We start from the raw sequence: 288,358 nt of genomic DNA on the forward strand, positions 1-288,358 counted from the left end.
TCAGAGGAAAATGGCCAGATTGGTTCAAGCTTTTTTGCCAGGAAGGATATAGCAACTCATATAATCACTCTTTTCAACCGTGGTGAGCAGAAAAACATCTCACCATGCAACAGCAGAACAGAAGAACACATTGGGTTCCACTCCTGCAGCCAAGAACAGGAATCTTAGAATCAAGAAAAAGTTCGATTAAAGTGGCCGGTGAGTGTACATACAGTTGTGGTCAGAAGTTTACATACAGTGACATGAATGTCATCTTGGATATGAATGTCATGGCAATATTTGGGCTTTCGGTAATTTCTTTGAACTGTTCTTTTTCTGTGGCAGAATGATTGTACAGCATACAATCAACACAGGGTCAAAATTATACATACAGGGTCAAAAATTTACATATGCTCACTTAGATTATTAATTCAGATGTGCTGAAACTTCCAAAATGTCTCATCTTACCAAGGCCGAGGTCTCTTAACTTCCTGTTAGTGATTATGATTGACTACAGCTGGTAGCTCCTCTGTGCCCTCATAAAAAGGGTTTGGTTAAAACACTCATTGGCTTGACCAACACACAATACAATGGGAAAGTCCAAGGAGCTCAGTGCAGATCTGAGAAAGAGGATTGCAGATATACACAACTCTGGAATGTCTCTTGGAGCCATTTCTAAACAACGGCAAATTCCAAGATCAGTTCAAACAATTGTATCCAAGTTATTGTGAGGTGCAATCACTTTGCCAAGTCACTTTGTTTCAAGAAAACCCAAACTGTCACCCTCAGCTGAAAGGAAATTGGTTTGGATGGTCAGGAACAACCTGGGAACCACCATGGCACAGCCCTGCCATGAACTGGAAGCTGATGGATCACTGTCTACAGTTCAGATCCTCATGGACTAAGAGGCTGCTATCCAAGTAACAACCCCCTGCTCCAAAATTGATACCGTCAAGCTTAACTAAAGTTTGAAGCTGACCACATGGACAAAGAAAAAGCCTTCTGGAGGAAAGCTGTATGGTCAGATGAGACAAAGATTGAGTTGTTTGGCCACAATGACCACCATGTACAGAGGGACACTGTACCAGCTGGTGGTGGTGGTAGGATCATCATGCTCTGAGGCTGTTTTGCTGCCAGTGGAACTGGTTCATTGCACAAAGTGGATGGAATAATGAAGAAGGAGGACTACCTCAGAATTCTTCAGCATAAACCATCAGAAACTTGAACACGACTTGGGAGTTCCAACAGGACAATGAACCCAAACGCACATCAGAGCTGGTTGTGGAGGATAAAGCAGGCTAACATTAAGCTTAAAACAAGTCCTGACTTCAACCCTGTTGAAAGTATATGGACCGTACTTATAAGTCGAGTCCATGCCAAGAAAACAAACAAATTTAATTGAACTCTACTAATTCTACCATGAAGAGTCATGAAATAACCAACCAGAATTCTGCCAGAAGCTTGTTCATGGTAAACAAAAATGTTTGGTCAAGGTGAATCTTGTGAAGAGACATTTTACCCAAATATTAGGTGTGCTGTATGTATATTTTTGACCATGTATGTATAATTTCAGAAAACCCAAAGAAAATTAAAACTTGTGCACCAAATTCTAGTGTTGTTTTTTTTTATTAAAGCTGTATGCTGTACAATCATTCTGCCACAGAAAAAGAACAGTTCAAAGAAATGACTGAAAGCCCAAATATTGCCATGGCATTCATATCCAAGATGACATTCATGTCACTGTATGTAAACTTCTGACCATAACTGCACATACCAAGGGTAGTAAGAGTCTTCTGTTAAGGATACCACCTCTGTGACAAACAAAGGTAGAGGGTTTTTTTTTTCTGAAAGTGTAGCCTCATTTATCCTCACCTCTACAATCTTTTTCACATCACATTCTTGACATCTCAGATACAGGAATGTTCATCGAAGATTATTCTGGTTGCATGTTGTCAAAAAATGTTATGTCTGTGTTTGTGTTGATTCAGTTTAAGAACGTGAGTACTGACCGGAAAAACTGGGACGCCTCTCACCCCATGCTGGTGGCCGAAGGACTTTTCGCCTTCGCTAATGTGCTGAGCTACCTGCGTCTCTTCTTCATGTACACCACCAGCTCCATCCTTGGCCCTCTACAGGTAAACACCAGCAGTGCTGTTTATACACAGATACACACACGGCTCTGTGCACAAATAACCACCGCCAGCTGGGTTTATGTACAGCTCATCACCAACACACTTAGTCCAACCAAATCTCCATCCACTGCATCCGTAGCGTCCATCTGATCACCACAAAGAGTCGTTTGTTGAACTCTGTAAGTAAACATGACACACACACCATTTCAACCTCAAACAATTAATGTCATAATACATTTCCCAATGTCATGAACGCTGCTCTTATTTGTTTTGACGTTCCATTTTGTTTCCTGGTCCTGACTCCGCCCCCGACCCTCATTGGTGTGTTTCTCTTGTTTCCGTTTCTTATTTTCAGTCATGTTCTTTTTATGTATTTACAGTACGTGGTTCAATTTAATTTCTCAGATCTTTTGTAGGTTTTGACATTTTCTTTGAGTCAAAATTCTGAGCTTTAGTTTTTATTCGTGATCATTTCTCAGGGTTTTTTTTAAACCTTTTCTCTTATCCAGTTTTTCTTTATTGCTCTGACCGCTGTGTTTTTGGACCATTTGAAAGATTCGGATCACTTATAAAGAATTTACTCGCCTTTACATCCAGCTGTCTCTGAATTCATAAGAATTTATGAGAAATAAAGATAGTAGGATGAGACAGAGAGGAAAACGAGTTATATTCTATCCACATTCACTGGCTATGAGAAATCACGTGCTTTGATTGGCTACTCTACTACTACGATATCAGCTCATATACTTGGGTTTCATGTGATGTCACATCCACCTCATTAGTTTTTCAAAACTTTAGCTGGTGGTCTATCAAAGCTCAGTTGACAAAGCGTTTGTACGGAGAAGGTGCATTGCTTGCATGAAAAATGCCTTACGCTTGCGTTGTTTTAGGTTGTTCGAATCAATCCAACCATGAAACTGATAAAAGTTTCTTCAGGGTTCCCCATGAACTAATAAAAAAAAGGGTGAACGAACACACGATTTCACAAAAAAACGTGGAGAAAGGTGGCTTTTGAACCTCTCAGTGAAATCGAAGGGAGCCGAGTCGAAGCGTGCTCGAGTTTGCAGTGATCACTTGGTGAAAGGTTTGTATTTCCCTCTCAGCTCTGTCCTTAGTGTTTTCCAAGTATTTTTCATGCTATGTGTCGTTATTTTATGGTATTTTTTTTTTAGTCACAAAGCGCTAAAGTCCCCAGCTGTTTCTTTGTTTACTCCTCACAAAATCCATATGCATGAAGGTCGCGACAAAATTCTTCCCCAGCTGTACAGTTACAATGCGCCGTGATCACTCCTCCGTCTTGTTTAACTAAGATCCAGGTCTTTAAAGGGGTTTCTGATGATCTTTATGAATGATTTACCTGAGAGATAAGAGCCAACACAAGTGAGAATCAAGCCAACCGTTGTTTGTTTACACTTCAACTTGCAGCGCTTCGTTGTAAAGACACGAACAAAAAGCTTTAAAAAAACATACTTACACGGGCAAAAACAATACAGGATTCATTGGGCAGTGACTTGATCCCGAGGTCCTTTACCCAGCCACATACAAAAAAGTTGTAAGCCTCCATACTCTTCCACGCTTTCATCTGTTTTGCGGTGTAGAAGGACGTCTGCAACACCAGATAGTTCGAGATGTCGGGGAACTCGACTGAAGGGTAGTTTTCGAGATCGTATGACAAATCCTTCTTTCCCAGACTGTAGGCGTCGATTCCATTCTTAGCAATTGTAGGGGTCTCTTCCAACTGTAGGGGTCTCTTCCATTCTTCTTCCATTCATAGCAGTCTTCTGAATATACGGTATCTAAAGTGAGCAGTGGCTTCTAGATTGCGAGCATACTCTAAGTTATCGCTCATTGTTTGCACTACGGCAACCATTTTGGTTTGCTTTACCACCAGCTGCTTTACCAGAAGTGAAATCACTCAGAAAAGTCATGTGACTGAAACCCAAGAATACCATGAGTCGAGAAAAACAAAATGGCGGCGCGTGTTGCTGAACCAACCGAGGATGAAATAAAAACTGTACTCGAAAACAAACCCCCAAAAATAAAATAAAGCAACAAAATATGGAATAAAAGTATTTGATGGTAAGAATGTATCTTTTTTTATTTTTCAAGAATTATTATTATTATAGCATTTTTCACAAATTGCTCCTGTCATTTCACCAGTTTGTTTACATTCTAAGCGGAAATGATTTTGTCTGACGTTTTGTATAAAGTTTTTATTTCTCGAATTTGCAAAAAATAAAAATGCTCTGTTTCTCAAAATCCAGTGAATGTGGATAGAATAAAACAGTTATTCCACTCAATCTTGTCGTACATGGATTATAGACAACTCGGTGCTACGCACCTCGTCAGCTATCAGCTCATGTACAACTTGATTTCGTGGAATAACTGTTAAATATTCAACTTTACATTTCAGGAGGAATACAATAAAAAGTTCTTCTGGTTAAATTACACTTTTTTTTTCAAATGTTTTGTTGTATCTACACTTCATCAGACCCATATAACGATGAAAGGAGTCCCATCTCAGACAGGACTCGTTATGCAGATTTCCAGTGTCATTTTACTGAAGCGTTCATAAAAACATTTGAAACAAAAATTCATTCATATGTACCTTTTCTATGGTGCTCACCCATTGCAGGTCGCGGGAGAGCTGGCACTGGCGCTAATCCTCTGTGCCTTTGGGTAAGAGGTGGGATACTCCCTGGACAGGTTGCCAGTGGGGTTATCTCTGGGTGCTCTGGTTTCCTCCCACAGTCCAAGCTAGTGTTGTAGGACTTGAGACTGGTCTTGATCTCAAGACTACTTTTTGAAGGTCTCAGTCTTGTCCAGGAATCAGCCACATTTTTACTCTGTCTTGTCTCGGTCTCAGATATGGTGACTCGAGATTTTATTTCAAGATCAGTCAAGATCACAACTGTGGGGATTTCACTAAACTGCCTGTGTATTGTCTGATTTATTTGTGAACATCGTTATTGTGATTGAATGTAAAATTTCCTGCTTCAAATGCGACCAGTAACGTTACTCATTGCCAATTTGAAATTTTCTTCCTGTTAACGGCTGTCACCCCTTCCCCACCCAGTCACACACCCACTGGTCTGGTCCTGGTCTTGACTTGGTCTCGCCCTGCCTTGGTCTTGACTTGGTCTCAATCCCTCAAAGTTCTTGGTTTTGTCTTGGTCTCGATACACTCTGGTTTTGTTCATGACTTGGTCTCAGTTTAGGTGGTCTTGACCATGACACGAGTCCAAAGATGTGGATTTGGTCAACTGGCTACTCTAAACTGCCTAGAGGTGTGAGTGTGAATGGTTGTCGGTCTCTGTGTGTTAGCCCTGTGATAGATTGGTGGCCTGTCCAGGGCAGTGGCGGCTGGTAGTCTTTCAAACAGGGGAGGCTGGTCGGTTACGATATTTCCAGATTTTAAAAGAAAAAAGAAAAAACACATCAATTTTGCCCATACTCTTACCTCTGATCTGGCTGATTGTTGGCAGGGTCACAAACTGTGAAATAACAGGTTATTTTGGCCCATTAGCCTACTGTCCAATATACATGATGGTGGTGTTGGGGGGGTATATTTTAACATTTTATATTTTAAAATTGTGGCATGTTGTTTAAAAATTGATCATTATTGAAAGGAGCTCTTTGTCAGGAACCTCAGCAGTAACAGCAGAGTGTTCTGGAATAGGCACAAGCACTGACCTTGGGGAGCCAAACATAGAGCTGGGTGCCACACATTTCATTCAATGACACTTTCCCTATATTTTACTTATTTTGACTGAGAAATGTTTTATTGACAATTTTCATAACCCTTCACTTTTAATCCAGGTCTGTAGTGTGAAATGTTCTCGGCTGTGTTTTTGTTTAAAAATGTTTTCCAAATTGTAGCGGTGTTTAATTCATATCCAGAAAAATATATATTCCAATATAATATACTCAGCATAAACATTTTAAATAGATTCTATATTTTTGGTCCATCCATGACATACTACTAAAGTAGCCTATTTACTGTTGTTGATGTGGGTCACTTGCTGTTAGCCAATTCACTTTCTCGTACCAGGAGAGCTGAAAGGAATGAGTATTATTCCCTACCTTTTTCACCAAGTCAATTTGAGGCGTTGGTCTACCCTGCTCTTTAATTTTAATTTTTTCCTTGAAAGGAAGACTGGCAAATGGCTTCGCCAAAATTAAATCAGCAATGCTGATTTAATTTTGGCGCATCCGTGCCAAATTTAATTTTGGCGCATCCGTGCGCAGCTTTCTTGCTAGCTGACTAGCCCCCTCAAGTTCAAGTTCAGTCACTCAAATAAACGAAATTTCTGGAACTAAGATAGCAAACTTGACAACACTATATTTACACTTTATTTACAATGAAAATATATACAAACTAAAAAAGCTGGTAGAAACTGTATGTAATGAATGAAATCAAAATGTAAGCTGATCTCTTACAATACACCACAGCACTTGAGAATCCGCATGGGACTGAACTGAAATTCACCGCTGCCTGTCTATAGTTGAAACGAGCTGTCAATCAAAGAAAATATCCGGCCACTTTCACCAATCACCAGTCTCCTCGCGGAAACTGCCATGTCCCTCCCACTGTGAGGCTAGGAGTCCGTGGGGCGGGCGTTTTCGCAGTATTTGTCCAATAACTGTCTTGCATTTTGAGATTGACAAGCGCATAGCTCCCAAATGCCATTGAAGTCCACTGAGGCTCGGAGTCCGTAGGCGGGCATTTTCGCAGTATTTGTCCAATAATCGTCTTGCATTTTGATATTGAAAAGCACAGAGCTCCCAAATGCCATTGAAGTCCACTGAGGCTGGGCTGCATCGCACTGTCATGAGGGGGAAAACTCACGCACACATTAGGCGAACTAGGGAAAGTTATAAGGGAATGATTTCGCACTGTAGTGGGTTGAGCACATATATTTCTATGATTCTGGATCTGAAATAGCAATGTTATAAGGTCGGCTATAACATAAGCCTAGCGCAATTCATCCTACACGATGTTCGTCATTTTTAGAGGAGGCTGAGCCTCCCTCGTTGTCTTAGAACAATCGCCCGTGGTCCAGGGTGAACCCTGCCTCTCATCCAAAGTCATAGGGATTGGCTGTAGCTCACCTGTGACCTTCAGTAGGAAAAGCAGTATAGAATATGGATGGATGGATGGATGGATGGATGTAGCCTGGGCCCGCCCATCCTAAGCGTGACGCAACACGAGGGCCTGTTGCAAGCTTAGTCTAGCCAGGCAAGCTATCTACAGCTCTTCCAAGCTCCCGAAAAATCGGGAGCCAATCAACTTTGAGCATCTCCAACGTCCGTGGGTAGAGGCGTGTTCAAGGCAGTGACGTAGTAGAACTGCGACCGGAAGCCATAGATTGTTTACAGAATCTATGCCGGAAGCGCTTCATTCACTAGAAACATTACGAACATGGAGCAGCGGCAAGCCTTTGACACAGCAGTAGATGCTGTATTGAAAGCATTCAACGGGAAGTTCTCACTGAAAATGGAGCAAAGAGCAGCCCTGGAGGTATTTATCTTCTTCCTGTTACTCAAGCAGTTTTCATCGCGTCACATACGTCAGAGGAAAGAGTGATGTGATTGGTTTAAGCTTCATCACAGCCTTTTCTGGCTTCGACCAGTAGCAAACTGAGGCATTTCAGGGAGGCGGGTCAACCACGCCTTTGGGAAACGGTTGGGCTTAATATCTTTGCCAGACCAAATGCTCGCAGAGCTTTGAAGTCGCGTTAGCCAGACTAGGATGGATGGATGGATGGATGGATATCCCAGCCAAATGAGCAGATGTGATTGTACACTCTTGAGGACCCCTGTAGTATAACTTGTACATGGGAAACAGTATGTACAGCTTGCATTTCCTCTAAAAAAGACCTGTAAAGTATTTTATAGGGTCAAGTCTAGAGTATGAGGTCATCTCCTCTCAGGACCCCTTGTCAAATGTGATTTCAACAAAATGCTCTCAAGCAGCACTGAAAACTCCTGATCATACCGGTATGTGTGTCAGTGCTGCACAAAGATTTACAAAGATAGTAGGTCTCTGTTAGTTTAGAGTTCATCTGTTTCAGAAAAAATAAAACAAGAAGACAGTCACCTATATCCCCCGCCCTATATACCAACTATATACCAAGTTTCAAGATATTATTTGTCACATTTTTCAAGTTCTGCTGCAGGAAACCAACCCGACCTCTTTACACTGACCTCAGCAGCCCATGGCATAAACCCACCGGACCTTTGGTCCAGGTGAGCTAAAAATTAAAAGTTCTCACATTTCTTAGTATCAAAAGGCACATATACATTACTTAATCAACACATATACCAACTTTCAAGACCAAACCACTCATAGTTTTCAAGTTCTGCTCCGGAAACAAAACCTACCCCTAAGACTAACCTGAGAGACTACGTCTGAAATTGTTTCCATGGAAACATGAAAAATTACAATTTCTCAAATTTCTTAGTATGAAAAGGCACATCTATATCCCTTTGTGAACATGTATACCGGGTTTCAAATTCGTATCATGAATAGTTTTGGATATATGCTCCAGAAACGAACATTGCTCTTAGAAACTAAGTCAAAATCTATTTTTATGTAAAAATTTGAATATTTATTTATTTTTTTAAATCCAAGATAGCAAAAGGCACCAGTTCACATGTTGCTTGATATGTGGTTTTAAAGATATGGCCCGGAAATGAAAACATGACCGGACGGATAGCCAGATGGAACCCGTTTCGATATCCATAAAAACACTTCACTTTAAAAGCTGGAAGTACGTACAGTGTTTAGTGGTCAGATGCTCTGTAGATTAGATCATTAAAAGAGAAATCTGTTTCTGTTTCCTGTTCCTCTTAGTGTTTTAATGGCTGACCAAAAAACCTTTAGCATCGCAATATTATAGAGTACAACAGAACAATGAATTCTCCATTCTGATTGGTCAGAAGGTGTTGATTCATTTTCTGGCTATGGTTTCTATGGTAACAGTGTAAACAGGGGTTTGTACAGCAGATGATACACGTTAGCGTATAAAATGTGTGTAATCATTGATATGGTCATGTTTTTTGTGTAAATATTTGTAAAAGAGTCTCCAGGGTCAGCACTTTGGAACAGTTAGAGGTAAAAAGCTGTAAACAGAGGAGTTTACATGACAACAGGCTGTGTTTCTGTCATATTAACCTCAAGAGAGATAAAAGAGAGAGGGTGGTGAGGGAACTACTGTTTATAACTGCTGGAATGAACCATCTTTAACTATCGGAGACATTCGAAAACATTAAACACAATTAATAAGTGGCTATCAATTCACAATGGGGTCATTCTTAAATAAATAAATGGTATAAGAGAAATAAAACACTGAATATTTTTATTATTATTTGAATTAACCAACTGTACAATAGTAAGTAGTCCCAAAAATCAAAATAAAAATATAATCTAAGGTATACAAAGCAATTATTCATTTGGCCAATGCTCTTTCCCTACAAAAAAAGGGGGGGGGGGTTAACCTGAAAATAATAATAATTATTAGTATTGATTGTTGATATGTCGTTGATTATTTTCCTATAACAGCACACCCCCAAATGATTGATGACATACAGTGGTGCTTGATAGTTTGCGAACCCTTTAGAATTTTCTATATTTCTGCATAAATATGACCTAAAACATCATCCGATTTTCACACAAGTCCTAAAAGTAGATAAAGAGAACCCAGTTAAACAAATGAGACAAAAATATTATACTTGGTCATTTATTTATTGAGGAAAATGATCCGATATTACATATGTGAGTGGCAAAAGTATGTGAACCTCTAGGATTAGCAGTTAATTTGAAGGTGAAATTAGAGTCAGGTGTTTTCAATCAATGGGATGACAATCAGGTGTGAGTGGGCACCCTGTTTTATTTAAAGAACAGGGGTCTATCAAAGTCTGATCTTCACAACACATGTTTGTGGAAGTGTATCATGGCACGAACAAAGGAGATTTCTGAGGACCTCAGAAAAAGCGTTGTTGATGCTCATCAGGCTGGAAAAGGTTACAAAACCATCTCTAAAGAGTTTGGACTCCACCAATCCACAGTCAGACAGATTGCGTACAAATGGAGGAAATTCAAGATCATTATTACCCTCCCCAGGAGTGGTCGACCAACAAAGATCACTCCAAGAGCAAGGTGTGTAATAGTCGGTGAGGTCACAAAGGACCCCAGGGTAAGTTCTAAGCAACTGAAGGCCTCTCTCACATTGGCTAATGTTAATATTCATGAGTCCACCATCAGGAGAACACTGAACAACAATGGTGTGCATGGCAGGGTTGCAAGGAGAAAGCCACTGCTCTCCAAAAAGAACATTGCTGCTGGTCTGCAGTTTGCTAAAGATCACGTGGACAAGCCAGAAGGCTATTGGAAAAATGTTTTGTGGACGGATGAGACCAAAACAGAACTTTTTGGTTTAAATGAGAAGTGTTATGTTTGGAGAAAGGAAAACACTGCATTCCAGTATAAGAACCTTTTTTTTTTTTTTAAAGATAATTTTTTGGGCTTTTTTCACCTTTATTATTGGATAGGACAGTGTAGAGACAGGAAATGAGCGGGAGAGAGAGACAGGGAGGGATCGGGAAATGACCTCGGGCTGGAATCGAACCCAGGTCCCCGGATTTATGGTATGGTGCCTTATCCACCTGAGCCATGACACCCCCCTCCCCAGTGTAAGAACCTTATTCCATCTGTGAAACATGGTGGTGGTAGTATCATGGTTTGGACCTGTTTTGCTGCATCTGGGCCAGGACGGCTTGCCATCATTGATGGAACAATGAATTCTGAATTACACCAGCGAATTCTAAAGGAAAATGTCTAAAGGTTCACATACTTTTGCCACTCACAGATATGTAATTTTGGATCATTTTCCTCAATAAATAAATGACCAAGTATAATATTTTTGTCTCATTTGTTTAACTGGGTTCTCTTTATCTACTTTTAGGACTTGTGTGAAAATCTGATGATGTTTTAGGTCATGTTTATGCAGAAATATCAAATTCTAAAGGGTTCACAAACTTTCAAGCACCACTGGACATGACAGTTAACAGGCTTGTTTTTTGTTTTTTAAATAAATTTATGATTGCTCAATCAACACAATATTTTTTTTAAATATTCTCTACCCAATTTTTGACATTTAAAGTGATTTTAAGAAATAGTTTGGTGAAAAAAAATCCTTCAAATATACACAATTATTCTGTCCACATTCACTAGATATGAGCAATCGCACACTCTGATTGGCTACTCTACTACTAGGATATCAGCTCATGTCCCATGAGTAGAGAAAAACAAAATGGCGGAGCGTGTTGCTGAACCAACCGAGGACGAAATAAAAACTCTACTCGAAAACAAAACCCTGAAAAATACAAAAAAAGCAACAAAATATGGAATGAAAGTATTTTTTGGTAAGAACATATCTTTATTATTTTTCAAGAATTATTATTATTATTATTATAATAATAGCATTTTTCTCGAATTGCTCCTGTCATTTCGCCGGTTTGTTTACATTCCAAGCGAAAATTGTTTTGTCGGACATTTTGTATAAAATTTTTATTTATCGAATTTGAAAATAAATAAATAAATAAAAGCTCTGTTTTTCAAAATCCAGTGAATGTGGATAGAATAAAACAGTTATTCCACTCAATCTCGTCGTACATGGATTATAGACAACTCGGTGCTACGTGCCTCGTCGGCTATCAGCTCATGTACGACTCAATTTCGTGGAATAACTGTTAAATATATTCGATCAGTTAACTCATCAGTTTGTTGCTTTAATTTTCCACTAAAGCTACAAGGCTAATGTAGCTAACAATGGAAAACTGTAACGTCTTTGAACTAACTTGCTTTCAACAACGTAATGCTGCATAAACTCATTGTTAAATAGGTCAAATAGTCAGAGCATAAAGGATTGATTTATTGCGAAATTCACTCAGATAAACATAATCCAAGATGGCCGCCGTCGTATGAGGTGAAGCTGGAGGAGGAGTTTAGTTCAGGGTTTATAGATGACCAACCGTGTGTACTACTGTGTACTAAACCACCAGCTTTTGTGCAAAACTCCAGAAGCAAACTTCCGACACCGAACATAGATTGTATTTGAGGGAACTGTGAAGAGGAAATTGTTATCATGTTTGATCCTGAGGCTAAGCTTTGCTGCGTCCGCCATTTTGTTCCTTATTTGTATTTTAACACCCAGTAGATGTGGAGTGATTTCTGCATGTTTAGCTTCCAGAAATGTACCTCAAATGAGGTAAAAGTAACCAAAAATAAGCAGATGCTTATCCGAGAGAGACATTTAGAGTGATTCTGAGGTACACTGTTAGCATTTCGACCCCTGACAGACGTGTATTGAGCTTGTATTTAAATGCTCGCGATCTTGCTGCATGCAAATCAATGCGAGCTCATACATAATTATTACAATCCATCAGAAATCAGAACTGCAAAACAGAGGAAAAAACGCATCACTTTTCTCTGGTTTTGATGATGTAATTCCCACAGGATCCGCCCGATAACCAGATGGATTCGAGAGAATTCTCTCTTTCTGTCTGTTCTGTCAAAATCAATCCCGACTCTTTCCTTTGGTCTCTTTATCTTTGCCAGTTCTGGGTTGGTTTTTCAAGGTCACACACAAAATAGCACGTAGATCTTCTGCTTCTCGCTGTGGGTTTGTTGTGTAAAATCTCTTTCTCAGCTTCTGCAATCGATAACAGCGTCACGACAGTTATATATATATAAATACAGTCAATGTACATGTATGAATATGTGAGGAATTTTCTGCTTTCTTGCTGCTTTTGGATGCCGTGCTACTTTAAAACAGCAGGTTAACTGTGTACTTAGTGATGATGTTGTTGTTATAGCTGTAATTATTATTTTGAGTGCATGAATACCTTTTCCATGCTGTCTCTGTTTGAGAAGGCGAGCTCACACCGACTGTGACATCAGTGCTTGGCATTACAGCATGGAAATGTTCTCAGAAATATGGAAGGAATTTCTCTTGCTCTCTCTCTCACACACACACACACACACACACACACACACACACACACACACACACACACACAGAGACTCGTCGTTGTTTAATGAGATTAAAGACTTCAGACTTCCAGACATTTCATACACTGACTGTGTTGTTATTGCACTGTATTTGATCGAGCTGAGTGCAAAATTTGCCCCAGTGTAAAACATTATACACTTTTTATAGTATTTATTAAGATGCTCATAAGTTCACGTACCGATTTGACTACATCAGGGTCAGTGACAAATAAAGTGGACTATTTTCACCACCCAGAAAACATCAAGTGGTGTAACGGTACTTAATTAATTAAAAAATATTACATCTTGAAAAGGATGTACCATGTGGCGGCGGGGGCGTGGCCAAGCGGCGGTTTGCAAATGGAGGGCGGGGTCAGGGAAGGTGATCGGCAAAGTCAGTACAATTGTTGTCAGTTAACGTGGTGTCTGTGTGTTTTGCAGTGAGAATGGAAGGTAGAAAAGGAGGGAGAGAGCAACGAGAGAGGATCTGTCCTGAATAGAACATGTGTGTGTGTGTGTGTGTTTTTGTGTGTAAGCTTAGTGAAGCTGAAAAGCAGCAAAATAAAAAAAAAGTTGTGTGTGAACATCATCTCACGCCTGTCACGCTTCAGTATTCCACACACATCAGGGACTTACTACATACCTTTATAGAAAATGTGTAAAAATAATTATTTCTACAGTGGTGTTTGAAAGTTTGTGAACCCTTTCGAATTTTCTATATTTCTGCATAAATATGACCTAAAACATCATCAGATTTTCACACAAGTCCTAAAAGTAGATAAAGAGAACCCAGTTAAACAAATGAGACAAAAATATTATACTTGGCCATTTATTTATTGAGGAAAATGATCCAATATTTCATATCTGTGAGTGGCAAAAGTATGCAAATCTTTGCTTACAGTATCTGGTGTGACCCCCTTGTGCAGCAATAACTGCAACTAAACGTTTCCGGTAACTGTTGATCAGTCCTGCACACCGGCTTGGAGGAATTTTAGCCCATTCCTCTGTACAGAACAGCTTCAACTCTGGGATGTTGGTGGGTTTCCTCACATGAACTGCTCGCTTCAGGTCCTTCCACAACATTTCCATTGGATTAAGGTCAGGACTTTGACTTGGCCATTCCAAAACATTAACTTTATTCTCCTTTAACCATTCTTTGGTAGAACGACTTGTGTGCTTAGGTTCGTTGTCTTGCTGCATGACCCACCTTCTCTTGAGATTCAGTTCATGGACAGATGTCCTGATATTTTCCTTTAGAATTTGCTGGTATAATTCAGAATTCATTGTTCCATCAATTATGGCAAGCCATCCTGGCCCAGATGCAGCAAAACAGGCCCAAACCATGATACTACCACCACCATGTTTCACAGATGGGATAAGGTTCTTATGCTGGAATGCAGTGTTTTCCTTTCTCCAAACATAACGCTTCTCATTTAAACCAAAAAGTTCTATTTTGGTCTCATCTGTCCACAAAACATTTTTCCAATAGCCTTCTGGCTGGTCCACGTGATCTTGAGCAAACTGCAGATGAGCACCAATGTTCTTTTTGGAGAGCAGTGGCTTTCTCCTTGCAACCCTGCCATGCACATCATTGTTGTTCAGTGTTCTCCTGATGGTGGACTCATGAACATTAACATTAGCCGATGTGAGAGAGGCCTTCAGTTGCTTAGAAGTTACCCTGGGGTCCTATGTGACCTCGCCGACTATTAAGGCCTCTGCATGCTCTTGCGACAAGGCTTTCTCAGATAGCTTTTCGCAGACAGTTGTAATTTATTGTTGAGCGGGGAGTAAAGGCGTGCGCGATGTTATTCACCGGCACAACGCAGGGGGGCGCGAAGTCGCTAGGAGTAGTTGGTGGGTGTGGTTAGTGGAGTGTTTATCCTCCAGTTACTTATAATGACTAGAACTTTTTTTTTTTATAATGACTAGAACTGGAGTCGTATAGATGTACGTACTTCCTCGATCAACCGCTCTTCATGCTGCTCCATCTTCGCTCATGTTTTTAAAAATGCCGGTCGTGAAAACAAAACAAACCGGGAAAGTAGGGAAGTGGAAGTGCGTGTACAGCGGATGTAGAGTGGACCAATCCGAGCCCTCTTGTCTGCGGCGCTGTCTGCGAGGCTTCTGCGGTGGTCACAATTTTTGGGAGGTGCGTGCAGAGCGTCTGCGAAGGTGGGGGGGGCTATGCAGACACTGTCTGCGACACTATCTGCGAGGACTGGGTTGTCAGCATAAATTGGCCTTTACACGCCTTGCTCTTGGAGTGATCTTTGTTGGTTGACCACTCCTGGGGAGGGTAACAATGGTCTTGGTTCCTCCATTTGTACACAATCTGTCTGACTGTGGATTGGTGGAGTCCAAACTCTTTAGAGATGGTTTTGTAACCTTTTCCAGCCTGATGAGCATCAACAACGCTTTTTCTGAGGTCCTCAGAAATCTCCTTTGTTCGTGCCATGATACACTTCCACAAACATGTGTTGTGAAGATCAGACTTTGATAGATCCCTGTTCTTTAAATAAAACAGGGTGCCCACTCACACCTGATTGTCATCCCATTGATTGAAAACACCAGACTCTAATTTCACCTTAAAATTAACTGCTAATCCTAGAAGTTCACATACTTTTGCCACTCACAGATATGTAAAACTGGATCATTTTCCTCAATAAATAAATGACCAAATATAATATTTTTGTCTCATTTGTTTAACTGGGTTCTCTTTATCTACTTTTAGGACTTGTGTGAAAATCCGATGATATTTTAGGTCATATTTATGCAGAATTATAGAAAATTCCAAAGGGTTCACAAACTTTCAAGCACCACTGTACATTGCATAAAACATTGTAAATTCTTTTTTTTTAATGTTTCAGACTCATGGTCAAAATTTTTAACATCTGATTTTTAATTAGAAGTCTCAAAAATGATAAATATTTAGACCGTTCTATAATTGCAGGTGCATTTCAAGTGTTGACTCTGTCAGTCATCGTCAACTCTGTTATTGCCAACCCAGGCAATCCGTTAACGGAATGGGCGATAAAAGAGTTGACATTTCCCACCATATTGTGCCTTAACTCCACATGCTAACCTCAAACTAGCTACCACGTGGCATGTATAAAAGCAGAAATTCATAGATTTTAATCAGATTACTGTTTTAAAAAAACCGAGTGAGAGATTCACTCTGATATCACAATAACAGATTTGAAGAATCATTAATCTACTATTGGCGTAAAATCCTTAACATTTTGTTCAAATTAATGAGACACGAAACAGAGCATACCTTACTGCCTCACTTTCTGAAGTTTCCCGCCAGAGGAAGTGACATCACTCGGTGCAGGTGTCGTTCATATTGTTAAAAGTCTTTGTGGATTTTATGCGGTTTTATAACAGAGTTGACAAGAACATTGGGACAGGTAAAAAATATTTTTTTACGACTGAAATTTCACATACAGTGCCTTGCAAAAGTATTCATACCCCTTGAACTTTTTCACATTTTTCCACCTTACAACCACGAACTTAAAAGTTTTTTATTGAGATTTTATGTGATAGACCAACACAGAGTAGCACATACCGTAATTGTGAAGTGAAATGAAAATGATAAATGGTCTTCAAAATTTTAAACAAATAAAAATCTGAAAAATGTGGTGTGCATTAGTATTCAGCCCCCCTGCGTCAATACTTTGTAGAGCCACCTTTTGCTGCAATTACAGCTGCAAATCTTTTGTGGTATGTCTCTACCAGCTTTGCACATCTAGACACTGAAATTTTTGCCCATTCTTCTTTGCAAAATAGCTCAAGCTCAGCCAGATTGGATGGAGAGCGTCTGTGAACAGCAATTTTCAAGTCTTGCCACAGACGCTCAATGGGATTTAGGTCTGGACTCTGACTGGGCTATTCTAACACATGAATATTCTTTGATCTAAACCATTCCATTGTAGCTCTGGCTGTATGTTTAGGGTCATTGTCTTGCTGGAAGGTGAATCTCCTTCCCAGTCTCAAGTCTTTTGCAGCCTCCAACAGGTTTTCTTCCAGGATTGCCCTGTATTTAGCTCCATCCATCTTCCCATCAACTCTGACCAGCTTCCCTGTCCCTGCTGAAGAAAAGCATCCCCATAGCATGATGCTGCCACCACCATGTTTCACAGTGGGGATGGTGTGTGCAGGGTGATGAGCAGTGTTAGTTTTCCGCCACACATAGCGCTTTGCATTTAGGCCAAAAAGTTCAACTTTGGTCTCATCTGACCAAAGCACCTTCTTCCACATGTTTGCTGTGTCCCCTACATGGCTTCTGGCAAACTGCAAACGGGACTTCTTATGCCTGTCTTTCAACAATGGCTTTCTTCTTGCCACTCTTCCAAAAAGGCCAGATTTGTGGAGTGTACGACTTATAGTTGTCCTGTGCACAGATTCTCCCACCTGAGCTGTGGATTTCTGCAGCTCCTCCAGAGTGATCATGGGCCTCTTGGCTGCTTCTCTGACCAGTGCTCTCCTTGCTTGCTCTGTCAGTTTAGGTGGACGGCCATGTCTTGGTAGGTTTGCAGTTGTGCCACACTTTTTCCATTTTTGAATGATGGATTGAACAGTGCTTCTTGGGATATTTTTTTTATAACCTAACCCTGCTTTAAACTTCTCCAGAACTTTATCCCTGACCTGTCTGGTGAGTTCTTTGGTCTTCATGATGCTGTTTGTTCTTCAGTGTTCTCTAACAAACCACTGAGGCCTTCACAGAACAAGTGTATTTATGCTGAGAGTAAATTACACACAGTAGGACTCTATTAACTAATTAGATGACTTCTGAAGGCAATTGATTGCGCTGGATTGTATTTAGAGGTATCAGAGTACAGGGGGCTGAATACTAATGCACACCACATTTTTCAGATTTTTATTTGTTTAAAATTTTGAAGACCATTTATCACTTTTGTTTCACTTCACAATTATGTGCTACTCTGTGTTGGTCTATCACATAAAATCTCAGTAAAAAACTTTAAAGTTTGTGGTTGTAAAGTGGAAAAATGTGAAAAAGTTCAAGGGGTATGAATACTTTTGCAAGGCACTGTAATACAGAAAATAGACTTTTTATACAATTGATTTTATAACAGTTAATAGAATAAGCCCCCCCAAAAAACAGATAGTTAGCCTGAATCACTTCCTGTTTATTCGAGTTGAATGGATGAATCAGGAGTCGAAGACAGGCAGTAGTGTGGGGGGAGGGGTGGGAGTCATTTAGTGAATGTTTTATGGATAAAATGGGTCGAAAATGGACATCAAGCATCGCTATTGGTGAAAGTTTGTCATAATTTGCATTATTGTTCAAAACTGATTCAATGAAGATTTCTTTTGTGGAAAATAACAAAAGGTTTATCTCGGAGACGCGAAATGTCGCCTGAATTCTAGAATGACCCTTAAAATCACAAAAAGCATTCGCACTACATAGGCTGCTACAGTTACATTTTTTTCCCAGAAATTTGACAAAATATATTTGTTTAAATCCATGTTTTCTCTGGTTGCACCATTTGACTTCGTGGTTGTGCTGCCTCACTTTTCAGGTTCTGGCGTCAACTTGAAAACCCATTGAAATCTTCATGCTTATAAATCATGCTTATGTATGCATTCTTAAATAAATAATCATTATTTTTATAATAATGACATGAGAGAGATTTAAGAGATTTCGTCAGGTCTTAACACCTGATGCGTTAAATTAAAACACACTAAGCATCACTCACAAATGACAGGGGGTTTTGATCATGCCAAAATACAAGTTTTACAAAATGTTATGAATGTAAATGTAAATGATTAGCCTTTGTAATATTTTATTTAATTTGCACACACAGTACCAGTCAAAAGTTTGAACATGTCTTCTAATTCAATGTTTAGCTTCACCGGCTGTAGGACGATGAGCTGTTGCCATCACGTGGCATCTGTCCGTCCATCCGTCTGTCCAGGGGTTAAATTGGGATTGGTTATGTGGGGGGGCTCTGCCTCGTACCCGCCCCTGCCCCCGCCGCCCTGCCCCAATATACTTTTTGGAAAATAACCCTCTAATTTGATAACCATATCATATTGCACAGAGATATACACCTTATCTGTGTGTTGTAGGCCTATGTATGTCTTGTAGTGCCCCCCTACACATTATGGCAGTTTGAATGTAGATTGGTTGGCCAATGTAACAGATTGTACAGGTTGTTGTACATTGGTTTGAAGGAAATGATTAGTGGGGGGTCTGGGGGTCCTCCCCCAGAAGTTTTTTTATTATCATACATGTTATTTGCTGAATTCTGGTGCATTTTAATAAGTTGTTCGCTGACTTTACAGAGGTAGGTTGAGCAATATAATTAACATTTTAACAGATATGTTGTTTGCTGCCCACCTTTTGAAGAAATCTGTAAGCTTCCTCCTCTTTGCTTTCCTCATTTTTAACCTTTAGCTGCTGACCTCTAAAAATCCAAGACAACAAAACAATTTATTAACCTTGTATAAAAGTGAAATTGACTGTATCGACAGTTAATTAAGGCTAGAGCACAAGACGAGTGTTTTGTTTATGTTTGCCAAAGGTAGCTAACTTGAGGCAACGTTAGGCTCAACTTTTGGTCAATCTCAGTAGCTAACTTTAACTGACATCTCCCCCTTCCCCCTGGCTAATTTCTGTCGATAACTGGGGACTATGGAAATTGAACTCACCAAATGCACAGACAGTTCGTTCAAGCACCTCTGATGGATTAGGATCGTATGCAGGTAAAAGGGGAGACGGTGTACGGAGAAAATTATAAACAAGTCACAACGCTGAAACACAAGCCCAAAAACCCGCAAACCACGACTTCTGATTTTTTTTTTTTAAAGCGAGCTCACAAAAAAAGAAACCCCAAAGTCGCTTATAAAAAGCGGAATTGGCAACCCACGCAGTGTTCCAGAAACCAGAATCTCTGATCGCAAGTTCTGTTCTAAATAGCTTTGACAGGTCGTCTTATCAGGAAAACTATGATCTATCTCATAAAAGTCATGGGTTTTATTGATTAATAAAACTATATTTAATTATTCAGAACTGAAAATCGTGAAAAGGGTTTGTTGCTTTTGATGTGTGCGTGATCATATGCCATCCGCTCTGAACTTATGTGCCGGGGCTCAGCCCCGGACAGCCCCGGCCCAATTTAACCCCTGCGTCTGTCCACAATTCACAAAAATCGATACTCTTCACTGAGTTTTCACTGGATTTTGATTCTGATTGTTATGTTTTTAAGATCTAATTTTAGTGACTGGTACTGTACGTTCAGACATTCTTTTAATGTCATTTTCACTAAAATTAATTCTATTTTGATACACTAAAAAATATACCTGAAAAAGGAATAATGTAGGTCAGTATGATGTATATCATGAAATTTTACATATTATATTGAAAAATAATGGATTTGGGTGAGAAAAGTGCATCACAGGCCACTGAACACTTTAGGAAACACTTCATGAACAGAAAGACATCCATGTTATTGATTTACTTGTAGAATCAACTGTATATAGAAATAAAGAAATGTGTATGTCAGTCATTTTCACAGTTTAGATGCTTGACAGATAAATTTCATGAATTCCCAGCCTTTTCTACAACCCACTTGCATCTGGATAAGGGAAATGGCACAGTGAGGATCCTCTTTTTGGACTTCTCAAGTGCCTTCAATACCATCCAGCCCCTTATGCTTCAGGACAAACTGAACAGGATGCGAGTGGACCCCTGCCTGGTCACCTGGATCTCCAGCTACCTTACCGACAGGCTGCAGTACGTCAGGCTGAAGGACATCACATCTGACACTGTGATTAGCAGCACCGGAGCACCCCAGGGCATGGTGCTGGCCCCTCTTCTCTTCACCCTGTACACCGTGGATTTCTGCTACAACTCGGAGCTGTGTCACATTCAGAAGTTTGCCAATGACACAGCCATAGTGGGGTGTATCAGGGATGACAGAGAGGAGGAGTATAGGAGCCTGGTGAGGGACTTTGCCATTTGGTGCAATAGGAACCATCTGCAGCTCAACACCTCGAAGACCAAGGAGCTGGTCATTGACTTTGGGAGGTCCAGACCAAGGTCACGACCAGTTCTGATCGAGGGAGTCGAGGTGGAGGCTGTGGATTCCTACAAGTACCTTAGGCTGTGGCTGGACAGCAAGCTGGACTGGACTTGCAACACCAACCACCTGTACAGGAAGGTACAGAGCAGGCTGTACTTCCTGAGGAGGCTGCAGTCCTTTAACATTTGCAGGAAACTCCTGTGGATGTTCTATCAGTCTGTGGTCGCCAGTGTCCTGTTTTACACCATGGTGTGCTGGGGGGGCAGCACATCCAAGAAGGACACATCCAGGCTGGACAAACTGATCAGGCAGGCCAGCTCTGTGGTCGGCATGAAGCTGGACTCTATGGTGACGGTGGCAGAGAAGAGGACTATGGACAAACTACTGAACATCAGGGACAATGCCAGTCACCCTCTGCACACCGTCATCAGCAACCAAAAAAGGTCAAAGGTCAAAGTGAACTTTATTGTCAATCAGACCATGTAACAGAATTACACAGAGGATTGAAATTGCATTTCCCCAAACTCCAAATGTGCAGTATTAAAAAATTGACACACAACTAAACATAAAAGTGCACACAGACATCAACAGATAAACAAATTAACACAACATATAGACAGACAGTGAGCGTACAGTTCCCAGAATATTCACCAAGATCCAGAAATGTTGTCAAGTTTGAGGTAATGTAGTCCAGAATTGTAGTTCCAGAAATGTAGTCCAGAAATGTAGTCAAGTTTGAGGTATGTTATTGGGGTGCAATAGTACAAGGGTACAATAATACAAGGTGCAGTATGGTAAAGTGCAAAATGCAGAATAGCAGCATGGAGATAAATAAGTGTTGTAAACTTGTATGTTCTTGTGTAAAAAAGAATATTGGCATATGTGCATATAAAGAGCATTGTATAGACATTGAGTATACTGTTTGACAGTTTGCTGGTCTTTTGTGTGGGGGGGGGTTATGTTCTTGGAGTTTTCATGAGTGAGTTGAGCAGTCTGATGGCCTGTGGGAAAAAGCTGTTGCTGAGTCTTACTGTCTGTGGTCTGTTGGTGAGAAAGTCCAGTAGCTAGTTGCATAGCGGGGTGCTGATGCCTATAGTACTGAGTTTATTCACCAGGTGTTGTGGGATGACTGTGTTGAAGGCGGAGCTGAAGTCGATGAACAGCATCCGCATGTAACTGTTTTTGTTTTCCAGATGAGCCAGGCTGATGTGAAATGCTGTTGCTATGGTGTCATCAGTGGAGCATTTGGGATGGTATGCAAACTGGAATGGGTCAAGTGTGGTGGGTAGGCTGGATGTTATATGGGCCTTGACCAGCCTTTCAAAGCACTTCATTATGATGGGAGTGAGTGCTATGGACCGGTAGTCGTTCAATGTTGTGGCTGGGAATTTCTTGGGTAGCGGTATGATGGTGGTGGCTTTGAAGCATGCTGGTAAGATGGCTTGGCTCAGAGAGGTGTTGAAGATATCTGTGAGAACATCTGTAAGTGAGTCAGCACAGTCTCTAAGCACACGCCCAGGTATATTGTCAGGACCAGCAGCTTTCCTGGGGTTCACCTTTTGAAGGGTCCTCCGCACGTCAGCAGGGTCCAGGTGAAGTGTTACATTGTCTGAGTAGTGAGGGGTTTTTGTTGGTGTGGTGGTGTTGTTTTCTTCAAACCGGCTGAAGAAGGTGTTAAGTGAGTTTAGGAAGTCTGTGCTGTCCTCACACGGTAGGGGTATTGGCCTGTAATCGGTTACTGACTGGATGCCTTGCCATAGGCATCTGGGGTCTTTTGTGTCAGTGAAGTGTGATTGGATTTTCTGTCCATAAGCACGCTTGGCTGCTCTCACGCCCCGGTTCAAGTTGGCCCTAGCAGTTCTAAGAGCTACTTTGTCCCCAGACTTGAAAGCAGTATTCCGTGCTCTCAGGAGCTCACGTACCTCCCTGGTGCACCAGGGTTTTTCGTTGGCCCTTGCGGTGATGTGTTTGATGACGGTCACATCTTCCATGCATTTGGATATGTATCCTGTCACAGACTCAGTGTATTCCGTTATGTTGACATGCTGGTTGGTAGTGGCAGCCTCCCTAAAAACATTCCAGTCTGTGCAGTCAAAACAGTCTTGAAGAGCTGAGGTAGCCCCCTCTGGCCATGTTCTGATCTGTTTCACAGATGGCTTGTTCCTGGTTAGCAGTGGTCTGTAAGCTGGAATTAGCATAACAGAGAGATGGTCCGAGTTTCCCAGGTGGCAGTGGGGAACAGCTCTGAATGCCTGTTTAATGTTTGTGTAGACCTGGTCAAGAGTGTTCTCTCCCCTAGTTGCAAAGTCCACATATTTGTGATAATGTGGAAGTACTGCCTTCAGATTGGCCTGATTGAAATATAGACAGAGTCCGGGTTAGAGTCCTGCATTGAGCTCACAGACTGATACAATGTAGAGAGTGCATCCTTTGTATTCGCACTGGGAGGAATGTACACAGCTGTAATGTTGATGGCTGAGAATTATCTTGGCAAGTAGACTGGACGACATTTAGCTGTTAGAAATTCTCTGTCCTCAGAACAGTGACTTGAGATAACTTTGACGTTAGTACACCAGTTGTTATTAATGAAAATGCACACACTACCTCCCCGAGATTTACCACTGAGAGTGTGGCTCCTGTCCACCCGGAACATTGTTAGTCCGTCCATCTGAAAGGCATTGTCTGGTACGGTGTGATTAAGCCACATCTCAGTGAGGATGATGGCGCTGCAGTCTCTCACCTTTCTTTGTGTAATTAAATCCAGTCTGAGGTAGTCCATTTTGTTTTCCAGCGAACGAAAGTTGGATAGCAGGATTGAAGGAAGTGCGGATCTGTACGGTTTAGCTTTTAGCCTGGCGCTGATACCCGCTCGACAGCCCCGCTTGCTGGGTCTAGCACACCGCTTGCGATGCATGCTAGGTCTCTCCAACCGCTTGCGTCGCCTCCAGTGTCAGCCGGTGGCGGGAGGAGAGTCCGCTGCCTTGCAGGCCCCTGGGTCTTGCGGGTGTAGAATGCCTAGCTTGCCGAGTGCTTTGGGTTCCAAAGCCATCATAACTCCGGAAATATTGTTTGAAAAGTTGGAGTTTCATAGTTTGAGTAGTAAGCTTCTGTTGTAGACTATTCTCGTACAAGACTGTGACGGTACAGACAACACATTTAACATAAAAATGAGGAGGAGAGGAGCCTGTTCAGTGACAGAATGCTCCTTCCCAAGTGCAGGACTAACAGACTTAAAAACTCCTTTGTCCCTCACGCCATCAGACTGTACAACTCCTCTCTGGGAGGGAGGAGGGGTAACAGGAGGACAGAGGACAAGAAGGAGCAGTAGCCTAGCTTGACAAAAAGCAATACTGGACAATGTGCAATATAAATGTGCAATGTAATGTGCAATACCTCTCCTGCTGGACTTTTTTCATATTTTATTTTTTATATTTGTAGATGTTAATGCTTAATTTATCTAGAAGTTTTTGCTATTTTCTATTCTCTGTTTATCCTGTAATGATGCTGCGGGAATTTTAATTTCCCTGAGGGAACCCTCCCAAAGGGATCAATAAAGTTCTACACTATCTATCTATCTATCTATCTATCTATCTATCTATCTATCTATCTATCTATCTATCTATCTATCTATCTATCCCCAATTCCAAAAATGTTGGGACACTGTGTAAAATAAAAACAGAATGTGAAGATTTGCAAATCATGGAAACCTGATATTTCATTAAAATAGTACAAAGGCAACATATCAAATGTTGAAACTGAGAAATTTTATTGTTTTTTGAAAAATATATGCTTAATTGAATTTGATGTCAACAACACATTTCAGAAAAGTTGGGACAAGGGCAACAAAAGGCTGAAAAATTTGTGTAATGCTTAAAAAAAGCTAATTTGCTTAATTAACAACAGGTCAGTAACATGATTGGGTATAAAGAGTATCCCAGAGAGGCGGAGTCTCTCAGAAGTAACGATGGGGATGGGTTCACTGCTCTGTGAAAGACTGCATGGGCAAACAGTGCAACAATTTAAGAATAACATTCCTCAATGTAAAACTGGAAAGAATTTGGGGATCACATCATCTATGGTCCATAAGATCATTAAAAGATTCAGAGAATCTGGAGAAATCTCTGTATGCAAGAAACAAGGCTGAAAACTGACATTGGATGCCTGTGATCTTCAGGCCCTCAGGAGACACTGTATTAAAAGCAGACACGTGTCTGTAGTGGAAATCACTGTATGGGCTCAGGAACACTTTAGAAAACCATCATCTGTGAAAACACTTCATGACTGCATCCACAAATGCAAGTTAAAACCAGATATGAACAACATCCAGAAACACCGTCACCTTCTCTGGGCCCGAGCTCTTTTACGATGGACTGAGGCGAAGTGGAAAACTATCCCGAGGTCTAGTAGAAATTCTTTTTTAGAAATCATGGACACCACGTCCTCCAGGCTAAAGAGGAGAGGGACCATCTGGCTTATCAGTGCACAGTTCAAAAGCCAGCATCTGTGATGGTATGAGGGTGCATTAGTGCACATGACATGGGTAGCTTGTACATCTGGGAAGGCATCATTAATGCTGAATGATAGATACACGTTTCAGAGCAATATGCTGCCATCCAAAGAAAATCTTTTTCAGGGAAGGCCTTCCTTCTTTCAGCAAGACAAAACCACTTTCTGCACATATTAAAACTGCAGGGCTCTGTAGTAAAAGAGTCCAGGTGCTAAACTGACCTGCCTGCAGTCCAGACCTGTCTCCCATTTAAAACATTTGGTGCATTATGAAGCACAAAATATGACAAAGGAGACCCCGAACTGTTGAGCAACTGAAATTGTATATCAGGCAAGAATGGGACAACATTTCTCTTTCAAAACTACAGCAACTGGTCTCCTCAGTTCCCAAATGTTTACAGAGTATTGTTAAAGTAGGCGTGATGCGACAGTGGTAAACACGCCCCGTCCCAACTTTTCTGAAATGTGTTTCTGACATCAAATTCAAAATGAGCATATATTTTTCAAAAAAACAATAACATTGCTCAGTTTCAACATTTGATATGTTGTCTTTGTACTATTTTCAATGAAATATTGGGTTTCCCTGATTTGCAAATCATCGCATTCTGTTTTTATTTACAGTTTACACAGCGCCCCAACTTTTTGGAATCGGGGTTGTACAGTGGTGCTTGAAAGTTTGTGAACCCTTTAGAATTTTCTATATTTCTGCATAAATATGACCTAAAACATCATCAGATTTTCACACAAGTCCTAAAAGTAGATAAAGAGAACCCAGTTAAATAAATGAGACAAAAAAATTATACTTGCTCATTTATTTATTGAGGAAAATGATCCAATATTATATATCTGTGAGTGGCAAAAGTATGTGAACCTCTAGGATTAGCAGTTAATTTGAAGGTGAAATTAGAGTCAGGTGTTTTCAATCAGTGGGATGACAATCAGGTGTGAGTGGGCACCCTGTTTTATTTAAAGAACAGGGATCTATCAAAGTGTGATCTTCACAACACATGTTTGTGGAAGTGTATCATGGCACGAACAAAGGAGATTTCTGAGGACCTCAGAAAAAGTGTTGCTGATGCTCATCAGGCTGGAAAAGGTTACAAAACCATCTCTAAAGAGTTTGGACTCCACCAATCCACAGTCAGACAGATTGTGTACAAATGGAGGAAATTCAAGACCATTGTTACCCTCCCCAGGAGTGGTCGACCAACAAAGATCACTCCAAGAGCAAGGCGTGTAATAGTCAGTGAGTTCACAAAGGACCCCAGGGTAACTTGTAAGCAACTGAAGGCCTCTCTCACATTGGCTAATGTTAATGTTCATGAGTCCACCATCAGGAGAACACTGAACAACAATGGTGTGCATGGCAGGGTTGCAAAGAGAAAGCCACTGCTCTCCAAAAAGAACATTGCTGCTCGTCTGCAGTTTGCTAAAGATCATGTGGACAAGCCAGAAGGCTATTGGAAAAATGTTTTGTTGACGGATGAGACCAAAATATAACTTTTTGGTTTAAATGAGAAGCGTTATGCTTGGAAAAAGGAAAACACTGCATTCCAGCATAAGAACCTTATCCCATCTGTGAAACATGGTGGTGGTAGTATCATGGTTTGGGCCTGTTTTGCTGCATCTGAGCCAGGACAGCTTGCCATCATTGATGGAACAATGAATTCTGAATTATACCAGCGAATTCTTAAGGAAAATGTCAGGACATCTGCCCATGAACTGAATCTCAAGAGAAGGTGGGTCATGCAGCAAGACAACGACCCTAAGCACACAATTTGTTCTACCAAAGAATGGTTAAAGAAGAATAAAGTTAATGTTTTGGAATGGCCAAGTCAAAGTCCTGACCTTAATCCAATCGAAATGTTGTGGAAGGACCTGAAGCAAGCAGTTCATGTGAGGAAACCCACCAACATCCCAGAGTTGAAGTTGTTCTGTACAGAGGAATGGGCTAAAATTCCTCCAAGCCGGTGTGCAGGACTGATCAACAGTTACCGCAAACGTTTAGTTGCAGTTATTGCTGCACAAGGGGGTCACACCAGATACTGAAAGCAAAGGTTCACATACTTTTGCCACTCACAGATATGTAATACTGGATCATTTTCCTCAATAAATAAATGACCAAGTATAATATTTTTGTCTCATTTGTTTAACTGGGTTCTCTTTATCTACTTTTAGGACTTGTGTGAAAACCTGATGATGTTTTAGGTCATATTTATGCAGAAATATAGAAAATTCTAAAGGGTTCACAAACTTTCAAGCACCACTGTATATACATCCAGTTGTATTTGTGATGTAATTTTATAAAACTCCTTTGGCCATTCTGTATTGCAACATACGTTGTCCTTCTGGGGTCATAGTTTTCATTCTGCATGTGTTTCAGTGAGTGTCAGGAGATTGCACTGTATTAGTGGGAATTAAAGCCTCTTTGAAATATTTTAACTAGTGCCGCTTTAATAAATGCACATTTTAAACCTGGCATACAGAAAGAAATCAGCCCTGCACACATTAAACTCATTTGTTCAGGCTAATAAATTGTACTGGATCACGTGCAGTGGTAACACATGTTTATTAAAGCCTCATGGTCCAGCGTACACAGTGGTAAAGCATGTTTATTAAAATCTGACCCACTTCAGACAGTCTCTGCAGTGTATCTATTTACTCATGGTGAAAATGAAACTCTGCGTTCAAATGAAAAAATGAGTCACGACCCTTGAGTCAAGTCCACTTAATTGAAAGCACGCTTTATTTCAAGTGTGGTACAAAAGAATTAATAACTCTACAAATAATTATATATGGATAAGAATAAATCGAATAAACTAACACGAGAAGATAAAAGGTATTATTCTATCCACATTCACTGGATATGAGCAATCGTGCACTCTGATTGGCTACTCTATTACTAGGATAGTATCAGCTTATAGACTGCGAGTAGAGAAAAACAAAATGGCAGAGCGTGTTGCTGAACCAACCAAGGACGAAATAAAAACTCTACTCAAAAACAAAACCCCCAAAAATTATCAGGTATTTAAAAGAAACAGAAATAGCTTAAAGAATATAGGTTTTTTTTTTCTTCCTAGTATCTCCTGTTCCACACTCCAGCCCAGATGGTGGCAGTAATGCACCTTTAAGTTGGTTTGCCAAAGAAGAGGAAAACCCCCCAAAATACAAAAAATTAAATAAAAAAACAGAATATAGAATGAAATTATTTGATGGTAAGAACGTATCTTTTTATTTTTCAAGAATTATTATTATAACATTTTTCACATGACTGAAACCCAAGAATACCATGAAGAGAAAAAGAAAATGGCGGCGCGTGTTGCTGAACCAACCGAGGACAAAATAAAAATTCTACTTGAATACAAAACCCCAAAAAATACAAAAAAAGCAATAAAATATGTAATAAAAGTATTTGATGGTAAGAACGTATCTTTTTTTATTTTTCAAGAATTATTATTATTATTATTATTATTATTATTATTATTATAGAATTTTTCACAAATTGTGACTGTCATTTTGCCGGTTTGTTTACATTCGAAGCGGAAATTATTTTGTCGAACGTTTTGTATAAAGTTTTTATTTATCGATTTTGAAAAAAAAATAAAAATGCTCTGTTTCTCAAAATCCAGTGAATGTGGATAGAATAAAACAGTTATTTCACTCAATCTTGTTGTACATGGCTTATAGCCGCTATCTGCTCATGTACGACTCGATTTCGTGGAATAGCTGTTGAATAAACGCATAATGGTGTAGTGGTTAGCATGGTTGTCTCACAGCAAGAAGGTTCTGGGTTCGAACCCAGCGGCCAGCAAGGCCTTTCTGTATGGAGTTTGCATGTTCTCCCTATGTCTGTATGGGTTTCCTCTGGGTGCTCTGGTTTCCCCCACAGTCCAAAGACATGCAGTTAGGTTAATGTGGGGCGGCTTTGGCCTGAAGTGCCCTTGAACAAGGTACTTACTGTAACCCCTGACTGCTTCTTCTTCTAATTAGAGAATCAGCTAATAAAATAAGATGAAAAGAGAATAAAATGGAGAACTAAAAATAAGCAAAACAAGCTAAATAGATTCAAATAAAACAGTAACATAAGAGTGATAAAATGTGAACTTGCCAGCACTACACAATAGACTTCTAGCACCTCAAAAGCTGGCGAGAATAGAAATCTTTTCAAGTTTGAACAGAAAATTCTATACAACACCTAAAAGATGTCTTAAAGGATGAATTTTTACATGGCACTGAAATTTCGTTGATGTTAAAGAGACTTCTGGGCCTGAATCTCAGAAAATAATCAGCTTTGCTTCAGCTTCATCTGTTCGTTTTGTTGATACTGGAAAGCTTTGTTGAGGATTATCTACAAATCTTGCATTCATCCTGTATCTGGTGTCTGAACAAACCCCACTGGGTGTTGACTCAACAGCCTTCCAGACATTTTCCATGGAAGGGCTCTTGCGCTGTTGTTTCCGTCCAGCCCCAGTGACAGGGCAGGGTTTTCTGACTCAACTTTGGTTAAGATAATTCAAGAAAGTCTGAATCACCTCTGAGTAAGACATTCTCCTTTTTGCCTTTTCTCTTGAGTAAGAGCGAAGGATGGGGTGTTTGTATAACCGGATTCTTTGTTTTCGAGCCGTTCTGACCCTGTGCACTTGGCCATCTGGATATTATGCTACGTCATATCTAGTACTCACCGATGCTAAATCAGTGTTGCAGAGCAGCCCTGTGAGAGATTAGCCACGGGAATTGTTGTCTGCTCGGCGTCTCTGTGACAGGAGAATGAATCACGTAAATTTAAAAATGGTTCATTTGAGCCTACACTGTCCTCCACTCACTCCACTCCGAAGAGTCTGAGTCCATGGCTCAGTGTAATCTGTAATCATTTCCGATAAAAATGTAAGAAGCCGGGTTGTACTATGCACAGTTGTTGGTGTGTGTGTGTGTTTTATTTATATATATATGAGTTAGGAACTGTTAATGTTACCTTGAAAGTTTATAGTTTAGTTTATATTAACCATATAGCTACAGGTTAGCAACAGTGTTGTAGTCAAGACACTAAACCTCGAGTCTGAGTCCAGTCTCGAGTCCCCAGTGTTCAAATCTGAGTCAAGTTCATGTCCAGTCCGAGTTGAGTCCGAGAACAAGACTCCAACCGCACCATTTGACGGTAGCTGTTCCTGCCTTTATGTGAAAGCGTCTCTGCTACTGTGTTGGACTGATGTTCCTGCTCGACTGCCCCGTTTTAGTTAACAGGCTACAAATAAAAAGCTTGTTCATCGCTCAGCAAGCCCCGCCCACTATCAACAGGGCAAATAACATGAGGGTTAACACTAGCTAGTTCATCGGTCAGCAAGCAAGCTCCGCCCACTATCAACAGAGCAATGAACATAGCGTGTCACTTCTTTCTCTGGGTGGAGTCTTACCAAATGACGATTGAAGTTCGAGGTTGTCCCTGCCGTCTCCTCAATAGTTCTTCTACATATGGAACACACAGCAGGGCATTTTTTCCCACTGCACGAGAAGTCTGTATAAGCAAAGCAGACAATCCTAGCGGCGTCTCTCCAGGCATTTTAGCGCCACTAATGCTAGTTTGTTCCTGAACATGACGTATGAACAGGTGAATGTGCATTCTCTTGCACGAAAATAGTATAAAATTAATGCAGAAATGTATAGATATCTTATGCCAAATTATTATGGCATGTTACAAAAAATAAAGGAAAAAATCGGAATCCTCGTCTCCAATTTACAAGTCTGAATGCAGTTAATGTACAAGTCCGAGTCCGAGTCATGAGTGCTCAAGGTCGAGTCAAGTCACAAGTCCTTAAAATTAGGGCACGGGTTGGACTCAAGTCCGAGTCCTGGACTTGAGTACTACAAGCCTGGTTAGCAATCAAGATTATAAAATTTCCCAGATAGCACACACTCATCAAGCAAAATCTAAGCGACGGCACTTGGAGCTCATTTTCTAACTAGAAGGGTACTCGGTAGAGTATATACCTCTACCAAGCCACATATTAGAATATCCAGATGTTTACTATGTTTACATATATATTTGGATTTGCATCAAAATCTAATCAATTGTTCCTTGGCTCACCTTTCCACCAAATTTCATTCAAATCCGTTCACTACTTTTTGAGTTATGTTGGGAAGAGCAAAAAAAAAAGATCTGGATCCACATACATACAGTAAGGTCCATATATATTTGGACACTGACACAAATTTTGTTTTTTTACCTGTTTACTGAAACATATTCAGGTTATAGTTATATAATGGACATAAAGTCCAAACTTTCAGCTTTCATTTGAGGGTATCCACATTAAAATTGGATGAAGGGTTTAGGAGTTTCAGCTCCTTAACATGTGCCACCCTGTTTTTAAAGGGACCAAAAGTAATTGGACAATTGACTCCAAGGCTATTTCATGGGCAGGTGTGGGCAATTCCTTCATTATGTCATTCTCAATTAAGCAGATAAAAGGCCTGGAGTTGATCTGAGGTGTGGTGCTTGCATTTGGAAGATTTTGCTGTGAAGAAAACATGCGGTCAAAGGAGCTCTCCATGCAGGTGAAACAAGCCATCCTTAAGCTGCGAAAACAGAAAAAACCCATCCGAGAAATTGCTACAATATTAGGAGTGGCAAAATCTACAGTTTGGTACATCCTGAGAAAGAAAGAAAGCACTGGTGAACTCATCAATGCAAAAAGACCTGGACACCCACAGAAGACAACAATGGTGAATGATCGCAGAATAATTTCCATGGTGAAGAGAAACCCCTTCACAACAGCCAACCAAGTGAACAACACTCTCCAGGAGGTAGGCGTATCAATATCCAAATCTACCATAAAGAGAAGAAGTATGTGGTTTGGCATTGTCATGCTGGAAAATGCAAGGTCTTCCCTGAGAGAGACGTCATCTGGATGGGAGCATATGTTGCTCTAGAACCTGGATATACCTTTCAGCATTGATGGTGTCTTTCTAGATGTGTAAGCTGCCCATGCCACACGCACTAATGCAACCCCATACCATCAGAGATGCAGGCTTCTGAACTGAGCGCTGATAACAACTTGGGTCGTCCTTCTCCTCTTTAGTCCGAATGACACGGCGTCCCTGATTTCCATAAAGAACTTCAAATTTTGATTCGTCTGACCACAGAACAGTTTTCCACTTTGCCACAGTCCATTTTAAATGAGCCTTGGCCCAGAGAAGACGTCTGCGCTTCTGGATCATGTTTAGATACGGCTTCTTCTTTGAACTATAGAGTTTTAGCTGGCAACGGCGGATGGCACGGTGAATTGTGTTCACAGATAATGTTCTCTGGAAATATTCCTGAGCCCATTTTATGATTTCCAATACAGAAGCATGCCTGTATGTGATGCAGTGCCGTCTAAGGGCCCGAAGATCACGGGCACCCAGTATGGTTTTCCGGCCTTGACCCTTACGCACAGAGATTCTTTCAGTTTCTCTGAATCTTTTGATGATATTATGCACTGTAGATGATGATATGTTCAAACTCTTTGCAATTTTACACTGTCGAACTCCTTTCTGATATTGCTCCACTATTTGTCGGCGCAGAATTAGGGGGATTGGTGATCCTCTTCCCATCTTTACTTCTGAAAGCCGCTGCCACTCCAAGATGCTCTTTTTATACCCAGTCATGTTAATGACCTATTGCCAATTGACCTAATGAATTGCAATTTGGCCCACCAGCTGTTCCTTTTTTGTACCTTTAACTTTTCCAGCCTCTTATTGCCCCTGTCCCAACTTTTTTGAGATGTGTTGCTGTCATGAAATTTCAAATGAGCCAATATTTGGCATGAAATTTCAAAACGTCTCACTTTCCACATTTGATATGTTGTCTATGTTCTATTGTGAATACAATATCAGTTTTTGAGATTTGTAAATTATTGCATTCCGTTTTTATTTACAATTTGTTCTTTGTCCCAACGTTTTTGGAATCGGGGTTGTAATAATAATGATAATAATAATAATTGATATCACAAAGTTTTCTGTAAAGACATGTTTACTGGACTTAATTTACGTTAAGAGAGAAAAAAGAGAGGCTTATGAGAGAATGTATGTTTATAGCTGCTATAATGTAAGTAGAAACTAAGCTAACTTGTTTCACGGCAATTCATTGGCAAATTATTGTGGTATAAAAGAATTAAAGGAAAGTGGTAGCCGTGGCATCACTTGGGTTGGTGTCACTCAGGGTGGTAACTCATGGTTAATTGTAACTTTATCATTGGAAAGTTTGTGACATGTATTATTTAACAATCCCCAGTGTCTTCACTTACACTATTGTACAGTGGTTCTTGAAAGTTTGTGAACCCTTTAGAATTTTCTATATTTCTGCATAAATATGACCCAAAACAACATCAGATTTTCACACAAGTCCTAAAAGTAGATAAAGAGAACCCAGTTAAACAAATAAGACAAAAATATTTTACTTGGTCATTTATTTATTGAGGAAAATGATCCAATATTACACATCTGTGAGTGGCAAAAGTATGTGAACCTCTAGGATTAGCAGTTAATTTGAAGGTGAAATTAGAGTCAGGTGTTTTCAATCAATGGGATGACAATCAGGTGTGAGTGGGCATCCTGTTTTATTTAAAGAACAGGGATCTATCAAAGTCTGATCTTCACAACACATGTTTGTGGAAGTGTATCATGGCACGAACAGAGGAGATTTCTGAGGACCTCAGAAAAAGCGTTGTTGATGCTCATCAGGCTGGAAAAGGTTACAAAACCATCTCTAAAGAGTTTGGACTCCACCAATCCACAGTCAGACAGATTGTGTACAAATGGAGGAAATTCAAGACCATTGTTACCCTCCCCAGGAGTGGTCGACCAACAAAGATCACTCCAAGAGCAAGGCGTGTAATAGTCAGTGAGTTCACAAAGGACCCCAGGGTAACTTGTAAGCAACTGAAGGCCTCTCTCACATTGGCTAATGTTAATGTTCATGAGTCCACCATCAGGAGAACACTGAACAACAATGGTGTGCATGGCAGGGTTGCAAAGAGAAAGCCACTGCTCTCCAAAAAGAACATTGCTGCTCGTCTGCAGTTTGCTAAAGATCATGTGGACAAGCCAGAAGGCTATTGGAAAAATGTTTTGTTGACGGATGAGACCAAAATATAACTTTTTGGTTTAAATGAGAAGCGTTATGCTTGGAAAAAGGAAAACACTGCATTCCAGCATAAGAACCTTATCCCATCTGTGAAACATGGTGGTGGGAGTATCATGGTTTGGGCCTGTTTTGCTGCATCTGGGCCAGGACGGCTTGCCATCATTGATGGAACAATGAATTCTGAATTATACCAGCAAATTCTAAAGGAAAATGTCAGGACATCTGTCCATGAACTGAATCTCAAGAGAAGGTGGGTCATGCAGCAAGACAACGACCCTAAGCACACAAGTTGTTCTACCAAAGAATGGTTAAAGGAGAATAAAGTTAATGTTTTGGAATGGCCAAGTCAAAGTCCTGACCTTAATCCAATCGAAATGTTGTGGAAGGACCTGAAGCGAGCAGTTCATGTGAGGAAACCCACCAACATCCCAGAGTTGAAGCTGTTCTATACGGAGGAACGGGCTAAAATTCCTCCAAGCCGGTGTGCAGGACTGATCAACAGTTACCGCAAACGTTCAGTTGCAGTTATTGCTGCACAAGGGGGTCACACCAGATACTGAAAGCAAAGGTTCACATACTTTTGCCACTCACAGATATGTAATACTGGATAATTTTCCTCAATAAATAAATGACCAAGTATAATATTTTTGTCTCATTTGTTTAACTGGGTTCTCTTTATCTACTTTTAGGACTTGTGTGAAAATCTGACGATGTTTTAGGTCATATTTATGCAGAAATATAGAAAATTCTAAAGGGTTCACAAACTTTCAAGCGCCACTATATTTAGTTCTGGGCAAATTTCCAGATTCTCAGCAAGCTCAGCTGGTTCTGGTTCTGAGCAACATTTTATCAACTGTATCATCTTTTCTTTTCTTTTTTCCATTCTAGCTTTGCAGAATATGTTTTAACATGATGTCATGTTCTGTATCATCCAAACATTTCTACAGAATGCATCATTACATTTTCTGAGACTCCACTGGAAAAGCGAGAGAGAGAGAGAGAGAGAGAGAGAGCGAGATCTGACCAAACAAGGTTGCTTAATGATAGCATGCATCAAAATATTTGCTTTTTCAACTCTCATTTGCTCAGCCTAGTCATACTTGGGAATACCCAAGTCCCAAGTTTAATAAACAGCAGCCCAAAAACAGTAACTTAAAATGTTTCCTGAGCCAGCAAAGTTTACAATTGCCTCAAAAAAATCTACCAGAAACCTTTTTTTTTTTCAACATTTTTAAAGACAGAACGCCTTCACGAGCCTTAATTAGAGCTGATGTTTGCTTGAGGCTCACTGTAATTGCAGTAGCTGTACAGTTTGGCTGTGATGCTGTATAGATATCTATAAGTTCCTGAAATAAGTTTTTTTTTTCTTTTTAGCTTCGCCATCAATCCTAAATAAGTAATAAAAATATTTACAAGGTAAAGAAAGGAAAAAAATTTGATATATACAGTTGTGTTCACAATTATTCAACCCCCACTGAAATTAAGTGTTTTGGCCAGTTTGACATTGATTTTGATCATTTCAGTCATCTTATTTACAATTAAATCAAAGAGGCACTTGTAAATTAGACAAATATAACATAACATTTATAATAAAATGGCCACAAATGTCTTTTCTGTGCTCACATCATTATCAGTTTTATTCAACCCCCAAGTGACATTCATTCTTAGTACTTAGTACAACATCCTTTTCCAGTTATAACATCTTTCAAGCGTGAAGCATAGCTTGACACAAGTGTCTTGCAGCGACCAACGGGTATCTTAGCCCATTCTTCATGGGCAAAAGCCTCCAGTTCAGTCACATTCTTAGGCTTGCGCGCTGCAACTGCCTTCTTTAGGTCCCACCAGAGGTTCTCAATCGGATTTAAGTCTGGTGACTGCGATGGCCACTCCAGAATGTTCCAGCCCTTCATCTTCAACCATGCTCTAGTGGACTTGGATGTGTGCTTAGGATCATTGTCCTGTTGAAAGGTCCAACGTCTCCCAAGCCGCAGGTTTGTGACAGACTCCATCACATTTTCTTCCAAGATTTCCTGGTACTGAAGAGAATTCATGGTACCCTGCACACGATGAAGCTTCCCTGTACCATTAGAAGCAAAACAACCCCAAAGCATAATTGACCCCCCGCCATGCTTCACAGTAGGCAAGGTGTTCTTTTCTTCATAGGCCTGGTCCAAACATAATGCTGGTCCATGGGCCCAAGCAGTTCTAATTTAGTTTCATCAGTCCACAGAACACTTTCCCAAAACTTTTGTGGCTTGTATGACTTTTGGCATACTGCAGTCGACATTTCTTATTCTTTGGCGTCAGCAAGGGGGTGCGCCTGGGAGTTCTGGCATAGAGGCCGTCATTATGCAGTGTGCGCCTTATTGTCTGTGCTGAAACCTCAATGCCCACATCTAACAGATCTTTTTTCAGTTCCTCACCAGTCACACGGGGATTTTTATCCACCTGGCGCTTCAGGTAGCACACAGCAGTCGCCATCAGGATCTTCTTTCTGCCACGACCAGGTAGCGTTTCCACTGTGCCCTTTGCCTTGAATTTACAGATGATGCTTCCGATAGTATCTCTTGGAATGTTTAACATTTTGGAAATCTTCTTATATCCATTGCCATTCTTGTGAAGAGAAATAACCTCTTCTCTTGTCTTCTGGGACCATTCTCTTGCCTTCACCATGTTTGTCAACACACCAGTAAATGTCTAGAAGGAGCTGAGTATCACAGTCCCTTTAAATCTGCCTAATTGGTGCTTATTATGCTTGATTGATGCTCATTGACATCCACAGGTGTTTTCAATACCTGATTGAAAACACTTGAATGAACCTCTGTTCTTAAGTGGTAGTCTTAAAGGGGTTGAATAATTGTGTCAATGAAGAAATCACAAAAAGGCCATTTAATACTTTATTACAAAAGCAGTTGATGTCATTTTAGTTGCATTTGGTTCTTTAACAAGTCCTTGTAAGATGTCATTATGAACACAATTACAAATGTACACTGAATTCCCTAAAACCCTTTACAGCATTGGGGGTTGAATAATTTTGAACACAACTGTATATGGCAAGGTAACCACAACAGTGTTAGCCAATTACTGTGGGCCCAAGGTATTAAAAAAACCACCTATATTATAAACAAAGTCATCTACCAACAACATAAGACAGGACGTGCAAGACTACAGACTGAATTACATTTCAGACATCTCATCTCATTATCTCTAGCGGCTTTATCCTGTTCTACAGGGTCGCAGGCAAGCTGGAGCCTATCCCAGCTGACTACGGGCGAAAGGCGGGGTACACCCTGGACAAGTCGCCAGGTCATCACAGGGCTGACACATAGACACAGACAACCATTCACACTCACATTCACACCTACGGTCAATTTAGAGTCACCAGTTAACCTAACCTGCATGTCTTTGGACTGTGGGGGAAACCGGAGCACCCGGAGGAAACCCACGCGGACACGGGGAGAACATGCAAACTCCACACAGAAACGCCTTCGCCGGCCACGGGGCTCGAACCTGGACCTTCTTGCTGTGAGGCGACAGCGCTAACCACTATACCACCGTGCCGCCCACATTTCAGACATATAGATTTAAAAGTGCAAGGGTTGTTGCAATCATAATTACCTCGCCCGCGACAGAGTAAGCGGGGCGAGGTGTTGTACACTGCAAAAAAATGATATCTTAGCAAGTGAAAATATCTTGAAAATAGTTGAAATGATCAAGCATTTCCTATTAGAAGAATACAAGATAATTTCACTAATATTAAGTAATTTTCTCCTCAAATTCAGTTTTCAATTTTTTGCACTGTAATCAGTGCGGTTTGTTTGTTTATCTGTCTGTTAACAATCTAGCGTCTAGACGGTTGCACCGATTGACTTCAAATTGTCAGGGTAGGTCGGCAATGGTCCGTAAATTACCTGATTAAATTTTGGGAGTAATCAGGTCAAAGTGAAGATTAAGGTCACTGGAAAGGTCAACCTTTCAGTCAAAATAACATATTTTCCATTATAACTCAAAAACGGTTGCTGATAGACAGATGTTTACTATTATGAGCATATAGAGATCTTGCAGTCACGTGACCGGAAAGTACACAGCCGCCATCTTGTTGGTAAAAAACACAGCTGAATACTGCTGCACTCGTGTACAGAATGGATCAATTTCAACCGACGGACTACACGGCTCTTTTTTCTAATGAACAGATAACTAGATATATGTCTAAAATAAACGACCTACAGATTAGTGACCCTTATGGCTGACCGGACGGAGTTTTCACGACCGTGTCAGTGGATGTTGAACTGCCAGCGGAATACCCAGACGTGTATAATTACCTCATCAACTTTCCCTCGCTGTTCAGTGGTGAAGCGTGCTTATAAATCTCTGCACAGTTATCTTTAAAGAAATTCAGGATTTGTCAGCGACTCAGATGTGGCATCTTGTAAACAAGAAAATAATCCTCACTGGACGGGTAAGTCACTTAAGTATTGAGTATAGCACTGACCAGCCGATTATAGAATAGAATAGAATAGAATAAGGTAATTCCAGCTGTAATTCCAAATCATCCGTCTTGTTTACCATGGATCTGGCGTTGGAGAGGTAGAGGCTTAGCAGTGGAGATTTGAGTAGCTGTTTTCTGAGCTTAGTCAACAGGCCGGCTCTGCAGCCTCGCTTTTGCTTCCGCTCCCGACGCCGCCTCCTTCGCTTTGCTTCCGATAACAATCCACAGAGACCCTGCTGGTCTCGCTATCCGTCCTGAATGTTGTGCATGCGATGGAAATCGCTACAAACCGTCATTTTCTGCTGGAAACCAATGTCCAGTAAGTCCATACGGTTGTAGTGGATATTGAAGTCCGGTACAGACGAACAACACGCAAAAATACACACAAAAAACATAAAAACCGTGCACAGGTAGGGAGAGCTTGTAGCCGCAGCCGTTGTAGTAGAATTGTATATAGTAGGGTTTTCCAGAAGAAAAGGTAGAAGCAGAAGTAGAACCAGAATAATATGGCATTTGACCGACAAGATGGCGTCTGTCACAATCTGGATCGGCTGTGATGTCACATGCAAGTGCTCCATAGGAACTCCAATATGGCCTTTCATTTGGTACCATGATCTTTCACTTTGAATGTCTTTGAAATGGTCATGGATTTTCGTAGGACTATAACTTGACAGCTGATGATTGAGAAATATTACCATTATCAACATATAGGTATAAAATAAGTGCTGCTGGGTGAGGTTTGTTTTGCCTGGCAACACTTGTATCATTCTATTCACAATGACTGGATATGAGCAGTCGTGCGCTCTGATTGGCTGCTCTACTACTAGGATATCAGCTTATAGACTGTGAGTAGAGAAAAACAAAATGGCAGAATGTGTTGCTGAACGTACCGAGGACGAAATAAAAACTCTACTCGAAAACAAAACCCAAAAAAATACAGAAAAAGCAACAAAATACGGAATAAAAGTATTTGATGGGAAGAACATATATATATTTTTTTAAATTCAAGAATTATCATTGCATTTTTCACAAATCGCTCCTGTCATTTTGCCGGTTTGTTTACATTCAAAGCGGAAATGATTTTGTCTGATGTTTTGTATAAAGTTTTTATTTATCGAATTTGCAAAAAAATTAAAATAAAAATGCTCCGTTTCTCAAATCCAGTGAACGTGGATAGAATAAAACCGTTATCCCACTCAATCTTGTCATACGTGGATTATAGACAATTCGGTGCTACGTGCCTCGTCGGCTGTCAGCTCATGTACGACTCGATTTCGTGGAATAACTGTTAATCATCATAGAAAAATAATAATTCAACATGGTAGATTTAAAAGAGCTAAGGTTGTTCATGTTTAAATTCAGTTCATCAAAAAGAATGTTCCAGATTCTTGTAGTTCGAACAATAAAGGATTCCTGGTAGGTTGTGGTTTTACACTGACGAACTTTATACTTAACAACATCGCTGCTCAAGGATCTGGTTGATCTTGAGCAGTGAGGAACAGATTCCGCTGAAGGAGATACAGTTACTAGACCATAAGACATTTTTTAAAAAGAGTTTAAAATGTTCTTTTTAAGTGTGTGTGTGTGTGTGTGTTTATACAGATCTCGATGGGTCAGATGCTGCAGGAGTTTGGAAAGTTCCTCGGCCTATTCCTGCTGGTGCTGTTCTCCTTCACCATCGGCCTGACGCAGCTTTACGGAAAAGACCAGAAGGACCCATTCAGAAACAAAACCAACAGCAAGGACTGTGAAGGAATCTTCTGTGAACAGCAGAGCAACGATGCCTTCCACACGTAGCTATAGTTTTTTTTCCAGTTTTATCCTCATTTATATCACACTTTTCCACCTGAAGGTGCCTTACAGCACAGCAGACTAACCGTAAAGAAACAAAAAATATCCTATTCATTACGTGCTCGTTCTCTGCAACTCATCTTTACATTCACAGTCAGTGCCGAGCCATACTGCCACAACCACAACCACACAAGCACACTTCTTTTAAATGATGATGAAAAACTCACATTGGATGCACCGGATTTGATGTGAAAATTTTATAATGGATCTTCCATCCATCCATCCATTATCTGTAGCCGCTTTATCCTGTTCTACAGGGTCGCAGGCAAGCTGGAGCCTATCCCAGCTGACTACGGGCGAAAGGTGGGGTACACCCTGGACAAGTCGCCAGGTCATCACAGGGCTGACACATAGACACAGACAACCATTCACACTCACATTCACACCTACGCTCAATTTAGAGTCACCAGTTAACCTAACCTGCATGTCTTTGGACTGTGGGGGAAACCGGAGCACCCGGAGGAAACCCACACGGACAACATGCAAACGCCGCACAGAAAGGGCCTCTCCGGCTGTTGGGCTCGAACCCGGACCTTCTTGCTGTAAGGCAACAGTGCTAACCACTACACCCCGTCCATTGTCCACAATTCAGTTAAATTGTATCTCCGTCAGTTCTCCACGAATTTCCATTCCGATTGTTTTGTTTGACAGAACTCGTCACTCCGCACAAAACTTTGTCATTGTTTTGTCAATTTTTTTTTGCTAACGAGTTACTAATTAGGACAAATTAACGAATTTTCCAGGCTTCTCCACTCAAATTGTATCTCCTCTCAGATTTCTTATCCGATTTCAGTTCTGATCGATGTTTTGAGTCGATCTTCTCTTGAAGAACAAAACTTGTTTGTTGATTTTCCTGTTATAAACAATTTGTTTACAACTTTGTTTATTTTCAGTTAAATCGTGTCTCCTCACTCCATCAGTTCTCAATGTATTTCAGTTCTGATTGTTGTATTTTAAAGAACTCGACCTTCTGCACAAAACTTGGTCATTGCATTGTCAATTTTTTATGAACAAATTAGTAATCAGGTCAACTTAACACATTTTCTTCTGACTAGAATTGTATCTCCTCTCGTTTATCATGCGATTTCAGTTCTGATCGATGTTTTGGATCGATCTTCCCTCGGGGAATAAAATTTAGTCCTTTCTTGATTTTCCTGTTGTAAACAGTTTGTCATGGAGGTTGGTCCTCTCTCACATCGTCACATTTCAGTTTGGCTTTAAAAGAAATCGATCAACGTGCGATGCCATTTACATCACAAGGCATATACTCGAGAAAGAAAGAAATCCGCTGTATATTTGTTTCATTGACTTTAAGGCCGCATACGATTGGATTCCACAAGAAGCACTATTTCGAGTGTTGAACATCCATCTAGGATGCCCCAAACTGGTCTCAATATTACAGACACTGTATACTGGCACTAAAGCTTGCATTAAGGGAGCAAATCAGTACTTCAATACATATGTGGGTTGTCGCCAAGGCACCCTTGAGAGTCCACCTATATTCAATATATATATGGACTTCGTAATGCAATGCGCAAAATACCAAATTTTGAAGCAATGCCCTGATGCAGGAATTCTTGTGGAGTTCTGCCTCCCTAATGAAGTGTCACCTCGAGAGTACCAAAGACTGGCACCAACATCTGGACGGAGAAGAGTTACAGAGCTACTATATGCTGATGATGTGGCAATCTTCACAAAGAGTGTAGAGGAATTAAATTTGGTCCTATCTATCTATGATAATACCTTTACTCAATTTGGCCTACAGATGTCCTATAGCAAGACTGAGACAATGGCGTTTAATGTCGATGAGGCCATTAAAGATCAGAAGACCTTAGTATCAGTAAATGGGGTGAATATCAAGAATGTCTGGTCATTTCGGTATCTGGGACATGTAATCACCAACATAAGCAATTCAGCAGCAGCGTTGCATGCCAATATCGCATCTGCATTTAAAAAGTGGGATGAACTGAAGAACTGTTTGATGGACAGAGAAATTCACTTATCTACTCGCATGAAGATCCTAACGTCCTGTGTCAGATCACGTTTATTGTATGGCATTCAGGCATGTCACATGTCCGCCTCAGAGCTACAAAAGGTTGAGAGTGTGTGGAACAATTTTTTAAGGAAGATGGTATCGGGAGGCTATGCAAGGAAAAATGTTCCTCCTCGTAACAAGCAGAAAAAGGGTGTTGACCCAGCTACCTTAGTGGAAGGGCAGCTGGATTGGGGATTCAAAATATCAAATGAGCAAGTATGGGAAATAACAAAATCCAGTTCCATCCAGGATTACTGCCATGTCCAACATCTCAAATACATGGCCCATGTTTGTCGCATGGAGAATGATGCCCTCCAAAAACAGGTTCTTTTTGATAAAAGGACAACCTCAAGAGTTTGGAAACGAGTTGAGGATCTCCTCCAGATAGATCCAATGCAAGCCAGGAAAATGGTGATGGACAAAACCAAGTTCAATCATTTGCTCAAAGGACGTTTACCTGAGCAGATGTGCCCTAAGGCCAAGGATGGGCCAAAAGGGAAACTATGATGATGTTTGATGGTTTGGTTGTTCTGATGGCAGGCCAGAGGAGCGATGACGCCCTTGACGTTCTGATTTTTGTTGACATCCAGTTCTTTTGTAAATGTTTGTTTTGTTGGTATTTTCTTCGCTAACCTATATATCATGATGCAATATATTGCATTGTAGAAATGTTTTCAAGTAAAGTGATATGATGTTTTTGTTACGTACATATACCCCACTCTGATCCTGGCTCTTAAACTCACTGTGGATCGTAAAGTCACTGTGTCTCATTTGCTGTTTCTTTTCATCAGGTTTATGGGGACGTGTTATGCGCTCTTCTGGTACATCTTCTCTCTGGCCCACGTGGCGTTGTTTGTGACCAGGATCAGCTATACAGAGGAACTGCGCTCGTTCGTGGGCGCCCTCATCGTCGGCACGTACAACATCGTCGTTGTGATTGTTCTCACCAAGCTTCTCGTGGCCATGCTGCATAAGAGCTTCAGACAGATCGCTGTAAGTGAAGTTTTGAGATTTAGTAACGTCATGTTTCAGTAACATTCATGAGTTTCTGAATTCTATGCAAATTAGTTGTGACACGCTGAAGCGACAAATCCAAACGATTGACTTGTGTGATTCCTAAGACCAATCCTATCATGTGTGTGGTCTGGCCTTTCTTCAGTTCCCTGTTCATGACTTCAACGCCAACCTGCAATTAGTTCCCATCAAACGTGGAAGAAAATCTTTTTACTGTGGTTTTGTTGTATCCTGTAATCCGCAACCTCTCATTAAATATTTATAGAGACATTGTGGAGAAAAAGGAAGTAGCAGTTGATCATTGGTGCCTCTGATGTGTGTACAGTGTCTTGCAAAAGTATTCATCCCCCTTGGTGTTTGTCTTGTTTTGTCGTATTACAAGCTGGAATTAAAATGGACTTTTGGAGGGTTAGCACCATTTGATTTACACAACATGCCTACCACTTTAAAGGTGCACATTGTTGTTTTATTGTGACACAAACAATAATTAAGATGAAAAAAACAGAAATCTGGAGTGTGCATAGGTATTCACCCCCTTTCGTATGAAACCCCTAAATAAGAGCTGGTCCAACCAATTCACTTCATAAGTCACATAATCAGTTGATTACGATCCACCTGTGTGCAATAAAAGTGTCACATGATCTGTCACATGATGTCTGTATAAATCAACTTGTTCTGGAAGGACCCTGACTCTGCAAGACTACTAAGCAAGCAACATGAAAACCAAGGAGCCTCCAAACAGGTCAGAGACAAAGTTGTGGAGAAGTATAGATCAGGGTTGGGTTATAAAAAATATCCCAAACTCTGAATATCCCTGTGGCAGTGGGGGCGTGGCCAAGCGTCGGTCTGTGACCGGAGGGTGGAGTCAGGGAAGGTAAGTGGCAGAATCACTACACCTGAGGTTGATTAATGTGTTTGTGTGTCTTCCCCAGTGACCGCGCCCTATTTAAGGAAGAGAGCGAGAGCAGAAAGGGTTCACTCCCCAACCAGACGACTGGTGTGTGTGTGTGTGTGTGTATGCCAAAGTATAGTTAAGGCTGAAAAGCTGTAATAAACGTGTTTGTGAACTCAGTTCTGGCCTGCCGTCCTTCTGTGCTCCACCCACCCATCCGAGTTGCTACAGTGGTGCCGAAACCCGGGACGGAGCGCAGGAGAAAACAGCCCCATGGAGTCATCCCCTTTCGCCGAGCTGGTCCACGCCCTCACCACGGCCCAGCAAAGCCAGCACCAGGCACTAGTCGCCCTCCGGAGGGAACAGGAACAGCGGTTTGAGGCCCTGATGCTGGCTCAGCAGGAAGAGCGACAGGCGTTCCGGCACCTCCTCGCGTCGGCGGGCTTCACCGCCGCGGGACCGGTCCCCTTCACCCTGATGAAGATGGGCCCGCAGGACGACCCCGAGGCCTTCCTCACGCTCTTTGAACAGGTTGCAGAGACCTCGGGGTGGCCGATGGAACAGCACACGGCACGCCTCCTGCCCCTGCTAACGGGAGAGGCACAGCTGGCCGTGCTACAGCTCCCCGCTGACCGCCGGCTGGCCTACGCGGATCTTCGCCGGACCGTCCTCCAGCGTGTGGGATGTGCTTCCGCGCTTTGCAGTTGGAGGAAGTTGGCCAGCCATTCGCGTTTGGCCAGCAACTCCGGGACGCCTGCGGGTGGTGGTTGAGGGCCAACAACCGCGACGCTGAGGGGATCATCGACCAGGTGGCGCTGGAGCAGTTCATCGCACGTCTACCAGCCGGAGCTGCAGAGTGGGTCCAGTGCCACCGCCCGGCGTCGCTGGATCAGGCAATCGAGCTGGTGGAGGACCATTTGGCGGCTGTCCCGATGGCAGGACAGCAAACAACCTCTTCTCCCCTCTCCTCTCTCTCTCCCCCTCTCCTCCTGTGTCTCGTCCTCGCCCCGTTCCCCCACCGCGGAGGCGGGGGCCGGCCCCACCCCAGCCGGCCCGCCGCACCTGCGGTGGCCTCCCGTTTCTCCCGTCTGTGTCTGTCTCTCCCCCCCCAGGTGAGTGAGCCCCAGAGCACCAGTGCAGAGAGAAAGCCCGGGCCGGGTTGCTGGCGCTGCGGGGAGCCGGGCCACCTCCAACAGTAGTGCTCAGTAATGGAGGTAGGCACGGTGGTTTGGATCCCCGACATGCCAGAAGCTGCCCTCAATCGGGCCGGAGCGTATCGCATACCGGTGAGTATCCAAGGGGATACATATCAGGCATTGGTGGATTTGGGTTGTAATCAGACCTCAATCCACCAGAACCTGGTGCAAGATGAGGCATTGGGGGGAGCACAATTGGTGAAGGTGTTGTGTGTGCATGGGGATGTTCACAGCTATCATTTAGTGTCGGTCCACATTTTTTTCGAGGGGAAAAACTTATAGTAAAGGCGGCGGTTAATCCTCGCCTTACCCACTCAGTAATTTTGGGGACTGATTGGCCGGGATTTGGGGAATTAATGAATCACCTAGTGAAGAGTGGGTCCTGCTGTAGTTTAAGAAGGGGAGGTCCCAGTGTCGCGTTGGCGGGAGCAGCTGTCACAGAGCCGTCTATGTCAGCTACGCGTCAGAGTGAGGAGCCGCCGGCTCCTCCTCTCTCTCTTGGGGAATCCCTCGCGGATTTTCCATTAGAGCAGTCGCGAGACAAGACTCTGCGGCATGCATTTGACCAAGTGAGAGTAATCGATGGTCAAACCCTCCAGCCAAATGCCACCCCGTCCTTCCCCTACTTCGTGATTATGAAGGATAGATTATACCGAGTGATGCAGGACACTCAAACTAAAGAGCGAGTCACGCAGCTTTTGATTCCGAAGACCCGCCGGGAATTGGTATTCCAGGCGGCTCACTTTAATCCCATGGCTGGACACTTAGGGCAGGATAAAACACTAGCCCGAATAATGGCCCGATTCTATTGGCCAGGGATTCGCGGCGATGTCTGTAGGTGGTGTACGGCGTGCCGCGAATGCCAGTTAGTAAATCCAGCGGCCATTCCAAAAGCGCCTTTGCGCCCTCTATCATTAATCGAGACCCTATTCGAAAGAATTGGGATGGATCTCGTCGGGCCATTAGATCGGTCAACACGAGGGTACCGCCGCTTTATATTAGTTCTGGTGGACTATGCAACGCGATACCCAGAAGCAGTGCCTCTTCGCAATATCTCAGCACGCAGTAATGCGGAGGCGCTGTTCCGCGTCATCTCCCGAGTTGGAATCCCGAAAGAGATTCTGACTGACCAAGGCACTGCATTTATGTCACGTACACTAAAGGAACTGTATAGGTTGTTGGGTATTAAGCCAATCCGCACCAGCGTTTATCACCCACAAACGGATGGTTTAGTTGAACGGTTCAATCGCACCCTCAAGAATATAATTAAAAAATTCGTAAGTGAGGACGCACGTAATTGGGATAAGTGGCTCCCTTGTTGTTTTCAGTGCGAGAGGTCCCCCAAGCCTCCACGGGGTTCTCCCCGTTTGAATTGTTATACGGGCGTAAGCCGCGCGGCATTCTAGATGTGCTGTGGGAAAATTGGGAGGAGGGACCTTCACAAAGTAAAAATGAAATCCAATACGTTATTGACCTGCGCGCAAAACTCCACACACTCACCCACCTAGCCCAGGAGAATTTGTGGCAGGCCCAAGAACGACAAACCCGCCTGTACGACAAGGGTACATGCCTCAGGGAGTTCGCACCAGGAGATAAAGTGCTCGTACTGTTGCCCACATCGAGCTCCAAATTAGTCGCCAAGTGGCAAGGACCCTTTGAGGTCACATGGCGAGTCGGGGACGTTGACTATGAGATGAGGCAAATGGACAGGGGTGGGGCGTTACAAGTTTACCATCTCAATCTGCTCAAACTCTGGAACGAGGAGGTCCCCGTGGCATTGGTGTCGGTGGTTCTGGAGAAGGCGGCGCTGGGGCCGGAGGTTCAAAAGGGAACATTGGCATTGCGTACCTCTCCGGTCCCCTGTGGAGACCACCTCTCCCCAACCCAACTCGCGGAGGTTGCCCAGTTGCAGACCGAGTTTTCGAATGTATTCTCGCCCCTGCCCGGCCGCACCAACCTCATAGAACACCACATTGAGACACCCCAGGGGGTGGTCGTGCGTAGCCGCCCTTACAGGCTACCCGAACACAAGAAAAAAGTGGTTCGGGAAGAACTCGAGGCCATGCTCGAAATGGGCATCGTCGAGGAGTCCCACAGTGACTGGATCAGCCCGGTGGTCTTGGTACCCAAGGCCGACCGGTCGGTCCGGTTCTGTGTGGACTATAGGAAAGTCAACGCGGTGTCTAAATTTGATGCGTACCCAATGCCTCATATTGATGAATTGCTCGATCGGCTAGTCACAGCTTCCTTTACTCAACACTGGATTTAACAAAGGGTTATTGGCAGATCCCCTTGACTCCATTATCCTGAGAAAAAACGGCCTTTTCCACACCGTTCGGCTTACACCAGTTCGTCACACTTCCTTTTGGGCTGTTTGGGGTGCCCGCTACGTTTCAGAGGCTGATGGATAGGGTTCTCCGCCCCCACGCCACCTATGCTGCCACGTACCTTGGTGACATCATTATTTATAGTAATGACTGGCCGCGGCACCTACAACACCTGAGGGCCGTCCTCAGGTCGCTAAGGCGGGCGGGTCTCTTCAGCCAACCCAAAGAAGTGTGCGATTGGGCAGGTGGAAGTACGGTATCTGGGCTTCCACTTGGGCAATGGGCAGGTGCGTCCCCAAATTAACAAGACTGCAGCGATTGCGGCCTGCCCGAGGCCCAAGACCAAAAAGGGGGTGAGACAGTTCCTGGAGCTGGCTGGCTATTATCATAGCTTTATACCTAATTATTCGGACGTCACCAGCCCGCTGACTGATCTCACTAAAAAGGGGGCACCAGATCCGGTCCAGTGGACGGCGCAATGCCAGCGGGCTTTTTCTGAGGTAAAGGCTGCACTGTGTGGGGGGCCACTGTTACACTCCCCTGACTCTTCTCTCCCTTTTATATTGCAGACGGACGCGTCGGACAGAGGGCTGGGGACTGTTTTGTCCCAGGAGGTGGAGGGGGAGGATCGCCCAGTGCTGTATATTAGTCGAAAGCTGTCGGTGCGTGAGGGGCGCTACAGCACCATAGAGAAGGAGTGCCTGGCCATCAAGTGGGTGGTCCTCGCCCTCCGTTACTACCTGCTGGGGCGCCCTTTCACCTTCTGTTCGGACCACGCGCCCCTCCAGTGGCTCCACCGCATGAAGGATGCCAACGCGCGGATCACCCGTTGGTATCTGGCACTCCAACCCTTTAACTTCAAGGTGGTCCACAGGCCGGGGGCGCAGATGGTCGTGGTGGACTTCCTCTCCCGTCAAGGGGGGGGAGTCGGCTGTGGGCCGGATGGCTGCCCGGCCTGAGTGGGGCGGTGGGGGTATGTGGCAGTGGGGGCGTGGCCAAGCATCAGTCTGTGACCAGAGGGTGGAGTCAGGGAAGGTAAGTGGCAGAATCACTACACCCGAGGTTGATTAATGTGTTTGTGTGTCTTCCCCAGTGACCACGCCCTATTTAAGGAAGAGAGCGAGAGCAGAAAGGGTTCGCTCCCCAACCAGATGACTGGTGTGTGTGTGTGTGTGTGTGTGTACCAAAGTATAGTTAAGGCTGAAAAGCTGTAATAAACGTGTTTGTGAACTCAGTTCTGGCCTGCCGTCCTTCTGTGCTCCACCCACCCATCTGAGTTGCTACAATCCCACAGAGCTCCATTAAATCCATTATAGCAAAATGGAAAGAATATGGCACCACTACAAACCTGACAAGAGAAGGCCCCGCCCACCAAAACTCACAGACCGGGCATGGAGGGCATAGATCAGAGATGCAGCAAAGACACCAAAGATAACACTGAAGGAGCTGCAAAGATCCACAGCGGAGATGGGAGTATCTGTCCATAGGACCGCTTTAAGCTGTACGTTCCACAGAGCGGGGCTTTATGGAAGAGTGGTCAGAAAAAAGTCACTGCTTAAGAAAACACATTTGGAGTTTGCCCAACAGCATGTGGCAGACTCCCCAAACACGTGGAAGAAAATTCTCTGGTCAAATGAGATGAAAATTGATCTTTTTGGCCATCATGGGAAATGCCATGTGTGGCGCAAACCCAACACCCTGAGAACACCATTCCTACAGTGAAGCATGGTGGTGGCAGCATCATGCTGTGGGGATGTTTTTCATCTGCAGGGACAGGAAAGCTGGTCAGGACTGAAGGAAAGATGGATGGCACTAAATACAGGGCAATTCTGGAGGAAAACTTGTTTGAGTCAGCCAGAGGTTTGAGACTGGGACGAAGGTTCATGTTCCAGCAGGACAATGACCCTAAACATACTGCTAAAGCTACACTGGAGTGGTTTAAAGGGAAGCATTTAAATGTCTTGGAATGGACTAATCAAAGCCCAGACCTCAATCCAATTGAGAATCTGTGGGATAACTTGAAGATTGCTGGACACCAACGCAACCCATCTAACTTGAAGGAGTTGGAGCAGTTTTTCCTTGAGGAATGGGCAAAAATCCCAGTGGCTAGATGTGCTAAGCTAATAGAGACATACCCCAAGAGACTCACAGCTGTAATTGTAGCAAAAGGTGGCTCTACAAAGTATTGACTTTGTGCGGTGAATACCTATGCACACTCCAGATTTCTGTTTTTTCATCTTAATTATTGTTTGTGTCACAATAAAACAACAATGTACACCTTTAAAGTTGTAGGCATGTTGTATAAATCAAATGGTGCTAACCCTCCAAAAATCTATTTTAATTCCAGCTTGTAATGCTACAAAACAGGACAAGCACCAAGGGGGATGAATACTTTTGCAAGACACTGTACATAGCTAGTACAGTTAGCTTGCTTTGCTAATTTAGCCAGTGAAGCTAGTATGAATCCAAGCACATAGTATATAACAGAAACAACTGTAACACTAATTAGTGCATTATTTCATTTGTGTTTAAATTGCAGAAACTAATTTCATAGAAAGTGCTACCGAGGCTTGAAAATGGAGGCAATTCTGACTGAGCCACATCTGACCTGATGCGTTTTTTGTTGTTGTTTTTTTTACTACAGAACCATGAGGATAAAGAATGGAAATTTGCCCGGGCCAAGCTATGGCTCAGCTACTTTGATGATAAATGCACGTTGCCTCCGCCGTTTAACATCCTTCCATCCCCAAAGACGCTGTGCTACTTACTGACCAGCCTGAGCAAATGGATCTGTTCCCACACGTCCACTGGAAAGATGAAGAGACAGAACAGCCTCAAGGTCAGTCAGTGTTGGACCAAAAAAGAAGTCTGGCAAACTCAAAGCGACTGGATTTGTTATGATCTTGAAGGTAGTTCAATACATGTTTAAGAGGCATCATTAATTCTACTAAATGAAATTTATTTTCAGTATTACCCCACTGGGATACCACTATTCAATAGGGAGGGGGGTGACTACACAGGAGGCAGAGGATGGAGAGAGTATTTTCTTTCTATCAAACAGCGCATTCCTGTGCTACCCATTTTCGGCACTCAAGTGCACATCAAAATAAATAAACGAGACCGTCAATGACGGCATAGCTCACTCCGGCCCCGTCTAATCCAAAAGGAACAATCTAAAGTGGGCCACCTTATGGGCGCAATAAATGTTGCAAGCTATATACACTATATACAAGCTATACTGTATATAGAAGCTATATCCACCCTAGGAATACCGACCTGTTGACCAGAAAGAATCCAAAACGGCGAGGAACTGACCAAGAAGAAGCGATTTTAGTTGAACTGCTCTTTAAGGCTTAATTAGTCCATAACTTCATTAATAATTCTAATGAAGCAAATCTGGGTAGAAGTTATATGCACCCTAGGCACCCCTACCTTCATGTCAGAAAGGATCAAAATCAGTGAAGAATTGAGGGAGAAGAGATTTGTGTGGAAACTGCTCATTAGGGATTGATTAATTACTTCATATCTTCAATATTAATTGCAATTATGCAAATTTGGTTGGAAGCTATATGCACCCCAGGCAGACCAACCTTCCTGCCAAAAAGAATAAAAATCAGTGAAGAAATGAGAGAGAAGCGATTTTCATGAAATGTGGAAAATGCCGGATGGATGATGGACAACACATGATGGCATAAACTCATCACCTGTCGACTGGATGAGCTAACATTCATCACCTGCTCATTCTCTGCAACTCATCTTTACTTTCACAGTCCAGTGTTTCCTCTAAGTTTACTGTTTTGTTTTGTTTTTTTGCGGGGAGATGCTGGATGAGGATGGTCACCTGTAGGACCCTTCCCCGTGGCTCCCTTGGACCTGAACAAACAGTTAAGGAGTCATTATTTAAGTCTTCACATTTATTTTAGAACAATAATTTGAATATTTTTTACCACAGAACTGCACTCCTGGTTTTTGTTTTGGTTTGTTTTGGGTTTTTTTGTTTTTTTTGGACCTTAAAATGTGTGCACTGGGGAGGGGGGTTCCTGTTGCGGGGGGAGAGTACCCCCCAATATAATGGTAGGGGAAACACTGCAGTCAGTGCTTAACCATGCCTCTGCTGCCACAACCACACATCCAGACAACTTCACTTCTTACCAGTGTTTCAGTCCAGTCACAGCTGCAAGTCAAATCTTAACCCTCTGGGGTCGAGAGGTTCGCCGGCGAAGCTCGGCAGGTTTAGACTGAGTAGGCCACATATTTAGATAAATATCTTCGCGAGTTTTTCATCATATAAGCATGATAAACATATTGACAGAAACTTTAGACTTTCCTATGTGCCCACTGACAAATAATATTATAGTTTTTAAATTACCTAAATTAGATGAAACATATAACTTGTCACCTTACTCAGTCACACCGGAGTCGGAGCGCTGAGCGCGCACTTATACATTCATAAAAGACTGTTCACATGGTAACGGCATAATAATCACTTTCACTATTTTGGTTTCGATTGGTTTCTCTTTCGCAGTGGGAACGCCAACTGTAAACAGGATAAAATCTCTCAGACAGAGTTCAGGCTATTTGGAGGTAAAACTTTTTGTGAGATGGCACGCAGATTTGATGCGCTTCGGGTGATTCAGGACAGCGATTCAATTCATGATTCATTTCACGATTCAGGACAGTGATTCGGTTCAATCTTGAGAACTGTGACACTGATGATGAGTGGTGCCCTTTTTTTTTCTTTTTTTTAACTTCGACTCAGTCCAGTCAAAGATCAGCTCGAATAAGTGTAAATATTTCTTCTATTTCTGATGAGCAGATCAGTTGATATGCGTGCACTGTAGTGCACACACAGGAAAAAATTACAGCAATTTTTCCAGAGTTAAAAGTATTTTCCTCAAAAATAGTTCATTTTGCTCTATTTGGAGTTGGAGTGGGAGCAAAATGACAGAGTAATTGAGTAACAGAGATGGTTGTGGCTCTGAAATGAGTAAAATAGTACAAGGGTTAATTTCAAGACCCACTGAATCGAGTCAAATACCAAAAAAAAAAATCAAATACCAGATAAATTAAGCTGTTGTAAAAAGCAGTTTTAGAGCTGTGTTGGAGTGTGTGGAAAAAAAACATGACCTTACCCATTGGGACTTGACCTGATGGGATTAAGAGTTGGCAGTGGGAGGGGTTTTCACTCTTCTCATTGAATGGAATGGAATTTTTTACTCTTCTCATTGAATACCCGTCCCACTGCCAACCTTTTATCCCAAAACATCTCATCTCATCTCATCTCATTATCTCTAGCCGCTTTATCCTGTTCTACAGGGTCGCAGGCAAGCTGGAGCCTATCCCAGCTGACTACGGGCGAAAGGCGGGGTACACCCTGGACAAGTCGCCAGGTCATCACAGGGCTGACACACAGACACAGACAACCATTCACACTCACATTCACACCTACGGTCAATTTAGAGTCACCAGTTAACCTAACCTGCATGTCTTTGGACTGTGGGGGAAACTGGAGCACCCGGAGGAAACCCACGCGGACACGGGGAGAACATGCAAACTCCGCACAGAAAGGGCCTCGCCGGCTGTTGGGCTCGAACCCAGACCTTCTTGCTGTGAGGCGACAGCGCTAACCACCGTGCCGCCCCATCCCAAAACAATAGGAGATAAATTTTTTGATGGCCAGTTAATTGTCCAAATCAATGGAGCAGATTTAAGTTTTTGTGCTTGATCCATTCCTAAGACTGAACAGAATCACCTCAAGTGACCAAAACGGCTCGACACAATGGGTAAGGTCATGTTTTTTCACACATTCCAACACAGGTCTAAAACTGCTTTTTACAACATCTTCATTGATCTGTTATTTTATAAAAAGTACAATCATGACATACAGACTACAGAGATATTATTATAGCTGAAATTGTGCTGAATACAAAAAAGTCATATGACTTTGAAAATACTGCTTAGATTTGTTGAAATTGACAAGAAAATCAGAGCATACCAAAATCATTAGTGCCAGAAAATACCCTCAGACCCCAGAGGGTTAAATAAACAGCTTTCAAGTCAAAGTGAGGTCTTAAATAAACAGCTCTCACATCGATGATCTAATGTTGTGTTTGACTCAAACCAGACCTGGTATTTCCAAAAAATTCCTCAAGAGGAAGTGGAAAAATGGCTGCATCCAAATACTCATCCTGCCTTACTATATAGTTTGCAAAAAGCAGTACATCATAACCCGTAGGTTGACCGAATACTCAGTAGGTATTTAATAGTAGTCAGATTGGCCCCGTATGATCTACTACATTTGTAGTGTGCAAACGTCCTACGCTACGCCTTCCCATAAGTCAGTTGGAGCCTGAATAACCAAAGAAGGATTCCCCAGGAAAACAGTGCACTGACATGAAACCAGTTATCGCAGCTTCCGAGGGATGTCCCTGCTGAAGTACAAATGTACATATCAGGAAAAGTTTAAACATTTCTGCCATTGCAAAATAGGTTATCTCATCAAAAGTATAGGTAACATGGGGATACGGCTTCTTTAAACATCTGGGTCAAAGGATAGGTAAGATCATGGAGGAGTACATCCGAACTGTGTCCTTACTACTCACTCTTATACTCCTAGAACGTAATTACAATAACAGTCGGGTAGTAAATACTTAAGCGACGTGAGTACATACTGAGTATTTGGATTTTGCCAGTGTCTTCAACCCTGAGTTCAGCACGACAACTTTTAAATCTCATCTCATCTCATTATCTCTAGCCGCTTTATCCTGTTCTACAGGGTCGCAGGCAAGCTGGAGCCTATCCCAGCTGACTACGGGCGAAAGGCGGGGTACACCCTGGACAAGTCGCCAGGTCATCACAGGGCTGACACATAGACACAGACAACCATTCACACTCACATTCACACCTACGGTCAATTTAGAGTCACCAGTTAACCTAACCTGCATGTCTTTGGACTGTGGAGGAAACCGGAGCACCCGGAGGAAACCCACGCGGACACGGGGAGAACATGCAAACTCCACACAGAAAGGCCCTCGCCGGCTGTTGGGCTCGAACCCGGACCTTCTTGCTGTGAGGTGAGAGCGCTAACCACTACACCACCGTGCCGCCCACAACTTTTAAATGAGATTATAAAAGTAGTTGCTTGAGATCAATCAACAAACAGACACATTAGATGGTAAAATCAATAATACTCACTATATATTTCACTGGAGGGCGGCACGGTGGTGTAGTGGTTAGCGCTGTCGCCTCACAGCAAGAAGGTCCGGGTTCGAGCCCCGTGGCCGGCGAGGGCCTTTCTGTGCGGAGTTTGCATGTTCTCCCCGTGTCCGCGTGGGTTTCCTCTGGGTGCTCCGGTTTCCCCCACAGTCCAAAGACATGCAGGTTAGGTTAACTGGTGACTCTAAATTGACCGTAGGTGTGAACGTGAGTGTGAATGGTTGTCTGTGTCTATGTGTCAGCCCTGTGATGACCTGGCGACTTGTCCAGGGTGTACCCCGCCTTTCGCCCGTAGTCAGCTGGGATAGGCTCCAGCTTGCCTGCGACCCTGTAGAACAGGATAAAGCGGCTAGAGATAACGAGATGAGATGAGATATTTCACTGGTTTTAAAATGTAAATATCATTAGTGTCACTAATTTTCTCTGGTTAGCTTGTTGGTAAAAAAAAAAAAAGATGGTCTATGTCGAGTCTTATACTCATCGGCCATTTTCAAGGAGAACTGAAGTCATTTTTAAACATGCTTTATTTCTTAATTAACGTGTTACTCAGTTATGTTTTCGGTTTTTGTAACCTTATATCGTGACTCATATTGGCAACTAATTGCAATTAAATATTATACTTTTCGGCCTATTTGGTTTTTAGCCATGTTGAATTTAGTTCGTTTGGTCCACGGCAGGCGTCGCTTATCCGCGCGATCTTCACGAGACTTGTGCAAGACTTTGAAATGTCAAGTGTCAGCCAGGTGTCAGTGCCGCCATTTTGAAAACTGTTTTCCAAACGAAATATCAGAGGTGGACAGTAACGAAGTATATTTACTTGAGTACTGTACTTAAGTACACATTTTGAGTATTTGTACTTTACATGAGTATTATTTTTTTGGAAACTTATGACTTTAACTTCACTACATTTGAAAGTCAAATATCGTACTTTTCACTCCACTACATTTCTGTCAAGGTCCTCGTTACTCATTACTATGAAGCAGCTTTGAAAGTGGATGTTTTTTTCTTTTCTTTTCTTTTCTAAAACGTGATTGGTTTTTTCGCATGTGACACTGAGACAGCCGATCAGTAATCACTAGGGTCACGTCACGTCCATAGACTGTATAAAATCAAGTTCAATGATTTCTCAACAGCATTATTTGAACACGATCAGTTGATGGCAGAATGGAAGGAGGCGGTTCTTCTGGGGAACGCACACACTCATGGCCATACCTAGAACCCATGTTTCAGTTTTCTGAAAGGAATAACGATTCGTTTCATTTTAAATGTTTGCTTTGTTTGGCAAAAATGAACCAAATCACAGCCTACAAAAACTTGCTGTCCAACCTGCGGAAGCATATTGAAGTATGTAAACGTTTTATTCCAAGAGAAAGCTTGCAACAAAGTTATCTGTGCTTTTAGAGCTACCGATAACATTGCAATAGCTATGCAGTCTGGTTAGTCAAATGACTTTCCATGGATTTGCCCACCAAGTTGACGTAGCTTTGTCCACGGCTAACATTTGCACATAGCTAGTTAACTTGGACACTGTTAGTTAGCATGTAAAAATGGAGTTACGCTAACATGAATAACATTAACTTATCTGAAGTCCTTTCAGAAATATGTTTTAGCATAATCTTGCCAAATAAACAGAATGTAGAAATCTTTCTTTTCTACTAGCATTGGCTACCCAATATGATTTTGAGTTTGAAAAGAGTTTGCTAGCATGTCAGGTGGAGTTTCACTGACTAGCTAGCTTAACATTAAACCACCATGACAGCACAGCATGCGTTCATTTTGTGAATTCACATTTCTGTCCTTGGTAATGGCATCAGGTTTTGTAAGCGTTGTGGCAATAATACAATGATACATTGACACAAAATGTACTTTTAATACTTAAGTATTTTTAAAAGCAATACTTCAGTACTTTAACTTAAGTAAAAATTTGACTGTACAACTTTCACTTGTATCAGAGTAACATTTGACCAGTGGGATCTGTACTTTGACTTAAGTAATGAAGTTGGGTACTTTGTCCACCTCTGCGAAATATTGCACAAAAGTGAGTTTAAATGACAATTACTGCCTACTTTTCTCAAACTTTCCTGATTGCTATCAAAACAAAAAAAATTTCTGGCTTGATTACATCAGCATTCAAAAGAGGGTGCGCGCGTCTTTTGACAACGTCGGCAGATGTTGGTGACTTTGATTTCCGCTGTATGTTTTACTTCTGTCCTACGATGTCTCGCACAGGTCTCAACGAATCTCGTTTACGGCCGTTGCTTTGACATATGGACTGATATATTACAGAGCATATTTCAAACACTCATAACTTGCTATAGCAGCGACAAAATAGCGATCAAAAATGCATTCTTATATTTAATATAATGAGAGAAATAGAATTTTGATAATAAAAAATTTGCCTTCAGTTTCCCTCTAATAGGAACTTGTTGATTCTAAGATCCCTGTTCTTGGCTGCAGGAGTGGAACCCAGTGTGTTCTTCTGTTCTGCTGTTGCATGCTGAGATGCTTTTCTGCTCACCACGGTTGAAAAGAGTGATTATATGAGTTGCTATATCCTTCCTGGCAAAAAAACTCAAACCAATTACACATCTGTCCATTTTCCCCTGACCTCACATTTGTTTCCACCTACAGAACTGTCGCTCACTCAGTCACTCACTCACTCATGCAGTGTTTTTTGTTTTTCACACCATTCTGTATAAACTGTGTAGACAGTTGTGTGTGAAAACCCCAGGAGATCAGGAGTTTCTGAAATACTCAAACCAGCAGTCCATCTGGCTCAAACCAACACCCATGCTACAGTGAAAGAAAGTCACACTTCACTGTGAGATCACAATTTTTCCCATTCTGATGTTTGAACAGGGGCGGCACGGTGGTGTCGTGGTTAGCACTGTCGCCTCACAGCAAGAAGGTCCGGGTTCGAGCCCCGTGGCCGGCGAGGGCCTTTCTGTGTGGAGTTTGCATGTTCTCCCCGTGTCCGCGTGGGTTTCCTCTGGGTGCTCCGGTTTCCCCCACAGTCCAAAGACATGCAGGTTAGGTTAACTGGTGACTCTAAATTGACCGTAGGTGTGAATGTGAGTGTGAATGGTTGTCTGTGTCTATGTGTCAGCCCTGTGATGACCTGGTGACTTGTCCAGGGTGTACCCCGCCTTTCGCCCGTAGTCAGCTGGGATAGGCTCCAGCTTGCCTGCGACCCTGTAGAACAGGATAAAGCAGCTACAGATAATGAGATGAGATGTTTGAACATTGTGAACATTGTGAACCGAAGCTTTTGATTTGTATCTGCATGATTTTATGTCAAAGGATTGGTTGATTACAGAACTGCTGAAAACATCAGGTGGATGGGTGAGTGTATATACAGCAGCTCTGAAGTCATGTCTAGGTTTTGTCTTAAAACCTTTTATCTAGATTCAGAAAGAATCTAGGTCATGAATGGTGTAATTCATTCATATTTATGGGAATATTTTACTTTGCTCTGTTTGTTTCCAGCGTTCAAAATTAACGTCTGCAAAAAATAAGGCCACGTTGTCAGAAAGAAAAGAAAAATCATAAAAGCAAGGAACTTGAACTGCATCCCGCTCTTGGACATCATCATCATCAACATGTGGAGCTGAATGTTGTCTCTGATTTGATTATTTGGTTCTGGTTTTCAGGCCAGATGAAAACAGAAGAGGCTCAGGGTCCGTGAGAGATGGCCTTCTGGGTGGAGACAGACTTCTGGCGCTGTTTCTCGCTGATGTTACAGGATTACTTTTCCCAAAAATAGTAATTAGCTTCCATTGAGTGAAAGCAGGTACAGCTTTCCGATTAGAGTTCCAGGGTCTTGGGTTCAATCCTAAACTCGAGTTTCTCTCTGTGTCCCCTTGTGGGCTTCCTCTGGGTTTAGTGGTGTCCTTTCATCTCCAAATAAAACAAGCTGGTAGACGGATTAGTGATGATAAATCACCCCAGGTGTTGAATGAGTGATATGCTGCTTTAGCAGGACAGTTTGTCCTCAGAATATTCATTTAACATGAACATTACATGATTTATTGCCTCATTTATCATGAACAGGCACCTGCTGTCATTTTCAAAAATGTTATTCCTCCAAAATCCTGAAGACCAACTAAGTAAACATCTCACCTCTCCATCCCTGTTTCCTCTTGGCTTTCTCACATCTACAGATGCTTTTCCACCAACTTTTCCATCGAACCTCTTTATGAATCTGATTTGGTTCTGTTTTTCAGGAGTGGAGGAGCCTGAAGCAGAAAAGGGATGAAAACTACCAGAAGATCATGTGCTGCCTGGTGCATCGTTACCTGACGTCCACGCGGCAGAAGATGCAGAGCACGGACCAGGCCACAGTAGAGAACCTCAATGACCTGCGGCAGGACCTGTCCAAGTTCCGCAACGAGATGAGAGACCTGCTCGGCTTTCGCACCTCCAAATATGCCATGTTCTACCCCAGAAGCTAAAGCCATGACCCGAAATTGCCATCTAGCATGCTTGGAAACGTTTCTCTTTCTACTTTTACAGCAGGGACACGGTGAAGTCCTGAGACTGGAATTCGATAATGATGCATTTATTCTATACACAAAGCCTCCACATTCAGAACTTGTCTAAGATTCCTGATCATCTTTCTTTTGGACAAATGTATCTAATAAAGTGAGTGCTGGTTGTTGGGGTTTTTTTTTGGAAAATGATGCATTGTACGTTTATTTTGGAAAACTGACATCTTTAATAAGTGCTGCGCTCCAGGGATTCGACGGAAAATTCCGGATCTTTCCAGACAGCAGGTTGTTCTTCATGCTGTGATACGACACACACTGAGGTTTTGTGAGGCAGGTGAAATATTAGAAGTCCCAATGAGAAAGTGAATTACAGTCCAACTAATGCTATGACAACCAAACAGTTTATTTCCAAACCCTCAGGAATGTCTCAGAGTTCATGTTGTGGTTTATAACGCCAGTACTGTGAAAGCTGGATCTGTAGATGGTATGATGAAGTTATTGAAAAAAAAACTGTTTTATTTCTGAGCTCTTCTGAACTTTTATTACTTTAAAATACTTTCAGATCAAAGTTGATAAAATCAGCAAAGGTACACTGCGCCAAAACTCTACAAATCTGGAGAATTTATTTGACACCACTGTGATCAAAGAGTACCCAACATGGATTCCATCATCTACGGGTCATAATTTGAAATATCCAAGAAAACCATCTCTGGATTCTGCTGTGTTTTTCACAGTGGTAACAAATGACTGTATTCGGAAATGTTACTCATAGTTAAAGTAATCTCTGAGAATAATTATATTTTATCTTTTATTTACAACCCCAATTCCAAAAAAAGTTGGGACGCTGTGTAAAATGTAAATAAAAACAGAATGTGAATATTTTGCAAATCATGGAAACCCTGTATTTAATTGAAAATAGTATGAAGACAACATATCGAATGTTGAAACTGAGAATTCAAAATGCTCATTTTGAATTTGATGTCAGCAACATGTTTCAGGAAAGTTGGGACGGGGCAATAAAAGACTGAAAAAGTTGTGTAATGATGGGGGGAAAACTAATTTGGTTAACTGTTAACAGGTCAATAAGATGATTGGCTATAAAAAGAGCATGCCAGAGAGGCGGAGTCTCTCAGAAGTAAAGATGGCGAGGGGTTCACCGCTCTGTGAAAGACTGCATGGGCAAACAGTGCAACAATTTAAGAGTAACGAAACATTCTTAATGTAAAACTGCAAAGAATTTGTGGATCGCATCATCTATGGTCCATAATATCATGAAAAGATTCAGAGAATCTGGAGAAATCTCTGTATGCAAGAGACAAGGCTGAAAACTGACATTGGATGCCTGTGATCTTCAGGCCCTCAGGAGACACTGCATTAATAACAGACATGTGTCTGTAGTGGAAATCACTGTATGGGCTCAGGAACACTTCAGAAAACCATCGTCTGTGAAAACACTTCATTACTGCATCCACAAATGCAAGTTAAAACCAGATATAAACAATATCCAGAAACACCACCACCTTCTCTGGGCCCGAGCTCTTTTACGATGGACTGAGGCGAAGTGGAAAATTGCCCCAAGGTCTGGCGAATCAAAAGTAGAAATTCTTTTTAGAAATCATGAACACCACGTCCTCCAGGCTAAAGAGGAGAGGGACCATCCGGCGTGCTATGAGTGCATAGTTTAAAAGCCAGCATCTGTGATGGTATGAGGGTGCATTAGTGCACATGACATGGGTAGCTTGTACATCTGGGAAGGCATCATTAATGCTGAATGATATATACACATTTCAGAGCAACATGCTGCCATCCAGACAAAATCTTTTTCAGGGATGGCCTTCCTTCTTTCAGCAAGACAAACTGCTTTCTGCACATTTTAAAACTGCATGGCTCTGTAGTAAAAGAGTCCAGGTGCTAAACTGGCCTGCTGCAATCCAGACCTGTCTCCCATTTAAAACGTGGTGCATTATAAAGCGCAAAATATGACAAAGGAGACCCCGAACTGCAGAACTGAAATTGTACATCAGGCAAGAATGGGACAACACTTCTCTTTCAAAACTACAGCAATTGGCCTCCTCAGTTCCCAAACATTTACAGAGTGTTGGTAAAAGTAGAGGTGATGCAACACAATGGTAAACACGCCCGATCCCAACTTTTTTGAAACATTGCTGACATCAAATTCAAAATGAGCATATATTTAAAAGGAAAAAAAACAATAACGTTGCTCAGTGTCAGTATTTGATATGTTGTTTTTGGACTATTTTCGATGAAATATCGGGTTTCCATGATTTGCAAATCATCACATACTGTTTTTTATTTACGTTTTGCACAACGCCCTAAATTTATGGAATTGGGGTTGTATCAGGTAGAGGATTCCTTAAGGGATTTAAACTCACAACAAAACTTTCAGGTTTTAGTCTACTATGAGTCTGTTTAAATGTCTAGATTGATATAATAATTTATAGCAACTCAAACTGGACCACACCTAAAACAAGCTATAACCTGGATCATGGAGTATCTACTCGTTTATAGATACTTGTTTCGTATTATTTATCGATTTAGAGCAACTTACTGTTAAATTCTACATTCAGATTGGTCACAAGGTGTTGATTAATTTTCTATCCAAGCAGCTCTGACAGTAATTCAGGCTGAAAGGTTCATAATAACCTCTCGTTCAAATATGTTCTAGTTTTAGTAGTAACAGCAAAAGATTTCACAAAGGTCTATGCCGGTATGTACAGTATATACGTACTATAATGGATGTGCCACAGTCCTGTGCAAAAGTCTTAGGCACGTGTAAAGAAATGCTGTCGACCAACAGTAGTTTAAAAATAATGAAATTAAATGTTTTAACATTTAAAAAATACTGTAAACAGTAATCAGTAAGCCATAATAAATGAAACAAAGTCAATATTTGGTGTGAGATGAAATTTCCTTTGCTTTAAAAAAAAAATAGTAGTCTGCAGTTTTATGTGGAAATGAGCTGTAGGTTTTACTGAGCATCTTCCAGAAGCAGCCACAGTTCTTCTGGACACTTTGATTGTCACACTCGCGTCTTCATTTTGCACCAAAACCCAGCAGCCTTCATTATGTTTTCTTTTTTAATCTGAATAAAGAGTGCTCTCTTATGGAATATACTGCTCAGACATATTACAAACATTATTTTTTTCTGTAACATTTAATTTTGTGCTGGAAAAAAAAACAACAACGAACGTTCGGACTCTAAAATGTTTTGTCATGTTTTGAATCGATAATGTAGAAGTCATAAAATAGAAATCTATAACAAAGTTTGTATGAAAAAACAAACAAGCAAACAAACAAACCAGGGGGCCTTAGACTTTTCCACAGGATTGTGTGTATGATCACTGATATGGTGGATATAAGCTTTCTACAACGATGAGATGATGTTGAGTTTACGGAATGTTTATGGAAGGAGTTTCCAGTGTCGGCGCTTTGTTGGAGTTGGAGGTAAAGTTTTCACTTCTTCACCACCATTTTAACATTTTCTCTAAAACAAGCGGAATGTTTTTGTTGTAGTTGTAATTATTGGTGGCTGGTGAGGGAATGACGGCTTATAGCTGATACAACACGAATGAGAAGCGGAACTACGCTTTTCATGGACGTTCCAGAACATTAATCGTAACTGTTTATTTGATGGAACAGGCGTTCCAAAGAGTAAAACAAACTTTCGGACTATACAAAGTTGAAATAATTTTAGAAACGTTTACATTTATCCTTCTTGTCGATGATTTATCTTGATCCAAAGTAACAGAACCAGGAGATGGATACTGGTGTCGTTCTTCTGGATTATGCAACACAATAACACGAGATTGTAAAGGCATTGATGATGTAATGTGTTATCATAATTGTGCTTCATTGATTCTGGGAAGGCGGCACGGTGGTGTAGTGGTTAGCGCTGTCGCCTCACAGCAAGAAGGTCCTGGGTTCGAGCCCTGGGGCCGGCGAGGGCCTTTCTGTGTGGAGTTTGCATGTTCTCCCCGTGTCCGTGTGGGTTTCCTCCGGGTGCTCCGGTTTCCCCCACAGTCCAAAGACATGCAGGTTAGGTTAACTGGTGACTCTAAATTGACCGTAGGTGTGAATGTGAGTGTGAATGGTTGTCTGTGTCTATGTGTCAGCCCTGTGATGACCTGGCGACTTGTCCAGGGTGTACCCCGCCTTTCGCCCGTAGTCAGCTGGGATAGGCTCCAGCTTGCCTGCGACCCTGTAGAAGGATAAAGCGGCTAGAGATAATGAATGAATGAATGATTCTGGGAAAATTTGCATACAAGGCAGCCAGAAACCAATTGAATTGAGGTAAAAATTCGTCGAACATGGATCAGAGCTTCGGTATTTACCATAACCCAGTACTGTTGTGATGGGCCTTTGTTTATTCCGACCAGCTCTACAGCCACGTGGAGATGAGAACTTCAAAATACCAGCGATCTTTAAATTCTTCCAGTTCGCAGAATCCAATCGTGGTACTCGGGGAAGTGCTGCAAAAACGCTTCATAAAACAAAACTCGAGTAAAAAAGCTTCATACAGTGCCTTACAAAAGTATTCATCCCCCTTGGTGTTTGTCCTGTTTTGTCGCATTCCAAGCTGGAATTAAAATGGATTTTTGGAGGGTTAGCACCATTTGATTAACACAACATGCCGACCACTTTAAAAGGTGCACATTCTTGTTTTATTGTGACACAAACAATAATTAAGATGAAAAAACAGAAATCTGGAGTGTGCATAGGTATTCACCGCACAAAGTCAATACTTTGTAGAGCCACCTTTTGCTGCAATTACAGCTGCAAGTCTCTTGGGGTATGTCTCTATTAGCTTAGCACATCTAGCCACTGGGATTGTTGCCCATTCCTCAAGGCAAAATTGCTCCAACTCCTTCAAGTTAGATGGGTTGCGTTGGTGTACAGCAATCTTCAAGTTATGCAACAGATTCTCAATTGGATTGAGATTTGGGCTTTGATTAGGCCATTCCAAGGCACTTAAATGTTTCCCTTTAAACCACTCCAGTGTAGCTTTAGCAGTATGTTTAGAGTCATTGTCCTGCTGGAACGTGAACCTTCGTCCCAGTCTCAAACCTCTGGCTGACTCAAACAAGTTTTCCTCCAGAAGTGCCCTGTATTTAGTCCCATCCATCTTTCCTTCAGTCCTGACCAGCTTTCCTGTCCCTGCTGATGAAAAATATCCCCACAGCATGATGCTGCGGGCGGCACGGTGGTGTAGTGGTTAGCGCTGTCGCCTCACAGCAAGAAGGTCCTGGGTTCGAGCCCCGGGGCCGGCGAGGGCCTTTCTGTGTGGAGTTTGCATGTTCTCCCCGTGTCCGCGTGGGTTTCCTCCGGGTGCTCCGGTTTCCCCCACAGTCCAAAGACATGCAGGTTAGGTTGACTGGTGACTCTAAATTGAGCGTAGGTGTGAATGTGAGTGTGAATGGTTGTCTGTGTCTATGTGTCAGCCCTGTGATGACCTGGCGACTTGTCCAGGGTGTACCCCGCCTTTCGCCCGTAGTCAGCTGGGATAGGCTCCAGCTTGCCTGCGACCCTGTAGAAGGATAAAGCGGCTAGAGATAATGAGATGAGATGAGCATGATGCTGCTACCACCATGCTTCACTGTAGGAATGGTGTTCTCAGGGTGTTGGGTTTGTGCCACACATGGCATTTCCCATGATGGCCAAAAAGCTCCATTTTTGTCTCATCTGACCAGATAATCTTTTTCCATGTGTTTGGGGAGTCTGCCACATGCTGTTGGGCAAACTCCAAACGTGTTTTCCTAAGTAATTACTTTTTTCTGGCCACTCTGTGGACCACTCAAAGCCCCACTCTGTGGAGTGTACAGCTTAAAGTGGTCCTATGGACAGATACTCCCATCTCCGCTGTGGATCTCTGCAGCTCCTTCAGTGTTATCTTTGGTGTCTTTGTTGCATCTCTGATTAATGCCCTCCTTGCCCAGCCTGAGAGTTTTGGTGGGCGGGGCCTTCTCTTGTCAGGTTTGTAGTGGTGCCATATTCTTTCCATTTTGCTATAATGGATTTAATGGTGCTCCCTGGGATATTCAAAGTTTGGGATATTTTTATAACCCGACCCTGATCTATACCTCTCCACAACTTTGTCTCTGACCTGTTTGGAGGCTCCTTGGTTTTCATGTTGCTTGCTTAGTAGTGTTGCAGAGTCAGGGTTCTTCCAGAACAGGTTGATTTATACAGACATCATGTGACAGATCATGTGACACTTTGATTGCACACAGGTGGATCTTTATCAACTAATTATGGGACTTATGAAGTGAATTGGTTGGACCAGCTCTTATTTAGGGGTTTCATACAAAAGGGGCTGAATACTTATGCACACTCCAGATTTATATTTTTTCATCTTAATTATTGTTTGTGTCACAATAAAACAACAATGTGCACCTTTAAAGTTGTAGGTATGTTGTGTAAATCAAATGGTGCTAACCCTCCAAAAATTAATTTTAATTCCAGCTTGTAATGTGACAAAACAGGACAAACACCAACGGGGATGAATACTTTTGCAAGGGACTGTAAATGGCTAAAAGTAAAAAAAAAAAACCAATATATTTTTATTTTTCATATGATATTTTTCTTCGTTGATTTTATCTGTATATATATTTATATATACGTACGGTCATTGAGAATTTTTTGGAATGCATGATAAATATTATTATTATATTTATTTATATCATGGAGAAGAGATGCTTTGTACCAGATTTAGCTACTCGATAAAAGTACAAAACTTATACAGTTAATACTTTTTTTAAAAAAGCAAATCACTGTGGTATAATTGTAATAAAACACCTAGTTTTGTGCACTTATAGGAAAATAATCAACTTTGGGATGAAAACAGTCATTCCACTGTACATTGGGCTGCATCACACAACCCTGTTAATGATTGTTTTCCTCATCTCATCTCATTATCTCTAGCCGCTTTATCCTTCTACAGGGTCGCAGGCAAGCTGGAGCCTATCCCAGCTGACTACGGGGAAAGGCGGGGTACACCCTGGACAAGTCGCCAGGTCATCACAGGGCTGACACATAGACACAGACAACCATTCACACTCACATTCACACCTACGGTCAATTTAGAGTCACCAGTTAACCTAACCTGCATGTCTTTGGACTGTGGGGGAAACCGGAGCACCCGGAGGAAACCCACGCGGACACGGGGAGAACATGCAAACTCCACACAGAAAGGCCCTCACCGGCCACGGGGCTCGAACCCGGACCTTCTTGCTGTTAGGTGACAGCGCTAACCACTACACCACCGTGCCGCCGATTGTTTTCCTATCACAGCAAATTTTTTTAACTGAATTCCCAAGTTATAGATCCATCCAGTAAAAAAAAAAAAAAGATTATACACTAAATTAATAGATCTCTATACTTAAAACTTGACAACTCAGACTGGCTTGCAAAAAAAGCAGTAAGATAAAATTTGGATCCAGTTTAAGTTCAAGTTTATCTCATAACCCAGTTATATCAAACTTTAAAGCCAGACTACCTTTCAGATTTTTCAAGTGTAGGTCATAAAAATAATTTTCCCAACACCCAATAATTTTTGTTTAGTGGATCGAAAGCGACTGAATTCGAATCACAGACTTCCAATTTTAGTCGGTTTTCTTAACAGAACAATTAATGAATTTATCTCCACGTGGCCCTAAATTCTCTGCTATTTTTTTCCTGCGGCGGCACGGTGGTGTAGTGGTTAGCGTTGTCGCCTCACAGCAAGAAGGTCCGGGTTCGAGCCCCATGGCTGGCGAGGGCCTTTCTGTGCGGAGTTTGCATGTTCTCCCCGTGTCCGCGTGGGTTTCCTCCGGGTGCTCCGGTTTCCCCCACAGTCCAAAGACATGCAGGTTAGGTTAACTGGTGACTCTAAATTGACCGTAGGTGTGAGTGTGAGTGTGAATGGTTGTCTGTGTCTATGTGTCAGCCCTGTGATGACCTGGCGACTTGTCCAGGGTGTACCCCGCCTTTCGCCCATAGTCAGCTGGGATAGGCTCCAGCTTGCCTGCGACCCTGTAGAACAGGATGAAGCGGCTAGAGATAATGAGATGAGATGAGATTTTTTCCTGCTTCACCATGACCCAATACAAGATACTACGTCATGCATCACATCCCGTGGTGGGCTTTCCCCGTTCACGCAAGGCATTGTGGGATACAAATTTGAAACAGGAGAGAAAAATGAAGGACGTGAGTGTGCGAATGAAACGTGAAAGACCAACTACAGTAACGGAAAGAAAGCGAAAAGAAAAGATGTTATGTTATATACGAAGGAAAGGAAACGTAGGAAATATCAAACTAACAAATACGAGCATGTCAGTGTGATCAGCTGTTCGTTTAGCGACAGAATGATGGAACTGTCAGTGCACGCTCAAAGGTAAACCTGCGCATGCGCGCACACACACACGGACTTCCTCTGTCTGCTTGACTGCGCAAAGAAGCGAGTGATTTCATGCGCATTATTTGCTTTAATCCCCTCAAATTAAATAACTTCCCAGCCACAGAACAGAACGGCCTGATATTTTGAGATATTACAGAAATAAACATTTATCACAATGACCAAATTTCAGACGGAACTCAATTTCACCGATTTTATGAAATCAAAAGGCCGTCTCGCTTTAAGCTTTGTGTTTTGAAGTAATTAGGAATGCATTAAGACTGTCATTCAGTCATGACTTTAAAATTTTCCTTTAAAATGAAGTTTCATGCCTCAAGATTTTCCTTATTAGTGAATCTAACATGACAGACAATCAAAATGAATCAATATCTAATATTAAAAATGTATTATTATTCTATCCACCTTCACTGGATATGCGCAATCGTGCACTCTGATTGGCTACGCTACTATTAGGATATCAACTCATATACCATGAGTAGAGAAAAACAAAATGGTGAAGCGTGTTACTGAAACAACGAAGGATGAAATAAAAGCTCTAGTCATAAATAAAATCCCAAAAAATACAAAAAAGGAAGAAAATATGGAATGAAAGTATTTGATGGTAAGAACATGTGGTTATTTTATTTTTCAAGAATTATCACATAATTACAGTATTGCATTTTTCACAAATCACTCCTGTCATTTCGCCGGTTTCTAAGCGGAAATGATTTTGTATAAAGTTTTTATTTATCGATTTTGCAAAAAATAAAAATAAAGATGCTCCATTTCTCAAAATCCAGTGAACGTTGATAGAATAAAACAGTTATTCCATTCTATCTCGTCATACATGGATTTTGTGGAATAACTGTTAAATATTATACAGATTAAAAAAAAACCTTTCAACGTCAAGCATTTTGTGAAAAATTTGTACAAATTTTAACGACTGATGAGCCTGTGATTGGTCTCTTCACCTTTGTAAGATTTCAGCAAATTCATTTGAGACCAAATGTACAGGGGCGGCACGGTGGTGTAGTGGTTAGCGCTGTCACCTCACAGCAAGAAGGTCTGGGTTCGAGCCCCGTGGCCGGCGAGGGCCTTTCTGTGCGGAGTTTGCATGTTCTCCCCATGTCCGCGTGGGTTTCCTCCGGGTGCTCCGGTTTCCCCCACAGTCCAAAGACATGCAGGTTAGGTTAACTGGTGACTCTAAATTGACCGTGAGTGTGAATGGTTGTCTGTGTCAGCCCTGTGATGACCTGGCGACTTGTCCAGGGTGTACCCCGCCTTTCGCCCGTAGTCAGCTGGGATAGGCTCCAGCTTGCCTGCGACCCTGTAGAAGGATAAAGCGGCTAGAGGAGATGAGATGAGACCAAACGTACATGAAAAAAAAAACAAATCTAAAGCTCAAAACAAAAACAGATCTTGAATTTTTTTATTTTGATACCATCACAAAACAATTGTTTATAAATTAACAAAATTAACACTCAATATCAGGAATTGGTTTCATATGAAAAATATTTTATCATGAGAATTTCAGTATGCACTTCACAATAAAACGTCTCGGCTCGACTCCTTCACACACGGCAGGTTGGTACTTTCAGAAGTTTCAGAATGAAAATGAATGAATGAAATCGTTTCAAAATGTCACTACTAAATTATTGCACTTTAGTCACCACGTCAGAAAGATGCACCTCGGGTTTTGTACATTCATTCGTGTTGAACAAAGTAAATCAAAAATACAATACATAGTAAACACTTGTGTGGCTGAAAAATGCAACACGAACACACCTTGGATTTTCTCCACACTTGTGATACACTACCGTTCAAAAGTTTGGGGTCACTTTGAAATGTCCTTATTTTTGAAAGAAAAGCACTGTTCTTTTCAATGAAGATCACTTTAAACTAATCAGAAATCCACTCTATACATTGCTAATGTGGTAAATGACTATTCTAGCTGCAAATGTCTGGTTTTTGGTGCAATACAGGAAGGATTTCTAGGATAACATTGAGTCAAGCCTACCGTCACTGTGTAACCTGTCTCTCTGATTAGAGCTGTAGACTAACTCAAGCAGTAACTCAATTCACTTCTCTTACTAGCTCTGCTTTGCAATAAAAAAAAACACCATTAGTACAAAGCAAGCCCATTCACTTTTTTATGCTGATCAGAGAATTACAATGGTTTCTCATGTGATAAAAATGTGCGATTCGCGATTAAATATTTTAATTGCTTGACAGCACTAATTATTATTATTATTATTATTATTATTAGAGACACTACATGCTGAATTCAGAAACAAGGTAAATAATAACAAACGTGAACGTGAGCTGTAGATATTTATGCTCAAATCCACTCAAAGTAGGGGGCGGGGCACCATCACGCTGTGTCAAGACAAGAACTTTCCTGAGAAATAACGCGAACGTCTGCATCATGCGGGATTTGCGGGCGGGAGTGGGACAAAATATGGCAGGCGCGGGCGGGAGCGGGACTGAAAATCATAATTTTTTTGTGGGCGCGGGCGAGAGCGGGACTGAAAATCATAATTCTTTGCGGGCGCGGGCGGGAGCGGGACTGCACAATGCGGGCGCGGACAGGAGCGGGACTGAAAAATCCGACCCACACAGACCTCTACTGCAAATGTCTGGTTTTTGGTGCAATATCTCCATAGGTGTATAGAGGCCCATTTCCAGCAACTCTCACTCCAGTGTTCTAATGGTACAATGTGTTTGCTCATTGCCTCAGAAGGCTAATGGATGATTAGAAAACCCTTGTACAATCATGTTAGCACAGCTGAAAACAGTTGAGCTCTTTAGAGAAGCTATAAAACTGACCTTCCTTTGAGCAGATTGAGTTTCTGGAGCATCACATTTGTGGGGTCGATTAAATGCTCAAAATGGCCAGAAAAATGTCTCGACTATATTTTCTATTCATTTTACAACTTATGGTGGTAAATAAAAGTGTGACTTTTCATGGAAAACACAAAATTGTCTGGGTGACCCCAAACTTTTGAACGGTAGTGTACAGTATCTACAGAAACACATTTATTTCCTGTCCTGTAATCTACACTGTACAGAAGAATGTTGTGAAAAACCTGCGTACTATGGAACTGAGCGTGTTCTAGTGAAGAAGACGGCTCTGAACGACATGCTGCAGCTTCGGGCAAATTAATGCATCTGTAAAAGACTTGGATGTTCATATTTTCGCCTTGACGCTGAACTGAACTGTCCAGGATTCACATTTCACTACGTCTTAAAGACAAAGCAGCTTTTTTTTGTCATTTATCCAGAACGTTCCAGAACAAAAATGTACCCAGAACACTTTATTTGATCTGATGGTATGCCAAACACCCAAGAAATTTCTGGTAAATGTTTTGCATCTGTATCATTATGAAATTTTGTACGCGTGATTTGTAGATACTTTAACGATGACTTTGTGCTTGTTCTAATGCGTTATATAGAATTTCTGTAAGTAGATCTTTATTTAATATTTATAGAAGGAGTCTCCAGTATAGATTTTGTGGCTAGCACTGTCGCCTCACAGCAAGAAGGTCCTGGGTTCGAGCCCCGTGGCCGACGAGGGCCTTTCTGTGCGGAGTTTGCATGTTCTCCCCGTGTCCGCGTGGGTTTCCTCCGGGTGCTCCGGTTTCCTCCACAGTCCAAAGACATGCAGGTTAGGTTAACTGGTGACTCTAAATTGACCGTGTGTGTGAATGGTTGCTTCCCAAGCCTGGAAATAGGAGGGTTGTGGCAGGAAGGGGATGTGGCGTAAAACTATGCTCGAATTAATATGACGTGGATCAATAGGGTCCACATGCCAGCAACCCTACACACATAAGGCCCTGGTCCTACAACACTGATACCTATAACTCCAACTATGACGATCCCTCTGCCTGAATTTAGTTCCAGTCTGGAGCAGAAACACCACAACTATAATCCTGACTATAATATCGCTTGGTCCTGACACTCAGGGAAATAAACGCATGCAACTTAGGAATAGTCATGGAAGTTTTTTCCAAGTCGTAGGACATTATTCCGGGTCGTACTGTGCAGCTTGGACTCCAAAACAACCCATGTACACACTCCGGTGGTTGATATAATATGGATAGATCACGGATTACAGAAATATAATAAAAAAGGATACAAAATACGGAGTATTTTAATATGGACGCATCACGGATGCTAATAATTTACGGATTGGTCATGGACGTTTCAGTATACTACAGACTGGTTACCGATTTCATACAGATGATGCATCATGGATAAGAAATCTAAAACAATTAAATGTTCGGACTGCCGAAGTTCATAATTAAAATATCTTCCCTGCATTTATATGTTTACTTTATTAATATTTCACAGAAAATCACATATCCGTGAATAAAAGATCCGTGCTTTGTATTATAGATTTTTATTTTCCATATTATGAATCCATATTCCGTGACTTTATGATGCAACAAGGATGTACAAAGATGCCCTGGATAAAATAGCATGTTCTCTGATAACGTCACGTAAACAATTACCTGACTGGTCAGATGTTTTATCGGATCAGGTCCAGGCCTGGAGAGGAAAAATGGCTCCAGAAGCAATCTCAGCGATACGGATAAACCCAGGCCTGGGCTATAGGGATCGTTATCGGTCTGGTGTGAGCAACGACCACGTAAACTGCAGGGGACTGATTTATTTATAGTTATAGTTATTGGTATTGTAGGACCGCGCCTTACAGTAAGTGCGACAAGCTTGAAGAAGTGAGTGAGTAAGTCTCTAGGATATATTTTCCACAGAGGGAAAGTCTTCAACACAGAGGACAAACCACTGGCCTAATGGTTAGAGAAGCAGCTTTGGGAGCAAAATGTTGCCAGTTTGATTCCCTGGATCAGCAGGAATGGCTGAAGTGCCCTTGAGTAAGGCACCTAACCCCCAACTGCTCCCCAGGCTGCTCTGGATATGCTGTATGCCGCTCTGGATAAGAGCGTCTGCTAAATGCCTGTAATGTAATATTATTAGTGTGCTTGCTCAAGCACACAGCAGCCGAAGGCAAGCACACTATTGTTCTTCTTAAGTTTACTTATTCTGCCTTATTCCGACACGTATTTTGGATCCACTACTCCTCCTAGGGCAGGGGTCGGCAATTAAGTTTGGACCCGGGCCAAATTTTTTTCTGACAATGGCATCGCGGGCCATGGCCATGCTTTTCTAATGGGAGAAAAAGTTGTTATATATTTTTTCTATTATATTAAAAGTAAATGTTATTTAACTTTTAAAATGCATTTAATTTAATTTCATTTAAAACATTAATTTGCTTCTATGCATTGTTATTATGCCAACTGCTACATCTCCTGGCATCTCTCATGAAACAGGTGACCTGCCTAGCAACCTGCCGTAACTAATGTATACAATTGCCGGTTGTTTATTCTTTTGGATGACATGTAAATGATTAGCTGAAGATTGCTAGCTATCGATGCAAAATGTCGTTGTCAAAAGCCATGAAAAGAAAAGTTGATTCCGAATGCAGGACCTACAAAGAAGAATGGTATGCGTTCATCCTGCCATTAATGTAGCCTAATGAAACACAGGCTATTTTTTCACCTTGTCCGTTGCGAGAGGGAGACAGGACACTTTTGTTTTCCATAAGATTACGCGCACACGCGTGCCAATTACCTTTCCAACCTGTGCATCAAGTAAGGCTAAACAGGCTGCAAGGATGTTCTACCTGTTGCTTTTGTCACGTTACTTATCAGCTACACTTCAATAAATGTTATGAAATCGGTGGAATTGTTGTATTTTTTTAAATAAAACATGAGGTTTAAAAAATATATTAAAAATCATATTTTTTAAACAATAAATTAACGTCATCTCGCGGGCCAAATAGAATTGATGGCGGGCCAGTTTTGGCCCGCGGGCCCCTAATTGCCGACCACTGTCCTAGGGCATTCGAGATAGAGACACCGTTCCAACTCTGAGACGTCTGGCCCGAAGTGGTGCAGTGTGCTTGTATACAGCTTTTGGATCAACGTGCACATTCTCTTGTTCTTGTTGGTTGTTTTTCTTTTGTTTTTTTTCCCATAGAAAATTAATAGGGCTCATGAATCGAATCATCCTACTCGGACACGCTCCATCGCAGATGCACCAAACCTCATGTGATACTTCAGGCCAACTCCCCCGACACATACATGCAATCGGTTCTGACCCGCACTCTTTCTTTTTGCTCATCCCTTTTTCCTCCATAGGCTTGCATTGATTTTTGGCCCCATTGAAAATGAATGGTGTTTCAGGAGAAAAACTTTCACTCTCCATCAATTTTTTTAACCAAGTGACCGAACTTCAAGAAACTTCACTTGATGCCTCAGGCCAAGTCCCCGCACAGATCCATCCCCTCATCTGAGACCCGCACTCGTCTTTTCCTTGGTTTTCACGCATCTCTTTTTACCTCCATAGGCTTCCATTGATTTTTGGCCCCATTCAAATGAATGGAGTTTTGCTCAGTAACACTTCACCACACGTCCACCAAACTTCATACGGCACCTCAGGCCAAATCACCATCACACACATGATATTGGTTCTGACCTTCACTCGTCTTTGTCTTGCCTTTCATCCGTCCATTTTTTCTCCATTTTGCCGCTAATCAATGGAAGCTCGACTGAGTCATTCCTCCCTTCCCCCATAGGTGATGATGCATTTGGCAAGGATCTGCTCATTTGAGACTTTGACAGCAAATCAACTTCAACTCAATGGCCACTTTATTAGGAATACTTACATGCACACACGATAGCAATTAGCACATAAGCATTCACGTGTTACCATGCTAGCTATTAGCATGTTACCCATTACGATATCATGCCTGCTGTTAGCTCGCGAGTTGTTAGCATGTTCACCATTAGCATGTTATCATGAGAGCTGTTAACATGTTAGGATTAGCATGGTAGCATGCAGAGTTCGCATGTTTGCTGTTAGCGAGTTCACCTGAGCATGTTAGCATGCTAACTGTTAGCATGTTAACTGTTAGCATGTCACCCTCAGCGTGTTAGCATGCTAAAAGTTAACATACTAGCCATTAGCATGTTAGCCTGTTAGCTGTTAGCATGATAGCTGTCAGCATATTAGCCTTAAAGTGTTAGAATTTTAACAAATAGCATGTTAATCATTAGCATGTTAGAATGCTAGCTGTTAGCATGTTATCTATTAGCATGTTATCTATTAGCATGTTAGTATGCTGTTAGCATGTTAGTATGCTAACTGTTAGCATGCTAGTTGTTAGCATGTTGGCATGCTAGCTTTTAGCATGCTAGCATAATAACTGTTCTGCTACAGCTCAGCAAGCACACTTTGCATTTTCTCTGCGGAAATGCAGTCTAGTTTCTGTCTTATTACCCTTTATAGCTGCTGAGACATAAGTACCGGCTTGTTTCATGGACGTTCCATTGTTTAATTAACATTAAAAATGTCTGTGCTGACAAATTACCGTGCGATAAGATGAATTAAAGATTTCAGGCCATGCTATTTCTGGAAAATAATGAACAGCATGGAGGTGATGAGATATGGCCCAGCGTTAAGTGGAGTTCAACTTTATCATAACAGCACACCTTGTTTATGTCGTTTATTCCTTGTGTATGACGTACCTATGTTTGAGGATACAAAAATATTTGTTTAAAGCCGTAAAGATCCCTTAAGTGGTGAAGAGTGTAGAAATGTTCACATTACTGTGGACTTGAATATCCAACATGCAATAAATATACCAGAAACAACTTGTAATTGTTACAGATTGACCTCGGTAGGTAGATACTGAGCATTTTACATGAAAAAAAGAAAATAATAATAATAATAATAATAATAATAACAACCGCAATTAAATGTGCTACTGATTTCAGGGCCAATGAGAAACAAAACTCTGACTTTATAAGTCAACTTTTACAGATTGTACAGTTCTTCTTACAGTTCTAGTCCCAGTGGGTGGAGTTTTGACGAATCACACTTTAATAGATGGACATTAAGGGGCGTGGTCTCAATATATAAAAAAAAAAAAGGAGGAAGTTGGGGTTCAGCCTTGTCCCTGGAGGTCATTATGGCTGTCGTTATTTCTGATTTCCTTCCTTCTAACACACACTTCTCTCTCTTACTACTTCTCCATGATCTCCTCCCACAGATTGAACCGAATGGAGGAAATCATTTCCTGGGGTTTGAGCACACGAATTAAGATGGAGGGAAGAGTGAGATCAGCACCGCTTGTTCTTCAGGACGTTAAACGCTCGCTGGTTCTTGGCCTTGAAGGCCATGACGAAGTGTTGCGGGGCGATCAGGCCGCGGCCCTCTTCGTCCGTCTGGCCCATGAAGATGTAGTTCAAGCCTAGTGACAGCACACAGAGAGAGCCTGAATGCAGTGGCGTTACGACAGAGACATTCAGGACGGGTGTTCATCAGTACCTCGTGTTACCGCCGTTCCATACGCTTATACACGAACATACAGTGGATATAAAAAGTCTACACACCCTGTTAAAATGATCGTTTTTTCTGGTGTAAAAAAAAATGAGAGCACGATAAATAATTTCAAAACTTTTCCCGCCTTTAATGTGACCTATAACCTGTACAATTGAAAAACAAGCAAATCTGTTCGGGGGAAAAACATAAAAAATAAAAAACGTACAATAAGCTGGTTGTATAAGTGTGAACACCCTTAAACTCATACTTTATTGAAGCACCTTTTGATTTAATTACAGCATTCAGTCTTTTTGGGTTCACACCTGCCATCAATTAAACTGACTCTGATTAACTCCAAATAAAGTTCAGACATTGACTCAGTTGCTCCTTCAGCAAAAGCCAGGGTTCACAGAGAGCTTACAAAGCGTCAAAGGGATCTCATTGCTGAAAGGTATCAGTCAGGAGAAGGGTACAAAAACATTTCCACGGCATTAGATATACCATGGAGTACAGTGAAGACAGTCATCAAGAAGTGGAGAAAATATGGGACAACAGTGACATTACCAAGAACTGGACGTCCCTCTAAAATTGATGAAAAGGCAAGATGAAAACTGGTCAGGGAAGCTGCCGAGAGGCCTACAGCAACACTGAAGGAGCTGCAGGAATTTCTGCCAAGTACTGGTTGTGTACTACATGTGGCAACAATCTCCCGTATTCTCCATATGTCTGGACTGTGGGGTAGGGTCAAAGAAAAACATCCAGGCCCGGATAAATTTTGCAAAAAAAAAAACATCAACCCTCCCAAAAGCATGTGGGAAAATGTGTTATGGTCTGATGAAACCAAGGTTGAACTTTTTGGCCATGATTCGAAAAGGTATGTTTGGCACAAAAACACCACTGCGCATCACCAAAAGAACACCATACCCACGGTGAAGCATGGTGGTGGCAGCATCATGTTTTGGGGTTGTTTTTCTTCAGCTGGAACAGGGGCTTTAGTCAAGGTGGAGGGAATTATCAACAGTTCTAAATACCAGTCAATGTTGGCCCAAAACCTTCAGGTGTCTGCTAGAAAGCTGAAGATGAAGAGGGATTTCATCTTTCAGCATGACGATGACCCCAAAAAGGTTTTGGAACGGCCCAGCCAGAGCCCAGACCTAAATCCAAGTGAAAATCTGTGGGGTGACCTGAAGAGCGCTGTGCACAAGAGACGCCCTCGCAATCTGACAGATTTGGAGCGCTTTCGCAAGGAAGAGTGGGCAAATATTGCCAAGGCTGATAGACTCCGACCCAAAAAGACTGAATGCTGTAATTAAATCAAAAGGTGCTTCAACAAAGTATGAGTTTAAGGGTGTGCACACTTATGCAACCAGCTTATTGTACTTTATTTTTTTTTTTTTATGTTTTTCCCCCCTAACAGATTTGTTTGTTTTTCAATTAAAGGTCACATTAAAGGTGGGAAAAGTTTTGAAATTATTTATCGTGCTCTCATTTTTTTACATCAGAAAAACCGATCACTTTAACAGGGTGTGTACACTTTTTATATCCACTGTATAAGCATATGAGGTTCACACATTCTTCATCTGGTTTTCTTATTTTCTGACAGTGAGTTTTGCCGCTTACCTGACGCTGTCATCAAGCTGTATTTATTATTCAGCTCGATGCTGCAGTAGTCTGAAGGCAAACTCAGAGCCAGATCATATACAGATGTAAGGAACCTGCTGGTTGTAGCACACTTTATGTTCATCTTTAGCTTCATATTTATCAGCACGCAACTTACTTTACTTTTCTTTGGTTTAAGCCGTTTAAAGGCTGCGGCCCTTCATTCATTCTGAAAATACATTGAATCTAAAGCACTAAATGTGCACAGTAACAAGCCTCTCTACACAGCGTGGTTTTATAACTGTGTCATTGTGTCCCTGTGTGAGAGACGGACTGTTACAGAGTGTAATGGAGTGTAATCGGAGAAACTGTGCACCCGCAGGCGCTCGGCACTGCTGAGACTCACCTCTTTTGACAGAAGGACATTTCTTGCACAGGATAACGATTTTAGTGCTCATGGATTTTCCAGCCTGCTGGATAGCGAGGCTTCCTTCTTTATAGATGTTGATGATGGAGACTGTAGTGTGCATGCTTCCTCCACGCGGTACTGCTGTGATAATCGTCCCTGTGATGGCTGAGATAGGCAAAAAAAAAAATTACTGTATATTCACTGGATATGAGCAATCGTGCACTCTGATTGGCTCCTCTACTACTAGGATATCAGCTCATATACCGTGAGTAGAGAAAAACAAAATGGCAGAGCGTGTTGCTGAAGCAACCGAGGACGAAATAAAAACTCTACTCGAAAACAAAACCCCAAAAAATACAAGAAAAAAAGCAACAAAATATGGAATGAAAGTATTTAATGGTAAGAACGTATCTTTTGTTTCACGAATTATCGCATTTTTCACAAATTGCTCAGTCATTTCGCCGGTTTGTTTACATTCTTCATCTTTAAGCATTAAAATTTCTTGAATTTTTTTTTTACACTTTTTCCCTTCTTTTAGAAAGTTTGAAGCTTAATTTTTTTCTGATAAAATGTGTTTTTTCATGGATCAACTGGTGATGTAAATCTTGTCAAATTTGAATATTTTACTACAATTTGCAATTATGCAAATTATGACAATGTATGCAGTTTGTCAGGTGTCCGCTAAATGGAAATGATTTTGTCGGATGTTTTGTGTAAAGTTTTCATTTATCGAATTTGCTAAAAATAAAAATGGTCTGTTTCTCAGAATCCAGTGAATGTGGATAGAATAAAACAGTTATTCCACTCAATCTCGTCGTACATGGCTTATAGACAACTCGGTGCTATGCGCCTCGTCGGCTATCAGCTCATGTACGACTCGATTTCATGGAATAACTGTTAAATATCTCATCTCATCTCATTATCTCTAGCTGCTTTATCCTTCTACAGGGTCGCAGGCAAGCTGGAGCCTATCCCAGCTGACTACGGGTGAAAGGCGGGGTACACCCTGGACAAGTCGCCAGGTCATCACAGGGCTGACACATAGACACAGACAACCATTCACACTCACATTCACACCTACGCTCAATTTAGAGTCACCAGTTAACCTAACCTGCATGTCTTTGGACTGTGGGGGAAACCGGAGCACCCGGAGGAAACCCACGCGGACACGGGGAGAACATGCAAACTCCACACAGAAAGGCCCTCGCCGGCCACGGGGCTCGAACCCGGACCTTCTTGCTGTGAGGCGACAGCGCTAACCACTACACCACCGTGCCGCCCACTGTTAAATATATGTATGATAATTTGATAAAGTATGTACCTGCAAAATATACATATATATGCAATAATTTGGCTCAAAAGAGAAACTGACACTGAAGTCGAAGTGAATATCTGTGAATAATTAGCGAAACAAAGTCCAGGTTATTATTTCAATAATATTGGCTGATGTTGAGTGGTATATCAGCTAGCATGATACTGAACAAGTCGAAGACGAGTAGCTAAATGGAATATACCTGATATACCATGAAAAAAGACAGCCATTATTATTATTATTATTATTATGCATATACATTCCTTTCGGGTGTTCGACGCGTATTTCTCTTTCAAAATTCTCTCAAAATCGTCTGTATTTAACGAAGCAAACCTGGCAGCCATGTTTGTTTATTTACAAATTGTCCCAGTCGCTCACTCGCTAGCATGGAAGTTTTACATCTCTGATGTGTAAGATCATGTTGTCTTGACAACCATGCAATATCGTAAACCATATTCAATGCTCATTCTCCATTGGGTAGAGTGATGTAATACATGTAGGATAAGTGATATGCTAACAGTATCGCATGCTATCAAACCAAATGAATGAAATCCGTGAGAAGGGAATAGAACACGTTTTTATTCCATCGAAAAAGTGTCCTGTTTCGATAATAATCACTGATATGCACTGAAACTGAGGCGGATAATTGTTTTAGTATAAATACGCGTGATTATTTTTAAAAAATGTAATCAGATTAAAAATAATTTATTTCAAGCTTCAAACGCGGCATGCAAATGTAATAACAGTGCGGCGCAGACTTGTGTCACTTATCTACGCCGAGTCACGTCAAATATTTTGTTTTGAAATCGATAAAATAAATCACAACTCCGCCTTACCTTAGACCAAACTTCGGAGCATCTTTAGTGCTTTTATTTTAGGAACAGCATTTTCTTTCACAAATATTTGTAATTCGTCCTCACTTACGGTGACAAAGCGAGTCGCTCGAGGTGATTATCGAGAAATAAATAGTCTGAATCTCTCGACCAATCAGCGCATGCGATTCTCTATAATCACTTGTGTATTTAAACTAAAGCATATTTTCAAGTTGAAAGCCTCAGTGCTTCAAATAAAATAATTCAACTTTTAAACCAAGTATATATCGATATCAATAATAAATGTTTACATTTTCTGCAAAATTCTATAAAAATCAAGAGAAACTGAACCATGAAAGAGCGCAAAATCTTCCAGTAATGCAGCTCAGCCATTGGTATGCAGATTAGGGTGCCATTACTTTTGCCATTATTGAACAGTTTGTTTTATTTGCCTTTATTTATGGATTACTTTCACATCACTTTCGTAAATGTCATGTCATAAATATGAAATGTGAAAATGGAAGCTGTAAGCGTACCGTTCTCCTTTGCTACGTGCAAAACTAATTCAGCACATGTCTTGGCTGATTGGCTCCATTTGGGGTAAAAAGGAAAACCGTTGGGTATTTTTACAAACTGAAATCCCAAGAGCTAAGCCGTGACGGAGCTGAACTTTCTGTCCTTGTGTAACACTTTGTGAATCGGGGTGATGTAACAGACCTGGCGTGAATCGAGTGAAATTTTCCACCACATTAGTCCAGGCCTCTGAGAGACTGGGCCACTTTTCCGTATGCAAATCCGAGCAAACTGGGCAGGAAATCATAATGAACTTCTCGGCCTGGCTTCGTAAACATCTCCTGGATAGAAACGTTTCAGAAGGAGGCCACACTGAATCAACACCTCCATTTACGCCCAGTTTGCTTTCAGTCCGCTGCAGCCGGCTGGCACTGAGAGAACTGTGTTTTTCACACACACTTTACTGTGCAGAAGGAAAAAAAACCCTGAACGACGCTTTTCAGGCTCTGAAACAAACCGCCAGACCCAAGATAGTACATATGCATCAAAACACACACTTGTTAAATGGATGGGATTCTGGGAAACATTATTTTTCTTTTTCATCTTGTTTTTTTTCCCCTCCTATTAAACCTCAGTGTATACACATGTGCATGAGTGTGAGTGTGAGTGTGTGGATTAAATCTGCTCTTTTACCGAAGTTGCTGGAGCAGTAATGGCTCTCAGGACTTCCTTTTCGCTTGCATTTCTGTCGACAGAGTGCTGCTGAATACTTCAAAGCTGGAGGAGCAGAGCAGAGCAGAGCAGAGCAGAGAGGGTTCACAAAAATAAAAAACTTAACTGAATAACAGCAAGCCAAGTACTGAGTCTTGAGGAACACCATGAGAGATATAAGACACTTTCTTGAAGTTCTAAAAATGCTGTCTGATGGAGAAGGTAGAGTAAGATTTCAGCACACAATCTCAGCCATAGTTTGGCAAAGAAGAACAATCATTGGACAAAGTTGAGTCATTTGAGAGCTGAATGAGTCATATGTTATTAGTGAGTCAAACCAAACGAATCAACTCATGAAAACGAGTTAGAATTCTCATCACTGATATGAAATTCAGTGTCTATCATCACATCACATCACATCAAAGTTGGAATTGGTATCAAAGAAAGTGCAGAATTAAATGCTAGCCATATAAGACACATACGTATGAGTCTGGTGGTGGTGGGCTGAGTGGTTGTGGTTGGAGCGATGGTTGTTATTGGGATCTTTTTGTTCCTGAATCTGTAGTGACCGATAAAGCCATCCGCTGTTAAGCTGAGGTCTGAGAGGAACTGGATGAGAAGCTGATTACCCTCAGAGAACACCGGCCTGGAACACACACACACAGAATTAAAATGACCAACAGTGGTTGAAAAAACAAGATCAACTATGAGCTACTGCTCACTTACATATCCCCCCGCTCTTCCTTATATCAGAACGCAAGCAATCGAAGGAATTCACTTCTTATGAATGTTGGCTTCAACAAATAATGAACCCTGAAACGAATAAGTAAAGAGCAGTGTTTCTTCCCATGGATTTCAAATAGCATCCTGGCAAACTGTCATTTTGAAATAGCATTTTGCTTCTTGAAATAGCGTCAAAATCCACCCTGTATGTTTCATAAATACATTGCCAGTAAACAGGAAGTCGATCTGCGACAGATCTGAAAACAGTACACACTGTGTAGAACCCAAAGCTGAAACTCGGTACCAAATATCAAGAAGTTGTGATTTGTAGTTGCTGAGAAAAGTGTTACGAAAATTTTGCAAATCCACCCTATATGTTTCATAAATAGTCGGTAAACAGGAAATCGATGTGCGACAGACCTGAAAACAGTATACACGGTATAGAACCCCAAGCTGAAGCTTGGTACCAAATATCAAGTAGTTGTGATTTGTAGTTGCTGAGAAAAGTGTTATGAAAATTTTGCAAATCCACTCTATATGTTTCGTAAATACATTCAGTCGGTAAACAGGAAGTTGATCTGCGACAGACCTGAAAATAGTATACACGGTATAGAACCCCAAGCTGAAGTTTAGTACCAAGTACCAAGTGGTTGTGATTTGTGGTTGCTGAGAAAAAGGGTGTTTTGGATGGACGGAAATACGGAGCTATGGATGGACGGACAGAGGTAAACCAGTATACCCCGGTCTCCTTTGGAGCAGGGGTATAAAAACTTCTCTGAAAGCCAATCAAAGCATACACCCCCAAAATCCTGACCAATCACACATTTAAAAATCGTTCCAATGTAGAACCATTCATCCATCCATTATCCGTAACCGTTTATCCTGTGTAGGGTCACGGACAAGCTGGAGCCTATTCCAGCTGACTATGGGTGAGAGGTGGGGTACATCCTGGACAAGTCGCCAGATCATTACAGGGATGACACATAGAGACAAACAACCATTCACATTTACAGTTAATTTAGACACACCAATTAACTTAACCTGCATGTCTTTGGACTGTGGAGGAAACCAGAGCACCCGGCAGAAACCCACACAGGGAGAACATGCAAACTTCACACAGAAAGGCCCTCGTCAGCCACTGGGCTTGAACCCAGAACCTTCTTGCTGTGAGGCAACAGTGCTAACCACTACACCACCATGCCAGCTTTCTGTATTTAGTCTAAGTATATATATATATGAGGTTCTCATCACCATGGTGTTTTTCAGAGAGGTCCTGCACATATATCATCAGATCTATCGAATAAACAAATAATATGAATAAAAATTATACAAATTAAAAACTAAGAATGAAATATTTCTAAAATAATATAAAATATACATAATATATAAATATATATGAAACAATTAGCTCATCTGAGAAATTATTTGAAATCATTCAGGCTACATGCATGTCTTAGAATAAAATGTATGTGACTAAAGGAAGGCTGTCTGTCTCTCTGTCTGTCTCTCTGTCTGTTCATCTATAATAATAATAATAATAATAATAATAATCAGTTCAATTTATATTGCACATTTCTCACACCCAAGGTCGCTTTACAATTAAGGGGGGGGGAGAGTCCACCAAGAGAAGGTCAGGATGTAATTCCAATGGTGTCGCTACCACAGTCCCACCAGGTGCATGAAGATAAATCCCACAGCGCCTGCACAGCTGCTGCGATGACGCCGGGCAGCATCGCTTGGAACATCACGCAAAAGCACCGCTACACAGAGTGCTGGACAACCATGATGTTAAAAAGAGCAACGAGCTCACTGCAGCCCATAGTGAGGAGCACAGGCATAGCCCACAGCGAACCAAGGCCTGAAGGGAACCAACACCAAAACTGGGCCTGGAGCTACACCACAACTGGCGGACAAAACACTCAAGCAAAAAACAAACATCAAACTGCACAAACACAAAAAAGAAAAAATTAAAAGCTCCGGTGAGAAGTGGCATCCAAAAAGCATACTCTCAAAAAGTATGTGAACCTTTGCTTTCAGTATCTGGTGTGACCCCCCTTGTGCAGCAATAACTGCAACTAAACGTTTGCGGTAACTGTTGTCCTGTGTCCTCCAAGCCGGTGTCCTGCACACCGGCTTGGAGGAATTTTAGCCCGTTCCTCCGTACAGAACAGCTTCAACTCTGGGATGTTGGTGGGTTTCCTCACATAAACTGCTCGCTTCAGGTCCTTCCACAACATTTCGATTGGATTAAGGTCAGGACTTTGACTTGGCCATTCCAAAACATTAACTTTATTCTTCTTTAACCATTCTTTGGTAGAACGACTTGTGTGCTTAGGGTCGTTGTCTTGCTGCATGACCCATCTTCTCTTGAGATTCAGTTCATGGACAGATGTCCTGACATTTTCCTTTAGAATTCGCTGGTATAATTCAGAACTCATTGTTCCATCATGATGGTAAGCCGTCCTGGCCCAGATGCAGCAAAACAGGCCCAAACCATGATACAGTACTACCACCACCATGTTTCACAGATGGGATAAGGTTCTTATGCTGGAATGCAGTGTTTTCCTTTCTCCAAACATAACGCTTCTTATTTAAACCAAGAAGTTCTATTTTGGTCTCATCCGTCCACAAAACATTTTTCCAATAGCCTTCTGGCTTGTCCACATGATCTTTAGCAAACTGCAGATGAGCAGCAATGTTCTTTTTGGAGAGCAGTGGCTTTCTCCTTGCAACCCTGCCATGCACACCATTGTTGTTCAGTGTTCTCCTGATGGTGGACTCATGAACATTAACATTAGCCAATGTGAGAGAGGCCTTCAGTTGCTTAGAAGTTACCCTGGGGTCCTTTGTGACCTCGCCGACTATTACACGCCTTGCTCTTGGAGTGATCTTTGTTGGTCGACCACTCCTGGGGAGGGTAACAATGGGCTTGAATTTCCTCCATTTGTACACAATCTGTCTGACTGTGGATTGGTGGAGTAATATTGGAATCTTTTTCATCAATAAATAAATGACCAAGTATAATATTTTTGTCTCATTTGTTTAACTTGGTTCTCTTTATCTACTTTTAAGACTTGTGTGAAAATCTGATGATGTTTTAGGTCATATTTTTGCAGAAATACAGAAAATTCTAAAGGGTTCACAAACTTTCAAGCACCACTGTATATACAATTATACAATGATGGTGGCAGATTTTATTCATATTAGAGACATGTGAGTGTGTCTCTTACGCTGGTGGGCTGTCTCCACAGTACTTCCCAATCCTCTTCGCATCATTGATTTCCCCTCCGTTAAAGATGGCGACATAGTCATAGCGGCAGTAGTTGTCTCTTTCAACATCGAACTTCTCGAATTTCACTTCTATAATCTAAAAATGCGAAACAAACACAGCTGTTATGACAAAACCACTCATACATGTTTTTGCCCTGTCGCCAGTAACACACTGTATATTGTACAATTCTACATTTTAAACTAACTCCAATATGGCCATTTGTTAGTGTTTATAGCACTAGCGAGCTATGCAACATTTACCTTCGCGTTAACATAACACTGAAAATCCTATAGCTGCACGAGCAGTAATTAGCGTCATCGTAAATCCTGAGAAAAAGAATCACAAAACTTTCACTGCTATGAAATTATGACTTAAAGGTAAGAATGGATTTACAGCAAAACTAACAAGACAAAAAAAATACAGTGTGTCACTTTATAGGCTGTAGAAACGTTATATTAAAAATATCTCTTACACTATACATACACTCACTGGACACTTTATTAGGAACACCCCTACATCCACCTGCTGTTTGATGCAGTTCTCTAATCAGCCGGTCCCTTGATGCATAAAATCACGCAGATACAAATCAAGAGCTTCGGTTAATGTTCACACTGCAAAAAATAAAAATCTTAGGAAGTTTATTTGTCTATTTTCAAGTCAAAACATCTCGCCACCCTTATTATAAGACATAATTGCCCAACAAGCAAAACCTCATTTATCTAGAAAGGCTAGTTTTTAGACAGTCCATCTTGAAAATCTTGTATAGACAAAATGTCTTGAAAAAGTCTTATTTGGAGCACCTTTGAAAATAAAACAAGTTTTTTTTAAAACAAGTAAGTACATTTTGGACATTTGTCAAATGCGGTTCATCTTGTCTCATCTCATCTCATTATCTCTCGCCGCTTTATCCTGTTCTACAGGGTCGCAGGCAAGCTGGAGCCTATCCCAGCTGACTACGGGCGAAAGGCGGGGTACACCCTGGACAAGTCGCCAGGTCATCACAGGGCTGACACATAGACACAGACAACCATTCACACTCACATTCACACCTACGGTCAATTTAGAGTCACCAGCTAACCTAACCTGCATGTCTTTGGACTGTGGGGGAAACCGGAGCACCTGGAGGAAACCCACGCGGACACGGGGAGAACATGCAAACTCCGCACAGAAAGGCCCTCGCCGGCCCCGGGGCTCGAACCCGGACCTTCTTGCTGTGAGGCGACAGCGCTAACCACTACACCACCGTGCCGCCGGTTCATCTTGTTTCAAGAAAAAAAAAAAAGTATGCTTGTTTTGGGAATAAATGAACTTTACTGAAATCTTTGAATCTTTCATTACAGTTCAGCTCCACCTTACAGATCCTAAGTTTACTGTGACTGTTTTCTCAGTCATTCAGAGTGAGCTCCTTCTAGATGCTGTACAGACTCTAGACCAGACAAGCGCCTTCAAAAAGGCTATGAGTGAGTGGAGGGTGTTTTAGTGAGGGCTTTTTGGAATGCTGCGAGTTAAGTTCAGTGTTTTTTTTTTTTTGTGCCTGATCTTGTAAACCCCTCGTACACATGAATAGTCAGTGCCCCCAAAATGCACTGTTGCTTTGGCGTTGTGTAAGCACTGTAAGTCAAAATGCGTAGACTTTTTTTATTTTTATTTACAATCCCGATTCCAAAAAAGTTGGGACAAAGTACAAATTGTAAATAAAAACGGAATGCAATGATGTGGAAGTTTCAAAATTCCATATTTTATTCAGAACAGAACATAGATGACATATCAAATGTTTAAACTGAGAAAATGTATCATTTAAAGAGAAAAATTAGGTGATTTTAAATTTCATGACAACAACACATCTCAAAAAAGTTGGGACAAGGCCATGTTTACCACTGTGAGACATCCCCTTTTCTCTTTACAACAGTCTGTAAACGTCTGGGGACTGAGGAGACAAGTTGCTCAAGTTTAGGGATAGGAATGTTAACCCATTCTTGTCTAATGTAGGATTCTAGTTGCTCAACTGTCTTAGGTCTTTTTTGTTGTATCTTCCGTTTTATGATGCGCCAAATGTTTTTTATGGGTGAAAGATCTGGACTGCAGGCTGGCCAGTTCAGTGCCCGGACCCTTCTTCTATGCAGCCATGATGCTGTAATTGATGCAGTATGTGGTTTGGCATTGTCATGTTGGAAAATGCAAGGTCTTCCCTGAAAGAGACGTCGTCTGGATGGGAGCATATGTTGCTCTAGAACCTGGATATACCTTTCAGCATTGATGGTGTCTTTCCAGATGTGTAAGCTGCCCATGCCACACGCACTAATGCAACCCCATACCATCAGAGATGCAGGCTTCTGAACTGAGCGCTGATAACAACTTGGGTCGTCCTTCTCCTCTTTAGTCCGAATGACACGGCGTCCCTGATTTCCATAAAGAACTTCAAATTTTGATTCGTCTGACCACAGAACAGTTTTCCACTTTGCCACAGTCCATTTTAAATGAGCCTTGGCCCAGAGAAGACGTCTGCGCTTCTGGATCATGTTTAGATATGGCTTCTTCTTTGAACTATAGAGTTTTAGCTGGCAACGGTGGATGGCACGGTGAATTGTGTTCACAGATAATGTTCTCTGGAAATATTCCTGAGCCCATTTTGTGATTTCCAATACAGAAGCATGCCTGTATGTGATGCAGTGCCGTCTAAGGGCCCGAAGATCACGGGCACCCAGTATGGTTTTCCGGCCTTGACCCTTACGCACAGAGATTCTTCCAGATTCTCTGAATCTTTTGATGATATTATGCACTGTAAATGATGATTTGTTCAAACTCTTTGCAATTTTACACTGTCGAACTCCTTTCTGATATTGCTCCACTATTTGTCGGCGCAGAATTAGGGGGATTGGTGATCCTCTTCCCATCTTTACTTCTGAGAGCCGCTGCCACTCCAAGATGCTCTTTTTATACCCAGTCATGTTAATGACCTATTGCCAATTGACCTAATGAGTTGCAATTTGGTCCTCCAGCTGTTCCTTTTTTGTACCTTTAACTTTTCCAGTCTCTTATTGCCCCTGTCCCAACTTTTTTGAGATGTGTTGCTGTCATGAAATTTCAAATGAGCCAATATTTGGCATGAAATTTCAAAATGTCTCACTTTCGACATTTGATATGTTGTCTATGTTCTATTGTGAATACAATATCGTTTTTTGAGATTTGTAAATTATTGCATTCCATTTTTATTTACAATTTGTACTTTGTCCCAACTTTTTTGGAATCGGGGTTATATATATATTTTTTTTGGTGCCTGAGGTCCTGGGGAAGTGGAATCTTAAGAGATGTTTTAATGTTTGAATGTTGAAATGGGAAAAAAAATAAACTTGTTGCAATGCTACGTGTCGTCAACTTGATTCAAGATAGTCTCTGGTCTCATATCTAGAGTATTTTACTAATTACAGGTCACAAAAGGAGAATCTTTTAACCTTCATCCTACCAAGTGGGGTCCATCTGGACCCCGCACCTATATGTTTGTTTGCCATTTTAAAAATATGTGACATACTGCCTCACCGTTTTATGAATTTGTCGGAATTTATCTCATCTCATTATCTCTAGCCGCTTTATCCTTCTACAGGGTCGCAGGCAAGCTGGAGCCTATCCCAGCTGACTACGGGCGAAAGGCGGGGTACACCCTGGACAAGTCGCCAGGTCATCACAGGGCTGACACATAGACACAGACAACCATTCACACTCACATTCACACCTACGGTCAATTTAGAGTCACCAGTTAACCTAACCTGCATGTCTTTGGACTGTGGGGGAAACCGGAGCACCCGGAGGAAACCCACGCGGACACGGGGAGAACATGCAAACTCCACACAGAAAGGCCCTCGCCGGCCACGGGGCTCGAACCCAGGACCTTCTTGCTGTGAGGCGACAGCGCTAACCACTACACCACCGTGCCGCCCTGAATTTGTCGGAATTTATGTCTTAATTAAAACACTAAAGCACCGGAAGATCAGCTTTTTGCATTGTGAAGGTATAATTAATTTGTTACTGGGGTCCAACCGGACCCCAGAGTAAAGTTTATCTGTCTTTCATTTTATAATTGAATAGCACACTGAAAGTTAACTTCTTTTATTTCTTTTATGTTCCATAATGAAACTACCAAGGCATTCCTTCTTGGGGTCCGTGTGGACCCCACTGCTGCAATAAGCACAGGCTGCAAAACAAAAGCCCTAAATTATTTTGCAATTACTTTTTTGTTTTAAATTCTGTAAGAAAAGACCTAAGTTGTAATCCAGAATGTTTTACAGCTGCATGAGCTGCAAAAATCATGTATATAATGCCAATTTTTTTTGTGGCACTATAATTTGCTACATGTATGCTAGTTATTGCAATATCATTGCAATGTTATTGCATTTATAATACATCATTGATATTCAGCCGTAGTGGATTTTGTTCTTCAATAAAGTTATGTCTGTTTGCTGCATTGAATTGGTTCTTACTGCATTGATTTCAAGGTATTCCCTCCTGGGGTCCATACGGACCCCGCCTGGTAGTTTGTGTATGTAAAATTGGCTGGTAGGATGAAGGTTAAGTGTGTTCTTTATGCCTTGGGCCCTTTAGTGTATTGCTGTTATTAATACAAGATGTTCTGAACAAAACTTATCTGGTGATTTTGTCTTTATAAGCTTTAATTTTAAAGAAAAATATTGGGGTCCAAACGGACCCCACATGGTAAGATTAAGGTGTAAAATAGCATGGTAGGATGAGGGTTAAGCTAGCAATGCTTAGTTGTAGAATTTAACAATCCTAATATTAGTATATTTATCTTAAATTCAGTTTTTACTGCTAAGACTTTGTCATGAATTTAAGTGAAATACCCTTAAAATGAAATAAATAAAAATGACTCGAATGGCTAAATGTAAGAAGTACGATATTGTTATAAGAACTATTTTGATTATTTTGAGTTAATCAGATCTCGCATAATAAGTTCCCCAATCTTATTTTGGAATTATTTCATCTAAAAACAGGTTAGATTTTTCATCTTACTTTAAGAAATCTTACCAAGTCAAATTTGACTAGTTCCAGTGGCAGATTTTTTTCACCTGATTCAAGCAAATATGCTTTGTTTTAATCTTTTCTTATTTTTGAAAGGCCATTTTTTGCAGTGCACGATGTTCAAACATCAGAAAGGGAAAAATTGTGACCTCAAAGTGAAGTGTGACTTTTTTTCACTGTGGCATGGGTGTTGGTTTGATCTCCTGGGGTTTTCACACACAACAGTCTCTAGAGTTTACACAGAATGGTGCGACGAACAAAAAACATTGAGTTGAGTGAGTGAGCGACAGTTTTGTGGGTGGAAAAAACAAATGCCTTGTTGATCAGAGAGGTCAGAGGAAAATGGACAGATCGGTTCGAGCTTTTTTTGCCAGGAAGGATATAGTAACTCATATAATCACTCTTTACAACCGTGGTGAGCAGAAAAGCATCTCAGCATGCAACAGCAGAACAGAACAACACACTGGGTTCCACTCCTGCAGCCAAGAACAGGGATCTTAGAATCAAGAACAAGTTCCTATAAAGTGGTCGGTGAGTGTAGACTTGTATCATAGCCATGAAAAATATTTGTTTCTTATTAGCTGACTTTAGGGGCATGTGTCTTATACTGCTGAGTCATCTCTCTGGATAGACTTTTCACTATCACTACAGAGTATTTCCATCACTCGCCTGCTGTCATAAAAAACAAAAAAATAAACAATGGCATCCTAAAAAGCCATTATTATTATCTCATCTCATTATCTCTAGCTGCTTTATCCTGTTCTACAGGGTCGCAGGCAAGCTGGAGCCTATCCCAGCTGACTATGGGCGAAAGGCGGGGTACACCCTGGACAAGTCGCCAGGTCATCACAGGGCTGACACATAGACACAGACAACCATTCACACTCACATTCACACCTACGCTCAATTTAGAGTCACCAGTTAACCTAACCTGCATGTCTTTGGACTGTGGGGGAAACCGGAGCACCCGGAGGAAACCCACGCGGACACGGGGAGAACATGCAAACTCCGCACAGAAAGGCCCTCGCCGGCCACGGGGCTCGAACACGGACCTTCTTGCTGTGAGGCGACAGCGCTAACCACTACACCACCGTGCCACCGCCATTATTATTATTATTATTATTATTATTATTATACATAGACATTCCTTTCGTGTTTTCAACGCGTCGTTCTCTTTCAAAATTCTCTCAAAATCTTCCGTATTTAACAAAGCAAACCTGGCGGCCATGTTTGTTTACAAATTGTCCCAGTTGCTCACTCGCCAGCATGGAAGTTTTACATCTCCAATGTGTGACGTCATATTGTCTTGATAATCATGCAATATCGTAAACCATATTCAACGCTCATTCTCCACTGGGTAGAGTGACGTAATACATGTAGGATAAGTGATATGCAAACAGTATTGCATGCTATCGAACCAAATGAATGAAACCCGCTAGAAGGGAATAGAACACACGTTTTTATTCCATGGAGAAAGTGGCCCGTATGTACAGTATAATGATACAATATATTGTTTGAGGTTAGAATATATGTTTTGTTAAAAACGGGCCTGTTTGAAACATTTGCATATATTCAAATAATATATATTTTAAAATATATTGCTTTTCCAAATGGGGCCATCGATCAGAAAATGCCAAATTCTCAGTTAATCATGAATGCAACATCGTCATACTATTAATATCACTGATCCACTCAAGTTATACAGTACACCTTTACCAATTTACATTTCACACTTATTCAACTTTTAGCAGCTCAAACATCGGCGTTAACAAGTATATACAAACATCACCTGGTTTTTCGGTGCGACTATGTGCCATGAGCACGTGACTCCTGCTGGATAGTCTTTTTCTGGCCAGTTCGGAGTCTTAAAGGTTCCTGTCGGCTTCACCAATCGCCCTCCGCAATACTGATCTCCTGAAAACCAAATGACATCAGATTCTGTGACTGTAATCATCACGGCAGGACAAAGCCTGAGATCATGAGCTCCTAATTAAAAGGGCTGGTGTTTATAATTCTCAGCCTGTGATTTGCAGACTATAATAAGCACTCCATGCTATAATGAGTGACCGCAGGACATGAAAGTATACACGTAATGATCCTCCGCACTGAGCTGCCAAGAGGAGGAGATATCATTAAACATGAGAGGGGTATAAACCCTGCAACCACACTCGATGCAAGAGCAGTCTCAGAAAGTCTTTATTTTACAGATCCTCATGTGTCCAGAAATAGGTCATGATGTCAGTTTACAAGACCACAGTCCGTCCCAGAGAGTGAAAGACTGCTCTTTTATTTTAACATCAGCAGCATCCAAAACTGTGACAACTACACCAACAGCATTTTTATTCCATCAGTTATCACAGGATGATATTTTTTTCCATATTATATTGTTAAAAGAGCTTTCATCATTCATCAGTGCAAATATTCAGTACAACATCATAACAAGGAAGAAAAAATGTATTCAGGGTGATTTGTAAAGTTCAAAAGTATTTCAAGACCAACAACTGAGTGATAATGTTTGCAGAACCTGAAGACAAAGGAATTTATTTTGAACAAGACGTCCGTGAGGTCTGGACCTCGGTATGTTTCAGGGTTTTACGGTAACCAACAGGAAACTGTCTGCCATTTTTTTAGTTAAAGCCAGGATAGGTAATTTTGGAGAAAGCAGTAAGAGTAAGCTAGATTTTAAAAGTATCCAACAGAAGAATGCCACACCTCCCTTCAGCCCTCCCTCCAAAGCTACTCCTCTAATACACATGAACACGCACCGCCTGACTACTACTGAAGGATGGGTGCATGAGAGAGAGAGAGAGAGGGTGGATACAGAAAGAAAGAAGAGAGAGAGAGGGAGAGAGAGGGTGGATTCATGGAGAGAGAGAAAGAGAGAGAGGATTCACAGAGTGAGGGAGAGAGAGAGGAAGAGAGGGTGGATACACAGAGTGAGGGAGAGAGAGAGAGAGACAGAGAGGAAGAGACGGTGGATACACAGAACGAGGCGGCGAGAGAGAGAGGAAGAGAGGGTGGATACACAGAGCGAGGCGGAGAGAGAGAGGAAGAGAGGGTGGATACACAGAGCGAGGCGGAGAGAGAGAGAGAGGAAGAGAGGGTGGATACAAAGAGCAAGGGGGAGAGAGAGAGAGGAAGAGAGGGTGGATACACAGAGCGAGGCGGAGAGAGAGAGAGGAAGAGAGGGTGGATACACAGAGCGAGGCGGAGAGAGAGAGAGGAAGAGAGGGTGGATGCACAGAGCGAGGCAGAGAGAGAGAGGAAGAGAGGGTGGATACAAAGAGCAAGGGGGAGAGAGAGAGAGGAAGAGAGGGTGGATACACAGAACGAGGCGGCGAGAGAGAGAGGAAGAGAGGGTGGATACACAGAGCGAGGCGGAGAGAGAGAGGAAGAGAGGGTGGATACACAGAGCGAGGCGGAGAGAGAGAGGAAGAGAGGGTGGATACACAGAGCGAGGCAGAGAGAGAGAGAGGAAGAGAGGGTGGATACAAAGAGCAAGGGGGAGAGAGAGAGAGGAAGAGAGGGTAGATACAAAGCGAGAAAGGAAGAGAGAGGAAGAGAGGGTGGAGAGAGAGAGGAAAGAGAGAGAGAGAGGATATATATAGAAAGAGGAAGAGAGGGTGGAGAGAGAGAAGGAGAGAGAGAGTGGATACAGAGAGAGAGGAAGAGAGGGTAGAGAGAGAGAGGGAGAGAGAGAGGAAGAGAGGGTGGAGAGAGAGCAAGAGAGAGAGAGGAAGAGAGTGGATACAGAGAGAGAGAGGAAGAGAGGGTGGAGAGAGAACGAGAGAGAGAGAGAGAAGAAGAAGGCTTGTCTGTTTTTCCTTCTTCATTTTTTATTATTATTATTTATTTATTTTTATATATTTTTTACAATCAGGATGTTTCTGTCAAGCATGAAGCTCTGAAAATGACAAATACTATAAATTTCTATCAAAAAAGTAGAAAATGTAAGTAAAGTTACAGCACATAGAAAGTAAAACTCCAGAAGACTGTAAACCAATTTAAACTCGGTATGTGCGCTTTTCATCTCATCTCATTATCTGTAGCCGCTTTATCCTGTTCTACAGGGTCGCAGGCAAGCTGGAGCCTATCCCAGCTGACTACGGGCGAAAGGCGGGGTACACCCTGGACAAGTCGCCAGGTCATCACAGGGCTGACACATAGACACAGACAACCATTCACACTCACATTCACACCTACGCTCAATTTAGAGTCACCAGTTAACCTAACCTGCATGTCTTTGGACTGTGGGGGAAACCGGAGCACCCGGAGGAAACCCACACGGACACGGGGAGAACATGCAAACTCCGCACAGAAAGGCCCTCGCCGGCCACGGGGCTCGAACCCGGACCCTCTTGCTGTGAGGCAACAGCGCTAACCACTACACCACCATGCCACCCCTTGCACTTTTTAAATAAATAAATAAAGACCCAGTTAAAATAAAGCAGCTTCCTGACGAAAGTCTTCAATTCAGGTACCAAAAGCGAAGCACTCTTTATCGCTAAAAGATTTTATGAATAAATTTTTTTTTAAATTGCTCAAATTGTTTGTGGACTCTAAACATCTGACCTGGCATTATCAATTACGAGTATAACTATGAAGGTGATTGTAGAAAATCACACGCACTGACTGGTTGAAATATTCAGACTATTTCTCGATAATCACCTCGAGCGACTCGGCAAAATGGCGGCCGATCAATCGCTTCGTCACCGTAAGTGAGGAAGAATTACAAATGATGAAAGATAACGCTGTTCATAAAAGCACTAAAGATGCTACAAAGTTTGCAACAATATAAATGCAACAAAAAGGCAACTAAGCATAATTGTTGCGAGAAGAAAAAGTAAAATTAATTATCGCACATGGAAAAATAACTCAATAAATCTATAAAAGGTCTCTGTATGTTTGAGCTCAAAATATTTTTGCTGATTTTCATGCATATGTTCAGTATCTTATGAGGGTCACATTTAATGATTTGCAAATCCATTTTATTCAAAACAGTGAATTGGACATTTAGTTCTGTCAGCTTTCACACACAATAAACTCTGTAATGTGGTATTTTGGTGAAACTTGTTTTTCCCCCATAAACCCCATCGACAGCAACTGAAAATAACTCCAGCTGTCAGCTGGGAAAACAAACACAGGATTAAAACCTGATCATTAAAATTCCAGCAGTCTTACACAGAGTGAGCAGACGTCCTGTCACTATTAATGAGTCGGAGAAAACCTCTGGGGGTCTGAGCTGCCTCGGAAACACAGGGTGGGGGGTGGGGGATCTCAGTGAGAAATTCCATATCATGCTGCGAAGTCCAACACACACAGATCAGACCCCAGAGAGCTCTCCTGTCACGTTTATCCAGCCGGGAAAATCTAACTTTCACCAACTAGGCCTTTCAAGGAGAGAAAAAAATCCTCAAATTGAACTTTTCGAGGTTTAATGCACTGGGAATGTTATTGGTTTTTCAATGTGGATAAAAATTAATTAACTAATTAACCAATTAACAAATCAACAAACTAATTAACAAATAAATCAATTGATTGATTGATTGATTGATTGATTGATTGATTGATTGATTGATTGATGGGTTGGTTGGTTGGTTGGTTGGTTGGTTGGTTGGTTGGTTGATTGGTTGATGGGTTGATGGTATGATTGGTTGGTTGGTTGATTGATTGATGGGTTGGTTGGTTGGTTGGTTGGTTGGTTGGTTGATTTGATTGATGGGTTGATTGATTGGGTTGATTGATTGATTGATTGATTGATTGATTGATTGATTGATTGATTGATTGATTGATTGGTACTTGGTTGATTTGATTGATGGGTTGATTGGTTGATGGGTTGATTGGTTGGTTTGATTGGTTGGTTTGAGTGACGGATTGATTGATAGGTTGATTGGTTGGTTTGATTGACTAATGGGCTGATTGGTGGGTTGATTTGATTGATGGGTTGGTTGGTTGGTTGGTTGGTTGGTTGGTTGATTTGATTGAGTGATTAATGGGTTGATTGGTTGGTTGATTTGATTGATGAGTTGATTGATGGGTTGGTTGGTTGGTTGGTTGGTTGGTTGGTTGGTTGGTTGGTTGGTTGATTGCTGGGTTGGTTGATTTGACTGAGTGACTAATGGGTTGATTGGTTGGTTGATTTGATTGATGAGTTGATTGATGGGTTGGTTGGTTGATTGCTGGATTGATTGCTGGATTGATTGATTGATTGATTCATTGATTGATTGATAGTTGATGGGTTGATTGATGGGTTGGTTGATTGATGGGTTGGTTGGTTGATTGATGAGTTGGTTGGTTGGTTGGTTGGTTGGTTGGTTGGTTGGTTGGTTTGATTGATGGGTTGGTTGGTTGGTTGGTTGGTTGGTTGTTTGATTGATGGGTTGATTGGTTGGTTGGTTGGTTGGTTGGTTGCTTGATTGATGAGTTGATTGGGTTGGTTGGTTGATTTGATTGATGGGTTGATTGATGGTTGATTGGTTGATTTGATTGATTTATTAAAATTATTTGAATAAAATTATTTTTGAACATGGATTTTTGACATTTATGGATGAACAGGTACACTTGGCTACAAATGTATTGGCACCCTTCAAGAAATTATATTTTGCTAAATGTGCAAATTAAACATTATTTAACATGCTAATTAATTTAAAACTGCTCAACTTTCCTTTAATAATTCATTGTTCTCATGACTATCATTTTCTCTCTAAAGCATGTGAAAAATGTAAGTGCATGTAAAAAATATTGGCACCCAACAAATTCTTAAATATTGTGCAAAGATGATTTTTTTTGTCATCTTGCAGAGGAGAAAAAAAATCTTTTAAAATATTTTACGATTACATGAGAAAACTTTTATCTCACAGAATACAAGACTGCATACTTGCACACGTCAGGTAATGGATATATTTTTAATAATCATAGCAGCTAAAACACCAATTAACACCATAAGGATCTTATCAATCAGGATGCTGGAGACATTTTCAGGCATCTGGAAGACTTGACACTATACAGCAGCCCCTCCCATGTGTTTTATAAAATCAGACTATCTCTCACTGCATGAGTTATTTTCATGGCGTCCCAATACTTTTGCAGTTGATCCAACTGAATATAATACTGAATAATTATGATTAGCACATTGGTGTGAATGTCCCATAGAGACATACTAATAGCCTACATCCTCTTAAATAGATCTTCTTACTCTCTTGTCTGTGTCTCACCTCGTTCGTGAGGGTTAGCAGCGGAGAACACTGCCAGGAAGCCACTGCCAGCGGTATTGGCATCTGACACCATCTGAATGAGCATCTTGTTCCCCGTGGAGACGAGGGCTCCGGGCCTAAAGGTCCCACAGAAGCGGCCCAGGCGCTGCCCGTTCACATGCCCGCTATAAACGTCCACATGGTCGTAGCGGCACAGGTTGTCACTCTCCAGATCGAGGAAGCGGAAATTCAGGACCACCACTTTGCCTTGTGGGACCTGCAAGAGACACATCAAGTCAAACCATGTGATGAAAACCTTTTCCCTCATTCCATCTACTATAGTTACAGTACCAGTCAAAAGTTTGTACACCCCATTCTACTCATTCATAGGGTTTTCTTTTCTGTACTTTGTATTTTCTACATTATAGACATCAAAACTATGAGATAAGATGTGGAATATATATGGAATTATGTGGTGAACAAAAAATTGTTGAAAAAAACCCCCAAAATGTTTGATATTTTAGATTATTCAAAGTAGCCAGTGTTTCCCTTGATGACTCTTTACACACTATTGGACTTATTTTAACCAGCTTCATGAGGTAGTCACCTGGAATGCTTTTCAATTAACAGGTGCCTCATCAAAAGTTAATTAGTGGATGAGTTTCTTGCCTTTTTAATGTGTTTGAGATCAAACAGTAAATAGTAAATAATAAAAATACAGTAAATAGCCCTATTCAACACCACAACTGGAGTAATCCATACAGTATTATGTCAAGAACCACTCAACTAAGTAAAGAGAAACGACATCCATCATTACTTTAAGACCATGAAGTGTCTTTTAATTATTAATAATAATAATAATAATAATAATAATAGGGGCGGCACGGTGGTGTAGTGGTTAGCACTGTCGCCTCACAGCAAGAAGGTCCGGGTTCGAGCCCCGTGGCCGGCGAGGGCCTTTCTGTGTGGAGTTTGCATGTTCTCCCCGTGTCCGCGTGGGTTTCCTCCGGGTGCTCCGGTTTCCCCCACAGTCCAAAGACATGCAGGTTAGGTTAACTGGTGACTCTAAATTGAGCGTAGGTGTGAATGTGAGTGTGAATGGTTGTCTGTGTCTATGTGTCAGCCCTGTGATGACCTGGCGACTTGTCCAGGGTGTACCCCGCCTTTCGCCCGTAGTCAGCTGGGATAGGCTCCAGCTTGCCTGCGACCCTGTAGAACAGGATAAAGCGGCTAGAGATAATGAGATGAGATGAGATGAGATGAGATAATAATAATAATAATAATAATAATAATAATAAAGAGAAACCACTGAATTTGACAGTGTCCAAACTTTTGACAGGTACTGTTATATAATTGTATACTGTATGAGGCTTTATACAGAGAACTACACGAGAACAGTTAACCAGAGAGAGAAATATTCTTTTATATTATAAATATGGAGGTGATTACAGAAAATTGCATGCACTGATTGGTTGAGAAATTCAGACTATTTCTCAATAATCACCTCGAGCGATTCAGCAAAATGGTGGCCAATCAATCACTTCGTCATCATAAGTGAGGAAGAATTACAAATGATGAAAGAAAATGCTGTTCATAAAAATACTAAAGATGCTACAAAGTTTGGTCTAAAACTATTCAAAGGTAAGGTGGGATTGGGATTTATTTTATCAGTTTCAAAACAAAGTACAGTTGTGCTTGAAAGTTTGTGAACCCGTTAGAATTTTCTATATTTCTGCATAAATATGACCTAAAACATCATCAGATTTTCACACAAGTCCTAAAAGTAGATAAAGAGAACCCAGTTAAACAAATGAGACACAAATATTATACTTGGTCATTTATTTATTGAGGAAAATGATCCAATATTACATATCTGTGAGTGGCAAAAGTATGTGAACCTCTAGGATTAGCAGTTAATTTGAAGGTGAAATTAGAGTCAGGTGTTTTCAATCAATGGGATGACAATCAGGTGTGAGTGGGCACCCTGTTTTATTTAAAGAACAGCGATCTATCAAAGTCTGATCTTTACAACACATGTTTGTGGAAGTGTATCATGGCACGAACAAAGGAGATTTCTGAGGACCTCAGAAAAAGCGTTGTTGATGCTCATCAGGCTGGAAAAGGTTACAAAACCATCTCTAAAGAGTTTGGACTCCACCAATCCACAGTCAGACAGATTGTGTACAAATGGAGGAAATTCAAGACCATTGTTACCCTCCCCAGGGGTGGTCGACCAACAAAGATCACTCCAAGAGCAAGGTGTGTAATAGTCGGCAATGTCACAAAGGACCCCAGGGTAACTTCTAAGCAACTGAAGGCCTCTCTCACATTGGCTAATGTTAATGTTCATGAGTCCACCATCAGGAGAACACTGAACAATAATGGTGTGCATGGCAGGGTTGCAAGGAGAAAGCCACTGCTCTCCAAAAAGAACATTGCTGCTCATCTGCAGTTTGCTAAAGATCACGTGGACAAGCCAGAAGGCTATTGGAAAAATGTTTTGTGGACGGATGAGACCAAAATAGAACTTTTTGGTTTAAATGAGAAGCGTTATGTTTGGAGAAAGGAAAACACTGCATTCCAGCATAAGAACCTTATCCCATCTGTGAAACATGGTGGTGGTAGTATCATGGTTTGGGCCTGTTTTGCTGCATCTGGGCCAGGACGGCTTGCCATCATTGATGGAACAATGAATTGTGAATTATACCAGCGAATTCTAAAGGAAAATGTCAGGACATCTGTCCATGAACTGAATCTCAAGAGAAGGTGGGTCATGCAGCAAGACAACGACCCTAAGCACACAAGTTGTTCTACCAAAGAATGGTTAAAGAAGAATAAAGTTAATGTTTTGGAATGGCCAAGTCAAAGTCCTGACCTTAATCCAATCGAAATGTTGTGGAAGGACCTGAAGCAAGCAGTTCATGTGAGGAAACCCACCAACATCCCAGAGTTGAAGCTGTTCTGTACGGAGGAATGGGCTAAAATTCCTCCAAGCCGGTGTGCAGGACTGATCAACAGTTACCGGAAATGTTTAGCTGCAGTTATTGCTGCACAAGGGGGTCACACCAGATACTGAAAGCAAAGGTTCTCATACTTTTGCCACTCACAGATATGTAATATTGGATCATTTTCCTCAATAAATAAATGACCAAGTATAATATTTTTGTCTCATTTGTTTAACTGGGTTCTCTTTATCTACTTTTAGGACTTGTGTGAAAATCTGATGATGTTTTAGGTCATATTTATGCAGAAATATCGAAAATTCTAAAGGGTTCACAAACTTTCAAGCACCACTGTATTTTATGTGACTCAGCGTAGATAAGTGACACAAGTCTGCGCCGCACCGTTATTACATTTGTATGCTACTTTTGCAGTTGAAAATAAATTTTTTTGAATATGATTTTTTTTAAATAATCACCTGTGTATTTATACTAAAACAATTATCCGCCTCAGACTCCATGAATATCTGGGAATAATAACCTCGGCTTCATCTCTGTTATTATTCACCGATATTCACGTCGCCTTCTGTGAATACTTGTTAAATATTATATTGACATGAGTGTTTTATTGGGAAATACGTCGCTTGTATTTTTAATACGAGATCTATCCGGGACATGGAGAACCAAAACCATGACATAAATAGGCATCTATGTCACTTGTTATTAAATAGATGAATTGTTTTAATAAATTCGGGGACTTTTTGTTTGTGAATGTGTCGATATTATAAAAAGAAAATCACACGTTGGTTTGAAGATATGAAGTTTATCTTCACGTGTTGAAAAACTCTCATTTTTTATGCGAAGTACATCACGGATCTGAGTGAGATATTTAAATAATATTGGTTGGCGTTGAGTGGTCTATCAGATATATTCCATTCAGCTAGCATGATACTGAACAAGTCGAAGACGAGTAGCTGAATGGACTATATACCATGAAAAAAATCCATTATTATTATTATTATTATTCATACACGTTCCTTTTGGGTGTTCGACGCGTCGTTCTCTTTCAAAATTCTCTCAAAATCGTCTGTATTTAATGAAGCAAACCTGGAGTCCATGTTTGTATATTTACAAATTGTCAGTCGCTTGCTAGCACGGAAGTTTTACGTCGCCGACGTGTGACGCCATGTTGTCTTGACAACCGTGCAATATAGTAAACCATATTCCACGCTCATTCTCCATTCAGTAGAGTGACGTTGACATAATACACATAGGATAAGCGATATGCTAACAATATTGCATGCTATCAAACCAAATGAATGAAACCCACTAGAAGGGAATAGAACACGTGTTTTTATTCCATCGAAAAAGTGTCCTGTATGGATAATGATCACTGATATTTCACTCCGATTATGTCACTCCCAGTGTTTTCCTGCTGACTAGACGTGCATTGTCAAAATGGTGAACCGTTTCGAAATTAAAATTCTTTCCATTAACTTGTGTTTTTTTTTTTTTTTGTGGATGCATTCATATAATATAAGAACACATCCTATAAGTGTAGTGGTTAGCACTGTAGCCTCACAGCAAGAAGGTCCGGGTTCGAGCCCCGTGGCCGGCGAGGGCCTTTCTGTGTGGAGTTTGCATGTTCTCCCCGTGTCCGCGTGGGTTTCCTCCGGGTGCTCCGGTTTCCCCCACAGTCCAAAGACATGCAGGTTAGGTTAACTAGTGACTCTAAATTGAGCGTAGGTGTGAATGTGAGTGTGAATGGTTGTCTGTGACTATTTGTCGGCCCTGTGATGACCTGGCGACTTGTCCAGGGTGTACCCCGCCTTTCTCCCGTAGACAGCTGGGATAGGCTCCAGCTTGCCTGCGACCCTGTAGAACAGGATAAAGCAGCTACAGATAATGGATGGATGGATGTTTCTATGAGAAGACGCTAATCTAAAGTTTATCGAAGGAATCTCTCGTGCCAGTCAGCAAGAAGCTGGTTAGTGTATGATTGTGAGGGATTTACTGCAATGTAAGTTTCACGGACTTTCCACAGCATAGTTATGGAAATTGCTGTGGTGTAAGAGGAATCAAACATGTTTAAGCATGCTGTAACTGGAAAATAACCAACTTCTGGGTGCTAACAGTGAGCCATCCACACACCACTTCACACCACTTCATCAATAAAAAGAAAAAAAAATTAGTCTTTATAATATTTATGCTCATTATTTTGTATTCATGGACATATTTATTTTATGTCTAATAAAATAAAGCATCTCATTTGATATAAATATTTGTTTTGCAATATGTTAGCAATATCATCTTAGAAAAATAGGTTCTTCTGCAAGGAAAGCCTTCTTTTGTTGCTGTCTCTGTCTTTAAAGGTCGACTGCTTTTCAGATTTTTCAAGTGTAGGTCATAAAAAGAATTTTCCCGACACCCAATTATTTTTCTTTCGTGGACCGAAAGCTACTGAATTCGAATCACAGACTTCCAGTTTTATTCTGCTTTTTTGAACAGAACAATTAATTCATTTAAAGCCACGTGGCCCTAAATTCTCCACTATTTTTTCCTGCTTCAGCATGACCCAATACAAGATACTACGTCATGCATCACATCACGTGGTGGGCTTTCCCCATTCGCGCAAGGCATTGTCTCATCTCATCTCATTATCTCTAGCCGCTTTATCCTGTTCTACAGGGTCGCAGGCAAGCTGGAGCCTATCCCAGCTGACTACGGGCGAAAGGCGGGGTACACCCTGGACAAGTCGCCAGGTCATCACAGGGCTGACACATAGACACAGACAACCATTCACACTCACATTCACACCTACGGTCAATTTAGAGTCACCAGTTAACCTAACCTGCATGTCTTTGGACTGTGGGGGAAACCGGAGCACCCGGAGGAAACCCACGCGGACATGGGGAGAACATGCAAACTCCACACAGAAAGGCCCTCGCCGGCCCCGGGGCTCGAACCCAGGACCTTCTTGCTGTGAGGCGACAGCGCTAACCACTACACCACTGTGCCGCCCGCAAGGCATTGTGGGACACAAATTTCAAACAGGAGAGAAAAATGGAGGACGTGAGTGTGCGAATGAAACATGAAAGACCGACTACAGCAGTGTTGTAGTCAAGTCACTAAACCTCGAGTCCAAGTTCAGTCTCAAGTCCCCAGTGTTCAAGTCTGAGTCATTAAAGAAAATTTTGAGTCGAGTCCACTATTGAGCCTAGATCAAGACTCCAACCGCACCATGTGACGGTGTCTGTTTCAGCGCCATTAACATGAGTTTGTTCCTGAACATGTGAATGTGCTTCTCTTTATCAGGGAGTGTGAAGTATTCTGTCAGAGACGGACGGAAGCTCAGAAGGTGCGTTTATTAATACAAGTGAAGACGGTAAATAATCCAGAACGGCAGGCAAAATCGTAAAACGGTGAAACAGGCAACAGGTCAAGCGAGGCACAAACAGGCTATCGTAGACTAGGCAGAAACAAAGACGAGAAACAGGGATCAGGAAACCAAACAAGGAAATAAGGCTCGGTAATGTACCAGCAATGCAACTCAATACTTCGCAAAGTAAGTGTGTTTTCACAGTTTTTATATCAGTGCACTGATTGCGCCTTAATCCTGTCCAGGTGCGAGTCGTTTACGGCGTGTGCACACGAGAGTCAGCTTGGCGTTCGCACTGTCCGGAGCGCGCCCGAGAGTCTATCTGATGCACGTGCCAAGGTGCACAGGTGTGACATTCTTACACGAAATTAGTACAAAAATTAAAGGAGCTATAAATATCTTATCCCAAATTATTATGGCACGTTACAAAAAAATAAAGAAAAAATCCAAGTCTCCAATTTACGAGTCCGAATGCAATTAATGCACGAGTCCGAGCCATCGGTGTTCAAGTCCAAGTCAAGTCACGAGTCCTTAAAATTAGGGCACGAGTCCTGGACTCGAGTACTACAGTAACGGAAAGAAAGCGAGAAGAAAAGATGTTATGTTCTATGCAAAGGAAAGAAAACACAGGAGATATCAAACTAATAAATATCGGCGGTCAGCGAGCACCTCGGTGTGATCAGCTGTTCGTTTAGTGACAGAATGGCACAGTCAAAGGTAAACCTGCGCATGCGCTCACACACACACACACGTACTTCCTCTGTCTGCTTGACTGCGCAAAGAAGCGAGCGATTTCATGCACATTATTTGCTTTAATCCCCTCAAATTAAATAACTTCCCAGCCACAGAACAGAATGGCCTGATATTTTGAGATATTACAGAAATAAACAGATATCACAATGACCACATTTCAGACGGAACTCAATTTCACCGATTTTATGAAATCGAAAGGCCGTCTAGCTTTAATGGTTCTTGTCAGTTCTAGTATCTGTGTGGGTTGTTTTTTTTTTTTTTACTGTAAACAATAAGTGACCATTTCCATGTTTCCATCTCAAGTTGTTCTTTTAAAAAATGACAAAATGATACAACCCCGATTCCAAAAAAGTTGGGACAAAAAACAAATTGTAAATAAAAACGGAATGCAATGATGTGGAAGTTTCAAAATTCCATATTTTATTCAGAACAGAACATAGATGACATATCAAATGTTTAAACTGAGAAAATGTATCATTTAAAGAGAAAAATTAGGTGATTTTAAATTTCATGACAACAACACATCTCAAAAAAGTTGGGACAAGGCCATGTTTCCCACTGTGAGACATCCCCTTTTCTCTTTACAACAGTCTGTAAACGTCTGGGGACTGAGGAGACAAGTTGCTCAAGTTTAGGGATAGGAATGTTAACCCATTCTTGTCTAATGTAGGATTCTAGTTGCTCAACTGTCTTAGGTCTTTTTTGTCGTATCTTCCATTTTATGACGCGCCAAATGTTTTCTATGGGTGAAAGATCTGGACTGCAGGCTGGCCAGTTCAGTACCCGGACCCTTCTTCTATGCAGCCATGATGCTGTAATTGATGCAGTATGTGGTTTGGCATTGTCATGTTGGAAAATGCAAGGTCTTCCCTGAAAGAGACGTCGTCTGGATGGGAGCATATGTTGCTCTAGAACCTGGATATACCTTTCAGCATTGATGGTATCTTTCCAGATGTGTAAGCTGCCCATGCCACACACACTAATGCAACCCCATACCATCAGAGATGCAGGCTTCTGAACTGAGCGCTGATAACAACTTGGGTCATCCTTCTCCTCTTTAGTCCGAATGACGCGGCGTCCCTGATTTCCATAAAGAACTTCAAATTTTGATTCGTCTGACCACAGAACAGTTTTCCACTTTGCCATAGTCCATTTTAAATGAGCCTTGGCCCAGAGAAGACGTCTGCGCTTCTGGATCATGTTTAGATACGGCTTCTTCTCTGAACTATAGAGTTTTAGCTGGCAACGGCGGATGGCACGGTGAATTGTGTTCACAGATAATGTTCTCTGGAAATATTCCTGAGCCCATTTTGTGATTTCCAATACAGAAGCATGCCTGTATGTGATGCAGTGCCGTCTAAGGGCCCGAAGATCACGGGCACCCAGTATGGTTTTCCGGCCTTGACCCTTACGCACAGAGATTCTTCCAGATTCTCTGAATCTTTTGATGATATTATGCACTGTAGATGATGATATGTTCAAACTCTTTGCAATTTTACACTGTCGAACTCCTTTCTGATATTGCTCCACTATTTGTCGGCGCAGAATTAGGGGGATTGGTGATCCTCTTCCCATCTTTACTTCTGAGAGCCGCTGCCACTCCAAGATGCTCTTTTTATACCCGGTCATGTTAATGACCTATTGCCAATTGACCTAATGAGTTGCAATTTGGTCCTCCAGCTGTTCCTTTTTTGTACCTTTAACTTTTCCAGCCTCTTATTGCCCCGTCCCAACTTTTTTGAGATGTGTTGCTGTCATGAAATTTCAAATGAGCCAATATTTGGCATGAAATTTCAAAATGTCTCACTTTCGACATTTGATATGTTGTCTATGTTCTATTGTGAATACAATATCAGTTTTTGAGATTTGTAAATTATTGCATTCCATTTTTATTTACAATTTGTACTTTGTCCCAACTTTTTTGGAATCGGGGCTGTATTATAAAACAAGTTCAGCAAGTTGCCACAGAAACATAGACGATCAGCGTACTCAAGTGTAAACTGTAATAAACAGGTGAGCATCTAGCTATAAAACTAAAGCTTCCTTCACACTGCTGGATGAAGAAAACGTGTCTATATGTTCAGAAATGCACAGCAGCGTCTGAAGCAGACCCCAGGGCCTTGACACTGGCCAAGAGCCAAATTCTGTACAACGCCAAATCCAGGCCAGAAAACACACACACACACACACACAGAGGTCTTGCAGGGACACACTGCAATGCCATTGCATCATTTAACAGACTGTTCCGCTCATAAATAATGAACATACGCCTCGTGGCAAAATCAGAGTAGACATTATGAAATATAGAGTAGATACTTACTGTGATTCTCCACACACACTTGGTGTTTGGAGGATACACTCCTGGATAACCCTGGCTACCGATAACTCCTGAATCTCCTGTTATGTTTCCTCCACATGGAAACGACTGTCTGTGGAATGATGGAAAATAATAATAATAATAATAATAATAATAATAAAGGCCTGATATTAAAAAAGCGCAGTTTGGCTGTGTATAATGTCTGAATATATAATAAGCCAATAGATCATAAAATACTGGCTAGGACTGCTAACATACTGTAGCTAGCTAAACTAGCTGGCTAATTCTTCTTGATTTAGGATATAACAATATGAAAGAAATATCTAAAGGATACGAAAAAAAACCAAAGCTGGCTAAGTCACATAAACAACAACAAAAAAGGCACAAAAAACCCCTAATATCACTATCACAGAAGATACCAGCTAAGATCGCTAACCCAGACGTAGCTAGCTAAACTTAACTAGAGCGGCGGGTACAATTATCGACAGTTCATAATTATCGACACCTAAAAACAATTTTACAAAGGTGAGTTTCGGTTCCAACACTTATTATTATTGGTTAATTCATGAACCTGAAGACCCGCCTCGCCCTTTGTTCTTGTCACCTGATGATACAGCTCGTTACCTGAGATGGAACTATTTTCAGCACGATCAGCAATTTTTTGGAAAACCCGGACGTTATCATCATCGCAGGTGAGCATGGTGGAAAGATCATGGACATGTTTTTACTGATCAGATTCACCGATATTTCATGATCTCCTCGTCGAAACCTACTTTGTTTCTTACTCTTTCTTTGGACAGTCGCCATTTTGTATCTAAGCGTGCGTTTGAGAAGTCGCGTGCGTGAGGTGCCGATAATAGTGATCACTTTCACCGGTGTCCACCATTATCGACACCCTGTGGAATTAAGGGACATTTACAAAGGTTATGGACCGATCTTTGTGTAACGTTGTTGAAGTAGATGAAGTACTTTAAAAAGATAAAAGTGCTGTGATTTTATTTTTTTCTGATTCATAACAGAATGGAATGTTTATAGAGTATTTGGAATCCGATTGCAGTAAATAGAATTAGAGCAGAATTAAATTCCTAGTGTATAAAAAATTACATGCTTGAAATATTCAGATTTTTCTATTCCATTCAGAGTTTTTTTTTTTTTGCAGTTTGTTGTAAATATCGACCACATATTACAATATCAGTAGACATTTTATATTTTGGTTCGAGGAATGACATGCGACCTTTGACCTGGATTTTCATGAGGTTACAATGTCAACAGCCTGTTGACATTTATTGGTAAACGACAAAACTAGAAATTAATACAAACAACAACGAATGATTAACAAAATGTGATCAACAAAAATACTTAGAAAGTGGGTAGAAAGTGGGACAAAAAGATTTTCTGACGCAGGTTAAACACTATCAGTTCATTTGTTTACAAACATTAGAATTACTTCCTCATTTACGTAAACACCGACATCCAGATATTTATATAAAAGATATTTTGTACTAAATATAAGTCGATGTAAAACAAATGTTAAATAAAAACTATGTTTTGTTAACTTAATACCACATACCGATTATTTTATATAAATAATCATCTGGGTGTGGATAACTGTGGACAAAGGTGTCGATAATTGTGGAATGGTGTCAATAACTGTGGACAAAGGTGTCGATAATTGTGGAACGGTGTCGATAACTGTGGACAAAGGTGTCAATAATCATGGACAAAGATGTTGATAATTGTGGAATGGTGTCGATAACTGTGTCCACAATTATCAACATCTTTGTCCACAGTTATCGACATCTTTGTCCCCAATTATCGACATCATTCCACAGTTATCGACATCTTTGTCCACAGTTATCGACATCGTTCCACAATTATCAACACCTTTGTCCACAGTTATCAACATCTTTGTCCAAAGATGTCGATAATTATGGAACGGTGTCGATAACTGTGGACAAAGATGTCGATAATTGTGGAACGGTGTCGATAACTGTGGACAAAGGTGTCAATAATTGTGGACAAAGATGTTGATAATTGTGGAATGGTGTCGATAACTGTGTCCACAATTATCGACATCTTTGTCCACAGTTATCGACATCTTTGTCCACAATTATCGACATCATTCCACAGTTATCGACATCTTTGTCCACAGTTATCGACATCGTTCCACAATTATCAACACCTTTGTCCACAGTTATCAACATCTTTGTCCAAAGATGTCGATAATTATGGAACGGTGTCGATAACTGTGGACAAAGATGTCGATAATTATGGAATGGTGTCGATAACTGTGGACAAAGATGTCGATAATTGTGGAACGGTGTTGATAACTGTGGACAAAGGTGTCGATAATTGTGGAATGGTGTCGATAACTGTGGACAAAGGTGTCGATAATTGTGGAACGGTGTCGATAACTGTGGACAAAGGTGTCAATAATCATGGACAAAGATGTTGATAATTGTGGAATGGTGTCGATAACTGTGTCCACAATTATCAACATCTTTGTCCACAGTTATCGACATCTTTGTCCACAATTATCGACATCATTCCACAGTTATCGACATCTTTGTCCACAGTTATCAACATCTTTGTCCAAAGATGTCGATAATTATGGAACGGTGTCGATAACTGTGGACAAAGATGTCGATAATTGTGGAACGGTGTCGATAACTGTGGACAAAGGTGTCAATAATTGTGGACAAAGATGTTGATAATTGTGGAATGGTGTCAATAACTGTGTCCACAATTATCGACATCTTTGTCCACAGTTATCGACATCTTTGTCCACAATTATCGACATCATTCCACAGTTATTGACATCTTTGTCCACAGTTATCGACATCGTTCCACAATTATCAACACCTTTGTCCACAGTTATCAACATCTTTGTCCAAAGATGTCGATAATTATGGAACAGTGTCGATAACTGTGGACAAAGATGCCGATAATTGTGGAACGGTGCTGATAACTGTGGACAAAGGTGTCGATAATTGTGGAACAGTGTCAATAATTGTGGACAAAGGTGTCGATAATTGTGGAACTGTGTCGATAACTGTGGACAAAGGTGTCGATAATTGTGGAACCGTGTCGATAACTGTGGACAAAGGTGTCGATAATTGTGGAACCGTGTCGATAACTATGGACAAAGGTGTCAATCGTTAAGGTGTCGATAACTGTAGCCACCGCTCTAGCTAGCTAGTGTTGGAGAAAGGCAATCTTAAACAGCACATTTATTTGTTTTTACATTTTATTTTAATAAAATGTATTAAAATGTCGTCTAATATCTTGTTTTAGTACATAATCAATTCAATCATTCTTGTTTGATTATCTGTTTGAAATTATTTTGTTCCAAGCTAGTCACAAGACAAGCACTGAATAAAGTAACAGCAATAAATCTGTTAAAAACTGCAAAATATTACATTATGAATAAATACCAGAAAATCCACCTAAAGATCAAAAGTGATATGATCTTTAGAGGTTGTTAGGTTTTGATCTGTCTGTAGTGAAGGAGGTCGAATTGATAGAGTATGAGCTAGGAATGTAGAGCTCTGCTGCCTCAGATCGATCCGGGAGCAAACGGTCGCTGACACAGACACAGCTGCTTGGAGATGTTCCTCAGGTTATTGTAGGACAAACATGAGGATATATTCACTTTCAGGAGTGTGTTGTAGCTCTGTGATTGGATGATAATTGAAGCTAAGTTATCTATGTACAGCGTAAATGAATGATGAAGCATTACATCACTGGTTTAGACGGCACTACTGTATGAAAGGAGAGAGACATTATATACCATGACATCATTTGTCAGGATCATAATCTTATGAAAAGAAGAAAGACATTACTGGTCAACATCTCCTTCATTAAGCAGAGAGCAGAATGTGCGAGTGAAGATAAATCTCAAGGATTTAACTAACCAAAACAAGTACAGTGGTGGTTGAAAGTTTGTGAACCCTTTAGAATTTTCTATATTTCTGCATAAATATGACCTAAAACATCATCAGATTTTCACACAAGTCCTAAAACTAGATAAAGAGAACCCAGTTAAACAAATCAGACAAAAAATATTATACTTGATCGTTTATTTATTGAGGAAAATGATCCAATATTACATATCTGTGAGTGGCAAAAGTATGTGAACCTCTAAGATTAGCAGTTAATTTGAAGGTGAAATTAGAGTCAGGTGTTTTCAATCAATGGGATGACAATCAGGTGCGAGTGGGCACCCTGTTTTATTTAAAGAACAGGGATCTATCAAAGTCTGCTCTTCACAACACATGTTTGTGGAAGTGTATCATGGCACGAACAAAGGAGATTTCTGAGGACCTCAGAAAAAGCGTTGTTGATGCTCATCAGGCTGGAAAAGGTTGAAAAAAACATCTCTAAAGAGTTTGGACTCCACCAATCCACAGTCAGACAGATTGTGTACAAATGGAGGAAATTCAAGCCCATTGTTACCCTCCCCAGAAGTGGTCGACCAACAAAGATCACTCCAAGAGCAAGGCGTGTAATAGTCGGCGAGGTCACAAAGGACCCCAGGGTAACTTCTAAGCAACTGAAGGCCTCTTTCACATTGGCTAATGTTAATGTTCATGAGTCCACCATCAGGAGAACACTGAACAACAATGGTGTGCATGGCAGGGTTGCAAGGAGAAAGACACTGCTCTCCAAAAAGAACATTGCTGCTCGTCTGCAGTTTGCTAAAGATCACGTGGACAAGCCAGAAGGCTATTGGAAAAATGTTTTGTGGACGGATGAGACCAAAATAGAACTTTTTGGTTTAAATGAGAAGCGTTATGTTTGGAGAAAGGAAAACACTGCATTCCAGCATAAGAACCTTATCCCATCTGTGAAACATGGTGGTGGTAGTATCATGGTTTGGGCCTGTTTTGCTGCATCTGGGCCAGGATGGCTTGCCATCATTGACGGAACAATGAATTCTGAATTATACCAGCGAATTCTAAAGGAAAATGTCAGGACATCTGTCCATGAACTGAATCTCAAGAGAAGGTGGGTCATGCAGCAAGACAACGACCCTAAGCACACAAGTCGTTCTACCAAAGAATGGTTAAAGAAGAATAAAGTTAATGTTTTGGAATGGCCAAGTCAAAGTCCTGACCTTAATCCAATCGAAATGTTGTGGAAGGACCTGAAGCGAGCAGTTCATGTGAGGAAACCCACCAACATCCCAGAGTTGAAGCTGTTCTGTACGGAGGAATGGGCTAAAATTCCTCCAAGCCGGTGTGCAGGACTGATCAACAGTTACCGCAAACGTTTAGTTGCAGTTATTGCTGCACAAGGGGGTCACACCAGATACTGAAAGCAAAGGTTCACATACTTTTGCCACTCACAGATATGTAATATTGGATCATTTTCCTCAATAAATAAATGACCAAGTGTAACATTTTTGTCTGAATTGTTTAACTGGGTTCTCTTTATCTACTTTTAGGACTTGTGTGAAAATTTGATGATGTTTTAGGTCATATTTATGCAGAAATATAGAAAATTCTAAAGGGTTCACAAACTTTTAAGCACCACTGTAACAACCTGTACCAGTTTCAAGCATGCCAAACATATATTTCTATCAGGGGTTTATTGTTTTACACAACAAACTTAACCTGTAACTTTAACTGTATTTGCTTAGAAATAGCTTAGAAATGACATTAGCTTGGTAGCTAAGCTAAACAAAAAAGAAAATATTCCTTTTGGGCTAAAAACAAACCGAGTGAGTCAAGGAAGAAAAATTAAATGAATTATTCTACATTCTCAGAAATGAAAGTACATTATTATTATTATTATTATTATTATTATTAGGCGGCACAGTGGTGTAGTGGTTAGCGCTGTCGCCTCACAGCAAGAAGGTCCGGGTTCGAGCCCCGTGGCCGGCGAGGGCCTTTCTGTGTGGAGTTTGCATGTTCTCCCCGTGTCCGTGTGGGTTTCCTCCGGGTGCTCCGGTTTCCCCCACAGTCCAAAGACATGCAGGTTAGGTTAACTGGTGACTCTAAATTGACCGTAGGTGTGAATGTGAGTGTGAATGGGTGTCTATGTGTCAGCCCTGTGATGACCTGGCGACTTGTCCAGGGTGTACCCCGCCTTTCGCCCGTAGTCAGCTGGGATAGGCTCCAGCTTGCCTGCGACCCTGTAGAACAGGATAAAGCGGCTACAGATAAAGAGATGAGATGAGATTATTATTATTATCCATACAGGACACTTTTTTCGATGGAATAAAAACATGTGTTCTATTCCCTGCTAGAGAGTTTCATTCATTTGGTTCGATAGCATGCAATATTGTTAGCATATCGCTTATCCTACGTATTTTACATCACTCTACCCAATGGCGAATGAGCATTGAATATGGTTTACGATATTGCATGGTTGTCAAGACAACATGATGTCACACGTCAGAGACGTAAAACTTCTGCGCTAGCGAGTGGGACAATTTGTTAACAAACTTGGCCCCCAGGTTTGCTTCATTAAATACAGAAGCGTTTGAGAGAATTTTGAAAGAGAAAGATGTGTTGAACACCAGAAAGGAATGTGTATGTATAATAATGGCTGGCTTTTTTACGTGGTATATCAGATATATTACATTCAGCTACCATTCCATTATATTAATAGCATTTAGCAGATGCTCTTATCCAGAGCGACGTACAGCATACCCAGAGCACCCTGGGGTGAGCTGCCTTGCTCAAGGGCACTTCAGCTATTCCTGCTGGTCCAGGGAATTGAACCAGGGACCGTTTGGGCCCAAAGCTGCTTCTCTAACCATTAGTCCATGGCTTCCCCACTCGTCTTTGACTTGTTCAATATCATGCTAGCTAAATGGAATATAGTTGATATACCACTCAATGCCAGCCAATATTATTTAATTATTGCACCTTTAGTGGGTGGCACGGTGGTGCAGTGGTTAGCACTGTTGCCTCACAGCAAGAAGGTCCTGGGTTTGATCCCAGCGGCTGGCGAGGGCCTTTCTGTGTGGAGTTTGCATGTTCTCCCCATGTCTGCATGGGTTTCCTCCGGGTGCTCCGGTTTCCCCCACAGTCCAAAGACATGCAGGTTAGGTTAACTGGTGACTCTAAATTGACCGTAGGTGTGAATGGTCGTTTGTCTCTGTGTATCAGCCCTGTGATGACCTGGCAACTTGTCCAGGGTGTACCCTGCCTTTCGCCCGTAGTCAGCTGGGATAGGCTCCAGCTTGCCTGCAACCCTGTAGAACAGGATAAGCGGCTACAGATAATGGATGGATGCACCTTTAGTGGTAGAACAGCTTGTCCCTGGATCAGTACCCTCTAAGGTACATATTTGTACCCTTTATATACTGCTTGGGGACATATATGTACCTTTTTGGCCCTAAAAAGGTACACATAGTTAACTTGAGGTCCAATAATGAGCCCTAGGGGGTATATTAGTGTAGATTGTGCCTTGCTTGGGGGACAGAAATGGACTCCTACGGTACCCCTATTTCTGACAGTGTATATATAACAAAATTAATATGACTTATGCACTGTTGGTAGAAATAAATGCTTTATATTACAAATTTCTTCCTGATGTTTTACATTCCAAATTACTGAACCTGATATCATTGAAAATTGGGATTTCCATCAGTCCATTTCAGTCACAGCTTGTTCACAGGGCCTGGTTGTTCAGAGCCCCACCCTTTATATAACCCTTACTTTTAGCACTTCTACTTACTAGAGTAACCTATCCACTTCTACGCAGGGTCAATGTGGATAGGTTACTCTGACAAGGTTAAGAGCCACACCCACCTTCAAATTAACTCCTAATCCCAGAGGTTCACATACTTTTGCCACTGCACCTATGTCTAATATGAGATCTCATCTCATCTCATCATCTCTAGCCGCTTTATCCTGTCCTACAGGGTCACAGGCAAGCTGGAGCCTATCCCAGCTGACTACGGGCGAAAGGCGGGGTACACCCTGGACAAGTCGCCAGGTCATCACAGGGCTGACACATAGACACAGACAACCATTCACACTCACATTCACACCTATGGTCAATTTAGAGTCACCAGTTAACCTAACCTGCATGTCTTTGGACTTTGGGGGAAACCGGAGCACCCGGAGGAAACCCACGCGGACACGGGGAGAACATGCAAACTCCGCACAGAAAGGCCCTCGCCGGCCACGGGGCTCGAACCCAGACTTTCTTGCTGTGAGGCAACAGCGCTAACCACTACACCACTGTGCCGCCCTAATATGAGATCATTTTCCTTAATAAATAAATAAGTAAGTAAATAACCAAGTATAATATTTTTGTCTGATTTGTTTAATTTGGTTCACTTCATCTGCTTTTAGGACTTGTGTGAAAATCTGATAATGTTTTAGGTCATATTTATGCAGAAATCTAGAAAATTCTAAAGGGTTCCCAACTTTCAAGCACCACTGTAGCTCCATTGAGTTATTATTGCAACTTGTGGCCAAAAATGAAAACTGTAACAACCGCTGGGGCAGGACTCACGCTGCCCCATGCTCAGGGGAGGAGCAGAGGCCAGAGAGGTAATGACAGGGTTGCCAGTTTGTGCTATTTTAAAAACAGTCTGCAACTGTTATGACCTTGTTTATAGCAAGTAACTGGAATTAAAGCTAATACATATTAACCAAAAAAGCAAAGTATAAGTGCAGACAGTGTATCTTTGACATGGTAAACTATTTTTATTGTCGGCTATAGTGCTTGATTACCTCTGCCAAGGAGGTTATGTTTTCGGTAGCGTTGGTTTGTTTGTTGGTTGGTTTGTCTGTTAGCAACATTACGGAAAAAGTTATGAACGGATTGCTCTGAAATTTTTTCCAGAGGTGTGACTGGGCACAAGTAACAATCCATTAAATTTTAGCGGTGATCCGGATCACCATCTGGATCCCGGAATTTTTTAAAGTACTTGGCGGAGGTCTGCGCTCTCCAAGTGCTTTTCTAGTTTTTATTGTAATATTCGGAGAGGGAAATTTTGCTCTCTGGTTAATGACGTTATCTTGAACACAGTTGGATATAAATACATCTAAAGCCACTCAATACAAGCTGCCAGACTGTACGCTGGATGACTGTATGTGGTCAATGCTCAACTGCCTCTTCCAGGGTTAGTCTAAAACTCACTAGCTAGTATCCTTTAGCATAAGTTGCCTCTTGACTTCATTATATGTCGTTATTAATGTCATCCTGCCACAACAAAATCTATCTGGGATGACAGGAAGAGTTTAATAAATATACATGTATAGAAGGTGGCACGGTGGTGTAGTGGTTAGCGCTGTCGCCTCACAGCAAGAAGGTCCGGGTTCGAGCCCTGTGGCCGGCGAGGGCCTTTCTGTGTGGAGTTTGCATGTTCTCCCCGTGTCCACGTGGGTTTCCTCCGGGTGCTCCGGTTTCCCCCACAGTCCAAAGACATGCAGGTTAGGTTAACTGGTGACTCTAAACTGACCGTAGGTGTGAATGTGAGTGTGAATGGTTGTCTGTGTCTATGTGTCAGCCCTGTGATGACCTGGTGACTTGTCCAGGGTGTACCACGCCTTTTGCCCGTAGTCAGCTGGGATAGGCTCCAGCTTGCCTGCGACCCTGTAGAAGGATAAAGCGGCTAGAGATAATGAGATGAGATGAGAGAGAGACATGTATAGAAATGTTCAGTGGATATTTTAGTCATTTCTTGGGCACTTCTAGAAACATGTCAAGATCAATTCTTCCTGAAAAGTTAGCTGGTGGCTTAGGAAGCTGTGATCAGAAGGTTGTGAGTTCAAATCCAGCATCACCAAGCTACCTCTGTTTGGTCTTTGAGCAAGGCTCTTGTCCTTCAACCAAGTGGAAGTCTGGATAAGACTGGATAAATGGCTCACACTAACCAATCCACCTCCTGGCATGCCTTTGGGAGGAAACTGGAGAACCCAGAGAAAACCATGATGGACACTGTAGAACAGAGAAAACTCCACACAGACAACTTTTCAACCAACAGGGAACGGGTTCTTGAACTGGTTCCATTCAGGATTCTTTGAACCTTGGTGCAAAATGAACCGGCCCATGTTTTCACCAGTTTTTAGTAGAACCATTGTATTCAAGGATGCGTCATGAACAGAGGGCTTTACACAATGGACAGTGGACGTGTACAGTCATCGCAAGATGGTGGGGCACATTAATTACCTCCAAGCTTTTGTTCTGTTATTGCAGAATGCAAAGTGCAGCTTTGGGTGGCACGGTGGTGTAGTGGTTAGCGCTGTTGCCTCACAGTAAGAAGGTTCTGGGTTCGAGCCCAGTGGCCGATGGGAGCCTTTCTGTGCGGAGTTTGCATGTTCTCCCCGTGTCTGTGTGGGTTTATTCCAGGTGCTCAGGTTTCCCCCACAGTCCAAAGACATGCAGGTTAGGTTAAGTGGCTACTCTAAACTGCCTGTAGGTGTGAACATCTGAGCTGTGGTCAGGCATGAGTATTATGGTGGCTGCCACCGGCGCCTTTGTCTGCCTTCGACTCGGCCATGTTGAGCTGAGTCCTTTGTAATTCAGCTGCAAGAAAGGATGATTAGCCACCTCGAACTTCAAGAAATTTGTTTTTGGTCCATTTTTTTTCTGAAGATGGATCCTTTTCCATTACGTTCTCCATTGCTACGATCTGCTTCCTCTCTAAACTAATGACACGCCCACTGATATTGCCACGGTTCACACTGGAAAAACCAGGTATATTTTGGTTCCACACGGGAACCAACTTTTCAGGTTCTGAACCAATTTATTTTTGGTTGAAATCATCTGAACGGTTCAAAATTTGGTGCAGGAACCGGAAGAGAACCCATTCCCTGTTGGTGGAAAAGGGACAATTCACAGTTATTCCATGAAATCGACCCATACATGAGCTGATAGCTGACGAGGCACGTAGCACCGAGTCGGCTATAATCTGTGTACAACAAGATTGAGTGGAATAACTGTTTTATTCTATCCACATTCACTGGATTTTGAGAAATGGAGCATTTTTATTTTTATTTTTTGCAAAATCGATAAATAAAAACTTTCTACAAAACGTCCGACAAAATCATCTCCGCTTAGAATGTAAACAAACCGGCGAAATGACAGGAGCAATTTGTGAAAAATGTGATAATTCTTGAAAAATAATTTAAAAAGATGCGTTCTTACCATCAAATACTTTCATTCCATATTTTGTTGCTTTGTTTTTTGTATTTTTTAGGGTTTTGTTTTTTGGCTAGAGTTTTTATTTCGTCCTCGGTTGGTTCAGCAACACGCTCCGCCATTTTGTTTTTGTCTATTCACGGTATATGAGCTGATATCCTAGTAGTAGAGTAGCCAATCAGAGCGCACGATTTTGATCAAGCATTGTATCTCGTGACATCAAAAAAAAAAAGGATATGGTGTGAGTCAGTCATGGTGTATCCTGGCTATATCCTGGATATACCATGAACTGACGTCACAATTTCAAGCTTTACGGCCAACTCAAGTCACTGCTGTGGCTCTGTGAGCATTTCTGTGTGTGTAGATCTACAGATCATGATCATGCCTAGCGAGGCAGAGTTAGACCTCAAATATTTTGTAGTTCACACTTTTAGTTTGGAATTTTTTGATGAATCGAATATACCATGCATTAAGAGGCTCCGGTAATAATGGATTATCTTCGGTGACTGGTGTAGGATGGTGTACGATACCAGTCACCTCAGAGAGTCCATCATTTCAACCGGAGCCTCTCAGTGCATGGTGTATTAGATCACTAAAGCCAGTATCTCACTGGGCTGCGACAGCTTGCGACAAATTGCGAACGTCATTCGCGAGAGAGTTTCAAAAGTGTCTTGAAACATTCACGGTGCTTCTCAATTTCCTCGCATGAGTCGCAAAGTGTCGCTCCTTCGTCGCTGAAATTTTGAACATGTTCCAAAAATTTGTGCGACAAAATTTCTCTCAAAATAGCCGCAAACGCATCGCTGGTGTCGCAAAGCCGTCACGAATCCTTCTCAAGTGAGACAGGAAGTGCGAGTTCTTCAGCCGGTATCTCACTGAGCTGCGACAGCCTGCGACTAGTTGGAGACACAACAATTGCAATAAAATATGCGAATATCAATTCAGTATGATTCCAAGTGAAAACTGTCGCTAATTCGCATATTTTATCGCAATTGTTGTGTCTCCAACTAGTCGCAGGCTGTCGCAGCCCAGTGAGATACTGGCTTAAGCCGAGCTCAGGATGGAACCTGGAGCTGAACAGAGCACCACTGGGCTACTCTTCTTCTTCTTCTTCTTCTTTTGGCTGCTCCTGATGAGGGGTCGCCACAACGTATCTTTCATCTCCATTGCTCCCTGTCTTCCGCATCCTTCTCTACCACATCCATGTATCTCCTCTTTGGCCTTCCTCGTTTCCCTGTGCCTGGCATCTCCATCCTCAACATCTTTTCTCAGGATGTGCCCATACCATCTCAGTCTCATCTCTCTGAGCTTAATTCCCAAGCTCCCCACATGTTCTGTCCCTCTGATGTGCTCGTTCCTTATCTTGTCCAACCTCCCATCGCAAACCTTAACATGCTCAACTCTGCCACCTCCAACTTTGCCTCCTGTCTCTTCGTTAAGGGTCCGGTCTCCAATCTGTACATCACAGCTGCTATCACTACTGTCTTATACATCTTACCTTTCACTTTTGCTGGGACTTTCCGATCACAAATGACTCCTGAAATCTCATCTCATCTCATTATCTCTAGCCGCTTTATCCTGTTCTACAGGGTCGCAGGCAAGCTGGAGCCTATCCCAGCTGACTACGGGCGAAAGGCGGGGTACACCCTGGACAAGTTGCCAGGTCATCACAGGGCTGACACATAGACACAGACAACCATTCACACGCCTTCGCATTCACACCTACGGTCAATTTAGAGTCACCAGTTAACCTAACCTGCATGTCTTTGGACTGTGGGGGAAACCGGAGCACCCGGAGGAAACCCACGCGAACACGGGGAGAACATGCAAACTCCACACAGAAAGGCCCTCGCCGGCCACGGGGCTCAAACCCGGACCTTCTTGCTGTGAGGCGACAGCGCTAACCACTACACCACCGTGCCGCCCCTTATTAATTCTATTAAATAATAATAATAATAATAATAATAATAATAATAATACCAGTCATATCTATAACATGTTGACTATTTTTTTAAATAGATGTAATACATCATAATCAGAAAAGTAATGACGTAACATGGCCCCGCCCACTCAGACTTTCACGTACTGCGCATGCGCGTTCTTACAGTCGCTATAGCAGTGTAGGACGTGGAAAGAAATCCCGATGCGTGGATCCAGTGGTTGTGTAATTGCCTGGATGAATAAAGAATGAAATCCACCTGTGCTGGTATTCATTTGAAATGCATGTAAACAGGACACTGATTATTAAAGCGTGTATTGGACATGGTGTGTGTGAGTGTGTGTGAGTGTGTGTGAGATATACCTGAGTGTCAGAGCCAGATGTGGAGGGAAGAGAAAGGCAGGGACTCACCGGCGGTGTGTCTGAGCGCACGCGCTGGAGGAGAACAGCTGCAGAAGCACGCAGACGCACAAACAGCTGCAGGTCCGAACCATGATCCAGGAGGACTGTGTGTTCATGTCCAGCGCCATGTGAGGTGTGTGTGTGTGGGTCCCCGACTGGAGAAAGTGTCCCGAAGTGTGGACAGAGAGGAGGAGAGGAGAGGAGAGGAGAGAGGGGGCCGAGCTGAGCTGCTGAATATCAGGTCTATGTGCCTGTGAAGGAGGGAGGATCTGCCCCCGCTTTCTCCCAAAAACCTGCCATCAAACAGTGGAGTGAAAAAACAACAGCCCAGAAAAACCCAGGGTGGTGTGTGTGGGTGTGTGTGTGTCCTGACATCATATCCAAACTCTAGTGTGTATATAGATAGATAGATAGATAGATAGATAGATAGATAGATAGATAGATAGATAGATAGATAGATAGATAGATAGATAGACTGCAAAAAATGGCTTTTCAAAAATAAGAAATAAAAGATTAAAACAAAGGGCGGCACGGTGGTGTAGTGGTTAGCGCTGTCGCCTCACAGCAAGAAGGTCCTGGGTTCGAGCCCCGTGGCCGGCGAGGGCCTTTCTGTGTGGAGTTTGCATGTTCTCCCCGTGTCCGCGTGGGTTTCCTCCGGGTGCTCCGGTTTCCCCCACAGTCCAAAGACATGCAGGTTAGGTTAACTGGTGACTCTAAATTGACCGTAGGTGTGAATGTGAGTGTGAATGGTTGTCTGTGTCTATGTGTCAGCCCTGTGATGACCTGGCGACTTGTCCAGGGTGTACCCCGCCTTTCGCCCGTAGTCAGCTGGGATAGGCTCCAGCTTGCCTGCGACCCTGTAGAACAGAATAAAGCGGCTAGAGATAATGAGATGAGATGAGATTAAAACGAAGCATATTTGCTTGAATCAGGTGAAAAAAATCTGCCAATGGAACTAGTCAGATTTGACTTGGTAAGATTTCTTAAAGTAAGATGAAAAATCTAACCTGTTTTTAGATGAAATAATTCCAAAATAAGATTGGGGAACTTATTATGTGAGATCTGATTAACTCAAAATAATCAAAATAGTTCTTATAACAAGATCATACTTCTTACATTTAGCCATTCGAGTCATTTTTATTTACTTATTTCATTTTAAGGGTATTTCACTTAAATTCATGACAAAGTCTTAGCAGTAAAAACTGAATTGAAGATAAATATACTCATATTAGGATTGTTAAATTCTACAACTAAGCATTGCTAGCTTAAAAGATTCTCCTTTTGTGACCTGTAATTAGTAAAATACTCTAGATATGAGACCAGAGACTATCTTGAATCAAGTTGACGACACGTGTAGCATTGCAACAAGTTTATTTATTTTTTTTTCCATTTCAACATTCAAACATTAAAACATCTCTGAAGATTCCACTTCCCCAGGACCTCAGGCACCAAAAAAAAAAAAAGTCTACGCATTTTGACTTACAGTGCTTACACAACGCCAAAGCAACAGTGCATTTTGGGGGCACTGACTATTCATGTGTACGAGGGGTTTACAAGATCAGGCACAAAAAAAAAAACACTGAACTTAACTCACAGCATTCCAAAAAGACCTCACTAAAACACCCTCCACTCACTCATAGCCTTTTTGAAGGCACTTGTCTGGTCTAGAGTCTGTACAGCATCTAGAAGGAGCTCACTCTGAATGACTGAGAAAACAGTCGCAGTAAACTTAGAATATGTAAGGTGGAGTTGAATTGTAATGAAAGATTCAAAGATTTCAGTAAAGTTCATTTATTCCCAAAACAAGCATACTTTGTTTTTTTTTCTTGAAACAAGATGAACCGGCGGCACGGTGGTGCAGTGGTTAGCGCTGTCGCCTCACAGCAAGAAGGTCCTGGGTTCGAGCCCCGTGGCCGGCGAGGGCCTTTCTGTGTGGAGTTTGCATGTTCTCCCCGTGTCCGCGTGGGTTTCCTCCGGGTGCTCCGGTTTCCCCCACAGTCCAAAGACATGCAGGTTAGGTTAACTGGTGACTCTAAATTGACCGTAGGTGTGAATGGTTGTCTGTGTCTATGTGTCAGCCCTGTGATGACCTGGCGACTTGTCCAGGGTGTACCCCGCCTTTCGCCCGTAGTCAGCTGGGATAGGCTCCAGCTTGCCTGCGACCCTGTAGAACAGGATAAAGCGGCTAGAGATAATGAGATGAGATGAGACAAGATGAACCGCATTTGACAAACGTCCAAAATGTGCTTACTTGTTTTTAAAAAAAAACTTGTTTTATTTTCAAACGTGCTCCAAATAAGACTTTTTCAAGACATTTTGTCTATACAAGATTTTCAAGATGGACTGTCTAAAAACTAGCCTTTCTAGCTAAATGAGGTTTTGCTTGTTGGGCAATTATGTCTTATAATAAGGGTGGCTAGATGTTTTGACTTGAAAATAGACATAAACTTCCTAAGATTTTTATTTTTTGCAATGTAGATAGATAGATAGATAGATAGATAGATAGATAGATAGATAGATAGATAGATAGATAGATAGATAGATAGATTCTTTATTGTCATTGCAAATTACTGAACAACGAAACACTGTTTCAGGGCTCAAATATTATATCAGCAAAATAAATAAATAATATACATAACCTGGGCGGCACGGTGGTGTAGTAGTTAGCACTGTCGCTTCACAGCAAGACGGTCCTGGGTTCGAAGCCGGCGAGGGCCTTTCTGTGCGGAGTTTGCATGCTGTTCCTGTGTCCGCGTGGGTTTCCTCCGGGTGCTCCGGCTTCCCCGACAGTCCAAAGACATGCAGGTTAGGTTAACTGGTGACTCTAAATTGACCGTAGGTGTGAATGTGAGTGTGAATGGTTGTCTGTGTCTATGTATCAGCCCTGTGATGACCTGGCGACTTGTCCAGGGTGTACCCCGCCTTTCGCCCGTAGTCAGCTGGGATAGGCTCCAGCTTGCCTGCGACCCTGTAGAACAGGATAAAGCAGCTAGAGATGATGAGATGAGATGAGATGAGATAAATTGCAGTATGTAATTATTCAATATAACCAAACACAGTAAGGTGCAGAATGTGAGTCCAAGTCCAGATCAGGCCTCCAGCAGAGCTTTTACAGCCCTGGGGAAGAAATTATTTTGGTGTCTTGCTCTTCGTGACTTTATGACCCTAAGCCTGCCAGAAGGAAGGGTGTCAAAAAGACACTGTCTGGGCTAAGTGCAGTCAGTCCTAATCTTTGTGGCTCTGTTTCTCTACCTGGCAGTCAAAGCAAAGCTGTTCCAGGGATTGGAGGGGGTACCAATGATTTTAGATGCAGTCCTGATGATCCACTGCAGGTCTTTCCTCTCCTCTGAGGTGTAGCTGGAGAACCATACTATGCATCCATAGCTCAGAACACTTTGTATGGTGCACTGGTAGAAGTTGGTGAGGAGCTTCTGTGAGAGCCCAGTTTTCCTCCGGGATCGCAGGAAGAAGAAGCGTCTCCGTTGGGCCTTCAGCAATGCTGAAGATCAAAACTGTCCTAAACATAATGCACACTAATTATTATAGTGACATCACAAACTCTTTCATAAACTGCCTTTATTAATAATTTAGTACTTATTTTGCACTAATTAACATTTAAATATGCTCAAATGCAGGGCGGTACGGTGGTGTAGTGGTTCGCACTGTCGCCTCACAGCAAGAAGGTCCTGGGTTCGAGCCCAGTGGCCGGCGAAGGCCTTTCTGTGAGGAGTTTGCATGTTGTCTGTGTGGGTTTGCTCCGGTTTCCCCTACAGTCCAAAGACATGCAGGTTAGGCTCATTGGTGGCTCTAAATTGACTGTAGGTGTAAATGGTTGTGTGTGTCAGCCCTGCGATGATCTGGCGACTTGTCCAGGGTGAGTGTACCCCGCCTCTCACCCATAGTCAGCTGGGATAGGCTCCAGCTTGGCCACGACCCTGTAGGACAGGATAAAGTGGCAAGACAGTCATAGTATATAAAATTTATCCGTACGCAGCCCGAAACAAAACTGTTTTAACCAAAGGCATAAAATGATCAAAATTATTCTCGTGTCTGATTTGACGAGGAAGAAAAATATTCTTGAAGAAAGATATCGCTATTTCTATGTAAAGAGTATGCACTGGGATGCACTACCACAACTCGGCTACATATATAAATTGGTGCAAGATCATTCATAGCTTTAAAAGTTAGTCAGTTCATAGGTTAAATTGTACTGTACTGTTTCTTTAACTGGTAGCCAATTCCCAACTCCCTACTGATCAAACCCCTGATCTACATCCACCTACATCCACCTTATATAATCTTACATAGCAAATGTAGAATTTTTTTTTCCATCCAAGATGGCGCCGGAGACGGCTGCCACGGGACTTTGCTCTCTCGTACTTTCTATGTTTTTGAGTAATTGTTGTGTTAATTCTTCTCCATGCTTCACGGAATGCTCTGCGGACTCGTCTTGTCAGAGAGACTCTTCCTGCACTGTTCTCTGAATCGAAATTATGGATTTGATCAACTGGTCACTTCACGCAATTGACACAATCTTCTTGACGAGAAGTCTGGGTTCGGGGGAACCTGCCTGTCCTGCCGGAACGTTTGCAGCCGGATACACCATGGATGCCTGGGAGAAGTGGCGTGTGGTGTGCTTGGCGATTCTTTCCATGGAGGACATTGAAGATATTTACCTATTCGGAACCATGATCACAGGATTTTTGCTGATGTATCGAGGAAATCAGATAACGGTGGCAGCTGTTCAAAGCCCCACAAAGCTGCCCGACATGATTGAGGCGGTGGGCAGAGCTGTCAGCACTGAGACTGTGGCTAGAACTTGAGTCGCAACATTGATAACATCATGGAGAAGTTGATGGCTTTGCAGAGAGAAATGGATCATTTTGGTGGCCAGAATGGACAAGCGGGTTAAGCGAAAAAGGACACGTCTACCCATCTTAAGTCTAAACAAATTCCAATCTTATCTTGGCTCTCCCAGCCAGCACTGCCTTCAAGGCCGTCGCTGTAGAAACGCGATTCTCCCCCTGGAGTTCACTGCAGTGAGACTCTCTCTGTGTGTGTGTGTGTGTGTGTGTGTGTGTGTGTGTGTGTGTGTGTGTGTGTGTGTGTGTTTTTTCTTCTTTACTTTCTTTCTGTCTGTACTATGAAAACTAAGTCGAACCGGAGTCAAATTCCTCATGTGTGTAACATACCTGGCAATAAAGTGCTTCTGATTCTGATTCTGAAATTCCCCAGTGTTGAATTAACACTTTCAGAGTTAATTTGTGTCCAATTGGACATACATAAACATAGTAGGGTGTTCAATCAACACTCTGGGTGTTAATTCAACACTGGGGATTTTGCTGTGTATAACCTCACCTCTGCAGGACCCTCTAAAATACGTATATTACATTATATTAATATGGGGGGCACGGTGGTGTAGTGGTTAGCGCTGTCGCCTCACAGCAAGAAGGTCTGGGTTCGAGCCCTGTGGCCGGCGAGGGCCTTTCTGTGCGGAGTTTGCATGTTCTCCCCGTGTCCGCGTAGGTTTCCTCCGGGTGCTCCGGTTTCCCCCACAGTCCAAAGACATGCAGGTTAGGTTAACTGGTGACTCTAAATTGACCGTAGGTGTGAATGTGAGTGTGAATGGTTGTCTGTGTCTATGTGTCAGCCCTGTGATGACCTGACGACTTGTCCAGGGTGTACCCCGCCTTTCGCCCGTAGTCAGCTGGGATAGGCTCCAGCTTGCCTGCGACCCTGTAGAACAGGATAAAGTGGCTAGAGATAATGAGAGAATGACATTATATTAATGGTATTTAGGAGACACTGTTATCCAGAGCAACATACTGTACAACACACCCAGAGCAGCCTGGGCAGCAGTTGAGGGTTAGGTACCTTGCTCAAGGGCACTTCAGCCATTCCTGCTAGTCTAGGGAATCGAACCAGCAATGTTTTGGTCCCAAAGCTGCTTCTTGAACCGTTAGGCCCTTTATATACTGCTTGGGAATTTGTATATATACATCGTTGTATGTACCCCTGTTTCAGACAGTGTTTAGACACCTGAATAAGTTCTTGAACCTGTTTTGTTCACGTCTTTATTGCCCACTATCATATCTTTTTGCACTACATACACTTGTTCGTGCACTTGATGTCTTTTATTGCTCTTCACTATATTATCTATTATGGGATATTATATTTATTTTATCGTATTTCTGCCTGTACGCCCTTCAGATTTTCCCATCTAGGATTCAATAAAGTGTTTTTCGTCATTATTGGATTATTATTATTATTATTATTTTTTAGTTTTATTTCATTATTTGTAGTCAGTAATATATTTAAAATAATCCATCACTGTGGGTCGGTGCATTTGTTCGATTTTTATATGCAAAGCACAGAATTTGGAGTCAAACTGTATCATTAACAACAACGATGATGATGTTGTGTTGTGGCTGTAATACTGATATAAATATATTACACTCTCTGTATAATATTGTTATACACTATTATCCCTAGGGTTCCTCAAAATCCACTGTTGCCATAGTAACAATGAGCATGGGCAGTCATGTCAATAAAATCATGTCTGTATATTTTTGGTTATGTCCTTTAGCGTGTGTCGTCTCGCCACTAAAATTTCATGTCTTTATATCTGATTCCTTGAACATTTTCACCAACCTTTGGTTTTTGCAAAACATGTTGTTATTATCTAAAATAAACTATATGGCCAAAAGTATGTGCACCCCCTGAGATTCACAGGTCCTTGTTGAACATCTGATTCCAACTTTATTTCCTCTTTGCTCTTATAATCAGGTCCACTGTGAGGTCTGGGAAGGCTTTTGACAAGTTTATGGGGCATCGCTGTGGGGATTTGTGGTCATTCAGTTCAGCTCCAAGAGCATTCATGAGATCAGGCTCTGATGTTAGGTGAAGAGGCTCCAGTTCATCCCAAAGGTGTTCAGTGGGGTTGAGTTCAGTCATGGATCTGTACAGGAGTTCTTCCACTCCAACCTGAACACACACCATGTTTTCATGGAGCTCGATTTGTGTACAGGACCATCGTCATGCTAGAACAGGTTTGGGTCTCTTAATTCCAGTGAAGCAAAATTGTGAAGGGACTCTGCAGCATGTATCCAAGACATTCTATCCAACTGTGTGCTTCGAATTTGGTGGCAACAGTTTGGTGAAAGGTGTGGCGATCAGGTGTCCACATACTTTTGCTTGTGCAGTGTATCTTTAACAGCTCCTGTAGTGATGTTGGTGTAGTAGAGGATAATATTACACCAGGCCTCTTTTAAAGCGTCAATATGGTATAAAATAAACAGTGTGGTCTATATGAGAGAAGTGATTTGATCTGATTTGTGTGTCAGTATCCCAGTCTGACTCCTCACAGCTTTTACTCTTATATAAGAGTAGACAGGCAGATAAAGACAGAAATACATGCATACATACAGCATGTACTGTAACTGGCTTCTTTTAGCGCCATCTAGTGTTTAATTGTTGTTAAACCAATTGGTCAGAAGGTGATTAGTTTTCCATCACAGCAGCCCTGAGAGTAGCTCTGATTGGCCTGATATATAATTATGAATTAATTATTCATGTCAAAGAGTTTCAGTTAAGAAAGTTCAAAGTACCAGCTGTGGAAAATAGATATACAGACACAAACAAAAAGTGGCAGAAATGTGTTTGTGCACACACAATTAAACCAACAAAAAATAAATAAATAAAAATAGGTCGAACCCGTAAGCATTATTCGTTGTAGTTAATCAAAGAGCATTTTTTAAGCGAGGAATTTTGACCTTTCTGAGTAAAATATGATGCCAGGAGAAAACGTTCTTACCACCACTGTCTTGTGCTTCGTAAATATAACATATTGAGCCTTGAAAATCTAATTCGGCATGCAAATCTCTGCCTGCTTTTTAAAATTATACATAATGATGCACCACCACCTTTGAAACAATTTATTTCTTTATGCTCAGAGGTATCAACACGTACCACTAGATCAGTGTCGAGGGGGGAATGTAGTGTCCCACTACGAAAGACTGCATTTGGTAAATCATCTTTTTCTTCTGTAGCCACAAATCAGTGGAATATACGGCAGAGCAAAAGGGCCAGGGTTTTATATTTTATTTGGAAACTTCTGAGAAAAAAAACTCAGAATTTTTGAGATTAAAGTCAGAAATTTCAAGAAAAAAAGTCAAAAATTTCGAGAAACAATCTCAAAACTTTTGAGAAAAAAAGTCAAAAATTTCGAGAAAAAAGTCGAAATTTTTGAGAAAAAAAGTTGAAATTTTTGAGAAAAAAAGTCGAAATTTTTGAGAAAAAAAAGTCGAAATTTTTGAGAAAAAAAGTCGAAATTTTTGAGAAAAAAAAGTCGAAATTTGAGAAAAAAAGTCGAAATTTTTGAGAAAAAGAAGTCGAAATTTTCGAGAAAAAAAGTCAAAATTTTCAAGAAAAAAAAAGTCAGAAATCTGTAGAAGGTGGGCTTCCATACGGAAGTGACACTCACTCGCGGCCGGTAGACATGAATGGCTGAGACCAGAGCCATGGAATTCAGAGTTGTGACAACCGGGGTACAGGAAGTCGGTTGGTGATGTGATTCACGTAGATTCAAATACTTCTAGGCAGCGGCTTTCTGTTTGCTAGAGACTAACACAGAACCACTACATAACAAGCAAAGATTAAGTAGAAACGAATTACATTTACCTTTACTGCACTTTCTGTGTTCTACGGCCACTTCCTGGAACTAGACACATAGATCGCCATTGACATAGTTCCACTAGTTCCAGGAAGTGGCCGTAGAACACAAAAAGTGCGGTAAAGGTAAATGTAATTCGTTTCTACTTAATCTTTGCTTTTTATGTAGTGGTTCTGTGTTAGTCTCTAGCAAACAGAAAGCCGCTGCCTAGAAGTATTTGAATCTACGTGAATCACATCACCAACCGACTTCCTGTACCCCAGTTGTCACAACTCTGAATTCCATGGCTCTGGTCTCAGCCATTCATGTCTACCGGCCGCGAGTGAGTGTCACTTCCGTATGGAAGCCCACCTTCTACAGATTTCTGACTTTTTTTTCTCGAAAATTTAGACTTTTTTCTTAAAAATTGCGACTTTTTTCTCAAAAATTTAGACTTTTTTTCTTGAAAATTTCGACTTTTTTCTTGAAAATTTTGACTTTTTTTTCTCAAAAATTGCGACTTTTTTCTCGAAAATTTTGACTTTCTTGAAAATTTCGACTTTTTCTCAAAAATTTCGACTTTTTTCTCGAAAATTTTGACTTTTTTTCTCAAAAGTTTTGAGATTGTTTCTCGAAATTTTTTACTTTTTTCTCGAAATTTCTGACTTTAATCTCGAAAATTCTGAGTTTTTTTCTCAGAAATTAAAAAAAATATATGTATTTCTTAGTGGAACTATCGCTCTTCCGTAGGAATAACCTCCCAACAGAATTAAAATCCTGTACAAATTTTAAGTCTTTTTCACATGTGACAAGGAAATGGATGTTATCAACTCAATTATGCACACATGGATAGAAAAGGATAGTTAGGGCATTTTATTGAATGGTGTGTGTGTGGTGGAGGTATTGGGGGGTATGCAGATTTTGCACTTTTTAGTGTGTTTGTGGGTGTGTGGGGATTGTGAGGGATGGGAGAGTCCTGTGTGTGTGTGTGTGTGTGGGGGGAGATTTTATTTATTTATTTTATTTTTTAATTCTTATTTTATCTTATTATGCTTGTGTATGACTACTAGACTACGTTCAGACTGCACCCTGAAACGACCCATATCTGATTTTTTTTTGCCCATATGCGACCTGTATCCGATTTGTTATTGACAATCTGAACGACACAGATCGGATTTTTTCACATCCGACCCAGGCCGCTTGGATATGTGGTCCTAAATCCGATGCATATCCGATATTTTCACATGCGACTGCAGTCTGACCGGACAGGTCGCATTCATGCGACCTACACGTCATCAACAAGAGACAAACGTCACTATTCTGCGTTGGCTAATCCCGCCTCTTTGGCGGAAAACAACAACATTTGTACAGTTTTCAGAATTTAAATAGACTTTTATAGAATTGATCAAGCTAATGGTGGATTTGGTAGGGACCTGGATGTTGATCTGTTAGCCTGATTAAATAAAACAGTTTCTATAACTGATTTATAACTTAAACCATCCTGTATTACAAGATTATAAGACTGTTCTGGAAATTTCCAGTAATTTGACACCTTCGGTCTCATTAGTCTGCTGCCCACATTAATCAGATTATTGTGTGAGTTCCGCCGCCGCCACAAAAACCACATCGCCAGGTCTCACCTCATCTCCATGCTTTACTTGCAAACTTGAAGAGTGCGCTTTTTTTTTTTGTTTACGTATTACGTAGATGTGCTTATTACGTGTCAATTTGCGCATGCGGGACACTTTTGGGTCGTTTTCCGTTCATATTGGAGACCGCATACAAGTCTCATATAATTGGTAATGTGAACGGCCTAACAAAAAAATCGGATTTCACAACAAATCGGATATGGGTCGTTTCAGGTTGCGGTCTGAATGTAGTGATAGGTGTGGGAGGGTAAAACCTACTGAAATGTGAAGTTTTGGTGGTTTGGAGAGCATGTCTTGCTCTCTCTCTCTCTCTCTCTCGAGGTTGGAGTGGTAAAACTTATCCTCTATGTAAAGAGGGGGTAGTGGGATGGGATAATGCATATTTGCACTGGCTTGCACATTCCTTTGCACATTTCGTTTAACTTATGGTGTGTGTGTGCGCATGTGTGTGATTGTGAAAAATGGCGCTGCTATGTATGCTTTATGAAGCTATTTTACTGGTCTAAATCACTACAAATTGCTCTAATGACAGATTTGGTGACATTTCCTGTACATGTTATTTATCTTTTTTTATTACATCCACCTGCCAAGGGACTACATGTACTGCTATAACCTGGTACAGACATCTGTCCTTAACACAAGGATAATGTTTAATTTGTACACTGTCCCTTTTAAAAATAAAATAAACTCTAACTCTCTAAGCTGTAGGTGAAATCCACAGACATGGCAACCCGGCATTCATCCACTTCCGCTTTTCAATCCGTTGTTTTCGCGACTGCCAGAGGTCCTGTTGCGTAAACCAAACGGACTTTAGTAGCCCGAATAGGTGCCTGATTGAAAAAAAAGAATATTTACAAAAATTTAACGGATTATTTCAAATATCAAGCATTTCATTTCGAAGTTATGTTAGTTAATTAATATATATTTAATAGAGATAAACTCTAAAACGTCTGTTTTTTGTTTGTGAACGTAAATCAGTGTTAATATTTACGGCCCTCTATAGCAAGGACCCCTCACACCGAGGCGCACATTTCAAATTTCAAAACAATGGTGGTGAGGATCAGGAGGGAGAGAGTCGGTTTATTGATAAAGATGGACAGTTTAGAGGTTTGTGCGTAGTTAAATAGATTAAGGAAAGTAATGTTGAGTGCCTTTGTGAATGCACAACGAGGAAAAGTGATTATTGTGAAAGTGATTTAAAGAGATAATCAGTAACAGAGAGAAAGAAAGAAAGAAAGAAAGAATGAAAATGGAGGCTGAGGAGAAGTCAGTGGTTCCGAGTGTTGAAGTGCCGAAGCCGCCCTCCATCGAGGACTTCATGGTGCTGAAGCCGATCAGCCGCGGCGCCTTCGGGAAAGTCTTTCTGGCCCGGAAAAAGAACAACTCGAAACTCTATGCTGTCAAGGTACTCCCAGAAAACACCATGCACCCTCACTGCCTCATCTCCAGGACTGAAAGCAGGGTTAGGGCATGCATGGATCCCAATATTTCACATTAATGTCTTGGAAATGACATTAAAGGTGCAATAGGCATTTTTAAAACTTCTTACTTTGCACACAAAACCTGGGAAATATCAAAACCCACCATAAAATATAACAGGTTAAGCCCTGGTTTGAGCACAAATGTATCAAGAGGCTGAGAAAATCCGTTTGGAAAACTGATTTCTGGCCCTGAATGCTCGGACGGACCTCCTGTCAGTCATTTTATAGACCAATGACCCATCCATCTAGCTCATTATCTGTAGCCGCTTTATCCTGTTCTACAGGGTCGCAGGCAAGCTGGAGCCTATCCCAGCTGACTACGGGCGAAAGGCGGGGTACACCCTGGACAAGTCGCCAGGTCATCACAGGGCTGACACTATTACCCCTTTTCCACCAAATCAGTTCCAGGGCTGGTTCAGGGCCGGTGCTGGTTCACAACTCGTTCAACTTGCGAGCCAGCTGAGAACCAGTTTGCTTTTCCATAGCTCGCGGTGCTAAGGGAAGCCATGTCATTACGTCGCTGTATACGTCAGTTACGTCGCTGCGTTTACATAAACCTTGGTGCGAATATCGAAGCAAAAACAACACAGAAGAAGCAGCAGCAACAATAATAATAATAATGGATGACTTCGTGTTTGTACAGCTGCTGCTTCTCGTCGCTTAAAAATAGCGATCTTTCACGGTCTTGTTATTGTTGTTGGTCTTAACAACTCCGCCCCCCCCCCCCCCCCCCGCTGACATAAGTGGTTCTTTCCTCTGGCCCAGCAGAGAGCTGGTGCTAGCCTGGAACCGGTTTTTCTGACCCCAGAGCCAGTTCTTTGTCAGTGGAAACAGAAAACCTGGTTCCAAACTAAGCACTGGCCCCGAACCAGCCCTGGAACTGCTTTAGTGGAAAAGGGGCACACAGACAACCATTCACACTCACATTCACACCTACGGTCAATTTAGAGTCACCAGTTAACCTAACCTGCATGTCTTTGGACTGTGGGGGAAACCGGAGCACCCGGAGGAAACCAACGTGGACACGGGGAGAACATGCAAATTCCGCACAGAAAGGCCCTTGCCGGATGCTGGGCTCAAACCCAGACCTTCTTGCTGTGAGGCGACAGCGCTAACCGCCACACCACCATGCTGCCCACCAGTGACTCACTGTTCCTAAAATATTTCCAGTTGACCGTTTTAAAATGTAACTCTGCCGTAATTTATGCCTCTCCCAAGGTTCTTACATGATTACCAGATCCTTTAAAGGTGCTGATTGCAAAAAGTTGAATTCTGGGGGGAAAAAATGTGCTATTTCAGTTCAAGTGCTTTGTGTTTATTATTATTATTATCATCTCATCCGGCCGACAGGCGATGAGCTTATGCCATCGTGTTGTCTGTCGTTGTCCACGTTTCACAAAAATCACTTCTTCTCTCTCAATTCTTCACCGATTTTTATTCTTTTTGCCAGGTCTGCATGGGGTGCATATAGATAGCTTCTACCCAAAATTGCATAATTGCAATTAATAATGAAGATATGGCGTAGTTAAAGCTAGACGGCCTTTGGATTTCATAAAAATCTGTGAAATTGAGTTCCGTCTGAAATGTGGTCATTGTGAGATGTTTATTTTTGCAATATCTCGTAAAATATCAGGCCATTCTGTTCTGTGGCTGGGCAGTTATTTAATTTGAGGGGATTAAAGCAAATAATGTGCATGAAATCGCTCGCTTCTTCGCGCAGTCAAGCAGACACAGGAAGTCCGTGTGTGTGTGCGCATGCGCAGGTTTACCTTTGAGCGTGCACCGACAGTTACATCATTCTGTCGCTAAACGAACAGCTGATCACACCGACGTGCTCGCTGAGCGCCGATATTTATTAGTTTGATATTTCCTGCGTTTCCTTTCCTTCGTATATAACACAACGTCTTTTCTTCTCGCTTTCTTTCCGTTACTGTAGTCAATCTTTCACGTTTCATTCGCGCACACTCGTCCTCCTTTTTTTTTTTCTTTCCTGTTTCAAATTTGTATCCCGCAATGCCTTGCGTGAACGGGCAAAGCCCACCACAGGATGTGATGCATGACGTAGTATCTTGTATTGGGTCATGGTGAAGCAGGAAAAAATAGCAGAGAATTTAGAGCTACGTGGCAATAAAGTCATTAATTATTCTATTAAAAAAACCTAATAAAATTGGAAGTCTGTGATTCGAATTCAGTCGCTTTCGGTCCACTAAACAGAAATAAATGGGTGTCGGGAAAATTCTTTTTATGAGCTACACTTGATAAATCTGAAAGGCAGTCTGTCTTTTAAGCCCTAATGAGCAGTTTCCACAAAAATCGCTTCTTCTCGGTCAATTCCTCATTGTTTTGGATTCTTTCTGGTAAATAGGTCGGTATTCCTGAGTGGATATAACTTATATATATAGCTTGCAAGATTAATTGTGCAAGGTGGCCCACTTTAGATCGTTCCTCCTGGACTAGACGGGGCTGGAGTGAGCTACACCGTCACTGACGGTCTCGTTGTTGTAGCTATTATTTTTAGTTTTACTATATTTTTCTTGTCATCAAGTTTTGTTTTGTTTTTTTCCAAGAATTATCTGGCTGCGCTGGGTGCTGACTGATTTCAGACTAAGATGGGGGCAGAGTAAAGGGGCGTATCTATAAAATAGCCAACAGGAAACCAATCCAAAGACAATCCATCATTCTGGACCAGAACACAGAGCATGTTTTCTCAAGCCATGGTTTACCTTTTTTTTTTTTTTTAAATCACTTTCTACATATTTTTCCATGTTATTTGTGCTCAAAAGAAATAATAAAAATCACTTATTGCACCTTTAAACAGGAAATACTGTATGCATGATCAAGACACAGGGGAGTTGTTAGCATCTGTCTCTGAAAGTGTAACATTTCCGTCATTAATTAGGACGACAGCAGCATTCTTTAAAAACAGGTCTTTCTCAGATGCTAAACAAAGCTGGCCGATCAGAAGACTAAACCCATATCGGATTCTGTGCTGTTGTCATATATAGACTGGTACCAAAATTCAAAAAAGTGCTTATTTAAGGAGTTAAAGGCATTTTTGAGACGGCAAACAGTCTTATTTTGTCGATTTGGGTGTGCCGAATTCAAATCTGCAATATGCCGAGCTCTATCTGACCTCTGTTGACCTCTAGAGGTCATTGAACTTTGGGCCTGTAAACGTCTCAGCTGAACCCAGTTTCTCAGCTTTCTAAGGAATGAAATGTACTAAAATGATTAATTAAGTTAGCAAATGGCCTTGTTTGTTAAATGTTTGGGTGCTGAATTCATTTTTCATTTGTAAAACGACATATGACCTCTGATAACCTCAAGGTCATTAAACTTGGCCTATAGAGATCTTGCAGTCACGTGACCGGAAAGTACACAACCGCCATCTTGTCGGTCAAAAACACCGCTGAATACTGCTGCACTCGTGTGCAGAATGGATCAATTTCAACCGACGGACTACACGGCTCATTTTTCTAATGAACAGATAACTAGATATATGTCTAAAATAAACGATCTACAGATTTGTGACCCTTATGGCTTACCGGACGGAGTTTTCACTTCCGGATTTTGAACTGCCAGCGGAATACCCAGACGTGTATAATTACCTAATCAACTTTCCCTCGCTGTTCAGTGGTGAAACACTGCGTGCCTATAAATCTCTGGACAGTTATCTCTACAGAAATTCAGGATTTGTCAGCGACTCAGATGTGGCATCTTGTAAACAAGAATCCTCATTGGATGGGTAAGTCACTTAAGTATTACTAGTACTGATACTAGATGCACTGACCAGCCGATTATAGAATAGAATAAGGTAATTCTAGCTGTAATTCCAAATCGTCCGTCTTGTTTACATGGATCTGGCGTTGGAGAGGTAGAGGCTTAGCAGTGGAGATTTGAGTAGCTGTTTTCTGAGCTTAGTCAACAGGCCGGCTCTGCCTGTAGCCTCGCTTTTGCTTCCGCTCCTGGCGCCGCCTCCTTCGCTTTGCTTCCGATAACAATCCATGGAGACCCCGCTGGTCTCGCTATCTCGTCCGGAATGTTTTTTGTTTTTTCTCGTCCGGAATGTTGTGCATGCGATGGAAATCGCTACAAACCGTCATTTTCTGCTGGAAACCAATGTCCAGTAAGTCCATACGGTTGTAGTGGATATTGAAGTCCGGTACAGACGAACAACACGCAAAAATACACACAAAAAACATATAAAAACGTGCACAGGTAGGGAGAGCTTGTAGCCGTTGTAGTAGAATTGTATATAGTAGGGTTTTCCAGAAGAAAAGGTAGAAGTAAAAGCAGAAGTAGAAGGCGGAATATAGCGTTTGACCGACAAGATGGCGTCTGTCACAATCTGGATCGGCTGTGACGTCACATGCAAGTGCTCCATAGGCCTATGCATTTAACGGCATTTTTAAACTGACTTTACTCCCCCAAAAAGAATATGAACAGACAAAAAACAAATAGAAAGGAACAAATACAACATTAAATGCCAGTCCATGTACATGTGACTTATGGCCCTTTTCCACTACCCTTTTTCAGCTCACTTCAGCTCGCTTCAGCTCACTTCAGCCCGACACGGCTCGCGTTTCGACTACCAAAAACCAGCACGACTCAGCTCGCTTCAGCCCTGCTTAGCCCCTAAAACTCGCACGGTTTTGGAGTGGGGCTGAAGCGAGCCAAACCGAGCCGACTGAGGTTGGGGGCGTGAGCAGACACTCCCCTGTGCACTGATTGGTGAGGAGGAGTGTCCTCACACGCCCACACACGCCCCGCGAGCGCGCTGGGATCTGTAAACACCGCAAACCCGGAAGGAGAATAATTACGAATTACGAGAATTTCTGAAGCCTTATGCGCCTCGCCTCATCTATACGCTCTTGCCAGTATCTGTCCGCGTTGTCGGTGACAACAAGCCACAGCACCAAGACCAGCAACACTAACGACTCCATGTCCTCCATGTTTATTGTTTACTATTCGGGTCGTGAGACTACCGCTTAAAAGCTCACTGAATCAGTGACATACAGAGCATCGTGGACGAGTTCGCGGAGCGCAAGGCTCGCCGTATGCCCTTCAAATAATGCGCGCAGTAGGCTATTGATGTTTTATTATGAGCCATGTACAGTATGTCGCCTAATGTTTTTTTGTTTCTGAGTTACATGTTCGTTTGAAGGACTTAATGTACAAACTAACATAGTTGCACCCCGTAGTGTTGAAATTGGTAAACACAGTGCATTCAGTGAGGTTTGCACCGCCCTCCTTTTATTTCTGACTCTTCCTGTCACCGCTGCAACCTCTGAGCGCTCATTCGTATGCCCTTCAAATAATGTGCGCAGTATAGGCTATTGATGTTTTATTATGAGCCATGTACAGTATCCTAATGTTTTTTGTTTCTGAGTTACATGTTCGTTTGAAGGACTTGATGTACTAAATAACATAGTTGCACCCGGTAGTGTTGAAATTGGTAAACACCGCAGTTGCGGACATTTTGTAGCCTAAAATGATGTTATGATAAGCTTTAATAAAGGGCCCGGTCATTTGCCCCGCCCCCGGCCCGGCTCTGACTTGTTCCGCCACTGTCACTGATGTCACTGTTTGCGCTGCTTAACGACATCACCTGACGTCCACCCACTTTCGCTAACTCCACCCAATGTGTCCACCCACTTCCAGCCAGCACGGTTCAGCGCGGTTGTAGTCGAAATGCAACTCCAACAGCCCCGCTCAGCTCGACTCAGCTCGACTCGGCACGGCACGGCTCAGCCGCGTTTGTAGTGGAAAAGCGGCATTACTTTTCACAATGAGAATGCCTCGGCGATCACCTTACATAACATTGCATTACATTTAGCGGTTATTGTTTATACAAAGCTACTGAAAAGACAGATTCAGTTGTTTGTTTTTTATTTTGTTTTAAACGGGGTAAAGCCTTTACAAAAAACAAACAACAAAGAAAAAAACTCTCATATATACTAACCCTGATTAACCTGTATACCCTGTATGCCCCCACATTTTGTATGCTGCTGAATCTGTCCTTTTTTCAGTAGCTTTGTATAAACAATAACCGCTAAATGTAATGCAATGTTATGTAAGGTGATCGCCTAGGCATTCTCATTGTGAAAAGTAAGTCACATGTACATGGACTGGCATTTAATGTTGTATTTGTTCCTTTCTATTTGTTTTTTGTCTGTTCATATTCTTTTTGGGGGAGTAAAGTCAGTTTAAAAATGCCGTTAAATGCATAGGCCTATAGGCCAAGTTTAATGACTTTGAGGTTATCAGAGGTCATATGTCGTTTTACAAATGAAAAATGAATTCAGCACCCAAACATTTAACAAACAAGGCCATTTGCTAACTTCATTAATCATTTTAGTACATTTCATTCCGTAGAAAGCTGAGAAACTGGGTTCAGCTGAGACGTTTACAGGCCCAAAGTTCAATGACCTCTAGAGGTCAACAGAGGTCAGATAGAGCTCGGCATATTGCAGATTTGAATTCGGCACGCCCAAATTGGCAAAATAAGACTGTTTGCCGACTTTGTCTCAAAAATGCCTTTGGGTGTCACAATTCTGGATTTTGGTACCAGTCTAATATTGAACCATTATCATGGTTTTTTTTTTTTCGCGGTCCGGTTTCCATCAAATCCTGCGCTCTGATTGGCTGGCGAGCAGGTCCGTATCCTATGATTATAGACCCTGGTTATGGACCTCTGGCAACTCGCTCGTTCACGACAACAAACATGGTAGCATTTTTTGTCAACATTTATCTTTTTTTTTTTTTTTTTTTTTAAATAAGATTTATTTATAAGATTATCAAAAATCTTAAATGTTTGCCAGCGTTTCTCAGGAGAATAGCATTAATTTTACAGCATGGATAGCGATAACGACAGTGTTCACAGCGAAAGCGAGTTTCACTACCCTGAGGAAGAAGAAATAAAAGAAAACATTTCAGGAGAAAGCTGAAAACCTCTAACTGTTGCTAACGCCGAGCAAAAACATGGCTGAATCCTGAATGACTCCTATTTGTATAAATAGGGGACTACATAGGCGGCAAAATGTAGTTTTTTCCTGCCATGGAAGTGCACTTGTATACCGAGGAGGAACCAATTTGCATTACAGCCGTGAATGAGGATTCAAAATGGCGGCTCGGCTCGGTTTCCCCTTTCGGGCGCTCTCGTTTTCTGTTAGAATTTGGTAAAGAAAAAATAAACATATTATTTACCAGCTTAAGGTTGGGCTGTATGGTGAAATACCGTGACCTCGGCCCAGAGGGCCTCGCTCAGTACTTTCAAGACCTCGGTCACGGTATTTCACCATACGGACCTCCCAGCTGCTAAATAACGTGTATATATTGTGCGGACGCCTGAGTTTTATCCTCCTAAAACATGCACGATGCCATAAATCCTGTATAATGGCCAAATAAACATGTCTTGCTTAAACATACTGTATGTGCAACTGACTAAAGGAAAACATTTTACAGTTTTAAAACTGTGTAAAATGCAACACGGCGCATTTGTGCATTTCTTAAACAGAAGTTTCGTATGCTTACTTGAATTAAAATTTTCATTTTAAGCTTATTTACAAGTATAATTCACATTATCAGTATAATGCCCTGCTACGGTTTACTAAACTGGCATCAGCTTTTTCGCGTGCCGTAATTGGGATTGTCTCTTTCCGATAATCTCCACTCAGTCCTTTGTGATTGAAGTCAGCGTTAAAAAGATGGCCACGATCTCTGTATTCTTTAAAGTTGCCGTTTGTTCGGGATTCAGGGTTCCTGTAGGACAGGGACGAGTTGGAACTTTACTCCAGTCACGTGCAGCTTTGGAAAATCTGTAAACCTGGAAAACCGTGAAAGTTTCCTTCATTTCTGCACTCACGCTGGAAGATTTCGGGAATATTCCGCATACCGTATTTTTCGGACTATAAGTCGCACTTTTTTTCATGGTTCGGCTGGCCATGCGACTTATACTCCGGTGCGACGTATATATGTTTTTTTTTTTTTTTTTTCACCGCGGAATAACTGGAGCTGATGCTGAGTCTGACGACAGCCACGCAGAAGAAGAGGAAACGGCGCTTCATCTGCCGCTGGAGGCAGAGTTGTTCAGAAGCGACACCGAGGATGAGGAATTCAATGGATTTGCTGATTTGGAGTGAAATCATCAGCTTGATAAACTTGATTGACCTGTGTTTTATTATTAATGATAGGCCTATAGCTATTTAAATAGTTATGTAGTGATTTTAGGCAGTGCTTAATTTGTGAAGTGGGAGGTCCCAGAACGCAGGAGGTGGGTGGGTCCGGCGACTCAAAAAAAAAAAAAAGGCGGGGGATGGTTTACTATAACTTTACGCACACGCGCTTAATGTGTGTGTAAAATAATAATAATAATAATAATAATAATAATAATATCAGACATTATGATCTTAGAAAACGCTTTAGTGACAGTTACAGACAGTAATATGTCGTGATATTATATTATAAAATATTAATTTTTATTAGTCTATATATTAAATTATATATTACATTTATCTTCTAAAATAACAGACTGTACTCATCACAACCGGTTTATTTCACCATTGGAGATCAGATCACACAAGACATGAGTTAAATGACTCATTTTAAGGATTTAAGTAGGGGATTTAAAAGCAGTTGTTGTTGTTTTTTTTTTTTTTCACTAGACGGTTGTTTTTACTACCGTACCTGTCTTTGGAGATGATATACCTATAGCCTACTTGACCTCTGATTTGATGAAATAAAATTCGACAAAAATGAAGAATGACTCTCCTCGATGATGACTACAGCTTTAATAACACAGATGAAAGAGCCATGGGGCGATAATAAGCCCTACCGGTAAAAATATTCTAAAAGCAAACTGATTAATGCATCAGTAATAGGCTACTAATATTAGTTATAATAATAATATAGGCTATTAGTAATAACGATAGTGATAGTATTAAAGATAGTAGTAGATATTTAAAATAATCAGACTAGGCTACTTACAGGGCAAAGGGCGCGTTATCACTGCTCAGCTGTTCGTTTATTAAAGAAACAATGCAGTCGCGCAGTAACCACACGCCGCTTATCAGATACAATCACAGATTCTATGGATAGAATAACCCTTCAAAAAAGTGCGACTTATAGTCCGGTGCGACGTATATATGTTTTTTTCATCTTCATAATGCATTTTTTGGCTGATGCGACTTAAACTCCGGAGCGACGTATAGTCCGGAAAATACGGTAATTATATTATATGCATTATGAATTGTGTCACCGTACAGTATGCATAATGACAGTTTTAAATGTACATAAGTATATAAATCACACAAAAAATAACTTTTTTTTTTTATTCACAGGTGATGTTATTCAGTTAATTTTAATTACTGCTTTCTTGTTATTAAGTGGTTCCAGGGTTTTGTTATGCGTGTAAACCGTCTGGTTGTATAAATAACGACCCCTGATGATAACCCTCGCTGTCACGCTCACTGATTGATTTGTAAATGATCTGTGTGCAGGTGGTGAAGAAAGCGGACATGGTGGATAAGAACATGAGCGATCAGATGCGGGCGGAGAGAGACGCTCTGGCCCTCAGTAAAAGCCCCTTCATCGTGCAGCTCTATTACTCCCTGCAGACGGCCACCAAGGTTTATTTGGTATGGAAAAGCACAAGCTGGAGCAAAAGCGACTGACTATTTAAACGATTCGGGGTTCACATTTCCGTTCTGTCCACCAGGAAGTGTAGAGCGCACTGACACTACGTTCAGACTGCAACCTGAAACGACCCATATCTGATTTGTTGTGAAATCCGATTTTTTTGTTAGGCCGTTCACATTACCAATTATATGAGACTTGTATGCGATCTCCAATATGAACGGAAAACGACCCAAAAGTGTCCCGCATGCGCAAATTGACACGTAATAAGCACATCTACGTAATACATGAACAAAAAAAAAGCGCACTCTTCAAGTTTAATGATTTTTTTTTTGTTTGTTTGTTTAATTATCCGGTTAGTGTTAAAGTGTGAGGTCTCGTGTGTGTTTTTGTTTCTGAACTGAAATGAAAACGTGTAGCCTGGTAACGAGGGTTGACTCCTAAATGTCTCTCTAATTTCTATATAAGTGCACTACATGTTACTAGGAAGTAATGGATTTTTAAACTCTATATAGTGCACTCGAGCTTCAGTAGGCAGTCATTTGGGATACGGCCACTGTATTACCAAACTCTTAATTCAGGCTTAATAATTTGCACATATTTATTTCGTCATATTAATAAACTTTTTTTCTACATTTTTATAAATATTTATTTAGATTGTTTATAGCCAGCTGAATTCTGCAACTTCTCTCAGCGCTGGCTCAAGGTGCAGAAACACCAGTGCAGTTTGCTATGGAGATGAGGCGAGACCTGGCGATGTGGTTTTTGTGGCGGCGGCGGAACTCACACAATAGTCTGATTAATGTGGGCAGCAGACTAATGAGACCGAAGGTGTCAAATTACTGGAAATTTCCAGAACAATCTTATAATCTTGTAATACAGGATGGTTTAAGTTATAAATCAGTTATAGAAACTGTTTTATTTAATCAGGCTAACAGATCAACATCCAGGTCCCTACCAAATCCACCATTAGCTTGATCAATTCTATAAAAGTCTATTTAAATTCTGAAAACTGTACAAATGTTGTTGTTTTCCACCAAAGAGGCGGGATTAGCCAACGCAGAATAGTGACGTTTGTCTCTTGTTGATGACGTGTAGGTCGCATGAATGCGACCTGTCCGGTCAGACTGCAGTCGCATGTGAAAATAACGGATATGCATCGGAATTAGGACCACATATCCAAGCGGCCTGGGTCGCATGTGAAAAAAATTGGATCTGTGTCGTTCAGATTGTCAATAACAAATCGGATACAGGTCGCATATGGGCAAAAAAAAATCGGATATGGGTCGTTTCAGGGTGCAGTCTGAACGTAGTCTATATCTTTGCAATCAATTAATTCCATCATTCAGTATTCAAGGTATTCCTCAATTAACTTGTTTTTGATCATCATACATCCTTATTTTATTTTTTCCTTTTTGAATAAAACCCCTTTTTGTATCACTACCCTTCTAATGCACAGCATGGGTCAAAAACAACCTGCATTCATTTTCCAGGTTATTTCATGTATGGCTGAGTGTTTCTATGATATATACTTTTGAAAAAAATTCATTTTGTCATTTACTTTTCCAAATATGCAGTAAATATCTTGTTTTTGTTTAGCACAAATCATCATTTTTATTTTTCCTTTCTTAAGTTATGAACAAGCACAGCTTTTGTAATTCTACATCAAGTTTACACACATGGGTCAGAACCGACCCGCATGCATTTACTCCAGCGTTTGGTGGGAACTGTGAATTGTGCTTGTGTCAGACATTTCACAGCTCAGCACAGCGCCCTTTGCCCATCTCATACATGCAAGTAATGTTTTTCAATTGTTCGAACATTACCTTAGAAAAAAATTGATTGTTTAGGTTCCCTTAGATTACTTGTCAGAAAGTTCCAAGTAATTACTATTAGCTACCGAGCTGTTGACATATTCTACTTTAGTTAGCTAATTTTATTGTAGTTGGCTTCGCTAACTACAGAGTTAATAAATAAATAACGGGCCCCATTCACTGCTAAAGTAATTACTTGAAACAAATTATTATTATAGTATTAAGACGTTTAATTTTAAATCACACTTGGATGACCCATGTGTAGTAATATAAAAAGTATTTTTGTTCATAAAGTAGGAAAGAAATTAAATTAATGATTTGTGGTAATTAAAAACAAGATATTTAAAGAATACTTGGAATATTCAATCATAAAATAAATTGATTTCAAAAGATAGAGCAAAGAAAACTCCGTCAGCATGAAATAACCTGGAAAATGAATGCGGGTCATTTTTGACCCATGTTGTGCATTAGAAGGGGTGTGCATATGTTTTGCATCAAAGGGTTAAACGGAGGTTTTTTGAGTTCAATTTCTCTAGCCACACCCAGGCCCGATTACTGCCACACCTGTTCTCAATCAAGAAATCACTTAAATAGGACCTGCCCGACAACGTGAAGTAGACCAAAAGATCCTCAAAAGCTAGACATCATGCTGCGATCCAAAGAACTTCAGGAACAAATGAGAAACAAAGTAATTGAGATCGATCAGTCTGGAAAAGGTTAAAGCCATTTCTAAAGCTTTGGGACTCCAGTGAACCACAGTGAGAGCCGTTATCCACAAATGGCGACAGCATGGAACAGTAGTGAACCTTCTCAGGAGTGGCCGGCCGACCAAAATTACCCCCAAGAGCGCAGCGACGACTCATCCAAGAGGTCACAAAAGACCCCACAACAACATCCAAAGAACTGCAGGCCTCACTTGCCTCAGTTAAGGTCAGTGTTCATGACCCCACCATAAGAAAGAGACTGGGCAAAAATGGCCTGCATGGCAGAGTTCCAAGACAAAAACCACTGCTGGGTGAAAAGAACGTAAAGGCTCGTTTCAGTTTTGCCAGAAAACATCTTGATGATCCCCAAGACTTTTGGGAAAATACTCTGTGGACTGATGAGACAAAAGTTGAACTTTTTGGAAGGGGTATGTCCCATTACCGGCACGGTGGTGTAGTGGTTAGCGCTGTCGCCTCACAGCAAGAAGGTCCGGGTTCGACCCCCGTGGCCGGTGAGGGCCTTTCTGTGTGGAGTTTGCATGTTCTCCCCGTGTCCGCGTGGGTTTCCTCCGGGTGCTCCGGTTTCCCCCACAGTCCAAAGACATGCAGGTTAGGTTAACTGGTGACTCTAAATTGACCGTGAGTGTGAATGGTTGTCTGTGTCTATGTGTCAGCCCTGTGATGACCTGGCGACTTGTCCAGGGTGTACCCCGCCTTTCGCCCGTAGTCAGCTGGGATAGGCTCCAGCTTGCCTGCGACCCTGTAGAACAGGATAAAGTGGCTAGAGATAATGAGATGAGATGTCCCATTACATCTGGCATAAAAGTAACACAGCATTTCAGAAAAGGAACATCATACCAACAGTAAAATATGGTGATGGTCTGGGGCTGTTTTGCTGCTTCAGGACCTGGAAGACTTGCTGTGGTAAATGGAACCATGAATTCTGCTGTCTACCAAAAAATCCTGAAGGAGAATGTCCGGCCATCTGTTCGTGATCTCAAGCAGAAGCGCACTTGGGTTCTGCAGCAGGACAATTATCCAAAACACACCAGCAAGTCCACCTCTGAATGGCTTAAGAAAAACAAAATGAAGACTTTGGAGTGGCCTCGTCAAAGTCCTGACCTGAATCCGATTGAGATGCTGTGGCATGACCTTAAAAAGGCGGTTCTTGCTCGAAAACCCTCCAATGTGGCTGAATTACAACAATTCTCCAAAGATGAGTGGGCCAAAATTCCTCCACAGCGCTGTAAAAAAAACTAATTGCCAGTTATCGCAAACGCTTGATTGCAGTTATTGGTGCTAAGGGTGGCCCAACCAGTTATTAGGTTTAGGGGGCAATCACTTTTTCACACAGGGTCATGTAGGTTTGGATTTTTTTCCCCTTAATAATAAAAACCTTCATTTAAAAACTGCATTTTGTGTTTACTTGTGTTATCTTTGTCTAATATTTAAATTTGTTTGATGATCTGAAACATTTAAGTGTGACAAACTTGTGAGAGAAATCAGGTAGGGGGCAAACACTTTTTCACACCACTGTATATTATGGTAATTGCATCAGAAACATTCTAAATCATTATAGTTATAGTAATACAGCAATTATTTTAAGGTGGCAGGTCTTAGGTTCAGATCCCTTTGTGATCAACAGGAGGTCATGATGATCGATTCTCTTCATTGGATTGCATAAGATGGAGCAAACCACTGTTCATATTTTCATGCACGTTTTTGTTACAACGCTACTTGATCAGTAATCTATAACAAAACAGGTTAACTTTTTTTGCATGTTGAACTTTAAGGTGAAATTTCAAATGTGTACACATGAATACTACAACCCAGCTTCCAAAAAAGTTGGGACAAAGTACAAATTGTAAATAAAAACGGAATGCAATGATGTGGAAGTTTCAAAATTCCATATTTTGTTCAGAATAGAACATAGATGACATATCAAATGTTTAAACTGAGAAAATGTATCATTTAAAGAGAAAAATTAGGTGATTTTTAAATTTCATGACAACAACACATCTCAAAAAAGTTGGGACAAGGCCATGTTTCCCCACTGTGAGACATCCCCTTTTCTCTTTACAACAGTCTGTAAACGTCTGGGGACTGAGGAGACAAGTTGCTCAAGTTTAGGGATAGGAATGTTAACCCATTCTTGTCTAATGTAGGATTCTAGTTGCTCAACTGTCTTAGGTCTTTTTTTGTCGTATCTTCCGTTTTATGATGCACCAAATGTTTTCTATGGGTGAAAGATCTGGACTGCAGGCTGGCCAGTTCAGTACCCGGACCCTTCTTCTACGCAGCCATGATGCTGTAATTGATGCAGTATGTGGTTTGGCATTGTCATGTTGGAAAATGCAAGGTCTTCCCTGAAAGAGACGTCGTCTGGATGGGAGCATATGTTGCTCTAGAACCTGGATATACCTTTCAGCATTGATGGTGTCTTTCCAGATGTGTAAGCTGCCCATGCCACACGCACTAATGCAACCCCATACCATCAGAGATGCAGGCTTCTGAACTGAGCGCTGATAACAACTTGGGTCGTCCTTCTCCTCTTTAGTCCAAATGACACGGCGTCCCTGATTTCCATAAAGAACTTCAAATTTTGATTCGTCTGACCACAGAACAGTTTTCCACTTTGCCACAGTCCATTTTAAATGAGCCTTGGCCCAGAGAAGACGTCTGCGCTTCTGGATCATGTTTAGATACGGCTTCTTCTTTGAGCTATAGAGTTTTAGCTGGCAACGGCGGATGGCACGGTGAATTGTGTTCACAGATAATGTTCTCTGGAAATATTCCTGAGCCCATTTTGTGATTTCCAATACAGAAGCATGCCTGTATGTGATGCAGAGGCGTCTAAGGGCCCGAAGATCACGGGCACCCAGTATGGTTTTCCGGCCTTGACCCTTACGCACAGAGATTCTTCCAGATTCTCTGAATCTTTTGATGATATTATGCACTGTAGATGATATGTTCAAACTCTTTGCAATTTTACACTGTCGAACTCCTTTCTGATATTGCTCCACTATTTGTCGACGCAGAATTAGGGGGATTGGTGATCCTCTTCCCATCTTTACTTCTGAGAGCCGCTGCCACTCCAAGATGCTCTTTTTATACCCAGTCATGTTAATGACCTATTGCCAATTGACCTAATGAGTTGCAATTTGGTCCTCCAGCTGTTCCTTTTTTGTACCTTTAACTTTTCCAGCCTCTTATTGCCCCTGTCCCAACTTTCTTGAGATGTGTTGCTGTCATGAAATTTCAAATAAGCCAATATTTGTCATGAAATTTCAAAATGTCTCACTTTCGACATTTGATATGTTGTCTATGTTCTATTGTGAATACAATATCAGTTTGAGATTTGTAAATTATCGCATTCCATTTGTATTTACAATTTGTACTTTGTCCCAACTTTTTTGGAATCGGGGTTGTATTTAGGTCCAGGGCTCTACATTAACTTTTGAAACCACTTGTCCTGTCGGGCAAGTTGAAAGGAAATTTACTTGTCCGAATGTGAGGTTGACTTGTCCGAAGAAAAATTTGAGAAAAAGAACCACAAAAACTATTTGTAATAAACTAATTTCACCAGAATTACTTTAACACAATCTATTCACTGCAGAAAAAAATTGGACTCCATCAATCATTTATTTATGAGAAATTGAAAACCAGAAAATTAAAATTATGCAGTATATTTTCATTTTTAAATTATTAACTTTGGATATATATCCTCCACTGATTGATTAATTGTTGTTGTCTAATTATTCATTGTGGCTCCTGTATGGTATTTAATGGTTGCAATGAAAGTTGCATTGTTTTTTAGATTTTTGTTGCGATTACATTGCGGGAGGAAGTGAAAGTTGCGAGAAATTGTTGCGATTTTCTCTTTTTGTGATTAAAACTGAGTGATATGTTAAATATTAAGTTATTACTGAAAAACTATTGATTAAAAAAACAGACACTGAGAAATGGTCCTTTAAACAACTTTACCAATATAAAAGATTACCAGGACTACAAAAATGCAGAAAAATAGGCTTTACTTATCCAAATGCACCTGTTGGTTCAAAAGTTAAAGTGCATAGAACCTCACAGCACAACATGAAGTTACCTTAAAATAAAATATAATATGCCTCAGCTTTCATGTAAGAAAAAAACTATTAATACTAGTACTGTGTGCAGGCAGTCTCTCCTGAAGACCAAATTAAACAATTATAAACTAATAAAATAAATGGCTCAGGCTTCATAGAAGAAAAAAAAACAATTTGAACAGAATCTCACAGTATGATGCTGAAGCTGCCTAAACAATGGAAAATAAAATACCATTTTGGCAAAAATGTTGGCATCCATTAATTTCTTGTATTAAGTAAAAAAAATAATGTAAAGTGCGCACAGTCCTTCACTGTAAACATAACACACTTTCAGTAACAGAATTTAAGCCTACATAAACACTGACTCGCACATGCTGCTTCTCTTGAACGTATACACGGAAGTAAGGCGGAAGGTAGTTTGTCGATGTCACCTCAAGATGACGCCAACGATTGGTCAAATTTGTGGGAAAGTTGCAGTGATTGGATATAATTGCAACACCGCCCTGAATTCGCGGGGATTGGTTGAATTTGCGTTGAAGTTGCAAATCGCAACATCACAAAATCCTGGAGGGTCTGATAAACGACCATTTACTTTTCAGCTCAAATACACGAAGAGGTATTGGCCGGTTTCGCAAGCGGAATATTGCGCGTGCGCACATCGCTCTTTCCGAAGAGAAACATCCGGCGATTCATCAAAACAATATGTCGAGTGAGATGCTTCGGAAATCATGCGAATAAACTGATAAATTTGATACGTAACCTGAATATCGGCGTATTTTGGCATTTGTCCGATCGGACAAGTAACTGAGACGATGAACTTGTCCGACATCAAGGATCACTTGTCCCGGACAAGCAGGCAACCGTTAATGTCGAGCCCTGTTTAGGTCAGAAATCATTGAAACACTGGTAAAATCGATCCTATAATCATGGATCTAAAACCTCTCAGAGACCCTGAAAATGCACCCGAGAGCATCTATTTTCAAAAAATTTTCCAGGGGGAGCATGCCCCCGCACCCCTAGTTTCGCTTCGCACCTTTGACGCTCAGTTGTCTGTGTATTATCATGCCAGAATTTAGGGCTTTCATTTTTTTCTTGGGAAAACACTATTAGACATAATACAAAAAACAGTTGAATTTACAAAAACAGGTCAAGATCAAGTAAGACATTTCCATTCAAATAAAACATTTGCACCCATGAAGCCTCAAAACAATGGGATTTATCATGGACGTACAACCCCAATTCCAAAAAAGTTGGGATGCTGGGTAAACTATCAATAAAAACAGAATGCAATGATTTGCAAGTCACTGAAACCTGGTATTTCATTGAAAATTGTACAAAGACAACATGTCAGATGTTGAAACTGGAAAAGTTTGTTGTTTTTTTGAAAAACGTGCTCGTTTTGAATTTGATGTCAGCAACACGTTTCAAAAAAGTTGGGACAGGGGCGTGTTTACCACTGTGTTGCCTCACCCCTACTTTTAACAACACTCTGTAAATGTTTGGGAACTGAGGAGACCAATTGCTGTAGTTTTGAAAGACAAATGTTGTCCCATTCTCGTCCGATAGACAATTTCAGTTGCTCAACAGTTTGGGATCTCTTTCGTGCTTCATAGCGTGCCAAATGTTTTCAATGTGAGACAGGTCTGGACTGCAGGCAGGCCAGTTTAGCACCCGGACTCTTTTAGTACAGAGCCATGCAGTTTTAATATGTGCAGAAAGCGGTTTGGCATTGTCTTGCTGAAAGAAGGAAGGTCTTGCCTGGAAAAGATTTTGTCTGGATGGCAGCATGTTGCTCTGAAACGTGTACATATCATTCAGCATTAATGATGCCTTCCCAGATGTACAAGCTACCCATGTCATATGCACCAATACACCCTCATACCATCACAGATGCTGGATTTTGAACTGTGCACTGATGTCAAGCCGGATGGTCCCGCTCCTCTTTAGCCTGGAGGATGTGGTGTCCATGATTTCCAAAAAGAATATTTACTTTTGATTTGTTAGACCTTGGGACAGTTTTCCACTTCACCTCAGTCCATCGTAAAAGAGCTCGGGCCCAGAGAAGGTGGCAGTGTTTCTGGATATTGTTTATATCTGGTTTTAACTTGCATTTGTGGATGCAGTAATGAACTGTTTTCACAGACGATGGTTTTCTGAAGTGTTCCTGAGCCCATACAGTGATTTCCACTACAGACATGCATCTGCTTTTAATGAAGTGTCTCCTGAGGGCCTGAAGATCACAGGCATCCAATGTCAGTTTTCAGCCTTGTCTCTTGCATACAGAGATTTCTCCAGATTCTCTGAATCTTTTCATGATGATATGGACTGTAGATGATGTGATCCCCAAATTCTTTGCAGTTTTACATTGAGGAACGTTATTCTTAAATTCTTGCACTGTTTACCCTCGCAGTCTTTCACAGAGCGGTGAACCCCTCGCCATCTTTACTTCTGAGAGACTCCGCATCTCTGGGATACTCTTTTTATACCCAATCATTTTACTGACCTGTTGCCAATTTATCAAATTGTTTTTTTTAAGCCTTACACAAGTTTTTCAGTCTTTTGTTGCCCCGTCCCAACTTTTCTGAAATGTGTTGCTGACATCAAATTCAAAATGAGCATATATTTTTCAAAAAACAATACAGTTTCTCAGTTTTAACATTTGATCTGATGTCTTTGTACTATTTTCAATGAAATACAGGGTTTCCATGATTTGTAAATGATCGCATTATGTTTTTATTTACAGTTTACACAGCGTCCCAACTTTTTTGGAATTGGGGTTGTAAATACATTCAGAGGTACCCCGGTACTAGATTTTGGAGTTTGAGCTTTGACTGCAAATTATTCCATGTAGTTGGAGCAGAAAACCTAAAAGCTTTCTTCCCCATTTCTGTTCTAACCCAGGAACAGTAAAATGTAAAAAGTCCAGAGAACGAAGAATGTAGGCTCTATTATTCAGGATTAAAAGAGATGATGAATATAATGGAATCATCTCAAGGATAGCCTTGGAGATAAAGACGTACCAATGGCCAAGCCGGCCCGCATATAAAGATGGCCAGTTTACTTTAGTGTATAAGACACAGTGATGAGTTAGAGCTCCACAGTTTATGATAAACCTCAGAGCGCCATGATGCACACTATCCAGCACGTGGAGGCATTGAGCGCAGATTCATATAGAACAATTCATATATTTTTTTCTTTTTTTTTCCTCTCTCCGTGCTTCCACGGAAGGCGGTCACATTTTCTGCTCTCCCTCCTTTTTTTTCCCTGCTTGTGCTTCTGTGTCTTGTCTCGTCTGCTGTACTTTTTGAAGAGACTATCCCTGCATTACTTTCTAAACTAAAAAAAAAAGCATGGAATTGATAAACTGGTCTCCTAACGAAATTGACACAGTTTTCTCGATGAGAAGCATGGGTTCGGGGGAACCCGTCTGTCCTGCCGGAACGTTTGCGGCTGGTTACACGATGGACGCGTGGGAGCGGTGGCGGGTCATGTGCCTGGCAATTCTTTCTGTGGAGGACATTGAAGATATCTACCTATTCGGAACCATGATTACAGGACTTTTGCTGATTGGATTAGGCATTGCCCTGGCATATCGATGAAATCAGACAACGGTGACAGCTGTTCAAAGCCCCACAAAGCTGCCCGATATGAATGGAGTGGTGGGCAAAGCTGTTGGCACTCGGACTGTGGACATTCAGAACTTTAACCACAAAATGGTTGTTATCTCGGAGCAGCTTTCAGCTTTGCAAGGAATACGTTTTTCGGAGATGAATTTGAATAGAATGGACAGATATGGACGAGCGGTGTGGACGTGCAAAGACTGCGTCTGGAAAGACCAAACAATTTATATCTTCTCGACATTCGGCTCCCTGACACAGCACCGGCCTCGGTTCAGGCCGTTGCTGAGGCAACATTTCCCCCTGAAGGTCACTGTCGGGAGACACTCTCATTCCTCGCATTCCTCTCTAACTCTCCACGGTCGCCATTTTTACCCCCAGTGTGACAAGCGGGTGTGTGACCAGCGCCTTCATGGCTGCAGGAGCGAACGGCTGCTTGCTTGTGTTGGATTACCCCCTCCCCCCCTTACCCCTGATTCCCCCCCTCAAGTCCCGTGTTTAAAGTGTACTTGTGTTGTGTGTGCTTATGCAAAGGTTTTTTAAATGTTCCCACACTGTACTCCTGACAGGAGCATAGTGGGGGGTGTTCTTTTTTTCTTTATCTCTCCTCATGTTGTGTTTCCTTTTTATCTTTATCCCTGTCTTCCTGTCCTGTCTACCCTATGTCAATTGTATGTTGTATATGTACGGACAGGTTGACGGTTAATTTCGCTGGTACATGTGACTAGTGACAGTAAAGGGCATCATCATCATAACACATCACCATAATCAATTATCGGAAAAAAGGTCAGCTCCGCCAGTTTCCGTTTCACCCCAGAGGAAAAACAAGACTTATTTCGAAAATAAAATCCAAGTAAAACCTTTAGCTTCTTAGCAGTATACAGAATATGTGTCTAAAAAGACAAATGGTCATCAATCAAGAACCCTGGACATTTAAAAGTAGATACAAGTTCAATTTGTTGACTGATGTGTATAAAATGTCAGGTGATTCAAGACTCGTCGTTCCTCATTAAACTGAAGATGGCAAAAAATATAATCCGAAATATGTCTTTCGGAACTTGTTTCATGTCCCCCCCCCCCCCCCCCCCCCCTTCCTTAATTTTATTCGATCGTATGGATACTGTACTTCCACTAGCGACTTGCTTCTGTGAGCCGAATCAATCAGAGTCGACTCTTTCGGAGCCCGTAGAGTCAGCTCGTTGTTTTTATTTTTTAATTATTTGGCTAAAATAATTAAATACTGGGACAGTGGCATCTTTTAGCCAGTGATCTGATATATATATATTTTTTTCCTGTAAGTATGGCTGAAAATGTTTCACGACTCTGCATATATAGTAAATACAGTTCGTATTCGTGCATCGATAAATCCAGTCAGCATCCCAGCATTAATGCTCTCCATCTTTCCTCACTCGAGTCTGTCACTCAAACCGTACAGAAGCCCGGTTTTGACTCTTTACTGTTCAAAACTCAACCCAAGCTACTGTTTGATGATGATGATGATGATGATGATTTTTTTCCATCCAGGTCATGGAGTACCTGATCGGCGGGGACGTGAAGTCTCTGCTCCACATCTACGGCTACTTCGACGAGGACATGTCCTTAAAATACATTTCAGAAGTGGCCCTAGCTTTGGATTACCTTCACCGACACGGCATCATTCACAGGTACTACTTGCGTGATAAGAACGTCTGCTGTAGATAACCAGGCCTAGTGTGTGTCCAAATAAACAAACATGACTTCTTCCTTCAGGGATCTGAAACCCGATAACATGCTGATCAGCAACGAGGGCCACATCAAGCTCACGGACTTCGGCCTCTCCAAAGTGAAACTCGACAGGGGTATGCCGGTGTCGAAAAATCTTTTATTGATCATAAATACAGTAACGATCAGAAAAGTAACGATTAGTTATAAATAAATCGGTCCGGTCTTTTGTATATGGCTGGAGCTTCGGCTCATGAATGTCATCTCCTGTCTAGAACTGAACCTTGTGGATATATTGACCACGCCCTCTTTGGCCAAACCGAAGAAGGATTATTTCCGGACGCCCGGTCAAGTTTTATCCTTGATAAGCTCTCTTGGTCTTGTAAGTACAACACATGCATGATGTATCCCGCATATATTTCAAATAATATTAATAATAAACATACGCCACAGGGATTTATTTGTACTCGTGAGACCTTTTAAATCGACCTCATTCCACAAGTCTAACATTTCTTAAATATTTAAAGCCTTTCGATTTCATAAAGTCGGTGAAATTTACAGTAGTTCCCTCTGAAATGTGTTCACTGTGATGCATGTTTGTTTCTGTAATATCTCAGGACGTTATTTAATTTGACGGGATTAAAGCAAATAATGTGCATGAAATCGCATGCGCAGGTTTCCCTTTGAGCGCGCGCTGACAGTTCCATCATTCTGTCGCTAAACAAACAGCTGATCACACCGAGGTGCTCGCTGAGCGCCGATATTTACTAGTTTGATATTTCCTGCGTTTCCTTTCCTTCGTGTATATAACACAACGTCTTTTCTTCTTGTTTTCTTTCCGTTATGGTAGTCGGTCTTTCACGTTTCATTCGCACACGCTCACGTCATCCATTTTTCTCCCCTGTTTCAAATTTGTATCCCATGATGCCTTGTGTGAATGGGGAAAGCCCGACACGTGACGTAGTATCTTGTATCGCGTCATGGTGAAGCAGGAAAAAATAGCCGAAAATTTAAGGCCATGTGGCCTTAAATTCATTAATTTGTTTGATTTTTTTTAAAAAAACCTAATAAAATTAGAAGTCCGTGATTCGAATTCAGTAGCGTTCGGTCCACTAAGCAAAAATAAATTGGTGTCGGGAAAATTCTTTTTATGACCGAAACTTGAGAAATCTGAAAGGCAGTCTGGCTTTAAAGAAACTGAAGTGTTTATTCTGGTTTTGCTAATATGATGAAAAATATCCTGCTATAAAAGTTGAAAGCGCTTCTACAATGCACAATTATTATTTTTTTGAAAAAAAAAATTAATTAAATTAAAAAAGGTACTTAAATGATAGTTTTATTTACAGTCAAGAAATAATTATTTAACTTTTTTTTTTTCCAGATCCGTACCAAATGCTAACATCTAATTCAATACTTTTGTCAATATTACATCGTTATATTTAAATAATGAGTGCTATATCAGATGTATTCCATTCAGCTAGCACGATATTGAACAAGTCGAAGACGAGTAGCTGAATGGAATATATCTGATGGGTCATGAAAAAAAGCCAGATGATGATTATTATTATTATAATACACTCTCTTCATATCAGCATTATCAAAGGCCAACGTGAGCTTAACCACGAGTCGGCGCCGTCAGCGCAGCAGTGAAGTCATCTTCCAGCCGGTGTAGCGTTCATCAGTAGTGTTAGTGAATGCTAATAAAGTGGTCACACCAGTGCTATCTGTCGAGAGCAATTAGCACAGGCTAACGACCGAGAAACTAAGGCCCTGTCCACATGGCAACGGATTCAGGTGAATCTGATAAAATTGTTTATCGTTTCGGCCTGGCGTCCACACGGCACCGGCGTTTTGGGTGCCCCAAAACGAAATCTTTTGAGAACGGGTTCCAGAGTGAAAATATCTGGCAACGGCGCCGTTGCGAAGTCGTCTGGATGAGTAGAACGGATTTGTTTACGATGACGTCACAACCACATGACTGTCAGTGCTTCACGCCGGGTAGAAGTGTAACAAACTCGATGTGAGTTGTCAACAAATCCTATAACTTGGTTCATGAAACGTGCTTACAAAATATTTTCACTGTGAATATTTATTGTGTAATGGTGCAAAGTGAGAGAGAGTGAGAGAATAGCCCTTAGGGCAGTCTTTAGTCCAAACACTGCAGAAGCAGTACCAAACTGCGCACCACCCGTGCGCTTTCCAAAAACAAAAACAATCCCGCCAGCAAAAATAGGAAAAAAAAAAGGAGCGATCTCACCTCTTCAGATGTTGGTTTAAGTCCGACAATACATTCCTCAAAAAGGGCGTAGAAGAACAAAGTAATCCATCAACGTGTAGCATTCAATTTATTCCGGACCATTAAAGAATTCTGGAGGATATCAGAATGTTGGCGTACCGGCTTCCATCTACCCCCATTCATTCCTCTTTCCGCGTCTTTTGTTTTACGCTACTGATTAATAATCAAAACTTTGTGGCTGATGCTACAGAAGAAGGGGTTTATGCGCATGCGTCTACTTCTATTGTTCTGGTGTCTCCGATGGGACCGTCTTACAGCGCACGTAGAGGTGTGGCATGTGTATTGCATCGTTTTCAGCAAGCGTTGCGTTGCCATATGTACCTGATATTTTACTGATCCGTTGCCCATGTGGACGCGATATTTAAAAAAAAAAAATCTCGTTGCCGTTGTCGTGTGGATGTAGCCTAAGATTTCTGTCTCCAGACTCTTCTTCCACGCCGCATGCTTTGTCTTGACAACCATGCAATGTTGTAAACCATATTCAACGGTCATTCTCCATTGGGCAGAGTGATGTAATACACATAGGATAAGCGATATGCTAAGAATATTGCATGCTGTCAAACTAATCCAGAATTATATTCAGTTAATGGAACTAGACATCGCTCCTCCACGTGTTTACGTGTGTAATTGTGTGTCCGTTGCGCAGAACACTCCAGTGGTGGATGGGAAGCGTCACAGCAGCGCCTCTGCCGTTTCCAGTCCTATGGTGTGTGGAAAAGCCGAGCAGAGACCGAGCTCACTGTGTTCGCCGCTGTTGGCTAGAAGACGCGAGCTCCTGAATTCCCCGATGGGCCCGTCGCGAGGTCTCGGTATGCATCTGCTTAACGTTTTTATCACTTTATCTTCAGGATCGTTCTCATCCGTTTGTCTAAGCACCGTCATTTCCTTTAGGAGTTAACCGAGTGTTCAGTCCCAGCATGCTGGCCAAAAGTCTGACGCCGAGGCTCATGAAATCCAGGAAGAGGTTCGAGACTTTAAGTGTTGGCAGTGCTCACTCGTGCCCGCTGCCATCCAGTGACTCTGAGAGCTGCATCAGCCCGCTGTGGGAGGGCGAGGAGGTAACACCGCTTTATACACACCCACGCTTTATAGGTTTTTAATCTCCAATCACACTCAGGTGGATATTACTGTGCCACAGGTGAGCCCTGATAATTTTTTTTTAATAAAAATAAAATACTTTTCTTCTCTCAATTAATAATTACACACTCTCGTTGGACCCGGTTTAAAAACTGTGAAATGTTTTAAAATTGTATGTTAAAATAATTCTCTACAGACAAAAATATATTTAAAATGTTATATTAAAATATAGGGCAGCACGGTGGTGTAGTGGTTAGCGCTGTCGCCTCACAGCAAAAAGGTCCGGGTTCGAGCCCCGTGGCCGGCGAGGGCCTTTCTGTGCGGAGTTTGCATGTTCTCCCCGTGTCCGCGTGGGTTTCCTCCGGGTGCTCCGGTTTCCCCCACAGTCCAAAGACATGCAGGTTAGGTTAACTGGTGACTCTAAATTGACCGTAGGTGTGAATGTGAGTATGAATGGTTGTCTGTGTCTATGTGTCAGCCCTGTGATGACCTGGCGACTTGTCCAGGGTGTACCCCGCCTTTCGCCCGTAGTCAGCTGGGATAGGCTCCAGCTTGCCTGCAACCCTGTAGAACAGGATAAAGCGGCTACAGATAATGAGATTAAAATATTTAAGATTAATATATCATATCATCTCTAGCCGCTTTATCCTGTTCTACAGGGTTGCAGGCAAGCTGGAGCCTATCCCAGCTGACTACGGGCGAAAGGCGGGGTACACCCTGGACAAGTCGCCAGGTCATCACAGGGCTGACACATAGACACAGACAACCATTCATACTCACATTCACACCTACGGTCAATTTAGAGTCACCAGTTAACCTAACCTGCATGTCTTTGGACTGTGGGGGAAACCGGAGCACCCGGAGGAAACCCACGCGAACACAGGGAGAACATGCAAACTCCACACAGAAAGGCCCTCGCTGGCCCCGGGGCTCGAACCCGGACCTTCTTGCTGTGAGGCGACAGCGCTAACCACTACACCACCGTGCCGCCTATATATATATATATATATATATATATATATATATATATATATATATATATATATTAAAAAAAAAAAGTTATTTCCCAGCTGGGAGGTCCGTATCGTGAAATACCGTGAGCGAGGTCTTGAAAGTACTGAGCGAGGCCCTCTGGGTCGAGGTCAGTATTCAAGGCCGAGGTCACGGTATTTCACCATACGGCCCGACCTTAAGCTGGTAAATAATATATATATTTTTTTCTTTACCAAATTCTAACAGAAAACGAGAGCACCCGAAAGGGAAAACCGAGCCGAGCCGCCATTTTGAATCCTCATTCACGGCTTTAATGCAAATGGCTTCCTCTTCGGTATACAAGTGCACTTCCATGGCAGGAAAAAAACTACATTTTGCCGCCTATGTAGTCCCCTATTTATACAAATAGGAGTCATTCAGGATTCAGCCATGTTTTTGCTCAGCGTTGGCAACAGTTAGAGGTTTTTATCTTTCTCCTGAAATGTTTTATTTTATTTCTTCTTCCTCAGGGTAGTAAAACTCGCTTTCGCTGTGAACACTGTCGTTATCGCTATCCATGCTGTAAAATTAATGCTATTCTCCTGAGAAATGCTGGCAAACATTTATAAGATTTTTGATAATCTTATAAATAAACCTTATATTAAAAAAAGATAAATGTTGACAAAAATGCTACTCTGTTGTTGTGAACGAGCGAGTCACCAGAGGTCCGTAACCGGGGTCCGTACCATAGGATACAGACCTGCTCGCCAGCCAATCAGCGCGCAGGATTTGGACCGGGAAAAAAATTAATTACCAGATGTTTAAAAATATTTTCCTTACTTTTCTTTGTCAGTTATTCCCCCCCCCAATAAGAAATACCTGGTATAAGAAAATTATCTAGATTATTTATTTAAATGTATACATTCTTCCTATCAGTGTGTGTGTGTGTATATATATATATATATATATATATATATATATATATATATATATAATTTTTTTTTTTAAACAGTTATTCCATGAAATCAAGTCATACATGAGCTGATAGCCGACGAGGCGCGTAGCACCGAGTTGTCTTTAAGCCATGTACGATGAGATTGAGTGGAATAACTTTTTTTTTTTTCTATCCACATTGACTGGATTTTGAGAAACGGAGCATTTATTTTATTTTTTGCAAATTCAATAAATACAAACTTTATACAAAACATCTGACAAAATAATTTCCGCTTAGAATGTAAACAAATTGGCGAAATGACGAGCAATTTGTGAAAAATGCGATGATAATCGTTCTTGAAAAATTAAAATATATGTTCTTACCATCAAATACTTTCAGTGCATATTTTGTTGCTTTTTTTTTTTTTTGTATTTTTTGGGGCTTTGTTTTTGAATAGAGGTTTTTTTTTTTTATATATATATTTCGTCCTCGGTTGGTTCAGCAACATGAGCTGCCATTTTCTTCATCGTCTTTAGGGTTTTCTGGCAGTTGGCAAACCAACTTAAAGGTGCATTACTGCCACCGACTGGGCTGGAGTGTGGAACAGGAGCTATGGGGGGGGGCAACAACAAAAAACCTATATTCTTTTAGCTATTTCAGTTTCTTTTAAATACTTGATGATAAAGTGACATATCTGACTTGTTGAGCGCCGCCATTTTGTTTTTCTCTACTCATGGTATATGAGCTGATATCCCAGTAGTAGAGTAGCCAATCAGAGCGCACGATTGCTCATATCCAGTGAATGTGGAAAGAATAAAAATATATTTTCCTTCAATATATTTTTCATTATTTTTCAATTTTGTTGTCTTTTAAAATATAATTAAACTCCAGTTGAAGTTGTTGTTGGTGTGTTTGGTTTGTTTGTTTGTTTGTTTATTTATTTACCCAACCCTGCATCTTGTGATCCATATGCATCATAGAAATGTCATAATATTATCAGGCTAACATTGCTGGTTTGTAAAGTGAGGTTTGAGAGCGCTAATAAGAATAATATCATACACTGGCAGAAATCAGGAGGTGATGAAAACGTCCCGCCTCCAAACATAAAGGACGGAGTTGACAGAGTTGGGCACAAACTTCCCGCACCCGCGGTGGAGAGAGAGCCGAGCGGTGAAATGTGGATTCCTGGAAACGAGGCTCCCCAGACGCCGCTTCACAACTCGGACTCGAGACCATCGTCTGTAACTAAACGGTCTTCCGTTGAAGTGGATCGTGGAAAAGTAAAACCGGATATTTCAGCTGGAAAGAGACTCTCGTTCACGGCCTCTGATCTCTGCGTCACGCCTGGTAAGACTCTGCTCAAATCATCATGCGAGAACAGCCTGAGGAAACTTGCGAGGAGCAGCCTCAGCGTTTGTAGATCCTCAGAGAAAGGATCGGCTCTAAAACCAGGCTCGTCCGTCAAACGAGGGTTTATAGAGGTGGACAAAAGCCCGGAGCAAGTTCAGATCCAAGCAAAGAAGAGCAACGCGAAGTACAAGCGGTGCTTTCCCGTTCCAGAGAATGACTCCAGACTCCATACAGGTCTGACCAGGATTTTCTCTGCTGTGGGTTTGGGGAGCGGTGGAGGAATCTCGAAACGGCCCAGCCCTACAAAAGTGGCTAAGAATTTGTTGTGTGAGTTGGAGGAACCAGGCGAGAACATGCCCGACTCCGGTCTGACTTCCTCTCCCCAAGCGATGATGAGACAAAGCCTGAGCTTGGATCCTGATAGCTCGGTTCATGAAATGTCAGTCATCACGAACACGCCTCCTCCACGTGGAGAAAAAGAAGCTCTGGGGTCCTCATTCTTCGAGGGTGGAACTGAAATCCGTGCCATTATAGAAGCACCACGTGTATCGGCTTCACCAAAGCATCATGAGGAAAACCGCCACCTCCATGTTGCCTCGGGCAGTCTGCTCAAATCGCCTCTGTTCCTCAAGCCCAAGAATGTGGTGGCCTTCAGAAGTTACTGCAGCTCCATCAATCGTTCCAACCTGTCCTACGGCTCACGACTCAGCTTGGGCTCGATGGAAGGCATGGACGGCTCGACCTCGTTCCAGTCCGCGCCCGCTGCCATGACGCCTGTGCAGAAGAGACGCAGCCTCAACAGCTCACTCTACCAGGTACAGAATTCAGCGTCAACACATCTGCTAGCCAAGATTATTATTATTATTATTATTATTATTACCACCATCTAGATGGTGTTGGTGGGAAATAATGGAGCCTAAAAAAAAAAATCCTTTTCCATGTTTTGGGAAAACTCCTAATTACAGGTGTCTGATGTGACCGCAATTAAAGTCCTCTTTGGGTTACGGATTTTATTTCGCATTATTGCCCAGGTTAAAAAAAAAAAAAAACCTTCTATAACATAAATAGTTGTTTTTAATTGATGTTGCATACTGATTAGGGAAACTGCACATCAAGATTCATGCAGGAAAAGGCTTTGCTCTGGATGTAATTGAAATCGCAGGTTTATTAATCACACGCTTGTTCTAGTAGGTTATCGTTTCCATGGTAACAACTCGTTCACACGGATATGTATGGTGGAAGCTTCAGATAATTGAAAGCTAATACGAGACAAATGTATAATCGTTTATTGTTTGTATGGACCATTCTTGGAAAATGTGACGAGTAACGGTAAAGACATTTTTAAAAAAAAATTTGTAGACACCAGTTTTAATTACAATCCCTGTAAATATGTTTAATGGACCCAAAAAAAAAAAAAATCATGTTTCATGAATTCACAAAGCAAGAGATCATTATTATGAAATAATAATGTCCAATTGTTGTCTTTACTGTTACCCTGTAGAGTAACTGGGTAACGGTAAAGACGTGTCATGGCATTTTTGGGTCACTGAGTGCAGGAAAGAAAGAAACAGATAATTTATGCATTTATTATCCCATCCTAACTTGCTACTTGGCTAACTAAAGTTTTTCAACATGCAGCATCGTTATCTTTATCATTTGGGGGTAACGGCAAAGACAGTTAATTTCCCTGACGTCTCGAAATTTCATATTTACCTGATCAGTATCCTGGATTCCAACAGTCATGCACCAGTGATTTTTGATTTATCAGGCATTTTGATTTCTTGAAATGATGCATGTCTTTAGATTCCTCATTTGATTGATTTGTTTGTTCGTGTTTTACTTCCAAGACGCCTCAGCCGACGCTCATGTCTCATACCCCTTATCGAACACCCAAGAGTGTACGTCGAGGTCCAGAACCAGCGGAGAATGCTCCAGTTCTCGGGACCCCTGACTACCTCGCCCCAGAGCTTTTACTCGGGAAACGTCACGGTAAGAGGAAACCGGGGTAATACTTCACAGTTGACGCTAAACTGCAGTCCTCATACTGCGCTCACACCAGCACTGTTTTTTTTTTTTTTTTTTCCCACCGTACGTCACTCAGGATGGTCTGCTTTTGTCGTTTGTTTGTTTGTTTATTTACTTACAGTTTACTCCCAGTTGCCATGGTTTCACTTGGCTTGTTCGGTATCCACACAAGCTAGCTCGAGAACGGAGATAAAATCACCAATCTGACCACGATTCGGACGCCTTCCAGGAAATTTCTTGCACCCGTACTCGTCTCAGAATGAGTCTGAAACGCCGTTTTGATATTGTTCTGATTTCTGCTGCCTGTTTGATTTGAAATGCGCTTCAGCTTTTGGATAAACTTTTACTCGGACTTGTCGCCGCCTCTTCTTTTCGCTTCTCATTTGCATAAAGTTAAACCGTGCTCAATATATATATTTTTTTTTTGCGTCCTCTAGTAACAATCTCCATTTTGTTGCATTGAGTTGTTGCTGGTGAGAAGGCAGGGTTCATGATATTCTGTTACATAATATACAATCGCTGACCACTTTAATAAGAATACCTGTACGCCTCTGTGTTCATGAAGTTGCCTAATCAGTCAACCATATCGCGGTAGCACAATTTTATTTAAACCCGAGAGATGATTGTTGGTGAAAATCCCAGGAGGGCAGCCAATTTTGAAGTACCCACACTGCCACCAACATATTAAACATGTAAACATTACCCTAACTGAAGCTCTTGACCTGTATCTGCGTGATTTTTTTTTTTTAAATTTTTTTATTTTTGTATACAGTGGGGCAAAAAAGTATTTAGTCAGCCACCAATTGTGCAAGTTCTCCCACTTAAAAAGATGAGAGAGGCCTGTAATTTTCATCATAGGTACACTTCAACTATGAGAGACAGAATGGGGGGAAAGAATCCAGGAAATCACTGTCTGATTTTTAAAGAATTTATTTGCAAATTATGGTGGAAAATAAGTATTTGGTCAATAACAAAAGTTCATCTCAATACACCCTTTGTTGGCAATGACAGAGGTCAAACGTTTTCTGTCAGTCTTCACAAGGTTTTCACACACTGTTGCTGGTATTTTGGCCCATTCCTCCATGCAGATCTCCTCTAGAGCAGTGATGTTTTGGGGCTGTCGCTGGGCAACACGGACTTTCAACTCCCTCCAAAGATTTTCTATGGGGTTGAGATCTGGAGACTGGCTAGGCCACTCCAGGACCTTGAAATGCTTCTTACGAAGCCACTCCTTCGTTGCCCGGGCGGTGTGTTTGGGATCATTGTCATGCTGAAAGACCCAGCCACGTTTCATCTTCAATGCCCTTGCTGATGGAAGGAGGTTTTCACTCAAAATCTCACGATACATGGCCCCATTCATTCTTTCCTTTACACGGATCAGTCGTCCTGGTCCCTTTGCAGAAAAACAGCCCCAAAGCATGATGTTTCCACCCCCATGCTTCACAGTAGGTATGGTGTTCTTTGGATGCAACTCAGCATTCTTTCTCCTCCAAACACGACAAGTTGAGTTTTTACCAAAAAGTTCTATTTTGGTTTCATCTGACCATATGACATTCTCCCAATCCTCTTCTGGATCATCCAAATGCTCTCTAGCAAACTTCAGACGGGCCTGGACATGTACTAGCTTAAGCAGGGGGACACGTCTGGCACTGCAGGATTTGAGTCCCTGGCAGCGTAGTGTGTTACTGATGGTAGCCTTTGTTACTTTGGTCCCAGCTCTCTGCAGGTCATTCACTAGGTCCCCCCGTGTGGTTCTGGGATTTTTGCTCACCGTTCTTGTGATCATTTTGACCCTACGGGGTGAGATCTTGCGTGGAGCCCCAGATCAAGGGAGATTATCAGTGGTCTTGTATGTCTTCCATTTTCTAATAATTGCTCCCACAGTTGATTTCTTCACACCAAGCTGCTTACCTATTGCAGATTCAGTCTTCCCAGCCTGGTGCAGGTCTACAATTTTGTTTCTGGTGTCCTTTGACAGCTCTTTGGTCTTGGCCATAGTGGAGTTTGGAGTGTGACTGTTTGAGGTTGTGGACAGGTGTCTTTTATACTGATAACGAGTTCAAACAGGTGCCATTAATACAGGTAACGAGTGGAGGACAGAGGAGCCTCTTAAAGAAGTTGTTACAGGTCTGTGAGAGCCAGAAATCTTGCTTGTTTGTAGGTGACCAAATACTTATTTTACCGAGGAACTTACCAATTAATTCATTAAAAATCCTACAATGTGATTTCCTGGATTCTTTCCCCCTATTCTGTCTCTCATAGTTGAAGTGTACCTATGATGAAAATTACAGCCCTCTCTCATCTTTTTAACTGGGAGAACTTGCACAATTGGTGGCTGACTAAATACTTTTTTGCCCCACTGTGTGTATGCATGCATGTATGTGTGTGTGTATATATATATATATATATATATATATATATATATATATATATACACACACACACACACACACACACACACACACAAAATATATATATATATATATATATATATATATATATATATATATATATATATATATTGTGTGTGTGTGTGTATATATATATATATATATATATATATATATATATATATATATAGCATTGCTGCAACATGATTGGCTGATTTTAGTTAATTGCAGGAACATACAGGTGTTCTAATGAAAGTGGCCGGTGAGTGTGATTGCTTTGTTCTGTAGTTAAATGTATGATGCTCTGCACACTGAGCAGCTTCCTTATTGCCCCTTATGTTTTTAGTTGCAGGATCGGTTGCGTATGGTGAGTATGATGTGTAGTTTTGTGCTGATGCATGAGCAGGCCACTTTTCCATAAAGGAATACTTCATCCAAAAGCACACACAGGGATAATAATGACTGGAAGTTAGTGAGAGCCAATTAAAGTGGTTGTTTTTCAATACAAACCCAATTCCAAAAAAGTTGGGACGCTGTGTAAAACACAAAACCGAATGCGATAATTTTGCAAATTATGGAAACCCTGTATTTCATTGAAAATAGTACAAACATATCAAATGGTGAAACTGACAAATTTTATTGTTTTTTGAAAAATATATGCTAATTTTAAATTTGATGTCAACACATTTCAAAAAAGTTGGGACGGAGGCATGTTTACCATATGGTTTGCATCAGGCCTACTTTTAACAACACTGTAAATGTTTGGGAACTGAGGAGACCAATTCCTGTACTTTGGAAACAGAAATGTTGTCCCATTCTTGCCTGATATACAATTTCAACTGCTCAGCAGTTCGGGGTCTTCAGTTCTGCATCAAATGTTTTAAATGGGAGACAGGTCTGGACTGCAGCAGGCCAGTTTAGCACCCTGACTCTTTAATACGTGCAGAAAGCAGTTTGGCATTGTCTTTGTTGAAAGAAGGAAGGTCTTCCCTGAAAAAGATTTTGTCTAGATGGCAGCATGTTGCTCTGAAACATGTATATATCATTCAGCATTAATGACGCCTTCCCAGATGTACAAGCTACCCGTGTCATTTGCACTAATGCACCCTCATACCATCACAGATGCTGGATTTTGAAGTGTGCACTGATAACAAGCTGGATGGTCCCTCTCCTCTTTAGCCTGGAGGACGTGGTGTCCATGATTTCCAAAAAGAATTTCTACTTCTGATTCGTCAGACCTTGGGGCAATTTTCCACTTCACCTCAGGCCATCGTAAAAGAGCTCAGGCCCAGAGAAAGGGGTGGGGTTTCTGGATATTGTTTATATCTGGTTGTAACTTGCATTGATGGATGCAGTAATGAGGTGTTTTCACAGACGATGGTTTTCTGAAGTGTTCCTGAGCCCATACAGTGATTTCCACTACAGACACATGTCTGCTTTTAATGCAGTGTCTCCTGAGGGCCTGAAGATCACAGGCATCCAATGTCAGTTTTCAGCCTTGTCTCTTGCATACAGAGATTTCTCCAGATTCTCTGAATCTTTTAATGATGATATGGACCGTAGATGATGTGATCCGCAAACTCTTTCCAGTTTTACATTAAGAATGTTTCGTTACTCTTAAATTGTTGCACTGTTTGCCCACGCAGTCTTTCACAGAGCGGTGAACCCCTCGCCATCTTTACTTCTGAGAGACTCCGCCTCTCTGGGATGCTCTTTTTATAGCCAATCATCTTACTGACCTGTTGACAATTAACCAAATTAGTTTTGTTCCCTAACATTAGACAACTTTTTGTTGCCCCGTCCCAACTTTTCTGAACTGTGTTGCTGACATCAAATTCAAAATGAGCATATGTTAAAAAACAAACAAACAAAACAATAAAACTTCATTTTCAGCGTTTGATATGTTGCCTTTGTACTATTTTCAATGAAATATAGGGTTTCCCTGATTCACAAATCATTGCATTCTGTTTTTATTTGCATTTTACACAGCGTCCCAAATTTATTTATTTATTTGGATTGGGGTTGTACATTACTAGCCACAAAAACATTGGTTGAAGTATCTTTTATGACCTTTCCCAAGGGACATGGCTGACTAATTTCAGTAATGTGAATGGGTATCCTGCTTCCCTGATTGGCCGTGCTTGACGCTTACAGCTTCAGTGATGCTCTATGAACTTTGGGAATAATGGGAGATTTTTATTGGTTAACGATGTATTTAAGACATGATCCCAGTCAGTCCTGCCACTTTTTAATGAAGTGTTTTGTGATCAAAATATCACAAGCAAAGTTCCTTCCGTTTTAGCGAAATTCTGTGAGGAACTATTACTCATCACAGACTTTATCAAAGTTCGTCAAGTTCAGGGTACAAGGAAGAGGCGGTCCTTTGAATTGCAACATCGACGACCCAAGATGGAGGACGGAGTGTATAGTCAAGAGATTTGAATACACATCCGTACCAAGACTTCAATGACTCACATGATGGCAGAGAGAGCCAACAATGCACAGATCACCTGAACGACCCTCTAAGGCTGCTAACACCGTTCGCACCCGGCCTCCAGTGATAGATGCGAGCAGGGAATCAAACTCTTGTGGTTACCAGAGGACCAGCCTCCCACTGTAACCCTAGCTACTGAAACAGAGATTGGCGCCACCCAATGTGCCTTCATGGCTTGTGAAGGACTAGCTTGCTACTATCCATTTCAGACTTGGTTTCCTCCACAACAACCTACTGGATGACTGAGGTGGGGTTTACATTAGACTGTATCAGCGGATCATCAGATTAACGTTTTTAAAACGATTAGCATGCACACAGCAACGCCAATACACGATTCGCGTGCACACAGCAACGCCAATACACGGATACGCTCGGTTCCGCAGGCATCCTGCGCTCCAAATCACTCCGCCCTGAACAGCGAGTGCCCTCTGGAGGGTGCGCACTCCGGCCCTGCGCAGCTCACAGAGCGCGCGAGTGAAGTGCACGAGCAGTGATTCGGGACTGAGCCGCTGTGTGTGTGATCCCAGCGCATATCACTTACCACTTGCAAGTGGAAGGATGGCAAGCCTAAAGACAATCATAACTACACAATGGGCAGTATTTGCATCAGTATTTGCAGTATTTTCATACTTTTATACTCTTTAATGAAAGGTGATACAAGGCGGAAGTCCGCGCCGTTTTTCAGCAGTCGCGTCACATGACCAACGCTAGCGAATCAGGAAGGTGGATGTCACAGTGACGTTGTCCAATGACGACGCCAGCTAGAGTTCAGCACAGCGTATCCGCGTATCTCAATGTTTACACAGCACCGGAGCTGACATGATCTGGATTGAATACGTGGACCCTGGTGGATTCCCGTTTCCCGGCGTTTCCAGGCGTTTTAATGTAAACGGACAGTGCATCCGCGAAGAAAACGAGACAGATACGGTCTAATGTAAACTTGGCCTGAGAGGGTCAGTGACCCATGTGACCTCAACGACTCTACTTAGGGTTGCTTTTGGTTCACTTGAGGATAAATACCTGGAACTCCCCGTTAGTTGGACAGAACTGAAGAAGCCTTTCAGACGAGAGATGAAACATCTTCAAGGATTTCAAGCAAGTCCAGTTGCCTTCTTTAGCACCTACGAGAGATTTGATATACTTCCCGACTAAGCTATAAATTAGTACTTAAAAAGTGGCAGTGGTATACAGCTGAAACGTCATTTTTAGTTACCGTGTTGGCGAGCTTGCTACCAACCAAAGAGTTGACCTAGTGGTTAGCGTATCTGCCTCTCGACTGGGAGATCGTGAGTTCTACTTGTGGTTGGGTCATACCAAAGGCTATCATAAAAATGGTACCTACTGCTATCTGGCGAGGGACAGATGTGAGTAGGGAATCAAACTCTTGTGGTTACCAGAGGACCAGCCTCCCACTGTAACCCTAGCTATTGAAACGGAGATTGGCGCCACCCAACGTGCCTTGATGGCGTGTGAACGAATAGCTTTAGCTTACTACTATCCATTTCAGACTTGGTTTCCTCCACAATAGATGCATGGCTAACTTTACTCCCCTCAGATTTTTCCCTCATTTTCAGCACAGCTGAAAAACTATGCAGAGAATGTAGGACTTTTTATCGTCGCCGTTTTTTCAGTTTTGGCTTGTTCATGTATTACGCAAAAGAAGGTGTGATCTACAAATTTCTTGAGGTGGAGGTGGAATAATTAACCAAAGAAGGTGTGGACAGACTGGGAATTGGGACAACATCTGCTCTAATGGGCTCTAATGTTTCTTCTGGTTTAAGTGGTGGTGCTGTGAGTATTGTTGGAGAACCATTGGGCCAAAGAACTTGATTCATTTCCAAAACAAAGGAAATCAATTAGTCATGTTTAGGGTACGAATTGGCTAAGAGGACTCATCTTTGATGGATTACTAGCACACTCAGTCGTGTTCTCATTAGATAGTTTGGTTTTTCAATGTTAATAAGGATATGCAATAGAATGAACCAAAACCTGCGGGCAAAACATAAAAAGGTGACCTTTTCTAAAACGGGGACGACCTAAATCTGCTCCTTTTCTGAATTATCCTTCAGGCTTAAGACCATCACTGATGAAGATGCCAGAAAACCCTCTGCAAATGATTTGAAACTACATACCTAATGTAAAATTGTCTCAGATTTAATTTTACGTGAATAATACCCTTTATACCCTCACTCCAAAAATCAGTTTAACCTCCCCCTGCCCTCACAGCTGTGCAGTAGACTCATGGTCACGATCTAACACAATAGAGGACGTCGAGAGAAAAGTGATGTGTTTAATAAGACTGCGATCTTGTTTTCTCCTTCCACAGACTTCATGGTGGACTGGTGGGCGCTGGGAGTGTGCCTGTTCGAGTTCCTCACTGGAGTACCTCCGTTCAACGACGAAACTCCTCAACTCGTCTTCCAGAATATTCTCAACCGAGGTCATTGGCTCTCTTATAACCTTACAAAATAAAAATTATAAATTTGGGATGGATAGATATTCAGACGAGGAACTTCATGATGATTATAGTGTGTTTATTATACAAATACAAGATGCATCAAATCAATAGAAATACATTTGGGACAGAGTATCCTGAATGTATCTTGCAACGCAATACAGGAGCACATAAAAATATACGACTGTGTAATCCCATGATTTCTGTGCATATTTAATGGGTATAAATGGCTTGATGTACTAAAATACAGTGGTGGAGAAATTGGCGCTGTTCTGTTCTGGGTTTCTGTATGATGTCATAGATAAGAAAGTGGAATGTCAGTGCCTGTGTGATGTAATGGTGGTGATGTGACCTTGTGCAACCTCAGATTCTTTGTGATGTCATGGTGGAAATTTGTGAGGTCATAGATGAGATGGTAGAACCTGTTTGTGACGTCATGGATGAGATGGTAGAGCCAGTTCGGGACCTCGTGGACGAGATGGTAGAGCCAGTTCGGGACCTCGTGGACAGCATGGTAGAGCCAGTTCGGCACCTCGTGGACGACATGGTAGAGCCAGTTCGGGACCTCGTGGACGACATGGTAGAGCCAGTTCGGGACCTCGTGGACGACATGGTCGAGCCAGTTCGGGACCTTGTGGACGACATGGTCGAGCCAGTTCGGGACCTCGTGGACGACATGGTCGAGCCAGTTCGGGACCTCGTGGACGACATGGTCGAGCCAGTTCGGGACCTCGTGGACGACATGGTAGAGCCAGTTTGGGACGTCGTGGACGAGATGGTGGAGCCAGCTGTGATATTATAGATGAGATAGTAGAACCAGTTTGTGACCTAGATGGGATGGTAGAACCAGTTGTGGTATAATAGGGGAGATGGTAGAACCAGTTGTGGTATAATAGAGATGGTAAAACCAGTTGTGGTATAATAGGGGAGATGGTAGAACCAGTTGTGGTATAATAGGGGAGATGGTAGAACCAGTTGTGGTATAATAGAGGAGATGGTAGAACCAGTTGTGACCCAGAAAAAGTTGGAACAGTATGTGGAAATTTCATTTGTTTTCAATTTTAATGATTTGAAAATAATCTTTGATCTATATTGCACTCAAGATTCAAGATTCTTTTTATTCGTCCCGAGGGAAATTTGTCTTGGACATACACATAGCTGCCGCATAACACACAACACACATGACGCCACAAAAAAAAAAAAACAATACAGACATAAAGTGCCATCGTAAAGATGCATGAAGTGCGTATTTAAAGTGCATACCTAGTGCGGCCCCATACATACATACATACATACATACATACATAGCATTACAAGACTGGTAGTTTGTTAACGACATGAATTCAATAAGTTCACAGACATTGGAATAAAAGAGAACTTATACCTGTTCAAAAACCTTTTTTTGTTTTTAACTGGGACTCTGTATCGCCTGCCAGAGGGTAGCAGCTCATACTCTGGGTTCAAAACATGCGATGGGTCCTCAATTATTTTCCTGGCCTGCCTGAGTACAGATTCTTCATATGTTGCTTGGAGGGTGGGGTGATCCCTCACCCCCACTACTTTCAGTGCAGAGCGGGTCAGTCTGTTGATTTGGGACTTTACTCTTACTGTTAGATTTCCAAACCAAACAACGATTGCATAGCGTAGTACACTCTCAACAACAGCACGATAAAAAATTAACATTATCCTCTGTTGAACACCAAACACCCTGAGTCTACGTAAAAAGTGTAATCTCTGCTGGATCCTAGTACACACATCATTAACACATGGATTAAAGTTTTCCGTCGTGTGACGGATTTCTGTCAACTGAACTCTCCCAAGGCCAAATGTGAGGTCGGTGCTGATCCGAGGAGAATTAAAATGACGGGTGGTTGGGTAGAGATCGGGTTATAACACTGATGTGTTGCAACACCATCAACTATCAGCAGGGTTTATTTCACTTTTTTGTTTTTGAGCCATGCTTTGTGTCGTTCATTTCCTATGTTTGATCATGTTTAAACGTTCGCTGTCTACGGTGCGGCATTAAAAAAAAACATGCTCTGTCAAAATTGTCAAAATACATTCCCATGTGCTTGGCGTGCTTGTGTCTGACCATTTCTGTTTTGTATTAAATTAAATCTCGCCAAAATGACTCAGTTCAAACCTGGACATATAGAAATAGAGCATGTTAAAGAAAAAATAAACCGCGGAAAGCCCGCTCCTCTGCTTCAGCCAGACTTGAAGACCCGACGGTGCAATGCTTGCAGACTGTCAGAAGTAATTAGACCTAAATTTATAGCTAACAAATCAGACGCCCCAACAATTATTATTTTCGTTAGGCCAATGTGTAAGGTATGTGTAGCTTTCCCTAGGTGTGGGTGGAGCACAGAGGACGGCAGGACAGAGATCAGGTTCAACAAATCGTTTTATTGTTTCCACTTTTCAGGGAACACAATCTGCTTAACACAGACACACGCGCACACACACACATCAGGTGTCTGGTTCGGGAGAGATCTCCTCTGCTCTCGCTCTCCCTCCCTAAATAGGGCGCGGTCCCTGGGAAGACACACAAACACGTTAATTGCTCTCAGGTGAAGTGAATCTGCCACTTACCTTCCCTGACTCCGCCCTCCTGTCACAGACCGGTGCTTGACCACGCCCCCGCTGCCACAGTATGTTAGAACCGTGCCTTATAGCCTACGTTATATCACAAGTTAAAGGACGTTTGAGGAGTTGGAGGCTGCGAGCGCAATGATGTTCCGACATGCGCTAAACTTTATTCCCTGAAAATCATACACCAGCGTTCAATGCCCCAAACAGTCAAAATGTCTAGAAGACTACGGTTTAATAATAATCATAGCCTACTAAGTTAAATTACGTCAAAACATCTGTTTCTGGCCTATGAAATGATGGAGGAAAATGAGAACGAACGCAAAGTAGATAGCAGCCAACTTCACGCGATCTTTTAGGGAACTTAACACTCGTGTTGGCCACTATTTCTCTTAATAAAATCTTGAATTGTTTTTGAAGTCGTATTCAACACAAAGTAAGGTCAAACCCCAATTTTAATTTAAGCAAAGATCCAAACTTTTTTCTATATTGACGTCGAGCACAGAGGAGCATGTCATTCTGCTTTCGGTTTCGGCAGCATGGATGCGCTTTACATGAAAGAAGGCACTGATGTGTCTGCCATCGATAAAGGTGTAAAAAACAAGTGGAGGTGGGCTTGGCTGTACGAAATAGGTGAAAACGGAAAGCCATTTAGTTCATGGTGCAAAAAACTAAACATTCCAGGCGCTTGCATTTGTGTGGTTCGCCACAAAAAATAATACACGGAAGCAATGGAAAGAGAGTGCAATAAATTGAATATATTAATCCATTAATTAATTGATAATAAAGTTATCAGTTCTAAGTTAACCCATTGACGCCGGATGCTGCGTCGCGCAACATTGCCCCAGCGCCGGTTGTTGCATAATGCAACATTGCCCCAAATGCTGGTTGCTGCATAACGCAGCATGGTTGATTTGTCATTATTTTCAAGACACATGCTAGATTTATTTTTTTAATAAAAATGTGTTAGTGTTGATGCTGAATGAGCATGATCCAATAAAAGCAGAGAATTTTATCTTTTAAATGCAACTTATTTCATGTCTTTATGTGCTTCAGAGGCTGAGATATTGAATTTTTCATAGGCGTTTTCAATTAAATTTATTTCAGAAAACCCTCAGGCAGATGGGGACCTTCTCTAAAAACTGGCTTAGGCATTTGCAGATGTTTTTTTTTGCAGGCGTTTCAGGCGTCAATGGGTTAACCATTCTCAGAATTTCATCGAAATCCACCCATAACCCCCCCCCCCGTAGAATTTCATCGAAATCCACCCATACCCCCCCCCCCCCCCCCCCCCCCCGTAAATTTTCAGTCAAATCATTTTTTTTTGCTTTAATCCATGATTAACATGAACATTCCAGGACAGATTGTTATCAAAGTAAACACCCAAATATTTATAAGAGTCAACCTGAGCAATATTGGTATCAAAAATGAGTAATGGAGTGTGGTCTCCTACCTGACTGGGGTCAAAGACCATTTCTTCTGTTTTTTTTCGCATTTACAGTGAGGTGGTGCTCCTCACACCACTGCACGAACCTATGTACCTCTTGCTTATAGACAGAGGTGTTTAGATCCCCATCTAATGTCCCTTTTCCGCTACCCTTTCTCAGCTCACTTCAGCCCGACACGGCTCGCGTTTCGACTACCTTAGAGCAGCACGACTCAGCTCGCTTCAGCCCTGCGTAGCACCCAAAACTCGCACCGTTTTGGAGTAGGGCTGAAGCGAGCCAAACCGAGCTGAGTGAGGCTAGGGGCGTGAGGAGACACTCCCCTGTGCACTGATTGGTGAGGAGGAGTGTCCTCACACGCCCACACACGCCCCGCGAGCACGCTGGGATCTGTAAACACCGTAAACCCGGAAGAAGGAGAATTACGAGAATTTCTGAAGCCTTATGCGCCTCGCCTCATCTATACGCTCTTGCCAGTATCTGTTGGCGTTGTCGGTGACAACAAGCCACAGCACCAAGACCAGCAACACTAACGACTCCATGTTTATTGTTTACTATCCGGGTCGTGAGACTACCGCTTAAAAGATCACTGATGTCACTGTTTGCGCCACCTAACGACATCACGTGACGTCCACCCACTTTCGCTAACTCCACCCAATGTGTCCACCCACTTCCAGCCAGCGCGGTTCAGCGCGGTTGTAGTCGAAATGCAACTCCAACAGCCCCACTCGGCTCGACTCAGCCCAACTCAGCACCGCACGGCTCAGCCCAACTCAGCCGCGTTGGTAGTGGAAAAGCCGCATAACAGACACAAGATGGCGGTGTCATCAGAAAATGTAACAAACGAAACAGTAGGGTGTCTGCTAATGCAATCATTTGTGTATGCTATGAACAAGGGGGGAGAACTCACGCAACCTTGAGGAACTCCCGTACTTACTGTTTTTAACCGAGATATTGTTTGGTTCACTCTGACCTGTTGTGTCCTATTTGTTAAAAAGGAGTGGTACCACCTGATGATATATGGATTAACAGACATGTGTCGAAGTTTACTAAGAAGGATGTGTGGCTGCACGGTGTTAAATGCAGAGCTGAAATCAACAAACAGTAGTCTGGCATAAGCCTTAGGATTTTCAAGATGTTGCAGGATTGAATGTGTTATGGTCAGAATTGCATCATCAGTGCCACGGTTGTCTCTATTGACCCTTCCCACTCACGTGACCTTCGTAAACGCGACCGCCATTTTGGACATGAAGAAATAACGGTTTATGGCACAGACCCTTTCGGTTCTCGCTCATCTAGCTGCTACAATGACTGCTTAGACTGCAACAATAATACCTAACACACATTTAAGTATCCGTCGTAAAGACGTGAAACTCGTCGAGTGACGAGTGTGTTCACTGATAAGCTAACACAATCTAAAAGTAGACATACCATCACACTGCCCTGGCGCTGTGTACAGTTTACCTTCTATGGTTTGTGCACTCACTATTTGCCATTACTTTCTCCAACCCAGTGTTCGAACTATGCCGATATTTTCAGGGGGGTCCCTTTTTTTCCCTTGGGGGGGTGCTTGCGCTTGTCTCAGAGCACGAATCTCCAAACACATGAGAAGCCTATCTTACGCACATATCACGCGGACTCCACACACGCATCGCGTCTGAAGTCATAACTCATCAGGGGAAATCGTGTCCGCATTGGCATGTTCAAAAAACAACCTCGCGTCAACAATGATACCACACGCAAGAACAAAAAAACAGTCAGGCTACTCAACACATCTGATCCACAGCAGCACCAAAGCATCACTGGAAATCATGTCAACAACCAATCTTCCATTTCAACACGCGTCAACAAACAAATGGCACCACAAACATGAACGAATCGGTCAGGCTACCGATTCCAAACCCACAGCAGACGAATAATTAAATGCATCTTACCTTAAAGCATAATCGACCACAAAGGAAGTCTGTTGGCACACTTCCTTTCTACTAGTTTGTCCCCCCAACCTGGCAGCAGCAGTCGTTGTCATATCGGTTTATTTTATCTTTGATGTAAACACAACACTTCGGATATACAAATGCTTCCCGTTACACACGATTGCTATGTCAATAAACATCATTTTGCCAATATTTTAGAGACCATCCATCTTCTCCGTCGGTCAGCACCTGTCGGGATCCGATAAAATGATAAATCTTGCCTTGTGTGTTGATGGTTACTACATCCAGGTGCACAACAATATAATGGCATGATGGCAGTCTTGCTGAAAGTAAAAACTTTCTTTGATGGCTATATTCCTTTCGATGCTTCGCCGTCGTTCCTCGTTGTTGGCTGTGGTAGACTACTGGTAGTTCATGTCCAAAATGGCAGCCGCATTTGTCGTGACGTCACGTGGGATGGGTCTATAGGCAAACTGATATGGATCTAATGCTGTTTTTCCACTACCAATGCGGCTGAGTCGGGCTGAGCGGGGCTGTTGGAGTTGCATTTCGACTCCAACCGCGCTGAACTGTGCTGGCTGGAAGTGGGTGGACACATTGGGTGGAGTTAGCGAAAGTGGGTGGACGTCACGTGATGTCGTTAGGCGGCGCAAACGGTGACCTCAGTGACCTTTTAAGCGGTAGTCTCACGACCCGGATAGTAAACAATAAACATGGAGGACATGGAGTCGTTAGTGTTGCTGGTCTTGGTGCTGTGGCTTGTTGTCACCGACAACGCCAACAGATACTGGCAAGAGCGTATAGATGAGGCGAGGCGCATAAGGCTTCAGAAATTCTCGTAATTCGTAATTATTATTCTTCTGGGTTTACGGTGTTTACAGATCCCAGCGTGCTCGCGGGGCGTGTGTGGGCATGTGAGGACACTCCTCACCAATCAGTGCACAGGGGAGTGTCTCCTCACACCCCTAGCCCCACTCGGCTCGGTTTGGCTCGCTTCAGCCCCACTCCAAAACCGTGCGAGTTTTGGGTGCTGAGTAGGGCTGAAGTGAGCCCAGTCGCGCCGCTCTGAGGTAGTCGAAACGCGAGCCGTGTTGGGCTGAAGTGAGCTGAAAAAGGGTAGTGGAAAAGGGCCATAATTGACCTTGTAGGTTTGATTTCAGCTTCTCCACCATCAACTTCTCTAGACACTTAACTACAATAGAAGTCAAGGCTGCTGGTCTGTAGTCGTTGTTCTCTTGAGGGACCAAAACAATACAGCAGCACGTTATTCGATCTTTTACCTCATGGATTTTTTTTTTTTCAAAATAAAGACATTTCAGTTTTGATTCTTGCAACACATTTCAAAAAAAGTTGGGACAGTAAAGCATTTACCAGTTTATAATGTCTCCATTCTTTCTCACAACACTTAAAAGATGTTTAGGGACTGAAGACACCAAGTGACGAAGTGTTTCAGGTCTTATTTTGGTCCATTCTTCATCCAAACAGGTCTTAAGGTGTGCAAAAGTACGGGGTTGTCATGGTTCTAGTTTTCTTTTCAAAATTCTCCACACATTCTCTATTGGGGACAGAGGGGACACACCCTCTTCTTCCACAGCCCTGCCTTTGTAATGTGTGCAGAATGTGGTTTTGCATTGTCTTGTTGAAATCTCCCTGGAAAAGATATCGTCTTGAAGGCAGCATATGTTGCTCCAAAATCTCCGTGTATTTTTCTGCATTAATGCCCCATCACAGAAGTGTAAATAACATTTGTCAAGGGCACTGACACAACCCCATAACATGACACATCCTGACTTTTGGACTTGTTCCTAGTAACACTCTGGATGGTCCTTTTTGTCTTTGGTATGGAGCACACAGCATCTAGGGCTGCACGATATCAGAAAAATGTGCGATATTCGATAACATGACTAAATATCTCGATATCGATATGTATCACGATAATTAAATATATGTTTTTCTTACCTCTACTCGCCGTTCTGCCCTGTATCTAGCATTTAAAAAAAACACCCAATGCATCGCTTCCATTCCAACATTATTTTTTATTGGAAAAACATGGCTACACCTGCAATGGTGTCCATCAATCATCTTTAAATCTCTTAATTTTTGTGAGCGCAGCAGAAAATGTCTTAAGTTGAAGTAAACAAAAAACTGAAAACTACATTACGTTAACATAAAGCATTCAAAATGGCAATTTCAGCGGCTCCCGGGAGATGAAGGTGAGCGACACAGATTCACCATAAACTCAAACACAATCTGTTAATAACACATGCGGGTGAGAGAGCAGTGGTGTGTGTGTGTGTGTGTGTGTGTGTGTGTGTGTGTGTGTGTGAGAGAGAGAGAGAGAGAGCGGTAGCGTGTGTGTGTGTGTGTGTGTGTGTGTGTGTGTGTGTGTGAGAGAGTGAGAGTGGTAGTGTGTGTGTGTGTGTGTGTGTGTGTGTGTGTGAGAGAGAGAGTGAGCGGTAGTGTGTGTGTGAGAGAGAGCGCGGTTTTATGTTTTTATGCTTCTGTACAGCAGTGTTTGTCCCAGTGAGCCGCCCCACCACTGTTTTACAGGTACATGTCTTGCAAAGTACCTGAGTTTGCAGTACATCACCCCTCCTGAATCCAAAGCACTTCCAAATAGCAGACGTGCATTTTTTTTTTTTTTTTGGAAACCAGTTCCTCCTCACACAAGTTTGTCTCACCACACTTGCTTCCGCCATCACCACGAGGCTTTTACTTGTTTTGCAATAGGGGGCGGAGTTATCCCGCGGCGCTTGTTGACATTCAAATGTGATTGGACGGCACAGAAAAATGTGCCTTTTATCGAAATTTAAGTAATTTTTGCGGTATGTGTATCGCAAACTATGATATTGCGATATCGATACTTTTTCGATATATTGTGCAGCCCTAACAGCATCCATTTCTTCCAAAAAAAAAACCAAACCTGGAATACTGATTCTCATCAGACCACAATACACGTTTCCACTGAGCGATGGTCCATCCCAGATACCTCCGAGCCCAGAGAAGTCGACGGCGCTTCCAGACACGGTTAACATAATGCCTTGGTCTCACATAGCCGCAATCGCTTCATAGTAGATGCCAATAGACGATTTTGGGCCTTCTGAGGCCAACCGGCACACCTTCCGGGTCCTTCCGTCAAAATACATGAGAGCCAGGGAGTTACCTTGACAACTGGGAGGGTGTGGCTTCCATCCCCGGAAAGTTTGATCATGTTAAATTGTCGTGGGTCAAGCGCCAGATAAACTTCTCCATCGCAACCGTGAAGGCATCCTTGAGTATGCTTGAGGTGTACAGTTAGGCCCATAAATATTTGGACAGACAACATTTTTCTAATTTTGGTTCTGTACATTACCACAATGAATTGTGAACAAAACAGTTGAAGTTCAGACTTTCAGCTTTAATTCAGTGGGTTGAACAAAATGATTGCATAAAAATGTGAGGAACTAAAGCATTTTTTTAAACACAATCCCTTCACTTCAGGGGCTCAAAAGTAATTGGACAAATTAAATAATTATAAATAAAATGTTCATTTCTAATACTTGGTTGAAAACCCTTTGTTGGCAATGACTGCCTGAAGTCTTGAACTCATGGACGACATCAGACGCTGTTTCCTCCTTTTTAATGCTCTGCCAGGCCTTTACTGCAGCGGTTTTCAGTTGCTGTTTGTTTGTGGGCCTTTCTGTCTGAAGTTTAGTCTTTAACAAGTGAAATGCATGCTCAATTGGGTTGAGATCAGGTGACTGACTTGGCCATTCAAGAATATTCCACTTCTTTGCTTTAATAAACTCCTGGGTTGCTTTGGCTTTATGTTTTGGGTCATTGTCCATCTGTATTATGAAACGCCGACCAATCAGTTTGGCTGGATTTGAGCCCACAGTATGTCTCTGAATACCTCAGAATTCATCCGGCTGCTTCTGTCCTGTGTCACATCATCAGTAAACACTAGTGACCCAGTGCCACTGGCAGCCATGCATGCCCAAGCCATCACACTGCCTCCGCCGTGTTTTACAGATGATGTGGTATGCTTTGGATCATGAGCTGTACCACGCCTTCGCCATACTTTTTTCTTTCCATCATTCTGGTAGAGGTTGATCTTGGTTTCATCTGTCCAAAGAATGTTCTTCCAGAACTGTGCTGGCTTTTTTAGATGTTTTTTAGCAAAGTCCAATCTAGCCTTTTTATTCTTGAGGCTTATGAGTGGCTTGCACCATGCAGTGAACCCTCTGTATTTACTTTCATGCAGTCTTCTCTTTATGGTGGATTTGGATATTGATATGCCTACCTCCTGGAGAGTGTTGTTCACTTGGTTGGCTGTTGTGAAGGGGTTTCTCTTCACCATGGAAATTATTCTGCGATCATCCACCACTGTTGTTTTCTGTGGACGTCCAGGTCTTTTTGCATTGATGAGTTCACCGGTGCTTTCTTTCTTTCTCAGGATGTACCAAACTAGATTTTGCCACTCCTAATATTGTAGCAATTTCTCGGATGGGTTTTTTCTGTTTTCGCAGCTTAAGGATGGCTTGTTTCACCTGCATGGAGAGCTCCTTTGACCGCATGTTTTCTTCACAGCAAAATCTTCCAAATGCAAGCACCACACCTCAGATCAACTCCAGGCCTTTTATCTGCTTAATTGAGAATGACATAACGAAGGAATTGCCCGTACCAGCCCATGAAATAGCCTTTGAGTCAATTGTCCAATTACTTTTGGTCCCTTTAAAAACAGGGTGGCACATGTTAAGGAGCTGAAACTCCTAAACCCTTCATCCAATTTTAATGTGGATACCCTCAAATGAAAGCTGAAAGTCTGGACTTTATGTCCATGTCCATTATATAACTATAACTTGAATATGTTTCAGTAAACAGGTAAAAAAACAAAATTTGTGTCAGTGTCCAAATATATATGGACCTAACTGTATGTGGACTACCAGGGGTTACTGTAGCATTGCGTCACAACCTTCGAGCACAAAATGTTAATAGAACAACATTCTGCACAAAGTGAAAAGTTTGCCTAAGAGGTGTGGCTTTTTTTTTTTTTTGTCAGACTGCAGCTGTGAACACTGTACACACTGCCATCGTTGCCGTAAGGCCATATGTCGCTATCCGTCGCTGCTGCCATTGGTTTTACCAGCGTCGTCTTCTGTTGTGGTGACCGTGGCTTCATTTGCATGTTTACTCTGCCCAAATTTATGCGACAGATTGCCTCCAAAATCTGCTGAAAAGGCCACCGTATCCCCAGCCACAGTTCTCACGGCTCAACCAGCTATGTCAGACCTTAGCGTAAGACTTCCTTTTTGTACAGTAAAGTTTTAACTGGCGTTTGTGGATGTAACTCCATATTGTAGCTTGATAAAGTTTGCCAAAGTAATCCCGAGCCCATGTGGTTCTATCAGCTATAGACGGATGATGGTTCTTGATGCATTGCCGTCTGAGGGATCGGAGATCACGGGGGTTCAGATTAGGCTTGAGCCCTTGCCCTTTACGCACTGTAATTCCTCCAGATTCTTTGAATTTAATAGGGGTGTTCACACGGCAACTTTTACTCCGGTGTCGCCCCTGAAAGCTGCTTAAACCGGTGCAAATCTAACCCTGCTCGGGAGGTGGTTAAAGAAATTTACTCCGGAGTAAATGCTAGTTTGCGGGGCAGCACCGATATAAAATGGGACGTCTGAACGCTACAGGGGTAGACTCGCTACGGGTGAGGAGAGTTGATTACATACGGGCATTGCATAATTTGCATCCTGGTATTTTGCGCTTCCAAAATGGCGAATATCAACAACAACAACAGAACAAGCGTGTTTTCCAGTGTTGCCAGATTGGGCGGTTTTAAGTGCATTTTGGCGGATTTTAACATATTTTGGGCTGGAAAACGTCAGCAGTATCTGGCAACACTGGTGTCTTCATCCACATTGTTTTCCCGGCGCTTGGTGATGCCATGACAACCGGGAAAAGGAAGTACATTTTCACGCGTGCGCATATTTCATTTCCGCATTATTACTATCGGAAATGATAGTAATAATGATAGGAAATGATAGTAATAAAAGGAAATAATATCAAAACTTTTATTACTATCAAAGGAAATGATAGTAATAAAGTTTTTGCGACTATTGCACGGTCGTAAAAACTGCCGTGTGACCGCAAGTGGGGCTGCACCGGTGCTAACACGCTTCTCTCTAGTAAGCAGGGTTGTGACGTGTGAACGCTCCACAAAATTTACACCGGTGTAAGATATATCGCAACAAAATACATCGATGCAAATATCCAAATCCCTTCCTATATTTCTTTGAGGAACATTTTGTTTTTAAACATTTCAGTAATTTTCTCAGACATTTGATGACAAACTGGAGATCATCAGCCCATCTTTGCTCCTCAAAGACGAGGCCTTTCCTGGATACTGATGACGTACCAAATCAATAGTCACCTGCTGACATCACATGTTTCAAATCGCATCATCTTTTAATCGTTTTACCTCATTACTCGTCCTAAATTCAGGGATGTGATTTTTCCGCGAATTCGAGGAATTCCGCTTTTTTTCACCTCAAAATTTGAAAAAAAAAATTTTTTTCCGATTTTTTTTTTTTTTGCTCAAAAATCCGCATTCATATCCTATTCGTTCCGACTTTCAGTAATTCCGTCATTGAGATGAAACGAGGTATGTGATTGGCCCATCACTCTGTAACAACCAATGAACGCGCTTGTTAGATAGCTGTACGTAAGCTCGCTTCAAACAAAGAGTTGAAAGATGGCAGCCTCCGTGATCGAGCGTAAAGATGCCCTGATCATCAGTTTGGTGTGTGTGTGTTTTTAAAGTAAATAAACATGGGGAAGAAGAAAAAAAACAACCCAGTTCATTTCTTTCCCCATAATAAACCTGCGAGTGGTGATGGTGTCACTGCACGTGCAACAGTTGGGTATGTTTTCACGGGGTGATGAAGGTTGCCGTGGCAACGGGGCCTCGCTTCATCTGTCGCTTCCTGGATGCGCATGCGCACGCTATGAAAGCTGTGGTGAAAACGTTAGCATCAGAGGCTAAACCTTCTGAGGAGAAAAGAAGGGGCGGTTTTTATTTCAGTTTGTTTTAGTTACGTCCGAAGAAACAGCAGTTTAAGGCCCAATCCCAATTCTAATTTCTACCCCTACCCCTCCGCCTTCCCCTCCGCCTTCCCCTTGGCCCTTCCCCTTGAAACTGAGCTACAAGGGATAGGGCTTGAAATTCAACCCCTACGTATTGGGATAGCTCTTCAACGATCGCATACGTCATCGCGTACCTCCGTCAGCGTTTACGTTAGCAAAACGCGACCAAATGCGTCATTGGCTGCGACCAGCCGCTACAGTCAGAGGCAGAACCAGAAATCTCTGCTGGCAGGGTGTGATTTGTTAACTAACACCACTGAATGGGATATCTTTGGCGCTTCGTGCACCACATCCGACAGAATGAGGTGTCAGAACACTCATGTAAACAATAAAAGCGAGAATAACAGAACAAAACGTACGCAGTAAAGCAACCGAAAACAATACTCACTCCCAAAGCTTTTTAGCAGCAGCTTGGATTTCAGAAATCGCTGCTCATTCTCAGCTCGAAAGCGAATCAAGCGGCGTGTTTCCTCTGGATAACAACTTAAAACACGTAAATAATGGAGAAAATACATTTATGACAATCTTTCGCCGCGGGAACCGCCATCTTTCTGAAATCCGCATGAAATCTCGCTGAAATCCGCATGGCATTGTGGGAAATCACTCAAACCCCTTCGTTCGGAGTCAGCTCCAGGAAAATCTCCGTTTGGAGGGGTACAGAAGCCCTCCCCCTTCCCCTACCCCTCCGCGTTAACTGGGATTGGGATACCCCTACCCCTTCACGTGAACGCGCAAAATGGAGGGGAAGGGCCAAGGGGTTGGTCCAAGGGGTGAAATGGGATTCGGCCTAAATCACGGCTCTAGTTTACAAATCAAAATGGCTACTCAGTGAAAACAAAACAAAAGCTAGAGAGAGGGGGAGTGGTGGGAGTTTAACCCGGGAAAGCCCAAATGAGGATAGGTTCCCTTTTGAGTCTGGTTCCTCTCGAGGTTTCTTCCTCATGTCGTCTGAGGGAGTTTTTCCTTGCCACTGTCGCCACAGGCTTGCTCATTGGGGATAGATTAGGGATAAAATTAGCTCATGTTTTAAGTCGTTCAAATTCTGTAAAGCTGCTTTACGACAATGTTTATTGTTAAAAGCGCTATACAAATAAACTTGATTTGATTTGAAAGTGAGTCTGTGAGGCGGCAGTGATGCTTGACCCCTCCCGCCTCCTCTCACTTTACCTCAGAGTCTCTGCCAACTTCATCACAGATTATTTCACCTTTTTCACTCGAAGTTAGTTTTAATTTTCGCTCAAAACTTTTCCCACAGCGTGGATGTAAGGTAATTATACACAATTTTGATTTGTTTATTCAATATTAAAATCTCATCTCATCTCTAGCCGCTTTATCCTGTTCTACAGGGTCGCAGGCAAGCTGGAGCCTATCCCAGCTGACTACGGGCGAAAGGCGGGGTACACCCTGGACAAGTCGCCAGGTCATCACAGGGCTGACACATAGACACAGACAACCATTCACACTCACATTCACACCTACGCTCAATTTAGAGTCACCAGTTAACCTAACCTGCATGTCTTTGGACTGTGGGGGAAACCGGAGCACCCGGAGGAAACCCACGGGGAGAACATGCAAACTCCACACAGAAAGGCCCTCGCCGGCCACGGGGCTCGAACCCAGACCTTCTTGCTGTGAGGCAACAGCACTAACCACTACACCACCGTGCCGCCCAATATTAAAATGTTAGTGCAAATAATACATACTTGCCAACTTTTCAAAATTCTCATGAGGGAGAAAAGTGCATGAAAGACATTTTCAATTGGCCGAGGGTCTGATGCGCAGTTGAAATGATAAAAACAGTGGATCCCAATTAATTGCAAACACATTTTTTTGTGAATGTTGTTTCGTGAAAAAGTGATTTTTATTCTTGCATATGAAAATCCTCAAGTGAGTGAATAGAGATCTTGCAGTCACGTGACCGGAAAGTACACAGCCACCATCTTGTCGGTAAAAAACACAGCTGAATACTGCTGCACTCGTGTACAGAATGGATCAATTTCAACCGACGGACTACACGGCTCATTTTTCTAATGAACAGATAACTAGATATATGTCTAAAATAAACGATCTACAGATTAGTGACCCTTATGGCTTACCGGACGGAGTTTTCACGACCGTGTCAGTGGATGTTGAACTGCCAGCGGAATACCCGGACGTGTATAATTACCTCATTAACTTTCCCTCGCTGTTCAGTGGTGAAGCACTGCATGCTTATAAATCTCTGCACAGTTATCTTTACAGAAATTCAGGATTTGTCAGCGACTCCAGTGTTTCCCGCAGAAAATTGCTTAGTCAAGGTGGTGAGTCTTCGGTGGGCATCACGCGCGGCACGGATAGTGGTCCGGGGGGGGGGGGGGCGTAACGCGTCACACGTTGCACAGATAGTCCGGGGGGGGGGGTAGTACTACAATAATAACAAAGCTGTGTAGAACTGTAAAATAGGTATTTATTGAAATACTGAAAGAAGCCCGATATTTATTTTTTGTTGTTTCCCTGCCATTTACTGCACGCAAGAAAGGAAGCAACAAGTTAGCGTCAATCATGCAATCATTGTGACAGATCGTTTTTTTTTTAACTATTATAATTTATTTACGGCCCATCAGAGGAATGTTGGTGTGCAACGGCGAAAAATGTATGGCTTTGCCATCTAGCCTATGATTACCCTCCCCTTTTGTTGAGGAGGAAAATGCATGACCCTCTCTCATAACATCCAGACTAAATAGCTGCCCCTTCCTTCCACAAAAAAAGTTGCGTGACCATTCCCCGTTTTCCTCCGGTGGACCCAACGAGAGTAATCTCGCTGGGTGGACCAACAAAAATAACGGAAGGGTCCCACGAATGTAGCCTACAGCCATAATTTATATTGCCTACCTTAATACATTTATATTAGGCCTACTTATATTAGCACATGAACATTATATAGCATTAGGCTATATAATTATATTATTATATTATCTTACTTATATTAGTACATGAAAATTAAATTTCACTGTAACAATGCAAATGCACCGTTTAGATGAGCAGTTACAAATACAACTTACCTTCTTATTCCACCGACGATAATGGCAACGTCTCGACTTTCCCGCTGAACCGTTGAATTTAAAATTAAAATGTTTGTAAATATGGCCTCGAGGACATATGGCGTAGTAATATATCCAACCACTAGGTGCCGCAGTTTAGTCTAGCTGTCAGTCCCTGCGCTGAAATGCATTACCACTTCGGGTTTTTTTTTTTTTGGACGCATTTTTTTTTTCTTGGAACCTTGCTAGGGCGGGCGGTTGAGTTACCCAGGGCGGCCGCCTTGCCTGGAAAGTGCTGGGGGAAACACTGGACTCAGATGTGGCATCTTGTAAACAAGAAAATAACAATCCTCATTGGACGGGTAAGTCACTTAAGTATTGAGTATAGCACTGACCAGCCGATTATAGAATAGAATAGAATAAGGTAATTCCAGCTGTAATTTCAAATCGTCCGTCTTGTTTACCATGGATCTGGCGTTGGAGAGGTAGAGGCTTAGCAGTGGAGGTTTGAGTAGCTGTTTTCTGAGCTTAGTCAACAGGCCGGCTCTGCCTGCAGCCTCGCTTTTGCTTCCACTCCCGACGCCGCCTCCTTCGCTTTGCTTCCGATAACAATCCACGGAGACCCCGCTGGTCTCGCTATCCGTCCGGAATGTTGTGCATGCGATGGAAATCGCTACAAACCGTCATTTTCTGCTGGAAACCAATGCCCAGTAAGTCCATACGGTTGTAGTGGATATTGAAGTCCGGTACAGACGAACAACACGCAAAAATACACACAAAAAACATAAACGTGCACAGGTAGGGAGAGCTTGTAGCCGCAGCCGTTGTAGTAGAATTGTATATAGTGTTTTCCAGAAGAAAAGGTAGAAGCAGAAGTAGAACCAGAAGTAGAAGGCGGAAATATGGCGTTTGACTGACAAGATGGCGTCTGTCACAATCTGGATCGGCTGTGACGTCACATGCAAGTGCTCCATATGAGTCAATTTCACAGAAAACGTATTTTTTTTGTCCGGATGTGTTTTGTTTACATCAAAATTTGACTACTTTGGTTCATAAATGTGCATTTTGTAGCAAATTTTAGGGTCGAAAATGAGCAAAAATGGCTGTCCCACTGAAAGAGACTTTTTTTTCAGACATGATTCTTAATGTTAGACAAAGGTGGAATTGAAACTTTTTCATGTTCAACGACAAGACTGTGGAAACCACAATGGACATATGATGTCACAAATTGAAAATGCCATTAAGAGAAGATATTTTTTCGATGTTTTGTTAATTTTTGTACCTGTCCCAGAGGTTTGTGTCAGTTCTGTTACCGTGATTAATCACATAACAAAAATAAATGCTCCCAAAAGCTATTATTGAAATTATTTGTTGCCAAGGGTCTACATATTCTCACTTTTTATATGGATGGCAGAATGAACTGAATCTGAGAATATTTACTTAAAGGGGTACCGAATAATATAATATATACAGTTGCTGATGTGATAAAGTAACGTATTCTTAAGTATTCCATCAAATTTATATACTAGAAAACAACGAAATATCTTGGTAATTGTAAATATAATACTTTATACGCTAAACCGCACAAGAGTCGCCATTTTTAAAAGACCGTGACGTCAGCGCTACCCACTGCACTAGCGGAACTCTCCGAAATAGAGGAGATAAGCGTGTAATCATGGCGTCGGGCACATCAAGTGAAAGCGACAGCTCTGTCGAATCATATGAAGAGATCCCGCAAGACACACTGCAAGCAGGCTATGGCTTAGAAGGGTACCAGTTTGAACCTAGGAGAGGTACTATGTAGTGGAAGTTCATTATGTCTAACTATTAAAGCTATTTTAAGTTCGTTTCTTAAGACAAGGATTTTTTTAAGATGTTACCTTGTTGACAGTTTCGGTGAGAATCTTCCGCCTTCTTCAAAACAGTCACCAGATGTCGAGTGGTGACGTGCCTTATCAGCTGATGTTATGCTACGGAGGCGTGAATGTCCTGCGCAATTTGACAGGTAGTTCACGCCTCCTGCTGTCAGGTCGCTCCCCCAGGACACATCTGGCGACTGTTTTGAAGAAGGCGGAAGATTCTCGCCGAAACTGTCAACAAGGTAACGTCTTAAAAAATCCTTGTCTTAAGAAACGAACTTAAAATAGCTAGGAGAGGTACTCTCGACTCCGGTGATGAAATAAGAGAAGAAAGCTCGGGTGACGGCGAGGATGAGACTGATGCTGACCATGGGCGTGGCGAGCGTGGGGCAGAGCGTCTGCGTGCAGGTGACACGGCGTGGTGCTCGTGCGGAAAATGTAACGTGGAGTTGCTCACGAGTCCAGCAGAATTTATTTGCTGCAATGAGATAGGCGCCACCCGTGGACTTGCGAAATCGTCGCAAGAGGCAGAAACAGGTATTTCACACGTGCTATTCCCAACCTCAATGAGCCGACACAACTGGGCACATACATACGTCATGAGTGTTACGCAGAGAAAATGAACGTGCATTCTGATTGGATAAAATTAATATCATGGCGGGCTGTTCAAACTGCGGAAATAGTTTGCTCGAGCTACTTTCAAAACACTATAACTTTCCAACCTTAGAACAAAAAACTTTTGTAAGTCTTGAATAAGGTTCGTTAATGTGTGTTTTATTGTTATATTTACTCGATATATTGCCCTCTGTTCCCCTTTAAAAATTTCAGTTTTGGTAAGTAGTCTATGCATGACTAATTTTTTTGTGTCAATCCTGTTACCCTGTCTAAACGGAGTGTGCAGTAACTTAATCAAATATTAGAAGTTGCCACACATAAGAAGCAAACCGGGAGACTACCAGGAGCAATAGAGTTTAATAAATAACGGTGGATGAATTCTTATGTTGCATCATGTTTGTTTGAAAAGGCACATTTAGGTATGTTCAACTTCTACAGTAATTGAAAGTATAAATTTTGTTTTTCCTTATACAATTTTCTATTTATTCTAATGCAGATGATTTAATTTAGAAGGACATTTTTAGGTTTCATGTTTTGGCTTTTTGTCAGTTAAGAATCATTGAATTTACTATAGGGGCTCAGAGTTGCATGTTGACCATTAAATTGGCTTGAATTTGTTAATCATGACAAGTTTTTTCTTGTGTGTTTGCTTGCCATTTTAGTACAATTTTTAAGTCAGAAAACCCCAGAACCCCGGCTAAAATTTTCAGATAATTTCACCAGCCCCAAATCACATCCCTGTAAATTCAGGGATGAGAATTTTCCGCCGATCGGCGGAGTTCCGACTTTTTCAGACCAAAATGATCGTTTTTGAGCGTGCGCGCGCAACATTAAGGTCTGCATCACGCATCTTAGAATGTGTGCGCGCGAGGGAGACTGTGTGCCTGTTCATGTAGCGCATGCCAGACAAAGAGCATCCTGATTGGGTTACTCAGCAAAATAAGCCAATCAGCTTTCAGTGTGGGCGGGCTTTTATCTCTTTTCTCGAGGACCGAAGTTTTCAGCTGAGTCAGTGCAGCCTACAGGATCGGCATGGCAGAGAGAGCACGCGCGCGCCCCAAAAAACCAAAGCACAAAACCCACTTCAGCTCAGATTACACAAAAGAATCTCCGTGTCTAATAATAATCTCCCTGTCTAATAATAATCTCCCTGTCTAATAATATCCTTGTCTAATAATAATCTCCCTGTCTAATAATAATCTCCCTGTCTAATAATATCCTTGTCTAATAATAATCTCCCTGTCTAATAATAATCTCCCTGTCTAATAATATCCTTGTCTAATAATCATCTCCCTGTCTAATAATATCCTTGTCTAATAATAATCTCCCTGTCTAATAATATCCTTGTCTAATAATAATCTCCCTGTCTAATAATAATCTCCCTGTCTAATAATAATCTCCGTGTCTAATAATAATCTCCCTGTCTAATAATAATCTCCCTGTCTAATAATATCCTTGTCTAATAATAATCTCCCTGTCTAATAATAATCTCCCTGTCTAATAATCTCCCTGTCTAATAAAACTCTCCCTGTCTAATAAGCTCCCTGTCTAATAATAAGCTCCCTGTCTAATAATATCCTTGTCTAATAATAATCTCCGTCTAATAATAATCTCCCTGTCTAATAATAATCTCCCTGTCTAATAATAATCTCCCTGTCTAATAATATCCTTGTCTAATAATAATCTCCCTGTCTAATAATATCCCTGTCTAATAATAATCTCCGTGTCTAATAATAATCTCCCTGTCTAATAATCTCCCTGTCTAATAAAACTCTCCCTGTCTAATAATCTCCCTGTCTAATAATAAGCTCCCTGTCTAATAATATCCTTGTCTAATAATAATCTCCGTGTCTAATAATAATCTCCGTGTCTAATAATAATCTCCGTGTCTAATAATAATCTCCCTGTCTAATAATAATCTCCCTGTCTAATAATATCCTTGTCTAATAATAATCTCCCTGTCTAATAATATCCCTGTCTAATAATAATCTCCGTGTCTAATAATAATCTCCGTGTCTAATAATAATCTCCGTGTCTAATAATAATCTCCCTGTCTAATAATCTCCCTGTCTAATAAAACTCTCCCTGTCTAATAATCTCCCTGTCTAATAAAACTCTCCCTGTCTAATAATCTCCCTGTCTAATAATAAGCTCCCTGTCTAATAATATCCTTGTCTAATAATAATCTCCGTGTCTAATAATAATCTCCGTGTCTAATAATAATCTCCGTGTCTAATAATAATCTCCCTGTCTAATAATAATCTCCGTGTCTAATAATAATCTCCCTGTCTAATAATAATCTCCGTGTCTAATAATAATCTCCGTCTAATAATAATCTCCCTGTCTAATAATAATCTCCCTGTCTAATAATAATCTCCCTGTCTAATAATAATCTCCCTGTCTAATAATAATCTCCCTGTCTAATAATATCCTTGTCTAATAATAATCTCCCTGTCTAATAATCTCCCTGTCTAATAATAATCTCCGTGTCTAATAATAATCTCCGTGTCTAATAATAATCTCCCTGTCTAATAATCTCCCTGTCTAATAAAACTCTCCCTGTCTAATAAGCTCCCTGTCTAATAATAAGCTCCCTGTCTAATAATATCCTTGTCTAATAATAATCTCCGTGTCTAATAATAATCTCCCTGTCTAATAATAATCTCCGTGTCTAATAATAATCTCCCTGTCTAATAATAATCTCCGTGTCTAATAATAATCTCCCTGTCTAATAATAATCTCCCTGTCTAATAATAAAGAAAATAAATAAATAAATAAAATGGCCAAAAATCATTAGCCCCTGGAACCCCTGGGCCCCGCCCTGGTTTTTTCAGACTTTTTAAATATTTTTCATTCTCATCCCTGTAAATTGCCCCATCCCAACTTTTTTGGAATGTGTTGCAGGATTGAAACGGAGAAATGGATGTATATTAACAAATGAAATGAAGTCGAGCAGGAAAAAAAAGGAATATCTTGGGTTCATTCTGTCTGCAATGAAATACAAGTCAAAGTCAATTTAGAAATCACTGTTTTGTTTTTTATTTGCGTTTTCTATACCGTCCCAGCTTTTTCTGATTTGGGGTTGTAGATGGTAGATTGTATTTCTTTGCGTTGTGCTCGCAAGGCAAATAATTTTCAGTGTGAGGAATGAACTCCAAAGCTTTGGATTTGGAGGATCAGGGAAAAGACCCTTCTGATGTGAAATAAAAGCATGGATGATGACTTGACACACAAAATATACATCCTCTACGGTCAGGAAATTGTCGTGTTTTAACAAAAAAAAAAACTTATAATTAAATAAAGTTCTCAATAATCTTCAGACTTTGGTCAAAAGTATTACGAGATGAGATGATATTTTCTGGTGGGGAGGAAAGATAGATCAGCATGACCATAAATGTGTGATAAGACTATAAAACACGGATCCATGATGCCATGGATGGGGAAAGTGGAAGTTCAGCTTGAGTGTTTCAGTGTAACGCGATAGAAAGTTGAACCTCGGGATCTGAAGCGTTCATCCATAAATTGATGTGATTGTTGAATTCTGATCATGCGCTCTAATCCCAGATATCCCATGGCCTGATGCAGAAGAGGAGTTATCCCCCAGCGCTCGAGGTGCCATTGAGATTCTTCTCAGCACAGACGTCACCAAACGGGCTGGGCTTAAAGGTGAGGAGTCCACAGAGTACCATGAAACCATGCCACATTACCTCCTCCAGTCAGGGTTGAGGATCGATTTGCCGTGTGCGCTGCAGTTTCATGCTTCGTCTAGTTTGATTTTTCTTAGAGGCCTGAGGACGTTTTCATGTGGCTACCGCTTATAAATAAAATTGTTTTCTGATCCCATGTCCATACAGTAAATATAGCATACATTCTTTTAAGTTCGTTTCTTAAGACACGTATTTTTAAGTACGTTACCTCGCTTGTTGGTCAACAAGCGAGGTAACACTTAAAAATACGTGTCTTAAGAAACAAACTTAAAAGAATAGTTATAATTATCAGACATAATGAATTTTCACTACATATTATAAATATAGCATACAGTTGTGGTCAGAAGTTTACATACAGTGACAGTGATATGAATGTCATGGCAATATTTGGGCTTTCAGTCATTTCTTTGAACTGTTCTTTTTCTGTGGCAGAATGATTGTACAGCATACAGCTTTAATAAAAAACCAACACTAGAATTTGGTGCACAAGTTTTAATTTTCTTTGGGTTTTCTGAAATTATACATACAGGGTTTAAAATATACAGTTGAACTCAAAATTATTAGCCCCCCTTGTGGAATTGAACATAATTCTTGATTTCTCCATGAAAATGACCATTGACAACAAATGTTTTTATTCTTGAAATAAATGCACTATGAAGACATTGTCCAACAAGTTTCATTACGATATCTTATCATCACACTGAGTTTCAACCAAAAACAGCAAAAGTGAGATGTTCAAAATTATTAGCCCCCTGACCATTAGTAGTCAATTGTGTACCCTTTTTGACCCACAACTGACAACAACCTCTTGGAATAGTTTTTCACTAGGTTGGCACAGGTCTCCTGAGGAATTTTGGCCCATTCCTCCATTGCAAACTGTTCCAACTGGCCCAAATTGGATGGTTTTCGTGCATGGACGTTCTTTTTCAGCACTTGCCACAGGTTTTCTATTGGATTGAGATCTGGGCTCTGTGCAGGCCACTGTATGACGTTGGTCTTGGTATCCTTGAAGTATTGCTGGACTATTTTAGATGTATGCTTTGGGTCGTTATCTTGCTGGAAGACCCAACGACGACCTAAGCGCAAAGTGAGAGCAGACTTCTGCATGTTTTCCTTCAGTATTTTTAGGTAATCTTCCTTTTTCATGGTGCCATGCACCCGAACCAGACTGCCTGTACCTGAGGCTGCAAAACAGCCCCACAGCATGATGCTGCCACCACCATGTTTAACTGTGGGAACTGTGTTCACAGGGTTGAAGGCCTCTCCCTTTCTTCGCCATACATAGGCAATGTCCATATGCCCAAACAGCTCCAATTTCGTCTCATCTGACCAAAGCACAGACTTCCAAAACTCATCTTTCTTCTTCAAGTACTCACGGGCAAACTTTAGTCGGGCTTTGATGTGACGATGTTTTAGTAAGGGGGTTCTTCTGGGACGATAGCCCCGAAGCCCATTCCGATGAAGAGCCCTCACAACAGTGTGCCTTGACACACAAACTCCAGAAGAGGCCAGGTCAGCAACAATTTCCTTTGCAGATGTACGGGGCTCTTTACGGACATCTCTGACAATTTTTCTTTCCAGAGTTCTTGAGATCTTACACTTGCGTCCACGACCAGGTTTGTTCTTGACCGAATTTGTCTCCTTGTACTTGGCAATGATGCACCGAACTGCAGTTCTGGAGACTGTAAACCTCTTCGAAATGGCAGTGTAGCCTTGGCCCTTGTCATGAGCCTCCACAATCTTTTGTCGGAGTTCAAGACTTATTTCTTTAGTCTTCGGCATTGTGACAAATAGTAATCCTCCTCATTCATTCAAATGCCCTGTTCCTTGGAGTCCTTTTAAACTGTTGAATGGAGCCAATTGACTACAGGTGTTGCTAGGAAGCCAATTGATTGCACAGGTGTTGTTTAAAAGCTGATTGGTTAATTAACTGTGTTTTAAAAGCAAGAATCCACATGGGGGCTAATATTTTTGACCAACTCATTTTTACCATATTTCATATAAAGACAGCCTAAAACTAATTTCATATTCCAAAATGCACCACAAACATCTGAATAGTACTGGTGATTGTTTGTGTATATCAATTTTTATCAATGCTTTAAACATTTGGAGGATATTTGGGAAAATGTTCCAAAATTTAAGGGGGGCTAATAATTTTGAGTTCAACTGTACATACAGCACACCTAATATTTGGGTAAAATGTCTCTAAGATTCACCTTGACCAAACATATTTTTGTTGACCATGAACAAGCTTCTGGCAGAATTCTGGTTGGATATTTCACGACTCTTCATGGTAGAATTGGTAAAGTTCAATTAAACTTGGCTTGTTTTTTTCTTGGCATGGACTCGACTTATAAGCACAGTCTGTATATTTTCAACAGGGTTGAAGTCAGGACTTGTTTTAAGTTTAATGTTAGCCTGCTTCATCCTCCACAACCAGCTCTGATGTGTGTTTGGGTTCATTGTCCTGTTGGAACTCCCAAGTCGTGTTCAAGTTTCTGATGGTTTATGCTGAAGAACTCTGAGGTAGTCCTCCTTCTTCATTATTCCATCCACTTTGTGTAATGAACCAGTTCCACTGGCAGCAAAACAGCCCCAGAGCATGATGATCCCACCACCACCACCAGCTGGTACAGTGTCCCTCTGTACATGGTGGTCATTGTGGCCAAACAACTCAATCTTTGTCTCATCTGACCATACAGCTTTCCTCCTGAAGGCTTTTTCTTTGTCCGTGTGGTCAGTTTCAAACTTTAGTTAAGCTTGAAGGTGTCAATTTTGGAGCAGGGGGTTATTTCTTGGATAGCAGCCTCTTAGTCCATGGTGGTCTGAACTGTAGACAGTGATCCATCAGCTTCCAGTTCATGGCAGGGCTGTGCCATGGTGGTTCCCAGGTTGTTCCTGACCATCCAAACCGATTTCATGGGTTAAAGTTTTCCGTCGCTACGACGGATTTCCGTCAGCTGGGAGCGCTAAAGGTCAATAATGAGAGTGATGCAGATCTGAGGGAAAAAAAGGGGCGTAGGCCCATAGGTCTGACACCGATGTGATTTAGAACTTCACCAAGTTGCTGTGATTGCCTGTTGTTGAACCCTTTCTTGTGCTATGTTTGAGTATATGTAAAGGAATAAGTTGTTGCGCTAGATAGCCATAAATAAATAAATACAGCCTCCGCTACTGTCTAGTCCCGGGGAGGCTCGGCGTAGGCCACCGATGAAACTATTTGGCTGTCCTACTACTAGGCAACTAGGTTACTTGTCTACTACTAATAGTAGTAGTAATAATGATATTTGCCTATTGAAAGGTGATCAGGTGAAAAGTTGAAGCCGCAGCAACACCTTTACTATTAAGCGTTTCGTAGGCTTCGGCAGACAACGTTCTGGAAAGGCTGTGTTTTTCTTTGGTTTGATTAGCCTACGATTTAATCTTTAAACATTATGGTTTCAGCAGTTCGCTTAAACATTGGAGGCTGCAAGATTTCCCGACACTTGTTTAAGATGCCAAACTTCATAGTAAGGAGAAAATAATTCCACAGTATTTAGTGCCTCGTCAGTCTCAGAAATTAATAGTGAAGGACCAACGCGAATTAAGTCCCAAAAAACCATCTCGTAGGCCTATATTTTACATTTTCAAAAAAGTCCGGAATTGGAAGTCGGTCAGTGGAGTTTAATGAAGTGTCTCATTCACTAAGCACAAAAGGTCGGAAAACAGTGGAGAAAACAGCGATTGCTTAAATAGGCTACGAATGTTTTACATTAGTAATTTAATGTATGTGACAAATAAATTCATTGATTAATAGATAAAGAAGCCAATATACTCCGAAGCTCAAAATTCAGGAAAGTGGCTCCAGTGTCACAAGTGCACAAGAACAGTTATTTGAAAGTTAACCTAATGAATTTGTGCGTGCGATTTCATGAAGAACCGGGACAACTGGCATTCGGTGAAAGATTCACACCTGTGACCCCATTATATTCGCGCGCGCCCTCTCGCCCACTGTTGCTTCGTTTTCCCGATTTACACGCGTGTCTGAAGATGGAGTTTTCAGAAATCTCCACTCTGCCCAGAGTTTGCAAAAGTAGCTGTTTTCAGTGACTGAAACCTCCGTATAGGTGTGAATGAGAGGTGCAACCGAATAAATAAATATGCGTCTTTTTTATCCGGCTACATGTAGGCTATCACTGCGCAAAGCCTCTAATGTTGAAATGGTAGTAATATTTGTTAAAATAATAGTAGGCTAATTTCCACATTAATTGGTAAAATGGCCCAAGGGATGTGATGCGGGGGTGGCCGTTTTATAAGGGGGATGATTTGAGATTTTTATTTCAGAAGGGGGATGCCTCCCCCCCCAACTGCGTATAAGGCCACCGGACATAGGCCCTTCGATTTCCATCGCTAGAGCGCGTCAAATTACTTTCGGTTTTGCCAGCATGGATGCGCTTCTTTTAAATGAAGGCACAGATGTGTCAGACATCGACAAAACGGTAAAGAATAAGTGGAGATGGGCTTGGCTAAATGAAATGGGCGATAATGGCAAGCCATTTAGTTCATGGTGCAAAAAGATGAAAATGGCAGGTGTGTGCTTTTGTGTAGTTTGCCATAAAAAAAAAGTCTATGGAAGCAATTGCAAAAAACTAGATGCCTTTGGCTTCACTGCGAAGAAGCAGAAAAAGTGAACTTTCACTTTACTTTTCTTGCAAGTTCTTTCTGTTCCACTGTTTTGAAAGCATGGTTCAAGTTCAGCTGCACTTTTCTCTTAACCACTGTTGTGCATTACTAAAGTATTGTTGAAATAAATTTGCACTTTGCGCTGAAAACTTGATGTTTCATCATTTATAGCCAGTAATGACAATGGTCAAGTCTTGCCTTAGCTTTAGTCATTGTTAAAATTATGTAAATGTACTATAAGTAGGGGCCGAGGGGATAATGGACAACACGGCGTTTAAAATTTGACGCATCGCTGATGTGGTAGGGGCCAACGACATGGAGCTTTTTTTTTTTTTTTGCTTTAATCCATGCGATTTCCTTTCAGCTGAGGGTGACAGTTGAAGCAAAGTGACTTCACCTCACAATAACTTGCATACAATTGTTTGAACACACACAGGCTACATCAAACATGGCGGTTTCAGGATGGCGGAGTGGGGAAATACAATCGATCGGAATCTCGGCAACTTTCATTAAAAAAAGCCTTTAAACGTGATCAGTAAATATTCATAATAAAGATTGTGTTCTTGGATCTTGTGCTAAATAACTGGAAACCGGCACAGCTCTCCATACAACAACCGTTTGAACAGTCGACTGTCTGGTATCCCGACAACATGGCCGCTCCATCTGGCTTGGGCTTTCTGCAGAAGAGCGTTAACGCTGGGAAGTCCCGCCCATTTTAGGACCGCCGTGTCCAGGAGTTTATCCTGCCACTTGATATGAAAGAGTTTGCAGATAGAGGTGGGTCAAGTGGAAGTGACTGAGCTGCTGTAGCCAGTCCAGGTCTTACAGGCGTAATCGTCATCCAAGTTTAATAAGAAATAACATTTATGGAAGGAGACTCCAGTGTCATTAACAGTCTGAGGGAAGGCTGGAACTGAACTTCAGGACAGAGTTTTGCACTGTGCACTCCCCCCCCCTCTACCTTTGAGAGCGATAAACTCTAACCATGAGGAGTCACATTTACTTCATGGACGTTCCACAATATTTAATGTAGCTAGACTTGTTTTTTTTGCTGTGGTCTGAGAGGAGTAAATCACTCCAGGACGTGCGGTTATGGGAAAATAATCAACTTGGTGATGGCGTGAGTAGTACCAGTGACTTGGCTTCATCGCATCACATCATGTTGACCAGTTGTTGATTATTTTCCTATAACAGCACACTTTTTTATATCTTTGAGTCCTTATTTATTGGTGCTTGTGGATTGAGAAGGTTAATTAATTTCCGATATCGAAGACAATTCGTTTTATTGCTGGGTTTCACGTGACGTCACATCCGCCTCATGAGTTATTCAGAACTTTAGCTGGTGGTCTACCAGAGCTCAGTCGACAAAGCGTTTGTACGGAGAAGGTTCAGTGCTCGCATGAAAAATGCCTTACGCTTGCGTTGTTTTAGGTTGTTCGAATCAATCAAACCGTGAAACCGATGAGTTTCTTCAGGGTTCCCCGTGAACTCAAAGGGTGAACGAACACAGGATTTCACAAAAAGGCGTGGAGAAAGGTGGCTTTTGAACCTCTCAGTGAAATCGAAGGGAGCCGAGTCGAAGCGTGCTCGAGTTTCACTTGGTGAAAGGTTTGTATTTCCCTCTCAGCTCTGTCCTTAGTGTTCTCCAAGTACTTTTCTTGCTATGTGTCGTTATTTTACGGTACTTTTTTTTTTTAGTCCCGAAGCGCTAAAGTCCCCAGCTGTTTCTTTGTTTCCTCCTCACAAAGTCCATATGCATGAAGGTCGTGACAAAATTCTTCCCCAGCCGTACAGTTACAATGCGCCGTGATCACTTCTCCATCTTGTTTAACTAATGGCCCTTTTCCACTACCCTTTTTCAGCTCGACACGGCTCGCGTTTCGACTACCTCAGAGCAGCACGACTCAGCTCGCTTCAGCCCTACTCAGCACCCAAAACTCGCACGGTTTTGGAGTAGGGCTGAAGCGAGCCAAACCGAGCCGAGTGGGGCTAGGGGCGTGAGGAGACACTCCCCTGTGCACTGATTGGTGAGGAGGAGTGTCCTCACATGCCCACACACGCCCCGCGAGCACGCTGGGATCTGTAAACCCGGAAGAAGAAGAAATACGAATTACAAGAATTTCTGAAGCCTTATGCGCCTTGCCTCATCTATACGCTCTTGCCAGTACCTGTTGGCGTTGTCGGTGACAACAAGCCACAGCACCAAGACCAGCAACACTAACGACTCCATGTCCTCCATGTTTATTGTTTACTATCCGGGTCGTGAGACTACCGCTTAAAAGCTCACTGATGTCACTGTTTGCGCCACCTAACAACATCACGTGACGTCCACCCACTTTCGCCAACTCCACCCAATTGTGTCCACCCACTTCCAGCCAGCACGGTTCAGCGCGGTTGTAGTCGAAATGCAACTCCAACAGCCCCGCTCAGCTCGACTCAGCCGCGTTGGTAGTGGAAAAGCGGCATAAGATCCAGGTCTTTAAAGGGGTTTCTGATGATCTTTGTGAATGATTTAGCTGAGAGATAAGAGCCAACACAAGTGAGAATCAAGCAAACTGTTTGCACTTCGTTATAAAGATGCGAACGAAAAGCTTAAAAAAAATAAAAATACTTATACGGGCAAAAACAATCCAGGATTCATTGGGCAGCGACTTGATCCCGAGGTCCTTTACCCAGCCACATACAAAAAAGTTGTAAGCCTCCATACTCTTCCACGCTTTCATCTGTTTTGCGGTGTAGAAGGACGTCTGCAACACCAGATAGTTCGAGATGTCGGGGAACTCGACTGAAGGATCGAGATCCTATGACAAATCCTTCTTTCCCAGATTGTAGGGGTCGATTCCATTGCACACAGCAATCTTCTGAATATATCTAAAGCCAGCAGTGGCTTCTAGATTACGAGCGTACTCTGATAAGTTATCGCTAGTTATTTGCCGTTTCGACCACCAGCTAGTTTGCTTCTTCCGGGAAAATTTTCCACTAAGAAAAGTCACGTGACTGAAACCCAGCAATAGAAATGTGATCATTAAGGAGAATAAATGCTGCATGACACTTTTTTTTTTTTCCCCCTTTTCTTCCAGAGCTGAAAGAGCACGCGTTCTTTGCAGGTTTGGAGTGGGACAATCTCCAGAACCAGGCCATGCCTTTCATTCCCGAGCCCCATGATGAGACGGACACGTCCTACTTTGAGGCGAGAAACACTGCGCAACACCTCGTTCTCTCCGGCTTCAGTCTCTAACACACATATATAAGCACTACTGCTCCTCTAGCCGTTAGCTCGTGCTGACGGACTCGGTGAAGGAGAATTTCCTGACAATGAATGTAACGACTGATTCTTTCTTCCTTTCTTTCCTTATCAGGTTAACTTTTTGTTCACACATTCTTAAGTCGGAACATCTGGCTTGGATTCTACAAAGACGTTTTGTCTGGAAAAGTAGTGAGACTCAGCACTTTGTTAAACTACTCAGTGCTGAGTCTCCATGAGTCAGACAAACGCAGATCAGATCGTCCATCTGTTATTACACATTTTATACACGTTGGCATTATTAGGTCATGTTATTTAGGTGTTTTGTGCGTCTGTATGAGTAATATATTCGTTCCTGCTGCTATATGTGTATACTCTAACTTGCTGATGGTTTTAGAGAGCTGGGCTTCAAATATCTTTAGCGATCTGTTTTTGGATAATGTACCATGCAAAAAGATGATCACATTTTAGTGTGTTGGATGTAACTTCTACACCATGTAATAGCTGTTTAAATAAAATCCCTTTTAACATAATCAAATCATCAGTGTTTGTTTGTATTCCTTGCTTCAGGATGGAGGAGTAATGAGAACAAGATTAACTGTGAGCTACTGCTCACTTCTGTATCCCCCCAGAACGCTTATTATGAATGTTGACTTCAACAAATAATGAACCCTGAAACGAGTAAGTAAAGAGCAGTGTCTCTCCCCAGGGATTTCAAACAGCATCCTGGTAAACTGGCATTTTGCTTCTTGAAATAGCGTCAAATCCACGCTACATGTTTTGTAAATACATTCAGTTGGTAAACAGGAAGTCGATGTGGGACAGACCTGAAAATGGTATACGTGGTACAGAACTCCAAGCTGAAGCTCGGTACCAAATATCAAGCAGTTGTGATTTGTAGTTGCTGAGAAAAATGTTCGGAAAATTTTATAAATCCACGCTGTTTTTGTCGTAAATGCGCGACAGACCTGAAAACGGTACACATGGTACAGAACCCCAAGCTGAAATTTGGTCCCGAGTACCAAGTGGCTATGATTTGTAGTAGTTGAGAAAAGTTCGTGTGGATTTATAAAATTTTCCTATGTTTCGTAAATACATTCAGTCGGTAAACAGGAAGTCGATGTGCGACAGGCCTGAAAATGGTACACACGGTATAGAACCCCAAGCTGAAGCTCGGTACCAAATAGTTGAGATTTGTAGTTGCTGAGAAAAATGTTCGGAAAATTTTATAAATCCACGCTGTGTTTGTCGTAAATGCATTCAGTCGGTAAACACGGTACAGAACCCCAAGCTGAAATTTGGTCCCAAGTGGCTATGATTTGTAGTTGCTGAGAAAAGTTTGTGTGGATTTATAAAATTTTCCTATGTTTCGTAAATACATTCGGTCGGTAAACAGGAAGTCGATATGCGACAGACCTGAAAATGGTATACACGGTACAGAACTCCAAGCTGAAGCTCGGTACCAAATATCAAGCAGTTGTGATTTGTAGTTGCTGAGAAAAATGTTCGGAAAATTTTATAAATCCACGCTGTGTTTTTCGTAAATGCATTCAGTCGGTAAACAGGAAGTCGATGTGCGACAGACCTGAAAATGGTAAACATGGTATAGAACCCCAAGCTGAAGCTTGGTACCAAATATCAAGCAGTTGATTTGTAGTTGCTGAGAAAAATGTTAGCGTGGATTTATAAAATTTTCCTGTTTTTCGTAAATGCATTCAGTCGGTAAACAGGAAGTCGATGTGCGACAGACCTGAAAATGGTAAACATGGTATAGAACCCCAAGCTGAAGCTTGGTACCAAATATCAAGCAGTTGATTTGTAGTTGCTGAGAAAAATGTTAGCGTGGATTTATAAAATTTTCCTGTTTTTCGTAAATTCATTCAGTCGGTAAACAGGAAGTCGATGTGGGACAGACCTGAAAATGGTATACACGGTACAGAACCACAAGCTGAAGCTCAGTACCAAATATCAAGCAGTTGTGATTTGTAGTTGCTGAGAAAAATGTTCGGAAAATTTTATAAATCCACGCTGTGTTTGTCGTAAATGCATTCAGTCGGTAAACACGGTACAGAACCCCAAGCTGAAATTTGGTCCCAAGTGGCTATGATTTGTAGTTGCTGAGAAAAGTTTGTGTGGATTTATAAAATTTTCCTATGTTTCGTAAATACATTCGGTCGGTAAACAGGAAGTCGATGTGCGACAGACCTGAAAATGGTATACACGGTACAGAACCCCAAGCTGAAGCTCAGTACCAAATATCAAGCAGTTGTGATTTGTAGTTGCTGAGAAAAATGTTCGGAAAATTTTATAAATCCACGCTGTGCTTGTCGTAAATGCATTCAGTCGGTAAACAGGAAGTCGATGTGCGACAGACCTGAAAATGGTATACGTGGTAGAGAACCCCAAGCTGAAGCTTGGTATCAAATATCAAGCAGCTGTGATTTGTAGTTGCTGAGAAAAACGTTACCAACTTTTTGTAAATCCACGCTATACGTTTCATAAATACATTTGGTCGGTAAACAGGAAGTCGATGTGCGACAGACCTGAAAATGGTAAACATGGTATAGAACCCCAAGCTGAAGCTTGGTACCAAATATCAAGCAGTTGATTTGTAGTTGCTGAGAAAAATGTTAGCGTGGATTTATAAAATTTTCTTGTTTTTCGTAAATGCATTCAGTCGGTAAACAGGAAGTCGATGTGCGACAGACCTGAAAACGGTACACACCCCCGGTACCAAGTGGCTATGATTTGTGGTTGCTGAGAAAAAGGGTGTTATGGACAGAGGTAAACCAGTATCCCTGCCCCCTTCCTTCAGAGCGGGGGTACGACGACTAAGATGCAACAATCGCCAAAAAAAACCCTGATTCTGCCGAAACATTACCTCATTTATCATCATAACTCTTCAGCAGCCTTTAAACCTCTACAACGTTATGCGTTAAGCTGCATTTGTAAAGAACACAAGTGAACTCCAAAAAGCTCGTTTTATTTGTGCTTCGGATTAACAGTAAGAGTGTGCACTGATGCGCCTCGATTTTATAGAAAGATGGGGTTTCTAATAAAACACAGCTTTGAGATTCATCATCTTCATCCAATTCCTGTTCCAAAGAAGCCAACGCTACATTACAGTATGTTACAATTAAAATATCACATTTCAGTTAATATCTATTGTAGAAGTCTATTTCTAAAATACACAATTATCACTTATTATTTAACAATTTACAATAAGAGGGAAGGAAAAAAAAACAAGGCTTGAAGGATAATCTATTAATTCTATTCAATTTAATGCAAAGGTATTAACAAACTGACAATCTTAGAATAGAACATGTATATATCATAAATCAGGAAGAGAAGGGGGTTTAGTCATAAACAAAATATTGTAAAGAATAACATTAACATAAAAAAAAGTTTCTAATCAATCAGAACATTTATTGCAAGACTTTTCTTATAATTAAAGTGTAATTAGGATGTGCTGCTTAGTGTGTTAAAAATTAGACTCTTCTTTTACAGATATCGGTTGACAAATACGAGTGTTTACAGGGGTGTTGATGCGAAACGTACAGCGGTAGCCCTAATACACGCCTTTTTTGGGATTCTTGTAGACATTTGCATCCAGTAGAGAGGAACTATGAGACGACGACGACGAAATTTTCTTTCCTTCATAGCATCGACTTTAAAAAAAAAATCCTCCCAAATCCACTACTTTATTGTATCTTAATACTTCATCTCAGCAGGAACAGTTTTATAAAGGGTTCTTTCACACTTGGCATTTACTTATGTTGAAAAAAAATATTATATATATCAATCAGTGAGAGTTTAAATCTGAATGATGCTACAGCCATCCATCACCGGGTCCCAAGAGAGGAAAAACCGGCCATGTTGTGTAGGCAGGAGCAGCATTCTCTCTCTCTCTCTCTTCTGTCCAACACTAGCCAATCGTATGCATCTCAGCTGATATACAGTGGGGCAAAAAAGTATTTAGTCAGCCACCAATTGTGCAAGTTCTCCCACTTAAAAAGATGAGAGAGGCCTGTAATTTTCATCATAGGCACACTTCAACTATGAGAGACAGAATAGGAGGAAAGAATCCAGGAAATCACATTGTAGGATTTTTAATGAATTAATTGGTAAATTCCTCGGTAAAATAAGTATTTGGTCACCTACAAACAAGCAAGATTTCTGGCTCTCACAGACCTGTAACAACTTCTCTAACGCTACGTTCACACTGCAAGGCTTAATGCTCAATTCCGATTTTTTTGTGAAATCCGATTTTTTTGTGAGGTCGTTCACATTAACAAATATATGCGACTTGTATGTGATCCTCAGTATGAACGAAAAGCGACCTAAAAGTGTTCCGCATGCGCATTGCAGGATACGACGACGTCACACGCAGTGAGCATGGCCAGTGTTTACGGAAGTAAAACCGCCCGGTTGCGGTATGACTCATCCAATCTAGCTTGAATAGCTGCATCCCCCCAAATGGAAATCAGCTCCCTAACCTCTGCGTCCTTCCATTGAGAAGATTCAGAACCTTCACAGCCCGAAGCGTCCCTCACATTGATGTCATGCGCCATGTTGTTGTAACTTTTTTTGAGAGACCCGCCGCCTACTTCAGCGCAGAATAGTGACGTTTGTGGCTTGTTGATGACGTGTAAGTCGGATGAATGCGACCTGGTGGTTCAGACTGAAGTCGCATATGAAAAGAGCGGATAGGAATCGGAATTAGGACCACATATCCAAACGGCCTGGGTCGGATTTGAAAAAATCGGATCTGTGTCGTTCATATTGTCAATAAAAGATCGGATACAGGTCACATATGGGCGAAAAGATCGGATTTGAGTCACTTCAGCCTGCAGTGTGAACGTAGCCTAAGAGGCTCCTCTGTCCTCCACTCGTTACCTGTATTAATGGCACCTGTTTGAACTCGTTATCAGTATAAAAGACACCTGTCCACAACCTCAAACAGTCACACTCCAAACTCCACTATGGCCAAGACCAAAGAGCTGTCAAAGGACACCAGAAACAAAATTGTAGACCTGCACCAGGCTGGGAAGACTGAATCTGCAATAGGTAAGCAGCTTGGTGTGAAGAAATCAACTGTGGGAGCAATTATTAGAAAATGGAAGACATACAAGACCACTGATAATCTCCCTTGATCTGGGGCTCCACGCAAGATCTCACCCCGTGGGGTCAAAATGATCACAAGAACGGTGAGCAAAAATCCCAGAAGCACACGGGGGGACCTAGTGAATGACCTGCAGAGAGCTGGGACCAAAGTAACAAAGGCTACCATCAGTAACACACTACGCCGCCAGGGACTCAAATCCTGCAGTGCCAGACGTGTCCCCCTGCTTAAGCCAGTACATGTCCAGGCCCGTCTGAAGTTTGCTAGAGAGCATTTGGATGATCCAGAAGAGGACTGGGAGAATGTCATATGGTCAGATGAAACCAAAATAGAACTTTTTGGTAAAAACTCAACTTGTCGTGTTTGGAGGAGAAAGAATGCTGAGTTGCATCCAAAGAACACCATACCTACTGTGAGGCATGGGGGTGGAAACATCATGCTTTGGGGCTGTTTTTCTGCAAAGGGACCAGGACGACTGATCCGTGTAAAGGAAAGAATGAATGGGGCCATGTATCGTGAGATTTTGAGTGAAAACCTCCTTCCATCAGCAAGGGCATTGAAGATGAAACGTGGCTGGGTCTTTCAGCATGACAATGATCCCAAACACACCGCCCGGGCAACGAAGGAGTGGCTTCGTAAGAAGCATTTCAAGGTCCTGGAGTGGCCTAGCCAGTCTCCAGATCTCAACCCCATAGAAAATCTTTGGAGGGAGTTGAAAGTCCGTGTTGCCCAGCGACAGCCCCAAAACATCACTGCTCTAGAGGAGATCTGCATGGAGGAATGGGCCAAAATACCAGCAACAGTGTGTGAAAACCTTGTGAAGACTGACAGAAAACATTTGACCTCTGTCATTGCCAACGAAGGGTATATAACAAAGTATTGAGATGAACTTTTGTTATTGACCAAATACTTATTTTCCACCATAATTTGCAAATAAATTATTTAAAAATCAGACAATGTGATTTTCTGGATTTTTTTTCTCATTCTGTCTCTCATAGTTGAAGTGTACCTATGATGAAAATTACAGGCCTCTCATCTTTTTAAGTGGGAGAACTTGCACAATTGGTGACTGACTAAATACTTTTTTGCCCCACTGTATGTGGAAGAGGGCAGATGGCGCTTTCCTCCGAATGTGTTCGACTTGGACGTTCATAAGTCGAAAAATGTAGCTAGTTTGATGTGTGGGAATTAGCAGGATGAACAAAAAGACGGAAACGACGAGGACACTCGGCAGGGTCCATACCTCCACCGAGCCACGTATCCTCAACGTCAAAATTAAGTCACTTGAACCTAGGATAATACGAAAGCTGTCCAACAAATTTCACCCAAATCCGTTCACTACTTTTTGACTTGCGTTGGAAACAAACCGAGACGAAAACATAACCACCTCCAACAAAGCTGTAGCTCATACCGGCCAAGACGCCCATAAAGTCATTAATATGACCGGTGGCGCCACCATCTTGACAACTTTTCTCCACACCTACCTGAGGAACCTTGTACGCGAGTTTGATCAAAATCCGATCGATCCTGTAGGAGGAGTAGCGGTTTTTGTAAATTGTGGACGGACGACGCGTGATCGCATCAGCTCATCCGGCCTGGCCTGCGGCTGGATGAGCTAAAAAGGGACTCGTACGACATGTAACCTTAACTACGTTCTAGTATTAGCTAACTGATCCGCTAGCCGAGTTGAAATAAAATAACCGGTCATGAGGAAAGTTGTAGCTTTGGCGGCGTAAAATCATGAAACGTCAGTGATTTGCGAGTCGGACTTCATGACGTGTATTCGTGAACTTCCAAAAAAAAAAAAAACAGACATTTGAGTCATCTTGAACCATTGAACGTTTTCGAGAAAACGTCGTGCTCACTAGCACGACTCCTTTTTCACCAGGACTTTGCTCCTCCGTCTTTGCTTTTCTTGCACCCTGATTGGTTGACAGGTTTAAAAAAAAAAAAAAATGCTCGTCGTCACTGTGCTTTTCTAAAAACTTTAAGGTGACTAAAAAAAAAAAATGACATGGCGGCAGTGGCATCATCTTTTAAAAGCAGCTATCGTCCTCCTGCTTCCCAGTACATGGTAAAGTGTGCAATACTGGCCAACGGAAAGAAAGGGGGTTAAAAAAAAAAAAAAGCCAAGTATGAAATCACCACAGCATGATTCTGATTTTAACGTTCGATTTTTTTTTTTTTTTTTTTACAGAATTGCGTAATACGATTGTAAGCAGTACACACTTCCAAGTCTGAAAACTGTCACATTTTATCCCGTTTGCTTTCTACACTCTCAGAAATTAAAGGTACCAATAAACGTCCTGTACCTTGTAGCTGGGGTGGTGCCATTCAGGGTTCCAGATGGATGTGATTTTCAACTAAGACTACGTTCAGACTGCACCCTGAAATGACCCATATCTGATTTTTTTGCCCATATGCGACCTGTATCCGATTTGTTATTGACAATCTGAACAACACACATCCGATTTTTTCACATGCGACCCAGGCCGCTTGGATATGTGGTCCTAATTCCGATGCATATCCGTTATTTTCACATGCGACTGCAGTCTGACCGGACAGGTCGCATTCATGCGACCTACACGTCATCAACAAGAGACAAACGTCACTATTCTGTGTTGGCTAATCCCGCCTCTTTGGTGGAAAACAACAACATTTGTACAGTTTTCAGAATTTAAATAGACTTTTATAGAATTGATCAAGCTAATCAGGGCTTAATTTGAGGGGGAGCAAGCCGGAGCGTGCTCCGGAACCTCGGACGTTGGTTCCGGCAGCTATTTACACTGGATCCGGTGATCTGACACCTCTCTTGCTTATGTAACAAAATTTAAAAAAAAACCAAATAAATAAATGCAAGTTTATTTAGTGTTAATGTCTGATTTTGATATCTGTCTTGGTGATTTCTCTCATGAAACGACATCCACAAAATATCTGTTTGTATATTACGGAAAAGGAGGGTGCACACTTCCGTGGCCGCGGGAGGAAAACGCGCTGTTCGGGGAAAAAGAAGTGGAAGCGCTCTGCCAGCAGTTTTGCATCAATGACCCACGATGTCATCAGGGCATTCAGGGAAAGTAATGGAGAATTCATCCCAGATGAACTGAAGGGCCTCTTGGCCGCGATCAACACTGTCCCTATCTCAAGTGCAGAGTGTGAGCGGGGTTTTTCACAGATGAACTTAATTTGCAGTGTTATTACAATACATGCCCAGAAGCGCCCCCCCCCCTTTTTTTTTTCGCACCGGAGCCACTCATCCTCTGCGCTCCGGGACCTCCCACTTTACAAATTAAGCACTGAAGCTAATGGTGGATTTGGTAGGGACCTGGATGTTAAACCGTCCTGTATTACAAGATTATAAGATTGTTCTGGAAATTTCCAGTAATTTGACACCTTCGGTCTCATTAGTCTGCTGCCCACATTAATCAGATTATTGTGCGAGTTCTGCCGCCGCCACAAAAACCACATCGCCAGGTCTCGCCTCATCTCCATCGCAAACTGCACTGGTGTTTCTGCACCTTGAGCCAGCGCTGAGAGAAGCTGCAGAATTCAGCTGGCTATAAACAATCTAAATAAATATTTATAAAAATGTAGAAAAAGTTTATTAATACATGCAAATTATTAAGCCTGAATTAAGAGTTTGGTAATACAGCGGCCGTATCCCAAATGACTGCCTACTGAAGCTCGAGTGCACTATATAGAGTTTAAAAATCCATTACTTCCTAGTAACATGTAGTGCACTTATATAGAAATTAGAGAGACATTTAGGAGTCAACCCTCGTTACCAGGCTACACGTTTTCATTTCAGTTCAGAAACAAAAACACACACGAGACCTCACACTTTAACACTAACCAGATAATTAAACAAACAAACAAACAAAAAAAAAATCATTAAACTTGAAGAGTGCGCTTTTTTTTTGTTTACGTATTACGTAGATGTGCTTATTACGTGTCGATTTGCGCATGCGGGACACTTTTGGGTCGTTTTCCGTTCATATTGGAGATCGCATACAAGTCTCATATAATTGGTAATGTGAACGGCCTAACAAAAAAATCGGATTTCGCAACAAATCGGATATGGGTCGTTTCAGGTTGCAGTCTGAACGTAGTGTAAAAGTTCAGTTACGTAACCTTCCCTTGCTTATGAAGGTCACGTCCACTAACGTGACTGAATGGTGGCGTGTTCGTGTTAATGAACGCGGTCTTTCTTTGTCCTGTCTGCCTGTATTAAAGAAATAACGGCCTGGACTCTGAGACTGCATGCATGCGTACATCTCTAAACGTTTTTTCCGCAAGCCAAAACTTCCCTTCTGGCTCCTGATAAACTTATGATGCCAGAGGCATTTTGTGGCCAGGAGTAAAATTTGCTGTGGTCTCTGGGTGGGAGGGGCATATTCTCTCTCTCGGTCAGTCATAGTGACTGTAGCCAATCATGGGCATGTATGCGGAAGACGGCGGACAGCACATTCCTCTTGGCATCTTATCCCAGCAGTTTGCTGGTTTAACGCGTCTCGGAGGAAGCGTATGAGCTGATGGAGATCTGTCTGGGGGGGTAGGAACTGGCAGGTGACCAAACCGAGTGGGGGAGGGGTTTAAAAAAATCCCCTCCCTTTCGCCTGACGAGCTGCCTTCAGCTAAATACTTAACATACATGTAGCTGACTGGATAAACCACACCAGACGACCTGCTCTACAAGCTGACAAAGGCTCGTTCCGGGGAAATACTTCGCTTTGACGAACCCTGGATATCAGCACCCCAGCGACAAGAAACTTTACGGCACATGGTCCTACTCTACATCAGTATCGATATGCACCATTTAGACACAATTATGGCTTTGATTACCAATTCCAACTTACATGTTCAAACCTGAAGACTCGTCATCCATCAATTAATATGAATCTGTCCTGATTTACAGATAGGGATGATCAAAGCCAAAACAAAATACAATACATGCACCTACAGAGCCGAGGCTTGTTAGCAGCTTTATGGTGAAGCAGAATGAGCGACACGTCTATTTCTACAACGTCGGGCGCCATATTAACGTGTTATCATAATGCCCCGTTAATTTCAATATGAAAAAAAAAATTATTACAATGTAGAATTTCTCTTTACTACATCATCACACTCCTCATTTCTCAAAACAAGCAGTTTATGTAAATATTAGCACTTAATATCAGACCAAAAAAAAAGGTACAAAAAGCCTTTCAAAGCTGCACACATTCATCTACGAGTTTGTTTCGATGCTCACTAATCTCAGCGTCTTCATCATAGTGCAAAAGCCGGAGTTAGAAAGATGAGATGGAACGGAGGACGCTGGTCTCGATACCACACGCACCCGGCGTCGACCGGCGTCTCAGTGGAGTTTTCTAAAAGGAAGAATTACACAGCAGACGGAGAAATTAGTCTTAACAGTTGTGGTCAGAAGTTTACATACAGTGATATGAATGTCATGGCGATATTTGGGCTTTCAGTCATTTCTTTGAGCTCTTCTTTTTCTGTGGCAGAATGATTGTACAGCATACGGCTTTAATTTTCTTTGGGTTTTCTAAAATATACATACAGCACACCTAATATTTGGGTAAAATGTCTCTTCACAAGATTCACCTTGACCAAACATTTTTGTTGACCATGAACAAGGTTCTAGCAGAATCCTGGTTGGATGTTTCATGACTCTTCATGGTAGAATCGGTAGAGTTCAATTAAATTTGCTTTGTTTTTTTCTTGGCATGGACTCGACTTATAAACACGGTCCATATATTTTCAATAGGGTTGAAGTCAGGACTTGTTTTAAGCTTAATGTTAGCCTGCTTTATCCTCCACAACCAGCTCTGATACGTGTTTGGGTTCATTGTCCTGTTGGAACTCGCAAGTCGTGTTCAAGTTTCTGATGGTTTATGCTGAAGAATTCTGAGGTAGTCCTCCTCCTTCATTATTCCATCCACTTTGTGCAATGAACCAGTTCCACTGGCAGCAAAACAGCCCCAGAGCATGATGATCCTACCACCACCACCAGCTGGTACAGTGTCCCTCTGTACATGGTGGTCATTGTGGCCAAACAACTCAATCTTTGTCTCATCTGACCATACAGCTTTCCTCCAGAAGGCTTTTTCTTTGTCCGTGTGGTCAGCTTCAAACTTTAGTTAAGCTTGAAGGTGTGAATTTTGGAGCAGGGGGTTATTTCTTGGATAGCAGCCTCTTAGTCCATGGTGACCTGAACTGTAGACAGTGATCCATCAGCTTCCAGTTCATGGCAGGGCTGTGCCATGGTGGTTCCCAGGTTGTTCCTGACCATCCAAACTAATTTCCTTTCAGCTGAAGGTGACAGTTTGGGTTTTCTTGAAGCAAAGTGACTACACCTCACACTAATTTGCATACAATTGTTTGAACTGATCTTGGAATTTGCAGTTGTTTAGAAATAGCTCCAAGAGACATTCCGGAGTTGTGTATATCTGCGATCCTCTTTCTCAGATCTGCACTGAGCTCCTTGGACTTTTCCATTTTACTGTGTGTTGGTCAATCCAATGAGTGCTGTAAACAAACCCTTTTTATGAAGGCACAGAAAAGCTACCAGCTGTAGTCAGTCATAATCTAACAGGAAGTTAAGAGACCTCGGCCTTGGCAAGATAAGAGACAGTTTGGAAGTTTCAGCACCTCTGAATTAATAATCTAAGTGAGCGTATGTACATTTTTGACCCTGTGTTGATTTCAGAAAATCCAAAGAAAATTAAAACTTGTGCACCAAATTAAATTTTTTTTAAATTAAAGCTGTATGCTGAAAACTTGAAAATTTATTATTATTTTTTTTTAAATAATCTCCTGTTTTTCCATACTAAAACAATTATCCGCCTTGGGCTCAGTGAATATCTTTACAGGAAAATATCACACCGAAGTCTTGACAGACCTCGGTCTGATATTTTCCCATAAAGCCAGAGCAAGCGGAGTTAATAAGGAGTTTATTATCTGGCTTTCTTCATTTCTAAGATTAAAACTGGATGGTCATTATTATAATGATGCGTGACGCTGCTTTCACTCACGTCACATTTGTAACGCAACGGAGTCACGCGTGCAGAATAAACGGCTAGCGGCTTCAAAACTGAATTTATTTCTCCGCTCGAGTAATACATGTCAAATGTTCGGCCATTTCTGATTCCGTTTTGATTTCCAATTCATCTCCTCTTTTTGTCTTTTTTTTTGCAACATTGAAAGCCGGCGCCTTGGAACGAGTGTCTGTAATCGCCTACAGGCATGACGGGAAAATACTGCCTGCCAAGGAACCAATCAGAGCACACGATTTTACCAGAAGTATTTTGTGCCATATCATAAATCACCAATATTCACTTCGCCTTCAGTGAATAATTGTTAAAGATGTCCTGCAGTAGGTAAGTGCACTAATAGGAGCTGCTTTCATTTCGTCAGTTAAAGGAGAACTGAAGGCAAATTTTTTTTTATCATCAAAAATCTCATTTTATTAAATATCGGAATGCATTTTTGATTGCTATTTTGTCGCTGCTATAGCAATTTATGAGTGTTTGAAATATGCTCTGTAATATATCAGTCCGTATGCCAAAGCGATGGCCGTAAACGAGATTCGTTGAGACCTGTGCGAGACATCGTAGGATGGAAGTAAACGTACAGCGGAAATCAAAGTCACCGACATCTGCCAACGTTGTCAAAAGACGCGCGCGCCCTCTTTCGAATGCTGACGTAATCAAGCCGGAAGTTTTCCCTGCGTCCGAAATCGCCGCTTACTCACTATATAGTGTGGACGCCATTTTATAGCTCTGTCCGAAACCTTAGTGAGGACAATGTGCGAAATGCGCTCAGTATAATATGGATTTATCACAAAAATACACACGTATTTATTATTCTGAAAACCCACCAGCCGCCTGATCTGGCACGTTTTAATCGTGCGACAGTAATGACGTGCTGTAAATACCAGCGTGACGGACTCGTCCTTATCCTGTCGTCTTTCCAACTCTTCTCGGTTGGTTTGAAGTCGTATGGAATAATCTCCATGTCACGTACGCGCGGGAGGCGGATGTATGTGCAGAAGTATACAGTTGAATAAAAAGTGCAGAATATACTGTATATACAGTGAAGATATATACATGGCAGGCGAGATCAAAAACGAGAATATAGGCAAAAGGGTCGGTCGAGGCGCAAACAGGACATCAAAGGCTAAGCGAGGACAAGAACGAGAAACAGGAAATCAAGACAACGGGTAGAAAGGCTCGGTAATGCTGTACATGCGTATGGTAATACTTCGCAATGCGAATGCATCAGCACAGTCCTTAAATAGGCAAACGCACAGTTCAGGTGCACGCGCCACAGCGCGCAGGACTGACACTCCTGGCAAATCTCGAAATTAATCTAAATTGGAACGATCTGGCCGCTGTGTAAACAGTTTTCAAAATGGCGGCGCTGACACGTCACGCTTGAAGTCTCGCGAAGATCGCGTGGATAAGCGACGCCTACCGTGGACCCAACGAACTACAACCCCGATTCCAAAAAAGTTGGGACAAAGTACAAATTGTAAATAAAAACAGAATGCAATAATTTACAAATCTCAAAAACTGATATTGTATTCACAATAGAACATAGACAACATATCAAATGTCGAAAGTGAGACATTTTGAAATTTCATGACAGCAACACATCTCAAAAAAGTTGGGACAGGGGCAACAAGAGGCTGGAAAAGTTAAAGGTACAAAAAAGGAACAGCTGGAGGACCAAATTGCAACTCATTAGGTCAATTGGCAATAGGTCATTAACATGACTGGGTATAAAAAGAGTATCTTGGAGTGGCAGCGGCTCTCAGAAGTAAAGATGGGAAGAGGATCACCAATCCCCCTAATTCTGCACCGACAAATAGTGGAGCAATATCAGAAAGGAGTTCGACAGTGTAAAATTGCAAAGAGTTTGAACATATCATCATCTACAGTGCATAATATCATCAAAAGATTCAGAGAATCTGGAAGAATCTCTGTGCGTAAGGGTCAAGGCCGGAAAACCATACTGGGTGCCCGTGATCTTCGGGCCCTTAGACGGCACTGCATCACATACAGGCATGCTTCTGTATTGGAAATCACAAAATGGGCTCAGGAATATTTCCAGAGAACATTATCTGTGAACACAATTCACCGTGCCATCCGCCGTTGCCAGCTAAAACTCTATAGTTCAAAGAAGAAGCCGTATCTAAACATGATCCAGAAGCGCAGACGTCTTCTCTGGGCCAAGGCTCATTTAAAATGGACTGTGGCAAAGTGGAAAACTGTTCTGTGGTCAGACGAATCAAAATTTGAAGTTCTTTATGGAAATCAGGGACGCCGTGTCATTCGGACTAAAGCGGAGAAGGACGACCCAAGTTGTTATCAGCGCTCAGTTCAGAAGCCTGCATCTCTGATGGTATGGGGTTGCATTAGTGCGTGTGGCATGGGCAGCTTACACATCTGGAAAGACACCATCAATGCTGAAAGGTATATCCAGGTTCTAGAGCAACATATGCTCCCATCCAGACGACGTCTCTTTCAGGGAACACCTTGCATTTTCCAACATGACAATGCCAAACCACATACTGCATCAATTACAGCATCATGGCTGCGTAGAAGAAGGGTCCGGGTACTGAACTGGCCAGCCTGCAGTCCAGATCTTTCACCCATAGAAAACATTTGGCGCATCATAAAACGGAAGATACGACAAACAAGACCTAAGACAGTTGAGCAACTGGAATCCTACATTAGACAAGAATGGGTTAACATTCCTATCCCTAAACTTGAGCAACTTGTCTCCTCAGTCCCCAGACGTTTACAGACTGTTGTAAAGAGAAAAGGGGATGTCTCACAGTGGGAAACATGGCCTTGTCCCAACTTTTTTGAGATGTGTTGTTGTCATGAAATTTAAAATCACCTAATTTTTCTCTTTAAATGATACATTTTCTCAGTTTAAACATTTGATATGTCATCTATGTTCTATTCTGAATAAAATATGGAATTTTGAAACTTCCACATCATTGCATTCCGTTTTTATTTACAATTTGTACTTTGTCCCAACTTTTTTGGAATCGGGGTTGTACATTCAACATGGCTAAAAACCGAACAGGCTGAGAACTGCAAGAGTCACGATACAAGGTTACTAAAACTGAAAACGTAATTGAACAACACGTTAATTAAGAAATAAAGCAAGTTTAAAAATGACTTCAGTTCTGCTTTAACAAACACTCAAGAGAAAAAAATGTTCGCTGAGAATGCATGACTTGAAATAAAAATCAATCTTTTTGAGAAATCCTTCACACTGAATCTTCCCTTTGTTTATTTTACTTGTTGACTGCACTTTATACAGTATAATGTAGAAATGTTTAAATTCGGTATTTTTGAACGCACCCTTGCTTCACAGGTGCCTAAGAAGATTTCTGACGGTTTCCAGATAACGTGTTTTCATGTTTCTATACCTGATGAAATGGAAACAGTTCATGCCTGTATCTGTATGGATCATAAACAGCACGGTGGGTGTGAAACGCTACACCAGCTGTTACCTTCTCCGCCTCTGAAAATACAGACGAATAATCCACTGTGCGATGAAGGGCCAGACGAGAGCCAAGGCCACGGTGCCCGGGGAAATGTCAAACGGCCACCAGGACGGCTTCTGTACACAAACACACATGTAGAAATGATATTAAATATAAAACCAGTGCCGTGTTCACCCAGGAGTCAGAGATTTGGACTGATCAGCGTGATCAATAATTATTGTGTTTACATGCAGGCTAATTAGTTCATAATCACAGTAATAATTTCTTTATTTTATCAAACTGCACACAGCGAAAGCAGGCTGTCTTAAACGAGTGCTGGTGCAGAAAATCTGGCCCCGCTTTAAGGATCAAAGTGCAGCCAGTCTGAGATTCTAGGTCAGAAGTAAATCAGAAGAGATTAAAATGTCAATCGTTACATAACCTACCCTGTGAGTCCTGCTGGCTGGGGGTATCAGATATTCTGAGGGTAAGGCCGCTGATCTCGCCTGGGAAGAGCAAAACGGGCCAATCACAAGACGGTCAAAGGACTTGGGCACGTACTGTTTTTCCAACATCATGAGCAAACAAACAGTCACTTATTAGCTCATTTTAAACACAATGTGTTTTTCTGAGCCAAACCTGCAATGAAATCATGGTAAAGCCAGAGCTCCCGATATAGCTGTAAATTATTTTTGTGCCTGTCCAAAATATAACATAAAACCAAGTCGTGATAACTAACCTAATCCCGATAGCGTAAAACTAATCCCGATAACATAAAATTAATCCTGATAATGTAAAACTAATCCCAATACCATAAAACTAACCCTAATAATGTAAAACTAGTCCCGATAATGTAAAATTAATCCTAATACCATAAACCTAATCCCGATAACATAAACCTAATCCTGATGCCGTAAACCTACTCCTAATACCATAAACCTAACCCCAATAACATATTTATGAAGTGTATATGTGGTATATAGTGTGTATATATATATATATATATATGGGTTTTTTTGGTAATTATATATTTATATAGATATTTATGAAGTGTATATATGGTATATAGTATATATTTTTTGTAATTATATATTTATATAGATATTTATGTAGTGTATATATGGTATGTAGTATATATTTTTGTAATTAAATATTTATATAGATATTTATGAAGTATATATATATATGGTATGTAGTATATATTTTTGTAATTATATATTTATATAGATATTCATGAAGTGTATATATTTGTATAGGAGTATTAATGTAGTTTGGATTTCGGGGTAGTTAAAAAGGGGTGGGAAATTAAAAAAGTATTGTACTTCCCACTCCTTTTTCGAACAATGTGCGGTGTATTGTAATGTCTTAGCTCTTTATTATTTTATTTAGGTTTTTTTTGTCACTTTCTTGTTGTCTTTCTTTTGTATGTACAAATAGTTACATACATTTTTTATACATGTTCGAAATAAAAATAAATTCATTCATTCATAAACCTAAAAATGTAAAACTAGTCCCGATACCGTAAACCTAATCCCGATACCGTAAACCTAATCCTAATGCGGTAAACCTAATCCCGATAACATGAACCTAATCCCAATACCGTAAAACTAATCCCGATAACCTAATCCAGATAACATAAGCCTAAACCTAATAATGTAAAACTAGTCCCGATAATGTAAACCTAATCCAGATAACATAAAACTAACCCTAATAATGTAAACCTAATCCTGATAACATAAACCTAATCTTAATACCATAAAACTAAATCACAATTATATAAAACTAGTCCCGATAATGTAAACCTAATCCCGATAATGTAAAATTAATCCTAATACCGTAAACCTAATCCCGATAATGTAAACCTAATCCTGATAACGTAAACCTAATCAGGATAACATAAACCTAAACCTAATAATGTAAAACTAGTCCCGATAATGTAAACCTAATCCAGATAACATAAAACTAACCCTAATAATGTAAACCTAATCCTGATAACATAAACCTAATCTTAATACCATAAAACTAAATCACAATTATATAAAACTAGTCCCGATAATGTAAACCTAATCCCGATAATGTAAAATTAATCCTAATACCGTAAACCTAATCCCGATAATGTAAAATTAATCCTAATACCATAAACCTAATCCCGATAACGTAAACCTAATCCTGATAACGTAAACCTAATCAGGATAACATAAACCTAAACCTAATAATGTAAAACTAGTCCCGATAATGTAAACCTAATCCTGATAACATAAACCTAATCTTAATACCATAAAACTAAATCACAATTATATAAAACTAGTCCCGATAATGTAAACCTAATCCCGATAATGTAAAATTAATCCTAATACCACAAACCTAATCCCGATAACGTAAACCTAATCCTGATAACGTAAACCTAATCAGGATAACATAAACCTAAACCTAATAATGTAAAACTAGTCCCGATAATGTAAACCTAATCCAGATAACATAAAACTAACCCTAATAATGTAAACCTAATCCTGATAACATAAACCTAATCTTAATACCATAAAACTAAATCACAATTATATAAAACTAGTCCCGATAATGTAAACCTAATCCCGATAATGTAAAATTAATCCTAATACCATAAACCTAATCCCGATAACGTAAACCTAATCCTGATAACGTAAACCTAATCAGGATAACATAAACCTAAACCTAATAATGTAAAACTAGTCCCGATAATGTAAACCTAATCCAGATAACATAAAACTAACCCTAATAATGTAAACCTAATCCTGATAACATAAACCTAATCTTAATACCATAAAACTAAATCACAATTATATAAAACTAGTCCCGATAATGTAAACCTAATCCCGATAATGTAAAATTAATCCTAATACCACAAACCTAATCCCGATAACATAAACCTAATCCTGATAACGTAAACCTAATCAGGATAACATAAACCTAAACCTAATAATGTAAAACTAGTCCCGATAATGTAAACCTAATCCAGATAACATAAAACTAACCCTAATAATGTAAACCTAATCCTGATAACATAAACCTAATCTTAATACCATAAAACTAAATCACAATTATATAAAACTAGTCCCGATAATGTAAACCTAATCCCGATAACGTAAACCTAATCCTGAAAACGTAAACCTAATCAGGATAACATAAACCTAAACCTAATAATGTAAAACTAGTCCCGATAATGTAAACCTAATCCAGATAACATAAAACTAACCCTAATAATGTAAACCTAATCCTGATAACATAAACCTAATCTTAATACCATAAAACTAAATCACAATTATATAAACCTAATCCCGATAATGTAAAATTAATCCTAATACCGTAAACCTAATCCCGATAATGTAAAATTAATCCTAATACCGTAAACCTAATCCCGATAATGTAAAATTAATCCTAATACCATAAACCTAATCCAGATAACATAAACCTAAACCTAATAATGTAAACCTAATCCCGATACCGTAAACCTAATCCTGTAAACCTAACCCTGATACCGTAAACCTAATCCTAATGCGGTAAACCTAATCCAGATGTAAAACTCGTCCCGATAACGTAAACCTAATCCAGATAACATAAAACTAACCCTAATAATGTAAACCTAATCCCGATAACATAAACCTAATCTTAATACCATAAAACTAATCCTGATGATGTAAAACTTATCCTGATAACTTTAATCTAATCCTGGTACCGTAAAACTAACCCTGATAACTTTAAACTAATCCCGATACCATAAATTTAACCCTGATAACAAAACCTAACCCTAATAACAAAAAATAATAACAATAACATAAAACTAAATCAGGATAACATAAACCTAATCCCAATAATGTAAAACCAATCCCGATAAAGTGCAACTAATCCAGATAATGCACAACACATATTGATAAGATAAAAACTAATCTCGACAACATACAACTAATCCCAATACTGTTAAACTAATTCAGATAAATTTAAACTAATCCCGGTTTCATAGTCTTAGCCCTGACAATAAAAACCTAACTCGAATGGCATACGACTAATCCCGATAACATAAAAACCAATCCCTGCAACGTGAACCTAATCCCGGTAATGTAAACCTAATCCTAATTCCATAAAACTAATCCCGCTAACGCTAAACTAATCTCAGTTATGCAAAACTGATCTCGAGAAGATACAATTTATCCTGATGACACAAAACTAATCCCGGTAACATAAATCTCATCATAATACCGTAAAACTAATCCTGTTAACATTAAATTTATCCTGATACCATAAACTTAACCCTAATAATAACATATAACTAATCACGATACCGTAAAACTCATCCCGAGAACGTAAAACGAATCCTGATAACATAAAACTAATCCTGATGTAAAACTAATCCTGAGAACATAAATGTAATCCGAACAATATAAAACTAAATCATAACACACAACCCTATTCCTGATAACTAACATCAACCTGATAAAATAAAATCTAAACCTCTTTAAGCTTTAAACCATTCTAAAAACACGTAATCCTAATCAGTTTGAATCCTCATCCTACCATAAATCTAATCCGAACAATCTTAAGAACATAAAAATGAAGCCTAATAACTTAAAAGCTAATCTTAATAATTAAATATTTAAAGGGGTACCGAATATAATATATACAGTTGCTGTGACAAAGTAACGTATTCTTAAGTATTCTATCAAATTTATATACTAGAAAACAACGAAATATCTTGGTAATTGTAAATATAATACTTTATACGCTAAACCGCACAAGAGTCGCCATTTTTAAAAGACCGTGATGTCAGCGCTACCCACTGCACTAGCGGAACTCTCCGAAATAGAGGAGAGAAGCGTGTAATCATGGCGTCGGGCGCATCAAGCAAAAGCGACAGCTCTGTCGAATCACACGAAGAGATCCCGCAAGACACACTGCAAGCAGGCTATGGCTTAGAAGGGTACCAGTTTGAACCTAGGAGAGGTACTATGTAGTGGAAGTTCATTATGTCTAACTATTAAAGCTATTTTAAGTTCGTTTCTTAAGACAAGGATTTCTTAAGATGTTGCCTTGTTGACAGTTTCGGCGAGAATCTTCCGCCTTCTTCAAAACAGTCACCAGATGTCGAGTGGTGACGTGCCTTATCAGCTGATGTTACGCTACGGAGGCGTGAACGTCCTGCCCAATTTGACAGGTAGTTCACGCCTCCTGCTGTCAGGTCGCTCCCCCAGGACACATCTGGTGACTGTTTTGAAGAAGGCGGAAGATTCTCGCCGAAACTGTCAACAAGGTAACGTCTTAAAAAATCCTTGTCTTAAGAAACGAACTTAAAATAGCTAGGAGAGGTACTCTCGACTCCGGTGATGAAATAAGAGAAGAAAGCTCGGATGACGGCGAGGATGAGACTGATGCTGACCATGGGCATGGCGAGCGTGGGGCAGAGCGTCTGCGTGCAGGTGACACGGCGTGGTGCTCGTGCGGAAAATGTAACGTGGAGTTGCTCACGAGTCCAGCAGAATTTATTTGCTGCAATGAGATAGGCGCCACCCGTGGACTTGCGAAATCGTCGCAAGAGGCAGAAACAGGTATTTCACACGTGCTATTCCCAACCTCAATGAGCCAACACAACTGGGCACATACATACGTCATGAGTGTTACGCAGAGAAAATGAACGCGCATTCTGATTGGATAAAATTAATATCATGGCGGGCTGTTCAAACTGCGGAAATAGTTTGCTCGAGCTACTTTCAAAACACTATAACTTTCCAACCTTAGAACAAAAAACGTTTCTAAGTCTTGAATAAGGTTCGTTAATGTGTGTTTTATTGTTATATTTACTCTATATATTGCCCTCTGTTCCCCTTTAAATATATATATATAGTTAATCATGTTCACTGTAAAAGTATGAGGCACTGAGTCTATCGCCCTGTTTTTGTGGGAATTCGGATCACGGTGCTCCTGGAGTGGTTCGTGTGGTGGAACGGATCGGATCCTGTTCCTGACATGCTGCAAGTGATAAAACCTTCACTGTGTAATAAAGTGATCATTATTATTCTCACAGTGTCGGGGTGCAGCTGAAACTCTACGCTACGTTAGTTTCTCAGTCAGTGTGTGATTTTGGGCTGTAAATTAGACCTGAACTGGCTGTGTGCGGGTCACCTGTGAGGCTGTAAGAGCCTCGAGTGTGTGCAGTCTCTCGAGGACGCTCTGCATGTCCTCCTGTAGCCGTGTTAAAGCCGTGACGATCTGCTCGTTCAGATCGCCGCCTCCGGCTGCGTCAGACCCCCAGCGCTCTCCGTCACCTCCTGCACCCTGTAACGACCCTGTGACCCCTGACCCCGTGCCTGAAGACCTTGACCCTGAGATAGAAGACAGACTCATTTAAAAAAAAAAAAAAAGCTACTTACTTATTTATATAATTTTTTTCGAACGGAGGTGCTTCACACAGGCCGTACCTCGTCCTTTCCTGATCAGAGCGCTGACGGGTCTGCCCATGCTCAGGCTGCTTCTCGAACCACTTCCTCCTCCACTCGTCTTCCCATCTTCTCCTCCGTGCTGAACGCCGTCTTGTCCTCTCAGCAGGATCTCGCAGTCTCTGTCTGCCGATTGCAGGCCCTCCTGAGAGCACCGAGTGCTGCGGCGTTCCTCCAGACAGCGGGTCACGTGAGAATCACCGCTCTGCTCCACACACACACACGATCATCTTCTCTATGTAATCATCATAATTTTCTCAGAAAGTGAAATATGTTCTCGTCAACCAGTCAGGATTCATTATTCCTCAATCCTGTGCAAGAACATTTGGGTCATTCCATGTCAATTCACACAAATGCCCAAAACCTCCCCAGTGACACCTCTTCAATTTGCCTTATTTGTATTTTCTTAGTGCCTTATGATGTCAAATGAAAGAATCCAAAATTTTAGCTTCCTGGCTCGAACGTTTTTTGAGTTATGGCCCTTCAAAGTTTGGGTGCTACGCCCACTTTTGGGGTCCGGGAATTGTGCACTTAATTTGCAAGCATTTTTGGAGGCCCATATCTTTTGTTCTAAGGGGAATATAGACCTGTAAATTGCTATATCCATGTATTCTGGCCCTGTCTATCAGATTCTGCACCTAAAAATAGCACAGGTTTACTAACTTTATTGATATTAACCCCTTAAAAGTGGATTTTTTAATGACACAATTTTTTTGACATTTTGGGGGTCCATATCTTGGAAAGTTTTTATGTTGATGGGGTTTCAACTGATTTATCATCATATTTGGGAACTTTACTGTGTACTTAGAGTGTTTCAGGGCACTCAGAGCTTTGGTGGGGGTACAGGAGGGCCCCAAATATGGCTTCGGGACAAAATTACCGTTTGGTACACCCTACTTCAGGCCATTAGTTGGCCATGTGGGCACATGATGACTGGAATGAACCTTTAACCCTATCAGCAGACACCTTTTATCAAACTTTTAAGCCAATAAAAACTTTGATTATCCAACTCCTTCAATATAAACTAAGCATTTGTATATGGTACTATTTTGGCATATTTTCTGAAAAATCCTAAGTCCGGATAAATATCATATCAGGTAAATTGAAGAGAGGTCTCACTGGGGAGGGTGTGTGAATTGACATGGAATGACCCATTTAATAAACATGGTGCTCATGGAAATATTGTTCGTTTGGAGAGAGAGGAAAAAAAACAAAAAAACAAAAAATGTTCGTATCCGACGTTTTGCTTCCGAGTTTGTGTAAATTTACATAAAGGAGACGACTCACTAACGTGAACCTCAAAAATGATCGGCTTCAAATCGTATAATCGGTAACGAGCGAGTGCGATTTTACATACGGATTACACCGTCGAGTTTAAACGCAGTTTAATCAGTAGAGAGTTAGCGTGTGTGTGTGTGCGCGTGCGCAGTGGCTGAGCTGCATTACTGGAAGCTTTTGTGCCCCATCTAAACAGGACACACTCTTTCACCATTTAGTCGCTGTTTTCGTGGGCGTTACTCGCCAGGTTTCCATTGCAGTGTTGCGCAAAACAGAAGTGGTTTTTGATTTATTTATTTATTGTTTTTATTTTTATTAAAGTTGACAAAATGCAACATGATTGTAAATGGTCTGTTTCTCGACTGAGTGATGGTAGTATAGGTAATCGTATGCTTCCTCGTAAAATTAAGGATTAATTTCACGAGTGATTTCGAAGTTTTGACATTTTCAAAACTTCGAAATCACTCGTGAAATTAATCCTTAATTTTACACGATGACTTGTTTATAATATACAGGTGCTGGTCATATAATTAGAATATCATGAAAAAGTTGATTTATTTCAGTAATTCCATTCAAAAAGTGAAACTTGTATATTATATTCATTCATTCCACACAGACTGATATATTTCAAGTGTTTATTTCTTTTAATTTTGATGATTATAACTGACAACTAATGAAAATCCCAAATTCAGTATCTCAGAAAATTAGAATATCGTGAAAAGGTTCAGGATTGAAGACACCTGGTGCCGCACTCTCATCTCATCTCATTATCTCTAGCCGCTTTATCCTGTTCTACAGGGTCGCAGGCAAGCTGGAGCCTATCCCAGCTGACTACGGGCGAAAGGCGGGGTACACCCTGGACAAGTCGCCAGGTCATCACAGGGCTGACACATAGACACAGACAACCATTCACACTCACATTCACACCTACGCTCAATTTAGAGTCACCAGTTAACCTAACCTGCATGTCTTTGGACTGTGGGGGAAACCGGAGCACCCGGAGGAAACCCACGCGGACACGGGGAGAACATGCAAACTCCACACAGAAAGGCCCTCGCCGGCCACGGGGCTCGAACCCGGACCTTCTTGCTGTGAGGTGACAGCGCTAACCACTACACCACCGTGCCGCCCTGGTGCCACACTCTAATCAGCTAATTAACTCAAAACGCCCGCAAAGGCCTTTAAATGGTCCCTCAGTCTCGTTCTGTAGGCGACACAATCATGGGGAAGACGGCTGACTTGACAGTTGTCCAAAAGACGACCACTGACACCTTGCACAAGGAGGGCAAGACACAAAAGGTCGTTGCTAAAGACGCTGGCTGTTCACAGAGCTCTGTGTCCAAGCACATTAATAGAGAGGCGAAGGGAAGGAAAAGATGTGGTAGAAAAAAAAAGTGTACAAGCAATAGGGATAACCGCACCCTGGAGAGGATTGTGAAACAAAACCCATTCAAAAATGCGTGGGAGATTCACAAAGAATGGACTGCAGCTGGAATCAGTGCTTCAAGAACCACCAAGCACAGACGTATGCAAGACACGGGTTTCAGCTGTCGCATTCCTTGTGTCAGGCCACTCTTGAACAAGAGACAGCGTCAGAAGCGTAAAGACAAAAAGGACTGGACTGCTGCTGAGTGGTCCAAAGTTATGTTCTCTGATGAAAGTAAACTTTGCATTTCCTTTGGAAATCAAGGTCCCAGAGTCTGGAGGAAGAGAGGAGAGGCACAGAATCCACGTTGCTTGAGGTCCAGTGTAAAGTTTCCACAGTCAGTGATGGTTTGGGGTGCCATGTCATCTGCTGGTGTCGGTCCACTGTGTTTTCTGAGGTCCAAGGTCAACGCAGCCGTCTACCAGGAAGTTTTAGAGCGCTTCATGCTTCCTGCTGCTGACCAGCTTTATGGAGATGCAGATTTCATTTTCCAACAGGACTTGGCACCTGCACACAGTGCCAAAGCTACCAGTACCTGGTTTGAGGACCATGGTATCCCTGTTCTTAATTGGCCAGCAAACTCGCCTGACCTTAACCCCATAGAAAATCTATGGGGTATTGTGAAGAGGAAGATACGATACGCCAGACCCAACAATGCAGAAGAGCTGAAGGCCACTATTACCCCTTTTCCACCAAATCAGTTCCAGGGCTGGTTCACAACTCGTTCAACTTGCGAGCCAGCTGAGAACCAGTTTGCTTTTCCATAGCTCGCGGTGCTAAGCGGAGCCACGTCATTATGTTGCTGTATACGTCAGTTACGTCGCTACATTTGCATAAACCTTGGCGCGAATATCGAAGCAAAAACAACACAGAAGAAGCAGCAGCAACAACAACAATAATAATGGACGACTTCACGTTCGTACAGTTGCTGCTTCTCGTCGCTTAAAAATGGCGATCTTTCACGGTCTTGTTATTGTTGTTGGTCTTAACAACTCCGCCCCCCCCGCTGACGTAAGCGGTTCTTTCCTCTGGCCCAGCAGAGAGTTGGTGCTAGTCTGGAACCGGTTTTTCTGGCCCCAGAGCCAGTTCTTTGTCAGTAGAAACAGAAAACCCGGTTCCAAACTAAGCACTGGCCCCGAACCAGCCCTGGAACTGCTTTGGTGGAAAAGGGGCGTATCAGAGCAACCTGGGCTCTCATAACACCTGAGCAGTGCCACAGACTGATCGACTCCATGCCACGCCGCATTGCTGCAGCAATTCAGGCAAAAGGAGCCCCAACTAAGTATTGAGTGCTGTACATGCTCATACTTTTCAGTTGGCCAACATTTCTAAAAATCCTTTTTTTGTATTGGTCTTAAGTAATATTCTAATTTTCTGAGATACTGAATTTGGGATTTTCTTTAGTTGTCAGTTATAATCTCATCTCATCTCATTATCTCTAGCCACTTTATCCTTCTACAGGGTTGCAGGCAAGCTGGAGCCTATCCCAGCTGACTACGGGCGAAAGGCGGGGTACACCCTGGACAAGTCGCCAGGTCATCACAGGGCTGATACACAGACACAGACAACCATTCACACTCACATTCACACCTACGCTCAATTTAGAGTCACCAGTTAACCTAACCTGCATGTCTTTGGACTGTGGGGGAAACCGGAGCACCCGGAGGAAACCCACGTGGACACGGGGAGAACATGCAAACTCCGCACAGAAAGGCCCTCGCCGGCCACGGGGCTCGAACCTGGGACCTTCTTGCTGTGAGGCGACAGCGCTAACCACTACACCACCGTGCCGCCCTCAGTTATAATCATCAAAATTAAAAGAAATAAACACTTGAAATATATCAGTCTGTGTGGAATGAATGAATATAATATACAAGTTTCACTTTTTGAATGGAATTACTGAAATAAATCAACTTTTTCATGATATTCTAATAATATGACCAGCACCTGTATAGGGTCAAATTCATACTTCGGAAGCCATTCAAGTTCACAACATTTGTCATTCAGGTTTTCTGAACCAATCAGGGCGCGAGACCATCTTGCACGTTTGAATCAGTTTCTAAAGCGTCTTTCAGCGTGACACGGCGACACGACACGAGGATTTTAACATCTTTCAGGATTGATCCCGGATATTTCTCTGGTCTCAGATGCCGATCCAATGCTGCCTGCATTACTTTGAGAGTCTGGTTCGTAGTTTCCCCCATTTTCTTTCCTCGCTTCTGCATAAAACAGCGATAGCACCTTGTCTAACTCGCAGCATTCATACGCCACTACAGAGTCATTTATTTGTCTTTCTGCGGCCTGTTTCTTAAACATGCAAAGCCAAAAATTCGTACTTTTTGGGGGGGTATTTTCATTTTCGCTTGCAGCTTTCGATTGGTTTATCATTTCTTCGTTTTTTTGACCAAATTTGCTCATTTTTGTAACCGTAACCATGCAACGAACTAGCCAATAGCATTTCAGAAATACGGCCCCGTGTTAAAGTGCATATCACGAGTAAATTCAGGAGCGAGATCAATGTAATTCTCCTATTTTATAATAAACTTTGGTCAAATATCTGTCATATTTTGCACAATTTTTTTACCTTGCGCAATACCAGAAAAATTCAGTTGAAATCGAGCCATCTGAGGCGAATTGGTCCGACTCTGAAAAAACTTGGCATTCGGATTTCCCGGCAAACATTGATTTTCGTGACGTCGCGTGCGGGACGCCTCCTTCCGAATCCTACATCAGCGCTGGTTTGTTTATGAGAAAACGACCTGGTGGTTTTCTGCAAATTTCTTCAACGTTATCGCGTAATTATTAAAATGGTTAACAGATGTAGCGTAGGAGGGTGTAGCAACACCAATCTTGATGGGATTAGTACTCATCATTTCCCAAAAGACCGGACAATGAGAGAGAAATGGGAGCGCTTGGTCTACACAGGCTGTGCACTGAAACCGTGCAAAGCTCGCACAGCCTGCTGGCGCTTCCGCAGGTAACGTCACGAATCTGGCTCCAGACTCCCTTGGGATTTTTCCAGACGCGTTTTGTGCTTTTATTTTTTTCTGCTGTAGACAGATGGCCTTGTGCAAAATTACCCTTCTGGATGAGTGTGTAAAGAGACATACTTTCATAAAAAAAAAAAAAAAAACGAAATTGGTCCAGAATAGACCCCTTCGCAGTAAACGTAATTCATATGTAAGCGGAAATTGCGCGCGCAGCCTGGACCCAAAAAAGACTCAGCGATGCCTAGTTGTTGTGTTGTCGGGTGTCAGAATCGTAGCAGTGATGGGGTTAAAATGTACAGAATTCCAGCAGGATCTCACCCATTCCAAAAAAAAAAAAATCGCCGACGTCGATGGCTACAAGCCATCAAACGTGTAGACTGGGATGAAAGCACCATCAAAACTGCGCGGGTTTGCAGCGCCCACTTCATCACAGGTGAGATCAGGCTATTTACAGGGATGTGATTTGGGGCTGGTGAAATTATCTGAAAATTTTAGCCGGGGGTCTGGGGGCCGCAGGCCCCCAGCTGGTCCAAGGCAGCGCCCTGGTGAGGGGACAAGGGGGGAAGCCCCCCGAAGCTCCTGGGTTTTGGGGGTTTCTGACTTAAAAATTGTACTAAAATGGCAAGCAACACACACAAGAAAAAACTTGTCATGATTAACAAATTCAAGTCAATTTAATGGTCAACATGCAACTCTGACACACACGCTCACTCTCTCCCTCACACACTCACTCTCACATACACACACTCTCTCACTCACTCACTCTCTCACACACACACACCCCAAAGAACCAGCACGGGCAAGGCCCGCTAGCCCCGCGCCTTGGGACGTAATTCGCCCCGATGAGCCGCAGCGCTCCGCTTAGGTTTCGTTTCTATCCCGGGCTCCAGCCCGACTTTGGACGCTCGTAGCTCGGGCAGGGGAGGTCCCAGTATCCCCAAACTTGACAGCCAGAGACCTCTGCCCTCTCCACAAATAACGAAATCGCTGAACAAATGTCTCACAGTCTTATGTCCAACGTCTGTAGCAACCTCTTTCTCCAACCATTCCCAGCGGAACTTGTTTTTCACTATTCTGTCGATTTCTTTAACTCGATTTGCATCTTTACGCTCGATCACGGAGGCTGCCATCTTTCAACTCTTTGTTTGAAGCGAGCTTACGTACAGCTAACAAGCGCGTTCATTGGTTGTTACAGAGCGATGGGCCAATCACGTACCTCGTTTCATCTCAATGACGTAATTGCGTAAATGAGATGAAACGAGGTACGTGATTGGCCCATCGCTCTGTAACAACCAATGAACGCGCTCGCTTCAAACAAAGAGTTGAAAGATGGCAGCCTCCGTGATCGAGGCATAAAGATGCAAATCCGAGGCTGCCATCTTTCAAACAAAGTCGGAACAAATAGGATACGAATGTGGATTTGAGGGAAAAATCGGAAACATTTTTTTTTCCAAGTTTTGAGGTGAAAAAAGCGGAATTCCGCGAATTCGCGGAAAAAATCACATCCCTGTATTTATTAAATCTTTCTTTTTTATTCTTTCTAGTCTTCGTTTATTGATGTAGCAAAATACTTTGGTAACGTTTGTCTGATTAGCTGGGTCATAGTTACACAATGTAATGAATATTGTTAGCATGTTAACTTAGCTTTGCATGCAGTTTTGTTTGTAGGAGAGGTCTCGCTTGACTCAAGCAGTCCAGATTTTGTGCCATCATTATTTGTGTATGCCGAAAATCACAATTTTAAAGCAAGGATGGAAAGGTAAAATGGTGTGCCCTCGCTCTAAATGCCAACTTACGTTGGCTGCTCTAACCTAGCTCCCGCCCCGTTCAGTTTCATTTCTGCTCTCTGCCTCTCGCTTTTTACGCAGCTCTGATTTCTCTTAGCTGCACTCTTTACACTATCATTCCTTTCATGCCATTCCCTCCTGCAAATTGCTGTTTAGTGTTGGTATTTGCTGTTGTAGCTAAAGCCACATTGCCATCACATCACTGGCATAATTTGATTAAAACAAAATGAATATGAATGTCCCATTGTTAATCAAGTTGTACATGCCCGCACATAACAATCATATGCGTCTAAAGACGTGTAGGCACGAAGTTTTTCGTGGGTGTACACTGAAGTCTTGTCAATAAGGTACGAGTATATATCTGGCCATTGTATACCAGGGAACTTACTAACATCGTCCGTCCACTCTTTAATTAAATGCGGATCCGGTAGGCGATGTCCACTTGTTAGAGTTAACTTATTTATGTAGCATTCTCGATCTTGTAACGACAATTGTTTGGCATAATCTGACAGCTCATAATGCCGGGCTATGGGCAGCGCCATTGTTTCTGGGTCCAGGCTGCGTGCGCATCCTGGCAACAGTCGGGTTGTTTCCAAACATGCGAAGGGGTCTATATGCACTTTAAGGAAAAAAGCCCTTCTTGATTGATCAATCAGAATTGAGTAATTTGGCCCTCTGTATTATAAATGTGATTAAAGCTGGGTTTTCTCTTCCAGTGATGGCTTTTAAAAAGAGTGCTCTCTTTTTCAGAAAGGTAGCGTTTCCGCTTGCTCTTCATGTCATCGACTTAAAGTGCCATTCCACCATTGGATGTATTCTTTGGCATAAAATACAATATATTTTATGACAACATGACTAGACAGAGAAATCTTTTAGCTTCAAAATGATATATCAAACATAATTTTTTGACAACAAGTATATTAATTTTGCGACCAAAGTCACCTACCCTTTTAATTTCCGCGCGGTAGTGAAACGTGATGTCATCGGCAGGTTCCCCTTCTTGTGTACCACGTGACGCGCGACGTGGCACAGATTATCAGCAATGGCGGACAGAACGCGATTTCCACTTGTCGATTGCTGTGCCGATATTCACCATCGACCGTCTCCTTTGGGCATCACTTGCTATTTTCCTTCGCTTCTTTTCCGAAGCTGACAATCGCGTTCTATCCGCCGTTGCTGATAATCTGTGCCACGTCACACGTGACGTGGTACACAAGAAGGGGAACCTGCTGATGACATCACGTTTCACTACCGCGTGGAAATTAAAAGGGTAGGTGACTTTGGTCGCAAAATTAATATACTTGTCGTTGTCAAAAAATTATGTTTGATATATCATTTTGAAGCTAAAAGATTTCTCTGTCTAGTCATGTTGTCATAAAATATATTGTATTTTATGCCAAAAAAATACATCCAATGGTGGAATGGCACTTTAACTGTGTGGGGGGGGGGAAAATAAAAATCCATGCGTTTCCATTTCAATTTTGTGAAATACTGCTTTATCGAATCATCTGAAAAACCACTTTGTGAGTGAAAGCTATTTTTTGCAATATTTGAAAGTGTTTTTTTTTTTAAATCACGTTACTAAATGAAAATCAGCTATGTCGTGAACATGCATAGTAATCAAGATGCACACATGATTTTTTTTTTAATTAATAAATAACTAAACAAACAATCTTACTTGTGTGAATCAAGAGGAAGTTGTTGTCCAACAAAACATTTCCATGCAACTAAAAGAGTGATAAACGAGCCCTAAAGCCAAGACGTGCAATGTATTCTTATTCTATCCACATTCACTGGATATGAGCAATCGCGCGCTCTGATTGGCTACTCTACTACTAGGATATCAGCTCATATACCGTGAGTAGAGGAAAAACAAAATGGTGGCACGTGTTGATGAACCAACCGAGGACGAAATAAAAACTCTACTCAAAAACAAAACCCCAAAAATACAACAGCAACAAAATATGGAATGAAAGTATTTGACAGCAAGAACGCATCTTTTTTTATTTTTCAAGAATTATCACATTTTTCACAAATCGCTCCTGTCATTTCGCCGATTTGTTTACATTCTAAGCGGAAATGATTTTGTCGGACGTTTTGCATAAAATTATTTATCGAATTTGCAAAAAATAAAAATGCTCTATTTCTCAAAATCCAGTGAATGCAGATAGAATTAAAAAAAAAAAAAAAGTTATTCCACTCAATCTGGTCGTACATGGATTATATGGAATCAATTTTGTGCCAAAATGTTCATACAATACTTTTGAAATATCAAACAAAAACGACAAATCAAAATACAAAAAAAAAAAAAAGTCAATTTTTTTTAGACTGGCAAACAAATTATTCGTGTAATCGTGCAAAATATCAGTCTATTACTCTTCAGAAACCTTTTATTTTTGTTCCGCGTCTTTCTCAGGTTTTGTTTGATGTAATTTATTTTGGTTGCGATTCCAGCTTTGTCGTTTGCGCTCCCTGACTTTTTGCTTGCAGTTTTGGCACAAACTTCACGTGTGGGCGGGCTGTCCAGGAATGCATTCCCATTGGCTAACTTGTGTTTGACTGACAGCTACGCTCAGCCATTTCCTACTCGGATTCTGGCGGACTGTTTGACGAGTGACCGATCCATTGACAGTAAACAAGGATGGAGTGGACTTCAGTGGCAACTATGATATTGAATTAATTCAACAAAGTGTAAATTCAATATCATAGTCGCCACTGAAGTCCACTCAATCCTTGTTTACTGTCAATGGATCGGTCACTCGTCAAACAGTCCGCCAGAATCCGAGTAGGGAATGCATACATGTCAACCTTTGGTCAATCAAACCTGTATAACCAACCTCCAAAATCCGTATTTCCCTTATAAAATCCGTATAAGATGCAAATTAAAATAATTTACCTAAAATTTGAATGATAATCAACAATGATATATCCCAGTTACTTTTTATTCAATATTAATAACAATAAACCTTCAGAATGAATACAAAGCTCCAATGTTTGACAAAAACACAAAGTGTTATCAGCGTAGTTACGAAGGAAATACTTCGTTGTTTGGAGACAGGTTTCACCGAGCGGCTATTATGCACGAGACTTCATATTAGCCACAAAGTCAGGAAAATCTGTTCGTAAAATTACGTTATAATGACCAAATACAATGAAAAGTATTTTTCCAGTCTCACCTGTGAAAGGTAATCCCATGTGATCTCGTTTGGACGGTAAACCTGTTGGTACAGTTAAACGCAGCACATGAATGAGGCATCTTTATTCTCGGGCGAGGATGACGTATGATTCTACGCAGAAGCCGTCGTCTATGACTTCACGGTTGGCGGGATTCTCGCAATGCGGTGTGCGCATGATCAAAAGTGGAACGAAGTCTCGCTACCACAAGATAACGCGCGATTTCATAAGACTCTTGACTGGCTGTCTGTGGTGTACAGTACGTTTGTTAATGTTATGCGCTCTTTTATCATCGTGGGAATTGATTATAGCTCTAATTAAATATTAAAGTTTTTTTTAAAGAATCCGTATAACTTTATTTATACGCCCGTATACTACGTTTATTGAATCAAATCCGTATAAAATACGGACATCCCGTATAGGTTGACATGTATGGGAATGGCTGAGCGTAGCTGTCAGTCAAACACAAGTTAGCCAATGGGAATGCATTCCTGGACAGCCCACCCACATGTGAAGTTTGTGCCGAAACTGCAAGCAAAAAGTCAGGGAGCGCAAACGAGAAAGCTGGAATCGCAACCAAAATAAATTACGTCAAACAAAACTGAGAAAGACGCGGAACAAAAATAAAAGTTTTCTGAAGAGTAATAGACTGATATTTTGCACGATTACACAAATAATTTGTTTGCCAGTCGAAAAAAATTGACTTTTTTTTTGTATTTTGATTTGTCGTTTTTGTTTGATATTTCAAAAGTATTGTATGGAACATTTTGGCACAAAATTGATTCCATAGGATTATAGCTGCTATCATCTCACATACGACTCGATTTCGTGGAATAACCCCTAATTATTATAACAAATACAACACCATGGCTCTGTTGAATTCTAGATTCTGATTGGTCAGAAGGTGAGGATTCATTTCCTATAACGGCAGCTCTGACAACAGTGTCGCTGCAAATCCCAGGCTTATATTAACACTCTTGTTCTAACACGCTATCCTGGGAACGAGATATTAAAAGCGTCTAATCATTATAAGGAATTATATACGGTGAAGGTTTGCACGAGGACACGATTATAAAACGCTTCCAGAAGGATCCTGCAGTACCAGTGATTTGTAACAGTAAGAAATAAAGCTGTGAAGGTTGAAGTTTTCCACCATGGTCTACAAGTCTATAATGAGACACGCTGTATACATCCTGCCTTCTGAATAACGCATAACGGATGGCGTCCTTGCTCAGCCTCACCTCCTCTGCACCGAACTGGTCCACAGAGTCGCAGTAAACCTCGCTGTCGGAGTCTGAGGCCACGTGATGAGCGCTGCGCACGTCTTCATTATCATCTAGGGAAATCACATAGCTCCTTTGTAAGAACAAGATCTCATCTGCAAGCTTGTATTCTTAATATAACCTGGACACAATACATGGCTTACATAAGAAAATATATAAATACAGTACTGTATGTATATAGGATTTTATTACTCTTGTGTACAGTGGTGCTTGAAAGTTTGTGAACCCTTTAGAATTTTCTATATTTCTGCATAAATATGACCTAAAACATCATCAGATTTTCACACAAGTCCTAAAAGTAGATAAAGAGAACCCAGTTAAACAAATAAGACAAAACTATACTTGGTCATTTATTTATTGAGGAAAATGATCCAATATTACATATCTGTGAGTGGCAAAAGTATGTGAACCTTTGCTTTCAGTATCTGGTGTGACCCCCTTGTGCAGCAATAACTGCAACTAAACGTTTGCGGTAACTGTTGATCAGTCCTGCACACCGGCTTGGAGGAATTTTAGCCCGTTCCTCCGTACAGAACAGCTTCAACTCTGGGATGTTGGTGGGTTTCCTCACATGAACTGCTCGCTTCAGGTCCTTCCACAACATTTCGATTGGATTAAGGTCAGGACTTTGACTTGGCCATTCCAAAACATTAACTTTATTCTTCTTTAACCATTCTTTGGTAGAACGACTTGTGTGCTTAGGGTCGTTGTCTTGCTGCATGACCCACCTTCTATTGAGATTCAGTTCATGGACAGATGTCCTGACATTTTCCTTTAGAATTCGCTGGTATAATTCAGAATTCATTGTTCCATCAATGATGGCAAGCCGTTCTGGCCCAGATGCAGCAAAACAGGCCCAAACCATGATACTACCACCACCATGTTTCACAGATGGGATAAGGTTCTTATGCTGGAATGCAGTGTTTTCCTTTCTCCAAACATAACGCTTCTCATTTAAACCAAAAAGTTCTATTTTGGTCTCATCCGTCCACAAAACATTTTTCCAATAGCCTTCTGGCTTGTCCACGTGATCTTTAGCAAACTGCAGATGAGCAGCAATGTTCTTTTTGGAGAGCAGTGGCTTTCTCTTTGCAACCCTGCCATGCACACCATTGTTGTTCAATGTTCTCCTGATGGTGGACTCATGAACATTAACATTAGCCAATGTGAGAGAGGCCTTCAGTTGCTTAAAAGTTACCTTGGGATCCTTTGTGACCTCGCTGATTATTACACGCCTTGCTCTTGGAGTGATCTTTGTTGGTCGACCACTCCTGGTGAGGGTAACAATGGTCTTGAATTTCCTCCATTTGTACACAATCTGTCTGACTGTGGATTGGTGGAGTCCAAACTCTTTAGAGATGGTTTTGTAACCTTTTCCAGCCTGATGAGCATCAGCAACACTTTTTCTGAGGTCCTCAGAAATCTCCTTTGTTCGTGCCATGATACACTTCCACAAACGTGTTGTGAAGATCAGACTTTGATAGATCCCTGTTCTTTAAATAAAACAGGGTGCCCACTCACACCTGATTGTCATCCCATTGATTGAAAACACCTGACTCTAATTTCACCTTCAAATTAACTGCTAATCCTAGAGGTTCACATACTTTTGCCACTCACAGATATGTAATATTGGATCAGTTTCCTCAATAAATAAATGACCAAGTATAATATTTTTGTCTCATTTGTTTAACTGGGTTCTCTTTATCTACTTTTAGGACTTGTGTGAAAATCTGATGATGTTTTAGGTCATATTTATGCAGAAATATAGAAAATTCTAAAGGGTTCACAAACTTTCAAGCACCACTGTAAAATGTCTCTACATCTAGGCACTTCGTAATAAAATCAGTGATGATCAGATCCCCTGAGTGTTCGATTGAAAACAAATACAGCGACATTAACGTCGTCATACCACGGCGCTCCTGAAAGCTTAAATCTGATTGGATAATCAACACTTTTCCTTTCATGAGCCCTCTGTAAGGTCACCTGTAGCGTGGCCGTTAACGTGTTGGATCTCTCCGTCGTTCTCCTCCGTGTCATTTCCATTCAGAGCGGATTTGGAGCAGTGTGTCCCGTTCGTTAGAGGGGACACGTTATGCCCGATACCACCATTCGCAAGTCCTTTTCCTTCCGAGGTCTTTTTCTTCAGGGCCGATGCTAAAACAAGCATTTAAAATATTAAAATGCAAATATTAACTACTAATCGTATTTTATTTATTCACTCGTTCTTAATTACCCTTTTTTAGCTGCTCACTCTCTCCTTCCTCTTCGTTCTCATCATCTCCACTGTCATCGTCTTCATCCTCCTCCTCATCCTCCTGCTCCTTAACCTCGTTTGCGTTAATCTCCGGAGCGTCTGCTTTGTTCGGACCATGGCCGTCCAAGGTGCCGTTCATTTCCATGGTTCTGATGATGCTTTTTGTGACGCTCTTCGAAGGCGCCGACATCATGTTGCCGATGCCTAGAGATCGCCATAGCAACAACTCTGAGTGTTACATCACCGAGTCTCAAATACAGACTGTTATTTCGGTTTATGAACTGGGGTAACATCTCGTCTAACATTACATCACTCGCACAAACTAATCTACTGAACTGATCTAAACAGCAAGAGAAACAAAGCAGCTCCGTGTGGAGTTGAGACTGAGGGATCATCTCTACAACCTAAACATGACATAACACAACTGTGGGAGGAGGAGGAGGAAGATCACAGGAGGATCTCAGGAGGAACATGCTCACTACACACTTGCCTTCCAGTTGTCTAGCAAATTTTTCCAACTGGGCTGAGCACCGAACCGAACAAACATTCAGCATGTTAGCATAAATAAAGAGGAATAAAACAAGTAATATATTAACAGACGGTCACTGCTACAGTGTGAGTCAGATGGAGAGGATAAACTGACGTCCGGGAGTCGTTTAGATTCATTTTAGAAGTACACTTTCAATGTTTATTTCTGTTTCTAACATGATGCTTTGTGTGTTATTGTTTCTATGTGCAAGAGGTGCATTTAACGCAAACAAAGTATGATGATATGATTCTCTAAAGAGCCAGCCAGCCACGCCTCCTTCAGTGGCACAAACAGGAATAAAACCACGCCTCCTTCACCGCGACTGACACAAAAGCCACACCTCCTTCAGTGGTACAAACAGGAATAAAGCCACGCCTCCTTCAGTGGTACAAACAGGAATAAAACCACGCCTCCTTCAATGTGACTGACACAAAAGCCACACCTCCTTCAGTGGAAGCAACAGGAATAAAAACCACGCCTCCTTCAGTGGCACAAACAGGAATAAAAACCACGCCTCCTTCAGTGTGACTGACACAAAAGCCACACCTCCTACAGTGGAAGCAACAGGAATAAAAACCACGCCTCCTTCAGTGGCACAAACAGGAATAAAACCACGCCTCCTTCACCGCGACTGACACAAAAGCCACACCTCCTTCAGTGGTACAAACAGGAATAAAAACCACGCCTCCTTCAGTGGCACAAACAGGAATAAAACCACGCCTCCTTCACCGCGACTGACACAAAAGCCACACCTCCTTCAGTGGTACAAACAGGAATAAAAACCACGCCTCCTTCAGTGGCACAAACAGGAATAAAAACCACGCCTCCTTCAGTGTGACTGACACAAAAGCCACACCTCCTACAGTGGAAGCAACAGGAATAAAAACCACGCCTCCTTCACTGCAACTGACAGACAAAAGCCACGCCTCCTAGAGTGGAAGCAACAGGAATAAAAGCCACGCCTCCTACAATGGAAGCAACAGGAATAAAAGCCACGCCTCCTACAGTGGAAGCAACAGGAATAAAAGCCACGCCTCCTTCATTGCGACTGACAGACACAAAAGCCACACCTCTTACAGTGGAAGCAACAGGAATAAAAACCACGCCTCCTACAGTGGAAGCAACAGGAATAAAAGCCGCGCCTCCTACAGTGGTATAAACAGGAATAAAAGCCACACCTCCTTCATTGCGACTGACAGACACAAAAGCCACGCCTCTTACAGTGGAAGCAGCAGGAATAAAAGCCACGCCTCCTCCTTGGAAGCAACAGGAATAAAAGCCACGCCTCCTACAGTGGAAGCAACAAGCCTTGAGACCAAGATTGTCAATAAGAATTATAGGTCAGAGACCACGCCTCCTTCACTACGACTGACAGACACAAAGGCCGCGCCTCCTACAGTGGAACCAACAGGAATAAAAGCCACGCCTCCTACAGTGGAAGCAACAGGAATAAAAGCCACGCCTCCTACAGTGGTATAAACAGAAATAAAAGCCACACCTTCACTGCGACTGACAGACAAAAGCCACGCCTCCTAGAGTGGAAGTAACAGGAATAAAAGCCACGCCTCCTTCATTGCGACTGACAGACACAAAAGCCACGCCTCTTACAGTGGAAGCAACAGGAATAAAAGCCACACCTCCTACAGTGGAAGCAACAGATATAAAAGCTATGCCTCCTTCATTGCGACTGACAGACAAAAGCCACGCCTCCTCCTTGGAAGCAACAGCAATAAAAGCCACGCCTCCTACAGTGGAAGCAACAAGCCTTGAGACCAAGATTGTCAATAAGAATTATAGGTCAGAGACCACGCCTCCTTCACTACGACTGACAGACACAAAGGCCACGCCTCCTACAGTGGAAGCAACAGGAAAAAAAGCCGCGCCTCCTACAGTGGAACCAACAGGAACAAAAGCCACGCCTCCTACAGTGGAACCAACAGGAACAAAAGCCGCGCCTCCTACAGTGGAACCAACAGGAATAAGAGCCACGCCTCCTACAGTGGAACCAACAGGAATAAAAGCCGCGCCTCCTACAGTGGAACCAACAAGGCTTGAGACCAAGATTCTGTCAATAAGAATTATAGGTCAGAGACCACGCCCCCTTCACTCCGAATGACAATTAGGCCACACCTTCACTGGGACTGGCAGACACAAAGGCCATGCCTCCTTTAGTGGGACTGGCAGGCACTTAGGCCATGCCTCCTTCACTTGGACTGGCAGGCACTTAGGCCACGCCTCCTTCACTGGGACTGGCAGGAATTGAGGCCATGCTTCCATTAGTGGGAAGGACAGGTTAGAAACCACACCACCTACACTAGGACTGACAGGTACAGATACCACGCCTCCATCAGTGGCACGAACAGCTCAAAGAGAACATCCTTCACTAGGGCTGACTGATACAGAGGCCACGCCTCCTTATGTGAGGCTGACAGGCAATTAGGCCGCACCTTCATCGTGGGACAGACAGCTCAAAGACCTGCTCCACCTGTTTCACAGGGACCGACAGATCCGGAGGCCACTCCTCCTCCACTGGGACAGACTGCTTCATAAGCCACGCCTATTCCCTAAACTGGAACTACCAAACCCAGAAGCATTCTGTGGGGCTCATAGGCACAGAGGCCACGCCTCCTTCATTGATTCGCTTGGACTGCACAATGCTGATAAAGATCTTGAAGTATTTAACCTGCAGTCAGGTCTGAAACTTGGCTGATCTTCTTCTTCTCATCGACGAGCTCGTAGAACGGCCCGAGAACCTGCAGCAGCTGTTCCACCTGCTCCGTCATGGGCATGCTTTCAAGAATCTGAACATAAAAGCTTCAGATGTTTAAAATGCATAGAAACCTAATACCCTTCAGTAAAATGAACAAACACACATCGTTACCAGTTTGAGGTCATCCACGTACGCCATCATGGCTTCTTCCTTTGGCATATCTGCAAGTGCGTGCCAGGCATCCCTACAACACACACACACACACACACAGGAGGTAAACTCTTTTTCTGCAGTATTAGGCAACTCTTGATGATTCCTGCTCGTGTTATCAGTGGTGTGTGAGCTATGTTTTTCCAAAGACGTACAGATCTTCATGTCTGTGAAGATTCTCAATTATCCAGGTCATAGTAAACTGTGGGTGGTAGAAAAGGGCAACTGGACTTGCTTGAAGATTCTTGAAAACGTTTCACCTCTCGTCCGAAAGGCTTCCTCAGTTCTGTCTGACTAATAGGGAGTATCCAGTATTTATCCTCTCCTGGATCAGAATCAGAATCCTGATGACAAGTTCATCTAAGGTGTCGTTGAGGCATCATGTTGGTGTGGGTCACTGGAGGCTGGGTGTGAACGGCGAGTCATTAGGGTGATCAACGGATTGCCCGTTAGGGTGATCAATGGAAAGCTGACCCTCTCTGTCCTCCTGTGAGTCACCGAAAACAGCTGGGTCCTGGCGTACACCCAGCCGTCTGGGAAGAGTGTCCAAGACTGCATTGTAGATGGTTGATAAATGATGTCTTAGACCCCCACCTCTGTTCAGTGATGGCCGTTCCAGGTTGACAAAAATGGCTTCTTTAACTCCTCGCTCATACCAACGATCCTCTCTGGCTAAAATGCGTACGTTACAATCATGAAATGAGTGTCCTTTGTTAAGATGAATGTAGACAGCCGAGTCCTAGCCTGGCTAACACGACTTCAAAGCTCTACGAGCTATTGGTCTGGCCAAGATATTAAGCCCAACTGTTTCCCAGAGCCCGTGGTTGATCCGCCTCCCTGAAATGCCTCAGTTTGCTACTGGTCGAAGCCAGAAAAGGCTGTGATGAAGCTTAAACCAATCACATCACTCTTTCCTCTGACGTATGCGACGCGACGGGGCTAACTGGTAGATTAAACTCTTACCGAAGCCGGTCGGGAGCAAGGCGAAAACGTCCTTTCTTTCAATAAATACCTCCAGGGCTGCTCTTTGCTCCGTTTTCAATGAGAACTTCCCGTTGAATGCTTTCAATACAACATCTATGCGTAATAGATGCGGAAGCGTGAATGAAGCGCTTCCAGCATAGATTCTGTAAACAATCTATGGCTTCCGGTCGCAGTTCCACTATGTCAGTGCCTTGAACATGCCTCTACCCAGGGCCGTTGGAGATGCTCAAAGTTGATTGGTTCCCGATTTTTCGGGAGCTTGGAAGAGCTGTAGATAGCTTGCCTGGCCAGACTAAGCTCGCAACAGGCCCTCGTGTTGCATCACGCTTAGGATGGGCGGGCCCAGGCTAGCCGAGTCCTGGCCTGAGGAGCTGGCTCTCCTGTGTTGAGCCAAGCGCCTGTATAGCGGTTGTTTTGTTTCCCCAATACACTACGTTGTCCTGTTTGTGTCTGGCTATTCTGTCCTTAGGGTGGACCAGTTTCTGCTTCAGGGTGTTACTGGGTCTGAAATGTACCAGAATGTTGTTTGTGTAGAAGATCCTCCTGAGTTTCTCAGATAGACCAGAAATGTAGGGAATGACAATGTCCTTGCGTTTGTTCCTGTTATCATCCTTGTCAGTTATGTTCCTTTTTATGCTCTTTAGGAAAGCCCAGTTGGGATAACCGCAATTCTGAAGTGCTTTCTTGATATGATTCTGCTCCTCCTCTTTTCCTTCTATCGTTGTAGGAATGTTCTGAGCCCTGTGTTGCAAGGTCCTAATGACCCCCAATTTGTGTTCCAGTGGGTGGTGAGAGTCGAAAAGTAGGTCCTGGTCTGTGTGTGGGTTTCCGGTAGACCTCAGTGCTAAGGCTTCTGTCTTGTCTAATGTGTACATCACAATCCAAGAAGGCTAGATTATTCCCACTGACATCCTCCCGAGTGAAGTTGATGTTGCTATCCACTGCATTGATGTGTTTTGAGAAAGCTTCCACCTCATGGATTTTGATTTTAACCCAGGTATCATCCACGTATCTAAACCAATGGCTGGGAGCAACTCCTGCAAAAGTGGTCAAAGCTATATGTTCCACTTCCTCCATGTATAAATTGGCCACAATAGGGGACACTGGTGATCCCATGGCGCATCCATGGTTCTGTCTGTAGAAACTTCCATTAAACTGGAAATAAGTGGTAGTCATGCAGAGGTCAAGCAGGGTGCAAACGACATGATGCCTCAACAACACCTTAGATGAACTTGTCATCAGGATTCTGATTCTGATCCAGGAGAGGATACATATCTGATACTCCCTATTAGTCAGACAGAACTGAGGAAGCCTTTCGGACGAGAGGTGAAACGTTTTCAAGAATCTTCAAGCAAGTCCAGTTGCCCTTTTCTACCACCCACAGTTTACAGATGTTCATGTTTTTAAAACTGCAGGCAGTACATGTTATCAAGTAAACTAATAACCAAGGTGGGTGAACCTTGGAGTGAAGATAAAGTTCACTCAGACGTTCACTTTCACACAGCTAGCGCACCAACATCTGCCAGAGCCGAGCAAACAAACAAATCCTGTTATATCCATAAACAGTGTGTGTGTCTGTGGTAACATCCCATAGAACACACACCCTGCGTTTATAAAGCATTATAGATGCATTAATATCATATATACTCTGGCATACTGTCCACCTGTACCAATGCTCATATTTACACGTAACACAGTCTCTTAATAACATCGAGCTCTCCAAGTTATAATTTCTGTTCATAAGAGCTTTATAAAAAAAACACTACAAGAGAGCCAGGATAAACTGATTTTTTTTTACCAGGTTGAGTGTGTATAAATTACTGTATCACAAATCCGTTACTCTTCAATGTCACCAAGTGATTTCTCAACCCAACAAGAATGTGTCCAGTATGTTGAAGTTCAAATCCACAGATCAGAGGAACCGCATGCTCACTTTCGAACACATACAACCCCGATTCCAAAAAAGTTGGGACAAAAGTACAAATTGTAAATAAAAACGGAATGCAATAATTTACAAATCTGAAAACCTGATATTGTATTCACAATAGAACATAGACAACATATCAAATGTCGAAAGTGAGACATTTTGAAATTTCATGACAGCAACACATCTCAAAAAAGTTGGGACGGGGCAGTAAGAGGCTGGAAAAGTTAAAGGTACAAAAAAGGAACAGCTGGAGGACCAAATTGCAACTCATTAGGTCAATTGGCAATAGGTCATTAACATGACTGGGTATAAAAAGAGCATCTTGGAGTGGCAGCAGCTCTCAGAAGTAAAGATGGGAAGAGGATCACCAATCCCCCTAATTCTGCGCCGACAAATAGTGGAGCAATATCAGAAAGGAGTTTGACAGTGTAAAATTGCAAAGAGTTTGAACATATCATCATCTACAGTGCATAATATCATCAAAAGATTCAGAGAATCTGGAAGAATCTCTGTGCGTAAGGGTCAAGGTCGGAAAACCATACTGGGTGCCCGTGATCTTCGGGCCCTTAGACGGCACTGCATCACATACAGGCATGCTTCTGTATTGGAAATCACAAAATGGGCTCAGGAATATTTCCAGAGAACATTATCTGTGAACACAATTCACCGTGCCATTCGCCGTTGCCAGCTAAAACTCTATAGTTCAAAGAAGAAGCCGTATCTAACAGGGGTGTGCAAAAATATCGATACGGCGATATATCGCGATACTTTGTCTTCTGATTCAATATCGATACTCAAAATTTGAATATCGATATTTTTTCAAATAATAAATCATGTTTCAGATGGGTTGTAAATCCAGTACGACTTCCGCACCTCCGCTCCGCGAGGTGTCGCTGTGCCGCTCCCTCACTGCAAGGCACTCTTCGTCTTCTCTTTTTTCCCCGGCGGTTGCAGTGAGGAAAAAAAACAAGCAAGCATGGCTGTTAACGTAAACCTAGAGACGCCGCCGAACTTTAAGGCAGATGTTTGGAGGCACTTTGGATTCCAAAGGAAAGGAGAAAAAAAAACAGTGAGCCGGTGTTCTGTAAAGTTATCCTACCTCTTGGATTTGTCCTACCAAGCCTACTGCGCATGCGCGAAATCCAGGAGGGTAGGAAAATTCAACAGTAGTTTTGTTCTACCGATCAGCTGGGCTGATAGAAAATCAGTATTTCACGCATTTGCCGATTTTTATGTTTTGTGCGTATTGGTCGAGTCTTTGGCCGAGTCAAATAATTTGTAATGCCTTGTTTTGAATAATAAACCGGTCTGTATGAGAACTTGCTAATTCATGTGTTCTGCGCATGCGCAGTAGGAGATTAAGATGCCCACTGCACTTTTCAATGTGTTTCAGACAGTGTGTTGTTCCTGCAAAATAAGCACAAGTTAAATGTTCTCCGGTATATGTTCTCAAGTTTACAAAGAACAAATTGATATTAGTGTTAGCGCTGAAATGTATGTGCAGTCTGCAGTGCAAGTTTTAAGTTTTCATAAAACAATTTGATTCTGCTTGTTAAGCAGCACTGATGTGTCCATGCTTACAGAAAAGTTGAGAATACTAGCACAGAAATGGGAATTTTCTGTATGTTGTAGTGAAGCAACTCTTGGTTTTGCCAGCAGTGGAATAGAGACAAATATATGTCTGGCAAGAGTGTGTAGTTATGTATGTGAAATGTAATTTTACAGTGGTCAATAAATTCTGATTTTCTTCAGTGACACAGATATCTTGATGTGGTTGAAATTTCTTGCAATATATCGGTTATCGCAGAATCGCTGTACCGTGATATTATCGTTATCGTGGGCAAAATATCGCCATAGTATCGTATCGTGAGGTATCTGGTGATACCCAGCCCTAGTATCTAAACATGATCCAGAAGCGCAGACGTCTTCTCTGGGCCAAGGCTCATTTAAAATGGACTGTGGCAAAGTGGAAAACTGTTCTGTGGTCAGACGAATCAAAATGTGAAGTTCTTTATGGAAATCAGGGACGCCGTGTCATTCGGACTAAAGAGGAGAAGGACGACCCAAGTTGTTATCAGCGCTCAGTTCAGAAGCCTGCATCTCTGATGGTATGGGGTTGCATTAGTGCGTGTGGCATGGGCAGCTTACACATCTGGAAAGACACCATCAATGCTGAAAGGTATATCCAGGTTCTAGAGCAACATATGCTCCCATCCAGACGACGTCTCTTTCAGGGAAGACCTTGCATTTTCCAACATGACAATGCCAAACCACATACTGCATCAATTACAGCATCATGGCTGCGTAGAAGAAGGGTCCGGGTACTGAACTGGCCAGCCTGCAGTCCAGATCTTTCACCCATAGAAAACATTTGGCGCATCATAAAACGGAAGACACGACAAAAAAGACCTAAAACAGTTGAGCAACTAGAATCCTACATTAGACAAGAATGGGTTAACATTCCTATCCCTAAACTTGAGCAACTTGTCTCCTCAGTCCCCAGACGTTTACAGACTGTTGTAAAGAGAAAAGGGGATGTCTCACAGTGGGAAACATGGCCTTGTCACAACTTTTTTGAGATGTGTTGCTGTCATGAAATTTAAAATCACCTAATTTTTCTCTTTAAATGATACGTTTTCTCAGTTTAAACATTTGATATGTCATCTATGTTCTATTCTGAATAAAATATGGAATTTTGAAACTTCCACATCATTGCATTCTGTTTTTATTTACAATTTGTACTTTGTCCCAACTTTTTTGGAATCGGGGCTGTAGAAGAAAAAAAAAAAAAAGATCATGTGATGTGTGATATTCGGTACCATTTGACTTTCCCGACAGGATCCCAGAAGCCCGGGCGGGGAATGTTGCACGGGCCCTGAGTCGCCTGCTTGTAGTAGCTGTAGAATTTCAGCATCATTTCGTTAGACGGCTGAAAGGAACCTGCGAGATCAGACGGGTTGTCATGAGTTAAAATTATTCCAGCTCATCATTAGAACACGTTCATGTGTTATCAAGGATGATTTGTTGGCTGTGATGTGTTATTCATGATAGCACGTACCGTACACAAACACGAGTGCTCTATTGCTTTTATACACACAGGGTTCCTACACCTTCTTAAATATCAAATTCAGAGATGCCAACCTTTTGTGAAATCAATGTGTAGTGACACATGCATACGAGGGCCATTCTGAGTGAATACAGGTGACTAAAACGAACTGGGACATGTTGGTTTTGGGGGGAGAAAATTGTTGATTTGGGTTTTTTTTTTTTCAATTATCTGAAAAATAAAACCAAACCACAATCACTCATGATTTTCTCATGAGTGATACTCATAACTCACCACATTCACACAAAGTAAAGACTTCTCTGGTAATCTCTATACAATCAACTTTCAAACAGTGAATATTATTTTCGTAACTTTACTACACAAATGCAGATTACATGCCATCAATATTTATAGATAACATACTGGAACACTCAATTAGCAAATACTCAAATAGTTTAATAAACAAATGCAGATTACACGCCATCAATGTTTATAGAGAATATGCTGGAACACTCAATTAGCAATACGCAAATAGCAGGGATGAGAGTGGGTGGTCATCAAAAAAGCAGAAAACAAGATGGCGCCCAAAGCCAATGGCTTCAAGATGCCCCCCCCGGAAAATTTTGAAAAATAAGGCCTTACAAACCACTTGTCCTGCAATCTGAGCTGTAGTAGATTAAAAAAATATATATCTGTTGTCTTTTTTATATATTTACATGAAAATATGTTTCAAATCAATAGGAGTATTATTTGAATTCAAGATAAAATCACATTCTACATTCAAGGGTATGGTTATAATCAGGGCTTTGAACCAGAATTTTTTTCCTATTGGTTCGTTCCGAACAGAAACGGAATTTTAACGTTTCCGGTTTTGGGTTCCACCATTAAATAGACGTTCCCGAACTGGTTAGAACAAAAAAAATTTCGTTCCCGGAACGGTTAATTACGTTCCCTGTCAGCTGTTTAACAAACGGCTATAAAATTATGTCTCTGTCTCATCCAGCATAAGCCAAATGTAGGCTAATTCTATTACAACCTTCATTAAATAAGACAAGAAATAATTCAAAACAATTATTATTTCAAATGTTGGCGATTTGGATTCTCAGTATGTCTTCCCATCTACACAAACAGAAAAAGTGCCAAAAATGAAAGAGAATTCGTTTAGTGTGTTACCAAAGGCTAGTCAGGCCCTATGCATTGATAGGCTAACAGAGGTTAACGTCATTTAATGTTCGCGAGCCTCTCATTAACGTGGACAAATATATTGATATGTTTGAAATTGACGTTTTTGAATAACGATAGACTGCAATATTTACCTCTTATTTAAGAAGTGGAGACGTGATAGTAGTCCACCCTCCCACTCTCTCCATTCAGTCAGCGAACGTCACACAGGAAGTGAACCCCAGCGGGTCATAGAAACTTGCGCAGGAGAAGAATGACTTTTTTATTTGTAGGCTACGGAAACTTTGAGGAACGAAATAAAAACCGGTATTAACCGGTTACCATTATTTTTAATAAGCGTTTCTGTTCCAGAACATAAAAAATAATAAAGTTTCTGGTTTCGTTTCTGTTCCATGTGAAATAGAAAAAGTTCCCGGTTTTCGTTCCTTGAACCGGTTCAAAGCCCTGGTTATAATTCATGATCAACAAAAACGACAAACTAAATTCACATTAAACGTAAGTTTTATTAATTATCAAAATGTTCATATATTAAATAAAATTTTAGGGTGACTGACCTTTTCTCCCCATGTCCTCATTAGTTGCATATGATTTCTTCAAAAAGTCTTTTGAAATATTTAAGTTTTCAAAACTGTCAGCATTAATTCAGATTTACTGACCATCATATACATGTTCAATGTATTAAATGAAACGAATGCTAAGTTTATGGGATAATGTCTGTGTACACTTTATACAATTATTTATAGTTCACAGTCACTTCTCATTTTCATTTAATCATTTCGACGACTTCTTCAGCCTTTTGGCCAAAGACAAGAGCTTGTCAGTCCTCTCTTTGTTTTTTATACCAGCACTGATTTCACGTACCTTCGCTTCGTCTCGCTTGTCAATTGTATTCGGCATTTTGAGTAAAAAAGCCGATACGAAAGAGAAACGTATTTTTGAAGCGCAGCGACGATGAACATGTGCAAGTTTCGATAAAATAGAACAGATGCGGGTACTTTTGTAAGAACTGTTATGATTGGCTTTTGTTCTCTCCCACACTCTTGTAAGAACTGTTATGATTGGCTATCATGCTCTCGCCAGCAATGTTTTGGCCAATTACATTGTAGATAACACGTATTCTACCGCGAGACTTAAGATGGCGAAAATGTAAACATGTAACATCATCGTAGGCATGAATTATGCTTGAGTGAGTATCACGAAGGAACATACCCCAACCCCCCTCAATAAATGAAAAAAAAAACCCTCAACGGATTTGGCATAATATAAAAAGGTTGATTTTTACTCAGAAAAAGCGGAAATCCGCCGAAAAGCGGAAAACTCATCCCTGAAATAGTTGTACTGGAACATGTCTATTTCCTTTTTATTCCCAAGATTAATGTCAAGTCACTTTGATTACTTTTAATTTTTATCAACTTCCTTTCACTTTTAATCTCATCAATATCAAGTCAGATTACTTATTCAGTTCTGATTGATTTACTTCAGAAGATGACCGTTTCAGTTCCAACGGTGTTTCGTTTCTTTTTGCGAATATATCGTGAAAAATGTTCATTGCATATTCGGAACATGGTGTTTTGGGTGGGGGCAATTCCATATAAATGTCAACCTCACCATGCAAAAATAAAGCAACATGTAATACATCAAAACCACTCCCAGAGATCTCACCTAGGCCTGTATTTTACAGATGTGAATAAGTTGAACCAATTTGTAACCAACCTAATATGTCACTGTCAGTCTTTCTTTCTTATAATGTAAACCCCAAGCTAAAATCAACTTTGATCATGTACAATTCTATATTATTGCCACAAGCCACAGAAATGTATGCTAAAACAGCAAAACAATAGCCATCCTAAATATTATTTAAGAACTTTGATAGTTTTAGCTGATATTTAGAGAGTTTTTCAAAGGGTTATGGTGGTTAAATTGCTGATTTTCTAAACATACGCCATGTCTATTTCAGACGCGTCACATCCATAACGGAATTTCGTCACATCCATAACGCTGACTTTTCCTTCCGAAACTCTGCATGAAATACAAAATATTTTAAACAAAGATTTTTTAATATTCACCTTGGACCCCTCTATCAAATGGATATCTCCATTTCAACATTAGGTTTACAATTTCACAGAGTTTGATAAAAATGTACAGTCACCCAAGAAAAGTGATACTTTTTCTGTCACGTCCATAACGCATCTTTTATTGGCATTTTCTGGCATGCCCTAGATGTACTATGGGAATTGTTCTTGTTCTATCACTTATCCAGTATGGTACAGCCTTAAAATATGCAACACCTGTTTAAATACTGGGAGACAATAAAACATGCACTGGGTCATTTGTTGCCATTTTGAGTTCAAGTGTCACGTCCATAACGCTGGAATTGCTCGTGGATGACAACCCTGATTTCATGTTTTGAGCGATAGTTTGTGAGGTTACAACACCCCGACAGCCCCTCAATACCTAGTGACATGGGCTGCTCGACATTCCATCGAGGCATCGATAATTAATTCGCGCATGCGCAGAACGCTTGTCAACAAAGATGGCGGCGCCCATCGAAGCAAACTTTGACCATAAATACAGTCAAAATATTGAATTATCAAGCGATAATTGGCCTCAAATGTACCGAACACCAGCAAAATATCGTGAACCCTTATAGATTCACGCGTTTCGAACCGCATCCATGCTAAAATCGTATGAATCCCATATAAACTGAATAGATGGTCGTAGCCTCGTAGTGCTACTGTCAAAAACGTAGTGACTACGCACGAATCATAGTGATTGGCATCTCTGCAAATTCAAAGACCCGACATGGCATAGTTTGAGACACAGATCAAGGTTAATTGCTCTTACAACACTAAGAACTAGATAGAGTGTGTGACTAAAGTCACAGTAATCTGCACTAGCTGTTACAAACCGGGACATGTGGTCACCGTACCCTATAGATCCGGAATGGTAAGAGATAGAGAATGACGCTTAGCGAGGAAAAGTTTCGCCCTGCCACGCTGAACAAAATATTTAAAAAAAAAACCTGATTGAAAAGAATCGTGAAAGAAGAAAAATCCCATTTTTCATGGATCATTTCAGTTCGGTGATCCAGATCAGCACCAAAAGTCATAGCAACGTAATTCAGCCCAGAGGTATTCTTCATGTGAAATTTGGTGATGATTGGTTGAAAACTGAGTGAGAAATAGCATCCTTAAAAAAAAAAAGTACGTTAGGATAATAATAATAATTAATAATAATAAAAAAGTAAAAAAGAATCATATAAAATGATGACTCAAGTTGTGAGTCACTTCATATTATGATTTATTCCATCTATAATGTTTTACATTCAAATGTAGCAGATCAGTTCCGACCAAAATAAAAATTTAAAGTGCTTGTCAAATAAACACACAAAATCTGCTCATAAAAAGTCAATACTCAATCATAGTATTCAAATCAGAGTCGTGAAAGAAAATTCCGAGTCGAATCCGAGAACAAGACTCCATCCGCACAATTTGACGGTGGCTGTTGCTGCCTTTACGCGAAACCGTCTCTGCTGCTGTGTCGGACTAACGTTCCTGCTCGACTGCCCCGTTTTAGTTAACAGGCTACGGATAAAAAGCTAGTTCATCGCTCAGCAAGCCCCGCCCACTATCAACAGAGCAATGAACATAGCGCGTCACTTCTTCCTTCTCTGGGTGGAGTCTTACCAAATGACGATTGAAGTTCGGGGTTGTCCCCGTCGTCCCCTCGATAGTTCTTCTACATATGGAACACATAGCAGGGCATTTTTCCCCACTGCACGAGAAGTCTGTATAAGCAAAGCGGACAATCCTAGCGGCGTCTCTCCAGGCATTTTAGCGCCATTAGCGTTAGTTTGTTCCTGAACAGGTGAATGTGCATTCTCTTGCACGAAATTAGCATAAAAATTAATGTAGCAATGTATAAATATCTTGTGCCAAATTACTATCGCATGTTACAAAAAATAAAGAAAAAATTAGAGTCCGAATGCAGTTAATGGACGAGTCCGAGTCATCAGCGTTCAAGTCACGAGTGCTTAAAATTATGGCATGAGTCGGACTCGAGTACTACAAGCCTGACGTATGATAGTAAGAGAAGGAAAGACATTCAGCTCGCCAGATAGTTCTTTCATGTTTGTGCACCAAAAAATAAAGATTGCTCACGAGTCCGTGTCAAGTCTCGAGTCTTTTGAGGACGACTCTGAAGTCCAGTCTCAAGTCACAGCATGTGCGACTTCAGTGACACCAATTCGCAAGCTCGAGTCCCTGTGTCTGCCAGGCAAAAAGCGGGACGACAAACCTTCCACGTACTCAAAAAAGTTAGCCAGGAATACATCGTTTTTCATTCTTTTCATCAAGTATAACCGATTTGTCTTTCCAAAATCTTTGCTAATGTTCGACAGGTCAAGCAGTGAAGCTGATCTCAGCAGGTTGTACACATGTAGAAAAACACGAGGTTCCACTCGGACTGTCTGTCAAAGTCCATGAACGGCCACCAAGGTTTATTCTGTCTTCTGAAAAAAAAAAATTATTATATTATATTATATATGTATATGGGTCCGTCTCAGAAACTGGTCTCTCATTTGGGTCATTATGGTCAAAAAATAAATTTTCTAATTTTACTATTTTTTTTTTTTGCATTTCCCTAACACTCAATGTTTCTTTTGTCATGTTTAATAAGAATAAAGATAGTATCTTGCTTTATCTGGCCTCCACTGTGGAAAAATGTTTTGATTACAATTCAAACGCTTTTATAAAATTGATTTCCATATAAAATAACTCCATCATGAAGAATTAAAGCCCCTCCTTCACAGAGGAGTGAAAATATTGAATAAATTTCCTCTTTTTTGACTGCTTGGGTTAAAAATGCCAAGTTATGATGACTGAATTGATTATTCACTTAAATATGAATAATATGATACATTTTGAGTATTTGATACGGCGAAATAGGACGCAATGGAAAAATCAAGAACATACCGGAAAGATGAGAATAACGGCGGTGATAAAAGAACAGCGACTGTACCGGCTGAAGGTCGCGCGGGCAACGGGACATCGCTACCGCACCGGACGGAGCGCGGGGCAAAATGACTGGCCGTAGATTCTAACAAAAGTTTGATCTAAATTGACCATGGTTGCAAAATATTGGCCAAAAATACGCAAACACTACGAAATATGAAAGTAAGATGAAAAAGAAACATTCTACTGCCTTATACTGCAAAACTAAAACAAAATAAAACCGTAAAAACTCATCTTTTCAGCGATAACGTCCGAACAGATCACCCGCGTAACAAAGACCGCAAATGGAAGCACGATCGACTTCTAACTGTCGGAGTGGAAAATTCCATTCTACACATGCACCAATCCTTAGGTGGATAAAGTTACAACTTAAAATACAAATCAGTGATAACTGTAGACTTTTCAGTGGACTACAACCTTTTTAAGGGAATGTGATGTAGTCGACCATTTATCATGCCCCAGATCAAGCCGCCGTTTTTCCACAAATTTGCAGATTTTTTGCCAAATTCTGAATAGAGTATTCACATCAAAGATTTAGTTTTATCTGTATTATTTCTTTCATCATTTTATTTCAAATTAAAACCAACATCACCATTCAAAACCGTATAGTTTATTGACTGAGTATATTTAGTGGGCTACCCCCACAGTACCCAGTTTCTGAGACAGACCCATATATATATATATGAAGTATTTTATTGACGAAGCCATAAGACAAAGCCAGGGCCACTGTTTTCACCCAGGGGGTTAAAGGAACACACTGTGAGAGAAGGTAGGAGGCTTGTGGAGATGGTGGTGGCTCAGTAGACCTTTCCTGTAGTAACATCACTGTGACAAAAACTAGCACGGAGACGGGACAAACCCAAAAACTTCCCTTCACTCGATGAATCAGTGAATCCTGAGATTCACTCAGACGTGTTGGTCATGATTAAACAACGAAGACACGAATGCTGTGAAAATATTCGAGGGTGCTTCTACTTCAACAGCTGGGAAAAAAAAATCAGTGTCAATTTCGACAGCAAAAAGATTTGAGTGAGGTCTCTTGGGGCTGAGCCGCTCATATCTTAAAGCCTCGGTACAGTGTATGATGTGGTTATAAACAAACGTAGTAAGGTTACGTACAGTTACTGTAAAGCATTGACTGTAGGAGGGGGCGGAGCTATGACGATGTTCGTGCTGCAACATTTGAAAAAAAAACAACAAAAAAACAAACGGAATCCTGAAATGACACAAACAGGACATACCCACTCCATTCCACAGTCCACATCTTTCTCTACAAACTTCATTTTTCACGCTTTACACCATCCTCTATCGAAAACGGTAAGTTGTAACCAGATCCCCTTCTGAGCAGCGCTGTTCTAGCTGCTGAAAAGACCAGGGGCTGAGTCAGGTTTTCCTGGAGTGTGTATTTTTAAGGAAGATTGGTATCGATAGGTTGGGGACGTTCTATCTAACTTTACAAGAAATATCACCACCCGCACACATTCGAAGGTTAAGAGATCTTTATTAGTGATTTTTGCACTGCTCTTTTTACATTTCTGGCATTCACTTCAGTTTCTGTCTCATCATCATCAGGTCTCAGGGAACTGACGCATGGGTCAACTGGCTATTAAACATCACGAGTAAAATTTATCATCAGTTTAATTAAAATATTTCTGAATATCAAAAATATTTCACACGACTAGGATCAGAGAAATATATGTGTCTTCCAAGTTTCTCTCACACCCCATTTTCTCCAACTCGTCCAGGCTCAGTGGGCTGCAGCAGCTCATTTGTAGGACCTGGACAACGCATTCATGCTGACGTTAATATTGCGTGACAAAACAAAAATACTATTTTATCCCTCTACGTGAGTAAAATACCAAAAGGCGGGCTATGGGACGGTCGGCTGGCTGGTTCTGCGTCGGCTACATGGAGCATTAAAACGCAGGATCGAATGATGTCAGGGCATCTATTGGAGTCTACATGAACACAAGTTGTCGTTGACGTGTTAAATAAACTTAGTCGGTGCAAACAGACCCCCGCTGTAGATCTTCATTAATATTTCACTCGGACTTTAGAGCTCACCTGGTTCACTAAATCATACAGACCCTCCGCTGTACATTCAACACGGAGACGTTTCTGTGCATCAACACGTCATAATTCAACAGGTTACACCAGGGGTCACCAAACTTTTTTCTCTGGGGGCCACATTGCCGTTCCTGACTGTGATGGGGGCCAGGGTCGGGACAGCTATATAACGTAGAATTGTATGACCCAGACAAATATGACCACCAGCAGGCCTCATTGTGTAGTAGAGATTACTAGCCTGGCACAGCCATCCCCACTGCTATATCCACACTACTATACCCCCACACTACTATATCCACACTACTATACCCCCACACTACTATATCCCCACTACTATACCCCCACACTACTATATCCCCACCACTATACCCCCACACTACTATGCCCCCACACTACTATATCCCCACACTACTATGCCCCCACACTACTATATCCCCACTACTATACCCCCACACTACTATATCCCCACCACTATACCCCCACACTACTATGCCCCCACACTACTATATCCCCACTACTATACCCCCACACTACTATATCCCCACTACTATACCCCCACACTACTATATCCCCACTACTATACCCCCACACTACTATATCCCCACCACTATACCCCCACACTACTATATCCCCACCACTATACCCCCACACTACTATATCCCCACCACTATACCCCCACACTACTATATCCCCACCACTATACCCCCACACTACTATATCCCCACAACTATACCCCCACACTACTATATCCCCACCACTATACCCCCACACTACTATGCCCCCACACTACTATATCCCCACTACTATACCCCCACACTACTATATCCCCACTACTATACCCCCACTACTATACCCCCACACTACTATATCCCCACTACTATACCCCCACACTACTATATCCCCACCACTATACCCCCACACTACTATATCCCCACCACTATACCCCCACACTACTATGCCCCCACACTACTATATCCCCACTACTATACCCCCACACTACTATATCCCCACTACTATACCCCCACACTACTATATCCCCACCACTATACCCCCACACTACTATATCCCCACCACTATACCCCCACACTACTATATCCCCACAACTATACCCCCACACTACTATATCCCCACCACTATACCCCCACACTACTATGCCCCCACACTACTATATCCCCACTACTATACCCCCACACTACTATATCCCCACTACTATACCCCCACACTACTATATCCCCACTACTATACCCCCACACTACTATATCCCCACTACTATACCCCCACACTACTATATCCCCACTACTATATCCCCACACTACTATATCCCCACTACTATACCCCCACACTACTATATCCCCACCACTATATCCCCACCACTATACCCCCACACTACTATGCCCCCACACTACTATATCCCCACTACTATACCCCCACACTACTATATCCCCACTACTATACCCCCACACTACTATATCCCCACAACTATACCCCCACACTACTATATCCCCACCACTATACCCCCACACTACTATGCCCCCACACTACTATATCCCCACTACTATACCCCCACACTACTATATCCCCACTACTATACCCCCACACTACTATATCCCCACTACTATACCCCCACACTACTATATCCCCACTACTATACCCCCACACTACTATATCCCCACTACTATATCCCCACACTACTATATCCCCACTACTATACCCCCACACTACTATATCCCCACCACTATATCCCCACCACTATACCCCCACACTACTATGCCCCCACACTACTATATCCCCACTACTATACCCCCACACTACTATATCCCCACTACTATACCCCCACACTACTATATCCCCACTACTATATCCCCACTACTATATCCCCACCACTATATCCACACTACTATGCCCCCACACTACTATATCCCCACTACTATATCCACACTACTATACCCCCACACTACTATATCCCCACCACTATACCCCCACACTACTATATCCCCACCACTATATCCACACGACTATATCCCCACACTACTATATCCCCACTACTATATCCACACTACTATATCCACACTACTATACCCCCACACTACTATATCTCCACTACTATACCCCCACACTACTATATCCACACTACTATACCCCCACACTACTATATCTCCACTACTATACCCCCACACTACTATATCCACACTACTATACCGTAGGGGTGGCACGGTTCACAAAAGTCGCGGTTCGGTACGTATTGCGGTTTGAGGTCTGCGGTTCGGTACGTATTGCGTTTTTTTTTTTTTTTTTAAATCTTAAGTACTCTGTATTTGGGCATATAGCCTACTATTTACCTTAAGTAAGCATAGTTTAGGATACAGCATTTAAGAGAGGTTAAAATTATAGTTACAATGAAATAATCATGCACAAACTGAGTTTGAGTTGACATAAGCACATTTTATGAACAATCTCTGATGAAAAGCCAGGTAGTATTTTGAAACAGCAAGAGGGAAAACATGGATGATTTCAACAGCTTTTTTATTTACTACAGTTTTTATACAAAGTGTCAGGAGTGTTTGCTGCCATGTTGTGGCATCTAGAGGAACCAGGTGTCTTTTGTCACATACAGAGTTTTCATAATTGGAAGAAATAAAAATGAGTTCTTAAAGCTTACTTTTGAACAGATGTGTGTGTTAAAACTTAAACTTTTATGTGGCGACCAACCAACCACCTATATACAAAAACCGAATCAAAAACTCTTCTAATCCCTGAGAGTGAGGATGTATTTTTTCACTTGGAATTAAAGTGCAGTGTTTTGAAACGTATGGCTGGATTTCTTATCTAATCTTAAAGTGCCACTATGTTCTTAGAACGATTTATAACAAGATACACACACAGCCAATATAAAATATTGCAATAAAACCAATCACTGCACTGTTTAAAACAAACCTCCCCTCCCCTCGCCGGAAAAAAAAAAAATCTAGTTCGCCCATTATCCTGTGTCATTCTGAGATGCGCAGATAGACAGTAAAGGGAATTCGGAATTCCCTTTACTGTCTATCTGCGCATGTCAGAATGACACAGGATAATGGGCGAACTAGATTTTTTTTTTTTCCGGCGCCGCGGTATGCCGGAAATCCGGCGCGGCGCCGGAACGCTATCACCCCTGTTCGCGCGAAAGAGAACCACGTGGTTTCATACGGGGATTTGGCTTTTTTTTTTGGCGAACGTCTTAAATAGGGGTACCGCGGTTTATACGCGTATTGCACCGCAACAGGCGTATCGTACGGTTCGGTTTTTTTCCCATAACCGTGCCAAGCCTACTATACCCCCACACTACTATATCCCCACTACTATACCCCCACACTACTATATCCCCACTACTATATCCCCCACACTACTATATCCCCACTACTATACCCACACTACTATATCCCCACTACTATACCCCCACACTACTATATCCCCACTACTATACCCCCACACTACTATATCCCCACTACTATACCCCCACTCTACTATATCCCCACTACTATATCCCCACTACTATACCCTCACACTACTATATCCCCACTACTATACCCCCACACTACTATATCCCCACTACTATACCCCCACACTACTATATCCCCACTACTATACCCCCACTCTACTATATCCCCACTACTATACCCCCACTACTATATCCCCACTACTATATCCCCACACTACTATATCCCCACTACTATACCCCCACTCTACTATATCCCCACTACTATATCCCCACTACTATACCCCCACACTACTATATCCCCACTACTATACCCCCACACTACTATATCCCCACTACTATATCCCCCCCTACTATATCCCCACACTACTATACCCCCACACTACATCCCCACTACTATACCCCCACACTACAATATCCACACTACTATACCCCCACTACTATATCCCCACACTACTATATCCCCACTACTATACCCCCACACTACTATATCCCCACTACTATACCCCCACACTACTATATCCCCACTACTATACCCCCACACTACTATATCCCCACTACTATACCCCCACACTACTATATCCCCACTACTATACCCCCACACTACTATATCCCCACTACTATACCCCCACACTACTATATCCCCACTACTATACCCCCACACTACTATATCCCCACTACTATACCCCCACACTACTATATCCCCACTACTATACCCACACTACTATATCCCCACTACTATACCCACACTACTATATCCCCACTACTATACCCCCACACTACATCCCCACTACTATACCCTCACACTACTATATCCCCACTACTATATCCCCCCCTACTATATCCCCACACTACTATACCCCCCACTACTATATCCCCCCTACTATATCCCCACAACTACACCCACACTACTATATCCCCACTACTATACCCACACTACTATATCCCCACTACTATACCCCCACACTACTATATCCCCACTACTATACCCCCACACTACTATATCCCCACTACTATATCCCCACTACTATACCCACACTACTATACCCACACTACTATATCCCCACTACTATACCCCCACACTACATCCCCACTACTATACCCTCACACTACTATATCCCCACTACTATATCCCCACAACTACACCCACACTACTATATCCCCACTACTATACCCACACTACTATATCCCCACACTACTATATCCCCACTACTATACCCCCACACTACTATATCCCCACTACTATACCCCCACACTACTATATCCCCACTACTATACCCACACACTACTATATCCCCACACTACTATATCCCCACTACTATACCCCCACACTACTATACCCCCACACTACTATATCCACACTACTATATCTCCACTACTATACCCCCACACTACTATATCCACACTACTATACCCCCACTACTATATCCACACTACTATACCCCCACACTACTATATCCACACTACTATACCGTAGGGGTGGCACGGTTCACAAAAGTCGCGGTTCGGTACGTATTGCGGTTTGAGGTCTGCGGTTCGGTACGTATTGCGTTTTTTTTTTTTTTTTTAAATCTTAAGTACTCTGTATTTGGGCATATAGCCTACTATTTACCTTAAGTAAGCATAGTTTAGGATACAGCATTTAAGAGAGGTTAAAATTATAGTTACAATGAAATAATCATGCACAAACTGAGTTTGAGTTGACATAAGCACATTTTATGAACAATCTCTGATGAAAAGCCAGGTAGTATTTTGAAACAGCAAGAGGGAAAACATGGATGATTTCAACAGCTTTTTTATTTACTACAGTGTTTATACAAAGTGTCAGGAGTGTTTGCTGCCATGTTGTGGCATCTAGAGGAACCAGGTGTCTTTTGTCACATACAGAGTTTTCATAATTGGAAGAAATAAAAATGAGTTCTTAAAGCTTACTTTTGAACAGATGTGTGTGTTAAAACTTAAACTTTTATGTGGCGACCAACCAACCACCTATATACAAAAACCGAATCAAAAACTCTTCTAATCCCTGAGAGTGAGGATGTATTTTTTCACTTGGAATTAAAGTGCAGTGTTTTGAAACGTATGGCTGGATTTCTTATCTAATCTTAAAGTGCCACTATGTTCTTAGAACGATTTATAACAAGATACACACACAGCCAATATAAAATATTGCAATAAAACCAATCACTGCACTGTTTAAAACAAACCTCCCCTCCCCTCGCCGGAAAAAAAAAAAATCTAGTTCGCCCATTATCCTGTGTCATTCTGAGATGCGCAGATAGACAGTAAAGGGAATTCGGAATTCCCTTTACTGTCTATCTGCGCATGTCAGAATGACACAGGATAATGGGCGAACTAGATTTTTTTTTTTTCCGGCGCCGCGGTATGCCGGAAATCCGGCGCGGCGCCGGAACGCTATCACCCCTGTTCGCGCGAAAGAGAACCACGTGGTTTCATACGGGGATTTGGCTTTTTTTTTTGGCGAACGTCTTAAATAGGGGTACCGCGGTTTATACGCGTATTGCACCGCAACAGGCGTATCGTACGGTTCGGTTTTTTTCCCATAACCGTGCCAAGCCTACTATACCCCCACACTACTATATCCCCACTACTATACCCCCACACTACTATATCCCCACTACTATATCCCCCACACTACTATATCCCCACTACTATACCCACACTACTATATCCCCACTACTATACCCCCACACTACTATATCCCCACTACTATACCCCCACACTACTATATCCCCACTACTATACCCCCACTCTACTATATCCCCACTACTATATCCCCACTACTATACCCTCACACTACTATATCCCCACTACTATACCCCCACACTACTATATCCCCACTACTATACCCCCACACTACTATATCCCCACTACTATACCCCCACTCTACTATATCCCCACTACTATACCCCCACTACTATATCCCCACTACTATATCCCCACACTACTATATCCCCACAACTATACCCTCACACTACTATATCCCCACTACTATACCCCCACACTACTATATCCCCACTACTATACCCCCACACTACTATATCCCCACTACTATACCCCCACTCTACTATATCCCCACTACTATACCCCCACTCTACTATATCCCCACTACTATACCCACACTACTATATCCCCACTACTATACCCCCACACTACTATATCCCCACTACTATACCCCCACACTACTATATCCCCACTACTATACCCCCACTCTACTATATCCCCACTACTATACCCCCACACTACATCCCCACTACTATACCCTCACACTACTATATCCCCACTACTATATCCCCCCCTACTATATCCCCACACTACTATACCCCCACACTACATCCCCACTACTATACCCCCACACTACTATATCCACACTACTATACCCCCACTACTATATCCCCACACTACTATATCCCCACTACTATATCCCCACTACTATACCCCCACACTACTATATCCCCACTACTATACCCCCACACTACTATATCCCCACTACTATACCCCCACACTACTATATCCCCACTACTATACCCCCACTACTATACCCCCACACTACTATATCCCCACTACTATACCCACACTACTATATCCCCACTACTATACCCTCACACTACTATATCCCCACTACTATATCCCCACTACTATACCCACACTACTATATCCCCACTACTATACCCCCACACTACATCCCCACTACTATACCCTCACACTACTATATCCCCACTACTATATCCCCCCCTACTATATCCCCACACTACTATACCCCCCACTACTATATCCCCCCTACTATATCCCCACAACTACACCCACACTACTATATCCCCACTACTATACCCACACTACTATATCCCCACTACTATACCCCCACACTACTATATCCCCACTACTATACCCCCACACTACTATATCCCCACTACTATATCCCCACTACTATACCCACACTACTATACCCACACTACTATATCCCCACTACTATATCCCCCCCTACTATATCCCCACACTACTATACCCCCACACTACATCCCCACTACTATACCCCCACACTACTATATCCACACTACTATACCCCCACTACTATATCCCCACACTACTATATCCCCACTACTATACCCCCACACTACTATATCCCCACTACTATACCCCCACACTACTATATCCCCACTACTATACCCCCACACTACTATATCCCCACTACTATACCCCCACACTACTATATCCCCACTACTATACCCCCACACTACTATATCCCCACTACTATACCCACACTACTATATCCCCACTACTATACCCACACTACTATATCCCCACTACTATACCCCCACACTACATCCCCACTACTATACCCTCACACTACTATATCCCCCCCTACTATATCCCCACACTACTATACCCCCCACTACTATATCCCCCCTACTATATCCCCACAACTACACCCACACTACTATATCCCCACTACTATACCCACACTACTATATCCCCACTACTATACCCCCACACTACTATATCCCCACTACTATACCCCCACACTACTATATCCCCACTACTATATCCCCACTACTATACCCACACTACTATACCCACACTACTATATCCCCACTACTATACCCCCACACTACATCCCCACTACTATACCCTCACACTACTATATCCCCACTACTATATCCCCCCCTACTATATCCCCACACTACTATACCCCCCACTACTATATCCCCCCTACTATATCCCCACAACTACACCCACACTACTATATCCCCACTACTATACCCACACTACTATATCCCCACACTACTATATCCCCACTACTATACCCCCACACTACTATATCCCCACTACTATACCCCCACACTACTATATCCCCACTACTATACCCACACACTACTATATCCCCACACTACTATATCCCCACTACTATACCCCCACACTACTATACCCCCACACTACTATACCCCCACACTACTATACCCCCACTACTATATCTCCACTACTATACCCCCACACTACTATATCCACACTACTATACCCCCACTACTATATCCACACTACTATACCCCCACACTACTATATCCACACTACTATACCGTAGGGGTGGCACGGTTCACAAAAGTCGCGGTTCGGTACGTATTGCGGTTTGAGGTCTGCGGTTCGGTACGTATTGCGGTTTTTTTTTTTTTTTAAATCTTAAGTACTCTGTATTTGGGCATATAGCCTACTATTTACCTTAAGTAAGCATAGTTTAGGATACAGCATTTAAGAGAGGTTAAAATTATAGTTACAATGAAATAATCATGCACAAACTGAGTTTGAGTTGACATAAGCACATTTTATGAACAATCTCTGATGAAAAGCCAGGTAGTATTTTGAAACAGCAAGAGGGAAAACATGGATGATTTCAACAGCTTTTTTATTTACTACAGTGTTTATACAAAGTGTCAGGAGTGTTTGCTGCCATGTTGTGGCATCTAGAGGAACCAGGTGTCTTTTGTCACATACAGAGTTTTCATAATTGGAAGAAATAAAAATGAGTTCTTAAAGCTTACTTTTGAACAGATGTGTGTGTTAAAACTTAAACTTTTATGTGGCGACCAACCAACCACCTATATACAAAAACCGAATCAAAAACTCTTCTAATCCCTGAGAGTGAGGATGTATTTTTTCACTTGAAATTAAAGTGCAGTGTTTTGAAACGTATGGCTGGATTTCTTATCTAATCTTAAAGTGCCACTATGTTCTTAGAACGATTTATAACAAGATACACACACAGCCAATATAAAATATTGCAATAAAACCAATCACTGCACTGTTTAAAACAAACCTCCCCTCCCCTCGCCGGAAAAAAAAAAAAAATCTAGTTCGCCCATTATCCTGTGTCATTCTGAGATGCGCAGATAGACAGTAAAGGGAATTCGGAATTCCCTTTACTGTCTATCTACGCATCTCAGAATGACACAGGATAATGGGCGAACTAGATTTTTTTTTTTTCCGGCGCCGCGGTATGCCGGAAATCCGGCGCGGCGCCGGAACGCTATCACCCCTGTTCGCGCGAAAGAGAACCACGTGGTTTCATACGGGGATTTGGCTTTTTTTTTTGGCGAACGTCTTAAATAGGGGTACCACGGTTTATACGCGTATTGCACCGCAACAGGCGTATCGTACGGTTCGGTTTTTTTCCCATAACCGTGCCAAGCCTACTATACCCCCACACTACTATATCCCCACTACTATACCCCCACTACTATATCCCCCACACTACTATATCCCCACTACTATACCCACACTACTATATCCCCACTACTATACCCCCACACTACTATATCCCCACTACTATACCCCCACACTACTATATCCCCACTACTATACCCACACTACTATATCCCCACTACTATACCCACACTACTATATCCCCACTACTATACCCCCACACTACTATATCCCCACTACTATACCCCCACACTACTATATCCCCACTACTATACCCCCACTCTACTATATCCCCACTACTATACCCTCACACTACTATATCCCCACTACTATACCCCCACACTACTATATCCCCACTACTATACCCCCACACTACTATATCCCCACTACTATACCCCCACTCTACTATATCCCCACTACTATACCCCCACTACTATATCCCCACACTACTATATCCCCACACTACTATATCCCCACTACTATACCCCCACTCTACTATATCCCCACTACTATACCCACACTACTATATCCCCACTACTATATCCCCACTACTATACCCCCACACTACTATATCCCCACTACTATACCCCCACTCTACTATATCCCCACTACTATACCCCCACACTACATCCCCACTACTATACCCTCACACTACTATATCCCCACTACTATATCCCCCCCTACTATATCCCCACACTACTATACCCCCACACTACATCCCCACTACTATACCCCCACACTACTATATCCACACTACTATACCCCCACTACTATATCCCCACACTACTATATCCCCACTACTATACCCCCACACTACTATATCCCCACTACTATACCCCCACACTACTATATCCCCACTACTATACCCCCACACTACTATATCCCCACTACTATACCCCCACACTACTATATCCCCACTACTATACCCACACTACTATATCCCCACTACTATACCCACACTACTATATCCCCACTACTATACCCCCACACTACTATATCCCCACTACTATATCCCCACACTACTATATCCCCACTACTATACCCCCACACTACTATATCCCCACTACTATACCCCCACACTACTATATCCCCACTACTATACCCCCACACTACTATATCCCCACTACTATACCCCCACACTACTATATCCCCACTACTATACCCACACTACTATATCCCCACTACTATACCCACACTACTATATCCCCACTACTATACCCCCACACTACTATATCCCCACTACTATACCCCCACACTACATCCCCACTACTATACCCCCACACTACTATATCCCCACTACTATATCCCCCCCTACTATATCCCCACACTACTATACCCCCCACTACTATATCCCCCCTACTATATCCCCACAACTACACCCACACTACTATATCCCCACTACTACACCCACACTACTATATCCCCACTACTATATCCCCACACTACTATATCCCCACTACTATATCCCCACACTACTATATCCCCACTACTATACCCCCACACTACTATATCCCCACTACTATATCCCCACTACTATACCCACACTACTATACCCACACTACTATATCCCCACTACTATACCCCCACACTACATCCCCACTACTATACCCTCACACTACTATATCCCCACTACTATATCCCCCCCTACTATATCCCCACACTACTATACCCCCCACTACTATATCCCCCCTACTATATCCCCACAACTACACCCACACTACTATATCCCCACTACTATACCCACACTACTATATCCCCACTACTATATCCCCACACTACTATATCCCCACTACTATACCCCCACACTACTATATCCCCACTACTATATCCCCACTACTATACCCACACTACTATACCCACACTACTATATCCCCACTACTATACCCCCACACTACATCCCCACTACTATACCCTCACACTACTATATCCCCACTACTATATCCCCCCCTACTATATCCCCACACTACTATACCCCCCACTACTATATCCCCCCTACTATATCCCCACAACTACACCCACACTACTATATCCCCACTACTATACCCACACTACTATATCCCCACACTACTATATCCCCACTACTATACCCCCACACTACTATATCCCCACTACTATACCCCCACACTACTATATCCCCACTACTATACCCACACACTACTATATCCCCACACTACTATATCCCCACTACTATACCCCCACACTACTATATCCCCACTACTATACCCCCACTCTACTATATCCCCACTACTATACCCCCACACTACTATACCCCCACACTACTATATCCACACTACTATATCTCCACTACTATACCCCCACACTACTATACCCCCACTACTATATCCACACTACTATACCCCCACACTACTATATCCACACTACTATACCGTAGGGGTGGCACGGTTCACAAAAGTCGCGGTTCGGTACGTATTGCGGTTTGAGGTCTGCGGTTCGGTACGTATTGCGTTTTTTTTTTTTTTTTAAATCTTAAGTACTCTGTATTTGGGCATATAGCCTACTATTTACCTTAAGTAAGCATAGTTTAGGATACAGCATTTAAGAGAGGTTAAAATTATAGTTACAATGAAATAATCATGCACAAACTGAGTTTGAGTTGACATAAGCACATTTTATGAACAATCTCTGATGAAAAGCCAGGTAGTATTTTGAAACAGCAAGAGGGAAAACATGGATGATTTCAACAGCTTTTTTATTTACTACAGTATTTATACAAAGTGTCAGGAGTGTTTGCTGCCATGTTGTGGCATCTAGAGGAACCAGGTGTCTTTTGTCACATACAGAGTTTTCATAATTGGAAGAAATAAAAATGAGTTCTTAAAGCTTACTTTTGAACAGATGTGTGTGTTAAAACTTAAACTTTTATGTGGCGACCAACCAACCACCTATATACAAAAACCGAATCAAAAACTCTTCTAATCCCTGAGAGTGAGGATGTATTTTTTCACTTGGAATTAAAGTGCAGTGTTTTGAAACGTATGGCTGGATTTCTTATCTAATCTTAAAGTGCCACTATGTTCTTAGAACGATTTATAACAAGATACACACACAGCCAATATAAAATATTGCAATAAAACCAATCACTGCACTGTTTAAAACAAACCTCCCCTCCCCTCGCCGGAAAAAAAAAAAATCTAGTTCGCCCATTATCCTGTGTCATTCTGAGATGCGCAGATAGACAGTAAAGGGAATTCGGAATTCCCTTTACTGTCTATCTACGCATCTCAGAATGACACAGGATAATGGGCGAACTAGATTTTTTTTTTTTCCGGCGCCGCGGTATGCCGGAAATCCGGCGCGGCGCCGGAACGCTATCACCCCTGTTCGCGCGAAAGAGAACCACGTGGTTTCATACGGGGATTTGGCTTTTTTTTTTGGCGAACGTCTTAAATAGGGGTACCGCGGTTTATACGCGTATTGCACCGCAACAGGCGTATCGTACGGTTCGGTTTTTTTCCCATAACCGTGCCAAGCCTACTATACCCCCACACTACTATATCCCCACTACTATATCCCCACTACTATATCCCCCACACTACTATATCCCCACTACTATACCCCCACACTACTATATCCCCACTACTATACCCCCACTCTACTATATCCCCACTACTATACCCCCACACTACATCCCCACTACTATACCCTCACACTACTATATCCCCACTACTATATCCCCCCCTACTATATCCCCACACTACTATACCCCCACACTACATCCCCACTACTATATCCCCACACTACTATATCCACACTACTATATCCCCACACTACTATATCCCCACTACTATACCCCCACACTACTATATCCCCACTACTATACCCCCACACTACTATATCCCCACTACTATACCCCCACACTACTATATCCCCACTACTATACCCCCACACTACTATATCCCCACTACTATACCCCCACACTACTATATCCCCACTACTATACCCACACTACTATATCCCCACTACTATACCCCCACACTACATCCCCACTACTATACCCTCACACTACTATATCCCCACTACTATATCCCCACTACTATACCCCCACACTACTATATCCCCACTACTATACCCCCACACTACTATACCCTCACACTACTATATCCCCACTACTATATCCCCCCCACTATATCCCCACACTACTATACCCCCACTACTATATCCCCACAACTACATCCCCACTACTATACCCACACTACTATATCCCCACTACTATATCCCCACACTACTATATCCCCACTACTATATCCCCACTACTATACCCACACACTACTATATCCCCACTACTATACCCACACACTACTATATCCCCACACTACTATATCCCCACACTACTATATCCCCACACTACTATATCCCCACACTACTATACCCCCACACTACTATACCCCCACACTACTATATCCCCACACTACTATATCCCCACACTACTATATCCCCACTACTATATCCCCACACTACTATATCCACACTACTATACCCCCACACTACTATATCCACACTACTATATCCCCCCTACTATATCCCCCCTACTATACCCCCACACTACTATATCCCCCCTACTATACCCCCACACTACTATATCCCCACACTACTATATCCCCACACTACTATACCCCCACACTACTATACCCCCACACTACTATACCCCCACACTACTATATCCCCACTACTATACCCCCACACTACTATATCCCCAACTACTATACCCCCACACTACTATATCCCCACACTACTATATCCCCACACTACTATACCCCCACACTTGATTCCTGGCACATATTTGTTTATCTTTACTAGTGGTTTGCAAAAGTAGTAATTGAGTCTTCACACTTTGTTTTAATTTGAAATACCACAGATATTCCATTTATTTATTTTCTAATAAAAATAACATCAAAGCTGTCAAGGTAAGAAACATCTGCCTAGTTGAGGTGATTGACACTGGCAAAGGTGAGTGGAAAATTATAAATTGTAGGTAGGCCTGTTGATATTATTAATAATAATTGTGTGCAGCACTTAATAAAGGTCAAATAAATAGGCCTATAAAATAAATACATTTAAAAAAAAAAAAAAAACAGTGAAATTATAATAATATGAGCAATAGATCAATAGATCACAGCAGTTGTGCTGTGTCCTGCACGTCATTGCTCTCATCCATGGCCAAAGCAAAAAACTCGAATTCTGACGCTTTCTCATTCAGCTGGTCATACACGTTGTCCCCCAAATCTTCGGTTCGCCTGGTCATAGCAGGTGCGGAGAGACTCACCGCGTTGAGCGCATCCTTCTTGTCAGGACACGCCTCCTCAGCCACAGCAAGCATGCATACTTTAACAAAGTCCCCATCAGTAAACGGCTTTCCATGGGTAGCTAGTAGGTGAGCTACCTTATAGCTAGCTCGGACAGCAGCCTGGTTGATCTGGGTTTGGTGAAGGAATACATTCTGTTGTGCAGCCAGTCCGCATTTCATCCTCCGAATCCTGTCTTCTCTTGTTTGCCCTTGCAAACTAGCATACTCTTTGTGGCGGGTTTCGTATAACGACGCAGATTATATTCTTTGAAAACCGACACACTTTCTTTACATACAAGACAAACTGCACGGTCCTTACACTGAACGAAAAAATAATCGGTGGTCCACTGTTCTTTAAAAACTCTGCACTCTCTGTCAGCTTTTCGCTGACCGCTAGCCATTTTGCTGTCCTGAACACTGACAGTTCTCTGCGCGTGCGCTGCCTGTCACTGCTTGATCGCGAGCATATGACGAAAATTGGGAAAATATGAATAGTTCATTTTATAACTAAATATCAATTTTAATTGATAAAATCAACAAAATACAAGATGCAGACATGTTATTATTTGCCAAAAAGCAATTAAAAAAATAGGCCATGACGACTTTTGGGGATTGCCTCATAGGGCCGGTTCAAGTGGTGGGGGGCAGAGGGGCTGGGGGGCCGGTCAAAGGGGGGTGGCAGGCCGGAGTCGGCCCGCGGGCCGTAGTTTGATGACCCCTGGGTTACACTGTAGATACGGTCAAGGACTTACTGTTTTCATCTTGAAAAATCCAACAATAGTGGATTTTTTTTTAAGTCGTCTTCCTACCAGTTCTGAATGTTGTTCTTCTGTTGGTGGTTACCAACATTTTGAACGTGCACTGCTCAATTATGCCCCCCGCACCCCACCAATCTTCGGACGCTGCGAGTCAAGTTCCGATCCGTTTCAGTCTGTTGTTTTCTAATAATCTCTTACTTTTTTTTTTAGGGCTCAGTTCAAAATACCTAGGGCTCCAGCTCTGAGTAATAGAACCTAACGACGCCACTGCGTCTGAATATGACCATGTTGATGAGTAAATTGGATCGTCAGGGTTCACATGACAGAACCACTGGGATTTTGTCGTTGGAATAGTTAGGAAGACAAGTAGCTATTGTATACTAAAGCCTCGGACACGATGATTTAACCCAGAAGCAGAAGATACAGTGCGATCAGTAATATATCCAGACGGGTTTATTTAGAGAAACGGAGTTATTTCAGCAGTAGGCCTCAGTATGGACCTGTTTGTTTCTTTTTATACTTCATTGCTGAAGAAATAATTTGTTTCTCTAAAATCCAACTCTGTCTCTTTCTTCAGTTCCAGTCTCAGGCACCTCAGATCCACCCCCTGTTCCATCCCGTCCTGCCACCGCAACTCCACCCTCCGATCTACCCCACCATGCCAGCCCAGTCCTACCCCCTGTACCACCCTGTTCTGACAACTTCCTACTACCCTCCACCCTCAATGATGGCGATGAACGAATACCACGTCCCGTCTGTCCAGGAGAAGACTCTAGAAGGAAATGCTGTGTCTCCTGGGACACCACCTAAAGGTGGATGTGTAGACGATGGCTGTGAGAACACTCCCCAGGCTCATGCCACTGATGTGCTCAGATGCGGTAAACAAGATTAAAATATCTCTCAATTTTCCACTGTTGATTATTTTGCACATTCGTTAACTTTGTGATGTTTTCTCTGTCTTAAACTTCCGTTTTACCTCCTTGTCCTGCAATTCGTCCAGATCAACATGTAGCACCAGTACCAGCTGAGTCAGAGCCTGAGCCTCAACCCACCTCCAGTCTGCTACCTGAAATTGTTGGCATTGAGGAGCCTTTATCCTCCAGACCCCCAACTCCAAAGGCACTCACTTTGGGAGAAATAATAAACCTTGTCAACCCAATCCCATCCAGACCCCCAACTCCAACACTACTCCCTTGGGGAGAAAACCTGGATGGTGAGGGTTCTGAGCAGTCCACATCCCCAAGTCTTACATCGTTCAGTTGGGGAGAAATAATGGATGATGTTGACCCAATACCATCCAGACCCTCAACTCCCACATTACTATCTTGGGGAGAAAATTTTGATGTTGTAGACTGCTCAGAACCCTAATCCTCAAGCCTTGCATCACCATCACTTGGTTGGAGAGAAAACCTGGATGGTGAGGGTTCTGAGCGGTCCACATCCCCAAGTCTTACATCACTCACTTGGGGAGAAATAATGGACATTGTTGACCTGCTACCATCCAGACCCCCAACTCCTACATTACTCCCTTGGGTAGAACTACTGGATGAAGCAGATGCTCAGCTGGAGGGGTTCCAGAAGGATGAGGGGCAGATGGATAACATCCTGGAGGAGAAGGTGAAGGGTCTCGCTGTCAGGGAGCAGGACAGAAAAACTAAACAGTTCGAGAAGCCAAAGAAACAGGCTGATGAAAAGACTCCCAAACTCCAACAGCAAGAACACTAAGGTACAGCAGCCAAGTCTTTCTGTAGATCAGAGCCCTGACGGCACGTGCCCTTGTGTCCATATATGGGCACGGGGGTGTGTCTCTGAGCTCACATTTTTAGCTTTTTGATTGGTTTAATGAACACACTGGATGTTGACTTTGCCCTCTGTTCTGTAGGAAGTCCAACTGTACATTCGGGACATTGATCACAGCGTGGACTCCAGGCGTCTGTTGAACGAATTCCTCCCGTTTGGAAACATCACCAAAGCAAAGGTCAGCGACTGATCCCGCCATTTAATTTTCTTCCTTTCCACATAACCCATGTTGGCTTCCCCTGATGTCAAACCCAGTGTGCACTTGCAGTACAATGACACGAGTATGTAGTGCAGGATTTATTTCATATCCCGGATTTTGCAAAACCTGAAATTACATTTAACACAGAAGACATCCATCTGGATGACGGGGAGGTGCGACACCAGAACCCTTGTAATGCTTACTGTTTGCTTTCTGTGTCTCCTCGCTGTCCCCTACAGGTGGTGATGGAGAACGGGTGCTCCAGAGGGTTTGGGTTCGTTACAAAACCATAACAGAAGCCACGACAGCGATCAGGGAGATGAACGGGAAGATGTCGGGGTGGAAGCCGTTGTTTGTGGCTCTGTCGAAGAGTCAAGACAAGCACCAGTCTCGCTATGTCCCGAGAGAGCAGAAGACCAGGAGCAGCCTTCCATTCAAGCCCTGGCCGAGTCACAACCCAGACAAACAGAGGGTCCAGTCTCAGAGTGAGTCACAGTCATCTTTACGGAATGGGTCTTGTTGTTCATTACCTCATGGGTTTGCTACTAAACAAAGCACATGTGGAGCGAATACTTTTGAATGCAATAATATGATCTAGAATAGTGCAATGGGAATATTATATACACCAGGATAAAAGGTTTGATTTAGGTTTTGGTTTTTTTGTTCTAAAAAAAATCTCTCCCCTGCTTTTCTCTTTCAGGTCGTCCCCCTGTGGCATCGACACGTCATGACTGGAAATGAGGAATATTTGAGAAAATAAACATCTCAACTGAAAAATGCTGCACAAGTGCTCTGTCTTTCTCATAGTGAATAGTAAATGGTGTAAATGACTCACATGGCAACCGCAGTAAAGCTGCTGCGCTGTAAATCTGCCCAAATAATCAGCTATAAAACTCCACCTCCTTGATAAAATAGAATTTTAATTCAGCATTCAACACTGAACACCATCAAAACCTCAATGATTAACATCAACTAGTGATGAACCCCCATGTCAGACCCTGAGCCTCCAGACTGCTGAAGACCACGCCCACAGGATATATCATCATTAAACTGCTGTAAGAGAATAATGGATGATGGTCCAGACGCAGGCTCGAACCCCAGTCGTGGCTCCTAAAGAAAGAACCCACTGCTCCAGAAAGTGAGACTGGGGGAGTGAACCCAAGTGCAGAACAGAGAACTGGAAATCCACCCACATCTGGTGTACAGAGGTGTTCTCAGTGCTAGAACGCTCTCCTTTCAAGAACATACTGTAGAAACAAACTGTCAAATAGAACCAACCTCCTCAGGAAACTGTCCAACACTACCTGGGGAGCAGATCCCAGAACTCGGAGCCAAACACCTCTGGCACTGTGCTGTTCCACTGCAGGATACTGTTCACCAGTATGGGTTAGATCGAGTCATGCGCACAAAGTCGACCCACAGCTAAACAAATCATTCTGGATAATCACTGGTATGTTAAATCTAACGCTCCTACCAGTTTTATCGAGATTAGCTGGAATACCGAAGAGGAAGAGCAAAGATGAGATTAATGGATGCGGTGAAGGAGGGCATGAGGACGGTCGGTGTGACAGGAAAAAAAAGATAAGGAGGAGATGGAGGAACATTATACACTGTGGTGACCCCTAATGGGAACAGCCAGAAGAAAGTGAAGACGACGAAGGTGATGAGAGTGAAAAAGACGAAGAAGATGAAGACAGTGAAGATGAAGATGATGAAGGTGAAGAAGGTGAAGTGCAAAGATGAGATTTATGGATGTGGTGAAGGAGGGCATGAGGACGGTCGGTGTGACAGAAAAAAGATAAGGAGGACAGGAGGAGATGGAGAGACATTATACACTGTGGTGACCCCTAATGGGAACAGCCAGAAGAAGGTGAGGAAGATGCAGAAGATGAAAAAGACGAAGAAGGTGAGGGAGACAAAAAAGACGAAGGTGAGGAAGACGAAGGTGAGGAAGACAAAAAAGATGAAGGTGAAAAAGACGAAGAAGGTGAAGGTGAAAAAGACAAAGGTGAGAAAGACGAAGAAGGTGTGGAAGACGAAGAAGGTGAGGAAGACGAAGAAGGTGAGGAAGACGAAGAAGGTGAGGAAGACGAAGAAAAATGTGAAGACGAAGAAGGTGAAAAAGACGAAAAAGATGAAGGTGAAAAAGGTGAAGAAGCCGAAGAAGGTGAAGAAGAAAAATGTGAAGACGAAGAAGGTGAAAAAGACGAAGAAGGTGAGGAAGGTGAAAAAGACGAAGGTGGTGAGGAAGACGAAGAAGGTAAGGACGAAGGTGATGAAGGTGAAAAAGAAGAAGAAAAATGTGAAGACGAAGAAGGTGAAAAAGACGAAGAAGGTGAGGAAGATGAAGGTAAAAAAGAAGAAGAAAAACGTGAAGACGAAGGTGAAAAAGATGAAGGTGAGGAAAGTGAAAAAGACGAAGGTGGTGAGGAAGACGAAGGTGGTGAAGACAGTGAAGACAAAGAAGAAAAATGTGAAGACGAAGATGATGAAGGTGGGATAGCACCACCCCACCTCTGATGAGAAACCAATACGAAAACCAAATGACTCCATGCGCCCACTTTACAGTCACCAGGAATAAGTAGGAAGGCGATGATTAAAATCTCGTAAAAGCTTCATAGTCATGGAGGGCCTGGAGCAAGCACAGTCCACGGCCTGTAGGTTGCTAAAGTGGAGAGAGAGCGACCGCTGCTCACCCGGCGAGGCCCTGTGCCACGCCCAAGTCAAAGCCTGCCCAGTGGAACAACCCTCACTGAGTAACCCGAATAGATCAAGAGCAGAAGCAGGAAAAACTGGAGACCTTCTCCATGGGATTCATCAGCAGTGCTGAGACCCTACAGACCAGACCTGGGCATTTTACGGCCCGTGGGCCGCATCCAGCCTTTTGGTTCATTCTGACCGGCCCGCGTAAGGTTAATTAGAAATTACAAAAACATATTTTCTAATTTTACCTCATGCATTGACTGAATGTGCATTGCTTTTATTTTGAAGTTGTGTTCAACAAAAACGCAATGCGCCCGACATGAACATGACATGAAATCCCACGAAACCTAATCCCGCGATAACTACTTCCGTAATTTGTCCAGACCAACCACAAACTTGTACGTCATCCTTCAAACGGTCCAGCCAATCACGTAGTGTGACGTCACCAGCAGGCGCCGGAGCCCGAGCCGATCTGTAGATCTGATACCTACACCGAATCGACGTTGCTGCGAGCAGGTCACAGGAAGACTTTAGCCCCCAAAATGTCCGCAAAAAGAAGAAAGGTAGATGCCGAATGCAGGGCTTTCAACAAAACATGGACTGCTAAGTATTTATTTAGGTGGGGTTTACATTAGACCGTATCAGCGGATCATCAGATTAACCTTTTTAAAACGATTAGTGTGCACACAGCAACACCAATACACGATTTGCGTGCACACAGCAACACCAATGCACGGATACGCTCGGCTCCGCAGGCATCCTGCGCTCCAAATCACTCCGCCCTGAACAGCGAGTGCCCTCTGGAGGGTGCGCACTCCGGCCCTGCGCAGCTCACAGAGCGCGCGAGTGAAGCACACGAGCAGTGATTCGGGACTGAGCCGCTGTGTGTGTGATCCCAGTGCATGTCGGGCATGCGCGTCACTTACCACTTGCAAGTGGAAGGATGGCAAGCCTAAAGACAATCATAACTACACAATGGGCAGTATTTGCATCAGTATTTGCAGTATTTTCATACTTTTATACTCTTTAATGAAAGGTGATACAAGGCGGAAGTCCGCGCCGCTTTTCAGCAGTCGCGTCACATGACCAACGCCAGCGAATCAGGAAGGTGGATGTCACAGTGACGTTGTCCAATGACGACGCCAGCTAGAGCTCAGCACAGCGTATCCGTGTATTCTCAATGTTTACACAGCACCGGACCAGACACGATCTGGATTGAATACGTGGACGCTGGCGGATTCCCGTTTCCCGGCGTTTCCAGGCGTTTTAATGTAAACGGACAGTGCATCCGCGAAGAAAACGAGACAGATACGGTCTAATGTAAACTTGGCCTTACTGAAGTCAGAGATGAAGCCGTGTGTTTAGTTTGCGGACAGCAGATCCGAAAAACACCAAATGAGGTGATTAGACTACAAATGTGGGCATCATTATTATAATATGATGTATCTTGCTTGATATTTGGAGTAGAAAGACAATATTGTGATGTCTTTATTGTGTTTTGGGGTGAATGTGACTAAAAAAAAAAAAAAAAGGTACAAACGTTCACAGTTTGTTAACCATTGTTTGGGAAATTTGATTGAATAAATGACATTTTTTGTAAAGCAACCTCGTTTTTTCCATACTCTTACCAGCTTGTAAAAACAGTTATTTACTGCTTTATATAAAGAAATACAATTAATATTATGCAGGATTTAGTTCAGCCTTTTGGTCCGGCCCTCCACAAAATCTTCGGTTTCTCATGTGGCCCCATGGAAAAAATAATTGCCCACCCCTGCTACAGACCGTGGACCACATCCTCTGTAGAGGCCCACTGGGACCCACTTACTCTGACTCGGACCTGATGGACGCAAACGACACCAGTGGCGTGACGAGATACAACGATGATCGGTTTATGTTCCAAACTCGTCTTAAGTTCAAAGAAAGGAACAGAACTTCCATTCATGAATTTTTAAAGAGGTTCAGATTAAATTACACAGAGTGACCTTTCCCTGGGCTTGCACCAGCACGGCACTTTATTCTTCAGATTATTTTCATCTTTATAATGTTCATTGTTTTATCAACTCCCGGCTTACTGTGATTAATTTCTGTTACAGAAAAAAATAAAATGTTTGTAATATGTCTGAGCAGCATATTCCATAAGAGAGCACTCTTTATTCAGATTAAAACAGAAAACATAATGAAGGCTGCTGGGTTTTGGTGCAAAATGAAGCGAGTGTGACAGTCAAAGTGTCCAGAAGAACTGTGGCTGCTTCTGGAACATTCTCAGTAAAACCTACAGCTCAGTTCCGTATCAAACTGCACTCGCTGGACCTCAGACTACTATTTTTTTTTTTTTTAAAGCAGAGGGTCGTCTCACACCAGATACTGACTTTGTTTCATTTATTACAGCTTACTGTTTATAATATATATTTTTTTAACATTGGAACATTTCACTTCATTATTTTTAAGCCATTTTTAAATTGTCGACAGCATTTCTTTATACGTGCCTAACGCTACGTTCACACTGCAAGGCTTAATGCTCAATTCCAATTTTTTTGTGAAATCCGATTTTTTTGTGAGGTCGTTCACATTAACAAATATATGCGACTTGTATGTGATCCTCAGTATGAACGAAAAGCAACCTAAAAGTGTTCCGCATGCGCATTGCAGGATACGACGACGTCACACGCAGTGAGCATGGCCAGTGTTTACGGAAGTAAAACCGCCCGGTTGCGGTATGACTCATCCAATCTAGCTTGAATAGCTGTATCCCCCCAAATGGAAATCAGCTCCCTAACCTCTGCGTCCTTCCATTGAGAAGATTCAGAACCTTCACAGCCCGAAGCGTCCCTCGCATTGATGTCATGCGCAGGGGCGCAGATACGTTTTTTGAACTGGGGGGGGACAAAAAACTGGGGGTGACAAAGCTGCCAGCAAACCAACCCCAACCCCGATATGCCTGTCAAACTTGTTGTGGGTTACCATAGCAACCAAGCTCGAGCTCGCAACCTGTGCAGTCTGCGCAGCTCAACCAACCGAATATCAGTCTTTGTTTTATGTGAGTTGTTGCAACTATGTATGTACTGCTGTGCACCTCAATAAACTGAATGGTAATTAGTCTTTTGATTTTTCCGTGAGGTTTGCCTTATGCAAAGAAAGACAGCATAGACGTTTTTTCCTCCCTATAAGTGGGGGGGAACGAACGAGGTGAATTTAAATCTGGGTGGGACGAGTCCCACCCTCTATCTGCGCCCGTGATTATGCGCCATGTTGTTGTAACTTTTTTTGAGAGACCCGCCGCCTACTTCAGCGCAGAATAGTGACGTTTGTGGCTTGTTGATGACGTGTAAGTCGGATGAATGCGACCTGGCGGTTCAGACTGAAGTCGCATATGAAAAGAGCGGATAGGAATCGGAATTAGGACCACATATCCAAACGGCCTGGGTCGGATTTGAAAAAAATCGGATCTGTGTCGTTCATATTGTCAATAAAAGATCGGATACAGGTCACATATGGGCGAAAAGATCGGATTTGAGTCACTTCAGCCCGCAGTGTGAACGTAGCCATGATGTCTGTATAAATCAACCTGTTCTGGAAGGACCCTGACTCTGCAACACTACTAAGCAAGTAACATGAAAACCAAGGAGCCTCCAAACAGGTCAGAGACAAAGTTGTGGAGAAGTATAGATCAGGGTTGGGTTATAAAAAATATCCCAAACTTTGAATATCCCACGGCGCACCATTAAATCCATTATAGCAAAATGGAAAGAATCTGGCACCACTACGAACCTGACAAGAGAAGGCCCCGCCCACCAAAACTCACAGACCGGGCAAGGAGGGCATTAATCAGAGACGCAACAAAGACACCAAAGATAACACTGAAGGAGCTGCAAAGATCCACAGTGGAGATGGGAGTATCTGTCCATAGGACCACTTTAAGCTGTACACTCCACAGAGCGGGGCTTTATGGAAGAGTGGCCAGAAAGAAAAAGCCATTGCTGAAGAAAACACATTTGGGAGTTTGTCCAACAGCATGTGGCAGACTCCACAAACACATGGAAGAACATTCTCTGGTCAAATGAGACTAAAAATTGCTCTTTTTGGCGATCATGGGAAATGCCATGTGTGGCACAAACCCAACACCCTGAGAACGCCATTCCTACAGTGAAGCATGGTGGTGGCAGCATCATGCTGTGGGGATGTTTTTCATCTGCAGGGACAGGAAAGCTGGTCAGGACTGAAGGAAAGATGGATGGCACTAAACACAAGGCAATTCTGGAGGAAAACCTGTTTGAGTCGGACAGAGGTTTGAGACTGGGATGAAGGTTCACGTTCCAGCAGGACAATGACCCTAAACATACTGCTAAAGCTACACTGGAGTGGTTTAAAGGGAAACATTGAAATGTCTTGGAATGTCCTAATCAAAGCCCAGACCTTAATCCAATTGAGAATTTGTGGCATAACTTGAAGATTGCTGTACACCAACACAACCCATCTAGCTTGAAGGAGTTGGAGCAGTTTTTCCTTGAGGAATGGGCAACAATCCCAGTGGTTAGATGTGCTAAGCTAATAGAGACATACCCCAAGAGACTTGCAGCTGTAATTGTAGCAAAAGGTGGCTCTACAAAGTATTGACTTTGGGGGGTGAATACCTATACACACTCCAGATTTCTGGGGGGTTTTCCATCTTATTTTTTGTGTCACAATAAAACACACTACTTGCACCTTTAAAGTTGTGGGCATGTTGTGTAAATCAAATGTTGCTAACCCTCCAAAAATCCATTTTAATTCCAGCTTGTAATGCGACAAAACAGGACAAACACCAAGGGGGATGAATACTTTTGCAGGGCACTGTATATGAAATTAAATCATGCTCGTTCTCCAAGACCTTGGTGTGATATATTATTCTGCACGAAAGTGAGTCAGATGAAAATTTTACAAGTGTGACAAATTACAGAAACATGCTGAGAGTCATCAGCAATCAGAGAGCGTCGTGCAGACAGCGGATCTCTTATAACAAAACTAATCAGGCTTTCACTGGACTTGAGGTCACGTTTAATACCATAAAAGATTATCAAGGTGATTTCTTTCATCTTGAACATGACGCGTCATAATCTGGTGAAAGAATTTATTTCTTGGATGTTCGTATTGGAGGATACGCTCTGAGAGAGGAACTGGATGGAAAATGTGAATCGTTTCAGATAAATAAGGTTCAGCTGACCTGATAACCCTGTCTATGGCATGAGGTGAGTCTGGAGCAAAAAAATAAGCGTGTGCACTGATCAGAGTCCCTCACAGAGCCTGAATCAACATCTGGAATGCAGGTACAGTGGTGCTTGAAAGTTTGTGAACCCTTTAGAATTTTCTATATTTCTGCATAAATATGACCTAAAACATCATCAGATTTTCACACAAGTCCTAAAAGTAGATAAAGAGAACGCAGTTAAACAAATGAGACAAAAATATTATACTCGGTCATTTATTTATTGAGGAAAATGATCCAATATTACATATCTGTGAGTGGCAAAAGTATATGAACCTTTGCTTTCAGTATCTGGTGTGACCCCCTTGTGCAGCAATAACTGCAACTAAACGTTTGCGGTAACTGTTGATCAGTCCTGCACACCGGCTTGGAGGAATTTTAGCCCATTCCTCCATACAGAACAGCTTCAACTCTGGGATGTTGGTGGGTTTCCTCACATGAACTGCTCGCTTCGGGTCCTTCCACAACTTTGACTTTGGCTTGGCCATTCCAAAACATTAACTTTACTCTTCTTTAACCATTCTTTGGTAGAACGACTTGTGTGCTTAGGGTCGTTGTCTTGCTGCATGACCCACCTTCTCTTGAGATTCAAGCCCTGTCCACACGGCAACGGATTCAGGTGAATCTGATAAAATTTTTTATCGTTTCGGCCTCGGTCCACACGGCACCGGCGTTTTGGGTGCCCCACAACGATATTTTTTGAGAACAGTTTCCAGAGTGGAAAAATCTGGCAACGGTGCCGTTGCAAAGTCGTCTGGATGAGTAGAACGGATTTGTTTACGATGACGTCACAACCACATGACTAGAACAAGCAGCACTCTCGCGCGCATCATTCGTAACAACAGAAGAAGGGGTTTATGCGCATGCGTCCTACTTCTTCTATTGTTCTGGTGTCTCCGATGGGACCGTCTTACAGCGCACGTAGAGGTGTGGCATGTGTATTGCATCGTTTTCAGCAAGCGTTGCGTTGCCATACGTACCTGATATTTTACTGATCCGTTGCCCATGTGGACGTGATATTTTTTTTACCCGCTAAAAAAAAAATCTCGTTGCCGTTGTCGTGTGGCTGTAGCCTCAGTTCATGGACAGATGTCCTGACATTTTCCTTTAGAATTCGCTGGTATAATTCAGAATTCATTGTTCCATCAATGATGGCAAGCCATCCTGGCCCAGATGCAGCAAAACAGGCCCAAACCATGATACTACCACCACCATGTTTCACAGATGGGATAAGGTTCTTATGCTGGAATGCAGTGTTTTCCTTTCTCCAAACATAACGCTTCTCATTTAAACCAAAAAGTTCTATTTTGGTCTCATCCGTCCACAAAACATTTTTCCAATAGCCTTCTGGCTTGTCCACGTGATGTTTAGCAAACTGCAGATGAGCAGCAATGTTCTTTTTGGAGAGCAGTGGCTTTCTCCTTGCAATCCTGCCATGCACACCATTGTTGTTCAGTGTTCTCCTGATGGTGGACTCATGAACATTAACATTAGCCAATATGAGAGAGGCCTTCAGTTGCTTAGAAGTTACCCTGGGGTCCTTTGTGACCTCGCCGACTATTACACGCCTTGCTCTTGGAGTGATTTTTGTTGGTCGACCACTCCTGGGGAGGGTAACAATGGTCTTGAATTTCCTCCATTTGTACACAATCTGTCTGACTGTGGATTGGTGGAGTCCAAACTCTTTAGAGATGTTTTTGTAACCTTTTCCAGCCTGATGAGCATCAACAACGCTTTTTCTGATACACTTCCACAAACGTGTTGTGAAGATCAGACTTTGATAGATCCCTGTTCTTTAAATAAAACAAGGTGCCCACTCACACCTGATCGTCATCCCATTGATTGAAAACACCTGACTATAATATTTTTGTCTCATTTGTTTAACTGGGTTCTCTTTATCTACTTTTAGGACTCGTGTGAAAATCTGATGATGTTTTCGGTCATATTTATGCAGAATTATAGAAAACTCTAAAGGGTTCACAAACTTATACGATATAATGAAGGTTTACTGTGTACCTGACTCACCATTTGCAGGTAAATTCTGGATCACTTTGACCGCAGCGTCAAACCTTTGCTCATGGATGGATCTGGTTTCATCCTCCATCATGGCTCTTATCAAAAATGAACAGATTGCTAAATTAAACCTGGAGAGAGAAGAACAGGAGAAGAGCTGGGGTTTCAGCAAGTTTTAACAAGAGATGCTGTCAGGAGGAGACATGTAAAGCCGGTTATTCATTACAGCACTGCCTGTGAAGTTGCATATTATTTCAATATTCATATTAATATTATTTATGTCAGTTGTTTCCATGGTTATAAGCATGTTTATATCCTACATACAACAAAAGCATCTCCCTATTGTCCTTAACGACACACCAAACATGGCGACATGCCACACACTTTTTCTCTCTCAACCCGAATTCAACATAAACAACAAAACAGTTAATGAATAATAAATGCCAATAAAACAAACACCAACTCAATCTCTTACCATTTGTTTCGCACCTGCGATAAACAAGGCGACCTGAACTTGGGATGAAAACCCTAATGACAGCTCAACAAAGCAGCTGGGAATTGTAGTTCTCTTACACACAAACAGACGAAGCAGCATTGACTTAAAGAACTACAAGTACCACAATGCACCGCGCAAAGGTCCTGCTAAACAGGAAGTGTAGTCTGGACCTCGGCTTTACTCGTTGCCCTACAAACCGTCCAAGTGTTCCAAATCGTGCAAAAACATTCATTAATGATTTTTACTGTATAATTATAATATTTCATAAACTTTACCAGACGCTACAATTAGCTGCGTCACTCCCGGAAGTAGAAAATTGTTCCTGCGACTGGATTCAAGGAAATGTCGGAAAACTACATATCCCGACATGCCTTTCTTTCTACTCATAACGTTTTTATGATGTGTTTTTATTCACCTAGGTTTATAATTCAGTCGTATGATATCAGGTACGCAAAATATACATCTAAAATTTTATGCTTTTTAGGCTTGGTTGTTATTTTTATTAAAATGTTATCAATAAATTGTCGCCATTTTCGGTTACTGAATTCACCCATTTAAGAATTGGATTTTAAGAAATATATATATATTATAGCTACATTATTGTATTTGGATATTGTATTTAAACACTAAAAATGTGAAGGTGAATAATCAACCAATCTGTTTTCAACTCTGCTCCATTTGGACAAATCAGATTGCGTCCTGTTATCCGGAACTTCCGGTTCTCTTCTTCTACCTTCTTAACAACTTATTCGCGAGCTAAACTAAACAACATACACTTCTTTGTAATGATTTTATTTCTTTGTAAGCAAGTTGTGAAACAAACAAAAAATAAAAAAATAAAAATCCCCTGAAAATTAATTTAGGCGATTTACTTCCGGGTGTCACCATGCGCCCATACTCGTATACTACCGTACTATATAGTATGTCAGAAATAGTGCGCGAGTTGTGGGGCTGTATACTAGTTCGTAAGTTAGTATGCGTAGTGAGAACTCAAACCTCGCAACATCAAATTATTTTTAAAATAAAGGAATGCATATGATAAACAAACAAATAAATACATGCGTGTAATTATAAATCAAAGTGAAACAACCGTAAATTGTTTTTAAAACGGTATATTTAAGAAAATTAAATACGTTTGGACAATTTACTTCCGGGTGTCGCTGCACGCCATGGCAATGACCAATCTTGTATACTACCGTACTATACAGTATGTCAGGAATAGTGCGCCTGCTATGGTGATGTATACTAGTTAGTACGCTAGTATTATGTGTGGCTTTAGAATATCAAACAAATAAAGCAATAAATACACACGTTTATGTATTTTATTATATTTATATCTATCTATCTACTTACACACACCTTAAAATATTTTTAAATTTATATCATCATATTTATTTCAATTTGCATGTTACAACCCCGATTCCAAAAAAGTTGGGACAAAAGTACAAATTGTAAATAAAAACGGAATGCAATGATGTGGAAATTTCAAAATTCCATATTTTATTCAGAATAGAACATAGATGACATATCAAATGTTTAAAGTGAGAAAATGTATCATTTAAAGAGAAAAATTAGGGGATTTTAAATTTCATGACAACAACACATCTCAAAAAAGCTGGGACAAGGCCATGTTTCCCACTGTGAGACATCCCCTTTTCTCTTTACAACAGTCTGTAAACGTCTGGGGACTGAGGAGACAAGTTGCTCAAGTTTAGGGATAGGAATGTTAACCCATTCTTGTCTAATGTAGGATTCTAGTTGCTCAACTGTCTTAGGTCTTTTTTGTCGTATCTTCCGTTTTATGATGCGCCAAATGTTTTCTATGGGTGAAAGATCTGGACTGCAGGCTGGCCAGTTCAGTACCCGGACCCTTCTTCTACACAGCCATGATGCTGTAATTGATGCAGTATGTGGTTTGGCATTGTCATGTTGGAAAATGCACGGTCTTCCCTGAAAGAGACGTCGTCTGGATGGGAGCATATGTTGCTCTAGAACCTGGATATACCTTTCAGCATTGATGGTGTCTTTCCAGATGTGTAAGCTGCCCATGCCACACGCACTAATGCAACCCCATACCATCAGAGATGCAGGCTTCTGAACTGAGTGCTGATAACAACTTGGGTCGTCCTTCTCCTCTTTAGTCCGAATGACACGGCGTCCCTGATTTCCATAAAGAACTTCACATTTTGATTCGTCTGACCACAGAACAGTTTTCCACTTTGCCACAGTCCATTTTAAATGAGCCTTGGCCCAGAGAAGACGTCTGCGCTTCTGGATCATGTTTAGATACGGCTTCTTCTTTGAACTATAGAGTTTTAGCTGGCAACGGCGGATGGCACGGTGAATTGTGTTCACAGATGATGTTCTCTGGAAATATTCCTGAGCCCATTTTGTGATTTCCAATACAGAAGCATGCCTGTATGTGATGCAGTGCCGTCTAAGGGCCCGAAGATCACGGGCACCCAGTATGGTTTTCCGGCCTTGACCCTTACGCACAGAGATTCTTCCAGATTCTCTGAATCTTTTGATGATATTATGCACTGTAGATGATGATATGTTCAAACTCTTTGCAATTTTACACTGTCGAACTCCTTTCTGATATTGCTCCACTATTTGTCGGCGCAGAATTAGGTGGGGTTTACATTAGACCGTATCAGCGGATCATCAGATTAACGTTTTTAAAACGATTAGCATGCACACAGCAACGCCAATACACGATTCGCCTGCACATAGCAACGCCAATACACGGATACGCTCGGCTCCGCAGGCATCCTGCGCTCCAAATCACTCCGCCCTGAACAGCGAGTGCCCTCTGGAGGGTGCGCACTCCGGCCCTGCGCAGCTCACAGAGCGCGCGAGTGGAGCGCACGAGCAGTGATTCGGGACTGAGCCGCTGTGTGTGTGATCTCAGTGCATGTCGGGCATGCGCGTCACTTACCACTTGCAAGTGGAAGAATGGCAAGCCTAAAGACAGTCATAACTACACAGTGGGCAGTATTTGCATCAGTATTTGCAGTATTTTCATACTTTTATACTCTTTAATGAAAGGTGATACAAGGCGGAAGTCCGCGCCGTTTTTCAGCAGTCGCGTCACATGACCAACGCCAGCGAATCAGGAAGGTGGATGTCACAGTGACGTTGTCCAATGACGACGCCAGCTAGAGCTCAGCACAGTGTATCCGCGTATTCTCAATGTTTACACAGCACCGGACCAGACACGATCTGGATTGAATACGTGGACCCTGGCAGATTCCCGTTTCCCGGCGTTTCCAGGCGTTTTAATGTAAACGGACAGTGCATCCACGAAGAAAACGAGACAGATACGGTCTAATGTAAACTTGGCCTTAGGGGGATTGGTGATCCTCTTCCCATCTTTACTTCTGAGAGCTGCTGCCACTCCAAGATGCTCTTTTTATACCCAGTCATGTTAATGACCTATTGCCAATTGACCTAATGAGTTGCAATTTGGTCCTCCAGCTGTTCCTTTTTTGTACCTTTAACTTTTCCAGCCTCTTATTGCCCCTGTCCCAACTTTTTTGAGATGTGTTGCTGTCATGAAATTTCAAATGAGCCAATATTTGGCATGAAATTTCAAAATGTCTCACTTTCGACATTTGATATGTTGTCTATGTTCTATTGTGAAGACAATATCAGTTTTTGAGATTTGTAAATTATTGCATTCCGTTTTTATTTACAATTTGTACTTTGTCCCAACTTTTTTGGAATCGGGGTTGTAGATTTGGCACAGTTTTATGCCGGATGCCCTTCTTGATGCAACCCTCCCCGATTTATCCAGGGTTGGGACCGGCACCAAGAGTACGCTTATGCACCCCAAGTGGCTGGATGTACAGAGCTGCAGTAATTACATGCCCCTTTTCCACCAAAGCAGTTCCAGGGCTGGTTCGGGGCCAGTGCTTAGTTTGGAACCAGGTTTTCTGTTTCCACTGACAAAGAACTGGCTCTGGGGCCAGAAAAACCGGTTCCAGGGTAGCACCAGCTCTTTGCTGGGCCAGAGGAAAGAACCGCTTACATCAGCGGGGGGGGGCGGAGTTGTTAAGACCAACAACAATAGCAAGACTGTGAAAGGTCGCCATTTTTAAATAACCGACGAGATACACTCCTGTTCAAAAGTTTGGGGTCACCCACCAGACGATTTTGTGTTTTCCATGAAAAGTCACACTTTTATTTACCACCATCAGTTGTAAAATGAATAGAAAATATAGTCAAGACATTTTTCTGGCCATTTTGAGCATTTAATCGACCCCACAAATGTGATGCTCCAGAAACTCTGCTCAAAGGAAGGTCAGTTTTATAGCTCCTCTAAAGAGCTAAACTGTTTTCAGCTGTGCTAACATGATTGTACAAGGGTTTTCTAATCATCCATTAGCCTTCTGAGGCAATGAGCAAACACATTGTACCATTAGAACACTGGAGTGATAGTTGCTGGAAATGGGCCTCTATACACCTATGGAGATATTGCACCAAAAACCAGACATTTGCAGCTAGAATAGTCATTTACCACATTAGCAATGTATAGAGTGGATTTCTGATTAGTTTAAAGTGATCTTCATTGAAAAGAACAGTGCTTTTCTTTCAAAAATAAGGACATTTCAAAGTGACCCCAAACTTTTGAACGGTAGTGTATCATGGATGCAATAAAGCAGCAGTCATCCATTATTGTTGTTGTTGTTGTTGCTTCTTCTTCTTCTCCGTGTTGTTGTTGCTTCGATATTCGCGCCAAGGTTTATGCAAACGCAGCGACGTAACTGACATATACAGTAACGTAATGACGTGTCTTCCCTTAGCACCCCGAGCTATAGAAAAGCAAACTGGTTCTCAGCTGGCTCGCAAGTTGAACGAGTTGTGAACCAGCACCAGCACTGGGCCCGAACCAGCCCTGGAACTGATTTGGTGGAAAAGGGATAACAGAGGGATACAATTGATGAGCCACACCATGAAACTATGGGAAAGGGTATTTGGAGGCGAGATTGAGAAGAGAGGTAGCAATCTGTGAACAGCAGTACGGGTTTATGCCAAGGAAGAGCACGTCAGATGCAATTTTTGCTTTAAGGATGTTAATGGAGAAGTACAGGGAAGGCCAGAGAAAGCTACATTGTGTGTTTGTAGAC

The 288,358-nt window shown here is 41.8% G+C and overlaps 4 protein-coding genes across 7 annotated transcripts in view; 2 read left to right on the forward strand and 2 right to left on the reverse strand.

Annotated features, from left to right (window-relative positions):
- The window catches only part of trpc1 (transient receptor potential cation channel, subfamily C, member 1), a 130,770-nt gene extending 70,467 nt beyond the window's left edge, over nt 1-60,303 (forward strand). The window contains exons 9-13 of the mRNA XM_060922537.1: nt 1,968-2,114; nt 40,925-41,115; nt 44,000-44,201; nt 51,282-51,476; nt 60,076-60,303. Coding sequence (XP_060778520.1) covers nt 1,968-2,114; nt 40,925-41,115; nt 44,000-44,201; nt 51,282-51,476; nt 60,076-60,303 — 963 coding nt within the window. The remainder of the gene's footprint in view (nt 1-1,967; nt 2,115-40,924; nt 41,116-43,999; nt 44,202-51,281; nt 51,477-60,075) is intronic.
- A 9,838-nt stretch (nt 60,304-70,141) lies between these two features.
- Nucleotides 70,142-128,375, reverse strand: pcolce2b (procollagen C-endopeptidase enhancer 2b). Its single transcript, XM_060920857.1, has 10 exons — nt 128,274-128,375; nt 121,553-121,836; nt 108,097-108,205; nt 98,727-98,982; nt 93,302-93,426; nt 86,441-86,577; nt 82,970-83,133; nt 82,470-82,553; nt 79,137-79,304; nt 70,142-77,060 (listed from the first exon to the last, which is right to left on the reverse strand). Exons 1-10 carry the CDS (start codon nt 128,373-128,375, stop codon nt 76,930-76,932), a joined length of 1,560 nt encoding a protein of 519 aa, XP_060776840.1. The 3' UTR covers nt 70,142-76,929.
- Nucleotides 128,376-132,872: 4,497 nt separating this feature from the next.
- mastl (microtubule associated serine/threonine kinase-like) lies at nt 132,873-201,611 on the forward strand. Of its 3 annotated transcripts, XM_060922538.1 has the most exons (13): nt 132,873-133,247; nt 142,821-142,958; nt 154,698-154,837; nt 154,923-155,011; nt 155,150-155,256; nt 157,817-157,979; nt 158,062-158,228; nt 161,221-162,318; nt 163,351-163,492; nt 166,265-166,285; nt 170,739-170,852; nt 193,025-193,126; nt 200,910-201,611. In XM_060922538.1, exons 1-13 carry the CDS (start codon nt 133,086-133,088, stop codon nt 201,065-201,067), a joined length of 2,601 nt encoding a protein of 866 aa, XP_060778521.1. In that variant the 5' UTR covers nt 132,873-133,085; the 3' UTR covers nt 201,068-201,611. The 3 variants fall into 3 exon arrangements, with proteins under 3 accessions (XP_060778521.1, XP_060778522.1, XP_060778523.1); XM_060922539.1 differs by lacking the exon at nt 166,265-166,285; XM_060922540.1 differs by lacking the exon at nt 142,821-142,958.
- A 5,166-nt stretch (nt 201,612-206,777) lies between these two features.
- Nucleotides 206,778-283,275, reverse strand: acbd5a (acyl-CoA binding domain containing 5a). Of its 2 annotated transcripts, XM_060922541.1 has the most exons (13): nt 283,209-283,275; nt 282,746-282,864; nt 246,535-246,655; nt 240,766-240,838; nt 240,568-240,685; nt 237,335-237,559; nt 237,085-237,255; nt 235,060-235,154; nt 223,146-223,368; nt 222,850-223,049; nt 217,146-217,205; nt 216,727-216,836; nt 206,779-211,561 (listed from the first exon to the last, which is right to left on the reverse strand). In XM_060922541.1, exons 2-13 carry the CDS (start codon nt 282,825-282,827, stop codon nt 211,549-211,551), a joined length of 1,491 nt encoding a protein of 496 aa, XP_060778524.1. In that variant the 5' UTR covers nt 282,828-282,864; nt 283,209-283,275; the 3' UTR covers nt 206,779-211,548. The 2 variants fall into 2 exon arrangements, with proteins under 2 accessions (XP_060778525.1, XP_060778524.1); XM_060922542.1 differs by lacking the exons at nt 246,535-246,655; nt 283,209-283,275 and having other exon boundaries at nt 206,778-211,561; nt 282,746-282,823.
- Between the last annotated feature and the right edge of the window lie 5,083 nt (nt 283,276-288,358).

The sequence above is a fragment of the Neoarius graeffei genome, chromosome 5 (assembly GCF_027579695.1).
Source record: "Neoarius graeffei isolate fNeoGra1 chromosome 5, fNeoGra1.pri, whole genome shotgun sequence".
Classification (NCBI taxonomy): Eukaryota; Metazoa; Chordata; class Actinopteri; order Siluriformes; family Ariidae; genus Neoarius; species Neoarius graeffei.

What these genes read in the sequence shown, in the direction of transcription:
- mastl (XM_060922538.1), top strand. Translation starts at nt 133,086, where the DNA reads ATGAAAATGGAGGCTGAGGAGAAGTCAGTGGTTCCGAGTGTTGAAGTG. An exon ending in CGGCCACCAAGGTTTATTTG is followed by an intron (nt 142,959 to 154,697) that starts GTATGGAAAAGC and finishes TTTTCCATCCAG; the next exon opens with GTCATGGAGTACCTGATCGG. An exon ending in TGATAAGCTCTCTTGGTCTT is followed by an intron (nt 155,257 to 157,816) that starts GTAAGTACAACA and finishes TCCGTTGCGCAG; the next exon opens with AACACTCCAGTGGTGGATGG.
- pcolce2b (XM_060920857.1), bottom strand. Translation starts at nt 128,375, where the DNA reads ATGCCCCATAAACTTGTCAAAAGCCTTCCCAGACCTCACAGTGGACCT. An exon ending in CAGATGTTCAACAAGGACCT is followed by an intron (nt 121,837 to 128,273) that starts GTGAATCTCAGG and finishes GTTTGATGGCAG; the next exon opens with GTTTTTGGGAGAAAGCGGGG. An exon ending in TGCTAACCCTCACGAACGAG is followed by an intron (nt 93,427 to 98,726) that starts GTGAGACACAGA and finishes TTTGGTTTTCAG; the next exon opens with GAGATCAGTATTGCGGAGGG.
- acbd5a (XM_060922541.1), bottom strand. Translation starts at nt 282,827, where the DNA reads ATGATGGAGGATGAAACCAGATCCATCCATGAGCAAAGGTTTGACGCT. An exon ending in CCTGTCGGGAAAGTCAAATG is followed by an intron (nt 240,839 to 246,534) that starts GTACCGAATATC and finishes TGTGTGTTGTAG; the next exon opens with GGATGCCTGGCACGCACTTG. An exon ending in AGTTTCAGACCTGACTGCAG is followed by an intron (nt 237,560 to 240,567) that starts GTTAAATACTTC and finishes GGCGATCTCTAG; the next exon opens with GCATCGGCAACATGATGTCG.